Source organism: Lissotriton helveticus, chromosome 3_2, assembly GCF_964261635.1.
Source record: "Lissotriton helveticus chromosome 3_2, aLisHel1.1, whole genome shotgun sequence".
NCBI lineage: Eukaryota > Metazoa > Chordata > Amphibia > Caudata > Salamandridae > Lissotriton > Lissotriton helveticus.
In genome coordinates this window covers 462,737,365-463,012,569 of record NC_136062.1, presented here as the reverse complement: position 1 = coordinate 463,012,569, position 275,205 = coordinate 462,737,365, and the positions used below count along the sequence as shown (strand labels likewise).

General features: G+C 44.7%; 1 protein-coding gene across 1 annotated transcript; it reads right to left on the bottom strand.

Annotated features, from left to right (window-relative positions):
- Window positions 1-32,342: 32,342 nt before the first annotated feature.
- Window positions 32,343-209,650, bottom strand: LOC144826168 (embryonic protein UVS.2-like). Its single transcript, XM_078684562.1, is given in 15 exon segments — window positions 32,343-32,377; window positions 34,727-34,949; window positions 35,453-35,571; window positions 37,664-37,889; window positions 147,560-147,675; window positions 150,557-150,684; window positions 152,238-152,319; window positions 158,809-158,984; window positions 166,668-166,785; window positions 166,889-167,029; window positions 184,797-184,862; window positions 186,757-186,781; window positions 206,482-206,562; window positions 206,564-206,635; window positions 209,441-209,650. Coding segments are annotated over 15 exon segments (1,818 nt in total).
- Window positions 209,651-275,205: the final 65,555 nt, after the last annotated feature.

The window sequence follows — 275,205 nt, the reverse complement described above, 5'->3', positions numbered from 1 at the left end:
GTATGAATGAATTTTGTAGCTTTGGTTTGAAAGTTAAGAATCTATTAAGACTTAAAATTGAGGATTATGTATTTCTCTTTCTTTATTTCCACTGAGCAGCCTCTTTAAAGAACAACAATACTATAACTACATTACCCATCACAAGAAACTAGAACCATCACATGACTTCAAAAAACAGTGGAAAGCTCTTTAACAGGCTTTAATCACATGAAATGAAACTTAGCACTTCCTCTTTCTTTCCACAATATAGGGTGCATATTATCAAGGCAGGCAAAATGAAATTATCGCCGCTTTTGCGGCCGTTTTCAACCGCAAAGCGGCGATAATTTCATCGCCCTATTAGCAAGCAGTCGCTAACACCAGTTAGCGACAGCTTTCAGGTGATAGCGAGCGGTTTGGGGCCCGCTTTGCATGTCAGCGATATTTATCACTAATGACATGCATAGTGGGCGTACCCAACCAGTTAGCGACTGAAAGCAGTCGCTAACTGCGCTAACGTTACTATAGCCTGTCAGCAAGGCAGGCGTAGCGATAAAAAGATGTGCCCTAAGAGTGAATATCGCTAAAATCTAACGCCTGCTCAGACCAGTTCTTAACGTGTATATCCAATGGAAGGTGGATATTCAGGTTAAGACCCTATTGGCGTTAATGCCTGAATATCGCTGGTTTTCCAGCGATATTCAAGCATTTCGCCGCTATCGCCGGATATTTTATCGCATTGGAGATAAACGTTGCTAATAGCACGTTCTCTCTGCGATAAAATCCGGCGATGCTTGGCGATAAAAAAAATGTCCCTAAGCTTCTTTAGCAATAAATATCGCTACTTGTTGATAATATGCCCCATAGTCCTTAAAACTCTAGACTGTCGTTCACTCCTGCTTCTGTTGCATGCCTAGAGTATTACCACCACCATTTCAGTCTTCAGGGTACTGAATGCACCATCCTACAGTATTCAGGGCACACACTGCCATTAAATTCCACTTCCCTACTAGTGCTATCCTCTTTAATTATAATTTGCACAAAAACCCAATCACAGTTTAGTGCCACTTGTTAACTTCATCTCACTGACTGTAGTAGGGTGCGATGATCCTTAACATAATTTTAACTTTTATACACTAGCTAGGGAATTGTGCGGTCTGTCTGGAACCGCAGAGCCACTTCAATCTTTGTTTTTAACTAAGGAGGGTACACTCTCAACTATTGGAAGTAAAACTCATTGAAAGTGGATTCCGTGGGTCAGTCTGAAGGCTTCATAACTTCCAGACATCGCCAAATCAAAAACGTTTTTGAGGCCAGAAGTTTTCTAACCAACCAGGCTCCCAAAAAGAGATAGATTGATACCCCATTCTTGCATAACCTAACAGGACCAAAAGGTTGTCTGATGGAAATTACAGCTGATAAACACCTCTAAGGGACATGTCTTCCAGAATGTCCCCTTAACCCGTTCCTTGCTCGTGACGGAACCACTCCGTCATGAGCCACGGACGCGCAGTGCTAATGACGGAGTGGTTCCGTCACGCCGCGGACGCTCTGCCCACGCTGCATCAATTCCGCACCTGTGTGGCTGAATTAATGAGCGGGCGGGGCCGTGATGGAACCACTCCATCATGAGCACAGCGCGCCCGTGGCTCATGACAGAGTGGTTCCGTCAAGAGCATGGGGGCGCCGCGGGATCCCCTCTCCCCCCCAGCGCCGCGGCGGAATTACTGCCGCAGCCAAGGGGTTAAGCTCCAAATATTCCGCTATACACACGACCTGATTCACCAAAGTAAACTTAGACTTTTCTATTAGTTTATGATGTTTTGCAATTCACAAAGCAATTTTAGGTGTAGTAGCTTTACGACTGCCTATCTTACCTGCCACAAGTACAGAGACTCTGCAGTCATGAAGATACAGCTCACTCTTTGTGAATTGCAAAAAATCATAAACTTACACAAAAGTGTAAGTTTACCTTTGTGACTTAGGCCCACAGTTTGTCATGATCTGAAAAGAGAGAGTGCAAATAGGACCGAGAATTACACTTTGTTCTTAAGGTAAACATAAACGTTCCCACCTCTGGGGTGGGGGGGAGGGACATTCTGTCTGAAAGGTCTAAAGCTTGCACATCCGTTACCCTAGAACACAACACCAAGCAAAGTAGGAAAATGTTAGACGAATCCATGTTTGGAGGTTGTAGAAAATTGTAGTATTAGTTGGAGGGGGGCCTTACTACCCCTTTCAAGTAATAATCAAAGTACTTGTTAGGGCGCGTCAGTAAAGTCACTATATTAACCTGAGCTCAAGTGGCTTGTAGCTGTGGCACAGAGCAGGCAGGCTTCACATAGAGGCAATGCATAAAGTTTTTATGCAGTTCCAACTCAGTAATGAAGTCAAAACACAAGACAAGTCCCAACCATTTAAGAAAAATAGAGTAAATTGCAATAAATAAAGTGACACCAAAATGATAAAAATCCAATAAGGAGAACCAGAGATATAAAATTTTAAAGTCCTAAATATTAACAGCGGCAAAAAGTGCTAAGCGCCAACCGCGGTTAACTGGTTGTGGTAGACCAGGACCTAAGCACAATTAGACGCTGCCTGCGATGGAGTGCGGGTCGGCTAGGGAAACTAGGTTCAATCAGTTCAGAAGTTTTACCATCGTATTTTGTTTCTGAAATGGAAGTCCACAATTTTCAGTGGGAAAGGCAGCAAGCTTCAGCTTCTTTACTCACTGCTCCTGTTCAATGAGGCTTTTGTGAAGCTTACCAAGAGGACCTGCTGCAAGGTAATGTCAGCTTCAATGGTGAATACATTAATTCCCCGCTGCCATATGTCAGCTCAAGGAGACCCATAGTCCCACTCTACTCTTTCTTCACCAGAAAGCCTGATGGTCTAGACATCATCCTGTTTCACACAGAATATGCTACAACGCAGATCTTTACCCCATGGGCATTACAGCATGTCGACCTGTACAATGCATTGTCATACCATGCAGGCCTTTGCAACATGTGCATTAACCCTGAATTGTTAAGTTTGATGAGTGTGTGTGTGTGTGTGTGTGTGTGTATGTGTGTGTATGTGTGTGTGTGTGTGTGTATGTGTGTGTGTATATATATATATATATATATATATATATAAAACGCGTTATCCCTATCGTCATACTCCTCGTGGGTCTATCCAATATTCGGTCCTGTGGAGACGGCTGCTCGGTTGTGGCACAGCTCCTGCGTGAGACCCTCGTCTAGGTCCTGCATGAAGAAAGGGGACTCTGCTGGTACTGCTGTTCCTGAACTCTTGCGCCTTGTATGCAGACTACGCTGGCCAGCCTGCAAGGGGTCCGTCCCTGCTGACCCAGGGGCTCACATCTGACATGATGTATCTTTGGGTGAGTGCGGCCACGATTTACACGTACATTCCTTGGTGGTGTAATCCTCAGCACCGTGCTTCCTCCACTTTCGGTAATCTTCTGCAGTATCTTTCCTCTGGCACCCACTACTGGCTGCCTCCTGTACGTGTCCTTCTCAGACACTCGATGCTGGCCTCCTTTTGCACGCTTCTTTCTTTGCCACCTCTGGCACATTCGTAGCTCTGACACTGCTGCCTGCCGATTTACAGCGCTGAAATCCTTCACTCCTGAACACCTTTGGCGCCTGCCTTCCCCTGACGCGTAATGCCGGTCGCACTCTGCTTCTACCTTCCTCTGATTCCACTCAATGCTGTGGCGCATAGCTCCTTGTCCCCCTTACTATCGAACATCGCATGCACATTTTCCTCGCACCTGCTTTTGCCCACTGCGGGCCCCAGGGGAAGTACGGTCGCAGACCAGGGATTTCGCGCATAGACCGGAAGGACAAGGTGTGGGGTTGGATTAGAGGGGCAAGGGGAAGGGGTGGGATCTGGGAGGGCTTAAAAGGTGTTCGGAAAGGAGAATCAGTCTCTTCTGAACACCTAAGCACCACCGGGGGGACTTAAGAAAACTTTGTCCACCCACTCACCCTACAGGTCTTAAGTGATGGGCTTGGGGGTGGTTTTCGGGTCTGAGCATGCCAGTTTAGGGCAGGTTGCAGGGCAGAGGTGTGGCGGTACTTTGGAGGGGTGGTGAGGCACATACGGGCGATTCACCCCTCAAGGGGGAGAACGGTACACGGGTGACTGATAGCGGGGCGCGGGAGGCAATGAAGGAAATTCAACAGAGGATGCTCGGAGGGCAAGTGAAGGTGAGAATGGGGAGAGGAAGGAGGTCACCGAGTGAATGGGGAAGAGTCAAACAGGTGAGATGGTTTTGAGAAGGAGGAATGGAGAATGAGTCGGTATGGGGTGGGGAAAGTACATTTATTTCATTTATGTACTATGTAATAAAGTCTAAAGGAGTGCAACCGTGTCCTAATAAAATGCCTTTTACGCTTCAAGTAACAGCGTGGAGTGTGGTTCTTGCGCGAGTGCTCTGCTCACGGCAGGAGACCTTCTGCACATACCTTCCTCTGACTCTTATGGCAGACTACCTTCTGCGCACGTCTTCCTTTTGTAGTGTACTTCCTATAGTCCCAATAGGCTCTGCGCATTGGAATAATATCTTCAGTAGTGTTGTGGTAAATAAATAAATAATACCCTATTTTTGACTGGATTTCACGATAACAGATAGCTCAATAAATAAGAGTCAAGATTCGAGGTAGTAGGAGTTTGCAGGTTTAATACAGCATAAAGGACAGGAACAGGACAACCTGCACGGATAAGATCTGGGATGGCTAGCAACTTTTAATAACAATGCACAAGTATATATACTAAAACAATTGCATTACAGTACATACGATAGGCGGAGCAGTGGGTGTGGTCAATAGCAGTCGCGAAAGATAAGGGTGAAAGTAGGTGTAACAAGAGGCGTGAACATAGACATGTGATGTAAACGTAACAGAATATGTCATAAATGGGGCGGAGACATGGAGGGGGCTATCTGAGGAGCCGGGACCTCTAACCTAGTGGTGCGCGCAAACTGACAATGACGTGTTACTAGGAGAAGCTGGGGGCTATGACTTCTGCGCTAGGAGCAGAGACTGAAGTCTAGAGAGTCAGGGCGACATGTACCTAGTCATTATCTAGTATCTGATGTTTAGAGAACATGTTGATATAAACTAAAAGTTATCGGGGTAAAGGCTAACAGACTCTAAGACTGGTGCATGAATTATTCTACATGTAGTGCGTGTTGAAGAATATGAAATGACCATTAATGCAGTATTTCTCTTACATGGAGACGTAAAGGCTAGACGATGACTGAAACTATTGATGCGATTCAGTAGCTTAGGAATGCAGAGAAGGAGAGCCGGACTGATAACTAGAATCATAACATACTCTTGGCAGACTGGCAGGCAGAGCCAGGCTGAGCCGGGCACTGTGAGGCAGGAAGTAAGTGAAGGGTCAGGAATACAGGTGGGGGCTGTATCGCTCCTCAGCGAGGGTTCAGGAGACAGGAGCTGAATCTGATGTCCGGGCCCTTTTGAGGCCTAGAAACGGGGACTTTACAATGAAATAATCGTGCACACTGTGAAACGTGGCAACGTAGCTTTACATAGGCCTAATACTCGTAGCTTTCACGAGAACTGGAAACTGGCATACTAGAGATGGACGCAACTGTAATTGCGTCTTTAATCGAACATGGAGAATACATATGCATATTAATCATGCACATACAACATAAGATGGGGAACACGTAGGGACACAGAACATGGCAAAATTTACTTTTCCACATTCCCTCCTTGTCACTACGTTTCCATCAGGAAACATCAATATTCATGATACCATCTATTATTTCATACAGTATCATTTGCTCGTCTCGAATTTTCTTGGAACTGGATTTAGAACGGGACTTGGGACTAGGAATACAAGAGGTAGCACAAATGCCGCAAATCGCAGAGCCACATTGTATACAGAGGCAGCAACTGAATATGATCGCTACTGCAATACCTAGAAAGGACAATACTTTCCATCCCCAGGCGGAAATTATATTCCAGAACCAACCGGACCATGTCCAGGTGCCTGGATTTTGGTGTAACAGATGGGCAATTTTATGGAGTCTGGTTATAGCTGAATAAACAGACGGCGCGTTATTAGGAATGAAAATGCAGCAACTAGATCCGATGACTCTACATGCCCCGCCTCTATCGGCCAGTATGACGTCAAGGACGAGACGATTCTGGAGCACGACAATTCTCATAAAAGATTGCTCTTCGGTTAAGTTACCTAGAGCAGAGGTAGTCTCAATCACTACTGCTTCAAGTGTTCTGGTTAATCTACGTATCAGTTTACTATTCACGACAGTACCTAAGTAGGGAAAGACACCTTTATTGATGTCTATGTATTGTTCTAGAGCAGTTTCAGTATAATCAACAATCGGGAGGTCTCTCTTGTGTCTAGTATGTACTAGGTGGGAGTTCCTATGATAGTCAGGTGGGGCTAGAAAAACTGGTGGCAGTAGGAAGGCAATGTAACAGGTTCCCTCCCAATCGAGGGGCAGACGAACATATGCGGTCTGACCACAAACAAAATAAGAATGACGTGAAGCTTTGAAAATAGATTTCCCACTGTCACTATACTTGACAATAGTAGTACAATCACTATGTCCTACATGTATGGAACCATTATTTCTGACACATAATTCGCCTTTGACTGGTAGTACTGACATAGCAGGTAAGTCTGGAGAAGAATCAGACTGAACATTCAGGACCATAAAATTCGAAGAATAATTACCCAAATTATAAACTTCATTTTCTAGATCTAACCCTGTTCTGCGGGGAAGACCTTGCTTGTCTGGAAAACATGTACTGTTCAGGAAGGACATATCAGTTGAGGATGACGTTAACGTGGACCATGCTCCACATGAACCGTTATGTGAAAATGGATAAGGAAAGAGTGGCAGAACTCCCTTCGGTGTCTGGAAAGGGGGGAGTCGACCACATACCCAACAATTAGTGGCATTGCTGGTCTGGTGTGAATAATGTAACATGCGGATAAAGGAATTATTTCGCATAGCAAGACGATAAGATAGTTCATGAGGAGGCAGATCACTAAACGTATGCTCTACCGTAGTATTAGAAGACTTATTTATATGAGAAACTGGAAAATATAAATACAATGCATAACGTATACAGGTAATCATAAGGCTGAGATATAGCAGAAAACATAAAATAATAATGCAACTTTTAGAGTTCTCACTAACTCTCTCTCTGTGGGGGTCTATTTTATACATGTCAGAAACCGGTCTAACCGTTTCACCTAGGGGAGGACTTAGACAATCAAACTGGCTGACTTATTTTACTAGACCTTAATTTTAACTTATACTCCTGCTGCGGAGTTTTCTCTAACAGGGAGGGTTTCGTATCAATGTCATTTGCGGGACAGTCCTTGAGAATAGTACTTTGGCAGTCTTTAAAATCCTCGGAAATGTTCTTGGAAACAGTCTTTAATCCATAAAACTTCTTTACATGCGACAAATGCACCCAGCCCTTCCTGCCTTCCAGCTTGACGGCAGTACGGGTGGCCAGGAGGACTTGCTTGGGCTCCTTCCAGCGGGGCTCCAGCGGACTTGAACGATCAAAGTTCCTTACAAGAACCAGATTTCCGGGGACGATTTCATGCGGTGCCACCTCGGTATTGTCTGGAAATGCGGCGGCAACCTGTGAACGACAAGAGTGTAGGGCAGACATCAAGGAAGCTAGGTAATCTGTCAGCATATTACTTGAAACATCTGTAATACTTCGAGGTCTAGGTGTACCCCACATATTAGGGGGGCGGCCGAATACGACCTCGTACGGGGACAGACCTGATCTGGAATGTGCGACCATGCGCATATAAAACAGAGCGACTGGCAGAGCAACTAGCCAATCTACACCTTTTTCTTGACAGATCTTAGCAATGCGGATTTTAAGGGTTTGGTTATGTCTCTCTACTAGACCGGCTGCTTCAGGATGGCGTACACAATGGAACTTCCACTGGTACCCTAACAAAAGGGAAACGTGTTTCATCAGTTCAGATGAGAATGGCTGGCCGTTATCAGAATATACGACCCTAGGGAGTCCATAACGGGGGAAGAATTCACGAACCAACTGCTTGGCAGTGGTCGCGGCTGTGTAATCTGGAACTGGATATGCTTCTGTCCACCTGGACAAAGCGCATACAACTACAAGGACATACTTGAAACCTCGACATCGCTCCATCTGAATATAATCCATCTGGAGGACCTCAAAAGGGTGGTCAGGGGGTTGGAATCCACCTTGTTCCACCGGGACACTTTTACCTGGATTAAACTGGCAACATATCATACAGGTACGGACTTTCTGCTTGGCTGCAGCTCGTAAATGTTTGTTAAACCAAATGTTCTGGATACTGTCTAACATAGCTTTTTCTCCTAAATGTGCTGGACTATGTGCGGTATTGATAATGACTTGAACCATTGAGTCGGGGAGAAACCATGTGGCTTTTCCCTTCGTTACCCATCCCTGATCTGTCTGGACCCCTCCTTGTTCGGACCATTTCTTGATTTCATCAGGAGTAGCATGTAACTGGATATCTATGACATCTTGAGTGGGGTCCTTAACTGTCATACTAGTAGTTGGATCTGGAGTATGTGTCTGTGTCGGATTAACTGACATGTCTGGAGACTGTGCTGTAAGCTTGGCTGTGCGATCTGCTAGATCATTACCTTGGGAAACAGTGTCTGTAACTTTTGTATGTGCTTTGCATTTCATGATGGCAATGGATGTCGGTAAATGTATGGCATCTAACAGAGCTTGGATAAGGAGACCATGTTGAATCTTGGTTCCATGAGAAGTCATGAAACCTCTCTCCTGCAAGAGCACTCCAAAGTCGTGTACGACTCCGAATGCGTAGCGTGAATCTGTGTAAACATTGACTTTCAGGTTCTTGGCGTGTATGCAGGCTTGTGTCAGAGCAACTAGCTCTGCTGCTTGAGCAGACAGGGTGTCAATACGGTGTGTTTCTATAACTTCAGTGTCAGTAGTCACTGCATACGCGGCTACTAGTTCTCCTGTACTTGTTCTCATACATGAACCATCCACATAAAGTGTCAGGTCAGGATCTGGTAATGGAATATCTGTCAGATCTTGTCTTGGCTTAGTCATAGTGTTAACTACTTCCACACAGTCATGTGTGGCAGGATTCGAATTAACTGACGGTAACAATGTAGCAGGATTTAGAACGTTGCAGCGTCTGATTTCTATGTGTGGCTGGAACAGTGTCAGTTCATAACCTGTTAAACGTGCAATTGTCAAGTGCTGAGTCTGTGTTCGGTTTAAAAGAACTTCCACAGAGTGTGGAACTTGTACTGTCAAGGAATGTCCTAATACTATGGAATCACTTTGTCTGATAGCTAGTGCTGTGGCTGCAACTGACTTGAGGCACGCAGGCAGAGCCTGGGCTACTGGATCTAATGTGCTCGAAAAATAAGCACAGGGCTTGTATTGTCCTGCTTGATCTTGCGTGAGAACAGATAATGCTGTACCATCACGTTCTGTGACGAAAAGTGTAAAAGGCTTACTGTAGTTCGGTGTAGCTAGAACAGGAGCTTGGCATAAAGCTTTCTTTAACTCATTGAAACTAAGTGTATGTTCAGATGTCCAAGGGAGGACAGTCGATACGGCTGCCTCCTGTGTCGTTAACTGTATCAGTGGTTTGGCTAGAAATGCATACTGAGGAATCCATTGTCTGCAATAAGAAGTAAGGCCGATAAAATCACGTACCTCCTTCTGGGTCTTGGGCTGAGGAAGACTCGCTATTAACTGGATACGGTCTGGTGTCAACTGCCTACCCCACTTGGACAGTAAGTGGCCTAAGTAGATCACTTGCTGGACACAGAATTGAAGCTTTGAAGGGGACACCTTGTGCCCCATCTCGGCAAGGAAATACAAGACTGTAAGTGATGCTCGCTCGCAAGCACGTTCAGAACGGGCTGTGATCAGTAGATCATCGACATACTGGAGCAGGGCAGTGTCAGTTGGCATGTGAATGTTGTCTAGTTGTCTCTTAAGTGCTTGACTGTAAATACTAGGACTTTCTGTGAAACCTTGAGGAGCTCGTGTGAATTTATAGCTCCTTCCATTTAAACAAAATCCGAAAAGAAACTGGCTGTCTGGATGAATGGGAACACTGAAAAATGCGTTTTTGAGGTCTATGACTGTGAAAAATGTAGCTTCGGAATCAATGGCTGTCAATAGGGAAGAAATATCTGGAACAACTGGGTACTGGGGAATAATACATTTATTGAGTTCTCGAAGGTCAATCACTAATCGATATACTGGGGGTGCATTTGGATCAGTACGTTTCATGACTGGAATGATCGGAGAATTACATACATTGGAGTCAGTTTCTACAACTACTCCTTGAGCCATGAGCTCGTCAATAATTTTGGATAAGGCTGCTACAGCCTCAGGTGGCAATCTGTACTGTCTGATTCGTGGTAACACTACACCGTGCTTGAGAGTCACACGATGGGGTGTGATTTGCATGTAACCTACATCAGTTGGACCTTGCGCCCATAGATGCTGCGGGACATTATACAATCTCGGATCAAAATCTCGTAATACATAGTGACCCTTGAAGTCACGTAAAAACAAACGTATTCCCTCTGGGGAACAGCAAATAACTGCACCTAGTTCTTTCAGTGTCTTAATGCCTAACAAATTTTCTGGACATGACTTCGTAAGTAATAGATCAGTAGTGCGGGACAATGGACCTACTTCTAGAGTAACTGGCTTAGATATCTCGTTTACAATAGGCTTTCCTGAAAATCCAAGGGAAACATTTCTAGAGCCTGAGAGCGGAGCCCCTGGAACTTCGGCGTGACTTATAGTGGTACTACTTGCCCCTGTATCAATCAGAAACTTTCTGTCTTTCCCTAGTACTTGACTATGAACATAGGGACCCTCTTGATCTACAGGAATCTCGATGAGAGGCAAGCCTACCTCCCTCTCTAGGCTGTTTCATGAGTACTGTTGGTACTCTGGATACTCTGTCTGAGCATACTGGTACATCTGCTGTGTAACATGCTGTGTTGCAGCAATAGGCTGCGGTGCTGGAACTGTCTGTTGTGCATTCTGTGGCTGAGAAGTCTGTGAAACTTGTTCTTGTCTAGGCGGACGTGGTCTTTCTTTAGTCTTACCGGTAGCTATATTATGTTTCAGAACTGCACACTCGTTTATGAAATGACCTGGTTGTTTACAATAATTGCATGTCCCTTTAACGGGAGCTGCAGGGTGACTGACTTGATTCGGACCCCTCTTCTGACTGTCTTGTGGAACAGATTGTGCAACTAGTACTTTCATTTTCGTGTCTTTCATACGTCTTCTCTCGTGTTCTTGCTCTTCTCTGATTCTATTCTGGTGATACTGGAGCATCTGTAACATCTGGGACGGGGTACTAGCTTGCCACGTACTTTCGACTTTCAAAACTCGATTCTTAACTTGTGGACTTGAATTCTCGACTAATTTAGTAACAAAAAGATGAGGGTATGACTCGCTACTCGTCTTCAAGCCACTGTTTATAATGAAACATTTTTCAAATCTAGAATAAAAATCACTAGTATCTTCATCTTGTTTCTGTTTACAGGCTGAGATTGCATCCCAGTCTTCCTTTTTAGTGGCTAACAATCTGGGCAAAACTTGTATTAACAGTTCTGGTAATTCTTTACATTTCTCTCCAAGACCGGTACCTGGTACTCGTATCTTATCTTCAGCTTCTAGAACTGCCCAATCGATCTTTTTCTCTCCCACCTCCCAATCCTTTTCCTTGAGTTTCTCATATATGCCCGCAGGCAACAGGACTTTTAACATTTTAATAATATCTGGATACGTATATTCTCCCATACGGAGCATGTCCTTTAATTCTCGGTGGAACCCTGCTGGATCTTTGTCATGACAAGGAATTAGTTTCTTCATCTCTAAGAGTTCCATTTTTGTAATCGGGGTGTAAACAAATACTCGTTGCATTTCACCATCTGCTGTCCTGACTGGGTGTACTTCTCGTAACGGATTCTGTCTATCTATGTAAAACGGTTTACTTTCTAGAGGTGAGACATGAACAAAATGCGGGTTCAAAAACATACTATATTTATGGCGCTGTTCTAGAATGACACTAATTAAATCGGTACCTAAACCTTTCCATCCATACTGGAGTAACTCGTTCAGGACATCATGTAACGGACCTGGATCAGAATGTTGACCCTCATACAATGTGATGAGGTGCTGAATCATATACATACCCACCAGTCGTTGCTCGGCTGGGGGCAATTTCAGAAACATTTGTGCCACTATTTCGTCTGGAAAAGTGGTAGAATCAGTAATCCATCGGACTGCTGATCGGACTAGTTCTTGTTCATGCATAGTACTTAATTCACTATAACCGATTCGTGATTTCAAAATGTGATCGGTAGCTTGAAATGCTTGTTCTAGAGAACCTTGTTCTGGTGCTGGATGATGAAAGGCTTTCTTGTGTTCCAGGCGTGAATGTCGGTCGGAAAGTCTAGTTCTACCTACATACGCTATTCTGGCGGTATTCTCGTCCTCTACCTCTTCAGTAGAAGAGTCATTTTCTTTCTCACTTACTTGTGTTTCTTTGCGTTGTTCGTGTAATTTTATTATTTCCTTACGTATTTTCTTGTACATATTCTCTATACTATTGAGTGTCTTGTGCTTACCCTCGGCTATATTATCACTCCACCTTGTCAGAACTTTCATTTCGACCGGATCTTTAGTCGGGGAATCTTGTTCCCGTATTAAACAATTGATCAGAAACTTTAATAACATCAACTGGATCTCAGATTTCCTGAGAGACATGACTTCAGCAATACTTTCTGGATCTTGTCCTGTACGAATGAAACGATACATTCTGTCTAAATCTTCTTTCATGTTCGGTAGGGTGACCAAATACTCGGACACCTGTCTTATACGTATGGAATATAGAACCATACTATCCTCGCCTGGAACTGGATCATAACCGCATTCAGTAAGAGCTCGCCTGATTTCTGCAACGGACTTATATTTGGGCGTACGCTGTAACGCACGTTCATGTAACTCGACTGTTCCTAGACGTCTACTTGGCGGCGGGGTGCCAGGAGGACCTCCTCCTGCGGCCCCTATACTGGAATCATCGACTGATACTCTTCGTGCTGGCAGAGTGGCTGATGTGGCGGGGATTTGTACTACGGGCTGGACCGGGGGTACCGTAGCAGGTACTGCAAGAGGTGCCCCGGTGACAGGAGGAGCAGGATTTACATTATTTACAGGAGCTGGTGGAACAGGATTTGCATATTCTGGGACTGTGTCGTCCAAATAGGACGAGAGAAAAATATCAGCTGCGGTCGGTTTGTGACGTAACTTGGTCGGGACTAAAGGTAGCGGAAGATTACGGGATGCTTCCGGGGTTGCTTTTGGCAAGCCCTCGGCAAGAAGAGGGTACATACCCTTAATAAGGGCATTCCTCTGTCTGTCTGACTGTTCGGTTTTAACTCGTTCACCTATTTCGATTAGTTCCTTTTCTTGGGCTCTTTCTGAGGATTCTCTACTTAATTCTGACTTTCTGATTTCTTTTTCGGTTCTTTTATGAGATTCTTTGCGCCGTAACTCGATGGCATCTTTCTGTGACTGTCTGGCTTTCTTTTTCCATAATGCTTCTTCTACTCGCATGATGCACTCGGCATCCCATGTGCCTGATACAGGCCATCTATACTTTTCTTCTAATTCCTTGGTGTACTCCACCCATAAATCTAGATACAATATGGCACTTATGCCATGCTTTTGATGCATAAAATGACCTGGACTGTCCCTAGGCGGGACAGGAACTGCTTCTTCTAACAGACCTTTTCTAGTTCTTAACTGACGTAGTTTGGAAAACAACGGCATGACTGAACTGTAATCTAGACACAATACAATACACAATGAACACGATAATTACACCACTTTCATACCACGACATTAAAATACATGAATGACATTAAAAATAACAGTCTTGACAAAATACTACCTGGGATACTGAAAACAGAATACATGAATTTTCTCGAGAACAGAACTGACTAGAACAGAGACTAGATGCACTGCTGAAACAGTACGAAACTTACCGGTCTCATAAAGAGACACGTCAGGACCCGCATCCACCGGAGTGGACACTTCGTGTTGGGTCTGTGTACCACCAAACCCACGGACCAGAGTCAATTAGATTGACCCTGTCTAGATACTACCCCAGCAACGGTACTCACCGGGCAGCAAGAACGGAAGGCCTCGGACTGGACTGGACTGCTACGACGCCGGACGGACACACTTCGGACTTCTGTTACGGGTGGGCCTCCGGATACCTCGGACCTTGGACTCTCGGCTTGGGCTCTGGTCGGGACTCGCCGCGTTCCTCCACCGCCTCGTCTGGATGCTGGACCGCAACCTCCGTCTCCTCCGTGGGCCTGAGGGATACTTGAAGCAGAAATATCTGCACGTGGCCGGTACGGTTCCGTCACGGCTGCAGAGGATCAGGGGGCTTGCGTGGCTTCACCGGTGCGTGGGGAAAGGGCAAGTCCCTATTCGGGCGCCATTATGTGGTAAATAAATAAATAATACCCTATTTTTGACTGGATTTCACGATAACAGATAGCTCAATAAATAAGAGTCAAGATTCGAGGTAGTAGGAGTTTGCAGGTTTAATACAGCATAAAGGACAGGAACAGGACAACCTGCACGGACAAGATCTGGGATGGCTAGCAACTTTTAATAACAATGCACAAGTATATATACTAAAACAATTGCATTACAGTACATACGATAGGCGGAGCAGTGGGTGTGGTCAATAGCAGTCGCGAAAGATAAGGGTGAAAGTAGGTGTAACAAGAGGCGTGAACATAGACATGTGATGTAAACGTAACAGAATATGTCATAAATGGGGCGGAGACATGGAGGGGGCTATCTGAGGAGCCGGGACCTCTAACCTAGTGGTGCGCGCAAACTGACAATGACGTGTTACTAGGAGAAGCTGGGGGCTATGACTTCTGCGCTAGGAGCAGAGACTGAAGTCTAGAGAGTCAGGGCGACATGTACCTAGTCATTATCTAGTATCTGATGTTTAGAGAACATGTTGATATAAACTAAAAGTTATCGGGGTAAAGGCTAACAGACTCTAAGACTGGTGCATGCATTATTCTACATGTAGTGCGTGTTGAAGAATATGAAATGACCATTAATGCAGTATTTCTCTTACATGGAGACGTAAAGGCTAGACGATGACTGAAACTATTGATGCGATTCAGTAGCTTAGGAATGCAGAGAAGGAGAGCCGGACTGATAACTAGAATCATAAAATACTCTTGGCAGACTGGCAGGCAGAGCCAGGCTGAGCCGGGCACTGTGAGGCAGGAAGTAAGTGAAGGGTCAGGAATACAGGTGGGGGCTGTATCGCTCCTCAGCGAGGGTTCAGGAGACAGCAGCTGAATCTGATGTCCGGGCCCTTTTGAGGCCTAGAAACGGGGACTTTACAATGAAATAATCGTGCACACTGTGAAACGTGGCAACGTAGCTTTACATAGGCCTAATACTCGTAGCTTTCACGAGAACTGGAAACTGGCATACTAGAGATGGACGCAACTGTAATTGCGTCTTTAATCGAACATGGGGAATACATATGCATATTAATCATGCACATACAACATAAGATGGGGAACACGTAGGGACACAGAACATGGCAAAATTTACTTTTCCACATTGTAGACGTAGGACTGACGTTAACTAGGTCTCTACTGACTATATTAGACTTAAGTTTTTTTCCAGCTAGCTCAGAGTTCACTAGAAACTTTCTCGAATAAGCGAGGAGGAGTTTAACCTCCCTGTATAGACAAGAAGCGATTTAGTTTCTGACAACCATAAAACATGACAACTTTGCTCTCCCTGAATAAGAGTATATCTCTAGAGTCGTGTGAAAACAAAAGACAGCTATTTCACTCAGTCAAAGGTGCGTACTTAGTTTCACCAGATTGCAGAGAAAAAGAGAGACGGGCGTTTTCAATAAAAGGTGTTATTTATTGAGCAGTCTCTTTCCTCATACAAGAGAAATGAATTGCTACAATTGCAATACTTATAGTTAAGTAAAGTGCATACATTAAAAGCAGGATTATGAAATAATACTGTAAAAGCATTGATATGGTTTCTTAGCCATATGATACTTTAAAATGGATAAAATAGATACATACATATATATATTGACTAATCGTACTCAACTGGTGCTTCTAACTACGCCTACCCCGGTGTACCTGACCTAAGCCTAATACGTGGGAAGGAGTAAGTAAGTAGCAGTTTTAAGTTAAGTTTGTTTTGCGAAGGATCTGACTCAAGAATTCTCTGTAAGGGTTTAGTCAGTTCAGTACCTGGGTATTAGAAGGCAGGAGGGCTGGTATCTGTCTCTCAGGACTCGGTATCCCAGTCACCCGCAAGGGTAAGCTGGAAACGCCGGAGGCTGGATTTCTCGGCAAGAGAAAAGACAGCGTCTTTCTCAGCGCGTCAAAAGGGAGGGGCAGCGTCCGTGGGCTCTCGCATCAGCTGGGCCCTCGGGCAAGTAGTAGCTGCTCCAGATTCATCACCACCGTGTGTTTGCTTAAGGCAACGTTGGTATATTTATACCTGAAAGGTGCCGGGTTTGATGTAAGGCTGGGCATAAGACGTCAATAAGGATGTCACTAAGAACTGGTCGTTCTTACAGTGCTTTACAGGAGTTCTCAGACGAAATCAAAACAAAGCAGCGGGGATTTCCCAGGTTGCTGGAGGCTTGGATTTGTTTAAGAACTCGGTGTGCTTTCAAGGGGGCTGGAGGAATAGGCTTGCTTAATGTGACAGCATGCGCTATGACTGAATTATGAAAAGGGTTTCTATGCCGTTGTAAGGATATTAATGATTTATAACCAGACAAGGGCAAAGAATAGGAATATCGATTCAGGTACCTAGATAAACACACTACACCCACTCCACGAATTCATGTCCATAATTACTAAACTAAGCAATAGTAAACATATCTAACGGTGCATGTGTATACCGATCCACCCCAAAATAAAAAAAAATTTGCATCTGAAATGGCATATACGAAATACACGAAAAATGAGTATAGGTACAGTATTTCAAGCAGAGTAATCATTCATAAAATAGGATGCATATATATCAGCGGAATGATTTTGCGAAAATTTACACATGAAATGGCTCTTAATACAGAAAAGAAAAGTGCGAGACCATTTCATCACATATAAATACAGTTTTTTGTAAATATGCTAGAGGCTGAGGTAATATAATGTCTCTAGAGTTCCTAAAAATAGAAGCTCTGTTCTCTAAGAATAGTTCTACTCTAAGCAGAGGATGAGTGCCAAAAAAAAAGGTAAATATTTTGGAATCAGGGAAAAAAATAATTTCGTTTTTCAAGGGAAGAAGTCAAAACAGTTCCAAATATTTCCAGAAGCTTTTGTTTTTCAAAGCTGAAGGCCAAATTCAGAGTTCAGGGAACGCTGAGTGCTCGTTTGCTTAAAAGTTATTCTTTTTGTTCAGGGGAGAACATCATTTCAGACAGACTTTCAAAAAAGCAGTTTACCGCTTCAGGTGAAAGTTCGAGCAAGTTGGAAAATGCCGCAACTGTGCAGTCGTGAGAATGATTGCTATCATCGATGTATTGATCAGCGTTGCTCCCAGAAGGTCGTACCTGGTTGATGCTGCTCTCATCTTGCACTTCACTACCCTTTAATCGCAGTGGTGAAGTTTCAACGAATGCCGTCATCAGGATGGGTAACCGCTGGGGACAACACGATGCATGAGCCGTTACAGGACTTAGCAAAGTATCTGTATCCAATGGTACTTCTGATTGTAGTGTGAGACAGACGTCTAACACGCATTCTTCTCCGCACAGCATACATCTTAACACAGGTAAGATACAATTCTGCCAGATGTGTCTGAATGAAAGAAACCAGGTCATATTCAGATCTCTTAGCCGGGCTAATCCAAGGACTTTAGTTATGCGGTCCCGATAGTGTATAGCTAGGATCGTTTCTTCCATTGTTGCTGGAGTCTTGTCTGTGATATGGCTTGCCATAACGAAGCAGGAGTATCAAAAATAAAATGCCTGCTACGAGTCCCAACAGGAGTAGAAGGCCGCCAAAGATCGAATGGACAAAATGAGGAAAGATGCCCAGGACTGCTTTAAAAGGTGACAACAGTCCCGAAAAAATTGTCTTAAATACACTCTGGGTACCATTCGTATCTGAAATGTTTAAGATTTGGTTTAGCATTTCTGCGAAGTGTAAGGGGCAATTTGTTGATAAAAGGTTATGTATCTCTGCCGTTGTCCTTGCAACCTGGAGATCATATGTTTCTTTTGATGACGTCAAGGGCACAGGCGTCTGTAGAAGAACAGACTTCATTCTGCTTAAAGTATCAATTCGAATAGAAGAGATTTTCAAAGTGGGCCAAAATTTTCCCTCCCTGTCTGGAGTGTCGTTCGGATACAATACTTGCATACAGCAAGTGACCATGGAAGAAACACTTACTAGATAAGCTTTTCCTGGCACCAAGCCACAACATCTGTGGTCCACTATTAGAATGTAGCTCCAGTTCGAAAGCCGTCTAAAGAATGGCTCTATTCGAGTTGCAGGTGTGCCAAGCTGGTGACATGAAAGGTTATTTGAAGTCCCCTCACAGGCACCCTGACACAGAAGTGTACCACTTAGTGATTTTTCACAATTATTACCACTAAGAAATACATTCTGTCCTTTTTCACTATAACATATGTGTGTGTAAGGTAATTTCCATGTTGACTTAATGTATCCTTTACCCAACCTTTCATACTGGCCTGCCTGTATATACTTTTGGCAGTATCGAAATTGGAAAGTTGTTATCGGAATAGTTATGATTCCGTGTATTATCCATTCGATGACAGGTCGTTCTGACACTGTCAATGGTAATCTCTCAAGTTTTTCAATGCTCAGAATTGTATACTCTGCTCCTTTTTGTGCCAAGCTGATTTGTATATCAGTAAGGTTAAAGATAGAGAACAGTGACGTTGTGTTGATTAAACGCCAAGGCACGTAGCCTGAACGCAGATTTTGTCACGTCCAGCCAAGCTGTACAATAGAAAGCAATTGGGACTGACCATGTTGTAACATTAGTAAGTCCTGCTCTATTATATCGATTGCAGATGATACAATACTGTCCAGTGAATATATTCTGGAAGACAGAGTCATTAACCCATTGTCCACAACAGAAAGTGATTTTTCCAAATTAATACGGTCAATTTCCCGTATTTTCTCTGCTGTTTCAATTTGAGTTTCTTTCCAAGCTTCGTTATAAGCTGCATATATAGAGGCCACTATGAAACGTTTTTGACGCTGTTTGCGTGGTCCCATAATGAAATCACGCAAGTCAGCACCTTCTTTAAGTAAAGTTAAGTGTTGCTTAATTTCTGCCAGTGTGGATGTCTGTAGCCATTCAAGGCAGAGTTTTCCTACACTGTATGTTGTTACTATCCCTGGATGTTGTCTCTGGGAGTATCTAGGGTCTGGCCTGGTCAATTTGAACCCCTGTATTTTGTTCAGGAATCTATCTTGACAGTTATTTGTGTCTTTGGGCCAGATCAACCATTTCTTCCAATCAGGATGTGTTCTGTTTTGGTTTAAAATATGGGATACGTCTATCTCAACATCTGTAGTGCTATTACTGTCAGGTGTTGGCTTTGGAATAGACGGTTTGTATAAGTCTTTAATTTTGGCTAGGCCAAGACAGGTTGTTTGTTGAATTGTGTCATTCAAAAATATAATTTGTTCTGGGATCATGCAGGCTCTGAATAATGATTCTATACCTTGGACTTGCCAATCTTTGGTACCCCAGATGGTTTTAGTTTCAATGTTATATTTCCAAAAATCAAAACCAAATGTATTCATTTTTTCAAAAAATGTTTCTGAATAGATTCATTTTGTATTTGTCAGCATGGTTTTCATTCCTGTCTTATTTAACAGTTTGAAATAAAACGTTTCTGCTTCACAGAGAGTCCGCCTACCACCGTACAAGTCAGAGGCCTCCGAAGTCATCTGCGGCGTCCCCCAAGGATCATCTCTGAGCCCCACCCTCTTCAACGTCTACATGAGCCCCCTCGCGGCCATCGTACGCAAACACAACCTCAGCATAATCTCCTACGCCGACGACACCCAGCTGATCCTCTCCCTGACCAACGACCCCGCCGCCGCCAGAGCCAACCTGCACGAAGGGATGAAAGAGGTAGCCGAGTGGATGACGACCAGCCGCCTGAAACTGAACTCGGACAAGACGGAGGTCCTCATCCTGGGCTCCTCACCCTCCGCCTGGGACGACTCCTGGTGGCCTCCCGCCCTGGGCACCGCACCCAAACCGACAGACCATGCACGAAACCTGGGCTTCATCCTGGACTCCTCCCTCTCCATGACCAGGCAAGTCAACAACGTCTCCTCGGCGTGCTTCAACATCCTACGCATGCTACGGAAGATCTTCTGGTGGATCCCCACCGAGACCAGGAAGACCGTCACCCAGGCCCTCGTCACCAGCCGACTGGACTACGGCAACGCCCTCTACGCCGGTACCACCGCCAAGCTCCAGAAGAGACTCCAGCGGATCCAGAACGCCTCAGCCAGACTCATCCTCGACATTCCACGAACCAGCCACATCTCCGGACCTCTGAGAGACCTTCACTGGCTCCCCGTCAACAAAAGAATCACCTTCCGCCTCCTCACCCACGCACACAAAGCCCTACACGACCAAGGCCCGAGCTACCTCAACAGCCGAGTCAACTTCTACGCTCCGAAACGCCACCTCCGATCAGCCAACCACGCCCTCGCCGCCGTCCCCCGCATCCGAAGAGCGACTACAGGAGGAAGGTCCTTCTCCTACCTGGCCGCCAAGACCTGGAACTCCCTCCCGACCGACCTGCGCCTGACCCAAGACCACCTCTCCTTCAGGAAGAAGCTGAAGACCTGGCTGTTCGAGCAGTAGCGGCACCCCCCCCCCCCCCCCCCAGCGCCTTGAGACCCTACGGGTATGTAGCGCGCTCTATAAATGCCACTGATTGATTGATTGACTTGTGTTAAACCCTGAGAAGTATGGGAATTTCTCATAAAATGTTTTTGAACTACCTTTTGGTGGAGTTGCACAATGTTCCCATTGATTATAATTTAAAACATTTCTAGGTTGAGCAGATTTATGCAAATAATGGTTTGCAAAATGGTTGTAGCAGTACATCTGTTCATAATTTGATGAACCCTGTAAATAATCATGTTCTGTAAATTTTGCTGACATAACTAAGTCTGACATCATATCATTAATACTTTCAAAGTCCCAATCATCAGAGAATGTACTCGGTTTTACAAAGTCACTTAATGAAACCTTAAATTGATGAGGATACTTCAAGAGCTCGACCGGGCCATATATATCGTAATCTGTTTTGTCCCATGCTACCCCACCGGGTATTGGATTGGCTGTGAAGTTTACTGAAGAAAGTTCTCTTTTCTCGATGTGTGAAGATTTGTGTGGCTTTAGGACCAGGTTGATATTCTGGCTTGCTGTGTCCATTGTAATATATTTTCCCTCAATGAAGTGTCCCAAGCATAGCACCATGATGAGCCAAAGCAGGAGGAAAAGTACACCTAGCACCACCCAAAATTTAATCCATGGGGAAATCAGATAGGTTTCTTGTAGTTGATGAAAGAGTTCTTTAGTTTTGTCTTTAAAAGTTTTTTTTTTTTTTTTATCCTCATTTGCCTGACCCACTCTTATTTAGCCTCCAACTGCCAACCACTCAATCGAGGTGCAGAGTTTCCTCTGCATCTTATACTCTATTTGGTGGAACTCGGCAAGAGATGGCCCGAAGAGTATCGTGGGAGAAGACTCCAAACTTGATGTTTTATTCAATTGAACTAGCCATTCGGAGCCGACTAGGGGGGGCCTAGTTCTTGGAGTTACAAGGCATAATCATAGGACCGGGGAAAAAAAAAAAAAAAAAAAAAAAAAACCCCGGTTATTGTCTCCAACGAACCTAAAAGTCCCAAAAGATACGGCTACGTTCGCCACCTGATCTCCTCAAATCTGTTTTGGAGGTTGCGTAGAGAGACGACAGCCAGTTTGCGTGAGTTGGTGCTGAATTTTCAATCCAGACCTTGCATATCTCTCTTCTTGCAAGCAATATGGCAAAGAACAGAAATGTCCTTGCGTGACCCTTTATATTGTTGTCCCATCCAAATATAATCAAGGAAAGTGTGATGGAAATCGAAGTATTAAGAATGGAGTCCAGAGTTGCTTTAACTTCATTCCAAAACTGTAATATGTTGGGGCATTCCTTGAACATATGGATATCTGAGGCTGCGATATGGCCACAAAGTTTTTGTTGTTGTTGGCTGTTCCTCAGGTTCGCTCGGATCCTCAGAAAAGTCATCGGAATTGATGAAGTAGCCTGATGCAGTTCTGTCAATTGTTGGAATTGCTTCTTGATTTTTCTTTGTTTCATTAGCATAGTCTGTGGCTACATCGTTGTAGACAGGTGTTTCTTGACGAATTGTTGCAATTTGGGTTTTAAGAGGCATAAGTTCCATGGCTTTGTTGCATAGTCCTTGTTTATTCACTGTAGGTTTATCAAATGTGATTAGTCTCTCAGTTTGAACCTCTTGATTTGTAGCAAACTTTGGTGTTCTGATATTTCTTGGGGGGTCCACTTGGCCTACTACTTATTATTGGCCACATGATTGTGGTTTAACCAGGTCGATGGATACAACTTGGTTCTCCTTTTTACCAGCAAGGGGCGGTAGTACAACTGATCTTGTTCCGTTGACAGCTAAGACAGGTACTGCTATTCTGTAAGAAGGCCCAAATTCCTTCTTCACCGCGATTTTCTCTCTGACCAGATCCCCAATCTTTGGAATCCAGACAGGCCTTGCTGGGACAGGTGGTTTCTTTTCAGTGGCTGTTGGCTGTTGTTTCAACTTTATGTTGCTCAGGTCTTTTCTTGTTTCATTTAAGTCCTGTAAAATAGCCAATCGATCTTTGATATCAAAGCATTTTCTTTCTACCACTGAAGTCTGACTATCTAGATCCTGGATATGCATTCTAGTCCGGAACAATAGTTCGTACGGACTGAAACCTTTTAGAGAATTTCTTGGCAGATTGTTAAGACTACGTTGGACACTTATTAAATGTTTGACCCACCCAACCCCCGAACCTAATACCTTTGCCGTTATAGATTGCTTTATGTCTCGGGTTTTTCTTTCCACAATCCCGTTTCCCTCAGGATGGAAGGGACAAGAATACCGCAATGCAATGCCCATGCTGGTCATGGCCTCCTTATAAGCTCGAGAGCTAAAAGCAGGACCCTGGTCAGAGTGTAGCATGCCATTTGCGTATGTGCCGATAAAGACTCGCAAATCTATTATAACCGTTCTGGCGACAGCCGAGCGCTGGGGCCACATCCAAATGAATCTTGTGCAGGAGTCCACTGCGACCATGATGTATTTATAGTTGCCATCCCTTTGTAAGGGACCACAGTGGTCCAGGTAAACACACGCTACTGGTTTATCTGAGATCAGAAGGGGCGTCTGTGCTGGTCTTTTTACCGTCAAAACTTTCATTTTTTGGCATATTTCACAATCTAGAACATAGTTCCTAGTTTGTCTTCTCATTTGTGGCCACCAGTATCTCTGTTTTAATAATGATACTGTGGCCGAGACACCAGCGTGTGCAGAGGCGAGCCCTTCGTGTGCCGCTATATTTAGTCCTAACCTATGTTCCATGTTTGGAATTGCCCTATCCCCCACTCCAGGGATTCGAGCAAATGGAACGTTATTCGCATCAGTTATGTATGAGTACTTTACTGGAAAGCCTTTCGGCAGTGTTTTTATCGTATTTTTTACTGTAGCGCTGACAGCTTGCAATATCTCGCTGTCTATTTTTGTTTTGACCGGGTGATAGCAGCTTCGGAAGCCGTTTGCACAGCTGCCTTAGCGGCCTCATCAGCCAATGAATTCCCTGCAACGTGAACGCCATCACGTTGATGACTCAGTGTATGTATCACGTGAGTCTTTTGTAGTTCCTTTTGTAAAATAACTACTTGTTCCCAAAGCGTTTTATGCTTGATTGTGCCACCCTTTGCATCTTTGAAACCATTTAGAACCTAATTCTGCAAGTATTCATTATAAGACTGAACGCAATAATATGAATCGCACACTATGAGTGTGGGGAATTCGCGATCAGTATTTTCAAGCGCCATCTTAAATGCTAGTAGTTCAGCTCGCTGAGCTGTACAATCTCCTAGAGATTGTGTTTTAGTGACCAGTGGTCTAAATTTTCCTTCGTGCCAACGACCTTTAACAATCGCGCACGCAGCACTGTAAGCTTGTTAACCCCCAACTGCGGGCTGTGCTGATCCGTCTGTATATATTGTACAGCCGTAGTGTTCAAGAGGCAAGATTTCGGTCAGCAGAGGACATTCAAATTCATATTGGAGAAATTCTTGTGTTTTTAAATTAGGATCAAATTCGTAGACCATGTCTGTTGCAGCAAGAGAATTAACCCATTGTATCCGTCTCGGATGTAGTGCTTTAGCATTTGGAATGCTTGCCTTTGTTACCGCTTCTAGAGCTGGTACTGGTGTAACGATGATTATTCGTTTACCTTGTGCTAGGGCTCTTTCTTTTGTTACCGCAGTCTGAACCGCGGTTAGAATTTTTTCAGTTGAGCTAAATTTCCTTTCAGCTTTTGTGTACAAATGTGATTTGTATGCTATTGGTACCGTTTCCCCCTCATTAGAGGTTAGGTATGTGAATCCGCATTTTCCTGGGATGACCCGTATCACAAGGTTGCGTGTGTTATCGCGTGTTTGCAATTTTGTTTTAGCTAACATGTCTGTTTGCAATGATCTCAAAATTTCTGTGTGTTTTGAGTCCAATTGATTGTTTTAAAATCTGGTTTTATTAGTTCATAGAGAGGTTTAACCCTCTCTGCATAATTTAGAATGTAAGTTCTTCCGAAATTCAGGAAACCTAGAATTGATTGTAAGTTTTTCAGCATTCTTGGTGCTTGGATTACAGCACATTTCTCTAAGAAATTGTCTGCCAGGCTTTTGCCTTCACTTGATAATTCATATCCTAAAAACAGGACAGTTAGATGGGCAATTCGTGATTTTTTAAAGTTGAATTTGTAACCCTCTGCTGCAAACCCAAGTATTATGGTGTTCACTCTTTTCAAGTGAGTATCCAAGTCATCATCTGTTAGATAGATGTCATCGACATAAGATAATGCCTCATCATCATACATTTGTAGTAACTCTGTTACTCTTGCTGAGAATAATCCTGGGCTGTTCTTGAACCCCTGTGGGAGTCGACAGAAATTTTTCTGCGAGCCCATTATTGAGAAAGCGGTCAAATACCTGCTTTCAGGTGCTATATTTTGACAAAAGAATCCATTAGAGATGTCTAATGTTGTTTTGTATTTTTTGCGCACGATGTTATTCATTAGTGCTGCACTATGTGAGTTTTGTACTGCAAACGTTTTGCAACATGAGTTTAGATGTCTGTAATCCTAAACTAGACGATATGAATCGTCTGACTTGGAGACAGGAAAGGATTTTTCATTTTCCAGGTGCAAGTTTCAATCACCCCCTGGTATTCAAGTTGATCTAAGATCTCCCTGACCTGTTTTTTAGCTTCTTGCTTTATTGGGTACTGCCTCTGTGCAGTTGGTTGACATTTTAACTGGATTTTGTGAGGAGGAGAGTCCTCATCCCATCCAACATGGTTTTTATATAATGCAGGTGCTTGGGCTACTGTCCACTTTCTTGCAAGTGTATATTTTTTATGAATTGGAATGTGATTTGAGAAGGCAGACATAATCATTTCTTCGCCATGAGGGCACTCTCTGACAAACTCCGGTGGCCAGTCTTTTTCAGCTAGAAGGATGTCATAGCCTTTTGAGAGGTTATCCCAAAATAGACCCCTTATTTTCCTAGTCTTATCTCCCTCTATACGTAATGTTATTTCGTATATTTTATGAGGTTTGCTAACTCTGGTGTCTGCAGTTTCCACCTGAATGTATTCATTCGTGTCCACTGTCCCCTGATGATTCATCAGGATCTTGCGAGCTATGCTCACTTCTGCTGCGCTGTCTAGCATTGTCTGAGCCCACTCTCCGTTTTTCAGCTGTGTCCTCAGGATCCTCGGCATGTTTGATTATTTTAATACTGGCTACCTTCTTTTTTGGAAATTGTAATTTTTTACTTTGATTAGCAGGTTCTTTGTCATTGGACTTGACGTGCTCTTCCCTGTGTTCTGACCGTCCTCTTCTTTCCGATTTCTGTGAGGAAGTCTGAAAAGATCGAGAGGGACGTGTATCAGTATCTTGATATCTATCAGGTTTCTTCAGATTATCCCTATTTCTAAGGTTGTATCTTTTCTTAGAGGGCTCTCTCTGGATAGGCTTGTGTCCTTGGTCCGGAGATCTTTCTCTCCGCCGAGGAGACCTTCTTCTAGACTGGAATCTTTTTTCTTTGGGAGTGGATTGTTTATTTCCATCCCAGCTCTTTTTTGGAGTGTTTAGATTATTTTTAATAAATATCTTTTCAGGATTTTCAGTTAGTTGGGGTTTTACTGGTTTCCCACCCAAACTATCTCTTCCTAGTTCTTCATAGGATTTTTCAGTGATTCTGGCAAGTTCAAATGGCTGTTCTGCTATATCTGTTTCTTTCAATTTCTGGAGGAAAGTTATATCCTCTGTTGCCAATTGAACCAACTCTCTATATGCCTGTGTTAATTCTTTTATTTTAACTAAGAGTTCTTCACTTGACATTTTTTTAATGTCTGGATGTGGTGTGTAGCTGGCTAGAACCGGCCACGTTGCTCCTGGTCTACCTAGTGGACCAAGCCTGGTGATGTGATTATTATGTTTTAGGGCGCCTTTAAACCAGAGCAGGTGCTCTTGGTATTTTAATGGGATTTCCACCTCCTCGAAAGGAGTGTAATCATCCGGTGGTTCCTCTATTTTGTAATAGTGGAATTCATGTGTGACAGCGTTTGCTGCTGGAAAGTTTATCCATGAATAGAATACCTCTGTCTGCCGATATTCATGTGCCTCAATTACGAATATGACTGTACCACCTCTCGATGTTAGTCCATTTTCTATAAGTTTAATAGTTATAGTTTTTCTTATGTTGACCAGGATGAGTATTGCATCCGGGTCAGTCTGCAGGAGACTTGTGTCATCCTCTAGGAGACGAGCTGCTATTCTAGCTGTCTCCCTCTCTTCTTCAGTTTCTGACATTTTTACTGACAGAAAGGTTTTTGTTGCAGATCAGGTTTTCAAGGAAACAAAGATTAGGTGCACAATATTTTGGAACACTGTATCCTTCAACGTTGAATAAACCAAAAACTATACATAGAAATCTCTTCCTACTAAGTTCCGGCGGATTTTTACCTTTGACCCACTCCAGACGTCTTTGGAGTATTTACGGGAGAAAGGGTCTGTGTGAAAAAGCACGACTGAGTTACTCTAACGTCTTGCGTTAGATTTATCGCCTTACCAAACGCTGGGCGCCATGTAGTGTAGTACCTATAGTCCCAATAGGCTCTGCGCATTGGAATAATATCTTCAGTGGTGTAGACGTAGGACTGAGGTTAACTAGGTCTCTACTGACTATATTAGACTTAAGTTTTTTGCCAGCTAGCTCAGAGTTCACTAGAAACTTTCTCGAATAAGCGAGGAGGAGTTTAACCTCCCTGGATAGACAAGAAGGGATTTCGTTTCTGACAACCATAAAACATGACAACTTTGCTCTCCCTGAATAAGAGTATATCTCTAGAGTCGTGTGAAAACAAAAGACAGCTATTTCACTCAGTCAAAGGTGCGTACTTAGTTTCACCAGATTGCAGAGAAAAAGAGAGACGGGCGTTTTCAATAAAAGGTGTTATTTATTGAGCAGTCTCTTTCCTCATACAAGAGAAATTAATTGCTACAATTGCAATACTTATAGTTAAGTAAAGTGCATACATTAAAAGCAGGATTATGAAATAATACTGTAAAAGCATTGATATGGTTTCTTAGCCATATGATACTTTAAAATGGATAAAATAGATACATACATATATACATTGACTAATCGTACTCAACTGGTGCTTCTAACTACGCCTGCCCCGGTGTACCTGACCTAAGCCTAATACGTGGGAAGGAGTAAGTAAGTAGCAGTTTTAAGTTAAGTTTGTTTTGCCAAGGATCTGACTCAAGAATTCTCTGTAAGGGTTTAGTCAGGTCAGTACTTGGGTATTAGAAGGCAGGAGGGCTGGTATCTCTCTCTCAGGACTCGGTATCCCAGTCACCCGCAAGGGTAAGCTGGAAACGCCGGAGGCTGGATTTCTCGGCAAGAGAAAAGACAGCGTCTTTCTCAGCGCGTCAAAAGGGAGGGGCAGCGTCCGTGGGCTCTCGCATCAGCTGGGCTCTCGGGCAAGTAGTAGCTGCTCCAGATTCATCACCACCGTGTGTTTGCTTAAGGCAACGTTGGTATATTTATACCTGAAAGGTGCAGAGTTTGACGTAAGGCTGGACATAAGACGTCAATAAGGATGTCACTAAGAACTGGTCGTTCTTACAGTGCTTTACAGGAGTTCTCGGACGAAATCACAACAAAGCAGCGGAGATTTCCCATGTTGCTGGAGGCTTGGATTTGTTTAAGAACTCGGTGTGCTTTCTAGGGGGCTGGAGGAATAGGCTTGCTTAATGTGACAGCATGCGCTATGACTGAATTATGAAAAGGGTTTCTATGCCGTTGTAGGGATATTATTGATTCATAACCACACAAGGGCAAAGAATAGGAATATCGATTCAGGTACCTAGATAAACACACTATACTTTGAATCTACTCGCAGCTATAATACACAGTTTTGCCCTCCCTTTACAGTTGCCTGGCTTCATCTGAAACCCACTTGAAACTAGATTCTGCACGTGCGCGTCTGTGACACCTACCGGCCACCTTCTGCTCCTGCCCTCCTGTGATACTAGTCGCTGCTCTGAAGCCCAGCCACACACACTAGCCTTCACTGAAGTCATCCTCCTGTGCGTTCCTTTGTCTCACACCTGTTGCTAGCCACTTTTTGCATGCTCCATCCTCTGACGTCCGAAGCGGGCCATCATTTGTGAGCTTCTCGCTCTCAACCACAAGGGAGCCAGCCGCCTTCTGCATGATCATTTCTCTGAAACTACGTGCTGCTATGATGCACAGCCCCTCTTATAAGGTCCCAAAGGTTAGACCTATTGGCTGTGCCAATGCTTATTTTAAAATGTCACAGTCTCACGTTATGCTAGGAAAGGTGGAGGATTCCACCTTTGTTGGGTGAGTGCACAATTATACTTCGACCTTGTGGTCTTACATACATTTATTCCACATCTAATAAATTCACAAGTATTTCTCGTTCTTTATGGATGTCCTTTATTTTCTTATTTCATCATATTTAATTCTTCATTAATTTCATCCGGATATTGTGATTTACTTCATCACCCCACATATACCCAATGCATTTCGGGTCATTTTCGACCCTTCTGTATACAGAAAAAACAAGGAAATATTTTGAGCCAGCCTTATACATGATTATAGAATCAATAGCATAACTAAAAAAACACTGAATTAATCTAGGTAAGTAAAACAGCATGTCAGAGTCCTAAAGCAGATATAAACGGACTAGTGGTACTGGCACATAACAATATTATCAAAAAGTAAACCACAAATTTTTAGCCAAATTGAAGGGCGACTGCAGCGTAAAAGAGCTATATCTTCCATAAAAAAACGTGAGCAGTGTAGCATGATTCCGTGAGCAATATCACAAGATATAAAGAAAACAATCCTCACTTCGTAATCACTTACGGAAGTGTAACTGAAGTCTGGTCACGAGTCCTCAACGAATCCTGATCGCGCTGTAAACCTACAGCAAAGGCTCGTGATCGCGATTAAACGTGAAGGTTAAAAAGTGATTTAATAAAGAAAACTAACAATCTAGAACCTGATACGGTGTGCCTATTCTCATGTCTAAAATAATAATGTGATGTGTAAGTAAAACGAAACGGCAGAAACACAACATCAATAATATGAGTGCATTTAACAAGAAAGTATATCTATAACATTACATTTTTAAATACCTCGTGGATAACATCAGTATCAGAAAGAGTGATATCTAAAGTGATTAACACTTGCTGGCAGTCTAGGGTGGAGCAAAAATATTTTTTTTAGTGTCAGCCATCTTTGATTGGGATGTGGGAATACATCCATGGTATGTGCAGAATCTCAAAAGCATAATGAATAAAGTTTTAGCCATCTTCCGAATCCAATAATATTCAGATTTAAGTCTTTTCTTATGATTATCCATGTTTTCTTGAGGTTTAATGGCTTCTAGTATAGTAAACCGAGTTGGGATATATTATGTTTTTCTTCCATCCAGTGCATAGCTACCATTGACGTTTGATTCTTCTGACGGATATTACTCTTATGTTCAGTAATTCTGATTTTTATTTTTCGTTCAGTTTGGCCAACATATAGTTTTCCACAAGGACATTTTATGCCATATATAACATTTTTTGTATCACATGTACTGGAGTGTAATAATGGAATCTGTTTCCCAGTCATAGGATGCGTAAATGTTCGACCTGTAATAACATTATTGCAATGTATGCAATTCTCACATTTTTGCATTCCTTTAAAATCCTCTGGTTTACTCTTAGGTTCTCGTCTTTTTAGTAGTTCTTTGATATTTCTTGATCTGTTGTACGCAATAGTTATGTGTTCTGAAAATAGTGATTGAAGATCTGGTTCTTGGGTGATTAAAGGCCAATGTTTTCTCATTATCTTGGTAATTTGTTTCGATTGTACTGAATGTTTTAAAACGCACACGGTCAATTTTGTCTCTGTTCGTTCCTTAGTCTTGAGTAGATCTTCTCTTTTTAATATCATTGCTCTGTTTTTGGATTCTTCAAGTATTGATTTTGGGTATCCACGTCTTTGATACTTTTGGATTTGGTTATTGATAGTGGTTGACATGTCACTGGGATTTGATTTAATTCTTTTCTGCAGAATAAATTGTGAAAATGGTAAATGCTTTTTCAGAGAGTGGTGATGAAAGCTGTCGTAATGTAAACAACTGTTTTTATCCGTTGATTTGGTGTAAACATTGGTACATAGTTCTTTATTGATGATAGTAATTTTTACATCCAAAAATGACAATTCTTTATGGTCAATTTGATGAGTGAATTTTATCCTTTCATGTTGTTGGTTCAAGACATGAATATTCTCTTCCAATTTAGCTCTTGCTCCCTTCCACAAAATAAAAATGTCATCAATATACCTTTTGAATACTACCAGTTCACCTTGCCAATTTGGGTTGTTCAGAATGTGGTCTCTTTCGAATTTCGCCATAAAGGTATTAGCGTAGTGGAGTGGTGTGGCTCACTGGTTAGAGGCGGCAGACCCGGAAGCAGAGGACGGCCCAGGACCAGGGTTCTATTCCCGACGTGGTAGGGTGGAGGACCAGGGTCAGCGGACTCGATAATTCTCGCCTCTGTGCCTACTCTAACCAGGGATCACACTCGGCAACTCTGGGCATTAGCTTGCCTCATCTCCACAACGGCCCCCCACATACGCCGGGGATGCCTGGTTTCACCTTGGCGATACCCAGTAGGGACCATCTCACAGGGAAAGCCAGGACGGGTTCCCCAGCGGTCTACAGAGCAGAGATACTCCTTCGGGAGTCTATTCTAGCGCTTTAGAAACCCACAATTAATTAATTAATTATGGAGCCCCCGCAAAACCCATTGATGTCCCACTGCATTGTTCATAAAAATCATCCTTCCATTGTAGGTAACTGTGAAATAATGCATAATGCATCAATTCCATGAGGAATGTTTTATCTGCCACTTCAATGTCGTTTTCTAGTAGACGCCATTCCATCGCTTCTCATCCCTCATTGTGAGGGATAGAAGTGTATAGTGATGTTACATCTATCGAACATAAGCATGTTTCTTAGTTGAGATGTCAATGTCCTTAAGGATGTTGAGAAATGCAGAAGTATCCTTTATGTAGGTTTCCCAATTTTGTACCAAAGGTTGCAAGAACCAATCCAAATATTGGCCCAATGTTTCTGATAGTGATCCACATGCTGACACTATAAAGGACATCCATAAAGAACGAGAAATACTTGTGAATTTATTAGATGTGGAATAAATGTATATAAGACCACAAGTTCGAAGTATAATTGTGCACTCACCCAACAAAGGTGGAGTCCTCCACCTTTCCTAGCAAATCGTATCAATATAGTGTTCCTAGACAAAACACTTCGGGAAGAGTCGCACAGAAACTAAAAAGATGAAGTAAAGACATTGAACAAAGTGCACCAACGGACCTAGTAATTTTGTATATAGAACAGTCTCACGTTACCCACGCATGGTGTTTTGCCAAAGTGGTGGCACCATAGAACTGGTCCTAAACTACATGACCTGCAAAATAGTCTATCACTTTATTTTATATCTTTATTTCACTTCACATCAGCACAACATTTCACACTTAGTATAATTGAGGAGACAAATGTCAGGTAGGTTGAAAATGCTTGATACACAATTGGCAACCACTGTTGGCGACATACTTCTTACTACATGTTATAACAACACGCAACAGAACACATGTCACAAGTTCAACAAGAGAGAGAAGCAGGAACATCAAAAACTTAGACTCAGAGAGAAACAAATGCAGCACTTAAACAGCCTCCAATTCTTTACGTGGAACAGATGTACTTCCGGGGTCATGAACTTCTGTGAAGCTGTGACATGTCAGCTTCTCCTGGATTAGGCTCTCACTGAAAGTAAATATGAGAAAATACTTATAAATTGTTGAAGTGTGAGAAGACTCTTCCACCGACTGAATAGCAAACTTCACTCACGTTTTCATGACACCCAAAGAATATGTACTGTGCACATTTACTGAGGTGATTTTTTGATCATTCTAAACTATGAATGGGTTTTAATTGTTATTGTGAATAATTGAGCCCAACCCAATAATAGACCTGGTCAGCAGCACTTTGGGATCATTCAGACCCCAGCAGTCAGTGCATGGAGGTTGCTGGGGCTGCAGAAGCACTGTCTCCACCACGCCTTGACAGACCACCCATCCTAATTAGCTGTAATAGTTGTAGCAGAATTATTTTTGCTGCTCACAAACAACCCCAAAACAGATTTATTTCCAATAACAAACAAACAAAACCAATGTCCCTGACATGCAGGGTGTTCCCCCCAGCCATTGGAGACCACTCTTGTTTTTCCCTGCCCGGTTTTGCTATGTCTCCCATGGCAGACACAGGCAGGGCAGATCTGCTTTGGGAGGCCGACCCTAAATAGAGTAGGTTTAATGATGCATCAAAGGCAGAGACATGTGGCAGATGGATTACTGCCAATGGAGGCTGCACCAGCAGTTGTCCGAATCCAAATAAGATGGGGGACTAAGAGTTTTCCCGAGCAGTATCCCACTCATTCACAACAGGACTTCCCATAGTTAAAACGCTGATCCTCCTTGTCTTCCATATTACAATGGTGGGAGAGGAGGATATTTATTAACTGCCACTGGTGCCGGTCTTTACATGGCATCGACAGTAGATGCGATATGCCCTGAAATGCCAATTAGCAGCAGAACTGCATTCCATCAACTGCTAAATGACCCCCTTTTTTCTTCCACTGAAGGGGCAATGACACATGTCACTACTACCAGAGTTAGATGGTGGGAGACAAGGTTATTAATTGGCACTAGTGCCCCATGATAGGTCACTACCACTAGAGTTAGATGCAAGAGATGAAGCTATTTATTTATTTACACTAGTGTCTTTTGTTATAGGCATCCTCAGGAGATGTGAAAAGGTTCAACAGTAGCCACAACTGTATCTGAAAGTGCATATGAATCCCGCACACTGACTTCAGGAGTGAGTGAAAAATTATTTCAGAGATCTCAGGAATTCAAGGATGTTATTTTTTATTAGGGAAACCTATATGTATATGTTAATCCTTTTCTGCTGCTACCTCACCAATCTCAATCACTCACATAGTCGTGTTCATTGATCAGACTGCAACAATCCTCCACATATGGACCTTGAATGCTGAGTATTTAAGGTCAATTTATACTTTCATACTATAGTTTCTCTGCCACTGCTACCCTATATATTGCATCTTGATCTGTGAGCTAAATTGGACAACCCTTCACTAATTGACATCACATGTGATAGCCAAGGTAGGACCTTCACAAAGTAAGGTCCCAGGTGTTGGAACTTTGAGTATTGGTGGACATGTGAGTGGTTTGGCCTTCCAATGCACTAGGGTCACATCCTTATATCCATTCCTTGTACAGTTTGTATCAATATCTTCAACTAACTCCTAAGCCAAGAAAAACACCTTCTTGACCCTTGTAGTTAATGGGTGAAATAAAGGGCCAACTTGTGCTTTTTGTACGCACTATATTCTTGCTAGAGCATTTATTAGCTCTTCTGTGTAGGCTCAGCATACAGCAGAGCGTACAGGCTAACCCCATGAACAGTAAACTAGAGCACATGCCTTGGTTTAACACATGCCTTCTGACACTTCTTCTCAGATAAGAACAAACACATCCCTGCTGTGCTCAGCCTCAGTGATGAAGAACCGGTAGGTCACTTTACTTCAGATAAACTTACCGAAGGTGTAGGAGGCCTGGAATCCCTTCATGTTCAACGAGTCATCACTGTGGAACTGGAGCAGAAGGGAGCTCCCGGTGGAGGTCACTGGTGGGACTATCCTGGATCCACAGTATTTGCCAATAAGCGGGGAGGTGGTCTTGGCACCATTGAAAATAGACAAGTAGTCATAGGCGCACGTTGGATCAGGTTCAACGGCAAAAGATGTGAATGTCAATGAGACCTGCAGTGTGTAAAAGAAGTATATGTTAGCCCTAAATGATACCTCTGTCATGCAGCAGGAGGCAGTGTGCCACAAGGATGAAGACAATGTGACAGCTTTTCTGACCATCTTTATCATGGCAGTAGAGGGCTGTGGGAGGTATAAAAGGAGAAATATGCTTTGGCCCTTTTTTACCATTGCTGTCCTGCAAGCTGGAGGCAGTGTGGCATAAGGAAGAAGAAGCATGTGTTGGCTCTTATGTGCCATCACTGTCCTGTCAGCAGGGACCGCTTGAGTTCAGCGCCTAGACACCTTCATCACCCAGAAGTGGCATTTGATCATCTGAGGGCATGGCAGGCTAGATACATTCTTAAAACATATCTCTGATTCCCTGTTCTGAAAAGTCATGATCTATGCTGCCCTCTCAGTCAGACATTCTAGAAGGTTCTTATGATTCCAGGAACTACCAGGCTTTCACTCTTATTCTCAGTACTAGAATGACATTGGATAGCTCCAGCACTTACCTTGTATCCAGCTGGAGCCAAGATGTAGAAGCGGCAGTCCATGTTGATACGGTAAACTTTGGGGAAGTAGGGGGATGAGACGGTACCTGCAGAGCTGGTGAATGTGCCCCCGCATTGTACTGTCAAAAAGAAGAAAAACAATCTTAAGTCCTCTGCAGCATAGAGTACTAGTCACAAGTGTACAATGTCCACACGCACAAAACACAGAACACCATCTCAGTTTCAGCCCTTTAACAACTGTGTGTCGAACCGGAGCCAGAAGTAGGGTTCTGCCTGCTGCCACTTGCACACTGTTTCTGTCTCAGCTCACATGCCCTCTAAAATAGTGGTATATGGCAAGAAATTGAAGGTATTATTGCACACCTGGGAACCACCTGCTGGCATGTTGAGGTCCTAGTCAGAAAGTATAAATTCACATTTTGGATGATAAATAGAGCTCATGTGAAAGAGTCGTTCTTCCACTAGAGGACCCCACTATCAGACGTCCTTGTCAGTACACTCCCACATCACTAATCATACGTGTACCTATACATTTTGTGCACAGTTTGTTCTTTGCCAACCCCAGATCATCAGTAGGCAAGATTTCCCAGGCACAGAAATAAGAAACAAAATACCACTAATCCTCCCCCCATCTCCCCGCCTCCTTCCCTAGACTCAAGCGGATTATGTCAGCGTACTGGGCCCTCAACATCTCCTTGTATTCCATTGTGGGACTTCCATTGACTCTGAGAAGCAATTACTTCCTGCAGTGAACCTGGTGCCAGCTCACTGGGCATCTACAAGAGGCATTTGCGTCCTCTCTCTCCTGGCTAAGACAGCTTCCCAGCAAGGAACGTACCATTGCTGTAAGAGCCCTTTGAGTCCTTCCTCCCCTCTCTGAGAGTGAGTAAGTAAGTAAGTAATATTTTATTTGTATATGATTAATTAAAATCTTTACAAAATTGTAAAACGTCCATAGTTGTTGTTACTTAAACATAACAAAAATAGGATGCATAAAATTACAGTGTTATTAACAGTTTTATGGTTACCCTCGAGGGATTTAAAAAGTTCATCTAGCATGGTTAAGTCTCTTTCTTATTAGATCAAAGAACTTCACAACTTGACAGTTCAATTTGATGTCGCTAGTAGAGAAGCACAGTTTGACTGCCTGTCTACAGGTCCGGACGGCATGTAGGTTAAAAAATGGACGTAAGAGATTAAACCTCAAGTCCTTTACGCTAGGGCAGATGCAGATCACATGAACTATGTCCTCCTTGCCGGTTTTGCACATGCGACACTGTTGTGAAGGATTGTTTCTCTCCCAAGGTGGAAGATGAGAGTGCTCCAACATCAAGGACCGTACCGTTGCAGTAAAAGGCCGCTGTATTCCTCCTCCCTCTCTGAGAGTGCTCCGACACCAAGGACCAGATCATTGCTGTAGGAGTCCTCTGTATTCCACATCCCTCTCTGAGAGTGGCCTGACACCAAGGACCATACTATTGCTGTGGGAGGCCTCTGAGTGCTCTGAACCCTGTATGAGAGCACCCTGACAACAAGGACTGCACTATTGCTGTAGGAGGTGTTTGAGTCCTCCCTCCCCTGTCTGAGAGTGCCCAGACACCAATGACTGTACCATCGCAGAACAAGTCCTCTGCATTCCTCCTCCCTCTCTGAGAGCGGCCTGACACCAAGGACCATACCATTGCTGTAGGACGTCTCTGAGTCCTCCATCCCCTGTATGAGAGCACTCTGACACCAAGGGCTGTATCATTGCTGTATGAGGCTTCTGAGTTCTCCCTCCTCTGTCTGAGAGCGGCCTGACACCAAGAACCATACCATTGCTGTAGGAAGCCTCTGAGTCCTCCTCCCTATTTGAGGAAGCCTGTCACCAAGGATCGTACCATTGCTGTAGGAGGCCTCTTGAGTCCTCCCTATCCTGTCTGAGAGCGACCTGACACCAAGGTCTGTACCATTGCTGTAGTAGGCTTCTGCATTCCTCCTCCCGGTCTGACAGTAGCTTGACACCAAGGACCGTACCATTGCTGTTGGAAGCCTCTGAGTCCTCCCTGTCTGAGAGTGCCATGACACCAAGGACATACCATTGCTGTAGGGGGCCTTTAAGCTCTCCCTCTGCTGTCTGAGAGCACCGTGACACCAAGGTCTGTGCAATTGCTGTAGGAGGTCTCCGAGTTCACTTCCCTGTCTGAGGCAGCCTGTCACCAAGGATCGTACCATTGCTGTAGGAGGCCTTGAACCCACTGGCGGTGATGGAGCCGTCCGTCACAAACTCCAGCAACATCTCATTTCTGGAAGAGGTGAATATCAGGGGCTGCCTGGTCCCACACGCTTTGCTGAGTAAGACTGGGGCTGTCTTATTGTTGCCATCGTAAATTGTGAGGTAGTCAGAGGCGCAGTTTGTGGATGTTTGGAGATCGAAGGCATCAAACTGCAGAAGAATCTGAGAAGGAAGCGTAATAAATTAGACATACGATCTCCAGAGTGTCTAACACTATCTATCCTTCATTCATGTAAAAGAGTCCTATTTTCAGTTCATGAAAGTTGTACACGGACTACACAGTGATTATGCATTCACTCTCAGACAATACTTGAACCTTTTCATCTTAACTCTTTAATTCATTAACTTCTTCTGTTTCCAGCCTCCATTGTCACATACCTGCAGTTCAATTGTGTGCTCAAAGAGACACCATCATGTTATCCCTGCTCCTCCTGTCTTCTCTCATGGTGCCTCTACTAGGAACCAAACTTCTGCTGTAGCTCAGGTACGTCTTATGAAGAAGTAACACACTGGATTCTTGATTGCTTGTGCTAAGCTGGGGCTGTCAGTCAAGTTAAAGGAGCATCGAAGGGAGATAAGCTGGTAAAGGCTTCAAGAAACATGGTACAGTTGGTTCCTCACTGGGCTCATAGTGAAGGCCTTAGACCTCTGGGGCACTGCCTCTGGATTATCAATAGCCTGTGTTCGTACCTCTGATTGTGAGTGATGCCCAACAGCGGACCATGAAATGCAGAATGTTTCAGCCCTTCAGATGAAATCTCACAAAGATTTCTACGTTAGGAATGGAAGTTCATACTTCTTGCAAGGATTGTACAGTAAAGCAGAGAAATATCATGTAATATCACATACAAAAGCATTGTAGCACAAATATCAACTAGAGAAACATCCTGAATATGTATAGCTAAGTATAGATTTTCAACTCTCCACACGCCTATATATATATATATATATATATATATATATATATATATATATATATATATATATATATATGTGTATATATATATACATACATACATATATGTTTATATATCCACGAGCAATTGTCCCAGACGGGGGGAGCTACTAATAGCTGGTGCTGGCGGCAAGGTTAGGACAGCCTTGTAGTTTATTTCCGAAGCAATTACCCTTCAAAAAGAAAGAGAAAGATCGCCGCACACCACTCCAAAGGTTTTTTACGTTTTATTTCATCATTAGGGTTTTCCCTAATGATGAAATAAAACGTAAACGTAAAAAACCTTTGGAGTGGTGTGCGGCGATCTTTCTTTTTGAAGGGTAATTGCTTCGGAAATATGTTTATATATATATATATATCACTGAAAAAACCATAGGTTATAGACCATATATAGTTAGGAATTAGCATTTACAAAACCTTGAAAATTCACTGAAAAAACCATAGGTTATAGACCATATATAGTTAGGAATTAGCATTTACAAAACCTTATTTTACTCACACAAAACCATTGAAATTCCATATATAGTTAGTTGCACTAACTATATATCGCGCACCCGCAATCCACTGCTGATGATGTCACATATTACATCATTCATGACATGGTCAGTGACATCACTGATGACATCACTGATGACATCTCAAATGACATCACTGATGACATCACTGATGACAACATCCAGTGACTGTATGTTTCTGTAAAGTTAAAATGTGTCTTACATATTGAAGAATGAGTGGAAGTATAAGTGTCTGGACAAAGGATTTAGTAGGTGCATGACTGAATGTATGAGTGAGTGATTAAATGTGTCTCACTGAATGCATGGGTTAGTGACTAAACTGTCTTAATTTGTGCATCATTATGTCTGTTGTTCTGTAAACTGCTGCATGTGTTGATCAGTAGCTATATGATTAACTATATGGGTTACTGATTGATTGTCCAAGTATTTGTATGGGAGACTGAGTGTGTGTGTGGCTGGCTGGGAGGTGTGTGACTCTGTGCAGATCAATGTGTACTTGTATCAATGATTGTATAAGAAGGTAAGTATGTGTTAGTATATGTTTGAAAATGTAAGGTGCTCTATGTTTAACTGTATAGACAAGAAAATGGAAGTGTCATTGATTCTTTACAGGACTGACTAGGTGTGTGAGTAACTCCATGGATGAGTGGCAGACTGTGAGTGTCTGTATAGGTGTATGAGTGCATATGATAGTGTTGTAAAGATGAGTGATTGTATGTATGAATGATTGTATGGGTGAATGAGTGAATGTGTGTGTAGACATAGGAATCAGTGAGTGCGTATGTAGTAACTAGTATTGGTGTGTCAATAGTTTCAAAAATTATACTCTGTATTTAACACTGGGTGAAACAGAGGTTATATTAAAATGTGAGGAGATGCATTGTATTGTCACATGAATGATATCATCAGTGATGTGGTCATTGATGTCAAATGAGATGTCATCAGTGATGTCATCAGTGATGTCATTTGAGATGTCATCAGTGATGTCATCAGTGATGTCACTGACCATGTCATGAATGATGTAATATGTGACATCATCAGCAGTGGATTGTGGGTGCGCGATATATAGTTAGTGCAACTAACTATATATGGAATTTCAATGGTTTTGTGTGAGTAAAATAAGGTTTTGTAAATGCTAATTCCTAACTATATATGGTCTATAACCTATGGTTTTATCAGTGAATTTTCAAGGTTTTGTAAATGCTAATTCCTAACTATATATGGTCTATAACCTATGTTTTTTTCAGTGAATTTCATTGGTTTTTTAACAGCTAATATCTGTAGCTGTAAAATGTATTCTTCTTTAAATCAAAAAATATATTTTATATGTTTATGAATAATTTTTTTTTTAAATATTTTTTTTTCTTCGTTCCCGCTTCGCGAATCGGGAAGCTTCCCGTTAGCTGACCTTGATGCCGCGAAATAGACCGCGAGCCGGTAAACGTTTCTTTACCGCAACTGCCGCGTTAGAAAACAACATCGTGACGCCTCCCGTCCGCATGACGTTTCACGTTGTCGCGTGATACGTCATATGACGTGCTACGTTAGCGAACTGGTACGCGAAGCGAGTCGCAAAGCGCAGGTTTCTGGAAGCAAACCGGGAGGCCCTGCAAAGCGCTTAACGTAAACACAGCAGGTCATGTGACTTGGTAATAACACTTTTCATTGGTTCATTTCACTTTTGGTTTCCTAATGATGTAAGACTAGGTCATATAATCTAAAATGAACACTTTTCATTGGTTGAGAACTCTTGTTTTTCCCAAATGATGAAAATCCCTCCTTCTTTCCTCACTCTGACTTTCATCATTGTGAGAGAAAGACCCTTTGTTACCAGTGAGCAATGGCTTCTTTAGTAGCTTCAGCTGGTGCTTCCCCACCACCTCCACCACATCCAAGGAAGAGTGGACCACCTGCTCAAGTTATAATTCAACAAGAAGAGGAACAGGACGACGAGCACGAAGAGAGGCAGTTTTTGCCTGAGGAGCCCAGGACGTCTCACCAGAAAGAAAACTTCATTTGGCAATTTTTTAAAATTCCCAAAGGTCAGAAAAAAGTAAATGCAAGATACGTAACTTGCCTTATATGTCAAGATAGACTGTCCAGAGGGACCGAGAAAAAATACAGTTTCGGAAACTACACAATGCATCGCCATATGACTAGGTGGCATCCTAACAACTACAGTGCTGCACAGTTTCGGAACGACCTAGATAATCTCCCTATTATGGCCAGAAGATCTGTTGTACCGGAAGTAACGGGACCAGAGGGCAGGGAGATGGTGCCAAATATACAAATGAGATTTGGTGAAGTAAAACACGTCTGCGTATATTGCGATGGATTCATTTGCTACGGACAAAGAAGCATCACTCTGATCAACAGAGCTATTGACTATCATATGCAAGTTTGTACGAAACGCCCAAAATAATAAATACTTTTTTTTTGTTTTGTTGCTCCTGTTGAGCCCTTTACAATGAATCGTTTTCATTGCCCCCTCCAAGAAAAACCCAAAAAAATATAAAACTGTTCAGAAAAATTCAAAAAAAGTAAAAAAATGTTCAGAGCAATAATAAAAAAATATAAAACAACAAAAACAATTAAAACAAAAGTTCTTTTCAGAACTACCTCCCCGTTATTAAAAAATTGGTACAATATTTGGAACTGTGCCAACCTCTATTTCTCGTAGTTCGCTTCCCAGTTCGCTCGCCGGTACGCGAACCGGAAGTGAACCAAAAATTTTTTTTTTAAAAAAGAACAGTAAGTATAAGGGAAGGAAACAGACACTTATGTTAAAAGAAAGACAGCTATAAGGGAGTAAACTAGAGATACTATTACCCGTAATCCACTGCTGATAATGTCACATATTACATCATTCATGACATGCTCAGTGACATCATCAGCAGAGGATTGCGGGTTTTTTGGCAACGTGCCTTATCCACGGTTTAATAACGCTGCCTTTTGCTTTATATAAGTTTTCAAATTGTATGAAATATATACCAATAGGTCGTTATGAACCTTTAGGTAGTGCTTTTCTTCATAAGGTCTGGTCGCTTCCATACACATACAGATGTTTCAAAGATGATCAAGAAGTTTATCTGAATGGAGAGGAATGCACTGAGACGCCACATCATTCACTAATGTGTAGGCACATACAGTTACACGGTTCATGCAACAAACACCGACCAAATATGGCTTGCGTGTTGCAAGGCACGCCAGTTCCTGCTATCATCCCCACGTTCAAGTTGTTGGAAAATGGTAGTTATTTGATGCTCAATAATGAAGATTGTTCTGGGTTAATTAAAAGTATTCCTTTTATCGTAACAGTAAGTGAACGGGTTATTTGCTGCAGAAATGTTCTATTTCCTCCCACACATGAACATAGGGAGTTTTCAATCTCGCCACAAATACCAACCTTGGGAGCAGATTTCAACGGCATGGCAAGAATAAGAGCTCTTTTGTCTCAGAGAGAGGTGGCCTTGAGTTCGGCCCGTGAAACTTTCGTGCTTCACATAGCGAACACCCGTACAGAGGTGCAGACCCTTTTCAATACAGATTTGCCTTTCCATTTCAGCAAGATGGTTCGGACTATCTTTAACGCGTCCTCCACAAAGGCCCTGGTTCACTCTTTTAAAGTTGTTACCAGTGGGCTCGTGACTTCATTTGAGAAAATCTTTGGAGTCATCCCTGCTTTCTTTCATTCTATTTTTTCCACTCTGCTTCGTGGATTCCCATTTTTACTTGCATTACCAGCGGACGCTCTTGTGCTTTTTTACATTTTTAAATATGGATGTCCCTCCTGTGCAAGCTCCCGCCCTGCAGCTGCTGACACTGTTCCGCAATCGCATGCTAGAATATTATGGCACAATGCCGTTGGCGATATTAAGCACGGCATATGGATTATCTTTTCGATTCTCCTACTTCACCTGTGTCCAGCCTGTATTTCACTGCCTGACCTGTGATTTCGATTGGGCCATTGATTTGTGTCTCTGCGGACCGGTTTCTCCTGACGTCGACTTTAATCAGCTGATGACTCCTATCATTACTCACGAGTTGGTTTGTCCTGGCGAAAGGATTATGGCTGTGGCATTGATGCATGGACTAATTGGTCTCTGGAATTTACTGGCGGCAACACAGTCTTTCTTGGAACAGAGCTTTCTTGAAAACCCACGAGCTGTCCTCTGATGGTGATAGAGGATCCGGTGCTGGGAGAGCACGTATGTTCTTTTCCGCTTTTAAATTGGATGGCTGAACTCTTTTCGGATGAAGACGGTGACTTCCTATTGGAGGCTGTTGCAGCTTATTTTGCATACACAGTTATGTCATAGACCTTTTTCATGTTTGATATGCTGAGTACTAGCATTTCATTGACAATTCATTGACTTATTTGTCAAGTTTTTATTATTTAGCTTGCCTATTGGCTTAAGACTCGATAAAGTACTTGGCTGTTTTATTTTTCTTTAGCATTAAATTTTCCTAGTTTTTAATGCTTTACCTTGCGGACCGTCCACATATAACCTTGCAATCTGCTCTCATGAGATGGCACTTCTATTATCTTATTCAGTTCGTTTCCGGATCATGGGGAGGTGTCATCTAGGTCCTGGATATCTTTACACCGTGTTAAGTTAGCATGGGCTCATTACCGGTTTAAACGCCATTTTTCCTTTTTTGCAACTTCTGCACACGACACTTAGTTGTTGCTTTAGCTTTCAACCTAGTAGTTCATCGTGGTTTACATGAGAATAATATGTTATTGCTCTACTATCTGCTTTGCTTGTTAAACTATATCTGTACAGCGAGTGCTGAAGTTTCAAGAACAACACGATACAGAATTGTTATGATGTCTGATCTCCACGAATTCATACTCATAACATAAGTGCAACTTCTGCCAATTCTGGGCATGAGGCGGGTTTTATATTGCTTTGCCGAACACACATACACAACACTTGATGCGGTTCACATGAAGAGAGAGCTGCTGTATGCTGATGTGATTCCTTCAAATCTAAGACACTAAAGTATGGGCACGCCCTAAACCAACATAGAGAGACCTTCTTAGCAAATAATATAATATGTGTATTAGGGAGGGTGAGATATAAGCAGCCGCGGGCCGTGGAGGGAGTTACGGTGGAGCAGGGAGGCGGGGAGGGGGAGGGGCAGGGTGGAGCCCTCTCCACCCTGCCCCTCCCCCTCCCCGCCTCCCTGCCCCACCGTAACTCCCTCCACGGCCCGCGGCTGCTTATAAGTGTTGCTAACTCTTATTCATTTACAGCATGTTAACATACTGTCACCATTCGCTTTTTATGTACTAGTAACTATGCTGGTAATTTTGCTACTGATAATATGTGTACTTGTATTATCTAAGATACTACGCCTGAGAAGACGGCATTAGTAAATAAACATTTCAAATACACATGTGTTCTTCTTAACTCCATGTTCTGGTTTCTAAGAAATATATAACGACCGACTGTTCATGAGTTCCACGTATCCTGAGGTACTATAAGTTCATATTCTGGATTGTCTAAACATTGAGAGTTTGTTATATCCAATGTGACACTGTACCTAGCTTGCTAAGGGGTTTTTGATTACTAAGGTGAGTTTTGGGACACCCTAATTCGCCGAGGTTCCAATCCTCTGTCCACAGTTCTGTGTGAGAACAGAAACCCTGCGACAGGGGCACCCCCGACCCTTGCTGGAGCTTCATCACACTTGCGATACAACTCCAGCAATGCGCCACCTTTACGGCACAGATACATCACGCATCTGTGCTGTTTTTGCCCCATGATGCGCCGCATTGTAAATGCAGCACACCATAGGTGACGGAACAGCGGCACAGAATGACTAACACATCCCTGGTGATGCGCCAGTCATCATAAGTCTATCCCTATGCTTCTTATCTTGTTAGAGATGAACCGCCATATGTATCATCAAAGTTTTTTGCATTTCCTAAATAGCGAACTTTAAGGAATAAATAGCGATTCTTTACCATTCCTAGTTTGCGATGAGCTATTTGCTAATTACAAATTACCCATTCATTTCCTTCATTTCCATAGGGCGGTTGGACTCACTTTTAGCTCGAACGGCTGAATGGATTTCCACGAAACTTGGCAAAATTGTAGGGACTGGTAGCCCGATGTGCCTTTGCTATGTCTCAAGATATATGCTCCAGTGGTTTTTACGAAAATTAACTTTGAAAAATATATATTGGGCTACATTGGCCTATATATATGTTGGAGCCCAAATGTAGCCCAATGTAGCCCAATGAAGCCCAATGAAGCCCAATGTAGCCCAATGTAGCCCAAAGATGGCCGCCAGAGACAAAAAAAACAAATGTAGCCCAAATATCAGCCAGATGTAGCCCAACTATAGCCCAGTGACAGAATGACCAATCAGCTTCGCAAACCTCCGTTACGCGAAGCGGAGCGCTGTTACAGATATATATCTTTTTTTGAACGTTAATTTCTCAAAATCCACTGGAGCACATATATTGAGACCTAGCAAAGGCACATCGGGCTACCAGTCCCTAATATTTTGCCAAGTTTCGTGCAAATCCATTCAGCCGTTCGATTATTATTATTATTATTTTTTTTTGCCCCGCGGGGCCCTTTTAAAACCTCCACATCAAACCTAGGGGGTCAGCGAGGATCTACTATGCCCCCTTATGGTCATTTGCCCCTTCGCTTTGGCCTCCTCTTGTCTCTCGATCCTACCGAGAGACAAGATGGCGGCCGCTACGGACTGTTTGGAATGTTTACAGACGCCGGAGAACCAATCAGCTTCGCTTCACAAAGCTCCGTTGCGCGAAAAGTCCGCGAACCGGAGCGCTTCCCGGTCCGCTGTTACAGATATATATCTTTTTTTGAACGTTAATTTCTCAAAATCCACTGAAGCACATATATTGAGACCTACAAAAGGCACATCGGGCTACCAGTCCCTACAATTTTGCCAAGTTTCGTGCAAATCCATTCAGCCGTTCGGGCTAAAAGTGAGGCCAACCGCCCTATGGAAAACTCAATGTTAAAAACACGTTTTGGGACCCACCTTTTTTCTCAGAACCCCCCTTGACGAACCCCCCCCAAATTTCCAGGGGCTGCTCAGAAACAAAATGTTCCATTTTCCAGAAAATTTCAGCCAATTCCGTCCACAAACGCCAAAGTTATTAGACATAGAATTTTCAAAAATCCCATAGAGAAAAAATCCTAACTATATATACCTACTGGCGACCGCCAGTAGGTAATATGTTTATATATATATATTTATTTATACCCTTGGTTTGTGGATTTGTTGGCGTGCATCCTGATCATTGGTGGTGCGGGAGAGAGGCGATATGATAAACGTGAAAGAAAGTGGTGCAATTAAGGTTGGCAAAGGCTGTGAGAGCAGCCGAAACACGTTCCTGTATATGGTAGACATTTATTGGTGATAAACCCTGCACAGAGTCCAGGCAACCCTTAGTGATAGTGTAAAAGAGCCCTGATAACCAATGCTCTCAAGGGTGTATTTACCACACAAGTCAGTCAGTGAGAATCACACAGGAATGAACCACACCAATGTTAGAAAAATACTGCAGCATTTATAACAAACCAACACTAAACAAGTTTAGTATATTTCCACCCCGGAGATATGCATACACAAAAACAATATCAGTACAAGAGGTAAGTAAACACATAAAAACACATAGGCCCCTATGGTGGGGCTAAACTGTTAGACTTGGCATCTTTTGGCATGTTTACCCTAAGATTTTTGCTTTCTGACCTCCCGGTTTTGACTCTGTTTTAGATGGCATAGTGTTTCGGCGCACTTTTCTCACTGCTGACCAGTGGTAAAGTGCAAGTGCTCCTGTGGTAAAATGTGTTATGGATTGGTGTTTCCATGATTTGCCTGTTTGATTTATGTAAAATTAACAATTGATGGACAGAATGCAGAACATTGTCAAATATTCACCCCAGTACAGAGATCTGGGCCTAAATCCATCATTTTTTTGCTCATTATGCCATTCCAGTTTGGACCCAGCCAAATGCAAATCAGTCTTGACCCTGCGCCCAATGGGAACAGTCCAGCCGGAACTGCCTGGCCAGGTCCTCCCTGGACTGGAAATAAGCATCCTACGACCGGTATCGGGCTTTCAGCCATCATCACGAGGATAGCTTGACTCCTGTGGCATGGAGAGCACGGGACCCACGTCTGGGCATACCCGTCCCACTCAGGGTGACAAACGCAAAAACAACAATTGATGGACAGAATGCAGAACATTGTCATAAATTCACCCCAGTACAGAGATCTGGGCCTAAATCTATTGTTTTTTGCTCACCATGCCATTCCAGTTTGGACCCAGCCATATGCAAATCAGTCTTGACCCTGCGCACAATGGGAACAGGCCAGTCCAAACTACCAGGCCAGGTTCTCCCTGGACTGGAAACAAGCATCCTAGGACCAGTTTCGGGCTTTCAGCCCTCATCAGCCAGGATAGCTTGAATCCAGTGGCATGGAGAGAACGGGAGCCACGTCTGGGCATACCTGTCCCACTCGGGAGGACAAATGCAAAAATATCAATTGATGGACAGAATGCAGAACATTGTCATACATTCACCCAGTACAGAGATCTGGGCCTAAATCCATTGATTTTTTGCTCACCATGCCATTCCAGTTTGGACCCAGCCATATGCAAATCAGTCTTGACCCTGAGCCCAATGGGAACAGTCCAGCCTGAACTCCCAGGCCAGGTCCTCCCTTGACTGATAACAAGCATTCTAGGACCGGTTTCGGGCTTTTAGCCCTCAGCAGCCAGGATAGCTTGACTCCAGTGGTATGGAGAGCAATGAACCGACGTCTGGGCATACCAGTCCCACTCGGGGTGACAAATGCAAAAACAATTGATGGACAGAATGCAGAACATTGTCATACATTCACCCCAGTACAGAGATCTGGGCCTAAATCCATCGTTTTTTGCTCACCATGCAATTCCAGTTTGGACCCAGCCATTTGCAAATCAGTCTTGACCCTCCGCCCAATGGGAACAGTCCAGTCCGAACTGCCAGGCCAGGTACTCCCTGGACTGGAAACAAGCATACTAGGACCGGTTTCGGGCTTTCAGCCCTCATCAGCCAGGATAGCTTGTCTCCAGTAGCATGGAGAGCACGGGACCCACGTCTGGGCATACCAGTCCCACTCAGGGTAACAAATGCAAAAACAACAATTGATGGACAGAATGCAGAACATTGTCATACATTCACACCAGCACAGAGATCTGGGCCTAAATCCATCATTTTTTTGCTCACTGTGCCATTCCAGTTTGTTCACAGCCATATGCAAATCAGTATTGACCCTGTACCCAATGGGAACAGTCTAGCCCGAACTGCCAGGCCAGGTCCTCCCTGGACTGGAAACAAGCATACTAGGACCGGTTTCGGGGTTTCAGCCTTCATCAGCCAGGATAGCTTGACTCCAGTAGCATGGAGAGCACGGGACCCACGTCTGGGCATACCCGTCCCACTCGGCGTGACAAATGAAAAAAACAACAATTGATGGACAGAATGTAGAACATTGTCATACATTCACCCCAGTACAGAGATCTGGGCCTAAATCCATCGTTTTTTGCTCACCATGCCATTCCAGTTTGGACCCAGCCATATGCAAATCAGTCTTGACCCTGTGACCAATGGGAACAGTCCAGTCCGAACTGCCAGGCCAGGTCCTCCCTGGACTGGAAACAAGTATCCTAGGACAGGTTTCGGGCTTTCAGCCCTCATCAGCCAGGATAGCTTGACTCCAGTGGCATGGAGAGCATGGGACCCACGTCTGGGCAAACCCATCTCACTCGGGGTGACAAATGCAAAAACAACAATTGATGGACATAATGCAGAACATTGTCATACATGCACCATAGTACAGTGATCTGGTCCTAAATCAATGTTTTTGTTGCTCACCATGCCATTCCAGTTTGGACCCAGCCATATGCAAATCAGTCTTTACCCTGCACCCAATGGGAACAGCCCAGCCTGAACTGCCAGGCCAGGTCCTCCCTGGACTTGAAACAAGCGTCCTAATGTGGAAAAGTAAATTTTGCCATGTTCTGTGTCCCTACGTGTTCACCATCCTATGTTAAATGTGCATGATCGATATGCATATGTATTCCCTTATGATCAATTAAAGACGCAATTCCAGTTGTGTCCAACTCTAGTATGCCAGTTTCCAGTCATCATGAAAACTACGAGTATTAGGCCTATGTAAACCAATGTTGCCACGTTTCACAGTGTGCAAGTTAATTCATTGAATTGTCCCCGTTTCTAGGCCTCAAAAGGGCCCGGACACCAGATTCAGCTCCTGTCTCCTGAACCCTCTCCGAGGAGCGATACAGCCCCCACCTGTATCCCTGACCCTTCACTTACTTCCTGCCTCACAGTGCCCGGCTCGGCCTGGCTCTGCCTCCCAGTCTGCCAAAGAGTATGTTATGCTTCTAGTTATCAGTCCAGCCCTCCTTCTCTGCATTCCTAAGCTACTGAATCGCATCAATAGTTTCCGTCATGGTCTAGCCTTTATGTCTCCATGTAAGAGAAATACTGTATTAATGGTCATTTAATATTCCTCAATACGCACTACATGTAGAATAATGCATGCACCAGTCTTAGAGTCTGTTAGCCTTTGCCCTGATAACTTTTGGATTCTATCAACATGTTCTCTAAACACCAGATACCAGATAGGTTTTAGGTACATGTCGCTCTGACCCCGCAGACTTTAGTCTCCTCTTCTAGTGCAGAAGTCATAGCCCCCAGTTCCTCCTGGTAACACGTCATTGCCAGTTTGCGCGCACCACTAGGTCAGAGGTCCCAGCTCCTCAGGTAGCCCCCTCCATGTTTCCGCCCCATTTGTGACACATTCTGTTACGTTTACATCACATGTCTATGTATACGCCCTGTACACGCCTCTTGTTACACCTACTTTCTGCCTTATCTTTCGCGACTGCTACGAACCCCGCCCACTGCTACGCCTACTGTATTGACTATAATGCAATTGTTTTAGTATATATATGTTATGCACTGTTATTAAAGTTGCTCTAGCCATTCCAGATCCTGCCCCCGGCAGCTGCCATCCTATTCCCGTGCAGGTTGTCCTGTTCCTGTCCTTTATGCTTTATTAAAACCTGCAAAACTCCAGCTACCTCGAATCTTGACTCTTATTTATTGAGCTATCTGTTTATATTGTATCCAGTCAAAAATAGAACCGGTATTTAATTATTTATTTACCACATAATGGCGCCCGAATAGGGACTTGCCCTTTCCCCACGCGCCGGAGAAGCCACGCAAGCCCCCTGACCCTCTGCAGCTGTGACGGAACCATACCGTGCACGTGCAGATATTTCTGCTTCAAGTATCCCTCAGGCCCACGGAGGAGACGGAGGTTGCGGTCCAGCATCCAGACGAGGCGGTGGAGGAACGCGGCGAGTCCCGACCAGAGCCCAAGCCGAGAGTCCAAGGTCCGAGGTATCCGGAGGCCCACCCGTAACTGAAGTCCGAAGTTCGTAGTCCGTCGTTGTAGCAGTCCAGTCCAGTCCGAGGCCTTCCGTTCTTGCTGCCCGGTGAGTACCGTTGCTGGGGTAGTATCTAGACAGGGTCAATTAATTTGTCTCTGGTCCGTGGGTTTGGGTACGCAAATCCAACACGAAGTGTCCACGTAGGTGGATGCGGGTCCTGACGTGTCTCTTTATGAGACCGGTATGTTTCGTACTGTTTCAGCAGTGCATCTAGTAATTCTAGTAAGTTCTGTTCTCGAGAAATTCTTGTGTTTCTGTTCTCAGTATTCCAGGTAGTATTCTGCCCGAACTTGTTATTTTAAATGTTATTTCATGTGTTTTCAATGTCGTGGTATGAATGATTTGTTTTTTCAAGTCATTATTGTGTTCATTGTGTATTGTATTGTGTCCAGATTCCAGTCTGAAATCATGCCTCTGTTCTCTAAGTTACGTCAGTTAAAAACCAGAAAAGGGCTGCACGAGGAAGCAGTCCCTGTCCCGCCTAGGGACAGTCCAGGTCACTTTATGTATCATAAGCATGGCTTAAGTGCCATAATATATCTAGATTTATGGTCTGATTATACCAGACATCTCGAAGAGAAATATAGGTGGCCTGTATCAGGCACATGGGATGCCGAGTGCATCATGCGAGTAGAAGAAGCATTATGGAAAAAGAAAGCCAGACAGTCACAGAAAGATGCCATCGAGTTATGGCGCAAAGAATCTCATAAAAGAACCGAAAAAGAAATCAGAAAAGCAGAATTAAGTCGAGAATCCTCAGAAAGAGCCCAAGAAAGGGAATTAATCGAAATAGGTGAACGAGTTAAAGCCGAACAGTCAGACAGACAGAGGAATGCCCTTATTAAGGGTATGTACCCTCTTCTTGCCGAGGGCTTGCCAAAAGCAACCCCAGAGGCATCCAGTAATTTTCCGCCATTAGTTCCGATTAAGCTACGTCACAAACCGACCGCAGCTGATATTTTTCTCTCGTCCTACTTGGACGACACAGTCCCAGAGTATGCAAATCCTGTTCCGCCTGCTCCTGTAAATAATGTAATTCCTGTTCCTCCAGCCACCGGGGCACCCGTTGCAGCACCTGTTACGGTACCCCCGGTCCAGCATACAGTACATGTACCCGCTACATCAGTCACTCTCCCAGCCCGTACAGTACCCACCGAAGATTCCAGTTTAGGAGCCGCGGGGGGAGGTTCTCCTCGTACCCCGCCTCAACACAGACGTACGACGCTACATGAGCTAGCGTTACAGCGTACACCCAAATTTCAGTCAGTTGCAGATATCAAGCGAGCACTTACCGAATGCCGTTATGATCCAGTCCCAGGCGATGATGACATGGTCTTGTATTCATTGCGTGTAAGAAGGGTAACCGAGTATTTGGACACCCTGCCGAATATGAAAAGTTATCTAGACAGAATATATCATTTCATCCGTACAGGAAGAGATCCAGAAAGTATTGGCGACACCATGGTCCAAAGAAAAGTCGAGATTCAGCTCATGATTTTAAAGTTTTTAATTAATTGTTTAATAAGGGAACAAGATTATCCAGGAAAAGATTCAGAAGAAATGAAAGTTCTGACCAGGTGGAGTGACCATATAGCCGAGGGAAAACACAAGACACTAGCTAGTATAGAGAGTATGTACAAGAAAATCCGTAAAGAAATAATAAAGTTACACGAGAAACGAGAAGCAACACAAGCAACCGAGAAAGAAAATGACTCTTCTACTGAAGAGGTAGACGACGAGAATCCCACCAGAATAGCGTATGTAGGTAGAACTAGACTTTCCGACCGACATTCACGTCTAGACTACAAGAAAACTGTTCCTTCTCCAGTACCAGAACAGTGTTCTCTAGAACAAGTATTCCAGGCTACAGATAAAATCCTGAAATCACGAATAGGTTATAGTGAACTTAGTACTATGCATGAACAAGAACTAGCCCGATCAGCGGTCCGATGGACTACTGATTCTACCACGTTTCCAGACGAAATAGTGGCACAAATGTTTCTGAAGCTGCCCCCAGCCGAGCAGCGACTGGTGGGTATGTATATGATCCAGCACCTCATCACATTGTATGAGGGTCAACATTCTGATCCAGGTCCGTTACATGATGTTCTGAACGAATTACTCCAATATAGATGGAAAGGTCTAGGTACCGATTTAATTAGTATCATTCTAGAACAGCGCCACAAATACCGAACGTTCCTGAATCCGCATTTTGTTCATGTCTCACCCCCCGAAAGTAAACCATTCTACATAGACAGACAGCATCCGTTACGAGAAGTGCACCCAGTTAGGACAGCGGGTGGTGATCTAGAACGAGTATTTGTTTACACCCCGATTACCAAGATGGAACTCTTAGAGATGAAAAAGTTAATTCCCTGTCATGATAAAGATCCAGCAGGGTTCCACCGTGAATTAAAAGACATGCTCCGTATGGGAGAATACACGTATCCTGATATCATTAAAATGTTAAAGGTCCTGTTGCCTGCGGGCATATATGAAAAGCTCAAGGAAAAAGAATGGGAGGTGGGAGAGAAAAAGATAGATTGGACGGCTTTAGAAGCTGAAGACAAAACACGTGTACCAGGTACCGGTCTAGGAGATAAATGTAAAGAATTACCTGAGTTATTGATACAAGTTTTGCCAAGATTACTAGCCACGAAAAAGGAAGACTGGGATGCAATCTCAGCCTGTAAACAGAAACCAGACGAAGACACTAGTGATTTTTATTCTAGATTCGAAAAATGTTTTATTATTAACAGTGGTTTGAAGACGAGTAGCGAGTCATACCCTCATCTTTTTTTTACTAAACTAGTCGAGAATTCAAGTCCACAAGTTAAAAATCGAGTTTTGAAAGTCGAAAGTACCTGGCAAGCTAATACCCCGTCCCAAATGCTTCAGATGCTCCAGTATCACCAGAATAGAATCAGAGAAGAGCAAGAACACGAAAGGAAACGTATGAAAGACACGAAAATGAAAGTATTAGTTGCACAATCCGTTCCTCAAGACAGTCAGAAGAGGCGTCCGAATCAAGCCAGTCATCCTGCAGTTCCTGTTAAAGGGACCTGCAATTATTGTAAACAGCCAGGTCATTTTATAAATGAGTGTGCAGTTCTGAAACACAACATAGCTACCGGTAAGACTAAAGAAAGACCACGCCCGCCTAGACAAGAACAAGTCTCACAGACTTCCCAGTTACCACAGAATGCACAACAGACAGTTACAGCACCGCAGCCTATAGCTGCAACACAGCATGTTACACAGCAAATGTACCAGTATGCACAGTCCGAGTATCCAGAATACCAGCAGTATTCATGAAACAGCCTAGAGAGGGACGTAGGCTTGCCTCTCATCGAGATACCTGTAGATCAAGAGGGTCCCTATGTTCACAGTCAAGTATTAGGGAAAGACAGAAAGTTTCTGATTGATACAGGGGCAAGTAGGACTACCATCAGTCATGACGAGGTTCCAGGGGCTCCGCTCTCAGGCTCTAGAAATGTTTCCCTTGGATTTTCAGGAAAGCCAATAGTTAATGAAATTTCGAAACCAGTTTCTCTAGAAGTAGGTCCATTGTCCCGAACTACAGATTTGTTACTTACAAAGTCATGTCCAGAAAATTTGTTAGGCATTAAAACATTGAAAGAATTAGGTGCAGTTATTTGCTGCTCCCCAGAAGGAATACGTTTGTTTTTGCGTGACTTTAAAGGTCACTATGTATTACGTGATTTTGATCCAAGATTACTGAATGTCCCGCAGCATCTATGGGCGCAAGGTCCAACTGATGTAGGATGTATGCACATCACACCCCATCGTGTGACTCTGAAACAAGGTGTAGTGTTACCACGAATCCGACAGTACAAATTGCCACCTGAGGCTGTAGCAGCCTTATCCAAAATTATTGACGAGCTTATTGTTCAAGGAGTGGTTGTAGAAACTGACTCCAATGTATGTAATTGTCCTATCATTCCAGTCATGAAACGTACTGATCCAAATGCACCTCCAGTATATCGATTAGTGATTGACCTTCGAGAACTTAATAAATGTATCATTCCCCAGTACCCAGTTGTTCCAGATATTTCTTCCCTATTGACAGCCATTGATTCTGAAGCTACATTTTTTACTGTCATCGACCTCAAGAACGCGTTTTTCAGTGTCCCCATTCATCCAGACAGCCAGTACCTTTTCGGATTCTGTTTAAATGGAAGGAGCTATAAATTCACACGAGCTCCTCAAGGTTTCACAGAAAGTCCTAGCATTTACAGTCAAGCACTCAAGAGACAACTAGACAATATTCACATGCCAACTGACACTGCCCTGCTCCAGTATGTCGATGATCTGCTGATCACAGCCCGTTCTGAACGTGACTGCGAACGTGCGTCACTTACAGTTCTGTATTTTCTAGCCGAGATGGGGCACAAGGTGTCCCCTTCGAAGCTTCAATTCTGTGTCCAGCAAGTGGTCGACTTAGGACACTTACTGTCCAAGAGGGGTAGGCAGTTGACACCTGACCGTATCCAGTTAATAGCGAGTCTCCCACAGCCCAAGACACAGAAGGAGGTACGTGCTTTTATTGGCCTCACTTCTTATTGCAGACAATGGATTTCTCAGTATGCATTTCTAGCTAAGCCACTGATACAGTTAACGACACAGGAGGCAGCCGTATCGACTGTCCTCCCTTGGACCCAGGAACATACACTTGTTTTTAATGAATTAAAGAAAGCTTTATGCCAAGCTCCTGTTCTAGCTACACCGAACTACAGTAAGCCTTTTATACTTTTTGTTACAGAACGTAATGGTACTGCATTATCTGTTCTCACACAAGATCAAGCAGGACAATACAAGCCCTGTGCTTATTTTTCGAGCACCTTAGATCCAGTAGCCCAGGCTTTACCTGCGTGCCTCAAGTCAGTTGCAGCCACAGCACTAGCTATCAGACAAAGTGATTCCATAGTGTTAGGACACTCCCTGACAGTACAAGTTCCACACTCCGTGGAAGTTCTTTTAAACCGAACTCAGACTCAGCACTTGACAATTGCACGTTTAACAGGTTATGAATTAACACTATTCCAGCCACACATAGATATCAGACGCTGCAACGTTCTGAACCCTGCTACACTGTTACCGTCAGTTACTTCAAATCCTGCCACACATGACAGTGTGGAAGTAGTTAACACTATGACAAAGCCAAGACAAGACCTGACAGACATTCCATTACCTAATCCCGACCTGACACTTTATGTGGACGGTTCATGTATGAGAACAAGTACAGGAGAACTAGTAGCCGCGTATGCAGTGACTACTGACACTGAAGTTATAGAGACACACCGTATTGACACCCTGTCTGCTCAAGCAGCAGAGCTAGTCGCTCTGACCCAAGCCTGCATGCGTGCCAAGAACCTGAAAGTAAACATATATACAGATTCACGTTATGCATTCGGAGTCGTACACGACTTTGGAGTGCTCTGGCAAGAAAGAGGTTTTATGACTTCTCATGGAACCAAGATTCAGCATGGTCTCCTCATTCAAGCTCTGTTAGATGCAATACATTTACCGACAGCTATTGCTATCATGAAGTGCAAAGCACATACGAAAGTCACTGATATCATTTCCCAAGGTAACGATCTAGCCGATCGAACAGCCAAGCTCACAGCTCAGACTCCAGACATTCAAGTTAACATGACACTGACACACACTCCAGAACAGACTACTTGTATGACAGTTAAGGACCCTACTCAAGATGTCATAGACATACAGTTACATGCTACTCTCGACGAAATCAAGAAATGGTCCGAACAAGGAGGGGTCCAGACAGATCAGGGATGGTTGACGAAGGGAAAAGCCACATGGTTTCTCCCCGACTCTATGGTTCAAGTCATTATTAATACCGCACATAGTCCTGCACATTTAGGAGAAAAAGCTATGTTAGACAGTATCCAGAACATTTGGTTCAACAAGCACTTACGAGCTGCAGCCAAGCAGAAAGTCCGTACCTGTATGATATGTTGCCAGTTCAATCCAGGTAAAAGTGTCCCGGTGGAACAAGGGGGATTCCAACCTCCTGACCACCCTTTTGAAGTCCTCCAGATGGATTACATTCAGATGGAGCGATGTCGAGGTTTCAAGTATGTCCTCGTAGTTGTATGCGCTTTGTCCAGGTGGACAGAAGCATATCCAGTCCCAGATTACACAGCCGCGACCACTGCCAAGCAGTTGGTTCGTGAATTCTTTCCTCGTTTTGGACTCCCTAGGGTCGTGTATTCAGACAACGGCCAGCCATTCTCATCTGAACTAATGAAGCATGTGTCCCTTCTGTTAGGGTACCAGTGGAAGTTCCATTGTGTGCGCCATCCTGAAGCAGCCGGTCTCGTAGAGAGACATAACCAGACTCTGAAAATCCGTATTGCCAAAGTATGTAAAGAGAAAGGTGTAGACTGGCTAGTAGCTCTGCCAGTCGCCCTATTTTATATGCGCATGGTTGCACATTCCAGATCAGGTCTGTCCCCGTACGAGGTCGTATTCGGCCGTCCCCCAAATATGTGGGGTACACCTAGACCCCGAAGTATTACAGATGTTTCCAGTAATATGCTGACAGATTACCTAGCTTCCTTGATGTCTGCCCTACACTCTTGTCGTTCACAGGTTGCCGCCGCATTTCCAGACAATACCGAGGTGAAACCGCATGAAATCATTCCAGGAAACCTCGTATTGGTCCGCAATTTTGATCGTTCAAGTCCGCTGGAGCCTCGCTGGAAGGAGCCGAAACTAGTCCTTCTGACCACCCGCACGGCCGTGAAGTTGGAAGGCCGCAAGGGATGGATCCATCTGTCGCATATCAAGAAATTTCATGGAGTCCGGAAAAAGACTTTTAATGACAATTCCAAAGACTGTTCCAATTCTAAAGACTGCCTGAAACCAGACTCTAAATCAGACATTAATCTCAATCCCGAATTGAAAGTTCCTCTGTTAGAGGAAACTCCGCAGCAGGAGTATAAAAAGAAACTCCGGTCTAGTAAAATAAGTCAGCCAGTTTAATTGTCTAAGTCCCCCTCGGGTGAAACGGTTAGACAGGTTTCTGTCATGTATGAGATAGACCCCCATAGTGAGAGAGTTAGTCAAAACTCTATCAGATGTATCGTTTTTCTAAGTTTCTTATTGTTTCTAAGTTTGATGGTTACCTGCACAAGTTATGCGTTGCATTTATGTTTTCCAATTTCTCATGTAAATAAGATTTCTAATGCTACAGTAGAGCACACATTTAGTGATCTGCCTCCTCACGAGCTATCCTATCGTCTTGCTATGCGTAATAATACATTCATCAGAATGTTACACTATTCACACCAAAACCAGCAATGCCACTAATTGTTGGGTGTGTGGTCGACTCCCCCCTTTCCAGACACCTAAGGGAGTTCTGCCACTCTTTCCTTATCCGTTTTCACATAATGGTTCGTGTGGAGCATGGTCCATGTTAACGTCATCTTCAAATGATATGTCCCTTCTGAACAGAACATGTTTTCCAGACAAGCAAGGTCTCACCCATAGAACAGGGTTAGATCTAGAAAATGAAGTGTATGATTTAGGTAATTATTCTTCGAATTTCATGGTCCTGAATGTTCAGTCCGATACTACTCCAGATTTACCTGCTATTTCAGTACTGCCAGTCAAAGGCGAATTATGTGTCAGAAAGAATGGTTCCGCACATGTAGGACATAGTGATTGTACTACTATTGTCAAGTATAGTGACAGTGGGAAATCTATTTTCAAGGCCTCACGTCATTCTTATTTTGTTTGTGGTCAGACCGCATATGTTCGTCTGCCCCTTGATTGGGATGGAACCTGTTATATTGCCTTCCTACTGCCACCAGTTTTCCTAGCCCCATCTGATTATCATAGAAATACACATCTAGTACACATCAGACATAGAAGGGAGATCGAGTCCCCAATTGTCGATCAAACTGAAACTGCTCTAGAACAGTATACAGACTTCAATAGAGGTTTCTTCTTCTTTATAGGACCTATCCAGAATAGTAAGTTAATTCGTAGGTTAACCAGAACCCTTGAAGCAGTAGTGAATGAGACTACTTCTGCTCTAGGTAACTTAACCGAAGAGCAATCTGCTATGAGATTTGTTGTGCTCCAAAATCGTCTCGTTCTTGACGTCATACTGGCCGATAGAGGAGGAGCATGTAGAGTCATCGGATCTAGTTGCTGCATTTTCATTCCTAATAACGCGCCGTCTGTTTATTCAGCTATAACCAGACTTCATAAAATTGCCCATCAGTTACACCAGAATCCAGGCACCTGGACATGGTCCGGTTGGCTCTGGAGTATTATATCTGCCTGGGGATGGAAAGTATTGTCCTTCCTAGGTATAGCAGTAATGATTATATTCAGTTGCTGCCTCTGTATACAATGTGGCCCTGCGATTTGCGGCATTTGCGCTACCTCTTGTATTCCTAGTCCTAAGTCCCGTTCCAAGCCAATTCGAGACGAGCAAATGATGCTATATGAAATGATAGATGGTATCATGAATATTGATGTTTCCTGATGGAAACGTAGTGACAAGGAGGGAATGTGGAAAAGTAAATTTTGCCATGTTCTGTGTCCCTACGTGTTCACCATCCTATGTTAAATGTGCATGATCGATATGCATATGTATTCCCTTATGATCAATTAAAGACGCAATTCCAGTTGTGTCCAACTCTAGTATGCCAGTTTCCAGTCATCATGAAAACTACGAGTATTAGGCCTATGTAAACCAATGTTGCCACGTTTCACAGTGTGCACGTTAATTCATTGAATTGTCCCCGTTTCTAGGCCTCAAAAGGGCCCGGACACCAGATTCAGCTCCTGTCTCCTGAACCCTCTCCGAGGAGCGATACAGCCCCCACCTGTATCCCTGACCCTTCACTTACTTCCTGCCTCACAGTGCCCGGCTCGGCCTGGCTCTGCCTCCCAGTCTGCCAAAGAGTATGTTATGCTTCTAGTTATCAGTCCAGCCCTCCTTCTCTGCATTCCTAAGCTACTGAATCGCATCAATAGTTTCCGTCATGGTCTAGCCTTTATGTCTCCATGTAAGAGAAATACTGTATTAATGGTCATTTAATATTCCTCAATACGCACTACATGTAGAATAATGCATGCACCAGTCTTAGAGTCTGTTAGCCTTTGCCCTGATAACTTTTGGATTCTATCAACATGTTCTCTAAACACCAGATACCAGATAGGTTTTAGGTACATGTCGCTCTGACCCCGCAGACTTTAGTCTCCTCTTCTAGTGCAGAAGTCATAGCCCCCAGTTCCTCCTGGTAACACGTCATTGCCAGTTTGCGCGCACCACTAGGTCAGAGGTCCCAGCTCCTCAGGTAGCCCCCTCCATGTTTCCGCCCCATTTGTGACACATTCTGTTACGTTTACATCACATGTCTATGTATACGCCCTGTACACGCCTCTTGTTACACCTACTTTCTGCCTTATCTTTCGCGACTGCTACGAACCCCGCCCACTGCTACGCCTACTGTATTGACTATAATGCAATTGTTTTAGTATATATATGTTATGCACTGTTATTAAAGTTGCTCTAGCCATTCCAGATCCTGCCCCCGGCAGCTGCCATCCTATTCCCGTGCAGGTTGTCCTGTTCCTGTCCTTTATGCTTTATTAAAACCTGCAAAACTCCAGCTACCTCGAATCTTGACTCTTATTTATTGAGCTATCTGTTTATATTGTATCCAGTCAAAAATAGAACCGGTATTTAATTATTTATTTACCACACTAGGACCGGTTTCGGGCTTTCAGCCCTCTTCAGCCAGGATAGCTTGACTCCAGTGGCATGAAGGGCACGGGGTCCAGGTCTAATCATACCCGTCCCACCAGGGGTGACAAATGCAAAAAGAACAATTGATGGACAGAATGCAGAACATTGTCGGACATTTACCCCAGTACAGATATCTGGGCCTAAATCCATTGTTTGTTTGCTCACCATGCCATTCCAGTTTGGTTCCAGCCATATGCAAAACAGTCTTGACCCTACACCCAATGGGAACAGTCCAGCCCGAACTGCCAGGCCAGGTCTTCCCCGGACTGGAAACAAGCATCCTAGGACCGGTTTCGGACTTTCAGCCCTCATCACCCAGGATAGCTTGACTCCAGTGGCATGTAGAGCACAAGGCCCACGTCTGGGCATACCCATCCCACTCGGGTGACAAATGCAAAAACAACAATTGATGGACAGAATGCAGAACATTGTCATACATTCACCCCAGTACAGAGATCTGGGCCTAAATCCATGGTCAAGACTGATTTGCATATGGCCAGGTGAGCAAAAGAATTATGGATTTCACCCAGATCTCTTGACTGGGGGTGAATGTTTTGATTTGTTCTGCATTCTGTCCATCAATTGTGTGTCTTTTGCTTTCTCGCCCTAAGTGCACCAGGTATGCCCAGACGTGGGACCTGGGCTCACTGTGCCACTGGTATCAAGCTATCATGGCTGAAGAGATGTGAAACCCCAAAATTGGTCCTATGATGCTTGTTTCCGGTCCAAAGAGGACCTGGCTTGGAAGTTCGGGCTGTACTGTTCCCAAGAGGCACAGGGTCAAGACTGATTTGTATATGGCCAGGTCTAAACTAGGGTAGCATGGTGAGCAAAAGAATGATGGATTTAACCCAGATCTGGTGACTGGGGGGTGAATGTTTTGATTTGTTCTGCATTCCGTCCATCAATTGTAAGTCTTCTGTTTGATTTATGTGTCAGTCCTTAGTAACATGCACTGAGTGTGTCAGGGCCTGTAAATCAAATGCGGTTAGTGGGCTGCAGCACTGGATTGTGCTACCAACACAAACAGCCTGTAAGTGTAACTCCGGCCGGCCATTGCAGAGGCTGTGTGCAGTCTGGGACTCCCATGTCGACTTGGCAAGTGCACCCACCAGTCCCTAAACCTTCCCTTTTCTACATGTTAGTCACCCCTAAGGTAGGCCCAAGGTACCCCTGTGGGTAGGGTGCATTGTATGTGAAAGGTAGGACATGCCCGAGTGTGTGTGGCATGTCCTGATAGTGAATTACAGCCAATTTAGTTTTTCACTATTGCAAGGCTACCTGTTTCCACAGGCCAGAATGGGCAGTTTGAATATAACATCTTATAATCCTAACTGACCCAGGAAACAAGGAGGAAAAACGAGTTAAGTATGCCTGAACTCAGAATGTTAAAATACATCTTTTGGTGAGGGTGATTTTTACATTCTGTGTTTGAAAATACCACTTTTAGAAAGTAGGTATTTTCTTGCCCAACCATCCAGTATGCCTCTGCTAGTGTATTCCATGTCTGGTTTGTGGGTGACAGGGGGCTGGAGAGGGCCTTGGCTCCAGCAGTCTGATGTGTCAGGGCTGGGGCTGAATGGTCCCTGCATTGAATAGAGAGTGGCGGAGGAGATTTCCTTTCACTTGCCTGAGCCTTCATAGAATAGGAAGTAGGGGGAAGAGTTTTCCTTTCCGCTACCTGGGCCAGGTCTACTTTCAACAATGCTGTCTCCACCTCCTGCTAGGAAGCTGCACCAGGGAGGACAGAACTGGTTTGGGCTAGGTACAAACCCTCTCTGCCCTCAGAGAACAAATTGTTTGGTGGTATAAATATTGGGGCCAAAACCCCAGAACTTTAGAACTCTTTTCGACTAAGAAGACTGCCAAGAAGAAGAGCTGGAGAAGCTGTGAGACCCTCAAGGGTAAGTAGCGCGCTTTACAAGTACTCTGATTGATTTGATTGTGAGGAGGAACTACCACTATGCTGTGTGCTTTGCTGTGTTGGCCTGCAGTGACTGCTTCTGTCTTGGGCAGTGAAAGGACTGGACTGAACTTTCTGCGATCTACTTTTGTGAGTTTCTCCAATGCTTGAGGTAGAGTTTCCCCCCTGTTCAAGTCTCAGGAAGAGCAAAGACTTCAAGTTCTTCTGCGCTCAGCACTGGGGACTGGGGATGATTGATTGATTGATTGTGCTACAACAGAAGAAAAAGCAACACAACACCATCCACAATGCCGCTGCCGACTCCATGTCCTGACGGCACCGTAGAGGGCACCGCGGCAACGCCGCACGGCAACCCTGGTCTCACTGATGACGCCTCCACCGAGCTGAAGATCGCACCATGACCTGTGGGCACCGCACTCCGTACTGCCTTGCTACATGACTACGCCCTGGTATACCCGACGACGATGCTCCAGAGCGAAATCGGCGCAATTACTTGCACCGTGGTTCAGGGGCACCGCTCGTAAAGTTACACTATGCCCCAGCCTCATACCGCAACCCAGCCTTGCGCCTACTGATGCCGGTACCATCGACTCCAGATCATCAGGCAACGACAGCGCTTCAGCAACAACGACGACGCTGCTTACACCCCGACCTGCCAGCACCGTGACGAGCAGTGTACCCCTTTCGCGCTGTGACCCTGGTCTCACCGACGATGCATCGGATGCCGCCACCGAGCCGCTGCTCGCACTGTGACCTGGGGGCACCACACACCGCACCACTGCACTTCGGACCGCAGCACCCGACGCCTGCCGACGCCAGCGCTCCTGACTTCAACAAAGAGGAGTTTGATCTGTAAAGCGTGTGACTACGAGGGCCCCGACGACTCCTGCACCGACCTCCGGAACCGATGCCTGCGGACGCTGTGCTTTCGGAAGCTCAAAGAGATGTCGCTGATGCCCTGCATTTCTAAAAGGTACTGTTTGCGGGTCTCCCCAACACCGTAGTTGGCCTGCGACGCCGCGGTCAGCCAGAACTGTTTGGATTTGTTTGTTCACGATGCCGTGATAGCCCCGGATGGAGCTATCGACATCAAGGAACTATTTTGCAAGCATATTTTGATAACTGAAGATTTTTAAGTACTTTATTGTGGATTTTTATCGTTTTTGGTCTTGTCTTAAGTATATAAAAATATTAGATATTTTTCTAAACTGGTGTGGTGTCCTTTTTAAGTGCTTACGCTGTTTTACTGTTGGTTATGTGCAAATGCTTTACACACTGCCTCTGAGATAAGCCTGACTGCTCGTGCCAAGCTACCGAGGGGGTGAGCAGGGATTATTTTAGGAGTGTAACTCCCTTATCCTGACTAGGAAGAGGGGTCTCTATTTGGACAAAGGTGCAAACCCTTGCCAACTAGAGAGCCCAATTTCTAACATAAACCATATACTAAGTAAGTGGAATGCGAAAGGGGTACCTAACCAAGACTACCACCCAAGAATCTGTAGGCCGGGAGCACGGAACCACCAAAGATAAGTAACTAGGAATACGTAGATGTCAGGTTGCAGAGGTGCTACCCCGACTCAGTGTCCATAGAATAACAAGGGGAAGTCGCGGTTATGATTTTCAAGATTCAGAACCCTTCCAAGGGGACCCAGAGGAAACCAGGGTGGTTGGTGAGCATCCCCACTTGTGGATACCTAGAGAAGCAGGATACCTACACTAGGGATCTTGGGTGCATAGGTGGAAGTGGAGTTGAAGTCAATGGGGATATTTGGGAGTCCAGCTGCTACTGCGATCTGTAGACCAGGTCAGAGGAACTTAGGTGGGTAATACGGATGAGAAGCACTTGAGGAAAAAGGATACAGAATTCAAACTACTCGGAGTCGACCAGAAGGCGCAGGAGCAAAATGCCCACCCTTCTTGGGGGTACTTCACGGTAGGATGGAAGTAGAGGAGTTGTAGCTGTGGTGACCAGGTGACGATGTAGGAGCCATTCACGAGCAGTGCCACGATAGTCAAAGAATTGCAGGAGCGTCAGTTGCCGGCAGGACCAATTACAAACCTTGGAAAAGCAGTAGACGCATTGCAGGAAGAGTTACAGAAAGGAGGACCAGCAAGGTCCAGGGAACTCACCAAGCACAGGCAAGTTAGGGCCAGCCCTCAGCTACCAGGAGAACCAGTAGGAATCGATGGTAGTCCCTGGGGGGACCCTCTGCCATCAGGCATGGGGAGTCACAGGGAGGCCTCAGCAGCACAACAAAGATGGATACCCACGTTGCAGGAGATGCAGTGAGGACATCGCTTTTTCAGCATGGTGATGCTTGAGGCAGGGGCTTTTTGGAGCTCAAAGATCTATGGACTGGAGAGTCAACAAGTCTTGGTCCGGTTCTAGCAGCTCAAAGAGGGATTGTAGTCTTAGAAATTGCATAGGAGACAGGGCAGGCCTTGGGAGAACTACCAAACCAACATCTGTTATGTAGAGCCTTGAAGAGTCCACAGGGCAGCAGGATCCACAGACTGGTCATCAACGTTGAGATGCCTGTGGCTGTAGGGGAGTGACACCTTCACTCCAAGGGAGATTCCTACCAACTGTCCTTAATGCACACTGAGTCCTTGTGACTCTGGAGAATGCATAGCCACTGGTGTTGCAGGATGGGTGCAAAGCTTGGAGATGAAGCTGCAGTAGGAGACTAAGTACCAGGAACAGTCTTGTCTTTAAGCCAGCACAGTCTAAAAGCGGAGTCCAGTGTCCAGGAGCAGAAGCGTCTTGTGGAGGATACTGAAGATGAGTTTTAAAAGTGGCATCCGTGTTCCAGTCAAATCTAGGGTCCCACCAACAGGGGATCCCTTAAGTAACCCAAGAAGGGGAGCCGCTGAATCCGTTTTGGAGGAAGAAGCTTGCTGATCGCACCTGTGACTGATTTGCCTGTGAGGACGCCTACTTAGCTCCTTGCCAAACGCTGCATCCGTTTTGGAGGAAGAAGCTTGCTGGAGGGACTGCAAGTACCAGGGGCCCTGTGCGCTGATCACACCTGTGACTGCTTTGCCTGTGAGGACGCCTACTTAGCTCCTTGCCGCTCCCGCTTCGCGGGAGCCGCTGCGTCCGTTATGGAAGAAGAAGCTTGCAGGAGGGACTGCAAGAACCAGGTGCCCTGTGCGCTGATCGCACCTGTGACTGCTTTGCCTGTGAGGATGCCTACTTAGCTCCTTGCCGCTCCCGCTTCGCGGGACGCGCTGCGTCCGTTTTGGAGGAAGAAGCTTGCTGGAGGGACTGCAAGTACCAGGGGCCCTGTGCGCTGATCCCACCTGTGACTGCTTTGCCTGAGAGGACGCCTACTTAGCTCATTGCCGCTCCCGCTTCGCGGGAGCCGCTGCGTCCGTTATGGAAGAAGAAGCTTGCTGGAGGGACTGCAAGAACCAGGTGCCCTGTGCGCTGATCGCACCTGTGACTGCTTTGCCTGTGAGGATGCCTACTTAGCTCCTTGCCGCTCCCGCTTCGCGGGACGCGCTGCGTCCGTTTTGGAGGAAGAAGCTTGCTGGAGGGACTGCAAGTACCAGGGGCCCTGTGCGCTGATCCCACCTGTGACTGCTTTGCCTGAGAGGATGCCTACTTAGCTCCTTGCCGCTCCCGCTTCGCGGGACGCGCGCGCGCGGGCGCCGGGCGAAGCCCGGGCCAAGGGCGGGCTCGTCTGAGCCCGTTCGAGCCAGGTCGAGGCAGCGCTGGCCCCCCACCCCCAAACCCTTGGTATCGGGTAGGTACATTTGACTGTTGGCTTTACTATTATTGTTGGTGTGTGTTGGAACTGGGGTCACCAGTTCCCCGAGGGTAGCATGGCACGAGAGGGTAGGCATCCGAAAGCTTATGTGTAAAGTGACCACACAGCACACGCATCCACTGAGACGGAAAATTGGGCACGCAATGAGTGACGCCACTCCAGTTAGTTTGTATAAAAATTAGATAACTTTTATATAGAGCAGAGTCAGGGGAATCAAAAATTACAGTATCAATTACTTTTTAGCTTTCCTTTCAAATACATGTATTTCAACACTTGGCAATAAATACTTAGTGGAGTAAATATTTAAATATTAAGTAATAAATAACCACAGGCCTGACCTCAGCCTTGCTTCTTGTCAGCACCTGTAAGAAATACATTTAGAAGGCAACCAAATGACATTGCATCTCATTGGTTCTGCAGGCATTTTTACCGACTTCTCACCAAGCAAGAGTGGGCGTTTCACAGCAGTGAACATGTAAATAAATAACTGAAGGCTTCCCGTAAATATGGCACTAAATGGGAAAAATAGTTCATTAAGAATAAACATTCCCTTGTGCAGGATAAGCCATCTTGAGAATCACTCCCAGCCAGAGTGAGCATTAAGCAGTTCCATAGTAGAAGTAGAACTTTTCATTAGTTATCCACCAACATTTCATCCAGGAAGTAACCAGTTCTCTGAGCAGAAGTAAACATTTAATAACCGGTAAACCATGCATAAGGCCTAGGCTGAGCAGGGCTCTTGGCGAAATATGCATATTCCCAGCGTTTGGGCCTAGCCCTCGCTAATACTCTTCATCCTGTTCGCAGGTGAGAACAACATTTCATGTAGAGTCATTCATATTCTTAATAGCAATAACTTATTTCAATAAAGATTAAAACATTACATTACCCAGCATTAAACATTTCCTGGAGTTGTACTTAGGGAACATTGCACTTGGCATATAACCCTTCCCTATGCATAAATAAAACAGTTCCTTGTGGACCAGGCAACAACTCATTAAAGTTTGGGTAACAATTCATTAGACAAGGGTAACCAGGCAATTAACTACCAGTTTCCCTAAGGAAGAATTGATGAAGCAAAGCTTTGCATATTTTGCGGACTTGCTGTAGTCATGAACCTCGTTTATGTGTAATAAGGTAAACAAGTGTATGTTTTACTAACGTTTATATTAAGTTTGAATAAGGATTTAGAAGCTTGCACATGTGTTTTACTAAAATAATTTACTCGAGTCACTAAAAATGGCCGCCGCTTGTATTTAGTTACTGCGCATGCGTCAGCCATACTCACGTGTCCTGACGCGTCTGCAGAAGTGGAGGGAAACTTATGCGCATGCGTAATACATAGCTTGGCCCAGTGTGGTACTGCTCGTGCCACTGCTCCTGTTGGTGTTTCTATGTAGCTAACATTTAGACTGCATAAGTATATTTCTTGATGATAAGTTAGAAGTGCAAACCTTGTGATGTGTTTTCATAATGACATTATTGTGTATTAATTTGTTTTCGCTTACTTTTCATGTACCGCGGGGAATGGGGGTCTGAGAGAGAGGAGAGCCATCTTGGAGGTCCCTTCTGCGCCTGCGCAACTTTCTGAGGCACAGTGGACCTTGACTGATGGAACACAGCCAGTTGGCAGTGATGGGCAAGATGTTCCTGAGAAAGTCACCTCTGCCCTGCACGAACAGCGAATGTGGCTCCTTATATGTTACATTGTAATATTGCGCTACTGTTTGCCGTGTCGTTTCTCATGGGAACCCCAATCTTACTAGGCGGTACCCAAGCATGCAAATATAGGCTTAGAATGTAGTGTTGTGATTGGTGTGTTACCCAAATCCTATCTTAAGACCAATCCAAATTGAGGGATTCTGACACTTTGCAACATTGGGGGGTGGTACACCGTCCCCAAACTGTATATCTACCCTGGGTTCACCTAGGGAAGTCGTCCGACTTGTCTGGTTTAGCTGACCTGTCACTGACCCATCGTACTCAATAGGTGACTGAAGATACAGAGCGCGGCGAAGCACTCTGTCCTAATTTGACCATAGACTAAGGTTTTACTGAATCTTAAAGTGCTGGCGAGGCACTTTGCTGGGAGTTCGCTGATCCAATCGGGGTCTTGATCGATAGCTGCAGAGAGGGTGGAGCGCAGGCGTTGCTTCCAAACTGCGGGTGCGGTCCTGTCCTGAGCGGTCCTGTCCTGAGGGTTTGCTGTCCTGTCCTGAAGTCCTGTCCTGATTCCTAATCTGAGGGTATCCTGTCCTGTCTTGGGTGTCCATTCTGCATCTGCTGTCCTTTGCGGGGTATCCTTCCTGGAGGGTTTCCTGTCCTTAACTGACCCGTGGCCAGGGTTTGGTTTTCCACACCAGTCTAGGTAAATATTGCTCTGAAAACTCTTAAAGTCTTGCACCTTCTGAATTTCTAACTTTTGCTTCAATAAAGTTATCCATTGCATATGTTATTTTTCCATGTCTTTCCGCAAACTATTGAAAGTCATTTGCAATTTTCTCGTAAACGTGTTCCCATGTCATCTCACTTGTTAGAAATTATATTTTGCATTGCAGTTTGTCATTTTCTGATATGGTCTAGAACCTCCTTACCTAGACTGTTTAAAGGTCCATTCACTTTAAGCTTAGCGTGTTACTCTTTATAGGCCCTCCTATAGATACACATGCATAGTCTGTCCATGCTTAAATATTTCTGAATTGCATAGTATTCTCTCATTGCATTTTTATCAATATTTCCATGATTACCTTGTCTTTATTTCTCTATAGTTATATCATTTACATCATCTTAGTTATTGAATGCCTCATTCTCGTGTATTTGATGAATGAAAACAACGAACTTTAGATAAACATTTTAAAACTTCCAGTTGTCCGTGGTCATTTTCAACAGTATTTGAATGCTATTGGTTGGGTTTGTATTTCGCTGCCTTTCCTTTTACAGCTAGGCCCCTGATTCATTGAAGTCATAGGTACCCGTATCGGTGGATGGTAAGTTGGGTACACTAGGTAATAATAGTAGGGAACACACAAATTGTTAGAGCTCGTGAAGTCGCCCTGTCAACGAATAGTGTGAATTGAAAGTATATGGGCCCTGAAGCCGGAAAACGGCGAAATAGTTGGCCGGGTGACCTCGCGCGCTCTATCAGTTTTTCTGGTAGATCAGAGGATGGTTAGGGACTAGCTAAAGGTTAGGTAGGACTAGTTAGTCTAGTCAAGTCGGTAGCTGCTAGTACATTGATGCTGCTATAAGAGCGGCCATTCCAGGGGATCTGATCAGTCTCTTGAAGTGCGTTGCCTTTGAATTCATGAATTGTTGTATTGTTATTATTCTTGTTCTTATATTGTTATATGTATTAATCCATGCGTTAGTAAACCGTATTGTTTCTTGTTGTCCGAACTCCCCGGGGAATTGAAAGGGCAAGTGGTGAATAGAATCCATTGTCCAGAGGTCACAGGCTCGAGGAAAGTTAGGATAACCGGGAAGCACTAACTAGGGTTTTTTTTTCTGAATACATGTGTGAATAAATGTTAGTAACGAGGTTCATTGGCAAAATTCCCATAGTGGCATAACCTAGTAAGGGTCACATCGGAAGAGTAGCAGGTTCCTCGGAGCTTGGGTGAAAGCAAAGGGGTCCGCTGAGAAACCTTAGACTCAGATATATCCCGGAGAAGTGGATGAGTTTAGGGGAATAACAGGTTCACCGATGCTAGAGTGAAGGGTAGGCGGAAGAGATCTACCCGCAGCGCGTGAAAAGTAAATGGAAGTAGTTTACTTGCAGTAAAACAAAGCTATCCTATCTAGACACTTGGGCACTGTGGCGAATGTGTATTCGTTGTAAAATAACCAAGCACTGAGCACTTTTTAAAAGAAAGAAAGTTTCCGTTACCTTGTGAAGGGAGGGAGTCAGTCGCGAAGCGCCTCTGACGTCACTCCGTGCGGCGCTGGGATTGGTAGAAACAGCGGGCGGGTAGCGGGACTGGAATTGTAAAGGAGGGGTGAAGCGCCGAGGAGTGAGAACTGTCTCACGAAGGGGCCGCGCATCCATTGGCGGAGATTATTTAGAGTCGCGCACCCATTGGTCGTACGGATTTCTGAAGCACGTTCTGATTGGAGGTAGTTTTGTAAACAAGGTTAAGCGTAGAAGTCGTATGTGGCACTCGCAGACTACAGGAACTAGACCTGATCCAAGGCACCTAGGGTTCGAAAGGGATCAGTGGAAGACTAATAGATACGATATTATGTACGGAACTAAGCGAAAATTGTCCCTTGTAAGTAAGGTGAAAAATTATTTTAAAACGGACAAACCAATTAAATCTAGAGAAGGTGTTCTTGTCCCACCACCCAATACTCCCGCCTCATTCATGATGTTTGACCGAGGGTACAACACCTGTGTGTGGTTGGAGAATTGGGTGAAGTACACAAAAGATGACGGAGTACTGGCTTTCCCGTTAGACGGTACTTTCAATGGTAGGATCTTATTTAATTTAAGAACCCGAATGAATGAATTGCACCCCAGGCCGAGACTAACGCAGTATGAGGCATTAGAGGAATGGGAGATTGAGGCTTTTGAAAGAGAAAGACCCCGAATGGACAAGGGTTTGACCAAGTGGTACCCCAGGCTGAAACAGGAGTCCAGGGATAAAAGGATGAAACAGTGGAGGCAGAGCATGATTGTGAGGGTCTGTTTCCCATGATGCCGGCATGTCATAACCCTGCAGCGGGTGAGAAAAGTACCGAAAAATGTAAGCATTGGGGGGCCCCTGGGGAGTCAGATGATGAATTGATAGATGACATCTGTACCAGAAGTCTGCCACCTTATAATGAGGGGGCCCGTCCTTCCAGTGTAGGAGAGGCTCCCCGACGCCACTTCCTAAAGGAAGAGGACAGATCCCTAGGACTGGGAGGGGGTGGTCAGGTATTGCCCTATTTTGAGAAACCCGAACCGGCGGAAACAAGGGATATATATCCCAAAGTGCCCGCAAACCAAGAAGAAAAATATTCACGTATGAAAGTTTTCTTTCCCAGACCCCTGTATGAAAACGAAGAGAAACCATCGAGTTCAGGACTGCCTTTTGTTCAACCTCCATATGAGGAAGAGCGCAGGTCCTTTAACACCGGAACATTGTTCCCAAAACCAAATTATGGTGGGGGACCAAGTGAAATGCATCCTACTGCCCCGAGTTTTACTCCTCCATTGACCCCACAGATATTGCATGACACGACTTTAAGAAGGATACTAGTGGAAAAGGAGCAAGAGGCTCTAGCTAGACAAAGGACAGAAATAATTCAGAAAATTTCACAGTTAAATACCAGTCCTGAGGCGTTGACTATTCCAGTAACTATTGGACCAGTGGTTCCGTTATACGGAAATAGTCAGGGAAATCCGATTACTCCAGTTATGACCCCAGTCATGGCACCCCCGAGACAGGAACCGATAATCATAGATGATCAGTCCAGTGAGTGTGAGTCTGAAGTTGCGTTCTTAGACTTGCCAAACAAACAGCCAGGAAAGGGAATGCAGCAGAGGCATAACCCTTTTAATGCGAAAGAAATTAAAATGGAATCAGCAACAGGTACTAGGAGTGTCTCTTTGGTAACGCCAGAAGAAATTGAGAATTGGAGTCGCGAATTAGAGAAACAGACTCCGCAAACGAAACCTATAGACCTCTACAAGCTGAGGGTAGAAATAGAAGAATTAATGGCAGGAAATGTGGGGTTGGATCGATTGAATACCTACTCTGAAGAAGAATTGTCGTTTATGTGTAAAAGCCTTACAAGAAACACCAGAGTACTCCACGAAAAACTGACAGACACCGCAGCCAGTATGGGGGTAGATATTTCAAAATCCAAGCCCTTGCAGAAACCGTACAGAGCAGACTTCTCAGACAAGGATATAGAGCACCTGAATGTGGCAGGAAAAAAGTTGCAGATTAAAGAATTATTGGGTGTACTACAAAAATGGGGAGATGTGGAAAGATGGAGAAGCAGGTGGGCGAGAAAGAAAGAAGAGGCTCGCTCCCGACAAGCGACTCCTGAGTTTGCTTTAAGGGAGGTAGAAAAACCTGAGCAATTATGCCCCATGCGTGAAGTGCCAGGAGGGAAATATGTGCATGTCCCCTGGTCCAGACAGGATATTGTGTCCTTTACGAATGATTTTCCAAAGTTACGAGAGAAACCAGTAGATTGGTACAGGCAGGTGGAAAGGTTCGTGAAAGTACAGAAATGTCTGTGGAAAGACCTGGATGGGTTTTTCGACATTGTGGTTCCGGTAGATTTATGGACCCAGTGTAAAATAGCCATAGACTGGCCTAGTGAAGAGTACCCAAGGAATAAAGAAACAGGGGAGCCATCGAAGGATGTCATGCGAAAATATGAGCAGGTAATTCAGCATTTGAAAGAAAAGGTGCCCGCAAAGGAAACTGATTGGACCAAGATAGATAGAACAACACAGGAAAGGGACGAGACAGTGCACTCCTTCTATGAGAGGTTATTGCAGGTGTTCAAAACATACAGTGGTATCGATAACATCGAGATGAAAGACATGACGCATTTTATTTACAGGTTTGTAAATGGTTTAAGACCCGAAATCTGTCAGTGGATAAAAGATAATAAAATCTGTTGGCACACCAAAAAGATGGATGAGGTTCTGCGGTACGCAAAGTACTGCGAGGACGAGATGGCAGAAAAGAAAAAGGCCCTTAAGGAGAAGGTAATGTGGGCTCAAGTTAAGCTCGCAGAACAGCAGGAAAAACAGTTGAGTAACATGGTTAAAAATGCTGAGAACAAAGGTCCTGGGGGTGGGGGTGGAGGAAAGCCCCGGCCCAAATTTAGCAGGGAAGAGGCTATGAAGAAATTTCCCTGCCATCAGTGCGGCGAAATTGGACACTGGCGTAACGAGTGTCCCTATTTGATAGATGATAACGCCAAAACACCTGATTTAACTCCACAGACGCAGAAAGAAAGACCAAGAAAGACTCAACCACAGGTAAAAACAGTTCAGGTGCCTCGGGCGCCAAAGCAGGTATACAGGGGAAAACAGGCGGAAGGTGAGGAGATAGAAGTTTGGGAAAGCGGTGAGAACAGAAATGCAGCAACTTCGCAGTATCTGCTGAATGATACCTTCCTTTGTAATGATCAGTACTGACGGGGCCTGAGAGGGGAGGACGAGGAGTGCGTACTTGGCGCTTCCTTGCCGGTAGACCAGTCCGGACCATACATTGAAGGAAAGGTTGACGGAAATGATGTCACCTTTCTGTTGGACACTGGCGCTACCCGTTCCACTGTAAGAACAGTGGACGTTCCAAACCTACCCCTCTCGGGAGAAAATATCCAAGTAGTGGGTGTATCTAATCAATTGATTAGTACTCCTGTTACCGAACCAATGGAGATTTCAATTGGAAATTTTAAACAAATGCATAGGTTTGTCGTCTGTGACACCAGTCCAGTGAATCTACTGGGTCGTGATTTGTTGTGCAAAATGAACTGTACTATCTTTTGCACACCAAAGGGTGTTGAAATTCAAACTCCAGATGAAGATGGCATTTATAAATTATTGTTGCTCAGACCTGACTCAGAAATCAAACGATTGACCCTGCAGGACTTGCCCAAAGAACTCCAAGAAGCAGTGAAGCCAGAGGTGTGGGACTTCACTGGAAAAGATGTAGGATTAATGAAAGATGTAGACCCCATACAGATAGCCATCAAGGATAATGCAGTATACCCTAACACCAAGCCCTACCGAATGAATGCTGAAGTGAAAGCCGGTGTTACACTGGAAATACAAAAATTACTAGAAGGAAACATCATACAGGAAGTGATGAGTAGCCCTTGCAACTCACCGATTATGGGCATCAAGAAGCCTAGTGGCAAGTACAGGGTAGTGCAAGACCTGAGAAAGGTAAACAAAATTGTAGTTCCCTGCTGCCCTATTGTCCCGAACCCTGCAGTGATTCTGTACCAGATTCCCTGGGATGCGGAGTGGTTCACTGTGATTGATTTGTGTCATGCATTCTTTTCGATACCCTTGCACCCCGACAGCAAATTTCTTTTCTCATTTGCCTTCGAAGGTCACGTGTATTGCTGGAACCGGGTCCCTCAAGGGTATACAGAGAGCCCCTTTATCTTTAATCAGATCTTGAAAAAATGTCTAGAAACTTTGATCTTACCTGGGAACTCTGTCCTAGTGCAGTACATAGACGACCTTCTACTGGCGTCTAAAAGTCATAGGGACTGTGTAGTTGACACCATTGCCCTACTAAATCACCTGTGCGAGAAAGGACATAAGGTGGCCCCTGACAAACTACAGTTTTGTGCAAAATCAGTGAAATATCTAGGACACCAGATAGAAAAGGGCGTCAGAAAAGTAACATCAGAAAGAGTGAGAATAATTCAAAAGATGCAGTTGCCCCGTACTCAAAAAGAGGTCAGAATGTTCCTGGGCGTACTAGGATACTGCAGGCAGTGGATTCTGGGATTTGCAGTCCTAGCCAGACCCTTGATAAAAATGACCAAGAGAGGAATGCCAGATATTGTAGAATGGGATGATGAAAGCCTAATGGCCTTCACCAAACTGAAAAATTGTCTGTGTACAGCCCCTGCGTTGGGAATGCCAGATTATTCCAAAGAATTTGCCCTATTCTGTGACACTCGCGATAATTGCGCATTGTCAGTCTTGACCCAAGAACACGGCACGACCAGAAGGCCTGTGGCCTATTTCTCTGCCACCTTGGACCCAGTAGCTGCTGGGTTACCCGGCTGTCTGAAAGCAGTAGCTGCTACCTGCGCAAGTTTGGAACAGAGTGAGTCCATTGTCATGGGACATCCTGTGACTGTGTATGTTTCACATGGAGTGGTAATTTTATTGACCAGAACCAAAACGCAGTATCTCACCCCTAGTCGGCTGACTAAATACGAGAGGATTCTTGTGGGTGCAGCAAATGTAAGCATTGTTAGGTGCGGTATTCTGAACCCTGCCACTTTACTCCCCGACCCCATGGATATGGAAGGTGGGGATGATGATGAACATGACTGCATTGATCTGACAGAGTTCAGCACCAAGCCACGCCCAGACATTAAAGAAACTCCATTGCCTGTGCATGACATGGAATTATTTGTGGATGGTTCCTGTCTAAGACATGAACTAGGAGGCCTGAGTGCTGCCTATGCAGTAGTCTCCTTAACAAAAATTGAAGAAGCAGGTTATCTATATAACATAAAGTCTGCACAAGTAGCCGAATTGATTGCTATGATAAAAGCTTGCCAAATTGGGAAAAACATACGCATAACAGTGTACACTGACAGTCAGTACTGTTATGGTGTTGTGCATGACTTTGGCCAATTGTGGCTACAGAGGGAATTCCTGACTTCCTCAGGTACCCCTATTCGAAATGGAAAAGTTGTTCATGACCTTTTAGAGGCCATCCAGTTACCAAAGGAACTGGCAGTGGTAAAGTGCGTTGCTCATAAGAAGAGCATGGACAAAGTATCACTGGGAAATGATTATGCTGATCGAGTGGCCCAATGGTGCGCCAGAGATCACTATATCATTAATCCTAAACGAGGGGGGATCGGAGCCAGCTGCCAACTTCAAGTGTTTGAAGAAGTGCCTACATGGGATGAAGTGAGAGAGTGGCAGGAGGCGGCCCCATGGCAAGAAAGAGAGAAATGGAAGGAGGATGGGTGTAGACCGAGACGTGTGGATGGTGTCATCTTGGGCCCAACTGGTATGCCTGTATTACCCAGACACTTGCTTGGCACAATGGCAAGATTAATACACGAGGGATCCCACATTGGTAGGGATGCCATGATTCTGGTATTTCAACAGACTTGGTACAGTAAAAAGTTCAGGAAAGTAGCAGAGTCCCTCTGCCAGAGGTGCCTGTCATGTCAACAGATGAACCCAGGCAAGAGGACAATGGTAGAACTGAGCAAAATTGGGAGATCAGGGGGTCCCTTTGTAAGGATACAGATTGATTTCATCACCATGCCCCGTTGTGAAGGGAAGCAATATGTCCTTGTCATTGTTTGCGTATTTTCAAAGTGGGTAGAAGCTTATCCTACTCCCCAAAGTGACGCACTGACAGTAGCAAAGTGTTTACTAAAAGAACTGATACCTAGATTCGGGGTGCCATTCATTATTGAATCAGATAAGGGTGGACATTTTCAGAATGAAGTACTGGCTGAACTCTGTAAGGCCTTTGGAATAAGGCAGAAACTTCACTGTGCATATCATCCAGAGGCTTCTGGAGTAGTGGAGCAAATAAATGGAACTATCAAAAACAGACTAGCAAAGCTGTGCGATGCATCTGGCATGACCTGGGTGAAGGCCCTGCCCCTGGTCCTGATGGGACTAAGAAGTGTTCCTGACCGCAAGACAGGCCTAAGTCCCCATGAAATCATTATGGGAAGAGTGATGAGACAAGCATGGGTGCCAGGAAGCAAACTGTTGAGTATTACTGATGATTTGGTGCTTGAGTACTGCAGAAGATTGGGTGACCAAGTGCGTTCTATCTCTCGCCAGATTGGAGACGACGGCATCCTCAATCCAACGACTCCTCTCCACAACTTGGTTCCAGGAGACTGGGTCAAAATAAAGAAGCACACTCGGTCAAGCTGTCTGGCACCAAGGTGGGGAAAGAAACGCCAAGTAATCCTGGTAACAACCACTGCAGTGAAGTGTGCAGGTGTTCCCCAGTGGATCCACGCCGGACACACCCAGAAGGTATTACCAGACCAGGAACCTGAAGAAGAAGGGCGTCCAGCAGAGGACTCTGCAGGAACAAGACCAGAAGCAGCTGACAACGAACAGCCCAGCACCAGTCAAGCTGCAGGAACAGCAGACGTTGGCCCAGGAGTAGTTGACTATGAACTGCCAAGAATCCAGCCTGCTGAAGGGGTCCAAGAAACTGAGCCAGAAGTAGCTGAGGACGAGCTGCCAAGCATATGGCCAGAAGAGTGGATACCATTGATTGATCTGACCGAAGATCCCATCCGAACTAGAGAGCGACTTTGTGAAGGTAGAGAGTGGACTAGTCAGGAAAAGCAAGGCACAGGCGAAGAACCTCAGCCTCTTGAGATTCACATCAAAACTGAGGAAGGAGAAGGTCAGACAGGGACAGAACAGGTGCTCGATACACCTCCACTAACTCCTGATGTGGATAAGGGACAGACTAGACATAGAATAATAGTTCGAGCAGAAGAAAATCAAGAGATCGAAGTGCTTGAACAGGATCAGATAGGGTTAGAAGAACGGGTTCAGGAAACAGAAACAGAAACAGAGACAATCGAAAGCCAAAAACAAAATATTCCTGAACAAGGCCAGATTAGTAACCAGGCAGAAGAACTAGATGCTAGCCCTGGAACTAGCCAGATAGGGGAAGAAGAAGAAAGTGAAGCGGAATTGCCACATGTTGAAGAGAAAAAGAGGATAAGGGAAGAAAGCGAAGTCCAAGTGCCCACTAAAAGACTTAAGAAAAGAAAACACCTTGAGCCTAGGTTCGTAAAGAAATTGAGGCTAAGGATAAAGACGGTGGAAGAAAAGCGTGCAGAAGCAAGGAGAAGTGCGCGAATAGCAGAACAAGAGGAAAACACTTCCAAAAGAAGGAGTGATCGAATAAAAAGGCAAAACAAAAAGTACAAGTCTCCTGAATGGACACTCGTTTTGGAAGAACTTGAAGATCTTGATATAACTGACGTAAGCGACGGAGAGCCTGTCCCTGAGTACTCTGCTGAAGAAGAAGACGAACCACCGTGAATTTGCACAAAGTAAGCTAGTTGTGTAAAGACACAAAGAGGGGTCGAGAAACTTCTTCTGAGCCGAAATGTCTGATTCAACTGTGAATGGTAGACCTAGTTGCAGTCGTTTCAAGACGTGCTGCAAGGTGTGTATATGTAGTATAGTAGTACTGATAGTCATCTGGATAGGACTAACAATTTTCATTCCCTTTGCTGTAAGTAAAGATACTAACATTGTCCCTACTGAAATTGTAAATACTGACAGTGAGGAGTTGACAACACAGAGTGTAGCAAGACATGAGAGAGCACTGAGACAAACAAGGCAAGACTTAGAAGCATCAGATGAGGGAGGACTACACTATCATGGAGTTAAGAACAAGACACACTTAAATGTTTTCGCAAACTTGTTAATGCACTATGTAGAGACTATGGAAATTGAAGCTTGCTATGTCTGCATGAAGCTACCTACTTCTGTAGCTGAAGGCGTGACATACCATCACTTACCGTTGACATATGGAATATCCTGTAGCATTTTGGCTAGTTTATTTTACAAGAGAGGACCGTTACAGTACTATTACTCTAACAATGACGTGATTTTTTCTGAACTTCCTATACGTGGGAACTTGAATCCTGTACATACCAAAAGTGACACCATAAGATATATGGGAGACTACTTTCTGACTATAGGTAACATTGACATAGCTGATGCACACAGAGATAACTTGACTTGTTCTTTGCGTGAGCAGGAAAAGATGTTCCTGAACATGGCTGAGAAAAGGAGAATTAAAATACAAAAGAAGGCTAATGACGAAAGTCAGAAAAAGCCAAGATGGGCAGAGAACATGGAAGGCACCTCATCTGGTGGGGCGGGTCCTGCTCTGTTGCTGGATTTTAAAAAGAAAGGCAAGCTATGTCTTCACCGCGAGAAGACTAGTTATTATAATAACATTTTCATTGGTTCCAGTGAATGCGAACATAATTACAAGGTAATTGGAGGTTGGGGTTTCAAAAATGGGTCAGAGCCTGTGTTTCCTGGAATTTATTATATTTGTGGGGACAAGGCTTATTTCAAATTGCCGGATCACTGGTATGGAAGTTGCTATTTTGGCATTGTCTTCCCGAAAATATACCACGTGAATGGAGTTGCTGGAAGCAGTGAAAATACTAATGGCTTAGTGCGTAGTAAAAGAGAAAGTATAGGTGAAATTATGGGTAGTATTTTCAGTGCACTGATACCTGGAGTGGGAGTGGTTCTGAACACTCACAGAATTTGCAAATTGTCTACTATAGTGGATGTACTGTCTACTGAGACAGCTCATGGATTTCTGCTGGTCAATACCGAAATGGTTGCGATTAGATCAATGGTTTTGCAGAACAGACTTGCTCTTGATACCTTATTAGCAAAAGAGGGCGGAGTCTGCCGGATGTTGAAGGCGCAACATTGTTGCACTTATATTCCGGATAAAAGTGTACAGATCAAAAGATATGTGAAAAATATTACTAATTTGACAAAGGAACTCAAACCACTCGAGGTTGATAGTGCCTGGAAGAGACTGGTAGATGGTATCTCAAACGTAGGTCATTGGCTTGCTAGCGTAGGTAAAAGCTTATTGTTCAAGATACTGATGCCAATTGGAATTATAGGTCTTATCATATTATTCATTTTTAGTTGTTGTAAATACCGCAAGCGTACCCAAAAGCACGAGGTAAATGCAAGAGGGGTGAAACGAAGTGTGGATGAGATCGAATTAGAAGAAGTGAATGATCAGATATACAAAAAGGTGAAGACTTCTCACCCTACCAGAACTGAAAGAGAGAAGTTAGAGCGATTGCTGGAAGAGATAGAGCTGTATAAAGTGTGAGAGAAAGTTGGCATCTGGTTCCATTTTTTATGATGATAGTAAATATCATCAAAGAGGGGATTGATGAAGCAAAGCTTCGCATATTTTGCGGACTTGCTGAAGTCATGAACCTCGTTTATGTGTAATAAGGTAAACAAGTGTATGTTTTACTAACGTTTATATTAAGTTTGAATAAGGATTTAGAAGCTTGCACATGTGTTTTACTAAAATAATTTACTCGAGTCACTAAAAATGGCCGCCGCTTGTATTTAGTTACTGCGCATGCGTCAGCCATACTCACGTGTCCTGACGCGTCTGCAGAAGTGGAGGGAAACTTATGCGCATGCGTAATACATAGCTTGGCCCAGTGTGGTACTGCTCGTGCCACTGCTCCTGTTGGTGTTTCTATGTAGCTAACATTTAGACTGCATAAGTATATTTCTTGATGATAAGTTAGAAGTGCAAACCTTGTGATGTGTTTTCATAATGACATTATTGTGTATTAATTTGTTTTCGCTTACTTTTCATATACCGCGGGGAATGGGGGTCTGAGAGAGAGGAGAGCCATCTTGGAGGTCCCTTCTGCGCCTGCGCAACTTTCTGAGGCACAGTGGACCTTGACTGATGGAACACAGCCAGTTGGCAGTGATGGGCAAGATGTTCCTGAGAAAGTCACCTCTGCCCTGCACGAACAGCGAATGTGGCTCCTTATATGTTACATTGTAATATTGCGCTACTGTTTGCCGTGTCGTTTCTCATGGGAACCCCAATCTTACTAGGCGGTACCCAAGCATGCAAATATAGGCTTAGAATGTAGTATTGTGATTGGTGTGTTACCCAAATCCTATCTTAAGACCAATCCAAATTGAGGGATTCTGACACTTTGCAACATTGGGGGGTGGTACACCGTCCCCAAACTGTATATCTACCCTGGGTTCACCTAGGGAAGTCGTCCGACTTGTCTGGTTTAGCTGACCTGTCACTGACCCATCGTACTCAATAGGTGACTGAAGATACAGAGCGCGGCGAAGCACTCTGTCCTAATTTGACCATAGACTAAGGTTTTACTGAATCTTAAAGTGCTGGCGAGGCACTTTGCTGGGAGTTCGCTGATCCAATCGGGGTCTTGATCGATAGCTGCAGAGAGGGTGGAGCGCAGGCGTTGCTTCCAAACTGCGGGTGCGGTCCTGTCCTGAGCGGTCCTGTCCTGAGGGTTTGCTGTCCTGTCCTGAAGTCCTGTCCTGATTCCTAATCTGAGGGTATCCTGTCCTGTCTTGGGTGTCCATTCTGCATCTGCTGTCCTTTGCGGGGTATCCTTCCTGGAGGGTTTCCTGTCCTTAACTGACCCGTGGCCAGGGTTTGGTTTTCCACACCAGTCTAGGTAAATATTGCTCTGAAAACTCTTAAAGTCTTGCACCTTCTGAATTTCTAACTTTTGCTTCAATAAAGTTATCCATTGCATATGTTATTTTTCCATGTCTTTCCGCAAACTATTGAAAGTCATTTGCAATTTTCTCGTAAACGTGTTCCCATGTCATCTCACTTGTTAGAAATTATATTTTGCATTGCAGTTTGTCATTTTCTGATATGGTCTAGAACCTCCTTACCTAGACTGTTTAAAGGTCCATTCACTTTAAGCTTAGCGTGTTACTCTTTATAGGCCCTCCTATAGATACACATGCATAGTCTGTCCATGCTTAAATATTTCTGAATTGCATAGTATTCTCTCATTGCATTTTTATCAATATTTCCATGATTACCTTGTCTTTATTTCTCTATAGTTATATCATTTACATCATCTTAGTTATTGAATGCCTCATTCTCGTGTATTTGATGAATGAAAACAACGAACTTTAGATAAACATTTTAAAACTTCCAGTTGTCCGTGGTCATTTTCAACAGTATTTGAATGCTATTGGTTGGGTTTGTATTTCGCTGCCTTTCCTTTTACAGCTAGGCCCCTGATTCATTGAAGTCATAGGTACCCGTATCGGTGGATGGTAAGTTGGGTACACTAGGTAATAATAGTAGGGAACACACAAATTGTTAGAGCTCGTGAAGTCGCCCTGTCAACGAATAGTGTGAATTGAAAGTATATGGACCCTGAAGCCGGAAAACGGCGAAATAGTTGGCCGGGTGACCTCGCGCGCTCTATCAGAATAACCATTCCATTTCAACAGGAACTCATATCTATTTCTGTCAGGTAAGTATAAAACCTTTGATTAGATGTAAGGCATTTAATCAGACACTAAATACCATCACATTACCTGATGCCTGAATACAAAGTGCATTCCCCCTATTAATCAGGCCTAACATTTCATTATATCACTGTAGGCACTCAGGAACCCCTACCCTAAACAGGAGTAAAACACTTCATAGAAAATCTCCTTAACAGTAATAAACTTTCCCTTCATCAGGGCTAACCAGGTCATGAGGCTGGGATAACCAAGACATCCAGCACAGGTGGGCAATTCATCTAATTCCCACTAAGCCATGCATAAGGCTACAGTGACCGGCACCCAGCTGTACCCCAGGCAGGGGTTAACTTTTATTAACTGAGGCCCTCACTGTATCTTTTGGGAGGGCCCTGGCCCAGTTCCAGTACTTGAAGGGCCAATGGGGCTATTCCCCAGTTCAGGGAACTCTCTGGGGTTAGTTAAGGCCAACGGGGCCGAGTCACCAGTTTTCCGGGGGAAGGGCCAACTCTGAGGCCTTCTCTGGCCTTCCGCCCTCCTTCCCTTTATTACCTTGGCTCTTCGGCCCTTCCAGGACCCTTGCGATGTTTCCTGAGAGGGTGGTAGGCCTCGCGCTGGTGGGGGAAGCTCCAACCTGTTGGGCGATCGGTCCCGGGTCTTCCGAGCGCTGGTGCAGGCGTTTCCCTCAATCCCAAGCCTCCTGCTCGCTCTGGGGCCCAGGGACCAATCAGGACACAGCTTTGGGGGGGAAGGCACGGCCATGGCTGCCTATCGGCTTGCAGCCTCACCGGTTGTAGCCGCGGGAGCCAATCCGTGTGCGGCGCTGGCGGCGGCGCGCCAATGACGCGGCCGGTGCCCCCGTCACATGGTAGTGGTGGTGCTAGCTTCAGGGCCTAGTGCAGCCCTCTACAACACTACGGCGGCCCTCTCCTCACATCGGGGGCCGCCGCGACAATGCAGGCAAAGGCGGGAAGGCCCTCCAACCGAGCCGGGCCCGCGGCGGAGAATTCCCTGTAGATGATCGTGGCAGCCTCCCCAAGGCTCCGGGGGCCGCCTCAAGGTCTGCGTACACTCGGGCCGGGTCCGGCCCACAACCACACGGCGGCGGCCCTCTCCTAGCACTGAGGGCTGCCGGGGGCCAATCTCAGCGCTCCGGTCAGCAGTGCTCCACGGGCAGATCACCCTGTGGTGAGTGGAGCTCAATTTAGCGCTTCTTGGGCACAACGCGCAGCCCCATTTCTTGGCAGACTGGGTCTAGCGCTTCTGCAGGCAGTTACAGTGCTTGAGCCTCAGGCAATTCAGTCAGGCTAGCAGTTCAGGAGGCTAGCGCGACGCAGAGATAGCGCTCAGGATTCACTTCAGTGGGGCACTTTCCTCAGGATAGGTAGTTCAGGGTGCTAGCGCCGGGGGATAAGAGCGCTTAGCTAGCAGACAGTTTATTTTAGTTGGAATCAGATCAGAAGGATCAACAGGACAGGCCACACAATAGTGGCAAACCAGCAAAAGGGGTCCCAGGTGGAGTCAGGGAGCGCGGGGAGCGACACAGCGCCAATACCTGGGTGTTTCCTCAATAGTCCTGTGGTGGTTCGGTTTTTTCTTGGCGCTTTATGTTTCTTGCGCCCTTGTAAATATCAGTCTCTTGGTTCCTTGAAAAAGGGGGGAGGGGTTGGAGTTGATGGCTGGTATCAAATCTCCTCAGCCGGTCTCCTCAGGTGGACTCCGGGTTCCCCTCCCGCCGGGCTAGATCAGGGGGTGAGTTCAGGATTCCTCAACACTTGGAAGGCAGCACCTTAGCCATGTCACTCCCAGTTTCATAGGTCCCTGCCTAGGCCCCACTGCCTAAAACTCCTGCGTATGTTCTTCCCCAGGTCTGTGCTCCCTCAATCTGAAAGGAAAGTTTCCCTCCCTTTCCTTATATAGTGCCAGTTGACAGTTGGCAGTGGCAGTTGGTCCCACCTCACCTGTTCCAGAAGGTTCCAGGAGGTTCTAGGGGGTACCACCATTATGGCTATGGCCAGGCTGGCAGGCAAGTATGGATACATTGTTTGAGGGTTCCAGCCATCCCCTGGCCACTAGAATGCGCCCACAAAGACCGCGCTGCAGTAGCAAGGGTCAGTAGCGGCCATGTTAGGGGAAGAGGACACCTGCACCTTAACATTAGTTTAACATCACACAGGGCATCTCCACTACACGAGGCCTATTTACTTTTGTTACAATGGGGGACATCCTAAATTAAGGGAATAAAAAGCGAAAAATTTCAGGGAAAACGGCCAAGTCCTACACGTCTCCCCCCCAGCCAAAAGCCAGGGTAGACTGATCATCACCTTGATGGGCTTCCCTGCTTGGGGCGGAAAAAGGGCCAAGTCCTACAGTGTGGTATTGAGAAAACCCCTGGGTAACATGCAGCTGAGGACTGGTATTGGGAGGAAGGGCGTAACAACGAGAAGTGTTGCAGGGACCCTTGATCAATTTATTATAAGAGTCCTTGCGCACAAGATTGAGCTGACAGAGCGTTGTCTCTCAATGGACCCAGTTTTTACAAAAAGATCTTCTTTGGGGGCCATTGAGCGTGCCTGTACACCGGTCAAACAAGGACAAAGGGAAACAATAACCGCCCCGCAAGAGAAGAATATAGTCACCCAGACCGCTCGGGACCTTAAAACTCCTCAGAGTTGGGACGCAAAATCATCATTGCAGGAGGACGAAACCCTTGGGGAACCAGAATTACTAGTTGAGCGTTTGCAGGGGGGCAACCAGTAAAAGAAAGCGTGGAGCTGCCTGAGTAGGTCCCGACTAGAAAGGGAAAAAGGCGAAAAAAGGCCGGAAAAGTCCCCAGAAAGAAACCGTTATTGAGGACAATGGACCTGGGGACAATCTGCAGGCTATACAAGATGAAGGAACTGCTCTAGAGACAGTGGTGACCTCTGCGGGAAAGGAGGACTCATTCTGGAGAAAGCTGGAGGCTGTTCTTTCAGCTCACTTAGAACAGTTGGAGGACAGACTTAAAGATATTGAATACAGACTTGGGAAGTCAGAGGAGGTGATAAAGGACACCTTAGGAAGTCTAAACGATAAGCTAATGAGGTGTGACCCTCTGAAAAATATAAGGAGAGGGATGTAAGAGAGGAAGAAATAGACCTAACTCTTAATGAAACACCTAGACCCCCCATTGCAGTAAAAACTCTGTTGAAAGAAAAAAGAGGGGCGGTGGTGGAAGGCAAGAGATTGAACACTGATGAAAATGGCTCATAGAAGGGCCCCGGTAAGGAAGGGCCAGGAAAGATCAGTGTAAAGAAATCACACCCCAATTTAAATTTACCCCCCAGATTGTGCCTATACGTCGCGGTCTTAGTGGAGGTCCCGGAATTCAATGTAGAAGTGGAGGAATCCTATGACCAATTAAAAGCAAAACAATACATTGGTTAAACTGTAATAGGCCTCTGCCCCAAGAAGCAAAATGTAAGATCTTGCACGTAAGGAAGATGGGCTGGGTGGGAAATAACAAGAAATATAAAATTGGTGATTGTATTGTGGTAAACTTTAATGATCCCAGGGCAGTCCAGCATGCAACTACCGCCCAACAGAAAGATATGCGTACTAGCATAGAAGTGCAAGACCTAATTCATTTTTATAAGCCTTATCAGCCTGGGACCTCCGGAGGGCAATGGGGAAACTGCGAGGAGTGGACACAGCAATCTAATAGAGGGAGGTGCTGGATACATAGAGTTAGGAATGAGAACCCGGCTTATCAAACCAAGGGGTTACAGACACTTGAGAGTTGGGAAGTCCAAAAAAGGGAAGGTTGTGCCATATCACCATATAACAAATATGCTCCACTTAGCTGGGGTTCACACCTGAGTGAAGTGGACTGACTATCCAAGACTACAATAGCTAAGGAAAGAGACCCGCAGTTAAGGAAAACTGATAATGAGATAATAAATGGAGTGCTCCCAAATATGACACAGGAGGCACACGGCAATATACTAGGAGGGAAAGTAAGTGACATTAATATAGTTAACGGACCCACCTCTGCTACAGGTTCTATATCGATGAGCGAATGGAACACCTTAGAATTACTGTCCTGGAACGTAGCGGGGCTTTCAGCCAAATTTCAAAATACTGAGTGGCAGGAATATGTAAATAAATATAATGTAATTTGTGCCCAAGAAACCTGGGAAATCGAACCGACTAATTTCAATCTGGTCGGGTATAAAATGTTCGGAATCCCAGTTGTCAGATCCACGGCAGGTAGAGCTAAAGGGGGCCTTTTTTTGTGGGTCCGTCTGACTCTGGAAGGGACCTGGAAGGATCTTAACTGGAAGTCAGACTGTATGTTAGCGGTACAGTATAAAACTAAGGGTCTAAATCTGATTATAGTTAATTTTTACAACTCGGGCGGTTGCAGAGTGGGGGAGCTGGAGGAAAGACTAGGGACACAGAGAGAGCAGGGAAAGGATGCTTCGGCTCCACTGATTTTAATTGCAGGGGATTTTAATTGTCATTTGTGCCCTCAGTTGATACCTTTCACTGAAAAGTGGTCTTTTTGTAATATAGAGGAGTGAGCCCATTTTGACCATACAGTACAAGGGGTCAAACTCAGCATGATGATGAAAAATTTTGATGTGGAACATTCTATGGACCTGTTATCTTTTAATTCCAACAGAGAGGTCAACCCTACCTTTAAAGGAAGAGGGTACTGTTCCTACATTGATTTTGTAATTGTTTCACACCTGCTCAGACAACGTATTCTGGGATTCAGTATTGACTGCAGTGGTTTCAGTGACCATAACCCCCTAACAGTGACAGTGGCAGTGTTACGGGTGATCACTGAAACAAGGATGAGAACATTAGATTTTAGGGAGATGGTAACGGACCAGGGCCGGCGTCTAAAATGGGCAAAATTGGATGGAGATAGCTTTTACAAATCATTATTGGTAGAGGGGAAACAACACCTAGAGGTGTGCCTAAACTTAGAGATAAATGGGCCCCCGCTGGTCGAGGCATTTGAAGAAATAGGACGGCTAGTAGATAGCCTAATGCACACGACAGGGAAAGGAAAGAAAATACCTAATCCCAAATGGTTTGATGGAAGATGCTCCCTAGCCCAAAGAAATCTTAGAGCAGCCCTTAAACATAAACCCAGAGATGGTCTAAGGGTCATTCACTGTAGATTACAGTACAAACAAGAAGTAAGACGCCGGAAGAAAGCCCTCCAAATTCAAATGTGGGAAGACCTATGTGAGGCAGCAGAAAGAAGGGATCTCTCCACTTTTTGGTCAATATTCAATAGACCCTGCTTCCAAGACCGAAATAGCCCTAATATAGCATTAAATGTACTCCCAGAACAGTGGGTGGAACATTTTGGTGGTCTATATAATAGAGGGACCCTGATGGATGGAGAACAGGATGTAAGCAGGAAGTTTGGCTCAGAGGCGACAGTATTCACACTAAAGGAGATTGAGGGGGGTATTAAGGGCCTCACCCGAAACAAAGCCCCTGGTCCAGACGAGATCCCGCCAGACCTCTTTTTAAGTAACACAGATTTACGGGGTCCGGTATTGACTAGAGTAATAATTGCAGCCACAGTCTCGGGCCTACCCCGCTCATGGTCGACGGCCACAATAGTACCTATATTTAAGAAGGGCAGTAGGGACAGCCCCCAATGTTATAGGCCCATTTCTCTGATAGATGTAACAGCTAAAGAAATGGGTAGGGCCATCTTGAAACCGTCTCATGAGCTGGGAAGAAGAAAACCATATCCTTACAGATGTTCAGTATGGTTTCCGGGCTGGCAGATCCACGACAGACCAGTGCTTAAATTTATATCTTTTGGTCACGAAGTATACAGTTGCTAGTAATGAAAAAGTATATCTAGCTTTCATGGACCTGGCAGTAGCATTCGATTGTGTAAACAGAACAAAGCTGTGGGCCATAATGTCTGGTCTTGGGGTCGATGTTGGTCTCATTAATATCATGAGAGCCCTTCACCAAAATACAACAGCAAAAGTGAGGTACAACTTGGAGGTAGGTCAAACTGAGTCTTTTAAATGTACGAGTGGGGTCAGGAAAGGATGTATATTGGCACCCTTCCTGTTCTCCATTTATATTAATGGTTTAGAAAGCTTTTTAACCAATTTAAAAGTGGACTCACCAAGAATTGGAAGCAGATCAGTCCCCGTCCTGCTCTACGCGGATGACGCGGTCCTGTTGGCACGCACACCATTGGGACTGCAGCATCTGATAGATGGGTTCGTATAGTTTATGAACAGTTTAGACTTATCTGCTAATCTGACTAAATCATATATCATGGAGGTGGGTCCAAAACATTCTGGGAACATTTTTAACTATAGAATAGGTTCTGCAAGCTTGGCAAAGGTACAGACCTTTTTATATTTGGGCATCCTATTTGATAGGAATTTGAGTTTTAAACCTTTGATCGAGGAACTCTGTAATAAGTTAGCAGCTAGCTCAGGAGCTGTAATGAATTTTGGCCGAAGATTGGGACGATGGTCCCCTGAGCAAATCTTGACTATGTATAACTCGATCACTTCCGCCAAAATTTCATATGGGTCAGAACTGTGGGGGATGGCGGATGTTAACAAATTTCAGATTGAGGAAAACAAATACCTGAGGAGGCTCCTTAAAGTTCCTCAATGCGTATCATCATACATAGTACATGAGGAACTAGGCTGTAATTATCTGGAGGACAGGGTGAGGAACAGGCCCCTTGTGGCCTGGTTAAAGATATGGGTAAATCAGGAAGCAAACCTGACTCAGCAGATAATTACAGACTGTATGGGTAGGGAGAAAGGAATGTCTATTCCTTGGCTGAAATATGTGAAGGTGGGCCTTAAGAGTATTGGCTCTGCAAATCTTTTTTCAAACCCACTGTGTATTATTAAACAGGACCAAGTCAGAATAAATGAGACGCTCTGTAAACATAAAGCTACAGCAAGGGAAGTGGATGTGAGAAATAAGCAGTCAGTTCAGGCACACGCTGTAGTGAAGTCCTGCAGCGGGTTGGAGCCCTACCTTGCCCTTGTATATAATCCTCAGGATAGGTTTTTATTAACACGTTTTAGGCTCAACCTCTTCCATCATTTATTAGCTGAGCCTGCGGGTTTCACTAATTCAGATGAGTCAAAGGGTCTCTGCGGCTGCGATCATCGATCTCCGCAGGACACACTTCATTTTGTATTATTATGCCCATTTTATCAAATGCCCAGGCGTCGCTTTTTAGTAGATCTTTTTAAAAAGGCCAACCTTAGGCTAGTGAAAGATGCTCTTGTATTTTTAAAAGTGTCCAGAGATCCCCTGACTCTATTTTGTGTTACAAATTTTTTAAGAACCTCAGTTAGATTAAGGGCTACTATCGAAACGGGAGAAATGACATTGTAACACCTTGATTTAAAATATTGTCTTTATATACAACTGATGAACTAAGTGAGATGTATCATAGTGGATGTCATTTTTAAGGAAAGTTTGTATATTTTTAACAGTGTACTTTTATGGTGTTAATGAAATGCCGAATAAAGAATATATGATGATGATTATGATGAACCCAAGAAGGAAATTGGAATCTTTCTGCGGTGACCCACCTATTGGGGGGTAGGGAGTCAGGGATGCTACTCTGATGATCTGACCAGTCAGATGCTCCCAGGGGCCTCTGTTACTCTTGCTTTTAAGATGGAAGAATCAAGCAGCTACCTGCTGGAGCTCTGGGCACCTCCTTGGGGGATGTGCTGGACAGGGGGGGGGGGGTCATCGATCCTGTTCTTTGTGTGGTTTCGCACCAGAGTGGAAGCCAAGGGTTCATGAACTGGTGCTAACCGGTTTATGCAAGTGTGCCCTTCAAATCAGCCTGGTGGTACTTGGAAGCACCCCCACCCTAGCTCACAGACATCTAATTATAAAGGAGAGGGGTCTACACCTCTCCTCTACAGGAAATCCATTGTTCTGTCTTCCACTGCCTAAGTTAGGCTCACCAGCAGGAGGGCAGAACAGTGTCTAGGGCTTGCACGCAGGCCCTGCAGGGCTACACAGGTAGACATGGAGAGTTCCTCTAAGAAGCCCCCCCAGTACATGGTATCATGCAACTAACACTAGAATCAGTGAAATTGAATGATTCAACATGTTTGATACCAAACATGACCAGGTTAGGTGAAGCCATTATGTAGTTGGACATCTCGAGTTTGGCAGTGTCCACTACATACCTTAAAATGGCTTCCCTGCACTTGCAAAGCCCGGGGAATGGAGTACGGGATTTATAGGGGTGTCTCTGCTCATGTAGGGTCACCCTGACACTTAGAACCATGCATCCTGCCTGTGGACTGAAGGTCCTACGTTAGGGGTAACCTAAAGTTTTAAAGTGCATTGACCGGCAAATAAGGTAAACCTTATATCTGAAGTGAGAGGTGCATGCACCATTTCACGCAGGCTGCAATGGCAGACCTGCAGACACAGTTTGAATGGGCTCGCGGGGGTGGCATAATACATGCTGCAGCCCATGGGTGACCCCTGGTTTACCAATACCCTGGGTACCTTAGTACCATATGCTAGGGATTTACAAGGTAGACCAGTATGTCAGTTGTGGGCGTACAAAGTACTTGCCAGTCAATTTAGAGGAGAGAGCACCAACACTTGGGGCCAGGTTGGCAGGATCCCAGTGTACTACAGTCTAAACACACTGACACCAAGCAAAAAGTTTTTAAAGGAAACAAGGGAACCCAAAGGTAGTACACTAGGGACCTTGGGTAAGTAATTGTTACTAAAGACAGAGGTCCCTAGACAATATTTATACGTAGGGTGATCAACATAAGCTAAATAGACAGTATGTTCTTTGTCCAGCCGGACAGAATTTATTTGAACAATGCTTTTTAGTCTGAAAGATTAAAGTGGAGTGCGACCTGCGACCCACACATACAAAACAGAAAGCACAGTAGGAGGGAGGGGGTTCAGACAAGAGGAGAAATGGCCTGTTTTTCAGTGATCAGTAAACAGACTCAATTATGCATTAATACCACTGTGCATTACATTCATAATATCCATTGCCATATGGTACATAGGTGTCGACGTTTCGATCCCTTAACTCAAATACATTTTCAGGACAGCAATAATAAATTTGCCTGTCATGGAGCAAAAAATATTGCGACCTTACATTGAGGTAATATATATTTCAACAAGTTACAGAATGAAATATGGGAGAAACAAGGGGGAAAAAAAGAGAATAAAACTATTAGAGACAACGAATGGGCAAGATCGGACCAAGTTGTGCAGATGCCGTGACTTTATATACAGGCTCACAGTGAGGGAGGGAAGTGGAGGAGACAAGCACTAGCTAATTCGTAGTGTGAATCCCCCTATTATGTTGATCACCCTACGTACAAATATTGTCTAGGAACCTCTGTCTTTAGTAACACCAGGCAAAAAGTAGCAGGAACCATGTCTGAAAGATCCTACTTTCCTACAAAATATATACACACACACGCACAGAAAATACCAAAGGTTTCAGAGACGTTATAGTTAGGCCTACATTTCACTTGTATAAAACCGTAGAACTTCAGCATTTATAGTTACCTGAGCTAACCATAACTTATGCCCCTGCAATGCACTGTTATGACCTTGCATATTAAACCACTCATGACATGGTCAGTGACATCACTGATGACATCCAAGTGATTGGGATTTTTTTTTAAAGTATATGAGTGTTAAAATATATATACCAAGGTACCACAAAAGTTAAATGAGAATAGTTTGTGTACAAATAATGAATGATACTTTTCCTAACGTATATTATGTGAGCGGCTGTGTGACTCAATCAATCAATCAATCAAGAATTTGTAGAGCGCACTACTTATCAGTGAGGGTCTCAAGGCGCTGGGGGAAAAAAGGGGAGGGCGCTACTGGTCGAACAGCCAGGTCTTGAGTAGCCTCCTGAAGGTCAGCAGGTCTTGGGTCTGTCGTAGGCTCAGTGGGAGGGTGTTCCAGGTCTTGACGGCGAGGTGGGAGAAGGATCTGCCTCCGGTGGTTGTTCTTTGGATGCGAGGGACGGTGGCGAGGGCAAGGTCGGCGGAACGGAGCTGGCGGTTGGGGATGTAGAAGAAGAGTTGTCTGTTGAAATAGGTTGGGCTGGTCTTGTGGAGTGCCTTGTGTGCGTGGATGAGGAGCTTGAAGGAAATCCTCTAGTTGATGGGGAGCCAGTGCAGGTTTCTCAGGTGGGGGGTGATGTGGCTGTGGCATGGTACATCGAGGATCAGGCGTGCAGAGGCGTTTTGAATGCGTTGCAGTCGTTTGATGAGCTTGGCCAGGGCTCCCACGTAGACGGCGTTTCCATAGTCGAGTCTGCTACTGAGGAGGGCCTGGGTGACGGTTCTTGTATCTGTCGGGATCCACCTGTAGATCTTGTGGAGCATGCAGAGGGTGTTGAAGCTGGAGGAGGAGACTGCGTTGACTTGCTTGGTCATGGAGAGTGTGGAGGTCATGCTGTTGGGCGACTTGTGCGAGCAGGGCCATGTAGATGTTGAACAGTGTCGGGCTGAGGGATGATCCCTGGTGTATGCTGCAAATGATCTTGGAGGCTTCGGATCGGAATGGGGGAGGCGGACGCTCTGGGCTCTGCCAGAGAGGAAGGAGCTGGTCAATTCCAGGGCCTTGTCTCTGATCCCTGCGTCGTGGAGGCCTGTGCGTAGTGTGCAGTGGCAGATTGTGTTGAAGGTGGCGTGAAGGGTCCCAGAGGATGAGGGCCACGGTCTCACCGTTGTCCAGCAGGGTCCTGATGTCGTTGGTGGCTGCCATGAGGGCAGTCTCGGTGCTGTTTGTATCCGTGGGTGAGTGGGTATGTGAGTGGCTGAGTGGGTATGTGACTATGTGTGTGTGTGCCTGTATTGGTCAATAAGGGGTGTGCAAGTAGCTGTATGGTTGAAGTAGTGGTTTTGTGAGTAACCATGAATGACTAAGTGGGTTTGAGCAGCTGTATGTGTGACTGAATGGCTGTGTGAGTGGCTATATAGGTGAGTGATTGTATGGGTGGGTGAATGGGTGCATGAGTGGCTGTACGAGCGAATACGGGGGTGTCTGAGTGGTTGTATGGGTGAGTGAGTGCCTCTGTGAGTAGTTGTATTGGTGAGTGAGTATGGGTGTGATTAGCTCTATAGGTGGATGAGTGGTGTGTATGGCTGTATGGGTCTGTGAGTGGGTGTGTGTGTGGCTGTATCAGTGGTTGTGCGAATGGCTCTATGTGTCAGTGACTGAGTGTGTAGTTTGGTGGCTGTTTGAGTGGGTGTGTGGGTATGTGAGTAGCTGTATTGCACAGTGAGTGGCTGTGATAGTGGCTGTATATGAGAGTGAGTAGGAGTGTGAGTACTTACCACCCCAGCTAAAAAAGTTACCTGAGGTGGTAGAAGCTTTGTCACATGAGCCGCTCAGTCATGGAATGAGCTTCCTTTCCATCTCAGGAATGCCACAGAGATTCTGACATTCAGGAAGGGGCTGAAAACCTGGCTGTTTGCCATTACACACTCTGCAAATCGGAAGACAGTACCTAGCACCAGGAAACCCTTGGGTAACCGTGCGCTCAAGAAATAAAATTAACATAAAATTAACATAGCATAACAAGTATGTAAGTGGTTGTGAGGGTGTGTGAGTGGCTCTTTCGAGAGGCTGCATGGGTGAGTGACTGGATATGTGAGCAGCAACATGGGTGAATAAGTGGGAGTGGGAGTGGGAGTAGCTGTATTGGTGAGTTTGTGTCTTTGTGAGTGAGTGTATGGGTGAGTAGGTGTGTTGCTTGAACATTACATACTTTGAAAAAACAACAGACTTTTGACAAAACAAGAACAATTGTTTAATTAAATAGGTCAGCCAGGAGAACAATTACAGTGATAGGGTCTGGGGACTGTCCCAATTTACAGGCTATTGGACATTTTTTTTACAACTTATTGAATGTAATAAAACAGGTCAGGTGATCCTTTTTAGGTAAGGAATGTGAAACATTGCCTGTGAAACGATACATTTGGGTATTTGATGAGGAATCCAGGTGGGCCTTGAACTTGTGTGGATACAATGCTGCCAGTGGGTAACATGTTCAGATGTCTGGCATGGGGCACACGTGAACACTGGGTGTACTGTGTGTGCTGTGTCCTGATTGGCTATGGGTTCCTAACTCATGTGACATCTGACTTGATGGTGTTTTGGTAATGTGCATACCCCTCTGGCCATGTGTGCTTTGTTGGGGCCAATCTCCCTGGACCATTGTGACGTTGCTGCACCTATATCTGGGATTGATCTGTCGTTTCCTGCTTGCACATTTGTCTTCCGGCTACATGCCATCCCACCTGTAATCTGTCAATCCGTGACCTAGGGCCTGGGTCTCAGAGCCTGCCTGACTACGTATTTCTGAATCGGGGTTGATGTGGAGTTCATAATGGGCGAATATGTTAATAAAGATGCGATTTTATTCTTATACATGAATGAATTGGTATTCATACTGACATCAACTTTCCCAGTATTTACAGGTGTATGGATAAGTGAGTGGCTGTGTATGTGAGTGAGTGGGTACATGAGAGGCTCTCTGGATGAGTAAGCAGGTATGTGAGTGGTTGTATGGGTAGGTCAGTGGGCATATGAGAGGCTGTTTAGGGGTTTGAGAGGTTTTGTGGGTGATGTAATCAGTGATGTCATTTGAGATGATGAAAGTGATGTCTCTGACCTGGTCTTGAGTGATATAATATGTAAGGTCATAAGCAGTGCATTGCGGGGGTGTAAGTCATGGTTAGCTCAGGTAACTATAACTTTTGAATTTCTATGGCTTCGTACGAATGAAATGTGAGCATAAATAGAACGTCCTTGTAACCTTTGTTTCTTTCAGTGAATTTCTACATTTTTAAAACATTCTGTAGGAAACTGGCTCTCTATATAGTGTACTAAAATGAAGTACACTGTGCAGATATTCCAGGGGATACCTTACTGGAACTCCTAGGTTAAAGTAGAAAATACTAATGCTCATTTTGTTGTAGAGTGGGCAAGCAGTTGGGCTTATCGGAGAGTAGTGCTAAGCATTTTTTGTACTCACGGAGGCAATAAATGAGACACAAACTCAAGAATAAATCTAAGAACAATTTATAAAAATAATATTGGGTGTTATGTATTTTTTAAGATAAAGGACTTCGATCTTTAGTAAGTACTTTAGCAGTTACGATTTTTTAGAGTACGGAAAATGTATCACATTTGTTTGCACTTACTCACTATTGAAGTCATAGGAGAATATAAAGTCAGGCAATGCTTCCAGAAGTTCACCTTCATGTTTCAGGTCATCAGCAGGAACAGGTCCAAAGTTCCAGCAGCAGAAGTTCGGGAGCATCCCGGTCTTCTTTATCCTGGTCTACTTCTTCTTCATTGAATCTTAGTATCCAGGTCTAGGGATGCCACCTAAATACAAAATGTAAGGGCATTGCAGGCGAGACAGGTATTAGTCAATGGACTACCTACCTTTAGGGTGCCTACACCCTCTATATGAGCAGTTCCTGTGGGAAGAGGCACCACCTTAGCCCTGATAGGCTGTTTCTCCACCATCTCAAGATGATGGATTTTCAGGTAAAGGGTTCACATCACACACCCCACCCTAGGAGTTGTGCTGGCTGAGTGTGGACACTCCTTATTTAATTAATTTTCGTGCCTGCCCTCCAAACATGGAGCAGGACGGGGGAGGGGTTGGCATCTCCCACAATATGAGAAAGCATGGGCCGAACTTCAAAGATGGCAATGCTTTTTGTAGCACCTCTGCCAAGAGCGGGCTTTTTTTCTGGCCTCTGAGAGCACAGGCTCTCACCCCATGAGGTCAGAAACATGTCTCCTGGAGGCAGACTTACTATGACTAGTCAGAGACCACACCAATGCATGGTAGTTTTTCAGGGGACTCTCTAAAGCATAGGTACTCACAAACTTTGTCTTGGGGGCCAAAATTATAGTCGGGTTTGTGGCCGAGGGCCGCACCAATGGGCCTGCAGTGCAGGCGGAGCTAGAGTTAAAAAAAAGAAATGACCACCTATTCAAAACATTACCAGACAATGGTTTATTTTGAAAGCAGATGTAACTAGAAATTACAAGGAGGACATTTTCATAATACCTTTTTATTATCAGACAATAGCGATCTTTAGAGGCATTGCATGGTAATTCTCATTAACCATATATTCAGCACAGGTCCAATTCCGCACAGGTTTAATTGAGTCAGAAAAATACATACGTTAAAGACACATACACTAGGAACTTATTTTACACATCATGTCTCTTATTAGTGTCTTGTAATCTAGAACTATGTCTGATACAGCAAGCCTTAGGAGCTGATCCAGATGCAAGTCTGTAAGCTTATTTCTAAGTATACTCTTCAACAGTCCCATTGTGGAAAACAAACCTTTACAAACATATGTAGACTCAAACATACAAATTACTTTCTGGGCAACTGTAAAAAGAAGAGGAAATTTGTCAAAGACACAATTTTACCGAATTCTTCTGGTGCCTACACCTGTGGTAAATAAATAAATAATACCTCTATTTTTGACTAGATATACAATAACAGATAGCTCAATAAATAAGAGTCAAGATTCGAGGTAGCTGGAGTTGCAGGTTTAATACAGCATAAAGGACAGGAACAGGACAACCTGCACGGGAATAGGATGGCAGCGCTGCACAACACTTAATAACAGGGCACAAGCATATATATACTTAAACAAAATACATGATGTTCAATACAATAGGCGTAGCAGTGGGCAGGGCCTGTAGCAGTCGCGAAAGATAAGGCAGAAAGTAGGTGTAACAAGAGGCGTGAACAGGGCGTATACATAGACATGTGATGTAAACGTAACAGAATATGTCATAAATGGGGCGGAAACATGGAGGGGGTTACCTAAGGAGCCGGGACCTCTGACCTAGTGGTGCGCGCAAGCTGGCAATGACGTGTTACTAGGGAGAAGCTGGGGGCTATGACTTCTGCGCTAGAAGCAGAGACTGAAGTCTGGAGAGTCAGAGCGACATGTACCTAAACACTATCTAGTATCTGATGTTTAGAGAACATGTTGATAGAATCCAAAAGTTATCAGGGTAAAGGCTAACAGACTCTAAGACTGGTGCATGAATTATTCTACATGTAGTGCGTGTTGAGGAATATTAAATGACCATTAATACAGTATTTCTCTTACATGGAGACGTAAAGGCTAGACCATGACGGAAACTATTGATGCGATTCAGTAGCTTAGGAATGCAGGGAAGGAGAGCTGGACTGATAACTAGAATCATAACATACTCTTGGCAGACTGGCAGGCAGAGCCAGGCCGAGCCGGGCACTGTGAGGCATGAAAGTAAGCTAAGGGTCAGGGATACAGGTGGGGGCTGTATCGCTCCTCGGAGAGGGTTCAGGAGACAGGAGCTGGATCTGAGTCCGGGCCCTTTTGAGGCCTAGAAACGGGGACTTTACAATGAGATAACGTGCACACTGAGAAACGTGGCAACGTAGCTTTACATAGGCCTAATATTCGTTGTATTCACGAAAACTGGGAACTGGCATACTAGAGATGGACACAACTGTAATTGCGTCTTTAATCGATCATGGGGAATACATATGCATATTAATCATGCACATATAACATAAGATGGGGAACACGTAGGGACACAGAACATGGCAAAATTTACTTTTCCACATTCCCTCCTTGTCACTACGTTTCCATCAGGAAACATCAATATTCATGATACCATCTATCATTTCATATAGTATCATTTGCTCGTCTCGAGTTTTCTTGGAACGGGATCTAGGACGGGGTTTAGGACTAGGAATGCAAGAGGTAGCACAAATGCCGCAAATCGCAGGGCCACATTGTATACAGAGGCAGCAACTGAATATGATCGCTACTGCAATACCTAGAAATGACAATACTTTCCATCCCCAGGCAGAAATTATACTCCAGAACCAACCGGACCATGTCCAGGTGCCTGGATTCTGGTGTAACTGATGGGCAATTTTATGAAGTCTGGTTATAGCTGAAATAACAGACGGCGCGTTATTAGGAATGAAAATGCAGCAACTAGATCCGATGACTCTACATGCTCCTCCTCTATCGGCCAGTATGACGTCAAGAACGAGACGATTTTGGAGCACGACAAATCTCATAGCAGATTGTTCTTCCGTTAAGTTACCTAGAGCAGAGGCAGTCTCATTCACTACTGCTTCAAGGGTTCTTGTTAACCTACGGATTAACTTACTATTCTGGACAGGTCCTATAAAGAAGAAGAATCCTTTATTGAAATCTGTATACTGTTCTAGAGCAGTTTCAGTTTGATCGACAATTGGGGACTCGATCTCCCTTCTATGTCTTATGTGTACTAGATGTGTGTTTCTATGATAATCAGATGGGGCTAGAAAAACTGGTGGCAGTAGGAAGGCAATGTAACAGGTTCCAGCCCAATCGAGGGGCAGACGAACATATGCGGTCTGACCACAAACAAAATAAGAATGACGTGAAGCTTTGAAAATAGATTTCCCACTGTCACTGTACTTGACAATAGTAGTACAATCACTATGTCCTACATGTACGGAACCATTATTTCTGACACATAATTCGCCTTTGACTGGTAGTACTGAAATAGCAGGTAAGTCTGGAGTAGGATCAGACTGAACATTCAGGACCATAAAATTCGAAGAATAATTACCCAAATTATAAACTTCATTTTCTAGATCTAACCCTGTTCTGTGGGGAAGACCTTGCTTGTCTGGAAAACATGTACTATTCAGAAAGGACATATCTGTTGAGGATGACGTTAACATGGACCAGGCTCCACATGAGCCATTATGTGAAAACGGATAAGGAAACAGTGGCAGAACTCCCTTCGGTGTCTGAAAAGGGGGGAGTCGACCACACACCCAACAATTAGTGGCATTGTTGGTCTGGTGTGAATAATGTAACATACGGATAAATGTATTGTTGCGCATAGCAAGACGATAAGATAGTTCATGAGGAGGCAGATCACTAAACGTGTGCTCTACTGTAGCATTAGAAAACTTATTTACATGAGAAATTGGAAAACATAAATGAAATGCATAACTCGTGCAGGTAACCATCAAGCTCAAAAATAATATGAAACTTAGAAAAACGATACATCGGATTGAGTTTTGACTAACTCTCTCACTTTGGGGGTCTATTTCATACATGTCAGATACCTGTCTAACCGTTTCACCTAGGGGAGGACTTAGACAATTAAACTGGCTGACTTATTTTACTAGACCGGAGCTTCAACTTATACTCCTGCTGCGGAGTTTCCTCTAACAGGGAGGGCTTTAGATCAATGTCATTTGCGGGACAGTCCTTAAGAATAGTATCTTGGCAGTCTTTAAAATCTTGACAATCCTTGGAAATGTTCTTGGAAACAGTTTTTAGTCGGAGTCCGTGAAATTTCTTGACATGCGACAGGTGCACCCACCCCTTCCTGCCTTCCAACTTGACGGCAGTACGGGTGGTCAAAAGGACTAACTTCGGCTCCTTCCAGCGAGGTTCCAGCGGACTTGAACGATCAAAATTGCGGACGAGGACCAGGGTGCCGGGAAGGATCTCGTGTGGCTTGACTTCAGTATTGTCGGGAAATGCAGCGGCAACCTGTGAACGACAAGAGTGTAGGGCAGACATCAAGGAAGCTAGGTAATCTGTCAGCATATTACTGGAAACATCTGTAATACTTCGGGGTCTGGGTGTACCCCACACGTTCGGGGGGCGGCCGAATACGACCTCATAAGGGGACAGACCTGATCTGGAGTGTGCGACCATGCGCATATAAAACAATGCAACTGGCAGGGCAACTAACCAGTCTACACCTTTTTCTTGACAGATTTTAGCAATACGGATTTTCAAGGTTTGATTATGTCTCTCTACGAGACCGGCTGCTTCAGGATGGCGTACACAATGGAACTTCCACTGGTACCCTAATAAAAGGGAAACGTGCTTCATTAGTTCAGATGAGAATGGCTGGCCGTTATCAGAATACACGACCCTAGGGAGTCCATAGCGGGGGAAATATTCACGAACCAACTGCTTGGCAGTGGTCGCGGCTGTGTAATCTGGGACTGGATATGCTTCTGTCCACCTGGACAAAGCGCATACAACTACAAGGACATACTTGAAACCTCGACATCGCTCCATCTGAATATAATCCATCTGGAGGACTTCAAAAGGGTGGTCAGGGGGCTGGAATCCACCTTGTTCCACCGGGACACTTTTACCTGGATTGAACTGGCAACATATCATACAAGTGCGGACTTTCTGCTTGGCTGCAGCTCGTAAATGCTTGTTAAACCAAATGTTCTGGATACTGTCTAACATGGCTTTTTCTCCTAAGTGTGCTGGACTATGTGCGGTATTGATAATGACTTGAACCATAGAGTCGGGGAGAAACCATGTCGCCTTTCCCTTCGTCACCCATCCCTGATCTGTCTGGACCCCTCCTTGTTCGGACCATTTCTTAATTTCTTCAGGAGTAGCATGTAACTGGATATCTATGACATCTTGAGTGGGGTCCTTAACTGTCATACAAGTAGTCTGTTCTAGAGTGGATGTCGGTGTCTTGTTAACTGGAATGTCTGGAGTCTGAGCTGTGAGCTTGGCTGTTCGATCCGCTAGATCATTACCTTGGGAAATAATGTCAGTAACTTTAGTATGTGCCTTGCACTTCATGATAGCGATAGCTGTCGGTAAATGTATTGCATCTAACAGAGCTTGAATAAGGAAACCATGTTGAATCTTGGTTCCATGAGAAGTCATGAAACCTCTCTCTTGCCAGAGCACTCCGAAGTCGTGTACAACTCCGAATGCGTAGCGTGAATCTGTGTAAATATTAACTTTCAGGTTCTTGGCATGTATGCAGGCTTGTGTCAGAGCAACTAGCTTTGCTGCTTGAGCAGACAGGGTGTCAATACGGTGTGTTTCAATAACTTCAGTGTCAGTAGTCACTGCATACGCGGCTACTAGTTCTCCTGTGCTTGTTCTCATACATGAACCATCCACATAAAGTGTCAGGTCGGGATCTGATAATGGAATATCTGTCAGGTCTTGTCTTGGTTTAGTCATAGTGTTAACTACTTCCACACAGTCATGTGTGGCAGGATTTGAAGTAACTGACGGTAACAGTGTAGCAGGATTTAGAACGTTGCAGCGTCTGATTTCTATGTGTGGCTGGAATAGTGTCAGTTCATAACCTGTCAAACGTGCAATTGTCAAGTGCTGAGTCTGTGTTCGGTTTAAAAGAACTTCCACGGAGTGTGGAACTTGTACTGTCAGGGAGTGTCCTAATACTATGGAATCACTTTGTCTGATAGCTAGTGCTGTGGCTGCAACTGACTTGAGGCACGCAGGCAGAGCCTGGGCTACAGGATCTAATGTGCTAGAAAAATAAGCACAGGGCTTGTATTGTCCTGCTTGATTTTGTGTGAGAACAGATAATGCTGTACCATCACGTTCTGTGACAAAAAGTGTAAAAGGCTTACTGTAGTTATGTGTAGCTAGAACAGGAGCTTGTCATAAGGCTTTCTTTAATTCATGAAAACTAAATGTATGTTCAGATGTCCAAGGGAGAACAGTCGATACGGCTGCCTCCTGTGTCGTTAACTGTATCAGTGGCTTGGCTAGGAATGCATACTGAGGAATCCATTGTCTGCAATAAGAAGTGAGGCCGATAAAAGCACGCACCTCCTTCTGTGTCTTGGGCTGTGGAAGACTCGCTATTAACTGGATACGGTCTGGTGTCAACTGCCTACCCCACTTGGACAGTAAGTGGCCTAAGTAGATCACTTGCTGGACACAGAATTGAAGCTTTGAAGGGGACACCTTGTGCCCCATCTCGGCTAGGAAATACAGAACTGTAAGTGATGCTCGCTCGCAGTCACGTTCAGAACGGGCTGTGATCAGTAGATCATCGACATATTGGAGCAGGGCAGTGTCAGCTGGCATGTGAATATTGTCTAGTTGTCTCTTAAGTGCTTGACTGTAAATACTAGGACTTTCTGTGAAACCTTGAGGAGCTCGTGTGAATTTATAGCTCCTTCCATTTAAACAGAATCCGAAAAGAAACTGGCTGTCTGGATGAATGGGGACACTGAAAAATGCGTTCTTGAGGTCTATGACAGTGAAAAACGTGGCTTCAGAATCAATGGCTGTCAATAGGGAAGAAATATCTGGAACAACTGGGTACTGGGGAATGATACATTTATTAAGTTCTCGAAGGTCAATCACTAATCGATATACTGGGGGTGCATTTGGATCAGTACGTTTCATGACTGGAATGATAGGAGAATTACATACATTGGAGTCAGTTTCTACAACAACTCCTTGAGCAATGAGCTCGTCAATAATTTTGGATAAGGCTGCTACAGCCTCAGGTGGCAATCTGTACTGTCTGATTCGTGGTAACACTACACCTGGCTTGAGAGTCACACGATGGGGTGTGATTTGCATGAAACCAACATCAGTTGGACCTTGCGCCCATAGATGCTGCGGAACATCAGACAATCTCGGATCAAAATCTCGTAAAACATAGTGACCCTTGAAGTCACGTAAAAACAAACGTATTCCCTCTGGGGAACAACAAATAACTGCACCTAATTCTTTCAATGTCTTAATGCCTAACAAATTTTCTGGACATGACTTCGTAAGTAATAAATCAGTAGTTCGGGACAATGGACCTACTTCTAGAGTAACTGGCTTTGATATCTCGTTAACTATTGGCTTTCCTGAAAATCCAAGGGAAACATTTCTAGAGCCTGAGAGCGGAGCCCCTGGAACCTCGTCATGACTAATAGTCGTCCTACTTGCCCCTGTATCAATCAGAAACTTTCTGTCTTTCCCTAATACTTGGCTGTGAACATAGGGACCTTCTTGATCTACAGGAATCTCGATGAGAGGCAAGCCTACCTCCCTCTCTAGGCTGTTTCATGAGTACGCCTGGTACTCTGGATACTCGGACTGTGCATACTGGTACATCTGCTGTGTGACATGCTGTGTTGCAGCAATAGGCTGCGGTGCTGTAACTGTCTGTTGTGCATTCTGTGGCTGAGAAGTCTGTGAAACTTGTTCTTGTCTAGGCGGACGTGGTCTTTCTTTAGTTTTACCAGTGGCTATGTTGTGTTTCAGAACTGCACACTCGTTTATAAAATGACCTGGCTGTTTACAATAATTGCATGTCCCTTTAACGGGAACTGCAGGATGACTGGCTTGATTCGGACCCCTCTTCTGACTGTCTTGTGGAACAGATTGTGCAACTAGTACTTTCATTTTCGTGTCTTTCATACGTCTTCTCTCGTGTTCTTGCTCTTCTCTGATTCTATTCTGGTGATATTGGAGCATCTGAAGCATCTGGGACGGAGTACTAGCTTGCCATGTACTTTCGACTTTCAAAACTCTATTCTTAACTTGTGGACTTGAATTCTCGACTAGTTTAGTAACAAAAAGATGAGGGTATGACTCGCTACTCGTCTTCAAACCACTGTTTATTATAAAACATTTCTCAAATCTAGAATAAAAATCACTAGTGTCTTCGTCTTGTTTCTGTTTACAGGCTGAGATTGCATCCCAGTCTTCCTTTTTAGTGGCTAATAATCTAGGCAAAACTTGTATTAATAATTCTGGTAATTCTTTACATTTGTCTCCTAGACCGGTACCTGGCACTCGTATCTTATCTTCAGCTTCTAGAGCTGTCCAATCGATCTTTTTCTCTCCCACCTCCCAATCCTTTTCCTTGAGTTTCTCGTATACCCCTGCGGGCAACAGGACTTTTAGCATTTTAATAATATCTGGATACGTGTATTCTCCCATACGGAGCATGTCTTTTAATTCTCGGTGGAACCCTGCTGGATCTTTGTCGTGACAGGGAATTAACTTCTTCATTTCTAAGAGTTCCATCTTTGTAACTGGGGTGTAAACAAATACTCGTTGCATTTCACCATCTGGTGTCCTAACTGGGTGTACTTCTCGTAACGGATGCTGTCTGTCTATGTAAAACGGTTTACTTTCTGGAGGTGAGACATGAACAAAATGCGGGTTCAGAAATGTTCTATATTTGTGGCGCTGTTCTAGAATGACACTAATTAAATCGGTACCTAAACCTTTCCATCTATACTGGAGTAACTCGTTCAGGACATCATGTAACGGACCTGGATCAGAATGTTGACCCTCATACAGTGTAATGAGGTGTTGGATCATATACATACCCACCAGTCGCTGCTCGGCTGGGGGCAGTTTCAGGAACATGTGTGCCACTATTTCGTCTGGAAAAGTGGTAGAATCAGTAATCCATCGGACTGCTGATCGGGCTAGTTCTTGTTCATGCATGGTACTTAACTCACTATAACCGATTCGTGATTTCAAAATTTGATCGGTAGCTTGAAATACTTGTTCTAGAGATCCTTGTTCTGGTGCTGGAAAATGAAAGACTTTCTTGTGTTCTAGGCGTAAATGTCGGTCTGGAAATCTAGATTTACCTACATACGCTATTCTGGCGGTATTCTCGTCGTCTACCTCTTCAGTAGGAGAGTCATTCTCTTTCTCGCTTACTTGTGCTGCTTTGCGTTGTTCGTGTAACCTTATTATTTCTTTACGTATTTTCTTGTACATACTCTCTATACTATTGAGTGTCTTGTGCTTACCCTCGGCTATATTATCACTCCACTTTGTCAGAATTTTCATTTCGGTCGGATCTTTAGTCGGGGAATCTTGTTCCCGTATTAAACAATTGATCAGAAACTTTAATAGCATGAACTGAATCTCAGATTTCCTGAGAGACATGACTTCAGCAATACTTTCTGGATCTTGTCCTGTACGAATGAAACGATACATTCTGTCTAGATCTTCTTTCATATTCGGTAGGGTGACCAAATACTCGGACACCTGTCTTATACGTATGGAATATAGAACCATACTATCCTCGCCTGGGACTGGATCATAACAGCATTCAGTAAGAACTCGCCTGATTTCTGCAATGGACTGATATTTGGGCGTACGCTGTAACGCACGTTCATGTAACTCGACTGGCCCTAGACGTCTATTTGGCGGCGGTGTACCAGGAGGACCTCCTCCCGCGGCCCCTAAGCTGGAATCGTCGATTGATACTCTTCGTGTTGGCAAAGTGACTGATGTGGCGGGAATTTGTACTACGGGCTGGACCGGGGGTACCGTAACAGGTACTGTAACAGGTGCCCCGATGACTGGAGGATTTACAGGAGCTGGTGGAACAGGATTTGCATATTCTGGGACTGTGTCGTCCAAATAGGACGAGAGAAAAATATCAGCTGCGGTCGGTTTGTGACGTAGCTTGGTCGGAACTAAAGGTGGCGGAAAATTACATGGTGCTTCCGGGGTCGCTTTTGGCAAGCCCTCGGCAAGAAGAGGATACATACCCTTAATGAGGGCATTCCTCTGTCTGTCTGACTGTTCGGTTTTAACTCGTTCACCTATCTCGATTAGTTCCCTTTCTTGGGCTTTTTCTAAGGATTCTCTACTTAATTCTGACTTTCTGATTTCTTTTTCGGTTCTTTTATGAGATTCTTTGCGCCATAACTCGATGGCATCTTTCTGTGACTGTCTGGCTTTCTTTTTCCATAATGCTTCTTCTACTCGCATGATGCACTCGGCATCCCACGTACCTGATACGGGCCATCTATACTTTTCTTCTAACTGTTTGGTGTACTCCACCCATAAATCTAGATATAATATGGCGCTTATGCCATGCTTTGTTATATAGCTCCTATATATCCTTATATCGTGTTAAGTTAGCATAGGTACATTTTAGGTTTAAGCGCCATTTTTCCTTTCTTGCAACTTCTGCACACGACCCTTAATTGTTGACTTAGCTTTCAACCTAGTGGTTTGCCGTGGTGTATGTGAGAATAATATGTTATTGCTCTGATATCAGTTTTGTTTAATAAACCATGTCTGCACGGAGAGTGCTGAAGTTTCAGGAGCAACACGATATGGAATTGTTATGAGGTCTGATCTCCACGCCTTCATAGTCATAACACAAGTGCAGCCTTTGCCAACTTGGGCTTGAGGCGGGATTGATATTGCTTTGCACGAGAATTGTTAACACACTTGATGCGGTGCACATGCAGAGAGAGCTGATGTATGCTGATGTGATTCCTTCATGCTAGGACACTAAGGTATGGGCCCGCCCTAAAACAACCCAAAGAGACCTTCTTAGCTAATAATATAATATATGTGTTAGGGAGGGTGAGATATAAGTGTTGTTGACTCTTATTCATTACAGCATGTTAACATGCTGTCACCATTCGCTTTTTATGTCTTAGTAACTATGCTGATAATTTTGATACTGATAATAAGTATACTTGTATTATCTAAGATACTGCGCCTGAGAAGACGGCATTAGTAAATAAACATTTCAAATGCACATGTGTCTTCTTTACTCCATGTTCGGGTTTGTAATGATAATATAACAAAAGAGTGTTCATGAGTTCCACGTACCCTGAGGTACTGTAAGTTCATGTTCTGGTTTGTCTAAACATTGGGAGTTTGATATGTCCAATGAGACACTGTAGCTAGCTCGGTAAGGGGTGAGTTGGTTGCTAAGGTAAGTTTTGGGACACCCTAATTTGCCGAGGTTCCACTCCTCTGTGCACAGTTCTGTGTGAGAACAGAAACCCTGCGACATGGCGCCCAACGGTTTCGGTGGTCTTATATCATGACACTCGAGTAGTTTATCGTTCATACCTTAACCCCTTCACCTCCGTTTCCGGAAAGCGGGGTGTCGGTGAAACCTACCTATTTTTTGAAATAGGTGTTATTCAAGCTTGATTCTTTCTTAAACGGTTTCTTTGAATTACTACCCAGTTGTGCTACAAAGTATTCTTTGTGTTTTCTAGTTTCCAGTGTTGTCATGGCGGCAGTAGCCATTGCGCAGCATAGTCGCGTGGCGGTGCGCAACCATCTTCAGACGTACCAAGTACCGGTAGATGGGATGGCTGTGATTTTCGTGGTGTGTGCAGATCCGGCGTTCCCTTATGAGTTGTTTTACTCTTGGGTTACGTTTCCGGCTGTGGACGCCAATTCTGGTTTGTTCCACTCCTACACCGCCTCGGCTGTCCCGGCTGAGTATACACCGTACAGGGCATTGGAAATACCTATTGATCATTGGCAGCATCGAGTTTGGTTTGATGGCGCCCTCCCCCACTCTTTGTCCGCTGCGAGGTTAGGTCCACTCTCAATTCCAGGTACAAATTGGCCTGCGTTGGGTGGCTTTACCCCGCACCCGAATCACGGCGCTTGTACCCTGCAGGAAATTCGTAGGCTGCATGTTGTTTCCATTTCCGTGATTCGTGCATTAGTGCAATACATCGGTCGCCACCTGCCTGGTGGTCCCCAGGGGGGTGCGGCCGTTCCCGTGGATCGAGGCGGAATGCGTCTCAATCCAGTGATGGTTAATTCGGTTTTTGGTGCTCGTCCGGTTGACAACGATGACTTCCCATTCTGGCTAGCTGAGAAGTTTGATCAACTGGAGGCGGTGTTTCCGAATTCTACTCCTGCTGATAAACATAGAATGTTAACGATTACTCTACCGAAGGATTTAACTCCTGAACTTGTTGACTGTGAAAGCTGGGGAAAAACATTTGCGGCAGTTTATACAAGGTGCTTTGGCACCCCGTCTATGACTGCCCTGCCTGACATCATTAGACGTGTTCAGAATGATCACGGTCCAGAGGCAGCGGTTGAATTGGGTATGCGCCTGTGTGGTTCTTTTGAGATTGTATGTGATCTCATTCTCTCCAATGTTAAAGGAGATGCAGTTAACTTTCAGGTGTCGAATGCTTTGGCTGCTCTGCCCGATGCCGACAAACCCCGCCAGTTAGCAAAGATTGTGGTGGCCGCTTATAAGACAATTGGCCGCACAAGTAGAGGTCTGAAATATTTCCCAGTAAAGGAGAAAAAACAACCTCAGGGACAATCTGCAGTGACAGATGTCCAGCCCAGGTCCAAAAAACAAAATTGGCCTAAGAAACAGACACAGGGGAAGCAGAATACACAGACTCAGGATTCTTTTCCTGCAGTACAAGCACCTGCGCCAACAGAAAAAGTTTATGATTTGCGCGACCGCGCGATGATTAAATCACCTGATCGATTTCAGGGTTCTGATCAACGCTCTCCTCGTTCCTTTCAGGAAACATCGGTCCCGAAGACCACTGGAGGAGGGGGTGGACGTGGACGTGGTGGCCAACAAGGACGTGGTCAGTCCCGCCACACGGACGGCGCAGTGAAGCAGGAAGATTCTACGCCTAAGCGTCCGCAGTTTGCGAAAAAGAAAGTCGCAGCCTTAACAGCGCATAGATATGCCACAGATAGTGAGAACGCGGCTTCGGAATCTGACGTGGGCTCTGACCTTGCTGGACAGCGCGGCGGAGATTACCATAGTCAGAGAGGCGCTCCGTCCACTACTGAAGGTGACAGCGACTGATGTGTTTGTTGTCATAGAAACAGCCGATACGAGATTAGCTCCCCCTGAAAGACTTTTTGAAATTGTCCTGTTAATTGAAGGTGACATACAGCGTACGGTCAGAGGGGTATTTTGGGAGAACCTATCGTCTACGTACGACATTTTGCTTTCTGAGGCTGACTGGCCCCCACCTTTTGTGCTCGCAGCGCCGCGAGGGGAGGAGGTAATCCTTCCCAGTTTCGCGCACACTGTCTCGACTGAGCATGCGCAGCATTTTGCAGAAGAGTGGGCTCGGGCTCTTGCACCGGCTCTCTACCGCAACCAATGTGGTTGGGACAAATTGTCCCCGTGCCACGAAATTCCTTTGCGGTCTGAGCCGCAGCCTCAGCCTCAATATCCCATACGGCGTGAAGCTAAAGCTGCCGTCGCAGGAATCCTTGAACAATTGGAATATCAGGGAGTTATTGAAACGTGTGTGTCACCGATGAATAATCCCCTTTTTACTGTGACCAAACCTGACGGATCATATCGTTTGGTATTGGATTACCGGCATTTGAACTCGCATTGCCGTAACTGTGCAGTACAGAATACTCACGGCTCTGCGTTAGTGGATAGTCTAGTGCGTAAGCGTTTCAAGACAACGCTTGACATTTCCAATGCTTTTTATGCCCACACACTGGATGGCTTTAGCTCCCAATGGACAAGTTTTACGTCCGCTGGTGTGCAAAAATGCTTCCGGCGACTCCCTATGGGCTACAAAAATAGTCCTGGAGTCTTCACCTCCAGAATAGTCACTCTATTGGAGGGTATCGATCCAGATGCATGTTCTTATGTGGATGACATATATCTCACAGACGACGAAATTTGGATGCATCTGTGTCGAGTGAATTCCATCATTTGTACCTTTGCAGATATGGGTTACAAATTTAATTTTGCAAAATCGCACATTGCAGAACACACGGTGTTGTTCCTCGGCTATGAGCTGAACAATGAAGGTAGAGGTTTGGCTCCTCACTTCTTGGAGAAATGCGCACAATTGCGCGCTCCTACAACACTGAAAAAATTACAGTCTTTGCTGGGCTTTTTGAATTTCGGCAGAACTTACATTCCGGATTATGCCCAGCGTATCAAGCCTTTGTATGCTTTGATACAACCAACTTTCTCAAAATCATGCTGGCTGCCTGAGCATTCAGCCATTTTGCAATCCTTGCAGGCTGATCTGCTCGCTTCTAAATATTTACTGACTCGTGATAACCACACCAACCTGGTGATAAGAATTATTCCAGGAGCGGTGGGTTTCACGTACCTGACTTTCAATGAAGGTGACACAGTACCTATTGCTTACAAGTCACACTTGTACACTTCGGCTGAATTGCGGTTTCCCACTGTGGAGAAAGTTTTAACAGCTGTACAGATGGCGATTCTTAAAGAACGAGCGCTATCGCAGGGGAAACGCATGTTGGTGGTAACACCCTGTCCTCACTTGGAGGCAGTCACGAAAGCCAGTGTACCAAATTCAAAAGCTTTGCACCCTCGGTGGATTCAGTGGGCTGCGTCATTGTCATCCACGGATGTCATGTTTATTTTTTACGCCTCCTTACGGTCGCAAGAGTACTTGCAGTATGAATTCGTTCATCCTGCTCCTCTGGCTATGCGACCTTTGGAGGACTTCCATTGCATCATTTACACTGATGGGTCGGCGCAGGTTGCGCATGGCTCTAAACATGCCTACGTTTCCGCATGCGCCATTGTGGTCGGTGCTATGTTGAATGATGAGTTCATTTCCAGGGAAGTGCACACGATGCCCCTGGGCGATTGCACCGCACAATTGGCAGAGCTTTGTGCTCTATTACTAGCGTTAGAGTACGCAGATCCAAGTGTTACTACTCTAATTGTAAGTGATTCTTACTACTGTGTCCAGTCTTACAATGAAAACTTGTTCTTTTGGATTCAAAATGATTTTCATGATTCGAAGGGTAGCACAATAAAACATAAAATGATCTGGGTTCGAGTGGCAGAGCTTAAGGCTAAGTTGCCACTCGTTTTTGTTATTCATACTCTCGGTCATCAGCGCGTAGGAGTTCACGCTGTTGGCAACTCGCTTGCTGATGAAGCAGCGAAATCAGCAGTATCTACATACTTAGTTGCAGCGGTTACTAGGTCTAAAACCAAGATTGATAGCGACATCTTAGCAGCGATTGCTGCCTCTGAGAAGGGAAGTAAACATCCTGCGGGATTCCCTTCGAAGTATAAATACCACTTAAGTCCCGAAAAGGTTCCTTTTGTGACAATTCCTGATGTTGGGGAACGGCTGATTCCCAACTCGGATCGCAGAGCATACTTGATTGCAGCGGCTCATGAAGGTGTGGCGTCTGCGCATGCGGGCGTCTCAGCCACTGTAACGCAACTACAACAACGTTTCTGGTGGCGGGGACTGTACAAACAGACGCGTGATTATGTCCTTCTTTGTGACATATGCCAGCAGATTAAACCTTCAACTGCTGCGCGTCCACCACAGACTCAGTTGTACATTTCTAATAAACCGCTAGGTTGTGTTTATTTAGATCACTGCGGTCCTTTTTCATCTGATACTGCGTATAAGTACATCTTAGTAGCAGTTGACTCATGCACACGCTTTGTGTGGGTTTGGCCACATCGCAGCGCTGATTCACGGACTGTCATTAGAGATTTGCGTATCTTTATAGGGATTTTTGCCTGTGGTACCTTCCATTCGGATCAGGGTCCGGCTTTCGCCTCTAAGGCGTATAAGGATGCCATGACTTCAATGGGGGTCCAAGTCAAGTTTTCGTCACCCTACAGACCTGAGGGTAATAGTGTAGTAGAACGAATGAACCGTGATTTAAAGCAATCTTTGACAGCCCGAGTTATAGGCACTGGCAGAAACTGGCTGGCTCATCTCTATGGCGTGCAGCGTGCTCTTAATAATCTCCCTAGAAGGTCTCTGGGTGGGCGGACCCCATACGAAATGCTCTTTGGCATCAAAATGTACGTCCCTGACCTTGACGGTCTAGACTCAGTGGTTCGCGCCACTTCCTTTGACGCAGATGAACATTGCAATGTTTTACAGAATCTACAAAAGACCAGAGACAGTCTTGCAAAGGAACATTTGCCCTCCACATCGGATGATGCGTTGCAGATCCCGGTAGTTGGCTGGCTACCCCAGGTTGGAGAACTGGTTCGAGAGAAGATCGACAACAAGAAAGAGTTTGGTCCCTCCTATCGAGCTCCAGTCCCAGTGCTTGGTGTGAAGGGCACAAGAACAGTCATATTACCACCACTTCCAGGTCGTAAAGAAAACAGGTTTATTTCTATTGACAATGTCAAGATACACAGAGTGGCCGATTCTTCTTAGCATGACGCCAGCTGTTTCCTGTCCTTCCATTGTGAGAAATTCAATTATGCCCACTGCTTCTAATATTGAACCTGAAGTGGCCATCGAATTACCTGCTGTTTCCAGTCCTTTATTAAATAATTTACCGGGAACTAACATTGATGACACTGACTATGCCTATCCCGCTGATTTGTCCATACCTGACCTGCAAACACGTTTAGCCACAGATTCCAGATTTTCTTTTGACTCTGTTTCTCTTACCTCAAAGGAACCCTCTCGAGTTGCAGTTTATGCAAGCCTGTTTAAAAAACATTTTTTAATACCACCTTGGACTTACATTTGGCTAGTCCTTGCTTCGATTTACATTTTTATGTCAGTTGGTTTTGTGTTTTATTTTTTTCGAATCATCAATGGACATTATGTCGAGGAAAGAACATGCATTACTCATTTGAATGGAACTTTGGCCCCACTTTCCTCTTCACATTCTACACACAGATTAAAAAGAGACTTGACTTTGGTTAACATCACAGCATGGCCTGTTCTGGATGGAATCGCGTGGGATGCAGTTCGGTTTCAAATTCATGGCCCAACGGAAGTCGTTAATGTTCCTAATGTACTTAGAGTGAATATGGGGGATGTGGTGAAACAAAATATTCGTTCTGATGATTGGGATGTTAATGCTGTGGAAAGTTTGTTTTCTGATTTGAAATACTATGCTGCTTTTGATGCTGAGGATTTATATTTAGAATCTGCTAATTATGGTGAATTGTTCTGTTACCAACATTATGGCAATCACTTCTTACACAAGACATCTTCCCGAAGGGATGCTGTTAATTTTACTCAGTGGGAACATTGCCCAGCACCTACACAAGGGAGTTCAGAAACGTTTCTTAAAAAGTATACTTATTTCACTGACTTTAATCAGTCCAATCCCGAGTCCTTTTATTTTAAATTTCACAAACAGCCTCTGTCCAAGGTTAGACTTACAAATACAAAATTGTTATATTCGAAGGCCTTCCTAGATCAATTAGTTACTGGGGGGTATGATTTATGGAAGGATACCATAGACCTTAAATCGGTTTGGGGTTCAAGGGCCTGGCAGGTACGAGGCACTGAGGCTTTGCACCGTGCATGTCTCATCCCGAATCATATGTTGTTTTTAAATGAAACCATTTCCCAGACGACATGCTTTGGATTGGCTACATCTAAAAGGTTAAACACCCCGTCTTTCCCAGAGTTGGAGGAATATGAGGATTGGAGTAATTTTACTCAATTGTCCATTAAAGATATACAGGCTCTGCTTCTTAATTCCTCCTTTAATATTTCCAGTATGAATCCTAAGGGTTGGCTGCTTTGGCACCGTAGTGCTGATTCTTGCCAAAAAAGATTTTTGAATATAACTGACGGTTTTAAGACTGTTAGATCTGATCCCCGGTTTGATTTGAGTCATACTGTCACCTCTTACTCTGTGGGCAAGTTGTGTCAAGCTTGGCTGAAACATTCAACTTTACCTGCGGTTAAGTATCACCTTTCCAAACTGAATGCAGACGTGGATTTGAATGATTTCATTAGAGGCCCAGCTAGTGGCAGGTCGAAAAGGTGGTTATATGGGGTTTACAATGAAATTTGGAAACTGTCACAGATTGAGGCTGCTACACGCCTTAGGGCTATTGATCAGGCAAATCTTGAGAAAGTGCTTGCAGTTGTTGACAATAGCATTAACGTGCTTTCCTCTAGAATTTACACATTGGATAATATTGTGTCGTCTGTTGTTGATATTGTGCATGATGAAGTGTCAGTATTATACCATGGTCAAAATCAATTACGGTCAATCATGCAGTTTGCATGGACACTTCAGACTCTGAAAATGGGTAAAGTTCCCTGGGGATACATGAACGTTTCCTCTTTATTTGCACCATTTAATTTGACTGACAAACAACGCTTGCTTTCAATGCGTGATGCTTCCTTTTCTATGTTACATATTGAAAGGTTGGAATCTTTACCTTTTTCTGTGGCAGAAGCCACTGCTGCTACGTGGCTTATCCACGGTTTAATAACACTGCCTTTTGCTTTATATAGGTTTTCAAATTGTATGAAATATGTGCCAATAGGTCGTTTTGAGCCCTTAGGTAGCGGTTTTCTTCATGAGGTCTGGTCGCTCCCATACACATACAGATGTTTCAAGGATGAACAGGAGGTTTATCTAACAGGGGAGGAGTGTACTGAGACGCCAGATCATTCTTTAATGTGCAGACACATACAGTTACACGGTTCATGTAACAAGGACCGACCGAATTTGGCTTGCGTTTTACAGGGCACGCCAGTTCCGGCTATCATCCCCACGTTTAAATTGTTAGAAAATGGTAGTTATTTGATGCTCAATAATGAAAACTGTTGTGGGTTAATTAAAGGTATAGCTTTCATAGTAACAGTAAGTGAGCGAGTTATTTGCTGCAGAAATGTTCTTTATCCTCCCACACGTGAACATAGGGAGTCTTCCATTTGGCCACAGATACCGACCTTGGGAGCAGAATTCAGCGGCATGGCTAGAATAAGAGCTCTTTTGTCCCAGAAAGAGGTGGCCTTGAGCTCGGCCCGTGAAACTTTCGTGCTTCACATTGCTAACACCCGTACGGAGGTTCAGGCTCTTTTAAATACTCATTTGCCTTTGCATTTCGGAGCCATGGTTCGTTCTATCTTTAACGCATCCTCCACAACGGGCCTAGCTCATTTTTTTAAAGTTGTTAGCAGTGGTCTCGTGACTTCCTTTGAGAAGATTTTTGGAGTCATCCCTGCCTTCTTCCATTCTATTTTTTCATCCTTATTTGGAGGGTTCCCGTTTTTTCTTGCATTAGCGGCTGGCGCTTTGGTGGTTTTCTGCCTTTTTAAATATGGATGCCCTTCCTGTGCAAGACCACGCTCAACTGCTACTGACGCGGTTTCGCAACCGCATGCTTGATTATTATGGCACACTGCCGTTGGCGACTCTAAGCACGGCGTTTGGATTATCTTTTCGGTTCTCCTATTTCACCTGTGTCCAGCCTGTATTTCGCTGCCTGACCTGTGATTTCCTTTGGGCCATTGATTTGTGTCTCTGCGGACCGATTTCTTCTGACGTCGATTTTGATCAACTGATGAGTCCTATCATTGCTCACGAGTTGGTTTGTTCTGACGAAAGGATTATGGCCTTGGCGGTGGCACATGGACTAATGGGTCCCTGGGATGTATTGTCGGCAGCGCAAAATTTCTTGGAACGAAGTTTTCTTGAAAACCCACCGAGCTGTCCTCTGATGGTTATAGAGGATCCGGTGCTGGGAGATCACGTATGTTCCTTTCATCTTTTAAATTGGATGGCTGAACTGTTTTCGGATGAGGACAGTGACTTCCTCCTGGAGGCTGTTGCAGCTTACTTTTCATATACAGTCTTATCATAAACACTGCCTCGAATTGACATGCTGATTAATAGCATTTCCTTGATTTTATTGACTTTTGGTCGAGACATTTTATTTTTGCTTGCCTATTGGCTTGAGCCACATTATACTTTTGGGCTATTTTTTAGCATTAGTTTTTATAATTGAATTTTTATTCATGCTCGTTTATTGTTGGATTCTGCTCTCATGTGATGGCACTTCTGTTATCTTATTTAGTCCGTTCTCGGATCATGGGGGGGTGTTATATAGCTCCTATATATCCTTATATCGTGTTAAGTTAGCATAGGTACATTTTAGGTTTAAGCGCCATTTTTCCTTTCTTGCAACTTCTGCACACGACCCTTAATTGTTGACTTAGCTTTCAACCTAGTGGTTTGCCGTGGTGTATGTGAGAATAATATGTTAATGCTCTGATATCAGTTTTGTTTAATAAACCATGTCTGCACGGAGAGTGCTGAAGTTTCAGGAGCAACACGATATGGAATTGTTATGAGGTCTGATCTCCACGCCTTCATAGTCATAACACAAGTGCAGCCTTTGCCAACTTGGGCTTGAGGCGGGATTGATATTGCTTTGCACGAGAATTGTTAACACACTTGATGCGGTGCACATGCAGAGAGAGCTGATGTATGCTGATGTGATTCCTTCATGCTAGGACACTAAGGTATGGGCCCGCCCTAAAACAACCCAAAGAGACCTTCTTAGCTAATAATATAATATATGTGTTAGGGAGGGTGAGATATAAGTGTTGTTGACTCTTATTCATTACAGCATGTTAACATGCTGTCACCATTCGCTTTTTATGTCTTAGTAACTATGCTGATAATTTTGATACTGATAATAAGTATACTTGTATTATCTAAGATACTGCGCCTGAGAAGACGGCATTAGTAAATAAACATTTCAAATGCACATGTGTCTTCTTTACTCCATGTTCGGGTTTGTAATGATAATATAACAAAAGAGTGTTCATGAGTTCCACGTACCCTGAGGTACTGTAAGTTCATGTTCTGGTTTGTCTAAACATTGGGAGTTTGATATGTCCAATGAGACACTGTAGCTAGCTCGGTAAGGGGTGAGTTGGTTGCTAAGGTAAGTTTTGGGACACCCTAATTTGCCGAGGTTCCACTCCTCTGTGCACAGTTCTGTGTGAGAACAGAAACCCTGCGACAGCTTCTGATACATAAAATTACCTGGACTGTCCCTAGGCGGGACAGGAACTGCTTCTTCTAACAGACCTTTTCTAGTTCTTAACTGACGTAATTTTGAGAACAATGGCATGACTGGGCTGGAGTCTAGACACAATACAATACACAATGAACACAATAATGACTTGAGACTGATCACTCATACCACGACATTGAAAACACATTGAAATGACGTTTAAAATAACAGTTCGAACAGAAACATTACCTGGAATACTTGAAAACAGAATACATGAATTTCTCGACAACAGAACTTACTAGAATTACTAGATGCACTGCTGAAACAGTACGAAACTTACCGGTCTCATAAAGAGACACGTCAGGACCCGCATCCACCTAAGTGGACACTTCGTGTTGGATCTGTGTACCCCAAACCCACGGACCAGAGACAATGCAATTGACCCTGTCTAGATACTACCCCCGCAACGGTACTCACCGGGCAGCAAGAACGGAAAGCCTCGGACTGGACTGGACTGCTACGACACCGGACGGACGAACTTCGGACTTCTGTTACGGGTGGGCCTCCGGATACCTCGGACCTTGGACTCTCGGCTTGGGCTCTGGTCGGGACTCGCCGCGTTCCTCCACCGCCTCGTCTGGATGCTGGACCGCAACCTCCGTCTCCTCCGTGGGCCTGAGGGATACTTGAAGCAGAAATATCTGCACGTGCACGGTATGGTTCCGTCACGGCTGCAGAGGATCAGGGGGCTTGCGTGGCTTCACCGGCGCGTGGGGAAAGGGCAGGTCCCTGTTCGGGCGCCATTATGTGGTAAATAAATAAATAATACCTCTATTTTTGACTAGATATACAATAACAGATAGCTCAATAAATAAGAGTCAAGATTCGAGGTAGCTGGAGTTGCAGGTTTAATACAGCATAAAAGACAGGAACAGGACAACCTGCACGGGAATAGGATGGCAGCGCTGCACAACACTTAATAACAGGGCACAAGCATATATATACTTAAACAAAATACATGATGTTCAATACAATAGGCGTAGCAGTGGGCAGGGCCTGTAGCAGTCGCGAAAGATAAGGCAGAAAGTAGGTGTAACAAGAGGCGTGAACAGGGCGTATACATAGACATGTGATGTAAACGTAACAGAATATGTCATAAATGGGGCGGAAACATGGAGGGGGTTACCTAAGGAGCCGGGACCTCTGACCTAGTGGTGCGCGCAAGCTGGCAATGACGTGTTACTAGGGAGAAGCTGGGGGCTATGACTTCTGCGCTAGAAGCAGAGACTGAAGTCTGGAGAGTCAGAGCGACATGTACCTAAACACTATCTAGTATCTGATGTTTAGAGAACATGTTGATAGAATCCAAAAGTTATCAGGGTGAAGGCTAACAGACTCTAAGACTGGTGCATGAATTATTCTACATGTAGTGCGTGTTGAGGAATATTAAATGACCATTAATACAGTATTTCTCTTACATGGAGACGTAAAGGCTAGACCATGACGGAAACTATTGATGCGATTCAGGAGCTTAGGAAAGCAGGGAAGGAGAGCTGGACTGATAACTAGAATCATAACATACTCTTGGCAGACTGGCAGGCAGAGCCAGGCCGAGCCGGGCACTGTGAGGCATGAAAGTAAGCTAAGGGTCAGGGATACAGGTGGGGGCTGTATCGCTCCTCGGAGAGGGTTCAGGAGACAGGAGCTGGATCTGAGTCCGGGCCCTTTTGAGGCCTAGAAACGGGGACTTTACAATGAGATAACGTGCACACTGAGAAACGTGGCAACGTAGCTTTACATAGGCCTAATATTCGTTGTATTCACGAAAACTGGGAACTGGCATACTAGAGATGGACACAACTGTAATTGCGTCTTTAATCGATCATGGGGAATACATATGCATATTAATCATGCACATATAACATAAGATGGGGAACACGTAGGGACACAGAACATGGCAAAATTTACTTTTCCACACACCCCAAACAAGATGCTTCAAGAGCTGAACTGTGCTGCACAGCAATCAGCTCTATTTCTGCTTGTGCACTTTTCATGCCAATCAGTTCCACAACATCAAGATTTCATGCACTCACTATCCAGGGGTTTTCAACTAGCCTGAACAGAGCAGTGATGGCTCTGAATTGAAAAAATCGCCTTTTAATCTCCCCAGAAGTTTCCTTGAGACATGCACCAAGGTTTAGCATTCACAGCATTTCTTGTGCAGTTAGAAACCTCTGAGTCACAGGCAACAGTTTTGGGAAGTGGATGTAGTCAGATTCATCCAGTTGTTCCTTAAATAGCACAAGCTTACTTTCAAAGGAGTAAATAGCATTCATCATGGAGCACACAAGCTGTTGTTTGCCTTGCAGCATTAAATTGAGAGCATTGAAGTGTGTGAATAGACCTGAAAGACAATGGAACATTTTAGTAATTTCGCATTTTTTAGTTCTGGGAATGACTGACTTCTATGATCTACTAAATGTTCAATTTCAGGAAGCAAAGCAATGAACTGCTCTAATAAAGTGTACAATTTCCACTGCCGAGAATCCAGCTCCAGTGTATCTGACTCCTCTTGCGGGGTGTTGGGAAATCTAGTCTCGAGACAGAGATAACAGACCTCCTTCATTCTAAGATATGGAGCTGATTAGAACCTAGTGAAACCTTTGGTCGATTCTTGGCAAAACTAAACATATGCAAAAGACCATACTTACTTCTTCCACCATACTAGACTTAGGTTAGGTACATTGGGGTAGGCGTATTTTAGAAGCACCATTTGAGTATTTTAGCCTATGTTATTTATGTATGTATTTTTATATGGCTTAGAAACCATACAATGCTCTTACAGTATTATTTCATATTACTGTTTACGCTGTGCGCATTATACTTTGCGATCTGCCTAACTATTGTAGCAGTTCACCTCTCTTGCATGAGAAAGATGACTGTTCAATAAACCTTTTATTGAAAATGCCAGTCTCTCTATTTCTGGCAACTGTGTAGAAACGAAGCATGCACGATTTATTTATTTATTTATTTATTTATTTATTTATTACGTTTATTGAGCGCGACAGTTACCCAAAAAGGGTTTCCCTGCGCTAGCAAGATACTGAACCATGAGGGTGGAAGAAAATGTCAGGGGATAGACAGAAGCAAGTTATTGTTTGAAGAGCCAGGTTTTAATGGCTTTCCGAAATTGAATATAGCGAGTTTCCATACGAAGAGATTGCGGGAGGGAGTTCCAGAGCTTGGGACCTAAAAGGGAGAAGGATCTTCCTCCCATCCTCGCTCGGCGTATCTTGGGGACATAAAAAAGGCCTTGCGTGGAGGATCTCAGGCATCTGGTCGGCGTGTAGGTTTGCACGAGGGTTTGGAGATATCTGGGGGCATTTCCCCATTTTATTCTATGCATGAGGCTAAGAGTTTTAAATTTGACCCTATTGTCAATTCTTAACCAATGGAGCGCCTTTAGGTGACCAGACATCCGTTCCCTCCTGTGGCATTTGCATAGCATTCTGGCTGCGGCATTTTGCACCAGTTGGAGGCGACGCATAACTGCTTGTGGTGCCCCTAAGTAGAGGACATTACCATAGTCTAAACGGGAGGTGATTAATGCGTTAACCACAGTCTTTTGTGTGTCGCCCGGGAGCATCCAAATGATTTTTCTGAGCCATCTCAGAATTGTAAAGCAGGTTGCAGTGAGGATGTTGACTTGGGGCTCCATGGTTAGGCCATTGTCAAATGGTAATGCCAAGATTTCGAACTTGTTTCGACGGGGTAGGTAAAGGGCCCATTTCGGATGGCCAGTGTCTAGGATTCCAGAGGTTTTGGTGTGGACCCACTATTAAAACCTCTGTCTTGCTGCCGTTAAGTTTTAGCATATTAGTGCTCATCCAGGTGGCGATATTCCTAAGGCCCGTCTGCAGAAGGGAGGGGGAATCATGGTCGCTATTTGAAAGGGAGAATACAATTTGTGAGTCGTCGGCGTATGTAAACATATTAAGACAAGCTGCTTCGGCAATCTGGGTGAGCGGGGTTACATAAAGGTTAAAAAGCAGGGGGCTTAACACCGAACCTTGTGGCACTCCATAGGGGGAGAGATGGACATTAGATGACGCGGTGCTAGAGGTGATTTGAAATGTCCTCAATGACAGGAAAGATGCAATCCAATCCAGTGCATTTCCTTTAATGCCCATGTTGGAAAGTGCGTCAAGCAGTATATTATGGGAAATGATGTTGAACGCTGCGCTGAGGTCAAGTAAAATCAGCGCAGCAGAGTCACCTTTATCAACCAGACGGCGGAGGTTTTCCATCACTCCGAGCAGAGTAGTCTCTGTCGAGAATCCCGGACGGAAACCCGATTGAGAGGGATGCAGGATATCATTAACCTCCGCAAACCTTGCTAGGTGTTCGTAGACATGTTTCTCTAAAATTTTGGAGAAAACGGGCAGGAGGGATATTGGGCGGAAGTTAGCTAAGATTTTCGGATCAGCCGATGGTTTCTTGAGTAGAGGTGAAACCATGGCATGTTTCCAGGGTGCCGGGACCTTAGCAGTGGAGAGGGATAAATTCAGAGTTTGACATATCACGGCAAGTAGAGGGGTGTCCAGGAGTCTGAGTATTGAAATCGGAAGGAGGTCGGCAGGCGAACCTGATTTAACTTTCCCTAGGATGTTTCGTAGACCCTGAACGTCAATTTCGGGCCACGATGTTAGGGGCTCGTAAGACAGATGCGGCTGAGAGGAGATGCCCTCTATGTTTGGGCAGGGGACTTGCACACTCTTGTCTTGAACCAGGTGCTGTTTCAGTATATCCTGGTAGATTGTCTCAATCTTCGTTGTGAAGTGTTTCGCCAGTTCTTCACATTGGACACTGTTCAGAGGAAGAGGTTTCGCTGATGTATTAGAGCCTGCTAACTCTTTTACAAGGTTGAAAAGGATTTTAGACTTGTTTGTGGCTTCAGATATAGATGTAGCAACATAGTTGGCTCTTGCCGTGTTACAGGCTCTATGATAGAGCTTGAGCTCGTTTCTATAGCTCAAGCTGGCTTCCGGGGAATAATCTTTCCTCCAGAGGCGTTCTAAACGTTTGCATTTGGATTTCGCCATCTTCAGTTGCTCATTATACCATAAGGCTGGGGAATTGTGAGGGGTGGATTTTTTATGAGCCAGGGGTAAGCAGGTATCTAGGGCATCTAGGAGCCATTTATTAGTTTTGGAGGCGACAATCTCTATGTCTTCGGTGTCAAATATTTTGTTCATAGGGGCTGTATTAAGGACAGACGCAAAATGGTTAATGTCCAGTTTCTCCCAGTTTCTTGTGGGAAACTTACATGTCACACTCGGGAGGTTGGAAGTCGTTTGATCATCTATGCTGAATTTAATTAAAAAGTGGTCTGACCATTCTAGGGGCAAAGCGGGCTGACAGTGTAACAGGGGAAAGCTGGAAAAGATGGGATCCAGGAGGTGGCCACTTTTGTGTGTTGGGCCCGAATTCCATAAGGTGAGGTTCATGGCGGCCAGGTCCTGAATTAAGTTTTTTCCTGGTTTATTTGTTGGGTCTTCGAAATGAACGTTCAGGTCGCCTAGAATAGACAGGTTGTTGTAATTTACCCGTACTGAAGCGGTCCAGTCCACTAGTTGGGAGGCCCATGGTTGTATCGGGCCAGGAGGACGATAGATCAGGAGACCAGTGAAGGTGAAATTGGGGTGGAGTTGAAGTTTAAAAAGGGCCATCTCACAGGCAATTTCGGAAATGGGTTCAAGAGTACATTGCAGCGATTTCTTGAAGATGACTGCTATACCACCACCGGTTCCAGTGATTCGATCTTTCCTGATGATGGCATAATTTGAAGGTAAGGCTTCTGCAATGTCTGGGACTGAGCTAGCGTGAAGCCACGTCTCAGTGAGGAAAAGGGCATCTAATGAGTTATCGGAGAGAAGGTTGAATATGTCTCTTTTGTGCTTGCTGAGTGACCTGCAGTTCATGCTGCCAAGAACCCAAGTGTGTGCCGGCTTTCGGCCATTGGGACCGGGACAACAGAGCTGCGGGACATCAAGTTGAAAGTTGCATGTGGGGCATGTAGTAGGACTTTGCCTGTCATTGGTTAGGATTTTACAGTTATGATTGGCAGGAGGTCGCAGGGAAAGAAGCAGTTCGGGCGAGTAAATCTTAACTGTAATGGGGTTTCCTCCAGGGGTTGGGGGCCCTGGGCCTGGCCGGGCGCAGACGGGCGCAGACGGGCTTTCCTTTGGCACGCCTTTGGCGCGCAAACGGCGCTCCCGCTGCGCTCGTCCGCTGCGCTTCCGAAAGATGCACATTTTTTATACGAGAGGGAGTGGGGCAGTGAGGGCGTGTCCTCCCGAAAGGGGCGTGGCTTGTGGGCTCGCCGGGAATGGCGGCAAAGCACTTAATGGTTTGTCCCGCGGCAGCGCTAATATCCGCTGCGCGGGTGTATCAAGAGCGTGGTAGAGCCCCCAAGACAGAGTGCAGGTAGGATTTTAAAAAACAATACAAAGTGACACTCAAATAGTTAAAAATGCTATGACAATCGTTGCTCCCGGACTCCGCCTCAGTAGATTCAGTGCTTTAAGTGGCGCTTTCGATCAGCGTCCTTAAATAGTGAGGTCGAGGGGCGTGTCCTCCCGAAAGGGGCGTGGCAAGTGGGCTCAACGGGAATGGCAGCAAAGGACTTAATGGTTTGTCCCGCGGCAGCGCTAATATCCGCTGCGCGGGTGTATCAAGAGCGTGGTAGAGCCCCCAAGACAGAGTGCAGGTAGGATTTTAAAAAACAATACAAAGTGACACTCAAATAGTTAAAAATGCTATGACAATCGTTGCTCCCGGCTTCCGCCTCAGGAGATTCAGTGCTTGACTGAGTGAAATACTTATTTATTGTTTCCACGACTCTGAAGGTAGTTATTCCAGTCCTAGGGAAACGAAGATGTCATGTTTATGCGGTTGTCATAAACTAATCCCTTCTTGTGAATTTGTGATAGTTTATAGTGACCTCTGAGCTAGCTGGCATTCACAATTAAGTTTAGTATATTCGATAGAGACCTACTGACCTAAGTCCTGCGCCATTTCTATAGGATATTATTCCAATACGCAGAGCCTATGGGGAATATAGGAACTACACTACATGGTGCCCAGCATTTGGTAAGGTACTAACTTAACGCTAGATACTAAAGTAACTCAGTCGTGCTTTTCTCAGAGACCCCTTTTTTCTGTAATACTCCAATAGACGTCTAGAGTGGGCAAAGGGATAATATCCGCCATTGCTGAGTAGGACGAAAATCCAATGTATTAGCTTTTTGGTTTGTTCAACGTTGAAGGATACAGTGTTCCGAAATATTGTGCACCTAATCATTGTTTCCTTGAAACTTGCTCTGCATACTTTCAGTCAACAAAATGAGCACCGAGAACGGTGGAGCTACAGGCTACAATGCCGTACCAGCTTTTAGCTATTCAGATTAACAAGAAACCGACGAGGATGCTATATGCATTCCTATAAATTTAAGGAAAACCATCACTATAAAACTTATAAAAAATGGCCTATCAGCAAGAATTTGTAGGGTAGTTTTTGTGATAGAGGCACATGAATATCACCAGACAGAGGTATTCTATTCATGGATAGTCTTCCCCGAAGTGAATCCAGTAACACAAATGTTTCACTTCTATAAAGGAGATGAACCACCAACGGAATACATTCCTTTCGAGGATATTGAAATTCCGCTAACATACCAGGAGCATGAGCACTGGTTTAAAGGCACCCTAAAACATATAAATCACATTACAAGCCTCGGTCCACTAGGCAAACCAGGAGCAACATGGCTACCTTTAGCCAGCTATAGACCTGACCCTGAATTTAAAGGAATGTCGGATGAACACTTACTTAGTAATATACAAAATTTAATAGAATTACATAGTTCAAAGGTCTTTATTAAAAACACTCCTACTCCTCCTAAAAAGAAGTGGGAGAACACTAAACAAACTTCTAAAGAGAAGTGTTCTCATTTCAGGGGTAGGTCTCCTCAAAAGGAGCCCTCTGAAAGGAGGTACAACCTCAGGATTAAAAAAACCTGATAAATATCAAGATACTGATACACGTTCCTCTCGTACTTTTCAGACTTCGTTACAGAAATCTGAAAGAAGAGGACGGTCAGAAAACAAGGAAGAAAGAGTGAAGTCTAAAAGCGAACAACATGTTCAGAAAAACAAGAAACCTCAATTCACCCAAAAGAAAGTAGCAGGTCTAAAGATCAAACATGCCGAGGATCTTGAGGACACAACTCAAGAACGGGGAATGGGATCAGAAAATGTTGGACAGCGTAGCAGAAGTCACCATAGCTCGCAACAACTTGAAGGATCATCTGGAGACAGTGGACTTGAATGAATTCATTCAAGTTGAAACTGCAGATACCAGGGTTAGTTCTCCACATAAGTTATATGAAGTAACACTATGGATGGAGAGAGACATTCCACGAAAAGTGAGAGCACTATTTTGGGAGTGACTTTCTAGGGGCTATGACATTCTTCTCGCTGAACAGGACTGCCCACCACAATTTGTCAGGGAGTGCCCACATGGCGAAGACATCATTACGCCAGCCTTCTCCAACCACATTCCAATTCATTTAAAATATACTTATGCCAGACATTGGGCAGTAGCCCAGGCTCCAGCATTATATAAAAATCATGTAGGATGGGACGAGGATTCTCCTCACCATAAAATCCAACTAAAAAATCAACCAACTGCACAAAGGTAGTACCCATTTCAGCAAGAAGCTAAAAAACAGGTCAGGGAGATCTTAGATTAACTTAAGGGTGATTGAAACATGCACCTCATCCATGAACAATCCTTTGTCTCCTGTCTCCAAACCAGACAATATATATTGTCTAGTATTGGAATACAGACACTTAAATTCTTGTTGCAAAACATTTGCAGTACAAAATGCATATAATGCAGCATTAATGAAAAATAATATGCGTAAAACATAAGAAACCACATTAGATATTTCTAACGGTTTCTTCTGTCAAAATATTGCACCAGAAAGTAGGTATTTGACCGCTGTCTCAATTATGGGAACACAGAGTCACTTCTGTCGTCTCCCTCATGGATTCAAGAATAGTCCTGGGTTATTCTCAGCGAGGGTAACAGAGTTACTACAAACTTATGATGACGAGGCATCATCATATGTCGATGACATCTGTCTGACAGACGATGACTTAGATAGGCACTTGATCAGGATGAAAACCATTATACTGGGCTTCGCCTCTGAAGGGTATAAATTCAATTTTAAGAAATCAAGAATTGCCCACCTCAATGTCCTGTTTCTAGGATACAAGTTATCAAATGAAGGCAAAAGCCTGGCAGCCAACTTTTTAGAAAAGTGTGCTCTGCTCCAACCTTCATAAACGTTGAAAAACTTACAGTTGATTTTAGGTTTCCTGAATTTTGGAAGAACTTACATTCTAAACTATGCAGAAAGGGTTAAACCTCTCTACGAATTAATCAAACCCGATTTTAAAACAGTTAATTGGACACAAAATCACACAGAAATTTTGCGTTTATTGCAAACAGACATGTTAGCAACAAAACATTTGCAAACTTGCGTAAACTTGGTGATCCGAATCATTCCAGGACAATCCAGATTCAGGTGCTTAAACTTTAATGAAGGAGAAAAAGTACCAATAGCTTACAAATCACATTTTTACACACAAGCTGAAATGAAATTTACTGCTACAGAAAAAATTCTGACAGCTGTTCAAACTGCGGTAGCAAAAGAGAGAGCCCTCACACAGGGTAAGCGCATTATGGTCGTTACACCTGTACCTACCTTAGAGGCAGTGACAAAAGCAAGCATTCCTAATGCTAAGGCTTTACATCAAAGATAGATACAATGGGTTAATTATCTTGCTGCGACTGACGTTGAATACGTTTTTGATCCTTTTTTGCATTTTTACAATACGAACAAGAATGTCCTCTGTCTACTGAAATTCTGCCTCTAGAGCAGTATGAATGTATAATTTATACTGAAGGATCAGCTCAACCCGCTACGTGGGGTAAACAAGCCTAAGTTGCGGCGTGCGCAATCGTTAAAGGTCGTTGGCACGATGGCAAATTCCAACCTATGGTCCCTAAAACTCAATCTCTAGGAGATTGTACAGCTCAGCGAGCTTAACTACAAGCATTCAAGATGGAGCTTGAAAATACGGACCGCGAATTCCCCACATTCATAATGTGCGATTCGTATTACTGTGTTCAATCTTATAATGACTACTTGCAGAACTGGATTCAAAACGGTTACAAAGATGCAAAAGGAGGCACAATCAAGCATAAGTTCTTTTGGGAACAAGTAGTTCAGTTACGACAAGGACTACAAAACACTCATGTGATATATACACTGAGTCATCAGCGTGATGGCGTTCACGTTGCAGGGAATTCATTGGATGATGAAGCTGCAAAGGCAGCTGTGCAAACGGCTTCCATATCTTCAATTACTCGTTCAAAAACGAAATGAGACGGCGAAATAATGCGAGCTGTCAATGCTTCAAGCAAAGCCAGTGGTAAAACATTACCAAAAGGCTTTCCACTCAAATACTCATACATAACTGGTGCGAATAATGTTCCGTTTGCTCGAATCCCTGGAGTGGGGGATAGAGGAATTCCAAACATGGAACATAGATTAGGACTAATCTTAGCAGCACATGAAGGTCTCGCCTCTGCACATGCAGGTGTTTCCGCCACAGTATCATTATTAAAACAGAGATGCTGGTGGCCACGCATGAGGAAACAGACCAGAAACTACGTCTTGGACTGTGAAATATGCCAAAAGATTAAAGTCTCTACTGTGAAAAGTCCTGCGCAGTCGCCCCTGTTAATTTCAGATAAACCAATTGCTTGCGTTTACCTGGACCACTTTGTTCCCGTGCAAAGGGATGGTAACTATAAATATATCATGGTCGCAGCGGATTTGTGTTCAAGATTCATTTGGATGTGGCCTCAGCGCTCGGCTGATGCTCGAACTGTTATAAAAGATTTGCGAGTCTTTATAGGCACATACGCAGTCGGCACGCTACATTCTGACCAGGGTCCTGCGTTTAGTTCTCGAGCTTACAAGGAGGCCATGGCCAATCTGAGCGTTGCATTGCGGTACTCTAGTCCATTCCATCCTGAGGGAAATTCGGTTGTGGAGAGAAAAAACCAGGACATGAAGCAATCTATAAGAGCTAGGGTATTAGGCTCGGGTGATGGGTGGGTAAAACATCTAATAGGTGTCCAAAGTAGTCTTAACAATCTGTCAAGAAGTCCTCTTGGGGGTATCACTCCATATGAAGTCCTTTTTGGGACCAGAATGTTAGTATCAGACCTCGATTGTCAGACTTCAGTGGTAGACCAAAAACCCTTTGATATCAAAGATCGTTTGGCTGTTTTACAGGACTTAATTGAATTAAGAACGAAACAAAGTAACGTGTTCCTGAAGCCAAACGCCACTGAAGAGAAACAGACCATCCCAGCAAGGCCTGTATGGATCCCAAAGCTTGGTGATCTGGTCAGAGAAAAGATCGCGGACAAGAAGGAATTTGGGCCTTCTAACAGACAAACAGTACCTGTCCCAGCCATCCACGGATCAAGAACAGTTTTACTGCCGCCCCTTGCTGGAAAGAAGGAGAACAGGTTTGTGTCCAACGACCTGGTCAAACCACATCATGTGGCCGATCATAACCAGTAGGCCAAGTGGACTCTGCCAATATAGCAGACTTCCTAATCTGGCTACTATCCAAGAGGTTCAAACTGAGAGACTCATCACCTTTGAAGAATCTGCAGTGCGAAAAGAAGGACTATGGAACTTGCACCTCTTGAAACCCAAATAACAGTTTGTCAAGAAAAAATTGTCTGCAACAAAGTAGCACACGTCTACAATGAAGTAACAAGTGATCAAATGGTTCCAGCGATTTCAACGAATCCTGATGCAATCCCTACAATTGACAGAACTGCCTCTGGCTATTTCATTAACTTTGATACATTTTCAGAGGATCGCAGCGAGCCTGAAACAACGCCAGTAAAAAGAACTTTTAAAGAACAAGCAACAGACCTTTTTCAACACCTGGAAAAGACTTATCTGGTTTCGCCATGGATTGAAATTTGGATTGTTGTGGGTGTATTTTTTCTTCTACTTTGGTTGACTCTGGTAATAACTTTGGGAATGCTGATAACTGGAAGATATGTACAAAAGGACACAGCAAGTAAGAACATCAACTTACTCCTCAAACCACACAAATCATCTCATCCTGAACAAAGAGACTTGTCATCAGTGAACATCACAGCCGTTCCTATACCTGGGGGTATAGCTTGGGACAGAACTGATTATGACAGTTTTGGTCCATCAGAGCTGATGAAGATTCCACACATGTTCAAGATTTCCTTGAATGACTTTGTTTCATCTGGTACCTTTTCTGATGATTGGGACTTCGAGACTGTTAATAAAATGATGACAGACTTAGAAATGTCTGCAGTATTTACTAATCATGAATATTTAGAAGGTTCATCAGACTATGAATAAATATATTGTTATAATCATTATGGTCATCATTTCTTGCACAAATCTGCAAGCACTAGAAATATATTAATGTATAACCAATGGGAACATTGTCCTACGCCACCAAAGGGTAGCTCAAAAACATTTTTGGGAAAATGTCCATACTTTTCAGGTTTCAATGTTTCCAATCCAGAATCATTTTACTTTAAAAATGTTAATAGGACAGGGATGAAAAGTATGTTGACAAATACTAAACAGATTTATTCTGCAGCCTTTTATGCCCAACTGTCTAGTCATGGTTTCGACTTTTGGAAAGACAACATTGGGACAAAAACTGTCTGGGGTACTAAAGATTGGCAAGTGCAGGTGGTAGAAGTTTAATTCAGAGCCTGCATCATCCCTGAACAAATTACGTTTTTGAATGACACTGTCCAACAGACATCTTGTCTTGGATTAGCCAAGATTAAAGACATGAACAAACCATCCACACCTGCACCTGATAGCACTAACACTTCATTGGGGGAGGTCGACGTACAGACTATTTTGCATCACAACAGAACAGATCCAGATTAGAAAAAATGGTTGATCTGGCCCACAGACACAAACAACTGTCAAGATAGATCCCTGAACAAAACCGAGGGTTTCAAATTCAATAGGCCAGACCCAAGATATGTTCAAAGACAGCATCCAGGAATGGTAATAACGTACAGTGTAGGGAAACAATGCCTTGAATGCCTACATAGATCTACACTTAAGGATGTAAAGCAACACTTATCTTTACTTAAAGATGGTGCTGATCTTAGAGAATTCTTGCTAGGACCAAGAATACCGCGTCATAAATGTTTTATATATGCTGGTATCTATGCAGATTATAATGAAGCATGGAAGATTACTCAAGCGGACACTGCAGAAAGATTATGAGAAATTGATTGTATTCATTTAGAGAAAACTCTCTCTGTAGTTGACAATGGGTTAACAACTCTGTCGTCCAGGATATATTCATTGGACAGCATAGTGTATTCTGCCATAGACATCATGGAACAGTACTTGGTCATGTTGCAACATGGTCAGTCACAATTACGTTCTATCATGCTATTAGGCTGGACGTTGCAAAACCTTCGTTCAGGCTATGTGCCATGGTGTTTAATCAATACTACGTCACTGTTTTCAGAATTCAATCTCACTGATAAACAGATAAAATTGGAACAAAGGGGAGCAGACTATATAGTGCTTAGCATTGAAACACTGGAAAGATTGCCATTTACAGTCACAGACAAACCAGCTACTGAATGGATTATACATGGAACAATCACTCTGCCTGTTACAATTTTCCATTTTCAATATTGCTTAAAACACATACCACCAGGAATGTATGAAAGGTTGGGTAAAGAATATATCAAGACATCCTGGGAATTACCGTACACACACAGATGATGGAGTGGGGGGCGTGAAGTGTTTATTAGCGGGAAAAACTGTGAAAACGCACTAAGCTGTTCCCTCCTTTGTCAGGGTATAAGCCTACACGGGGCTTTCGATGGGTTCCTCTAACAACTTATCCTGCCACCTGCAAGGTTCTCCCGCTGCAGTGATTGATCCACTTTTTGAACAACTTTCAATTGGAAGTTACATTATGTTGAACAATCACAGCTGCTGTGGCATGTTGCCAGGAATACCATATCTAGTAACTGTGTCAGCCAGGGTCACTTGCTGTATGCAAGTATTGTTTCCTAAAACCAAGACAGACTGAGAGTTGCCACTTTGGCCTTCCCTGAACATCTCTTCTATACAAATTGATACTTTAAGCAGAATGAAAGCCATTCTTTTGCAAAAAATTGTGCCACTGACCTTGGCCAAAGAAACCTATGATCTGCAAGTCACAAGGACTTCTGCAGAGATACATGCCCCCTTAACTACTAATTGGCCTTTACATTTCTCAGAAATGTTAAGTCGTATCTTAAACATGTCTGATACGAGTGGTATCGTCCATGTATTTAAGACAGTATTTTCATGACTGTTAGCACCTTTTGAAGCAGTCATAGGAATATTTCCAAACTTCGTGCACTCTGTGTTTGGCGGATTGCCTCTTATTTTGGGACTCGCTGCAAGAATACTATTTTTGCTCCTATTGCTGCGATATGGCAAGCCAAATCACCAGCGACACCCAGTTCACCATGGAGAACACTCTTCTGGCGATGAAGTGTCGTGAGCGCATCGTCCGAATTCTGGGACTATCTTGTTTAGGAGAATTAAATTCCACATGGTTTCTGTCATTCAGACCAATTTGGCAGGATTGCATCATACTTGTTCTACGCTGCCTGCTATACGGAGAAAAATGCGTGCTAGACACCTGTCTGACACTCCCATCAGTCATGCCAACGGATGTTGATACTTTGCTTGAACCAGTAACGGCCCATGCACTGTGTTGTCCCCAGCGACTACCAATTCTGATGACGGCATTCATTGAGATCTCACAGACGCAAAATGCTGATGGTGAGGTACTTGAGGAAACAGGCACACAGGTACCATCTGATTTGAACATTGATAATGCGACCAATGCTGATGGCCGTGCTTCACATCTATGTGTGGTTAATCTTCTTAACGAGGTAATCCAACTTTCACCTACGATGGTAGACATATTTTTTACAGACTTAGAGGATTTGTTGTTTTCTCCAAACCCTAACACTGACTTTTGATTTTGGCACACAGTGTTTTGCGAGACTTTGAATTCGACTTTCATCTTTCAAAACAAAGTTCTAACTTTGGAACTCTTTTTCCTATGATTAATTTTCGTTTTTGAAAGTTGTATTTTTCATTTTTGGCACAAAGTAATCTGCTTAAAGTATAACTATTCATAGAGAACAAGAATTCTATGAAAACTTCCAGAGACAAAATTTGACCTTGTCCACATACAAACAGTTTTATGTAATCTGAAACGAAATGGTTTCGGCCTTTTTTCTTCTGTATTTACAAGCCATTTCATAAATGTAGATTTTCTTGATTCATTTAGTTAGCATTCGAAAATGTCAACATGTATGCTTAGAATGAAACATTGCTTTAAATGCGTACAGCACAAATGCTTTTATATGTACAAACGAGTCCAAATGCATTTTTTATGTTTTTCGGGTGGGTTTTACACACTTGTTCTATAGATGATTTTTAGATATGTTTATACATGTTTAGAACTTAGTATTTAATAGAAGTCATACATAAGAAAGAGGAGTGGGTGTTGTATGTCGTTTTAGGTTCCGTACGGATTTTCCCGATTCATGCCCTTATATAGGTACAATTCAAGTTGCCCTTATATAGGCATAGAAATCAAGCTCTTATTTAGGCATAGCCTATGCTAACCAAATACAGGCATGGCTACTTCCATCCGTTCACCAAAACGTCACAACGATTTCTTGGAAAACCAGCTTAAGCCGTTAGGGACTTCCCTTGGCTTGAATATTGATTTCTCCAAGAACTCAGTTAGTTATACAATGAACAACTATTCCCTAGAGGTTCTTTCATGACATTCATATGCCCAACTTTATGTCAAATATGGCATTCCTAAAGACCTTCAAGGTATAAATATAGCTTCACTTGCTATGGCAAAGCACGGTGGTTCGGAGCCATTCGATGACCTACTTGCCCGAAGCAGCTCGCTACAGCAAGTGCCGAAGGAAGCCAACTCTCCAGCTGACGCACTGATCAGGAAGCTGTCGTCCTCTGCCGAGAATCCAGCTCCAGTGTTTCTGACTCCCCTTGCGGGGTGTTGGGAACTCGAGTCCCAAGACAGAGATACCAGACCTCCTTAATTCTAAGGTATGGAGCTGATTAGAACCTAGAGAAACCTTTGGTAGATTCTTGGCAAAAGTAAACCTATGCAAAAGACCATTCTTACTTCTTCCCTCGTACTAGACTTAGGTCAGTTACATTGGGGTAGGCGTTTTCTAGAAGCACCAGTTGAGTATTTTAGCCTTTGTTATTTATGTATGTATTTTTATATGGCTTAGAAACCAAACAATGCTCCTACAGTATTATTTCATATTACTGTTTACGGTGTACGCATTACACTTTGTGATCTGCCTAACTATTGTAGCAGTTCACCTCTCTTGCATGAGAAAGAAGACTGTACTTTTCATTGAAAACGCCCGTCTCTCTATTTCTGTGCAACTCTGTAGAAACGAAGCATGCACGATTGACTTGGTGAAATACTTATCTATTGTTTCCACGACTCTGAAGATAGTTATTCCAGTCCTAGGGAAACGAAGTTGTCATGTTTATGCGGTTGTCAGACACGAATCCCTTCTTGAGAATTCGAGAACGTTTCTAGTGACCTCTGAGCTAGCAGGCACTCACAATTAAGTTGAGTATATTCGATAGAGGGATGTATGACATTACAACGCATGCTTTTACCACGCATGCCTTTACAACGCTATTTTTACAATGCATGCCTTTACAACGCATAGTGCTTTGGGGCGCTAGATAGTGAATAGTTTAATTTACTATTCCAACTCCAGTCCCCGTGGATAGTAGGAAAGGTGTTGGATAGTAAATTAAACCTATTCCCTATCCTAGAGCGGCCCCCAGGGCAATGCGTTGTAATGGTTTGCGTTGTAAAAGTTGCGTCGTAAAGTCACTGCGTGGTAAAAGTTGCGTTGTAAAGGATGTTTCCCTAGATAGAGACCTACTGACCTAAGTCCTACGTAATATCTATAGGATATATTATTCAAATGCGCAGAGCCTATTGGGAATATAGGAACTACTGCTTTGATCACCTGTTTGTGGACGTTTTCCCCAATTGCCTCTATTCTGCATGCGCACGTGGAATCTGATATCTGTATTGAAATGATTTCCTTTAAAATGCTGGCTTTAATAATATAGTTTTAAAACAAAATTTCAGCTGCTGAAAGGAAACATTTTTTCACGTTGCTTCTGTATCAGCCTCAGATTACTTCGTCTGGCAAAAGAAGAGCTTCTGCTGGTAAAGAAGTGATTGCCTTAATGATACTGGCTTTGCTGTACCCAGTTTTGAGTGCAATGGGAAGCTCTCAGTATAGCAGAAAGGGCCGAGTTTTGTAGTGCCATTCCAGGCGATATCTCTTAAGGTCATTTACTTTCTCCCAGCAGAGCAAACAGGTGACTTTATCTTTTGACAATTCAACAAACAAGAATTCTTCTTCCCATGCTGTCTGAAATGCCCTGTGTTCACTCTGTAGGGATCTTAGTCTTTTGCAAGACTGTAAGCCTTTGTGGAGCTCTCCAGCTTGATTGTTATTGTGCAGTAAGTGACGCGGACCATGAATCAGATATTCCGCCTCACGACCGATGGAATGAAACCGCGTCACAACCGATACCGCCGATGGACCGACACCACCTCAAGAGCGATGGACCAACACCGTCTCATGACCGATGGACTGATACTGCCTTACGACCAGCACCACCTCACGACCAATGGAAAGACACCACCTCACGAACGATACCTCGGCTTACAACAAAAGTGAGCAACTCCAAAGTATTGTTCTTTGTTTAATCATACAATGTAATGTGTAAAAAGAGAGGCATGCAGATTGCGATTCAACATTTAATTGTAAACACACATATTGGCCCATAGAAGCATGTTATAAAAAGGAATATTTGCAATTATGCTTGCAAGAAGGCCGTTATCCTAATTTGATGGCTAAAAGGTACCCCACCTGGCCACATCTAATTTTGTCTGCACACCCCAGAGGCGAAAGCAGCAAACACAGCATCAAATTGTATCAATTTGTTACCCAATTGCGCATTTAAACCATGCCTAAAATTTGGGCTTATTTTGACTTTAAAACCACAAAACTGAACAATTCCCAATTATGGGGTGTTTCAGGCTAGCTCAGGATGCTCTTCTCTTAATGTGGGGCCAATTGTTCTTGGAAGAATACTGTTTCAGTTCATACAGCAGGAATGCTGTGTGGCCGCATCATTCATTCAAATGGGAGAGTGTAATTCATAATTCCAATCTGCAAGGAGATAATCGCCAACAGGCATAAAACCAGTACTTTTTAGCCTTTCTCTTGCTGGGCACATGTGACATGATGTTAAAGACTCCCTAGAAGCCATCTGACGTTTAATGGGTCCTGCTGAATATTTCCAATGCAATAGTTGTATTTACTCTTAACAAATACTGTCAATATTTATATTTTTACTGAAATCTGTGTGTTTCTGACCATAGTTTGTCATGTGTGCCTTGTTATGACAATCACTCAATTACCTGCTTTTAGGTCCTCAGTTTTGCAGAGCAGATCTACCACATGGTGATCAGCAATAAATCTTCTTTCTTACATTAAAATTTTACGGGATGTGATTTATCTCCAGCTAATAATAAAGTGGTTATAGCTGGCAAGTGTTCAGATTGTTTAAGTATTGTTTAAGTCTTCAGATTGCCCATGTGTGACATCTTCATTTTTTCAGCATGCCTATGTGTGCTATTTAGTCGTTATTGCAAACACGCTGTGCGCTGCCGACGCAGACAACGTTGCTGCCTCGCTTTTTTCCATTTGACAAATCGTGACGTCCTATCACCTGCAATTGAAGTAGCAAACCCTATGAAAGTGAATGGTGGCTTTGCTCTACTTCTTTTTCAAACTATGTTCTAAGCATTTTCTACATTGAAGTTCCTGATTTAATATTGACAGAGTGTCCGTACCTTCTGATCTTTATCAGTCAATACCACTGACCCAAATAGGAAGTGGATTTTTCATTTTGTTGAAGGGTCATCACTTAGATGTATAAAGCCTATGTCCTGATGATGGTCTCATGAAATAATATCGCAAAGACCGAAACATCGACTATTGAGTCCAATTCTGCACGTTACTCATCAACCACGATTGATTTTCATTTACTCTTTGAGTTGAAGTCATTGTGTTACTTTATTTCAGTAGTTTGGACCTACTTTCTGATGTATTATAGGAGTGTGTAAGATACCCCTTGTATATCTGAAATGCATTTTTCTGTACCCTGTTAAATTTCAAATCTTTTTGTCTTTAAGAAAATAACAATCTTTTTGACACATAAACCTGGTTTTTGTAGTCATTTATTTTGTTAGTGTGGTAACATTATCCTCTTGTTGTAGAGATACCTTTTATTCTCAGCCACTAACTTACAGTAGTGTGGGTTCCTAATTAATCAGAGTCCCAAAGTTGCTGATATTAATAACTTGAATAAAGTCCCTTGCTGGCCTATTTTTCTCAATTTCATACAGAGCACAGGGGAAGAACAAAATGACAGCGAAAGACAGCACGGGGACAGAGAGAGAAGAGATGGCACAGCTCAAAGTGAGCTAATATAGTGGGATAGAGTCCATGAAATCAACGGTCCCACGTAGTGATGGCCAAATAAAATGAACTATAAAACAGTGCAAATATGAGCCAGCACCTTCAGCTAGAGCTAAAACATCTACAGATTACTAGATATCTCTACTGTCAGCTATTGTCCACTGCAAGGACCCAACACCACATCTACAAACTAGAGGTAATCTCTAACAAGAGGTTTTGTATATTGCCTAGGCCTAACAATCACAGTTCCAGGATATACAAGTGTCCAGGAGACTGGTGCAGGGTCTTTCACCACTGAAGGCCTGGTCCACGTACACATGAATGAGGCAGTTCATAGACAAATGAACCACATACATGCATGTCATTAATATAGCCATCTGCACACCCAGGGCAAACAACTCTGAACAGCTAGGTTTTCAGACAATACTGCAACAGCAATTTTCCTGATGCAGTTTGGAGTATGATTTCACGTTGGTATTTCATAAAATAATGTGCTTTCTCTCACTTAATACCCCTACCAATCCGCATTCTTGTCCCTTTTAGCTGCCCCTTAAGACCCTCTTGTGCACCTTGCTTGTATTATAATGTATTTTAATATCATGTGCCAGCGTGATTGTTGGTAACTATGAAGCTCATCCCTCCCTCCCCCCAGCCTTACTGACCTAGTTGTGTCTCAAATCCACAATGAAAATTGCAGAAAAGTGCAATGCTACTGAACAGGCATGAAGAAAACAAAGAAACAGACATTCAAGTAACCAAAATTGGGAAATCTTACAAATATCCCATGAAAACAAGTTGCAGCTCAAACACAGAAATGCTCTTCCTTGCTATCAGAAAATGTTGTGATGGTGTGAAAAAGCACTGCCACATATAGCTCTGTCTAAATACCACCTAATAAACGTGTGTACCTGGAAGCCCACAGAATTATAAATGGACAACAATGAAAAATCCCTTCTGCAGGTGCTCGCAAGGTACCAAATCCTATATGCTGCACCAGATCACCTTGCTCACTCCAAATGCATTTTATTTATTTATTGATTTAAACTTATAAGGCGCGCAGCTACCCGCAGTGGGTTTCCCGGCGCCAAGGGATAGACTGAAGAAGAATGAACTACCAAGCAACTGTCAATGAAACTACTGAAGAAGACTGCTCAGATTACTGCTGAAAAAGCCACGTTTTTAAACCCCTACGGAAGCGAAAAAGATCCGTCTCCAACTTCAGGGTCACGGCAGGGCATTCCAAGATTTAGTGCGTGGATGAGAAAAGGAGCGGCCGCCCATCTTCACCAACCTAAATCTAGGGACAATAAAATCTCCTTTTCCTGAAGATCTCAGACTGCGACTGGGCTTATAAGCATGAATGAGATTCTCTAGGTACCTCGGGGCAGAGCCCTGTTTTATCTTAAAGATGTGACATAAGGCCTTGAATTTAATTCTCGTTATTCTCAGCCAATGCAGATCGCGTAGGGCTTGAAGGGCAGATGTTCTACGAGGAACATTGCGTAAAAGCCGTGCGGCCACATTTTGGACGACCTGGAGTTTACTCACTGTTGTTGAATCGGCACCAAGATAGAGGACATTCCCGTAGTCCAGGCGAGAGATTACCAATGCCTGGACCACAGTCCTCTGTTTAGAGGCGGGAAGCATCCACAAGATTTTTTGAAGCCATTTTAAGGGGGCAAAACAGATGGAAGCCACCCTAACAGCCTGTTGCCGCATTGTGAGCTTCTCGTCAATGAGGAATCCGAGATTGCGAACCTGAGCAACGGGTTGAGGGGTAGGACCCATACTCTCGGGCCAATGTTGAGGACCCCATAGATCTTTACCCTTGCCGAGGATCACAACCTCGATCTTATCCCCATTTAACTTGAGGAAATTAACCTGCATCCACTCTGCCACTCGGGTCAAAACCTGCTTAAGAGCCGAGATGTTATTACCTTCCCTATTAGAGAGGGAGAAAATGATTTGTGTATCATCGGCGTAATGAAATAAAGTCAGACCGGCTTCCTCCACAATAGTGGCCAGGGGTCTAACATAGATGTTAAATAGTAGTGGACTGAGAATCGACCCCTAGAGAACGCCATATGCTGATGAACATATTTTTGAGGATGCTTTGGCTGAGAAAAGTTGGAAAGTACCACCACTTAAAAAAGAGGCTATCCAAGCCAGAGCGGAGCCCCCAACTCCCAAGGATTGGAGAGTTGCAAGAAGGATGGAGTGGGACACGGTATCGAACGCCGCACTTAAATCCAAAAGAATAAGTGCAGATATATCCCCGCGATCGATACCGTGCCGTAAATTCTCGGTAACTCCTAGAAGTGTGGTCTCTGTGGAATGGTGTGCTCTAAAGCCGGATTGCGATGGATGCAAAAAGCCCGAACTCTCTACCAAGAGAGTCAGCTGTGAGTTGATGTGCCTTTCCAAGATCTTAGAAAAAATGGGCAGCAACGAGATAGGCCTGAAGTTGGATAGATTGGAGACATCCGCTTCAGCCTTTTTAAGCAGAGGGATAACCATTGCATGTTTCCACTCCTGTGGAACACGAGATTCTATCAACGAAGTGATGTATTATAATTTTTTGCGCCATACATGATAAGTAAAATAGGCGGCCAAAGAAGTTAGTATGCGTGCAGGGAGGAGGTAAGCAGGCTTGCCCCCTGCTGCAGTGCTCAATGCCGGCAGATAGCGCTGGCAGAAGGTGGCGCGGGGAGAAGAGGCTGCGGGCAGAAACATCATCAGCGAAGGCGGCGGAGAGTGCTGGCTGCAAGCAGTGTGTGCTGTACAGCAAGGAAGAAAGCAGTCTGGCCCCCTGCTGCAGTCCTTAATTGCAGTGGGGTGTTCTGGCTGCAGGCGGCGTGAGTTGGGCAGCGAGGAGGAAAGCTGGCTGGCCTACTGCTGCAGTCCTCAATGGCGGCAGATAGTTAGATAGGGGCAACTCTTTCGTTGGCGGCTAGCCAACGCCGCGAGGTGTGACCCGCCTTGCGACACGGACCTGCAGAGCCGGGCAAGACCTGGCTCTGGGCCACAGGGGTGGAAACAGCACGAGATGGTGAAATATTAATGACAGACTGGACTCCCTGCTTGTGGCCACTGGGGAATATGGCGAAAATCGGACTCACAGCAACACCCACATGGGGACACAACGATTTGAGACTGCAAAGACCAGCTACCCTTGCGGCAAGAGAACACGCCCATCATAGGCGGGACTATAATTTGAAAGCAGGTTTTCTCACCGAGTTTCTGTTGCTGTCTTTGCTTGTTTGGCTCGTGAGCACGGGAGTGATCCTGAAACGCGTTGAGCCTTGATAAATAAAAGCAGAGTTTTCCACAAGCTGCCTTCGTCATCTTTGAGGCTGATGTTTCCTTTGCGGTCTACCTCACAGGGGCAACTCTTTCATTGGTGTATATATATATATATATACATATTACCTACTGGCGATAGCCAGTAGGTATATATAGTTAGGACCTAGCTACCATAGGAAATCCGCAACATTCTATTGGGAATAACTTTGGCGCTGGTTGAGGAATTTGCGTGTAAATTTCCAAAATTTTGGCCAGCTCCGCTGCGCTCCTTCCCTGAAAGTTTCGGGGGGATTCGTGAAGTGGGGGCTGAGAAAAAAGGGGGATCCCAAAACGTGTTTTCCCCATGTTAATTTCCATAGGACGTTCTGACAAGTCTACAGCCCGAACCGCTGAACGGAATTACACCAAACTTGGCAAAATTGTAGGGACTGGTACGCAGAAGTGCCTTTGCTATATTTGGTGAAAATTGCTCCAGTGGTTTTTATGAAAATTAACTTCAAAAACATATATATATCTGGGCGGAGCCTAACCACACATCTGATCTGATTGGCTGTCAGCACTTCATCCAAGAAGTGTTGGCAGTCATCTTGGGACCAATATACATGATAGAACCTCATTAAAAGCATTGTAGTTAATAGAGGGTTTTAGGACTTTAGTTACATTATAAATCCTTTGTTGATGGTACCATACTCATTTTAGGAATTGTGGTGTGTTCTAAGGTCATTTTACCATGTGAAAAAGCCTTCTGCTGGGATATCATGAATCATGTTTGAAAGAAAACTATTATCTCATGCTTTTCCCACAGTGGTTTGGAAGGGGATCTATAAGCTAAACTGAAAGCATATTTTCTGTAAATTCACATTATCTTTCTCAGTCATGAGAGAATGAAGTCTGACATTCTCAGTAAAACATGTACATCCAACAAGGACAGAGACTGTCAGTTGATTCCGTTGTGTTCTACTGCAGCCTCCTAGAGTGTTCTAAAGAACAACTAGAGCGCTAACAGTCCTACTTATTACTAAGGTATGGCACACCTGAAGTCATCTTGATTGGAATAAAGTGGTAACTCTTAAAACATTTAATTTAAAAAGGAACAAAATGAGGGGGTATATTTTGCCATAGAAAGTATGATTAGTGCTGCAGAAAGAAAAATTAGGGCACATTTTGAGTGACTTCTCAAATCCTCTTCTATTTCATTAAAAAATTCTGACATGCAGTCTCCCAAGATGGCCACCAGGGACAAAAGAGCCCAAATGTAGCCCAAATATCACCCAGATGTGGCCCAAGTATAGCCCAATGACAGAATGTCCCAGAGTGTTCTAAAGAACAACTAGAGCGTTAACAGTCCTACTTATTACAAAGGTATCGCACACCTGAAGCCATCTTGATTGGAATAAAGTGGTAACTCTTAAAACATTTAATTTAAAAAGGAACACAATGAGGGGGTATATTTTGCCATAGAAAGTATGATTAGTGCTGCAGAAAGAAAAATTAGGGCACATTTTGAGTGACTTCTCAAATCCTCTTCAATTTCATTAAAAGATTCTGACATGCAGTCTCCCAAGATGGCCACCAGAGGCAAAAGAGCCTAAATGTAGCCCAAATATCACCCAGATGTAGCCCAAGTATAGCCCAATGACATAATGTCCCAGAGTGTTCTAAAGAACAACTAGAGCGCTAACAGTCTTACTTATGACAAAAGTATGGCACACCAGAAGCCATCTTGATTGGAATGAAGTGGTAAGTCTGAAAACATTTGATTTAAAAAGGAACAAAATGAGGGGGTTCATTTTGCCATATAAAGTATGATTAGTGCTTCAGAAAGAAAAATTAGGGCACATTTTGAGTGACTTCTCAAATCCTCTTCTATTTCATTAAAAACATTCTGACATGCAGACTGAAACATGCCCTTTGAATACCAGCAGCAGACTTCCCTGGTGAGCAGTAGCTTTACTACAGTGATCTAATGAGCAACTAGAGTGCTAACATTCAGAATTTATGGCAAATGTGTGACACATCTGAATGCCTTCTTGATGGAACCAAAGTAAACAAGCATTGAAAAAGCAATAGATCTCACCCTCGTTTAAGTTAAAGCCATTCTGATTGTAATGAGGTGGCTTTTTAGCTTTGCTTTTATTAGTGTTTTTTAAACTTTCATGTAAATAACATGCATATGTATGCATATATGTATATGTATGCATGCATTTATATTTGTATTTATATAGATATACAGATGATATATGTTTATATATGTATGTGTATATATATATATATATATATATATATACACATACATATATAAATGCATATGCATATATATGCATATATATATGTGTGTATATGTGTGCGTGTAGAGAGAGGTAGAGAGGTAGAGGTGTAACGGTAGAGAGGTAGAGGTAGAGAGGTAGAGGTAGAGAGGTAAAGACTAGTAGAGAGAGAAGTAGAGAGAGGTAGAGAGGTAGAGAGTAGAGAGTGAGCAATAGAGAGTAGAGAATGAGTAGTAGAGAGTAGTAGAGAGCAGTAGAGAGAGTAGCAGAGAGTGAGTAGTAGAGAGTAGTAGAGTGAATAGTAGAGTGAGTAGTAGAGAGTAGTAGAGAGTGAGTAGTAGAGAGTGAGTAGGAGTAGTAGAGAGTAGTAAAGAGTAAGTAGTGGAGTGAGTAGTAGAGAGCAGTAGAGAGTGAGCAGTAGAGAGTAGTAGAGAGTGAGTAGTAGAGAGTAGTAGAGAGTGAGTAGCAGAGAGAGAGAATAGTAGAGAGTAGTAGAGAGTGAGTAGTAGAGAGAGTAGTAGAGAGTGAGTAGTAGAGAGTAGTAGAGAGTGAGTAGTAGAGTGAGTAGTAGAGAGTGAGTAGTAGAGAGTTGTAGAGAGAGAGTAGTAGTGAGTGAGTAGTAGAGAGTAGTAGAGAGTGAGTAGTAAAGAGTGAGTAGTAGAGAGAGAGTAGTAGAGAGTGAGTAGTAGAGAGTAGAGGGTAGTAGAGAGTGAGTAGTAGAGAGTAGTATAAAGTGAGTAGTAGGGAGTGAGTAGTAGAGAGAGAGTAGTAGAGAGTAGTAGAGTAGTAGAGAATGAGTAGTAGAGAGTGAGTATTAGAGAGTAGTGGAGTAGGAGAGAGTAAGTAGTAGAGAGTAGTGGAGAATATTCCAAAGTTTGGCACAGCACCACTTGCACAATAAATCCAATCAAATCATATCATATCAGTGAAGCGCTGAATCTTGGTGTATGTTCAAATGCTTTTATTTTCCTTAAGTTTATGTACCACAGCCAGCCGACACGTTTCGTTCTGCACAACAGAACTTCTTCAGGGCGTTCTTATTTCCTTCAAGTTATGTCGGTATCCTGTTGTCATATAACAAGATATTTCTTCCAAATGTTAGACGAGACGTAAGTACATTCTTATTCAAAGTGAATAGGTATCAATTTTACCCACACAATTCGGGCAGACTTGAGTAATTTATAGCATCCTCAAAGTCAGTCTTTCAAAAATTCCAAAGTATAGGACATGATAATCCAAATCCAAATGTTTCTCAAGAAAAGTCATTTTTAATAGTTCGGAATATCGGCGTTTGGGCAGATATGACCCAGGGACCCCCAGTATGCAAGGGGAATTAGTCCCCCCTCTGCAAACGCGCCAGTGGCCTGCGTTGCAGAGAGGTGTAAAAAGGGGCATAGCCTCATTACACCTCTGTGCAATGCAACCCCCTGGCGCATACTGGAGGTTCCAGGTGGGCTAGTTGGCCCCCAGGGACCCCTAGTATGCAAGGGGAATTAGTTCCTCCTCTTCAAACATGCACGGGGGCTGCGTTGCAGAGAGGTGTAAAAAAGGGTGTGGCCTCATTACACCTCTCTGCAATGCAGCTCCCTGGCGCATACTGGAGGCTCCTGGTGGGCTAGTTGGCCCCCAGGGACCCCCAGTATGCAAGGGGAATTAGTTCCCCCTCTTCAAACATGCACGGGGCTGCGTTGCAGAAGGTGTAAAAAGGGGCGTGGCTTCATTACACCTCTCTGCAATGCAGTCCCCTGGCGCAAACTGGAGATTCCTAGTGGGCTTTCAGGTCTTATATAGTTATGAATTAGCATTAAAAAAACCTTTGAAATTCACTGAAAAAAACATAGGTTTCAGGCCTTATATAGATAGGAATTAGCATTTAAAAAACCTTGCAAATTCACAGAAAAAAACATAGGTTTCAGGCCTTATATAGTTAGGAATTAGCATTTAAAAAACCTTTGAAATTCACTGAAAAACCGTAGGTTTCTGGCCTTACATAGTTAGGAATTGGCATTTAAAAAACCTTTAAAATTCACAGAAAAAAACAATACTTTTTAGGGGTGTTATAGTTAGCTGGACATTTCACCCATACAAAACCATTGAAATTGCTCCTATATAGTTAGTTGTACTAACTATATTTCGCGCACCCGCAATCCACTGCTGATGATGTCACATATTACATCATTCATGACATGGTCAGTGACATCACTGATGACATCTCAAATGACATCACTGATGACATCATCCATGTGACAATCACATACACCTTTTCATACACTAGTAAAATCTTTCATCACTCTTTGTAAAATACAGAGTATCATATTTGAATCCATTGTTACAGCAATACAAGTATCTAAAAACCCACTCAGTGATTCATAGATGTATACACACATCTAATCACTTACCTGTAGATTCACTCATACATGCTGTCAATGAACAATAGAACACTATCAAAAATACTTATACACCTAAATCGACATTACACACCAGCACACATCCTATTCGCATATGAAGTCATCCTACTCACTTATGCAAACAATGGATCATACTTACATATTTACTTAGCTACACACTTATACAAACACAACTTCATCTATTCATTTATATAGTAAGTCATACTTAGTGAATTGTAAAATCATTATTACAAGTATAAAGTTATCCATACAGTCACTCACACAATCATTGAGTCTTATGTATACCTATTTATATACAACAACTGACACATACACTGCCTTTTATTTTTCTAGTTTGTTGGAAATGTACCATTGAGAAATATATTTGCTCATCACCACACCCATAAAGATATTCACTCACCCAAACAACTGTTAGAACATGTAGTTTTAACTTCATATATCTAGTGAATCAACTATTCACACATCTTTGGGCAGTCACACCCCCCCACCGAACCACACACACATTCACACTCCCATACAAATACTTAGTTAGCTAATCAATAACTAATATAGACTTTCACATAGCTAGTAACCAACTGAAGAACCTGTTTACACCACAACTGACAAAGTGATACAATCTAACCACATAACCAAACCCCAGGTATCTTTGCAGTATTAGTGTGCCTGGACAACAGGAGTTCCCAGAAGACATTCGTCACCAAACACTGTGCCTCAAATTTGGACACAGCTACCCATTATAGGCTGGCTGCCACCCAGACCATGCATGCTGACCTTATCACTGACTTTATGTTACTTTTCGGTTGTTTTCTTTTGCATGTTTAACCGACTGAGTATGTGCAACCTAAAAACATTTAATAACTATCTAATTAACCTTCTTTATGGAAACAGGCGGGGATGCGGAAAGCAGATATCCAAGAGGTTTTTGGTAGAAACCCTAATTTGTGCTTCAGAGCTGCCAAAAGATGTAATTGTATGTGGGTTCTTCTGAGCAGTGGGAGTAAAGCACAACTCACTAATATTGCTGGGTGTGCACTGCAGTGAGAGAGAGACAGACAGAGAGAGACAGACAAAGAGAGACTGAGAGAGAGAGTGAGAGAGAGAGAGAAAGACAGAGAGAGACTATGGGGTCGATTCCGATTCGGGAAAAAAACGTCCGTACGATTTGTATCCGGAGCCCTCTCCGTACAAATCGTACCGGTCCATCTGAGTCGCGTAGTACGATCCGTATTCCGTGAATCTGTCCGAATCTTCATGATCCGTACGTATTGCAAGACTGAAAGCGGGAACCGTACAACTTGTACACATGCCGTACGACCCGACGAGTACAATCCGGACCGGGGTAAGGACGTGATTCGTACGTTCCACGTCGAGTCGTATGGAAAAGCACACAAACACATACACACCGTACGGTCCGTACCCCCATGATCGCAGGGGTACGCACCGTACCCCTGCGATCATGGGGTGTACGAGCCGTACCCCATGTAGGATGGGTGTACGAGCCGTACCCCATGTACGATGGGTGTACGAGCCGTACCCCATGTACGATGGGTAGACCCATCGTACATGGGGTACGGCTCGTACACCCCATGATCGCAGGGGTACGGTGCTTATCCCTGCGATCATGGGGGGTACGCACCGTACCCGGGGGGCCGTTCTGTACCTGTTTCAGCGCGAACTCTGCTTTTAGGGCTGTTTTCAGCTCCCGTAGAAAAAGGGTTGTACGGTGCGTACCCGACACGTATCGTACTTGCTGGGTCATAAAAACCAGCCGCGAACCGTACACTTTTTGGGATACCCTCTGTTTCTGAACCTCTCTCGCAAGTGTGACAGTTCTTTTTTACTCTCATTATTGTCACTACAGTTGCGTTTAGCTCTTAAACATTCCCCATAGGGGATCCTACTTTTGAAATTGATGGGTTGAAAACTGGAAGCATGTAGCAACGTATTACCCGCTGTGGGTTGTCTATATAATATTTTTGCTACTTTCCTGTCCTGGATATATATATATATAAAAAAAACGAAAGTATGTCTGTCTGTCTGTCTGTCTGTTTGTCCTTTATGCATTACTACACCATTCATCCGATCGCCATGAAACTTTGGGAAGTTGTTGAGTACACTCCGGCAAAGGTTTCTCGCATAATTTTTTTTTTTAAATATCAGCCCCCCAGGGCCTTCATAATCTTTCGAATTGTACGTACCAGACGGAAAAACAACAAATCGTGTATCCACAAGCACTCAAATAAATAAATGGAATTAAAACACCATTCATCTGATCGCCATGAAACTTTGGGAAGTTGTTGAGTACACTCCCACAAATGTTTCTGGCATAATCTCTTTTTGAAATATTGGCCCCCCAGGGCCCTCATAATCTTTCGAATTGTACGCACCAGACGGAAAAACAACAAATCGTGTATCCACAAGCACTTGAATAAATAAATAGAATTAAAACACCATTCATCTGATCGCCATAAAACTTTGGGAAGTTGTTGAGTACACTCCCACGAAGGTTTCTGGCATAAAGATCTTTTAAATATCGGCCCCCCAGGGCCCTCATAATCTTTAGAATACTGATGTACGCACAAGACGGAAAAACAAAAAATCGTGTATCCACAAGCACTCGAATAAATAAATAGAATTAAAACGACACTTTGAAATGTTTTCCATATTAAAATGAATACGTTTCAATAAAAATGACCGAATGTAAATTGAATGTTATCATAACGAGTTTCCTTAAATTACCTTTTTTCGGAGATCGCAGCAACGCCCGACGGGTAAGCTAATATATATATATATATATATATATATATATATATATATATATATATATATATATATATATATATATATATATATATATATATATATATATATATATATATATATATATATATATACATATATATATATATATATATATATATATACTCTCATTTGCATGAAATACCAAAATAATTCCCTTTTTTTTACAAGTACTGGGTCTCCAGTTTCTCTGGGAGTGCCGCCGTAGCCACTGGTATATAAATATATATATATATATATACAAGTTCAAATTGTGCCTCAAAGACAGACCACATGGGGACAGTACACAAAGGTGAGAAAGAATGTCAGTGCAGTTCCCCAGAGGTAATGGGCATGTAATGGGTTAACCTATTATTAGACAGTGTATCAGAACAGAATACTGGGAAACACAGCCATAGGAATTACCCCCTGAGTGTCTGGTACCAGAATATGGAGTTTTAAATTTAAAATACACGATTTGTACTTGAGTAAAGTCTAACTTAGTTCCAATATAGTAATATGGCAGGATGGAAAGCATGTCTAGCTCAATCAGCTTCTCTTTGAAGGTCGTACCTTATCAGAAGACACTCGGATCAGATAGACACAGTTGACGTTGTTTGGGTACGAGGAAGGGTTATTGGGAGATGCCAGGGTGCCAGTCGGGTCAGAGAATAGAGTGCTGCAAACACCTGAAACAAAACATGAAAATGTAAATTCTTTAAATATTAATGTCTTGAAACTACACAATGAACCTGACAGGTAGAGTTACCTTCCTCCAAGGGCTCCTACTGAGAATTTCTCAGTTAGGTTCACTTGTATTAAAAGAGGCATTCTTATACCACCACCAAGAAGTAGTTCCTTGACCTAAACAATGATCTTTGTGGCTGGTTCAGGTTTTAGCAATGATATGGAAGCACACACAAGAAAATAAGTAGGTACCAACATCTACAGTGGGCACATAGAGATTCAACAAAAACAACCCAGTAGGGGTAGGATAGGTTTTTGGAGGCATAGATGAAAAGAATCTCTGCAAAAGCAGAATATTTTGGACCAAGAACAAAATCTTTCTATCACTTCACACTCTCTGTACTGGTCTGTAGTGAGTTGTGGATTCAGATCAAAGGAACATACATGGTGTGAATAGCTATAAAGCCACTTAACTCCTAATGCGAAGAAAACATGCAACCCAACATTAGGTACATTTTCATAACTAGGAATCCAAAGTTCATAATACATAAAGGGAAGAACATGGGGCATAGCATAAATCGAACATTACCACCACCTGAAACACCAATATAAGAGGAATATTTTTCAATAAGAAAGAAATTCTGCTCAAACCCCATCAGGTTAAGAATTTTGAGATTGAGTCAAGGGATAAATGATGGCATTCACCTGTTCACCAAATAATAAATAATAGAATCCCCCCCAGTGGCTAAATGGAAGGATCCCATCAGTGAATGGGTACCGGGTTCACTGCATGATATGAATTCCAGGATGTTATGAAAGGGAGAATGTTGATTTTCCAATAAAGGGATGGATGGAAGAATACAAACAGTAGATGAATGCTTGGATCCCATAAAAGAACAATGATGGGATCTCATCGGTGGATGTAGCCAGGATGTTTTGCGTATGTGAATGCTGGGATTCCATTGTGTGTCAGTTGTTCAATCAAATTAAGGCAGTAGTACTGATATCCTATTGGGAAACATGTCCTGGTATCTCATCAGGAGATCAGTAAGGATCTTGCCAAGGAGAATTCAAAACAATGCATTGCCTTTGCAATGCGGGAGGAACAACAAATGTGTCTGAACCACTCATTCCATTTCCAACACAAGTCTTTACAACAACATGCATTAGGTAAAGCGGCGTTATAATTTAACGTCCAACACTTTCCCTACTGTTGCAGGGACTGGAGTTTGGAATCGTAAATTATACTATTCCAAAGTCCAGCCCCCCCCAAGGTAAGTTGTTGCAGCGTCTTGCATTGTAAATAGAATGTGTGGTTCAGATGCATTTGTTGTTCCGGCCCCTGTTAAGGAACATGTGGGAAAGGAAAGTGTGGTTGTATCTTATAACCTCCTGTCAGTAGACTAATACTGAAAACATAGCCATAAATAAATAGATAGATCTTGTTTACATATGAATGCTGTGATCTAATTAGTAGGAAACTCCAGTATCCACGAATCTATGCTCGGAGTTGAATACTGGGATCCACAAGTAAATAAACGCTGGGATACCGGCATGGACTGAAGGCTGACATCTCACCAGGGATAGATGCTAGCATCCAATAAGAGAATAAGTGCTGGAATTCAATCAGGGAATCCATCCTGGAATCGAATCAGAGAATAACTACTGGAATCCAATCAGGGAATAACCACTGGAATCCAATCAGTAAATAAATGCTAGGATACAATCGGGATAAATGTTGGGTTCTTATCAGGGGTTAAATACTGGGATCCAATCAGGAGATATATGCTGGCATCAAGTCATGTGCTAAATTCTGAGCTCCAATCTGGTAATAAATGCTGGAATCCTATTGGGGGACAAGTGTTGAGATCCTATCAGAGAAAAATGCTGGGATTGCATCAGGAGAAGACAAAGGCTGTAATTCAGCTAGGGGATAAATGCTGGGATCTTATCGAGAGATAAACGCTGAGATTTCATTCTATCAGCAGGAAGAACAGAGAATGGCGATTGGAGCAGGTTTTAGGTCTCAGCAGGGCAATTAGTCAGTTCTATTTGTCTGCCTTAGCTAAAGATGGTGAAACATGTTTATCTTGGCTGATACTGTTAGATTTATCAGCCTCATTCCACACAGTAGACCATGACCTACTGCTTGAATGGCAGCCACTGTGTTAAATGCAGCGCTAGAATGGTTCAGATATTTTCCTGACAGAACAGACACAAAAGGGCTTAATTACAAGAGACCGGAGCGTCACTTTTTTTGATGCTCCTCTGACGCAGGCATCTCAATAATATCTCTGAGGCGATGCAAAGCCTCCCTATATGGCTTTACATGACCTCATAGATATAGAGTAAGGCAAGTCAGGACAAAGTGAGGCATTTTCTTACCCCGCATCAAGAAGATGCTCCATGGCTGTTGAGGTGGGTGTTCCCATGTAACATCCCTGAAATTTGATTATGCCCCAGATTTACAAAATTCACTTAGACCTGGGGCAGCTCCAAAACCTTACGCATCCCAAGGGCAGGCGTAACGAGAAGAAATGTTTTTATTTCTCCTAGTTTTTTCCTCTTTCCATGTGTGCTACACTCTGCAGTACATATCAAATGAGGAAATCGCCTCTCTGGATTGTTTTTGTGCAGGAAGGTGTCTGCAAGGGTGTCTGCATTGGTGCTAGGCAGCAAATTGTGTACCAGCGCAGGGGGAAAGGACAGGAATCCACCGTATTTCATCAATACAAATAAAATTAAAATAAAAAGTCCCATGATGAATGATATTGGTGGATATTGAGCTGGAATCATTACAAATGTGATATTACAGCCTAGGAGGAAAAGATTATATGACTGTTATGAAGTTTCAGTATCAATCTGTAGACATCCACTCCTTACCGCACTGGTATAGGGTTTTGATTTTGGAAACGTCCAGGTTGCTAAGCCCAATTCTTTGTCCGACGGGTACGTCAGGATTTGGCTTGGGGATGATGGACGGCTGTCCAGATGTGTTACTGAAAGCATACCTGGAGAAATGAAGACATCACAGGTAAAGTCAGCATGTACGTGCAATTATAGTTAATTATTTACACAGTTCATATAAAACACTACCGCAAGTTAAGGTGAGTCCACATTGGGAACAGGTGAGGGTGAAATATTTTGTGTTTGCTTAAAACATTGCATATCTTAAAACATTGCATATTTAAATTCAGCATCAATGATTTTCTAGAATTAGCCCCCTGCAGATCCTGCCCAGCTCAGTCTAAAACGTTTCAGTTCTCCTTTTCATGAGTCACTAAGCCATGGGGGCAGCACACGCCCACCTCAGCGCCTTTTCCCTCACTTACCATCTCAAATCCTAAAAAGTACTGATATGAAAAACTCCTCCAGTGGGGTCTCATGATATTTCCTCTTTTGATAGAGGTTGCATCAGCACTGAGGCATCATCCTCATGCAATTCATCAACAATGGCACAACCACTCTAAACCGAGTTATTCACCAATTAAGACAACATTTCCCTGCCCTTCCTCACATGTGGACATTACATTTTTTGGAAGATGTTTACTGACACAGCAAAGACTCAACTTCACTTTCTTACTTCATTATCTATGGTGGTTCAACACTGTGGCACCTACATATGCCAGCCCAGCCATCTTTCCGTACCCTACTTCATATACAGAGCTTTGGTCCTAACAAATCATGTTGACCAACACAGCCATGATGGTGCTACCCTTCTTCACCCATGGACGTTCCACTTTACGAGGACATGTTCACTGGCACAGCCATGACTCTACTGCTCTTTCTCACTTTCATCACCTAAGGCACTTCCACTTTCTGGCACTCATGACTCCAACACAGCCATCCTTCCATTGCATCTCTTCTAGTCTAATAGACACAGTTAGCACTCTGGTGCCCTTCCTCTCATATTCAGATTCTAATATGCACCATGCTCTGCTACCTGTACCCCCACCACCATCAAATGTGAAATATACACCACCCTCTACTTCCTCAGTCCAGCAATCTCAGGGCTGAACAAAGAGATCACATCACAGGGTGTGATTTAGGGTTTGATGGATGTAGAATTAGTTGGGTGGCGGAGGATATTACCTATGCCATCCCGATGGTACTCCATCGCCAAATGTAGACATGACTGCCACCCCAGCAGTCACCTCTGCACATAAAAAGGATTTTGTGGGGGTCATAATTATTTTCTCCTTGACCCTCATTACCAGGTTTTTCCTGGCAGTGATGGACAGGAAAAAAAGATATTACACCAATCACCCTAAATAGGTCTGGCATTGTAATGCCATTCTTCAGATGGCCGCTACAACATTGGGCTGTCGGAGGAAGTATTTCATCAACAGAGCCAATAGGGGCTCTGTCGACGGGACACCTAGGGTCTGCCCATCTCTAAATGAAGCGGGCTGTCCTAGGGTGTGGCGAACAGAGTAATCGGTCATGTTTGCAATGGAGTACACCGGCTGCCTAAATCTAAGAAAGGGTCACTGGCTATATGTGAAAGCCTTTAATGAGAGTTTTAAACAGAACATCTCTTCTTGGCTGAGCATAGGAGACTTACCTCCCATAATGCATCACTGAGGAGTAGTCATACTCCAGGCCAAGGTTGTTGGTGTTTCCTTTGCTGAAGTTGATGATGTCTTCTGTTAAGATGAACAAACAGTAATTATGAGTTAGTGATGACTGAAACTGATATGTCCCATTTCAATAAAGATAAAATCCCAGCTCTATAGGGGGCGTTGCTGCTTCAGCCATATCAGGGGTTAGAAATTGTCTAATGGCTAAGCTGTCAAATGTGGAACATGGGGGGGGGGGGTTAAATTTCAGTCATGAAACAAGATTGTAAAGCATGTGATTTATGGTAATTCACTTAATCGTATCAGCATGTGCAATTAAATTGAGTAATTCTAATTTTAAATCCTATTTTTTGAAGAGCATTGTCTTACTCCCAAGCGAGGTTCACACTGAATAAATACCAGTGCCTACAAACCTTCCAGGAGGGGTTTACTAGAGTTTCGGCCATGTTTAAAGGGAACTTACTGTTGTCTTTTTGATGGGAAAATCATCATGTTTTATCCTTAGGAAAACATGTTTGCCTCATAAAGTGATCCAACCCCCTTTATAATCTCCACGGTGCATCCTTCACCTTAGATTGTATTGTATTGTAGTTACATATATGCATAGCGCTTACTTCCCCTGACAAGGCATTAAAGCACTTTTTGCTGGGGAGCACAATGCTCCGGGCACCCAAGGTTTAATATTAGTCTTCTGCTCTCAAAAAAAAACTACGATGAATTTACCCCAGTTTCGTTGAGGAAGAGTAAATCATTAGGAGTTAGGTGTAATCATTTTGGAAGTGGAGGGTATGTGAATCCTAATAGATGATTTGTGAGATTAATACATAAAAGAAGACATTAGGTATTATTAGTTTGCAGGAATTACTTTCAAAGCAGAGGTGATTTAGTTGAACATTTAGAATTAAAAGAGGACATAAGCAGTAATACAATATTAACATGCCTGTGACTTAAAATAGGCTGGGCTCAGAGAGAGGAGACATGCAGTTTATGACAAATGAGGAGACAGGCATTCGAGTGAAAGGTTGGGGGGAGTTTTTCATGCAAAGATGTGGGACTACAGAGTTGACTTTTTGAGATGCTATGAAGAATGAAGAAACTGCCCACAAAAACACTAACATTTGTATGTGAGATAGTGGAGTGAGAAAGAGAGTGATGCTCAAGGTGCTGTACTTCTCATCTGGGCCCATATGAAAAACACATGCTTTGTGTTTGGGTTTGGGTTACTTTTCTAGGGCAAACCTGATGCAAAGTGTTCAGGTGGGATTCACAATCCAACGCAACTCTCAATTTGCATTGGCTTGTAAACCAAAGTAACCCAAAGTAAAGCAAAGTCACTTTTTGCGCTGATTTGCATTACTTTGGATCGGGGGGGGGGCATTCCATGGATGGTACATGGGCATTCCTATGCAACCACCCAGGGGTTTTGACGTAGATCCCTATCTACAACAAATTGTAGACAGAGATTTGGGCCAAAATCCTGCGCTTCCTCAAGGGAAGTGTAACTAGGTGAAATGTTTTAATTTCTCCTTATTTCTCCCACTTTGCATGTGTGCTGCATTGTACAGTACACAAACAACAAGTGGGAAGTTTTAAAGCATAATCTTTGTATTGAAAAGGATATTGAATTCCCTGCAGTGTAGCAACCTAATTTGAATACTTCTGTTTAGATCTGGTCCCCATCTCTCTGAAGCCGGGCACTGTAGTTGACATTTACTGATTCTCATTATCAACATCATGAAAATGCATTTTAAACACGGTTTACATTTCATCCTGTGCAGGAGATTTTATGGTATGAAAAGGACAAATGGATTTTCAATGGGACATTGCTCCAGTTAATCCCCTCAGCAGTAGTCATGAGCTAGGACCCACAATTTAGGCCTTTGGTACCACGCGGGGCTGGGTTCTAACATGAATTTCTTGCAAGCTATGGATGCCTAGAGATGGAAAACATGTGAATGCAAGTTATCACTCTTTGACTTGTGTCAGATATGTTTGGATTAGCCACCTAGCCAAAAAAATAAAAATGTTCTTCATATTCTTGATAAATATACAAATTCATCATAATATGTGGAAAAATACATCTAATCCACAAGATTGGTTAAATTCAATATTATTTTAAAATAATTATGATTTTTAATTGTACTAATAACAATATAGTCCTAAAAATAATAACAATAAAAATTCATTGTATTTGTCTTATATTGATATAGATTATGTGCAAAATGTTCACTTACTATTTGAAATAATAATAGTTGCTATATCTTATATAGGCAAAGTATGTCATGAGTGAAAATAAACCCAATTGTATCATTCACATTTGTCATCATCATCTTCTTTATCTGAATAGGTGTCCTCATTCTCTGCGTCTGTTTGATTTTCACAGATGGGAAGTCTGCACATGTCAGTACACTTAAGGTCATTTAGACAGCAGACACATGTTGGCAGTTTGCCCTTCCTAATGCACTTGCAAGCTAGTATATTTAACACAGCCTGAGGTGCTGGCTGCCCCTCCATCCAGTCCACTTTCAGTTGCTCTGCCCCCTCGCGTGTTTCCAACTTCCTCCCTCTCCCAGTTGGACTATGTGTCCGTGGATCATTCAGACGACATCTCTTGCTTATACCGGCTTAAAAATGTACACGTTCTGCATGTTTCCTCAGACTGCCCCTGCAAGAGGGAACAGATTTACATCCGACAGTTGAACTGAAAAGCATCTGTTGATGAAGTTGTGGTGTATCTCTAGATGTTTCACTGCAAGTAATGTTATTTCAGCAAAGTATATAGGAAGATATCTAGCGCAGTTGATCCTGTCATACGTAAAACACCACGGGATCATGGAGCGTATGCGGTAAGATGTAAATGCCAATTTACATCTTGAGCAGCACGCAGCAGAGCCAGCAAGACATACTCAACCATATCCATATACGACATCCAAAATACAAAGATCTCCATTCTTATGTTGAAGATGTTCCAGGAATACATCACAAAGCTGTTTTACTTCGGCAAAGGAAACATTCTGCAAGAGGTTGTCTAATCTGTTGACATAGGCATTTTGCAAAGTCATTAACATCCTCAATGCAGGAGTAGACTGCTTGAATTTTCTCTTTGTAATTCTTCTCCACCCTGGGGATATATTCCACCCAAGCCAGTCTCAACATTACTTCATGCACACAATTGTGTACTTAAACTGCACAATTGTACATACAACCTTCTAGTACTGATGATATACAAATTGTACATATGACCTTCTAGTACTGATGATATTGATCCTTCTGCTGTCCTATTTGCTTCAATGCAAAGGTTGCAAAGTCCAGATTCTTGAAAGTGGCTCCCAAGACTGGACATGACATTGCAAATCATGTGAAAGATGCCCATTCAAAGAATGATTCTGTTGTACTTTGCTTTATGCTTCCATACCATCTCAGTTGCTTTTGCGCAGAGAGCTTGGTCAAATTTGGACCCAAAACGTCTCTTTTTCCCCTCCCTCCGTCTCACCCTGTACTTGGTCTGACCACCATTTAATAGACACCACTCTCATGCTCAGTGGCCACTCCCCCATCCCTCTGATGGCCGGAGGTCTATCCCGCAAATGGAATGCCTATGACGCTGAAGGATTCCTTGCGAATCTGTCAGACACTTGCCCCGCCCCTGGCCCATGCACTAATGTGGATAAACTAGAACATGACATCACTCTTTGGCTACAGTCAGCCAGTGATAAATTCGCCCCTCTCACTAAATTTCCCCCGACCAGACACCAAAACTCCTACAGATGGTTCTCGGATAACCTCAAAAAACTGAAACTAAAGGTACGTCAATCAGAAAGGGCATGGAGACGTAACTACTCCGAACTAACCAGACTACAATACATCTCAGCTCGCCGAGACTATAAAACTGCCATAGTCTCTGCCAAATCCTCCCATTTCTCGGACCGAATTTCTTCCTCAGACAATAAATCCAAAGAAATTTTCAAAATTATGAATGAATTGACATCCGACGACAGAACCCTCCCAGGCCAGACTCCCACCCAAGAAACCTGTGATGCCCTTAACCTTTTTTTTGTCGAAAAAATCAACAAAATCAAGGCATCGATCTCCACTGTCCCCCAGATCATCACTCTGGAAACCCCCCTCAATAACACTCCTATTTTTACTGAATTCCCCCCTATCAACCCTACCTCCCTCGGACAGCTCGCCTCCCGGGTAAAATCAGGTTCCCCGAACGACGGCTGTCCACCCTCGGTCTTGCGTAGAGTATGTCACTCCTTACCTGATTGCATCTTACCTCTCTTGAACAGTTCACTCAGCACAGGCACTGTCCCGAGACCCTTCAAAGAAGCCATCCTTGTCCCGCTATTAAAAAAACCTGGCGCGGACCCAGCGGAACTCTCCAATTACCGCCCCATTTCGCTTCTGCCTTACTTCTCAAAACTCCTTGAAGCACATGTCACCAGCTGCCTCTCCAATTTCATTGAGTCCTCCCGCTGTCTGGAGCCTAATCAGGTTGGCTTCAGGCCCTCATTTTCCACTGAAACCGTCATATTGGCTGTCTTCGACATGCTAAGAAGAAATGCCGACTCAGGAATCCCCCAGGCTCTCGTCCTCCTGGATCTCTCGGGCGCGTTCGACACGGTTGACCACAACATCTTGCTCAACCGTGTCGAACAGGCTGGCATCCAGGACCCCGCCCTCGGCTGGATCCGGTCTTTCTTGTCTAACAGATCCCAAGCCGTCCGCCTAGGCCCCTACACAGCCCCCAAGACCCCCACAACCTGCGGAGTCCCTCAGGGCTCCTCCTTATCACCCCTCCTGTTCAACTTGTACCTCCGTCCCCTACTCCATTCACTCCGCAAGTGGGACATTACAGTCTTTAACTATGCGGATGACTTGCAGATCATCTTCCCACTCAACTCCCCCAATGCAATAGACAATTTTCACTCCGCCATGCTCCACATTCAAGATTGGATGAACTCCAACCAATTGAAGCTAAACCCCGGGAAAACTGAGCTTCTTCTCCCAGGCTCTAGCCCTTCCTCTTGGGGTACCCAGTTCTGGCCTCACGCACTGGGACCCCCGCCGGCCCCCTCCACTTCTGTAAAAAGCCTCGGCGTAATAATTGACGCCGACCTTTCTCTCCACCTCATATTAGCTCCGTGATCTCATCCTGCTCCTTCCAGCTTAGAAGGATCCGGAAGGTCAGTCATCTGCTTCCCACCCCTGCTTTGACTCAGGTCATCATCTCTCTTGTGCTCTCCCGCTTGGATTTTTCCAACAGCATCTATCACGGACTTCCCAAAACTCTCCTTCACCGTCTTCAGGTGATCCAAAACCAGGCAGCCCGGATCATTTTTAAATCCCCAAAATGGCAATCTGCCAGACCTATGATGCACAAACTTCACTGGTTACCAATTGAACAAAGGGTGGCCTTCAAGCTGGGCTGTCTCACATACAAAGCCCTCAATTGCCCCTGCCCTGCCTTCCTGACCTCTCTGATCACCCCCTACTGTCCAAACCGCAACCTCCGCTCTATCCATCTTAAATCTCTTACCACACCCAAAATTAGAACTAACAAATTTGGTGGACGTAGGTTTGCCTTTTTGGCTCCGAAATTCTGGAACTTCCTTCCTTTGAACATCAAATCAAGCAGCTCCCTCCTGCATTTCAGGAAGTTGCTCAAAACTTTTCTCTTTCCCCTTCCCTGCTAACCCTGCATCCAACCTCAGCTCTGGAATCCGATGTCTTATAGCACCAGGAAACTCATGGTGTCAGTGCGCTCTACAAATTTCATTTAATAATAATAATAATAATCCATGACCGCTACAATTTTCCCCAAATGCAATGATTCCCTTATCAGCTCTGACTTTTTCAAAATTTCAGAAACAGTTATCAACTCAGTTGAAAGGGCGTTAATGGTGGGCAAGTAGCCAGTCGAATCCTGTGATACACGACTGGAAGAACAATTTGCTCATTATAGTAACAGCAAGTTTCTGAAGACATAAGGCAGCATCATTTTCTTTCAGTTGTGAATAGGAAATCCCATGACCAAGTATGTTTAGAGTGCGAATGATTTCAACATTGCCTGGCAGCGTTTTTATGGTGTATGGGAGCAACAAATGCTAGGGGGGTTTCTGCTGGCCTTTTCACTGCATATATAATATACTGACTGAATGACTGCATAAATAAGGTGACCCTTTTAGTGGGCTTTGTGTGTTCTGGATCTACATCAAGGTATCTTGGTAGTGGAGTGGTAACACGCAAAAGGCAAAACGTTATGACTTGCTGTCAAATATTTTCCATCTCTAGGCATCCATACCTTGCTAATAAATTATATAGTGGTACATTTTGTGAAAAGGACCACAGACTGCTTGTGACAATAATGAATATAGATCACCGTTACCAAGAATCAGATTGATAGAAAAAGTGTAATACTAGTTATCTGTGATCAAACCTTAGCTGAACCAATCAGGTGTTTAAATTAAATTAAAGTTGTGCCCATCAGGAATCTGAGTTGTATTTAGTTTTCCCTCTTAGTGGTGAGTGGAGCCCGGGGGTGTCACTGACCGGGTGAGATGTTCTTCCACATGATGGTCACGTAATTGTCGCGGTCGCTGCGGTTCTGCTCATGGTAGAAGCCCAGAGCGTGGTTCAGCTCATGCTGGATGGCTCCTTTTGACATACATCCCACGGAAAGAGATAGCTGCTGAACTCCTCCTGACTTCCCGATGACCGACCAGCACCTACAAGAGAAGATGGACCAGGGAGATCCATAAATCACTGGAATGGCACCTTTGGAGAAAGAATATTACAGTCTTACCTCATACAAGGAATCGGCCAGTGCATCTCCTCTCTGACTGTTGCTGTATGTAAGGGGGGAGGGATTCTAGGACAGTGACACTGTGCAGTCTAGGGTGTCATAAAAGACCTTGCATGCAAAGGAAAGCTGTGTCATCCTGCACCAGTTTGATTAATTTCTGGCCTTTCCTGTGACAGTCTGCTTGTGAGGGCAGATCTACCAGCTGTCCATGGTTTAATTTGTTCAGTCCCCCATAGCTAGGATTCATACACTAACGAAGTCAGTGTTCCGGTTGTGTGTGGCATGTTCCATGTGTATTGTGTAGCTAAGAAAGCATATACATTAAGAGTGCTGCCCTAACTGATGTGTTGCTTTAGGATGTATGTTCCCTTTGTACGCATATTTCTGCCTCTGGAATCTTGACATGGAGACCTCATGGATCTATGGGTGGGTCTTTCTTGGTAGGCCTAACATTTTGTCCAGCAAAAGGACTCAAGACCTATTTCTGCCACTGTGTTGTAATGGGAATCGCCCAGAGAGACCAGTCCAGTTAAACATCAGGCATATCTGAGCCATGCTGATAAGTTGCAGCACTTTATCTGGCACCTTTGCTCCACTGAACAGGAGAATGTACACACCACCATAATAAAAGAGTGAAGACCCATTCCTGGCTGTAGAAAAGAACAGCATAACACCCCCTTATAGGATAACCCTATGCATTGACTCTAACTGCACTGACATTCTAGAAGCATGCTAGGGTATTGCTTGAGGTTGTATTTTGGTCACTTGAGTAGTTAGGACTTTCTGTGTTTTAGGTGTTCTCTATGTTAACTCCCTTGCATTCCTTTGTGTAAATGTAATACACATTCAAAATCAACAAATAGCCTATACTGGAATTTTAGTTAATTGTGTGTAATCCCTTTTATTGTACCATGAGTTCCAAACCCTCAACCACCTCCTGGAGCAAGCCTCAGCTACTCACCCTTGCTGCTCCTATGCTTTCACTAGGACAACAGGAGTAACTTAGAGTTAGACCTTACCCTGGTTTTCCCATACAATTTGACTTCAGACCTCCTGGACTTCATTTCTGCTGCCCAACGTATTCTGCGCACTTTACCACTGCTAATCAATGCTAAGATGCTTGTGGTCTTTCCCTAAGTTGTGTTAACGTTGGCTTATCCACAATTGGCATAGTTAATTTACTAAGTCCCTACTAATGTGCACTTCCTGTGCTCAGGGCCTGTAAATTAAGTTCTACCAGTGAGCCTGCAACACTGATTGTGCCAAGCACTTAAGTAGCCATATAAACATGCCTCAAGCCTGCCATTGCACAACCAGTGGGTGAAGTTTTAAACTACCATGTCGACCAGGCAAGCTAAACTTCTTGACAGACCGAAACCTTTTTCTTTTCAATACCTATACATCACCCCAGGGTAGGCACTGAACAACCCAGAGGGCAGGGTGCAGTGTATTTGAAAAACAGAACATTGACTTTTAGGTTTTACATGTCATGGTAGTGAAAAATTCTTAATTTGTTTTTCACTACTGCAAGACCTACACCTTCCATAGGAAAACATTGGGATTACCTTATTACATTTCTATTAGTATTTCCAAATGAAAAGATATGATTGGTTCAAGTTTGGTGTCTCTGGAATCCTAATTTAAACTGCTAATTTAAGGTGAAATCAAATTTTAAATTAGTAGCTTGAAAATGCCTCTTTTAGAAAGTGGGATTTTCTTTTTGCCTTAGGCATTTGGTGCCTGCATCCTGCCTCTGATCACATGTCTGGGACCAGTGAGAGCTAGGCTTTGTGTATTCCTCCTAGACAGCCACCCACCAAGGGGGCTTAGCTATGACCTGATTGGCCATCCTGACAGAATGGAACGGAGGAGCTGGACACAGCCTCACATAAACCTAAATAGGCTCTGTCTTGTCCACACACCAAGAGCTCCATACACCCCCTCACCATGGTGAGTCTGGAGCCAGGGCAGAAAGGCAGGGAAACTGTTCACATCAAATGCGTCTCTTTGAAGTCCCCTCAGTTCAAAGGCATCACTGGGTATAAGAAATGGACCTCAGGCAACACAACTTCAGTACATTTCTGGACCTGTGGATACTCTTCCAGTATGCTCCACTGCTATTCTTCTGGACTCCAGCTTTGTTGTGCTGACTTGCTGGCTCCTGCCCTACATAACAGGATTCCAATAACCTTGCATCTGCACCTGGACTCTGCCAATTGAGTCGACCCTGCCAAGTGGACCCTCGAAAATGGTGCAACCCTATTCTTGGACCTTTCGGAATTTTGGCCTAATGTGATTACCAGCAGAACCAATACTTCTTCTCTGCTGAGTGGTGCATCCTATAGCCCAACTGACGCATCTCCTCAGCTGAACAACGCATCCTTTTGCAGAAAAAAGCATTCCTGCCATTGCATTGATTGGGCCTGGTGCAAAAGGTCGGCACTGTCCTTTGCATCTGTGGAACTGATGCATCGCTGATGGCATGATGCATCTCAGACCCAGGTCCTCGCTTTCTTCATCGACGGCAGCACAATGGCAACGCTTGCCTCTGCATCGCAGCCTGGGAGCCCATTGATACAGACATACCACGCCAAATGTGCAACGCGCTCTCGAAGCCCAGACATCAAATCTCAATTCCCCGTAAATGGGATCCTCGACAACGATGCACCGGACCTTGCTGCGCATCTCAGACCCCATGCATCAATTTGACTGTGCAAAGCTTCTTGTCTTGGATCCATGCATCACTCCGCAACCAGGATTTAAGGTTCTTTGTTCAGCTGGCCTAACTTGGTGCCTGTAGCTGGCCTCTGCTCCATTGCGGTCAGCTTGAACTTGTGACTTTGTCCTGGTCTGGCATGGACAAATATCTCTTTTGATGCTTATTTCTTTGTATCGCTTTGTTCGCCCTAAGTGTGGCAGGGTATGCTCAGACGTGAGTCCCTTGCTCACTTGGCCACTTGGCCACTGGATTCAAGATAGCCTGGCTGATGAGGATTATGAATCCGAAACCAGTCCCAGGATGCTTGTTTCCGGTCCATGGAAGACATGGCTTGGCATTTCGGGCTGTACTGTTCCCATGAGGCACAGGGTCAGACTGATTTGCATATAGCCATGTTTGAAATGGGGTGGTGGAGTGAGCTAAAGAATGGTGATGGATTAAACCCAGATCAGTTGACTGGGGGTGAGTGTTTGATTTGCTCAAACGCTCCGTCCATCATCCCCTTTTATATCGCTTTGTTCGCCCTAAGTGTGGCAGGGTATGCTCAGACGTGAGTCCCTTGCTCACTTGGCCACTAGATTCAAGATAGCCTGGCTGATGAGGATTATGAATCCGAAACCGGTCCCAGGATGCTTGTTTCCGGTCCATGGGAGACATGGCTTGGCAGTTCGGGCTGTACTGTTCCCATGAGGCACAGGGTCAGACTGATTTGCATATAGCCATGTTTGAAATGGGGTGGCTGAGTGGGCTAAAGAATGGTGATGGATTAAACTCAGATCAGTTGACTGGGGGTGAGTGTTTGATTTGCTCAAACGCTCCGTCCATCATCCCCTTTTGTATCGCCTATTTCTTTTTGGCACAATTTTTCTCTAAATATTTCAAATTCAATCTCAGTTTCCTTGATTGGATTTTAGGTATTTTGGTCTAGTTTTATTTATTAAAATAGTCTCTACTTTTCTAAACCTGGTGTGGGATCTTTAAGTGTGGTGTTTTCACTGTTTTACTGTTTAAAGTGTTGCACAAATACTTTTTGCATCACCTTCAAGCTAAACCTGACTGCTCTGTGCCAAGCTACCAGAGGGTGAGTACTGGCTAATTTGGTGATTAATGGTGCCTTCCCCTGCCTAGGACCGTGGTAACTGCTTGACCAGGGCACTCCCCCCAGTCAACCAGAAACCACATTTCTAACAATTAGTTATTCAGTTGCTGTGCAATATAATCTGTGGGCCTGGAATACCATTGGTAAATGACAGTGCAGACCATTGATGTGGCGCAGTAAGCACCAACCACTGATACTGCCCAGTAACCTTTGACTGCCCAAGAAACCTTATGAAAATCTTAATAGTTTATTCAAAACAACGGGAGAAAACTATCAGACTTCAGTGGCTACCACACAACTGCCAAGGATCACTTTTGTCAGCTAGGAAATTGCAGCTTCAGTGAGTGAACACATCCAAAGCAGATTATATTTGAGGGTCATATGATTCACTGACAGACATACACCATATGCTGAAACAATAAGAGGATCACATAGACAGACCCATGGAGAACTCAGTAGTGGGAGCCACATCACAACACTAGAGAATAAACAAAGCATACAGAATCCAAAAATCAGAACCTCTAAGTTATTAATAGCCCAGTGTAGGCTCAGCATTAATAGTTTAAAATTCTAATTAGAAATTATGGAAATGAGGATCTCCCACACAGAGACCACGGGCCCTTATGGTACATTTTTACTGAGAAGTCAAAAACATTTGGTATTATTTCTTACAAAGATGTGCAAGCCGATGGAAAGTTCATCACTGAGTTCACAACACTTGGAAAGTCTTTCGCTGAGAGTCCACTGTCCATGAAACTGAGAGTCCACTGCTATTGAAATGTATTTCACTTAAATTCTATTGTCCATGGAGGGCATCTCCCACAGGGAGTTTTCAGTCATTGAGGGTCATATCTCAGTAGAGGATCTATCACTAAGACGCCACAGAGCATGGACAGCCCTTTTGATGAGTGCTCACATTCCATGGAGGACCATCTCCTACTGAGAACCCACAGACCATGGAAGGTCTATCATTTAAAATCCACAAACTATATAGGGTCTTTCACTGTGTGTCCACAAGACAAAGAGGGTCATCAACAGTCCTGAAACCATGGGGTTCTTTCACTGTGACTCCACAACACAAAAGGGGTCATGATGCCCAATAATGAGCCCATGGGGGGTCTACCACATAGAGAACACAACCCCTGGGGATACCTCAGTAAGATCTCACAGAACATGGATGGTCATTCAACTGAGACACCACAAACCATGGAGGGCCTCTAGGTGGTAATCAACATCCCATGGATGATCAGTAACTTATAGGTCTCAGCCCATGTAAATTCATTGCTCATTTAGGGTGTTGCACCATGTTATCAAGTTTTTTTTATATTGACCTAAAAAGCTATAAAGTATTGCCATATTATTCTTTACTAAACATCTATATAACCTGAAGATATACATATCAATATATAGTCCCATTTGGGTGCATTGTGAATCAATTGATTTGCTGGGTTTTGTACAATTTGTAATCTGTGGATCGGAACGCAGGAAGACTCATTTAGACTGAGTTACAAACATACAGTCGACTTAATGTCAAGGACTGGACCAAGATCTTCTGGGAGTTAAAAGGCAGAAGGTGGGCAAACTTCTGGAGTACTTTTAACATAAAATACCTGGTGGATAGATTTGAAAAATAAAAGATAAATTGGAATTAAATATCACTCCCAGATTGTGGACTGATTCTGCTGGAATTTATGGGATATCAAAGAAGTTAGACCAACAGTGAGAGGACCACATATCCGGTTTACCAATCTGAAGGTCTCAGTATTATTCGTATCACTCATTATTGAACTGCAGCCCTAAGTCACAGAGGAGGAAAGGGATTCCCTGAGGCTAGATGTCCCATTGGAAGTTTAGCTTAAGTGAAAACACAATGGGGTGTGAACTTGGAATAACAAGTGAATTCGCTATCAAGTTGACCAGTTTACCTGACCCTGTGTCACCTTTATTACATCCGCGCAGTAAGCGTTTTCAAGGACAAGATTCACACCCGAATTAGGTCATATGCGCCATTGAGCAATAGTTGCATGTATTTCACAATCCATATGGGAGCACGAGTTACAAACAGTACCGCCTCTAAATTTTCACATCCCTATTTTCACACAGTAACACACCGCCGGTAATTCCCGTTCACGAATTTCTTCGCTTTTCAGTCACCTTCACCGTTAAACATGCATGACGTTAATACGTTAATACGCGTTACACTTGATGAATTACCCTGGAATCTCCCCATCTTACCCTTTTGCATGATTACAAACGCATTATAAAGAGTTAACGCATGTATCACATGTATTTTGAACGAACATATGATTTGATAATGTACTTGGTTATTTACCGAAATTTACACGGCCCCTGAGGAAGGGCTAAGCCCGAAAGGCATTGGGCCACCGGGCCATTTGCCTGAACATTATGAAAACAATAATGTGAAGAATTTACAACAAAACTAACAAATAAAAGAAGGATATCAACCTATAAAGAAATTTTCTCTAAGAAGTTTTTTGAATAAATTAAGGAATGATTTTCATGAGTGCCCAGGAGGGACACTGATCTCGAGGGACACAGTGCAATTCAAACTTGGAATAACAACCACCTTTCATCTCTAAGAGAGACTTTTCCAATGCCGCTATAATACAGTGGTGAATGTAGATATATTCACATCACTACCTTTACCCCCTTCGAAGCATCTTAAGTGTGCTGTGTAAAGATCGAAGGGCAATTTTATGAGAGCCTTGCATCACGTTTGTACCACACAAAGTGGTACATGCGTAATGTAAGCATGTGAAAGACATTTATATAGCCATGCAAAGCCATATTGCGTGCCTTAGAAAGGCTTCATAAATCTGAAGGTAAGCAACGCAGTGCAAATCGGTGTGTTGCCTAACCCTGTGCAAGGGAGGCATTCCATTAACGTTGCAGTGGGTGTCTCCATGCAAACCTCATGGTTTTTGAATCATTCCCAGATTTACCAAACCTGTTAAACCTGGGAATGCCCAGAAAAATACGCTTCCCCAGATGAGGCATAACAAGGAGAAATATATTTGTTTCTCCTGTGTTGTTCCTCTTTCTATGTGTACTGTATTCTGCAGCACACATAGAAAGAGAAACACGCCCCTATGTTTTTTCTCTGCAGGAAGGTGCCCCTTCCTTCACAAAAACAATCCTGCCTATAACACCGGCACCCCTGTACCATAGCATGGGGGAAGGACATGAATGTGCTGCATTGCTTAAACACTGCATATTCCTGATTTTTCCCAGTGAGACAGGGCAGTGCAGCAAAGTGACTGGCTGTGGTGACCTGTGCCACTATTTTCATAAATAGGTGCCAAAGTGTTCTACCTTGGGTCCTATGAGATCTGGAGATCATGCACGTTTATTTGCCTTGTACTTTTACTATCAGGGAAGATCACACATAGTCTGTGTGATTGATCCATTCTAGTGTGTTGCTGACTGTAGGATCAGTCTTTAGAGTGTCCTGTGCTCTTACCCATCCACAGGTGGGAACTGGAGGCAATGAGGCTATGTGATGGGTCTGGCGTGATTCTGAATTTAGGATCAGTGCTTAGGGTGCCCTGTGCACATACACTCCCTCTCCCCCACCACAAGCAGTATCTGGAGGTAATGAGTCTATGTGATAGATATGCTGTGATGCTGAATGTAGGGGCAGTCCCTAGAGTGCCCAGTGCACTTACTCATCCACAAGCAGGGTCAAGAGGTAATGAGTCTATCTGATGGTGCCCTACCTGTGTGAAGCTCAATGTAGGATCAGTACTTAGGGTACCCTGTGTTCTTACCCATCCACAGGCATGATCTGGAGGTAATCTGGTTCTGCCGTGCGGGTCACAAAGCGGATGCAGGTCAATTTTGCAAACTCACTCATTGCATCTGTAATGGCAGCCAGATCTTGGGCACCTGAGGGACAACAGAGGAAAGGGGGAGGATGACATAAGGGGAAGCAACGGGGAAAGGTATCCATGAAAGACAATATTGAGACTTGGTGTAAAAGTGAACTCACTGTAAGTGGGACTGAGGGTGTAGGGCACACGGACGGTCCCATCACTGGATTTAGGCCAGAAGCAGCTGTTGTCTGGACATACAAGGGCACTGCGGCCTGGACGGATGGCAATGTCCCCTTCGTGTACCAGCTGTGAGCTGCCTACAACAGTAAAGCACAGGGACAGTACTCAGTGTCTGTTATAAAACCAGAAGGAACAAGAGCACATGGAAGAGAAGGATGCTGATTTTAGACCTAAAGTGCAATGTCAAGAAAAAAATTAAAAGATACACGAATTCATCCTGGTGGAGAAGATGTGGTCATTTCAGATACAACATCAAACAATGGCCTACACACCTACTTAAGAAAACGAATGACCCTAATCACTGAAAAAAGGCCTCAGTACACAGGCAAGGACAGTGGGTGATTGCAGCTGATAATGTTTACTGTGAATGGTTTCCTGTGTTTTACATTCCAACAGTGTTGTCCTCTTGTGGAAAAGTAAATTTTGCCATGTTCTGTGTCCCTACGCCTCATACATCATATGTTATGTGTGCATGACCAATATGCATATGTTATTCCCCATGTCCGATTAAAGACGCAATTACAGTTGTGTCCACCTCTGATATGTCAGTTTCCAGTCCTCGTGAATACTACGAATATCAGGCCTATGTAAAGTAATGTTGCCACGTTTCTCAGTGTGCACGTTATTCCATAATAAAGTCCCCGTTTCCAGGCCTCAAAAGGGCCCGGACATCAGATTCAGCTCCTGTCTCCTGAAAGCCTCGCTGAGGAGCGATACAGCCCCCACCTGTATCCTCGACCCTTCACTTACTTCCTGCCTCGCAGTGCCCGGTGCAGCTTGGCTCTGCCTCTGAGTCTGCCAAAAGTATGTTATAGTTCCAGTTATCAGTTCAGTCCTCCTTCTCTGCATTCCTAAGCTACTGAACTGCATCAATAGTTTCCGTCATTGTCTAGCCTATTCGGCTCCACGTTAGAGAAATACTGTATTTAAATGGTCATTTAGTATTCTTCATCACGCACTACATGTAGAATAATGCATGCTCCAGTCTTAGAGTCAGTTAGCCTTTCCCCTCATGACTTCTAGTTTATATCAACATGTTCCCTAAACACCAGATACCAGATAGGGTTTAGGTACATGTCGCTCCGACCCTCCAGACTCTAGTCTCTGCTCCTAGCACAGAGTTCATAGCCCCCAGCTTCTCCTAGTAACACGTCATTGCCAGTTTTCGCGCACCACCAGGTTAGAGGTCCCGGCTCCTTAGGTAGCCCCCTCCAATGATTCCGCCCATTCATGACATATTCTGTTACGTTTGCATCACATGTCTATGTATACTCCCAGTTACACCTCTTTTTACTGTTATCTTTCGCGACTGCTACGCGTCACGCCTTCTGCTCCACCCACTGTTACGCCTACTGCAATGTAATGCTATGTGTTTGCGCTATGTATATAAGTCCATGTATTGTTATTAAAAGTTAGCGCGCTCATCCCAGATCAAGCCCCGGCAGCTGCTGGGCCCCAGTTGTCCTGCTGGGCCCTGTCACCTCTGTTCGATGCAGGTTGTCCTGATCCTGTCCTTATGCTGTAATAAACCTGCAGAAACTCCTACTACCTCGAATCTTGACTCTTATTTTATTGAGCTATCTGTTATTCATTCATTCATTCAAAAATAGATCCGGTATTATTTATTTATATACCACATAATGGCGCCCGAATAGGGACTTGCCCTTTCCCCACGCGTCGGTGAAGCCACGCCGACCCCCTGACCCTCTGCAGTCGTGACGGAACCATACCGTGCACTGGCAGATATTTCTGCTCCAAGTGTCCCTCAGGCCCACGGAGGAGACGGAGGAGGCGGTCCAGCATCCGAACGAGACGGTGGAGGAACGCGGCGAGTCCCGACCAGAGCCCAAGCCGAGAGTCCAAGGTCCGAGGTATCCGGAGGCCCACCTGTAACTGAAGTCCGAAGTTCGTCGTCCGTCGTCCAGTCCCGTCCGAGGCCTTCCGTTCCGTGCTGCCCGGTGAGTACCATTGCTGGGGTAGTATCTAGACAGGACCAATCTAAATTGACTCCTGGTGCGTGGGTTGGTGGTGCCCAGACTCACAAACGAAGTGTTCACCTAGGTGGATACGGGTCTTGATGCGTCCCTTTATGGGACCGGTATGTTCCGTACTGTTACAGCAGTGCATCCAGTAACTCTAGTCTGTTCCGTTCTCGAGAAATTCTGTTCTATTTCTGTTTTCAGTATTTCAGGTAATATTCTGCTCGAACTGTTATTTATAATGTTCTTTATGTATTTTAATGTTGTGGTATGAGTGTGATGTGATTTCGTGTTTTTATTGTGTATTGTATTGTGTCCAGATTACAGTTCAGTCATGCCGCTCTTTTCCAAGTTACGTCAGTTAAAAACTAGAAAGGGTCTGCTGGAAGAAGCAGTTCCTGTCCCGCCCAGGGACAGTCCAGGTCACTTTATGTATCAGAAACATGGCATAAGCGCCATAATGTATCTAGATTTATGGGTAGAGTATACCAAACAGTTAGAAGAAAAGTATAGATGGCCCGTATCGGGTACATGGGATGCCGAATGTATCATGCGAGTAGAAGAAGCATTATGGAAAAAGAAAGCCAGACAGTCACAGAAAGATGCCATCGAGTTATGGCGTAAGGAAGCTCATAGAAGGACCGAGAAAGAAGTCAGAAAGTCAGAGTTAAGTAGAGAATCCCAGGAACGAGCCCAAGAAAGAGAATTAATCGAGATAGGTGAACGAGTCAAAACCGAACAGTCAGACAGACAGAGGCATGCCCTTATTAAGGGTATGTATCCTCTCCTTGCCGAAGGTTTGCCAAAAGCGACCCCAGAGGCATCCAGTAATTTCCCGCCACCATTAGTTCCGACCAAGCTACGTCATAAACCGACCGCAGCTGATATTTTTATTTCGTCCTACTTGGACGACACAGTCCCAGAATATGCAAATCCTGTTCGCGCTCCGCCAGTCCCTGTAAATCAGGCACTTCCCGCTCCTCCAGACACCGGGGTGCCCTTAACAGCTCCCCCGGTCCAGTCCGCCATACAAGTCCAGTCCACGTTACAATTACCGACCCTGCCAGGACGAAGAATGTCAGTCGACGATTCCAGTTTAGGGGCCGCAGGAGGAGGTCTTCCTCAAACCCCGCCGCCACACAAGCGTTTAACATTACTCGAATTACATGCTCAAGCGTTACAGCGCACGCCCAAACATCAGTCTGTTACAGAAATCAGGCAAACCCTTAACGAATGTGTCTATGATCCAGTTCCAGGCGAATATAATATGGTTTTATATTCCTTACGTGTAAGGAGAGTGACCGAGTATCTAGTCACCTTGCCGAATATGAAAGAAGATCTAGACAGAATATATCGTTTCATCCGTACAGGGGATGATCCAGAAAGTATTGGCGAGATTATGTCTCAAAGGAAAGCCGAGATCCAGCTCATGATATTAAAGTTCCTGATCAATTGTCTAATAAGAGAACAAGATTACCCGTCTAAAGATTCCGCCGAGATGAGAATCCTGACAAGGTGGAGTGATAATATAGCTGAGGGTAAGCACAAGACCGTCGGTGCCATGGAGAGTATGTACAAGAAAATCCGTAAAGAAATAATAAAGATACACGAACAGCGTAAAGCAGCACAAGTAAGTGAGAAAGAAAGTATCTCTGATCCTGAAGAGGAAGACGAGAATCCCGCCAGAATAGCGTATGTAGGAAAATCTAGATTTCCAGATCGCCATTTACGTCCAGAACACAAGTCTATTTGCCATCATCCAGCACCAGAACAAGGTTCCCTAGAACAAGTATTTCAAGCTACCGATCATATTCTGAAATCACGAATCGGTTATAGTGAATTAAGTACCATGCATGAACAAGAACTAGCCCGATCAGCAGTCCGATGGATTACTGATTCTACCACTTTTCCAGACGAAATAGTGGCACAAATGTTTCTGAAACTGCCCCCAGCCGAGCAACGACTGGTGGGTATGTATATGATCCAGTACCTCATTACTCTGTATGAGGGTCAACACTCTGATCCAGGCCCGTTACACGATATCCTGAACGAGTTACTCCAGTATAGATGGAGAGGTCTGGGTACCGATTTAATTAGTGTCATTCTAGAACAGCGCCACAAATATAGAACGTTTTTGAACCCGCATTTTGTTCATGTCTCACCCCCAGAAAGTAAATCATTTTACATAGACAGACAGAATCCGTTACGAGAAGTCCACCCAGTCAGAGGGACGGGTGGCGAAATGCAACGAGTGTTTGTATACACTCCGATTTCAAAGATGGAACTTCTTGAAATGAAGAAATTAATTCCCTGTCATGACAAAGATCCAGCAGGGTTCCATAGAGAATTAAAAGACATGCTCCGTATGGGAGAATACACTTACCCAGATATCATTAAAATGTTAAAAGTCCTGCTACCCGCAGGGGTGTATGAAAAGCTAAAGGAAAAGGAATGGGAGGTGGGAGAGAAAAAGATCGATTGGGCAGTTCTAGAAGCTGAAGACAAGGCACGAGTACCAGGTACCGGTCTTGGAGATAAATGTAAAGAATTACCAGAATTATTGATTCAAGTTTTACCCAGATTATTGACAACAAGAAAAGAAGACTGGGATGCAATCTCAGCCTGTAAACAGAAACAAGATGAAGATATTAGTGATTTTTATTCTAGATTTGAAAAATTTTTCAGTATCAACAGTGGTCTCAAGACAAGTAGTGAGTCATACCCTCACCTTTTCGTTACTAAATTAGTCGAGAATTCAAGTCCACAAATTAAAAACCGAGTTTTGAAAGTCGAAAGCACCTGGCAAGCAAATACTCCGTCCCAGATGCTCCAGATGCTCCAGTACCACCAGAATAGAATCAGGGAAGAGCAAGAACACGAGAGAAAACGTATGAAAGACACGAAAATGAAAGTGCTAGTTGCACAATCTGTTCCTCAAGACAGTCAGAAGAGGGGTCCGAATCAAGCCAGTCATCCTGCAGCTCCCGTTAAAGGGAACTGCAATTATTGTAAACAGCCAGGTCATTTTATAAATGAGTGTGCAGTCCTGAAACATAACATAGCTACTGGTAAGACTAAAGAAAGACCACGTCCGCCTAGACAAGAACAAGTTTCACAGATTCCTCAGTTACAGAATGCACAACAGACAGTTCCCGCACCGCAGCCTATTGCTGCAACACAGCACGTTACATCGCAGATGTACCAGTATGCACAGTCTGAGTATCCAGAGTACCAGCCATATTCATGAAACAGCCTAGAGAGGGAGGTAGGCTTGCCTCTCATCGAGATACCTGTAGATCAAGAAGGTCCCTATGTTCATAGTCAGGTATTAGGGAAAGACAGAAAGTTTTTGATCGATACAGGGGCAAGTAGGACCACAATTAGTCATGCCGAAGTTCCAGGGGCTCCGCTCTCAGGCTCCAGAAATGTTTCCCTTGGATTTTCAGGAAAACCAATAGTTAATGAGATATCAAAGCCAGTTACTCTAGAAGTAGGTCCATTATCCCGCACTACTGATCTGTTACTTACTAAGTCATGTCCAGAAAATCTATTAGGCATTAAGACACTGAAAGAGTTAGGTGCAGTTATTTGCTGTTCCCCAGAGGGAATACGTCTGTTCCTACGTGACTTCAAGGGTCACTATGTATTACGAGATTTTGATTCAAGATTGTCTAATGTTCCACAGCACTTATGGGCGCAAGGTCCAACTGATGTAGGTTACATGCAAATCACACCCCATCGTGTGACTCTCAAACCAGGTGTAGTGTTACCCCGAATCAGACAGTACAGATTGCCACCTGAGGCTGTAGCAGCCTTATCCAAAATTATTGACGAGCTCATGGCTCAAGGAGTAGTTGTAGAAACTGACTCCAATATATGTAATTCTCCGATCATTCCAGTCATGAAACGTACTGATCCAAATGCACCCCCAGTATATCGATTAGTGATTGATTTACGAGAGCTTAATAAATGTATTATTCCTCAGTACCCAGTTGTTCCAGACATTTCTTCCCTGTTAACAGCCATTGATTCCGAAGCCATGTTTTTCACTGTCATAGACCTCAAGAATGCATTTTTCAGTGTTCCCATTCATCCAGACAGCCAGTTTCTTTTCGGATTTTGTTTAAATGGAAGGAGCTATATGTTCACACGCGCTCCTCAAGGTTTCACAGAAAGCCCTAGTATTTACAGTCAAGCACTTAAGAGACAACTTGATAATATTCACATGCCAACTGACACTGCCCTGCTCCAGTATGTCGATGATCTCCTGATCACAGCCCGTTCTGAACGTGCTTGCGAGCGAGCATCACTTACAGTCCTGTATTTCCTAGCCGAGATGGGGCACAAGGTGTCACCTTCGAAGCTTCAATTCTGTGTCCAGCAAGTGGTATACTTAGGACACTTGCTGTCCAAGAGGGGTAGGCAGTTGACACCAGACCGTATCCAGTTAATAGCGAGTCTTCCCCAGCCCAGAACCCAGAAGGAGGTACGTGCCTTTATCGGCCTTACTTCTTATTGTAGACAATGGATTCCCCAGTATGCATTTCTAGCCAAGCCACTGATACAGTTAACGACACAGGAGGCAGCCGTATCGACTGTCCTCCCTTGGACATCTGAACATACACTTAGTTTCAATGAGTTAAAGAAAGCCCTATGTCAAGCTCCAGTTCTAGCTACACCGAACTACAGTAAGCCTTTTACACTTTTCGTTACTGAACGTGAAGGTACAGCATTATCTGTTCTCACACAAGATCAAGCAGGACAATACAAGCCCTGTGCTTATTTTTCGAGCACATTAGATCCAGTCGCCCAGGCGTTGCCTGCGTGCCTCAAGTCAGTTGCAGCCACAGCACTAGCAATCAGACAAAGTGATTCCATAGTTTTAGGGCTTTCCCTGACAGTACAAGTCCCACATTCATGTATGAGAACTAGTACAGGAGAACTAGTCGCCGCGTATGCAGTGACTACTGACACCGAAGTTATTGAAACACACCGTATTGACACTCTGTCTGCTCAAGCAGCAGAGCTAGTTGCTCTGACACAAGCCTGTATACATGCCAAGAACCTGAAAGTTAATGTTTACACAGATTCACGTTACGCATTCGGAGTTGTACACGACTTCGGAGTGCTCTGGCAGGAGAGAGGTTTCATGACTTCTCATGGAACCAAGATTCAGCATGGTCTCCTTATTCAAGCCCTGTTAGATGCCATACATTTACCGACATCTATTGCTATCATGAAATGCAAAGCACATACGAAAGTTACTGACATTATTTCCCAAGGTAATGATCTAGCAGACCGCACAGCCAAGCTTACAGCACAGACTCCAGACATTCCAGTTAACATGACACATACTCCAGATCCGATTACATGCATGACAGTTAAGGACCCTACTCAAGATGTCATAGATATCCAGTTACATGCTACTTCCGAAGAAATCAAGAAATGGTCTGAACAAGGAGGGGTCCAGACAGATCAAGGATGGTTAACGAAGGGTAGAGCCACATGGTTTCTCCCCGATTCTATGGTTCAAGTCATTATCAATACCGCACATAGTCCAGCACATTTAGGAGAAAAAGCTATGTTAGACAGTATCCAGAACATTTGGTTCAACAAGCATTTACGAGCTGCAGCCAAACAGAAAGTCCGTACCTGTATGATATGTTGTCAGTTCAATCCAGGTAAAAGTGTCCCGGTGGAACAAGGTGGTTTCCAGCCCCCTGACCACCCTTTTGAGGTCCTCCAGATGGATTATATTCAGATGGAGCGATGTCGAGGTTTCAAGTATGTCCTTGTAGTTGTATGCACTTTGTCCAGGTGGACAGAAGCATATCCAGTCCCAGATTACACAGCCGCGACCACTGCCAAGCAGTTGGTTCGTGAATTTTTCCCTGGATACGGACTCCCTAGAGTCGTATATTCTGATAACGGTCAGCCATTCTCATCTGAACTCATGAAGCACGTTTCCCTGTTGTTAGGGTACCAGTGGAAGTTCCATTGTGTACGCCATCCTGAAGCAGCCGGTCTAGTTGAGAGACATAATCAGACCCTGAAAATCCGTATTGCCAAAGTCTGTAAAGAAAAAGGTGTGGACTGGCTAGTAGCTCTGCCAGTCGCTTTGTTTTATATGCGCATGGTCGCACATTCCAGATCAGGTCTGTCCCCGTATGAGGTCGTATTCGGCCGCCCCCCTAACATGTGGGGTACTCCTAGACCCCGAAGTATTACCGATGTTTCATGTAATATGCTGACAGATTACCTAGCTTCCTTGATGTCTGCCCTCAACTCATGTCGTTCACAGGTTGCTGCCGCATTTCCAGGCAATACCGAGGTGGCACCGCATGAAATCGTTCCAGGTTCCCTAGTGATGGTCCGGAATTTCGACAGATCAAGTCCGCTGGAACCACGTTGGAAGGAGCCCCGTCAGGTCCTCTTGACCACCCGTACTGCCGTCAAGTTGGAAGGCAGGAAGGGGTGGGTCCATCTTTCTCATGTAAAACTTTTCAATGGATTGAAACCCGTCTCCAAGAACATTTCCCAGGATTCCCAGGATTTTAAAAACTGTCAAGACATTGTTTTAAAGGACTGTCCCGCAAAAGACATTATTACAACCCCTCCCTGGTTAGAGAAAACTCCGCAGCAGGAGTATAAGTTAAAGCTCAGGTCTAGTAAAATAAGTCAGTCAGTTTGATTGTATAAGTCCTCCCCTAGGTGAAACGGTTAGACTGTTTCTGACATGTATAAAATAGACCCCCATAGTGAGAGAGTCAGTCGAAGTTCAATTCAATGTATCGTTTTTCTGAGTTTCGTATTATTCATCAGCATTTTGATTTCCTGCACCAGCTATGCGTTCTATCTGTATTTTCCAGTTCCTCATGCTAATATGTCTGCTAATGCTACAGTAGAGCACACGTTTAGTGATCTGCCTCCTCACGAATATTCTTACCGCCTTGCTATGCGCAACAACACATTTATCCGTATGTTACATTATTCACACCAGACCAGCAATGCCACTAATTGTTGGGTGTGTGGTCGACTCCCCCCTTTCCAGACACCGAAGGGAGTTCTGCCACTCTTTCCTTATCCATTCTCACACAATGGTTCGTGTGGAGCATGGTCCACGTTAACGTCATCCTCAACAGATATGTCTTTTCTTAACAGTACATGTTTCTCAGACAAGCAAGGTTTCCCCCATAGAATAGGTTTAGATCTAGAAAATGAAGTATATAATTTAGGTAATTATTCGTCGAATTTCATGGTCCTGAATGTTCAGTCTGATACTACTCCAGACTTACCTGCTATTTCAGTACTACCTGTAAAAGGCGAATTATGTGTCCGTAGTTATGGTTCCGTACACGTAGGACATAGTGATTGTACTACTGTTATCAAGTATAGTGACAGTGGGAAATCTGTTTTCAAAGCTTCACGTCATTCTTATTTTATTTGTGGTCAAACTGCATATGTTCGTCTGCCCCTCGATTGGGAAGGAACCTGTTACATTGCTTTCCTACTGCCACCTGTTTTCCTAGCCCCATCTGATTATCACAGAAATACACATCTAGTACACATTAGACATAGAAGGGAGTCCCCAATTGTCGATTATACTGAAACTACTCTAGAACAGTATACAGATTTCAATAAAGGTTTCTTCTTCTTTGTAGGACCTGTCCAGAATAGTAAACTGATCCGTAGGTTAACAAGAACCCTTGAAGCTGTAGTAAATGAGACTGCCTCTGCTCTAGGTAACTTAACCGAAGAACAATCTGCTATGAGATTTGTCGTTTTGCAAAATCGTCTCGTCCTTGACGTCATACTGGCCGATAGGGGCGGGGCCTGTAGAGTCATCGGATCTAGTTGCTGTATTTTCATTCCAAATAACGCGCCGTCTGTTTATTCAGCTATAACCAGACTCCATAAAATTGCCCATCTGTTACACCAAGATCCAGGCACCTGGACATGGTCTGGTTGGTTCTGGAATATAATTTCCGCCTGGGGATGGAAAGTCCTGTCCTTTCTAGGTATTGCAGTAGCGATCATATTTAGCTGCTGCCTCTGTATACAATGTGGCCCTGCGATTTGCAGCATGTGCGCTACCTCTTGTATTCCTAGTCCCAAGCCCCGTTCTAAATCCCGTTCCAAGACAATTCGAGACGAGCAAATGGTACTGTATGAAATGATAGATGGTATCATGAAAATTGATGTTTCCTGATGGAAACGTAGTGACAAGGAGGGAATGTGGAAAAGTAAATTTTGCCATGTTCTGTGTCCCTACGCCTCATACATCATATGTTATGTGTGCATGACCAATATGCATATGTTATTCCCCATGTCCGATTAAAGACGCAATTACAGTTGTGTCCACCTCTGATATGTCAGTTTCCAGTCCTCGTGAATACTACGAATATCAGGCCTATGTAAAGTAATGTTGCCACGTTTCTCAGTGTGCACGTTATTCCATAATAAAGTCCCCGTTTCCAGGCCTCAAAAGGGCCCGGACATCAGATTCAGCTCCTGTCTCCTGAAAGCCTCGCTGAGGAGCGATACAGCCCCCACCTGTATCCTCGACCCTTCACTTACTTCCTGCCTCGCAGTGCCCGGTGCAGCTTGGCTCTGCCTTTGAGTCTGCCAAAAGTATGTTATAGTTCCAGTTATCAGTTCAGTCCTCCTTCTCTGCATTCCTAAGCTACTGAACTGCATCAATAGTTTCCGTCATTGTCTAGCCTATTCGGCTCCACGTTAGAGAAATACTGTATTTAAATGGTCATTTAGTATTCTTCATCACGCACTACATGTAGAATAATGCATGCTCCAGTCTTAGAGTCAGTTAGCCTTTCCCCTCATGACTTCTAGTTTATATCAACATGTTCCCTAAACACCAGATACCAGATAGGGTTTAGGTACATGTCGCTCCGACCCTCCAGACTCTAGTCTCTGCTCCTAGCACAGAGTTCATAGCCCCCAGCTTCTCCTAGTAACACGTCATTGCCAGTTTTCGCGCACCACCAGGTTAGAGGTCCCGGCTCCTTAGGTAGCCCCCTCCAATGATTCCGCCCATTCATGACATATTCTGTTACGTTTGCATCACATGTCTATGTATACTCCCAGTTACACCTCTTTTTACTGTTATCTTTCGCGACTGCTACGCGTCACGCCTTCTGCTCCACCCACTGTTACGCCTACTGCAATGTAATGCTATGTGTTTGCGCTATGTATATAAGTCCATGTATTGTTATTAAAAGTTAGCGCGCTCATCCCAGATCAAGCCCCGGCAGCTGCTGGGCCCCAGTTGTCCTGCTGGGCCCTGTCACCTCTGTTCGATGCAGGTTGTCCTGATCCTGTCCTTATGCTGTAATAAACCTGCAGAAACTCCTACTACCTCGAATCTTGACTCTTATTTTATTGAGCTATCTGTTATTCATTCATTCATTCAAAAATAGATCCGGTATTATTTATTTATATACCACACTCTTGTCATAGAAGGAGTTATTTATGGCACCACTGAAAGCAATTCTGGCTTACTATAATAACATCGAGCATATGAAGACAGAATTTCCTAGTAACCTGTATGATTGTCAACTGTCTTCTAAGTGCTTCATATCTTCTCTCAGCTAACACCAGCAATGACATCACACATGTTGTTAGCGGCAGCCATTTCACCCCGTCACCACCCTAGAATACGTGTAATTCTTCGTCCACACATTTGTATTGATCAAGGGCCAGATGTGTGAAGACGCCATTTTTAAATTTCCTAATTGCGATTCCTTGCGATTTGCAATTAGGAAATCTCAAAATGGCATGCATGAAAGTGTGTTGAACACTTTCTGCGATTCCTAAGGGACAGCCAATGACCTACCTCATGAATATTAATGAGGTAGGTCGCAATGTGCGACTCCCCTAGGAATTGCAAAAATCACAGGGATGGTGGACTGCTGGGGTCAGCAGACCACCATGTCCGTAATTGCTTTTAAATAAAGCATTCTTTTTTTCCTTTAATTTTTTAAGAGTAGGCAAGGGTCTGTGGGACCGCTGTCTGCTCCTAAAAAATGCTTTAAACATTCACAAAGGGGAAAGGGTCCCTTGGGAACCCCTTCCCATGTGCGAATGTGTTTGCACCTACTTGAAGTAGGTGCAAAAATGCAAATGTTTTGTGACTGCATTTCGGTCGCAAAGCATTTATACATACCAATGCGATTCGGTATTAGGAAGGGATGCCCTTAGCATGCCCCTTACTAATAGAGAATCGTAATCCCATTTTGTGATTCGGTAACATGTTACTGAATCGCAAAATAGGCTCTGCAACATCTGAAAAGCATTTTTTGTGTCACAAATGGGCCGATTCTCCAAATCAGCCCATTTGCGAACTCAAAAAGGCTTGATACATCGGGCCCTAAGTCTTTAAATCAAAATTAGGATTGTACATGTCATTATCTGTGTCACATACTAGTATGAACCAAGGTATATAATTCTTTGAATATTCACTAAATGAACTAAACCAGCGAACTGATTCGATTTACTCAATTCGTACCACACAAATGTTAGTTTAATTTTCATTAATTTGATTGTATTAGCACTATCCTTCAAATAATATACCAGAGTGGGCCAATCATACACTTAGATTAATAATAGTAGTACTGTGGTGTTGACATGATACGTATCTGTATGTTGTTACCAAATGTTTCTATGCTATGGATTTGAAATGTGTTTGGGAGGACTTTATTTCCCAGAATGCATTTCTTTTTAAGTGTGTTATTCCACCCCTCTATATGTTTTTAAATGGATGGCATCAGTTCCGAAATATACTATATTTGTACCAGCTGAGGGTACGAGTGTGTGCCGCGCTGTTGTGAACCTAATCATTTATTGCGCTAGCTTGCTTGGCAGAATGCACGATTTAGGTGCTCGAACTGCTGTTAAGTTCTTAACTACTAATTTTAAATCGTAGCAGTGTTCTTCTTGTCCCTGATTACCAACGCTGCTGTGAGAGAGCAGGGGGCACGAATTAGGTGCTTGCACTGCGCTCCGTTTTTTATCTTTTTACTTTGCCTTTCAAAACTTTATTTATCGCATTTTGTGTTCACTGGGTGTGCTTCACACTCCCCGTTCCACCCCGAGCTTAGCTCGTGGTTTTGGAGGGAGGTCTTCCTATCATTTTGCTCGACTGACACACTTCCGGCGGAAGGGGGGAGTGGTCTAGTTGCATTCTGCCGACTCCCTTCTTAACCAATGTGTTAGATGACGCGCAGAGGACGCGCGCAGCGCCGAAGTCGCACAAAAGTCCAGCCCGTCTGCGCCCGTCCGCGACCATACGGGGCCAGGGGCTAGTCCCCATGCCGCCAAACGTCCCATTGTACCTCTCATATACTCTAGCGATATTCTCCTAAATCTCAGGCCATCTCACTGCCAGCAGAACACACCCTTGTGTTGTCATCAAGCCCCAATGACCTGCCCGTACTGTAACCTTTCCCTCTCATCCCCCCCTTCTATGCTCAAGAAAGCTACATTCAACTTTCCACAGCATCAGTCTCAGCACAAACAAAAAGACTCTTCCCAAGAATTCTCCTTTATCAGTCTGAACTGCAGGTCATTAACCAAACATAAACGAGACATCTTCGACCTACTCACTTCCTCCCAACCAGCCGCCCTGTTTCTCACAGAAACTTGGTTAAATGATAGCTCTGGGCCCGACATTGCATCTGCCCTCCCTGACAACTACACCTACCTAGGAAAAAACAGAGTGGGAAAAGAGGGTGGAGGGATAGCTATCGTTTTTAAAAGAACATACTCCTGCAAATGGGAGGACCTTGATATACCAAACAGCGAAGCAGGCCTGTTTAAACTATTAATATCTCCTAATTATACTCTCTGCGGGTTTCTCATTTACCGTTCCCCAGGCCCTGCCAGCCCATGGGCCGCCGCCCTCCCAGAGCATATAGTACCCATACTTATTAACGCCACCAACTTCTTGATCATTGGAGACCTAAACATACACCTAAACGACACATCCTGCCCCACCAGCACCAATCTATTGCTGGACCTAGCAGCGCTGAATATCACCCTTCATAACTCAGGCCCAACCCATAAGGCAGGGAACCTATTGGATCCCATCTTTTCTAATTTAGATACCATAATATGTAGGCCTCCCCTATCTATCCCCTGGTCTGATCATTTAATGGTAGATTTTTCCATCAAAATCGATAGATCCTCTAAAACCCCAGTAATTCCCACTGAACCAAGGGTAACTAGAAATTGGAAGAACCTGGATTCCAATCAATTCAACTCCTGTCTCGAGAACACCAGGCCCCTTACCAATGTTACCAGCATCGAGGAGGAGGCTGTTATCCACAGCTGGCTCACCTCTGCTGTTAACATGTGTCTTCCTCAGTGCAAGCAGAAGTACAACCTGCACCACCCTCCCGCCCCGTGGTTTACTGACCTGTTGAAAAGGGAAAAAACTATCTGTAAAAACCTCGAGCGGAAGTGGCGCGTCCACTACGACCTCTGCTCCAAGCAGCGGTATAAAATAGCCGTAGCTAAGTATCACTCACGCTGTAATACAGCCAGAGCAGAATATATCAATCTGACCATATTAAATGCACAAAATCGCCCTAAGGCGCTTTTCACAGTTGTACAGGAACTCTCGGGTGCCTCCTGCCAGCCCAAAGCCCCATGTCTAGATGCAACACAATGCAATACTTTGGCTGAATTTTTCATTTCTAAAATTGACACTATCTACACCGACTTTGGAGTCCCACCCCCATTTCATCCATCCTCTGAGCAGTCGACGCCAGCCATTTTTTGTGAGCCCGAAGTATCTGAGCATTTACATATACACCCCTCTCCCTCGCAGCAGATCCTTGCCTGGGATCATCTCAACATCACTACACTCCATGATATCATCGGCAATATTAAATCTGGCTCCCCAATGGACCCTATCCCTCCACAAGTTTTACAAACCCTAGATACTTCTTCCCTTAACCTAATTCTAGAACTGCTCAACACCTCCCTCAGAGAAGCCAAGGTCCCCACTGCATGAAAACATGCCGTGATAGTGCCCCTATTGAAAAAGGCTAATGCTGATCCCAACAATCCAGCTAATTTCCGTCCCATCTCACTTCTTCCAGTTTGCTCTAAGAATCTGGAAAAACACATTAATACACAACTGACTAAACATGTTGAATCAAGGAATATTTTACATCAATCCCAATCGGGCTTTAGGTCAGGTTTTTCAACAGAATCGACACTACTGGGGGTTTCGGAGTCCATTCGATGCCGGGTGGACAAAGGGGAAACCGTGGCACTTATATTGCTCGATCTAAGTGCCGCTTTTGACACGGTTTCCCACTCCATCCTCCTTGACGCTCTTAAATCTTCCGGCATCACTGGCTCAGCCCTCAAGTGGCTCACCAGTTTTCTCTCTGATCGTACCTTTCAAGTTTTTTCCTCTTCATCTTTCTCCAACATTCATAAATCTGTACACGGCGTACCCCTGAGCCCCTTCCTTTTCAATTTGTATGTCAGACCGCTAGCCACCATCGCTGAGCAAGCTGGGCTCACCATTTATTCATATGCTGATGACACTCAGATCATCTACTCACTCTCTACGGGCCATTACTCCACTCCATCATCCCTTTGCACAGGTCTTAACAACATTGCCACCTGGATGCATGTCAATAAACTTAAACTGAATGGGGGAAAAACAGAACTCCTTCTGTTTGGCCATAATACCACCTTATGGGGGCCCCAACAATGGCCACCACAAATGGGCACCCTCCCTGTCCCCTCCAAAACTGCACGCAACCTTGGCATCATCTTTGACGACCAGTTGTCTATGAAGCAACATGTGGTCAAAATTTCCTCCACTTGTATTACTATCATTAAGTGGCTTAGAAAGATCATCTGGATGCTACCTCAGGAAACACAGAAAACCGTAGTCCAGGCTTTAATTACATCCAGACTGGACTATGGCAACGTTCTTTTCCTGGGGGCTTGCAAGGAATTAACTCGTAAACTTCAGACTGTGCAGAACATGGCGGCACGTCTACTCTGTAAGTTACCTTACAAGTCCTCCACATCTTCCTCTCTACGAAGCCTTCACTGGCTCCATATCGAAAGCCGGACTAGGTTCAAGGCCCTTTGTTTTATGCATAGAATCAATGCAGGTAGGGCTCCACTTTATCTCAGAACCTTAGTTCACAAATACTGCCCCCCTCGCACCCTCCGTTCGTCTAACCAGCATAGGTTTCAGGTCCCCCAGGATTAAAAGAGCCAGAATGGGTGGCCGCTCTTTTTCCTATCTGGCCCCCTCCCCATGGAATGCTCTTCCTCTCTCCCTGCGCATTGAACCTAGTTACCTTAAGTTCCGCAGGGATGTGAAAACATGGTCATTTAACCAATAGACATCCGCTTTCTTGAGTCACTCTTCTGCTGGTTTACTTTCCTCATTTGGTTCTTAGCGCCGGGAAACCTCCGGGTAGCTGTGCGCTCTACAAACTTAAATATAAATATAAAATATAAATATAAAAGATTGTGTATTAAGACCAGTTCAAAATGGCTGCTTCCATCTGCTCTACAGATGCAGTGGCAGGCCCGAGACATGTTTAAAAGCCTAATTTAGTTTTCTGCTGCCGAGTAGTAGAGATTAATGTATAGGGGTCTGGTGGCTTAGTGGACTAAAGCGTCCACTCCAGGGACCTGTGTTCCACCTTATGGTCACAGGTTCAAATCCTGGCAGGTCCACTCAGCCTTTCATCTGAGGTTGATAAAATGAGTTCCATTGAGTTGGATAACAATGAATATCTGTTATTCAGCACCAAGATACCTATGGGTGAACGTGCACTTTACAAATATGTGTTGTGTTATGCTACGCCTTGGACACACATAGCACCAGGGATTTATAAGTAAATTACGTGTAGGCCAATGTTATTATGTTTTAGGGAGAAAGTAGAAACACTTTACCACTGAGCAGCAGGGAAAACGTTCACACAGTCCTAAATTCTGATGGGTTAAGAACAGGATGACAGAGGAAGGCAAGAATCTGAAGTGACCCTGCAGAAAGGATTTACAGCCAGATTCATCATTGTAAAATCGTCTCGCAAAGGGCAGGATTCTGAGAATCCGGCCCTTTGCGAGCGCTAATTTCATCATCCCAAATGCAAAAATCGCTGTTAGAGAAAGCGAAGAATCCCTTTTAAGGAATCTCAATTAGATATTCCTTAAATGCAATTTGTGAACCTTTTAAAAATTGTGAATTCGCAATTTCTGGCCACTATTTACCGTGAAGTCTGACTTCGTGGTAAATAGCGAAAACTTAGAAAAATGCACTTTAGTGTGTGTGCAACATCAGGCTACATTTTCATTTCAGGGGTGCTACAGGGTGTCCTTTGGACACCCCTGGCACCCTTGAAATCGCATCCTTATTTGCGATTAGCAAATTGCTAATCGTAAATAAGGATTGACTCCCCATTCATTCCTATGGGCCTTTAGGCCCATAGGAATGAATGGGGAGTTATTCCTTATTTGCGATTAGCAATTTGCTAATCGCAAATAAGGAAGCTGTAGGAATCGCAATTTATTTTGCGATTTCTACATGAATCCCGTTTTGCGAGTCTTTAATTGCGATTCCTTAATAATCGCTATTAAGGACTCGCAAAACGGGACATTGATGAATCTGGCCGCATGTCCATTATCTTGGTAGTCTTTGGTGATGATTGTGAAGACACCTGGGCGCAGGCTACCAGCTGACAATCTAGTATAGCGCCACGAGGCCCGAAGTTTTCTATTACCTTGGTTGCCTTTGGTGATGATCTGGAGGGCATCTGAGCTCAGGGTCAAGTCTAGCGCCCAGAAGCCCGAGGTTTTCTCTTACCTTTGTTCTCTTTCATGATGATCTCGAAGACGTCTGGTATCACGGGCTTCTCTGAATGCCGGGTATCTGAAAGAGAAGACACATTCCCGCTAGGATATATGTGGCAAACAAGGAAACATGTGAAGGCCCATCTGTCTTATGGGACAGAAGCTCTTAAAATGCGTAACTTTCTAAATTCTTTCTCAGATACTGGTTGTAAATACACAATGAAGCCTTTCGATCAATAAATCGCTCTATTTCCGTCAACCAGCCAATGGATTTTGGGGCCAGATGTATCAATCCTTTTTGAGTTCGCAAACGGGCCTTTGCAAAAGCAAAAATACTTTTCAGATGTAGCAAAGCCTATTTTGCGATTCGGTAACATGTTACCGAATCGCAAAATAGGATTACGTTTTGCTGTTAGGAAGGGGGGTTTTTAGGACTTCCCTTCCTAATACCTCATTGCATCAGTATGTATGAATGTTTTGCGACCGAAATGCGGTCGCAAAGCATTCGCAGCAAACCACCTACTTCAAGTACCCATTCACAGAAGAGAAGGGGCCCCCAAGGGACCGCTTCCCCTTTGTGAATGTTTGTAAAAGCATTTTTTAAGAGCAGGCAGTGGTGCCACGGACCACTGCCTACTCTTATAAAAATGAAAGAAAATGTTTTCATTTTTCTTTTTGTAAAGCATCCCGTTTTCCTTTAAGGCAAACAGGCTACTTTACAAAAAAAAATTGCTTTATTTAAAAGCAATCACAGACAGGGGGGTCTGCTGACCCCAGCAAGCCACTGTCCCTTTGATTTTTGCAATTCCTGGGGGGTTGCACATTGCAACCTACCTCATGAATGTTTATGAGGTAGGTCACTTGCGATCCCCTAGGAATCGCAGAAAGTGTTCAACACACTTTGGGGCAGATGTATCATCCGGTTTTTTTGTCGCAAACACTGCGATTCGCAAAATAGCAGCGTTTGCGACAAAAAAACGGGATTTGGAATGTATCATGCAAAAAGCCTCGCAATATTAAGGAATCGCAAATTTTGCGATTCCTTAATATTGCGAGGCTTTTAAGAAATGGCAAATTGCGATTTCTTAATTGAAATGTATTAAACATTTCAGTGTTGCAATTTTTGACTAAGAATCCGCAAATTACCACCAACTTGTAGTTGGTGGTAATTGGCAAATTCTTTTCAAAATGCACTTTTTTAAATTCTAAAGGTGCCATATGACGCCCATACATGCCCTTAGGGCATGTATGTGCGCCATATGCGCACACATGTCAAATTCAGGGGTGCAGCAGGGTGTCCTTAAGACACCCTTGCACCCTTGAAATTATTCTCAATTTGCGATTAGCAAATTGCTAATCGCAAATTGAGAATAATTTCACATTCATTCCTATGGGCCTCCTGGCCCATAGAAATGAAAGGGAAATTATTCCTTAATTGCGATTAGCAATTTGCTAATCACAATTAAGGAATTTTAAGAAATCGCAAAAAAATAGCGAATTTCTACATACATACCATTTTGCACTTCTCAAATAGCGATTCCTTAAAAATCGCTATTTGAGAATCGCACAATGGTATCTTGATACATCTGCCCCTTTCATGCATGCCGCTTTGCGATTTCCTAATTGCAAATCGCAAGGATTCTCAATTAGGAAATCGTAAGATAGTGTCTTCATACAGCTGGCCCTTGGTGTTTCTACCATTCTCGCGTTCCTATCTTGGCAACTTCTTTTTGCGCATGTAGTCTGTGTGGTGTTAATGCTCCCTCCTTTCATCCTCACACCGTGTGACTCATAGGAGTATTATGTTCATGCACATGACAATTATACTCTGTATCCCTTTTTAAATCCATAAAAAGTGATTTAAACGCATTAAGTGTATAGTACACAATGCAGCCGTGCCCCGGGTCCAGCGCTACTTTAAGTAGAGGAGCTATGCTCAAGTTCAAAGATATCCCAATTAAAAGAGTACTTACGATTTTTCTCTTGTTCATAGACATTCTGCAAAAGAGAAAAATTGCATTTTAATCACCTGTTTTAGGTGTGAGGATTGTTGAACATTAGGTAAACCTAAAGCCATGTTTTGAAAGATGACATAAGATGTAGGTTGGGCTGTATGTCACAAATATCGACACAATATCGAAACAGCAAATCTCCACCTGTAACGGTGTGGGCTGCAGGACATCCCCTTGCACAGTATCATCAAGGTAAGAGTATATTGGGGAGTGGAGATTTACTGTTCCGATGCCTCCTTGTTGACTTTCCTTGTCGATACTGTGCAGCTGATATCTTACTGCCAATATTGCTGCGGATCGATATTCAAGCGCCCATACTGTGGTGAAACACTGTGGCCCCTGGCATGGTTTGTGTTGTGAAGTTAGCAGACTAGTGGTTGTGGGTGGAGCTAGGGGAGGACAGGAAGAGGAGGAGACGGAGTGAGAGGAGGGCAGTTAGAGTAGGGACAGGGTTGAGACAGGTTGCAGATAATAAAGCTCCTGAAATATAAGAACCTGTGTCTGTGGTTCTTTGTAACACGATGCTACAACTGGCGACGAGGGTGGGATGAGCAAGACTGCAGCCCACAGAATCGTGTGAGAGCACCCTGTCCCCTGCAGCGTCGAAAAAGAAAAGTCCGCTGCTGTGTAATGCTGCCAGCCAAAGGAGAGACCAACAGTAGGTGACCCTGCCCCTCCTGTGATTGTGGGAGCCCAGAGGGAGCCGCTACCACGAGCGCTGAAACGCTCGAGAAAAGTAGAAGTTTTCGCGCCGAAAGCACGAGCCCCGCCTGATGCGTGAGCTTTGGCACGCTATCGGCACCGAAGAGCGGGAACTCAGAAAGTGAGTTGGGAGCCTACCCCAACCCAGCCTGATGACTGCAGTGGCCAGAGAAGAGTGAATCCTGGGGTGGATTGCCCCACGAAGGCCTGCTGTCGAGCGCTGCTGAGCGCGAAATAATTGGAGCCTGAGCGAGCTCCGACGTCGGAGAATCTCACGCCGGATGCGTGAGACTTGGCACGCCGCCGCCGAGGACCCTGCAAAGTAAGGCGGGAGCCCACCCCAACCTCACCTGACTGTAGCAGTGACCAGAGGGAGCTGAATCTGGAGGGTGCTGCTCCTGAAAACGACTGCCGGTGAGTCCTGGGTGAAGAAAAGGGTCGAATGCAGAGAGAGAAAGTAGTGCCTGCAGATAACCACGGCAGCCATCTTTGAATCAGGCAACCTTCAGGACACCTTCCCTGTGCAAACTGCAGGCGGCCATTTTGAAGTCAGGCATTGAGCAAATGAACAAGCATTGGCAGCAGAAACAAACAAGCATTAACAAGGAAACAAGCATTGGCAACAGAAATAAACAAGCATTGGCAACAGAAAATAAACAAGCATTGGCAAACAAACAAGCCTTGGCAACAGAAAGTAAACAAGCATTGGCAACGGAAAATAAAACTAGCATTGGCCAACAGTTGAACGAGCATTGGCAAAGAAACAAACATTGGCACCAGGAAACAAACAAGCATTGGTGGGACCCAGTGAGTTTGACAAAAGGAAAAGAAACGCAAACAAGCACGGGACTCCACCTCCAAGCAAGCTCTACAGAGAGGCAAGTAGGATTCATGAAACACCTACTGCAGAATGGTGTCCGATGATGAAGCGGCTAAGCCTAAGGTTGCAGGTGCGACCCGAACCTCTCAAAGTGACCACTGGGGGAACCATGGGTCCTAAATGGCAAGAATGGTTAGAGGAATTTGAGGATTACATCGAAGGATCAGAAGTGATCGTGGACAAAAAGAAGTTGATTGCCCTGCGCAACTTGGCAGGGCGAGAGATAGTCAAAATAATCAAGGACCTTCCTGCCACTGAAGCGGACACCTATGACAAAGTGCGAGACGCATTAAACAAAAGATTTCTTCACAAAAAGAACGTCGACTATGAACGACATACATTCCACTCGGCTCGTCAAGGGAAGGAGGAACCAATGAGCGCCTTCATGATGCGCCTGAGGAGACTAGCCAAGCACTGTGCATTTGATAATTTCTCAACAGATGCTGCAATAAAGTCGCAAATAATTGATGGATGTCACTCCGACCAACTGAGGAAAGAACATAGCCTAGACGACATAGAGGAAATGACACGAGTCTTTGATCAAGCGGAAGAGTATGCAGCCGACATCGAAACAGGGCACAAAGGAAGTCGCGAACAAGCGCGACGTGTACACGCTAAAAGTGATCATCGAAGGAGTTCGAGAGACAGACAATGGAGGTCACGCCCGTCATCTCGTCAAGAGCAGTCAAGATATCAGCGGCGAGAACCGTGGAAGAAAGAGAAAAGACCCGAGAACGTGAGGAAGTGCTTCCGTTGCGGGTATGACTACCCCCATGTAGACAGTTGCCCTGCCATGGGTCAGAGATGTCGGAAGTGCGGTAGAACTAATCATTTTGAAGTGATGTGTGGGGAATACCACAAGGAGAGATGAAGTGGAGCCACAAAGACAGCACAGCCCGAGACAAGAAGAGGTACCTCGAGAATGTCCCGGTCCAACACCGAAGACACCATGCACGAGCGGTCTAAGAACAAACTGAGCAGTCGTCTGGGTCATCACACTCCAGCCGGGAGTCACGTCGGTCCAGGTGGGAACGGAGGTCACCGTCCAAGCAGTCTAGGCCGTCCTCCAGAGACTCAACATATACCATTGAATATCTGAACCTAGCCGCAGATCCAGACCAACTTAAGACATATCCTCGGCTGGACATCAAAGTTGGCAATCATGATACAAAGTTTGTACTAGACTCAGGTGCATCCCTGAACTATATTCCAGTCACCGAATATGAAAGAATGAGTCCGCGTCCCCCCCTGTCCTTTGCACCAGTCAGAGTCTTCACATGGATGGCTAAGAAGCCACTTCCCTTCCTTGGGAAGTTCTCGACGACTCTTAAACATGAGGACACATCCATCTCAGCGGTCATCCATGTTATCAAAGGCCCAGAAGCGGACTGTCTGCTGAGCCTACCGACAGCTGAACGCCTTCACCTAGTGGAAATCCTCTTTGAGGTCAGCGGAAACCAAGATGTGACCCGTCAGTTTCCCAGATTATTTCAAGGATTAGGCAAATTAAAAGACTGTCAAGTGCGGTTGCATATTAATGAACAAGTCAGACCCGTCGCTCAACACCCTCGACGGGTACCGTTCCATCTGCAGACCGCCGGGGAAGAAGAACTCCAGGACCTGCTAGCCGCTGACATCATCGAGCGCACTGAGGGCCCAACACCGTGGGTGTCCCCAGTAGTTATCGTCCCCAAAAAGGGCACGGCCAACAAAGTCAGACTCTGTGTGGACATGCGCCTGCCCAACACTGCAATCGAAAGAGAACGACATCCGGGACCACACTTGAGCGATATGATCTCAGCTCTCAACGGGGCAAAGGTGTTTTCCAAGTTGGACTTAAATAAAGGATACCACCAACTAGAATTAGAGGCCAAGTCAAGATACATCACCACGTTCGCAACCCATCTGGGGTTGTTCAGATATAAGAGACTCAGTTTTGGAGTTTCCTCAGCAGCCGAAATATTTCAAGAAGCCATTCGACAGGTCATCCAGAACATTCCCAACACGCTCAATTATAGTGATGACATCCTTGTGTATGGTTCTGATCTACGAGAGCATGACATTGCACTCAATCGTGTTTGCCATGCACTACTGGAGGCAAACCTGACTCTAAACAGAGAGAAATGCGAATTCCACCAAGACACATTGAAATTCTTTGGTCATATCTTCTCAGGCGCTGGCATGAAACCTGATCCTGACAAAATTGGGACTCTGAACAACACCAAGAGTCCCCAGGACGTCAGTGAGCTCAGGTCATTGCTTGGGATGGCCAGTTATTGTGCTCGTTATATCAGGGACTATGCAACAATCAGCCATCCCCTCCGCATCTTGACCAAACAAGGCCAACCGTTTGAGTGGACTCCCCAATGCGAGAAATCATTCAAGGAGATCAAGAAGGCGGTAGCATCTGCGGATCACCTGTCATATTTTAACCCACAAAGAAAGACTGAGATAACTGTGGATGCCAGCCCGGTCGGGCTTGGAGCCATCCTGGCACAGTATGACAACGACTCAGATCCACGTCGAATCATTGCATATGCGAGTCGTAGCCTGACTGACCTGGAGCGAGCATACTCGCAGCCCGAGAAAGAAAGTCTTGCCGTAGTGTGGGCATGTGAACATTTTCATGTTTTCATATATGGTAAACACTTTACTTTAATCACAGACCACCAAGCTCTCGTCACCATTAAGGAAACCCACGATCCAAGATGCCCCCAAGAATCGAGAGGTGGGGCCTAAGGCTACAGGAATACACGTTTACTATCATCCACAAGCCGGGGAAGTCAGAAAACCCGGCTGACTACATGTCCAGGCACCCACTTGCATCGTCAGTTTCTGATTCCTCCATTGCGGAAGAGTACATACACTTTGTGACTGACCAAGCTCTTCCTCCCGCTATCCCAATGGACACCATCCGAGAGAGTACAGCCCAAGATGTTGTCCAGCAGAAGGTCCTGCGCAGGATTCGGTGGAGACATGATTCTAAAGATGAAGAGACTGATCCTATCATTAAACAAGAAATGCAAGCCTTCCAAAATGTGTGCAGCGAACTGTCAGCCACCACTGATGGCATACTGCTGCAAGACCAGCGAATCGTGATTCCCACTCAACTGAGACAAGGAGTAGTTGCCCTTGCCCATGAAGGACATCGGGGTATTGTGTCAACCAAACGTGCATTAAGAGAGCGAGTGTGGTTTCCATATCTCGACCAAATGGAGGAAGCCACCTTGAAGGACTGTCACCTCTGTCAGCTCACGAGCAAAAGTGATCCTCCAGCACCACTGTACATGACCCCTTTACCACCGGGAGTGTGGCAAGAAATTGCCATTGATTTTTATGGACCCCTGTCATCGGGCAAATATGTGCTGGCCATCATTGATGAGCATTCTCGATATCCCATTGCGTACTTTGTACCGTCTACAAACGCCGCGAGTACTCTCAAAGTACTTGATGAAGTCTTTGCGGCCTGGGGCGTTCCCTCAAAAGTAAAGACGGGCAACGGACCCCCATTTAATGGACAAGAATTTGTAGCATTTGCGAAACATTTAGACTTCCACCATCGCAAGATCACACCCCTCTGGCCACAGGCCAATGGAACAATTGAAAGATTCATGGCCACGCTCAAAAAGACTTTTCAACATGCGACCGCGGAGGGAAAGGACTTACAAGTGGCACTCAATGAAGTCCTCCGAGCTTACCAGACGACTCCTCACGCGACCACGGGGCAATGCCCGGTGACACTCATGCTGGGACGTCCCATGAGGAACCGTATTCCATCGTGGGAAGGGGCCTTGCGACCATCATTGTCATCCACTCAAGACCATCAAGAAATGATAGCAACCGACAAGCGCCGAAAAGACAAAATGAAGTCATATGCAGATCGACGGAGAAGAGCAAGGTCACTCTCGTTACATGAAGGAGACCATGTGCTCGTCAAGCAAGAGCAGCAGAGAAAGACCGACTGCCCATTCAAGGATGAACTGTTATTGATCACGAAAAAGAAAGGAACTATGTTGACTGCAGAATCAGAGAAGCGGCGAATCACGAGAAACATCTCGTACTTCAAGAAATTGCCGCGAGACACCACTGGAACCCTATTGAGTGAAATGGACACTCCCGGTTCGGAAGAACCACGTTCAGTTGGTTGTGAGAACAGTGGTTCAATCGATGAGACACGGAACAATATGAGTCCGAGAGCCAAGTCACCACGACCTCATCGTGACACACGTCCACCCAAAAGACTTATCGAAGAAATGGATTAAGAAGTCAGTGTGTTTATTAGTTTTGTGACAAAAGGGGGAGATGTTGTGAAGTTAGCAGACTAGTGGTTGTGGGTGGAGCTAGGGGAGGACAGGAAGAGGAGGAGACGGAGTGAGAGGAGGGCAGTTAGAGTAGGGACAGGGTTGAGACAGGTTGCAGATAATAAAGCTCCTGAAATATAAGAACCTGTGTCTGTGGTTCTTTGTAGCACGATGCTACAGTTTGAGCCCTTGTTTCACACACTCAGGGTTGCACAGATGTCAAGGGTTAAGTCGTCTGTGGCTCATGCACCTATTCGGATACTGAAAACTGATGAAGGAACGTTTCGGAGCAAGTGTCACAAGAACAGACGGCCTTCAGCAGCACAGGGGGCTCCGAAGATGAACCGAGCTCTGTATAATGTAACAGAAGACTCTATGGAGCGGTCCTTGAGGGACCCTAATCGAACCATCTGAGGGGCGCACTGATGCTGATGTGGGTGCAAACTCCTCTTTGAGCACAAATCGGAACTCCAACTTGTGTGCTAATTCCACACCCGTAGGTTTATGGCAAGCACGTTTTTTCCCTGTAAAAAGTGGCAAAAGTTGTGTAGGCACACTTCACAAAATCCATGTTTGTGCTCCCAAACATATTCACATCTGATTTGTGTGATTTAGGCATCACCTCCCATTCTGAGACTACAAACGCAGACAATTGAACACGTGCAGTAGCCATACATCTTGTAAGCGCCTATCTGAATACCAGACCACACAGTCGCACTGCTCACAATGACCTCAGTTTGTTCCAGGGATGACATGGCCCAATCAGAGATGTGTACACCCTGGTGGAATGAAGGCCCAGAATGAGAACCTTGGCTCATGGGAGGTTCACTACAACCGCCCCTCGCAAAGTCTTACTCCTTGTAGGATTTGTAAATTGAGCCCCGGTGGAAATCATACCTTCAAAGTCAGTTCAGATTTGATTGATACTTATCACCTGTCCAGGTGAGGTGACCTCTAATCACAGCTGGATCCTTATGGGTGCCCCCGGCCTCCTGGACAGATGCCTCACAAATGTTCATGGAAGACCCTCCCGCGCCGGTCCTGTGTCTCTAAGATTACGCTCAGTGTCTAGACGCACTTTGCAGATAACAACGGTGCAACAGCACCAGGGGAGTAGGAGTTGTGACGGCCTCACACATGTAACACTGTCACTGAGTTATGCTCCTGTGCAGATGCACTCTCTATGAAGCACACCCAAGAGGTATCACAAATAGACAGGGTTTTGCAATACTGCCACGTATATACTGTGGAAGAGGTGTGGCGCACCGGCTAGGGCAACTGACTCAGGACCCTGGGGGCTCACGGTTGGATTCCCGGTGCCGGCGGCTGATCAGCCCATCACCATGTGACTCAGGGCAATAGCTCGCTTAAGCTTCCCGAGGGCCCCCAGCGCCTTGACACCTTTGGGTAATTGTTTGCGCTTTACAAATACTGCACATTTACATTTACTCTCCTGTACAGGTGCACTTGCAGTGTAGCACACCTGAGAGGCCTTACATGTACACAGGGCTATGTGATACTTACACTCATATACTCTGCTGTACAGGTGAGCTCTCTGTGAACCTGCTCTGTGAAACACACCTGAGATACATTACATGTACACAGTGCTCTGTATTAGTGTCACTCATATACACTCCAGTACAGGTGCACTTGCAGTGTAGCACACCTGAGAGGCCTTACATGTATTCAGGGCTGTGTTATACTTACACTCATATACTCTGCTGTACAGGTGAGCTCTCTGTGAAACACACCTGCTCTGTGAAACACACCTGAGATACATTACATGTACACAGTGCTCTGTACTAGTGTCACTCATATACACTCCAGTACAGGTGCACTTGCAGTGCAGCACAACTGAGAGGCCTTACATGTATTCAGGGCTGTGTTATATTTTCACGCATATACTCTGCTGTACACGTGTGCTCTCTGTGAAGCACACCTGAGAGACATCACATATACACAAGGCTGTGCAAAACGGTCCCTCATATACTCTCCTGTGCTGGTGCACTAACAGAACAGCATACCTGAGAGTAATTACATGTGTGCAAGGCTGTGTACTACTGTCACTGATATACTCTCCTGCACAGGTGCGCTCTCTGTGAATGTATGAAAGTAGGCTCTGTGTTCATGATTACCCCCACTTTTGCTGGTGTCATTATGTTTTCTGACTAGCCTGACTGGGATCCTGCTAATCAAGACCCCAGTCTCTGTGCTCTCTCCCTAAATTGGACCATGGTGAATACTTAGGTACACCCCAGATTGGCTACTGGCGTACCTTTGAAAGTCCCTAGTATATGGTACTAAGGTACCCAGGGCATAGGTACACCAGCATGTATTATTATGTACCCATTGGAGAGCACTCAAATTGTGACTACAGGCCTGCCTTTGCAGTCTGTGTAAGCTGGTTCTAGCATCGCTTACAACAGATATACGTTTTGTTATATCTGAGGTCACTGTACATAAAAACCTATAAATAACCCCTAAGGCAGGCCTTTCAATCCTGAAGCAGGGTGCTTGGTTATAAGTGTGAGGGTGCTTCTGCATGAGCAGGACACCCCTACAATTCCGGGAGACCATTCTCCAGGCGTTTTAAGTGCATCAGCCATTATGATACATAGAGTGGCCATGCGCCATTACGAGATAGCTAACTCTAAACTGGTTGTAACGAACCCTGGCATGTTTGGTATCAAACATGTTGGAATCATACCCCAACACCCTAAGCGGTATTCAGAAGAGCCCCTGAGACCAGACGTCTTTAAGATCATCACCAACTTCTGGACACTAAACTTGACCCTGAGCTCAGATGCCCATAAACGGTGCTGGAGGTATGATTCCATGCACTGTGGGGCTTCTCCAGGGAGTCCTCCGTGCTCCCGGTACTAGTCTTCCAGACCGGGACAGCAAGCTTTGGCTGCTGCCGACCAGAGACATGATTCTGTCCTCCTGCTGCTGAGCCAAGCTCAAGCAAGGGAAGGGAATAAAATAGCTTTCCTGTCACAGGGAGGCAAGAACACATACCAGACAGGACTTAGTGTATTGAGCTGGGGTAGGGGTGCTTGCCAGTGCCACTAGACTGCTTTGAAGGGCACATTTGGTGCCCTCCTTGCATACGTCAGATGGAACTTGTTCAAGGACCCTTTGGCTCCTGTCGTGGTGCAAAACTGGGCAAAGGACATGGGAGTATCCTCCCCACTATCCAGCCCCTCCTCTGGAAGGGACCCCTGAATCTTCCCAACCCTTTCCTTATGGTACTTAAGGGCTTAGCTGTGGGTGGCTATTCAGATTCATCGTGGGACAAGATTCTGATCCAAAACCACTGCATCTTCAACCATCTGGGCACTTTCGACTTCATTGGACTTCGCTGTGGGAACTGAGACTGCAACTGGGAAGACTCAAACTGGCAAGACTCCTGCTGCTCCTGGTCTCGTCGTCCTGCCAGTCTTCTGCGTCATCTGTGCCTGTGCTCCATACAGATTCATTATCAGGCCTGTGGTTATACAAGACACCCAAAGGAATCTCCCTCAGAGTAAAGGAGTCACTCTCCGGCATCTGCAGGCATTGCAACAAAGGTGACCGGTTTGCAGTTCCTGACCTCCCACGGACTCCCAAAGGTTCAGCAACACAGGTAGTGTTTCTGCAACTCCCTCAAGGCCTGCATTGTCTTCACAGCATTTTGGAAGCCAGTACCCCTTGTTGGAACCGCTGGAGCAGTACCACTGTGCACTGCGTTTACTTGCTGCTGCCAAGGTTGTTGACTATCTCCTCCAGAGATCTTTGGGCTCCAAGAATCTCCAGCCTCAATCTATTGCTATCAAGTTCTTCGGCCTCACCGCCGCATCTTCTGCACCATGGGCCTGCATCATTGGGAAGCTGCTTGAGGTCCTCTTGTGAATCCTGTGCCTTCAGCCTGTGGGACCTCTTGAGGGTCTTATTTGGCTTCAGTGGGCTACACAGTTTGCTCGGGGCCTACTCTGACTTACCTGCTCGTGATGAGTCTCTTAGACCTTGCAGGTCCCAACCCTCACCTACTCATCTGTCACGTTTCTTGCCGCTGTCAAGGCTGCTTGGTACTCCTGCCAAACACCGACCCCCTGGCTCTCGACATCCGAAATGGGACAGCCTGTGAATGGATCCTAGTTTTCCACAGCGTTGCCTGTTCCGAACAGCTCAAGCCAAGGTCACCCGTCAACTCTCCTGCATCTTCTGACATCGGTGGGCATTCGTCTTCCCTGCCTCCTGTTAACTCTCGAGTGGCATAAACTCTGTCCCCTCTGCTTGCAGGTACCTCTCTTTCTGAATCCACCTTTTGGTTCCTTCAGACTCTTTCACCTTCTTTGCCAGCTGCATCTTCACTGAAGTCCTCCATTGTGGTCTACAGCGGTTTCCGATGTCATATCATACCTATGCACCCGGCTTCCAAAGTGTATGTATCCTGGTTCCTGGGGTATCCACAGGTGGGCTGACTCTCCAACCTTCCATCTTCCACTGGGTTTCTTCAGGGTCCTCTGGGAAGGGTCCTTCTTCTTAAAAACTACAACAGCAACTTACCCTTTGACTTGTATTGAGCATGCGGCCGTGTTCCCACTCTGCCCATGGCCTCCATGAGGTTCCTGGTTACTTACCTTGGGTGGTTCCTTGGGTCCCTAGCTCTTATACGTCTTCTGGGTACAGTCTCAACTTAGGATGTGGTTCGCATTCCACTTTATTAGTATATGGTTTGGTCTCCCCCTGGAGACCACTGTGTATTTGTGCTACTAACGTGTGCTATTATTGAAGTATTGTGTGTATTGTGATTATATATCTCCAGGAAGGAGATGTTGCAATGTGTTAGTGAGTTTTTATGATAAATACAAACATTTATAACTACACTGTGTAGTTCTTTTTCACTTAACCTACACTATACGATTAATACTGGTAAAACAAGCTGCTTTACATCGCTTCGAGACGAAGCCTGAGGGTTGCTCTCCACAACTACCACTTCGAGAGCTTTCTATGGTTGTATAAGACCACTAAAATTACCATAAGGGTTGTCTGGATTAGTGCAAGGTGCGTCACTTAAATAAGTGTACACCCTATCTAAGCCATCCTCCTACAGTGAAGCACACCTGAAAGGCATTATATTCATACAGGGATGTTTAATACTATCACTGATATACTCTCCTGCACAGGTGCGCTCTCTGTGAAGAACACTTTAGAGCCATTTTAAAAGGAAGATCCTGGTCAATTTTCAGACATACTTGGTAAAAGAGCTAATTCTGACTAGGGCTCTGATTGATCCATCCCTCCAGATTGACTCCTCCAAATATTTAATTCGTTCTGATGTAGGAAGAGTTACTGCGCAAAGGCAATGGGCACTGGGGTCCCGCATGACTGATTTGAGAAGTCAAGGAGCACAGGTTATAATGAAATTTCCGGCGACATTAAAAGTAGTTTGGAGAAATAAAACGTACAATTTCACATCTACACAGGAAGTAGATAGTTTTCTAATTAGTATGAAAGAAGCCTAATACTAGACAACTGCCCTTCTTCTCTTTTCTCTCGCTTAATAGTGTTAGCTCCTTGATTAACCAATGAATAGTAAAACAGTATGGAAAAAAAAAAAAACATTTTAAATTAAGAAATTATGAATTATAATCTTGTAAGCACACTGGGGTGGTTAATCGCACAGGGGTAGTTAATCTTAATAGAAGCCAGGAAAAAATAAGAAACGAAAAAAAAGGGAGGAGGGAGCTAGGAACTCATGTTTGTGGGAAGGGGCATAGGCACATTATTTAGTTCATACACCTAAGGAGGCAGAATCCGGGTTCGGGATAGGAACTCTCAGTGGCGATATGATGGCCAAAGTCCAAGAGGGGGGTTCCTCAAGAGGGGTGGTTTGGGGGGGGGGGAGGGAGTGATAAAGAAAAAACTTATTCCTGATAGAACCATAAATTCGGAGCTAATTAAGTAAAATCTTTCAAATGAAAGGGCTAGGCCTAGTGTTGAGACATCAATGAAGCATTTATCCCTACCTAATGACCAGCATTTCTAATAAAATTAAAATAATGAGTTGGAATGTGAATGGCTTGAGGGAGGAAAGGAAGTTGAATAGAATTTGCGAGTTTTTGAATAAATCAGGGGCCCACATCTTACTGTTGGAAGAAACTCACCTTGAGCCGCTAGAATGTAGGGATGCTTTTAAAAATCAAAGGTGGATTCAAGACCTCCTCTATTCCAGACAAAGTGGAAGCACCAAGGGAGTGGCAGTAATCATTTGGGCGAACTGCGGGATTAGAGTAGAAAAGCACGACACAGATTGCTCAGGTAGATGGCTGACTGCATCCCTGGTTCTGGATAGTATGAGATTTGCCTGTGCAGCATACTATGGAGCTAATCAAGACTCTTCAGAGGCTCTCTTGAATTTGAAAACTAGCCTCTCCGTTATAAATGTACCTGTTATCCTTGGAGGTGATTTTAATTTGGTTTTTGACCCTGATCTGGACCGTACCTCCAGGGCTATTTTTTCTCCTCCACATAAATCGAAAAGATAATTGAAAAACATTATGAAGGACTTTAACTTATTGGATGTATGGAGGATTAAAAATGGCAAAAAGAAGGATTACTCATTCTATAGCCATAGACATAGACATCAATCTGGCATTGACTTTTTTCTCGTAGATCAAGGTTTATTCCCTGCAATTGATACTATCTCGTACATTCCAGCTATATTATCTGACCACTCAACAGTTGAGTTAGTAATTAAGTTCCAGCAGGAAATGCGAAGTAGACGGTGGACTCTGGATAGATCTTTACTCCTGCAAGAAGATGTAAAAGATAGCATTTTGAAGCAGATAGCTGAATATTTCAGGTTCAATAGTGCCACTGCATCTGATCAAATAGTGTGGGAGGCCTTTAAGTCTTATTTGAGGGGATCCTTTACTACCATCATGGTTGGCAGGAATAAGGCTAGGAGAAAGGCGGAGGAGGATTCCTTATTTTTGATAAAACAAAAGGAACAGCAGTTGCAAAAGGCCTCATTAGATCAGCAGGATAATCTGGTTGTCATTCAGAAATAGCTGGAGGGGCTGAAAGCTAAATATCAGGCTAGCCTAGACAAAATTGTCAAGGATAGGTGGGATGCGTGTACTTGCGGAATTTTTCAGATGGAGAAAAGTGTGGACGCCTCTTAGCATGGAAGGCGAGAATGAATAGGGTGAGAAACCAAATTAGTGGGTTAAAAATGCTTAGTACAGGCTTTATATCGTATAATAATGACCAGATATCTGAAGAGGCCAAAACCTATATGCAAAAGTTATATACTGGAAATAGTGATCCTCTGCCTCAAAATGCAGGGAATTGGTTGGAGCAACTTGACCTGCCACAGTTAACAGCGGCAGATAGTTGCTGCCCGAGTTCCTCTATTAAGGAGGGAGAGGTTTGTAATCAGCTAAAAAAAATGGCCAAGGTAAAGGCAGCAGGCCCATATGGGCTCCCCATAGAAATCTACCAAATAGGTTCAGATATCATCGTTCCTGTCCTTACAACCCTATTTAATAAAATACACTTAGCAGGAGAACCTATTCCTCAAACTTTGCTGGAGGCTACAGTCACTTTGGTTTTGAAGCCCAATAAAGACCCCCTGGCCATCGAGTCCTACAGGCCGATCTGGCTCCTAAACACAGATTATAAAATCTTTGCTGGGTTTTGGTGGTGAGATTGGCCAAAGTGATTAAATCTGTGGTGCACAAGGACCAGAGGGGTTCATGCCGGGGAGGCAGCTCAATGAGTTGACCTTTCAAGCCATTGCTGCAATTGATTATGCCACTGATAAGAAACTACCTTTAACAATTGTAGCAATAGATGCTGCTAAGGCATTTGACCAAGTTAGTTGGTCATACCTTTGGGAAGCATTGGCAAGGTTCGTATTTCCCAAAAATGTTATATCTTCGATACAAGCGCTGTACCTAAACCCAAAAGCCAGAATTCTGGTCAACGGTACTCTTACAGATTGGGTGCAAATATCCCGGGGTACAAGGCAGGGGTGTCCCCTTTCCCCCTTATTGTTCAATCTATAAATTGAACCTCTAGTCTCCCAGCTGAGATCTGACATACTGATTAAGCCTTTTCTTTTAGATGAATTAGTTCTAAAATTTGCATTATATGCGGACGATCTCCTAATGTTTACCACCAACCCTGAAGTGGCAATTTCTCGACTTTTCGATCAGGCTGAGGCCTTTGGCTTAATTTCAGGGTATAAAATAAACAAGGAAAAAAACGAAATTATGCAGTGGAACCAGGCAGTAGTATCCCATGTAATTAAACCTCAGATTAGATATCTTGGAATACTCTTGACACAAAATATCTCTGAAATATCTAGGATAAATCTTAATAACGTTTATAAGGAGGTCTGTGGGCTTTTACAGCGCTGGTCTGGTCTTCCTCTAAATATTTTTGGGAGAGCAAATTTAATAAAAATGGTAATTTTGCCCAAAGTGACCTTTTTGTTCAATTCTATACCCCTAAGTTTTAGTCCTAAGGACATAGCAAAAATACAGGGGAAAATCAGATCCTTTATTTGGAATTCGAAATCTCCTCGAATCTCCTGAAAAAAGCTGAGGAGAAAACTGAAAGTTGGAGGGTTGGCACTGCCTGATATATTAACCTATTGCCACTCATTTCACTTTAAAAATTTCAGGATAATGGCAGATAAAGCGGATACGTCTTCAATGGGCCGCTTATTTCAGGCGCTATTGCAGGGCATTCCCCAAGGGCATGAATATTTTTTGTATGAATTTGGGGATCCCAGATTTTATAAAAAAGTAATGTTGAAGATTTTAGGTACAGCCTTGAAGAATTGGGTATTCTTCAGGAAAAAACTAGGAATTCCGTATTATATGCCTCAGGCCCCGATATGGGATTCCCCAGGGACACTTGAATGCCTTAAAGACCAATTATCAAATCCCCTTAAAACAGCGGGCATTACTCACTGGCAGGATCTCCAAAATAATTTACAGCTTTTGGACTGGGATACCATTTCTAACCTGTCGGGAGGAACCCTTACCAGATTCAAATACTACCAGCTGTCTGGCTGGTGGGCTACCATACCATGGATCTCTGATGTATTTGAACCCAAACTGGATATGGTAATAGAAAGGGGAGGTGGAAAAAAGAGATATTTTTTGGTATGAGGCTATGCTGGAGGCAGAGGGGATTACGGAACAAGAATTCCATAAATTATGGGGGGGGGATAGCAAGCTTAGACTGCAATAATTTAGAGGATTTGTGGAGGAATTCATTTATGACACTATACGCAGTAGTTAAGGCTGCACCCCTTAAAAGGAATCATCTATTCACTTTGTATAGAGCTCTCTCCAAAAAAACTTGCTAAGATCACGAATCTAGAATATCTCTGTCCAAGGTGTAAAGCCCCTTCTGCTGATGACGTACACATGTTTGTGGAATGTCCCAGGCTTATAAACTTTTGGTCACAAATAGAAGGGTTTGTAGCGGAAGTATTGGATATACAATTTTCAATCACTCCTAGGACAATTTTGTTTGGGTTAGCCGTAGACTATCAGCTTAATGATATGGTGACCAAATTTATTTTTTATGTGATGGTCTTAGCAAGGCGGGAAATTTGTAAGGCCTGGAAGGATATTAATGCCCCTACTTTTGCGGAATGTTTACAATACATTATTTACATTTCTGAATCAGATATGGCCTGTGATAGCTTTAGCCTGGATAAAATCTGGGCAGCCCTGGTGGCATGGCGGAATAGATGAGTCAAATCTGAGAGTATTCCGATGATTTCACCTGGGTACTGTTGGTGCTTAGCCTCCAGTCAAACCAAGGGCCATTGATGTACGAAGGATTTGAGGGGAGCAAGCAAACAGTTGAAACCGGAGCGGTTTCCCCTATCTCTCTCTCTCCTCTGTTTCAAATGGCTGAGGGCGGAACATCGTAACATTGGAGTAAGGAGGGGGGTCTCCCCATCTGGAATGCCCATCATTGGTAAATGAGGAATAACAAAAAAAAAAAAGAACACTTTAGAGGCATTACATGTGCACAGGGCTGTATAATATGGCCACTCATATACGCTCCTGTACAGGTGCCCTCACAGTGGAGCACACCTGAGAGGCACTACATGTGATGCTGTCACTTATATACTCTACTGTACAGCTATGTGATGCTGTCACTTATATACTCTACTGTACAGGTTCGCTCTCTGTAAAACACACCCGCTAGGCCTCACATGTGCACAGGACTGTGTAATACTGCCACTGATATACTCTGCTGCACAAGTGCAGTTACAGTCAAGCACGCCTGAGCTATGTTACATGCAGTGGCGCCAGCCTCGGAACGGAGGTGGCGAGGGGAATGGATAAACATTTGTTTTAATTAACTTTCCTTCACTTTGCCTACGCAAGCCTCTTCTCTGTCCTCTTCAAATGCTCTGGCACCACAGGAAGCAGACTCCTCCCAGCCAATCACGACACTGCATGACCAGAATCTTGATTGGTCTGAGCGGCCTGTTTCGCTGCCTAGTATAAAAGGGGGTGGTGATGGACGGAGCATCTGAATCAATCAAACACTCACACCCAGTCAAAAGATCTGGGTTTAATCCATCACCGTTCTTTAGCCCACTCTGCCACCCCAGTTCAGACATGGCTATATGCAAATCAGTCTGACCCTGTGCCTCATGGGAACAGTCCTGCCCGAACTGCCAAGCCATGTCTTCCCTGGACCTGAAACAAGCTTCCGAGGACCGGTTTCTGGCATTCCAGCCGTCTTCAGCCCGGCTTGCTTGAATCCAGTGGCAAAGTGAGCAAGGGACTCACGTCTGAGCATACCCTGCCACACTCATGGCGGCCAAAATCAGTACAAAAGGGGGTGGTGATGGACGGAGCATATGAATCAATCAAACACTCACACCCAGTCAAAAGATCTGGGTTTAATCCATCACCGTTATTTGACCACTCTGCCACCCCAGTTCAGACATGGCTATATGCAAATCAGTCTGACCCTGTGCCTCATGGGAACAGTCCAGCCCGAACTACCAAGCCATGTCTTCCCTGGACCGGAAACAAGCTTCCGAGGACCGGTTTCTGGCATTCCAGCCGTCTTCAGCCCAGGTTGCTTGAATCCAGTGGCAAAGTGAGCAAGGGACTCACGTCTGAGCATACCCTGCCACACTCATGGCGGCCAAAAGCGGTACAAAAGGGGGTGGTGATGGACGGAGCATCTGAATCAATCAAACACTCACACCCAGTCAAAAGATCTGGGTTTAATCCATCACCGTTCTTTAGCCCACTCTGCCACCCCAGTTCAGACATGGCTATATGCAAATCAGTCTGACCCTGTGCCTCATGGGAACAGTCCAGCCCGAACTGCCAAGCCATGTCTTCCCTGGACCGGAAACAAGCTTCCGAGGACCGGTTTCTTGCATTCCAGCCGTCTTCAGCCCGGCTTGCTTGAATCCAGTGGCAAAGTGAGCAAGGGACTCACGTCTGAGCATACCCTGCCACACTCATGGCGGCCAAAACTGCTACAAAAGGGGGTGGTGATGGACGGAGCATCTGAATCAATCAAACACTCACACCCAGTCAAAAGGTCTGGGTTCAATCCATCACCGTTCTTTAGCCCACTCTGCCACCCCAGTTCAGACATGGCTATATGCAAATCAGTCTGACCCTGTGCCTCATGGGAACAGTCCAGCCCGAACTGCCAAGCCATGTCTTCCCTGGACCGGAAACAAGCTTCCGAGTACCGGTTTCTGGCATTCCAGCCGTCTTCAGCCCGGCTTGCTTGAATCCAGTGGCAAAGTGAGCAAGGGACTCACGTCTTAGCATACCCTGCCACACTCATGGCGGCCAAAAGCGGTACAAAAGGGGGTGGTGATGGACGGAGCATCTGAATCAATCAAACACTCACACCCAGTCAAAAGATCTGGGTTTAATCCATCACCGTTCTTTAGCCCACTCTGCCACCCCAGTTCAGAGATGGCTATATGCAAATCAGTCTGACCCTGTGCCTCATGGGAACAGTCCAGCCCGAACTGCCAACCCATGTCTTCCCTGGACCAGAAACAAGCTTCCGAGGACCGGTTTCTGGCATTCCAGCCGTCTTCAGCCCGGCTTGCTTGAATCCAGTGGCAAAGTGAGCAAGGGACTCACGTCTGAGCATACCCTGCCACACTCATGGCGGCCAAAAGCGGTACAAAAGGGGGTGGTGTTGGACGGAGCATCTGAATCAATCAAACACTCACACCCAGTCAAAAGATCTGGGTTTAAGCCATCACTGTTCTTTAGCCCACTCTGCCACCCCAGTTCAGACATGGCTATATGCAAATCAGTCTGACCCTGTGCCTCATGGGAACAGTCCAGCCCGAACTGCCAACCCATGTCTTCCCTGGACCGGAAACAAGCTTCCGAGGACCGGTGTCTGGCATTCCAGCCATCTTCAGCCCGGCTTGCTTGAATCCAGTGGCAAAGTGAGCAAGGGACTCACGTCTGAGCATACCCTGCCACACTCATGGCGGCCAAAAGCGGTACAAAAGGGGGTGGTGATGGACGGAGCATCTGAATCAATCAAACACTCACACCCCGTCAAAAGATCTGGGTTTAATCCATCACCGTTCTTTAGACCACTCTGCCACCCAGTTCAGACATGGCTATATGCAAATCAGTCTGACCCTGTGCCTCATGGGAACAGTCCAGCCCGAACTGCCAAAACTGAGTTTCGCTGCTCAGGCACTGTCTGGGAACCTCGGCATGTGCTCATCATACTGTGCAACATAGCCATTTGGAGAACATGGTAAGTGCACATCAGTGTTTTGCCGGCCCAAGAGGACCCGCAAAACATTCATGCGCACTTAGGAAGCGCAAACCACTCCTCACCGTGCTCAGCCCCGCCCTGCCCTGGCTCCAGTCCTGCAGAGTAAAAAAAATTATAATAAAGTTGAGTTATTATCATTTTATTTTTATATTTGCACTGCTCAAATAGCAGTGGGGAGACGCGCAGTTACATGCGCACAGGGCTATGCTATACTGCCATTCATTTACTCTCCTGTACAGGTGCAATATGGACCTATATATTATGGTTCCCGTGGTTCTTGGCTCTTCAGATGCATCCACAGTCAGGTGAGGTACATCAGAGAGGCTGTATGTGTACATAGATCTATCTAACACTATTACTGCAGCTCTCACCTGCACAAATGTACTTACAGTGATGGCCTCCTGAGAGTCTACAGCTGCACAGAACCATATATAATACTGTTACTGCAGCTCTCACCCACACCTGCACACAGCTATATCTATGATTGTTAAAGGGGTCTCACATGCACAGGTGTACTTACAGCGATGAACACTTGAGAATCTACAACTGCACAGAACCATATATAACACTGTTGCTGCGGCTCTCACCGGCACAAGAGTACTTACAGCGATGCACACCTGGGAGTCTGCAACTGCACAGAACCATATATAACACGGTTACTGCAGCTCTCACCTGAACAGGTGTACTTACAGTGATGCTCACCTGAGAGTCTACACCTGAACAGAGCCATATATTTAACACAGTTACTGCAGCTCTCACCTGTACTTACTATGATGAACACCTGAGAGTCTACACCTGCACCGAACCATATATAACATTGTTACATCAGCACTTACACACAAACATATATAACAGTTACTGTGACTCTCACCTGCACAGGTGTACACACCTGAGAGTCTACAACTGCACAGAACCATATATTTAACAGTTACTGCAGCTCTCACTTGTGTCTGGACTCAGCTCTATATACCATTGGTAAAGGGGTCTCACCTGTAAAGGTAAGCACCAGCAGGTGCTCACAAGGCACACTGAGACCAGGGCCCATCCTCTGCTGTCCATCCTCGGGTTCTGTGGCAGTGCTCAGGTAACCAGAGGTCAATGTTTCTTTTTTCTAGGAGATGCTTTGCCGACCCCAATCCCAGTCCTTTATATACCCATAAGAGGCTGTGCATCCTCCAATCAGCTCTCAGCCCCAAGGATGACACCTTTCTGCACAGGTCACAAGTTGTGTCTGTCCTGGAGAGAATGCCCTGGGATCGACTCTAATGTGCCATAACCAAGATAATAATAAGCAGCTTTTAAGTGTAGTAAAGTTGATTTGTGACAGGCCGTGCGTCGTGTATTCTTTCTGTAAGAGGGTGAATTTGTGATTGGACACAGACGCACCTTCAAGGGTTTGGCTCCCCAAACAACAACTAAAGTCCTCGAGGTACCGAAAGACCCGGATTGGAGAAGCTCACAGGAGACACATAAAGTGCATCCAATGAGCTGGACTTGCGTCTGAAGAGTAGATTTATTTTTTTCAAGCTTTGTAGATGGATCAGAGTTAAACAGTTGTAAATTGGAAGCAGGGTGGGAAGATGAAAGGAAGAGTGTAGGAAAGAAAGGCAGAGTTTTAGGATGAAAGGCAGAGTAGTAGGGTGAGAGGCAGAGTGGTGGGAAGATGAAAGGAAGAGTGTAGGAAAGAAAGGCACATAGCTCTGGCAATGCACCTCAACACTGACCTACACAACCTCTGGCTGTCCCAGTACTGGATGCACACGTAGCTCTGCCAATACATCTCTGCTCTGCTTTAAGGCCAGCGTCCACCATCTTTTGGGATTTGTGCCTGCCCATAACTCTGGCAGTTGCACCCCAACCATAAACTGGTGCACTCATGTTGTTCCAATATTCTGTTGGTAAATATCTCTTTAACAGATGGCATCTGCCTCTACTGGTAGCTCACCTGTCATTTGAGTCATTTCAATAGCTGCATAAATTCGAATTACTAACGGGCACATGCATCATTGTTTTTTGCTGTCGCAAATGGGCAGCGTCACTGAATCTGCCCATTTGCGAGCGCAATTTTTGCATTTGGGATGCATCATCCCAAATGCAAAAATCGCTACTTAAGTAATAGCAAAATTTGCAATTACTTACATTGCAATTGCATGTAGGTAATCACAAATCGTGATTCCCTAAATGCAATGCAAAAAAAAAAATTTGATTTTGCTTTTAAAAAATGCAAATTACCATCAACTTAAAATTGATGGTGATTTGCGAAAACTTTGAAAAATGCACAAAAGTGCATTTTTTAAAGTCCTATGTTGAACACAAACAACCTTAGGGCATGGGTGTGTGCAGCATGTTTTTTATTGCACTTATTGCGTTACCCACAGCAGTGCTCGCATTTGCAGCTGTCACCGGTGACTCTCAGCCTGTGATTTTAAATCCTCCCGTTTTTGTCTATTAATTTGATTTTTTTGTTCTGGGCACTTTCCCCTGGTTTTAACAAGCCTGGCCACGCACACCCCCACTGCTGCCACCTTACCTGCATTTTAATTGCTAAATCCACCGCATTTGGCGGGTCCTCGGCCCTTGTCTTGTCGGCGGCCATCTTGGGTGAGGGGCATAGATCGCGCGCTGTAGTCCGCTCTCTATTTCCTACAGGCGAGCATAAAAGCAGGCAACTCTACAGCATCGTTCTTTCCAGCCTCAGCGCGTTACCCACAGTAGTGCTCGCATTTGCAGCTGTCACCGGCGACTCTCAGCCTGTGATTTTAAATCCTCCCGTTTTTGTCTGTTAATTTGATTTTTTTGTTCTGGGCACTTTCCCCTGGTTTTAACAAGCCTGGCCACGCACACCCCCACTGCTGCCACCTTACCTGCATTTTAATTGCTAAATCCACCGCATTTGGCGGGTCCTCGGCCCTTGTCTTGTCGGCGGCCATCTTGGGTGAGGGGCATAGATCGCGCACTGTAGTCCGCTCTCTATTTCCTACAGGCGAGCATAAAGGCAGGCAACTCTACAGGATCGTTCTTTCCAGCCTCAGCGTGTTACCCACAGCAGTGCTCGCATTTGCAGCTGTCACCGGCGACTCTCAGCCTGTGATTTTAAATCCTCCCGTTTTTGTCTGTTAATTTGATTTTTTTGTTCTGGGCACTTTCCCCTGGTTTTAACAAGCCTGGCCACGCACACCCCCACTGCTGCCACCTTACCTGCATTTATTTGCTAAATCCACCGCATTTGGCGGGTCCTCGGCCCTTGTCTTGTCGGTGGCCATCTTGGGTGAGGGGCATAGATCGCGCGCTGTAGTCCGCTCTCTATTTCCTACAGGCGAACAAAAAGGCAGCCATGCCGGCGCGCAGCGGTAACGCGCAGCGGGGACGCCGGACCGACGCCGGAGTTACGCCAGAGTTCAGCCCGTCTGTGCCCGTCCGGGCCCAGACGGGCTCAGGGCTGAACCCCCTGGCCGACCCAGGGGAGCCACACGCAGCCTGTACCAGGTACACGAAGGAGGAACTCATGCTTTGGCGGTCTTCACATCCTGCCTCATGTATATTTGCCCATGAGAAGGGGCAACCGTTTCTGCCTTGTGGGGCCGGCAACTCAGGCCAGGAAAAGGCCAGAGATAATTGTGCGTTGTCAATGGCCTTGCTGAACTGCCGGTCCCTCCCTAGCCATGCGACAGAAATCAACTCCCTTATCCTCGACCACAAGCTGGACGCGCTATTCCTTACAGAGACTTGGATCTCCTCCTGCTCTGGCCCGGACATGGTCAGGGCACTTCCCCCGGGCTTCCTCATATTCCATCTAGACAGACCATCGGGGCGGGGAGGCAGAATTGCCATCATTTACAGGGACACACTAACTTGTAAGGGCCAGGATGGTGGGATGAGCGACTGCGAGAGCTGCCAGTTCTCTCTACGTGTGTCGCCCACCGCGTCCCTGGCAGGCCTTCTCGTTTACCGTCCACCGGGGATCATGGGTAATTTCCCCAACTCTTTTCTCGAAACGGTCACGCTCCTCGCCTCTTCCACTGCTAACTTCGTGGCATTGGGTGACTTTAACATCCATTTCGATGACCCTCACAACTCCCTGGGAGTCGATCTGCAGCGTGATCTTAAAGCATTCGAGATCAATTTGGTCAATTCCGGGGCAACACACGAAAAGGGACATCTGCTCGATCCCATCTTTTCAAACTCAGATGGCCTTCTAGCTCTGCCTGCGCTGCCTCTGCCCTGGACCGACCATTTTGTGATTCCGGTTCGGTGGCAGTACGATGCCCCAGTGGTATTTGCACCTAGGGTATTCACGGTGGAAAGAGCCTGGTCTAGGCTCTCAGTGGATGCCTGGGCGGCACATTTGGAGGCGTCCCGCCCCGTTCTCGGGACTGATCCGTTGGTAGCAGATGAGATTGTAAATGCCTGGCTGACCAATTCATTGAACATCATCCTCCCTAAGAAAAGACAACTTACTAGGGGTAGGAGAGTGGGATCAGCTCCCTGGTATACGCCAGAGCTCAGAACACTGAGGAAGGGCTGTAAGAGGCGGGAGCGGATCTGGAGGAAGGATTGGGGCGAAGTGAGCCTGAGAGAATATCGGGAGGCCCTTAAGGCCTAAAAATCTGCCATTAGGGCAGCGAAATCTGGGTTCTTTGAGGTGAGGATAGGTCTCTCTTCTAACTCATCGAAAGAGTCATTCAGGGTCATCAGAGAACTCTTGAAAACCCCCGAACCTCCGGTCACTTATAACAACCCACGTGAGAAATGTCTAGAACTGGCCTCTTTTTTCAAACTGAAGATAGAAAACATCTTGTCATCCCTTCCCCGGTTAGCCCAGGAGCCATCTCCGGAGGGTAACCTAGGGGCTTGGCCCGAGGAGAGGACTGCAGAGCTGGTCTCCATTGGACCAGTCACTGTGGACGAAGTTCTCGGGGCTTTGGCTTCTGTGAAGAGTGGGTCCCCGAGAGACCCGGCACCTATGAGATATCTGAAACAGGTAGCCCCCACCATCGGCGGCCCAGTGACGGATCTCATCAACCTATCCCTCACTCAAGGTGTGGTGCCCCCCAGCTGGAAAGGAGCGGTAGTCAAGGCCCTCCTAAAGAAGCCCAGCCTAGACCCCGCCGACCTCGCGAACTTCAGGCCTATTTCTTTACTTCCTGGCCTTAGCAAGGTGGTGGAAAAACTCGTGAATAGGCGCTTATCGGGCTTTCTGGAATCCAACTCCCTGCTGGGTGACTCGCAGACGGGCTTCCGCCCCGGCCAGGGGACGGACACCGCCCTGCTAGCAGTCGTGGAGAACGCCAGGAGCATTTTGGATTCAGGGGGATCGGTGGCAGTGATCCTCCTGGACCTCAGTGCGGCATTTGACACCGTAAACCATCAGGTGTTACTCCAGCGACTGTCGGGGGAGGGGGTCACCGGGACGGCTCTGAAATGGCTCGCGTCCTTTTTGGAGGAGCGCACGTTTGAGGTTTGGGAAGGCCACGAGAAGTCTACATCGCTCCCTCTCCAGTGTGGTGTGCCACAGGGCTCATCGTTGAGCCCTAAATTGTTCAACATCTATATGGCCCCGCTGGAGAGTGTGGTACTTCCACTGGGAATTAAGATCATCAGCTACGCTGATGATACCCAGTTGGTGGTAGGGCTTCCCCAGTCGGCGAACCAACCCGATCAGTTGCATGCATGCCTGGCTAAGATCTTCACCTGGATGTGCAACTCAGCCCCCAAACTCAACGGTTCGAAAACCGAACTGATGATGTTGGGGAATTCTCCTCCTCCCCTGCCCCTAAGCAGCTGGCCTAGCTGTCTGGGAGCGCCACCTACCCCTAAAAAGGAGATTAAGAGCTTGGGGGTGTGGCTGGAGCAGGACCTTTCCTTTAAGACACACGCCAAAAAAGACCGCAGGCGTGTGCTTTGGCCTGCTCCGGTCAGCCCGGAAGATCCTACCCCTCCTCCCGATGGCTACCAGGAGGCTTCTAATCCAGGGGCTCATTATCTCCCGGCTGGATTACAGCAATGCGCTGTTTCTGGAGGCGCTAGAATCAACTCTGAACAAACTGCAGCAAGTACAAAATGCCGCTGCCAGGCTTCTGACAGACCTCCCCAGGTGGCAATCAGCCCGCCCGGCGCTGAAGGCGCTCCACTGGCTCCCAGTCAGAGAGAGGGTGAAATTCAAGTCACTCTGCATGGCCCACAAAATCCTGCAGGGGAAAGGGCCACCTATCCTTCGGGGTATGGTTCAACCCTACAAGGCCCCCCGCGCTCTTCGCTCAGACCATCAACATCTCTTGCAAGTTGCAAGAGTAAGAAAGGCCAGGACTGGCGGTAGAAGATTCTCCGTCAATGTGGCAGTCCTGTGGAACTCCCTTCCGCCTACCCTACGTTTTGAAACCGGCACCCTACGTTTTCGCAAAATCCTAAAGACTCACCTGTTTCCTGCCTAACGAGTCACTTTTGCTAGGTCCGCCCTCCCTGGATAAGCGCTGGGATGCCCAAGGGTAACCATGCGCGATATAAAACTCATTAATAATAATAATAATAACACTTTCAGGGGTGCATCAGGGTGTCCTTTTGGCACCCTTGAAATTGCAGGCGCAATTTGCGAGTACCTATTTGGTATCCGCAAATTGTGAATTCAATTTCCATTGATTTCTATGGGCCTCTAGGCCCATAGGAATGAATGGGAAGCCATTCCTTATTTGTGATTCACAATTTGTGAGTCGCAAATAAGGAATGCATAGGAATCGCAAATTTGTTTGTGATTCCTACATGCATAAGGAATTGCGCTTCATAAATTACGATTTCTAATGCAATTAATTGTGCATTCAATTTCCATTGATTTCTATGGGCCTCTAGGCCCATAGGAATGAATGGGAAGCCATTCCTTATTTGTGATTCACAATTTGTGAGTCGCAAATAAGGAATGCATAGGAATCGCAAATTTGTTTGTGATTCCTACATGCTTAAGGAATTGCGATTCATAAATTACGATTTCTAATGCATGTGGCCCTAAGTATTTTTGGGACATTGCTATCATCTGATTTTGTAAATAATTGCTTTTAGTCAAAACAACAAAAGAGTGCACTGTTCTTACAAGAAGAGCAAGCAAGAAGAAACACACTAGATTCTTTAGAAAGCCATCACTCTCCAACCTATTTGGTGACATGCTTCATCATCGGGCCCCACCAGGAAGGTCTAATACCCCCCACCAGTGTGCTTCAACACCAGAATTACCGCAGAGCTGGTTATTTCTTATTTTTTTGATTAACTAGTGCAAGTGAAATGTGAAGTGGGTAAAAAGTGTCAAGGTTGTGTCCGAAAATAGTACTATTCGTCGACCAACCCAGTCCGGTTAAAAGACGAGGTGAGCGATGTGTGAGCTGGATAGATGGTTCAACTATGTCTAACTGTGAGCGGCCAACATGTTTCTGCCTATCTGGATGCAATTAGCTAGGCATTCATCAGGACCAATGTGAAGACCCCGGCGGTATGAGCGCGCTAAGGCTCACACTAACCTGGAGGTCAAGTGTGAAAAAACGGGAATTTTTCTTTTTTTTAATTAAAACCTGCTGTTGATGGGGTACCTGAATGTTTTCGGAACCCAGCAGTTACATATAGCGTGATCAATAATCACACCATGGGTCTCGGGAGGGGGGTGATGGCTAATAGGCACGGGGTCTGGCTATTGAGGACCCGACCAGGTACCGAGCAGGTGCCTGGCTTTGCTGGCGTTGTGCCTATTAGCAATCACCCCCTCCTGAGACCCATGGTGTGATTAATAATTTCGCTATATGTAACTGCTGGGTTCCGAAAAGATTCAGGTACCCCACCAACAGCAGGTTTTAATTGAGTGGGACATAGCTGAACCATCTATCCAGCTTACAATCGCTCACTTCGTCTTTTAACCGTGCTGGGTTGGCCGACAAATAAAATTCTCTTCAGACACAACCTTGACACTTTTAACCCACTTCATATTTCACTTGCACTAGTTAATCAAACAAACAAGAAATAACCAGCTCTGCGGTAATTCTGGCGTTGAAGCACACTGGGGGTTATTAGACCTTCCTGGTGCATTGATGTAGCTCTGCTTCAAGAGACGCATTTGGCCCCAAACAGCTGCATGCTTACCAGGAGGAAGCTCCTCTGTCCATTCCAGGAGGATGGATTCACTTTCCATACCAGAGGGGTAATTACCTGGGTTTACCCAAAATCAGGGATCTCTCTAGATGAACAAGAGGTGAATCCTATTGGCAGATATGCTATCTCTAGGTACCATGGGAAAGGCTAAGACTTACAGGTTGTTAATAAATAAGGCTCAAACTATGCTGACCCTCAGTTTTATAAGTCATTATTCACACATATACGACAAAGTTTGTAACTGCCACAATTAAGGGGAGGTGTCCTAAATTGTGTGTTAGACCTACTTCTGGATAGATCAGGGGACCCCCTAGATGTTCGTCAGCTGCAGAAAAACCATATGCAATATAGCTACCCAGTTGGACAAGATTTTTTTTATAAACTTAATTTTTCAGTTTTTCACAGTGAATTACAAACATTACTCAAAACATACATTCAATCAATCAATCAATCATAGCATTTGTAAAGCGTGCTACATACCCGTGAGGGTCTCAAGGCGCTAAGGGGGGGGAAGCTGCTACTGTTCAAAGAGCCAGGTCTTGAGGAGTCTTCTGAAGGTCAGTAGGTCTTGGGTCTGCCGTAGGTGGATGGGGAGGGTGTTCCATGTCTTGGCGGCGAGGTGGGAGAATGATCTGCCACTGGCGGTCACTCTTCGGATGTGGGGGACAGCGGAGAGGGCATGGTCAGCGGAGGGGAGCTGGGGGGTGGGGGTGTAGAAGCTGAGTCGGTTGCTGAGATATGCTGGTCCAGTGTTGTGGAGTGCCTTTTGTGCGTGGGTGAGGAGCTTGAAAGTTATCCTCTTGTCGACAGGGAGCCAGTGCAGGTCTCTCAGGTGGGGTGTGATGTGGTTGCGGTGAGGGATTTCGAGGATCAGGGATGCAGAGGCGTTCTGGATGTGTTGCAGTCGCTTCAGGAGTTTGGATGCGGCTCCTGCGTAGAGGGCATTTCCATAGTCCAGTCTCCTGCTGACGAGGGCCTGGGTGGCCGTCCTTCTTGTTTCAGTGGGGGTCCACTTGTAGATCCTGCGGAGCATGCTGAGAGTGTTTAAGCAGGAGGAGGAGACGGCGTTGACTTGCTTTCATCATGGAGAGGGTTGAGTCGAGGATGACCCCTAGGTTGCATGCGTGGTCGGTGGGTGTCCGAGCTGTTCCTAGAGCAGTCGGCCACCAGGAGTCATCCAAGGCCAAGGGGGTGGATCTGAGGATGAGGACCCCCGTCTTGTCCGAGTTCAGCTTGAGACGGCTGTTCTTCATCCAGTCGGTGACGGCCTTCATTCTTTAATGGAGGTTGGTTTTGGCGGTGTGGGGGGTCCTTGGTGAGGGAGAGAATCCGCTGGGTGTCATCAGCGTAAGAGATGATGTTGAGGTTGTGCAGTTGGGCAATGTAGGCGAGCGGTGCCATGTAGATGTTGAACAGCATTGGGCTGAGCGATGAGCCCTGGGGTACGCCGCAGGTGATCTCAGTGGCTTTGGAGTGGAAGGGATGAGGCAGACGCTCTGTCTTCTACCTGAGAGGAAGGAAGTGGTCCAGTCAAGGGCCTTCTCTTGGATTCAGGCCTTGTGCAGGCGTGTTCGTACTGTGTGGTGGCAGACCACGGCGAAGGCGGCTGACAGGTCCAGGAGGATGAGGGCTGCGGTTTCTCCGTTGTCTAGCAGGGCCCTGATGTCATCGGTGGCGGTGATGAGGGCAGTTTTGGTGCTGTGGTTGCTGCAGAACCCAGACTGGGATGAGTCTAGGATGCTGTTCTCCTTGAAGAAGCTGGTCAGTTGTTTGTTAACGACCTTCTAAATAGCCTTTGCTGGGAACGGGAAAAGGGAGATGGGCCGGAAGTTCTTACGGTCCTTGTGGTCCTCGGGTTTCTTGAGTAAGGTGTTAATCTTGGCGTACTTCCAGCTCTCCGGGAAGGTCACTGTCTCGAAGGAGATGTTGATGGCTTTCCGGAGATGAGGTGCGATGGTGGTGCTAACTTTGTTGAAGATGTGGTGCGGGCATGGGTCTGACGGGGATCTGGAGGGGACGCTGTTCATGATTATGATGGTGTCATTGTGGTTGATGTTGTTCCAGGAGAGCAGGCGATTTGTGCGCATTGTGGTTGTGGGGGCGGAGGTCTCAGTGATTGCCGGGGCGGTCGCGGTGTTGAAGCTGTTGTGAATGTCTGCGATCTTGCTGTGGTAGAAGGTGGCCAGCGAGTAGCACAGGTCTTGTGATGGTGGGATATCGTTGGTGTTGGAGCTGGGGTTGGAGAGTTCCTTCATGATGTTGAAGAGCTCTTTGCTCTTGTGTGCGTTGTTGTCTTTGCGGTCTTTGAAGGAGGCCCTTTTGGCGGATCTGATGAGGTGGTGGTGTCTGCGGGTGGCGTTCTTGTGGGCTGCGTAGCTTTCTGGTGTACGTTCACGGCTCCAGTTCTTCTCTAGCTTTCGGCATGTTTGTTTGGAGGCCTGGAGGTCCTCAGTGAACCAGCTGGCTTTCTTGCTGTTGTGGCTGTTGGAGGGCTTTTTGAGCAGTGCGAGTGTGTTGGCGCAGTCGTTGATCCATTGTCTGAGGTTGCGGGCGGCGACGTCGGGGTCGGTCGGTTCAGAGGGAGGGCTCCGGGCAAGGGAGGTGGATAGCTGGTTTTCAGTGACTTTGCTCCAGCAGCGGCGAGACATCTGTTGGGTGCGGTGGTGCGCGGTGGGTTTCCGGAAGGTGAAGTGGATGCACTGGTGGTTGGTCCAGTGGAGTTCGGTGGTGTGGTTGAAGTAGACCTGGGAGCTTGCAGAGAAGATGGTGTCAAGCGTGTGGGGGTTGTGACGAGTTGACGGAGTCCGAGGTTGGCAAGGTTGTCGATCAAGGTGGAAGAGTTGTCGTTGTTGTTGTTCTCGAGGAGGATGCAGTCCGTGGAGGCATGGGTGTGTGTGATGCTGAAGTCGGCGATGGAGTCGCTGAACTGTGGTAGGGGTCCTGGGGGTCGGTAGACGAGGGTTCCTCTGAGCGTGGTGTTGGGGCCGGGGTGGATATGGAAGCGCAGGTGTTAGGTGGTGCTGAGGGTGTTGTCTGTGTTTGTTGAGATTTTGAGGGTGTTCCTATGGACGATAGCGATTCCTCCTCCTATTCCGTTGTTGCGGTCCTTTCAGGTGATCTTATAGCCTTCCGGGATGTCTTTGGCGATGTCGGGTGCCTAGGAGGGGTTCAGCCAGGTCTCCATCAGGAAGGGGACATCTGGGGTGTTGTAGTCGAGTAGGTCCCAGAGTTCAACGGCGTGTTTGTGGGCGGAGCGGGTGTTGAGAAGGAAGCATTTGAGGTAGATGGGTTCTATGGTTGGTGGTTTGGTGGGCTGGATGCTGGTGAAGTTGCAGTTCCGGCAGGAGAAGGGTCCTTCAGTGCACTTCAGGGCTGCCAGGTAGCAGGTGCGTGATCGTCCGGCGTTGAGTGCGTGGAGGGTGTTGGAGTTGTAGTGGAGAAGGGCATCATGGCGTTTGCAGGGGCCAGGGGTTCCGGCGCTGGGCGCGGTCCAAGCGCGGATAGGTGCAGACCGGCTTGCCTTAGGTGCGCCCGCTGTGCGTGGCCGCCATATATGGAGAGGTGGAAGGGAGGAGCTGCTGGTAGGCAGGAGCGGGGCTGCGAGTAGGCGAGCCGAGGCGGGGCCGCAGGGAAGCAGCGATGGGAGATTACGGGGATACAGAAGGCAAGAGGGGGCAAAAAGGCAGCAGAATGGGGCAAAAACAAGAGCAGGACAACAGAGGCACAAATTAAGGAGAGGCAGCAAGAAAAATAAAACGAAGGCAGCAAGTAAAAAACGGGGACAGGCAGACACAGGCAGCGATAGGGGGAGCAAACTCATGGAAGCAAACATCACTTAAAACATACATTTCAGCAATTAGTACGTTATACACTTCACAATGTTGAAGACATCAAAACAGCAATCAGTGTATCAATATGCCAACTCCAAGATTCTAAACACACAATGACAACGCAATGAAGTAAAGTAGTGGTCTGTAGGAACATTAACTTTCCTACTATCTGTAGGCAATGGCTGTGCAATGAGTGAGCAACCTGCATAAGGAGGGAACTGCTGTCGCCCAAAAGCCCCTAGCTGATGCGTTTCTTTCAGCCCACCCCAGTACGATCAGACTCATCCTGCGGCACTATATCTGCTGCAATATTCAATAAATGTTGGCGGTAGGGACCCCATATATCCTTAGGCGCGCATCTCACTGGCATCAGTACATTATAGTTATCAAATTGGGTTGAGCAATATGCTAAGTCGTTTTCCCATTCCACAGTAGTGGGCAACAGACCTCTCATCCATCGCATGGCCACCCTCCTTTTAGCCAAGAGGAGACCAAGGGATGCTAATGTATGCACTCCCTTCAGAATTTGCTTATCAAACACGAACAAGGCGGCCAGTGGTGTCTCCGATAACTCAAAAGAATTATGGATTTAACCCAGATCTCTTGACTGTAGGTGAATGTTTTGATTTGTTCTGCATTCCGTCCATCAATTGTGTGTCTATTGCTTTCTCACCCTGTGTGTGCCAGGTATGCCCAGACGTGGGTCCTGGGCTCACTGTGCCACTGGAATCAATCTTGCCTGGCTGATGAGGGGTGTTACTCCAAAACTGGTCCCAGGATGCTGGTTTCCGGTCCAGGGAAGACATGGCTTGGCAGTAGGGGTTGGAATGTTCCCATGAGTCACAGAGCCAAGACTGATTTGCATATAGCTGTGTCTGAACTGGGGTGGTGAAATGAGCTGAAGACGATGATAGATTCAACCCAGATCTGTGACTGGGGGTCAGTGTTCGAAACGTTTCAGCACTCTGTCCATAATCTCTTTGTGTTTGCTTTATTTGCCCTAAGTTGGCAGGGTATGCCCAGACGTGGGTTCCTTGCTGACTTTGCCACTGGATTCAAGCTAGCCTGCCTGATGAGGGTTGTTACCCCAAAGTCGGTCCTAGGATGCTTGTTTCTGGTCCATGGAGGACCTGGCTTGGCAGTTGGGCTGGACTGTTCCCCTGAGGCAAGGTCAAGACTGATTTGCATATGGCCACGTCTAAACTGGGGTGGCATGCTGAGCAAAAGAATTAAGGATTTAACACAGACCTCTTGACTGGAGGTGAATGTTTTGATTAGTTCTGCATTCTGTCCATCAATTGAGTGTCAAATGTGTGTCTTTTGTTTTCTCTCCGTAAACTCACAGCCCAACATTTTGGCAGGAGCACTAAAGACCTCACTCCAGAAAGTACAGACCCCAGGGCATTTCCAGGCTAAATGTGTGAAATGTGCATTTTTCGCCGAGCATCTAATGCAGGAGTTATTCTCTCCCAACCCATATCTGAACAGCCTCGCCGGGGTTTAATACGTTCTATGAATAAATTTAAAGTGTGTTAGACGATGTCTTCCATTTAACAAGATGGTCTTAACAGTAGCGAAACACCAACCAATGCGCCTCAGTGATAACTATGCCAAGTTCCTCCTCACAGTCTAGTTGAAATTTTTGTTTATTCTCTCCATAGTGATCTCGAAATAGGAAATATAGAGTAGCTGTTCCTTGTTGCGTGGTAAGTGTTTGCAATAGGTGTGTAAGGGTTGGCATCCCCTCTGGTTCGCACATGTCTGAGCCTAATAGTACACGCAGTGAAGCACGAAATCTTTAATATGAAAATGTATCTAGCGCTGTCGTTCCCGCCGCATTCGCTGATACCTGTTCGCATGTTTTAGTGACCCCCTCCATGAAAAGATCACCCATGCAGTGAATTTGCAACTTCGCTAGGTGTTCAGCAGAGCTTAGATTCTCGCTGTGTTTGCATTGTTTTTAGTATTTGTAAATAATATGAACTGGAAACTCTCTTTTAAAGTTATTTGTTTTATATCTAAATAAAGATGTTTTTAAATAAAAGTAGAGCTTAGTCCCCTTTATGTGGCAACCAATCACAACATTTTATCGGTAGTTTCTGAGAAAAAACTAATTGCAAATTATGCTTTCGGGCTATGTTAGAGAGCTGATGTCCGGTGCAATTAACGGGGTCTATCATGCGTGGAGTTATCCTTGCAGCCCCTGTCAGTAGAATGGGCAATATTGTGCTCGATAAGGAGGTGTGGTAAGTTCTGAGGACCATGGGCCTCATTTATGAGGCCGTGTGTCACTTTTACACCGCCGGGGTGTCACTTTTTGTGACGCACCAGCAGCGTAAAAAATGTGCCTTGTTGCACCATATTTACAAAGTGACGCGTCTAGGTAGATGCGTCACTTTGTAAACCCCTGCACTACATCATACCTGCGCCAGGTATAATGTATGTAGGGGGGGCGTTCTGACGCAAGAAAGGGTCATAGAAGTGACGCAGTGAAATCTATAAGATTTCACTGCGCCACTTCTAGGACGCAAATGCGTCAATTTCTTACGCCTGCCTCACAGGAGGCGTAAGACTGACGCATGCAAAATGAAAAAATGTGACGCATCGCTGTTTTCACGTAGGAATGCGTCACTTTTCATAAATGAGGTCCTATGTCTTCAAACATGAGCATGTAAGCTTTGCGCTGCTCTGTAATACAGCTCCATATCTGTGGCATTTAGCCCACCCTCTGAGTAAGGTTTCGTTAGGACATCCCATTTAACCCTGGGCTGTTTCCAGGCCCAGACCAGACGACTCAGCGATTTTCGTAATGTAGAAAAGAAAGACCGGGGTAAAGTGACTGGGATATTGACAAAGAAAAATAAGAAGCGAGAAGCACTATCATTTTGATGAGTGCTCTTCGACCAACTAGTGAAAGAGGTAATTTTATCCATTTGTCAACTGCAACTCATAGTTTCTGAACCACACGCCCATAATTTTCTGAAAAAAATCAATTCAGCATCTGTATGGATTTTAATGTCCAGGTACCTCACCGGGTCCGTAGTCCACGCCACCGGAGTCTGCACCGGGGCAGTGACTGAGGTCAGTGGGAAAATAAGAGATTCATGCCAATTGATGTGGAGCCCTGAATGCTGACTAAAAGGCTCTACCTCTTGTAACATGGGGAGTAGATTCTGTTCTGGATTCTGGATATAAAGTAAGGTGTCGTCCGCGTATGCAGCAATAGTGAGATTGTAACTTGAGGACTGGATACCGCGATATGCGTGATATTCGCGCATCGCGTACATTAATGGTTCCGCCACTAGTGCATATAAAATAGGGGCTAAGTGGCATCCCTGCCTCGTGCCCCTAGTGATTACTATTGCATGTGAGGTGGCGCAGTTGAGCTTAGTTTTAGGGGTCGGGTTTGTGTAAAGGACCTCTAATAAATGCAAAAATATATCCCCAACTCCCATTTGGCACAGGACATCGTACAAGAACCTCCATTCAACCGAGTCAAACGCTTTTTCTATATCAATAAACAGGGCAGCAGCCCTGAATCGAGGTTTAATGAGCGCTACAGTGCCAAACAGTGTTCGAAGATTGCTAGATAATGAGCTCCCCAGCACAAACCCAGTTTGTTCTGGAGCAACCACTTTTGGCAGCAACGGGGCTAGTCTATTCGCTAGTACTTTTGCAAACAAATTTTGTTTCTATGTTCATTAATGAGAGCGGCCTATAGGAAGAGCATTCTTCTGGAGGCTTCCCAGGCTTGAGCAGAGTGACTATAATGGATTCACACACAGATGGGGGCATTGTCCCAGCTTTTGCAATCTCTCCAAAAAGATTGACCAAGTGCGGAAGTAATTTATCCATTTATGCTTTATAGAAGGCTATCGTCAGACCAAGCGGGAGAACAAAAAATCAACAGGAGGTCCGCGCTCCGGTACCCCGCAAACCGCTTCCCCTGATTCGCTGAAGAAAAGCAGAGAATATCCAGGATGGGCGCAAGCTGGGCCTCGGCAATCCCGGCATCCGCATCCTGAATTGGATAACCCGAGGGTCAGGCAGCAAGGGCAGCGCGCCCCTGGCCACTGCCAAGCACCTGACCTCCTACACCACAGGCAAGGCGGCAATGTCTCAGGGGGCACCGGGCAAGGCATCGGGAATGCTGGATTCACCTGGGCAACCGCAGTCGGTGCAGTGGGTCGCCGGGGCACTGTGCCTCCAATCGCCGCCAAGCCCAGCACTTCCACCCAGACCAGCAAGCCCCGGGCCACAGGCACTGGAGCAAATAGTGGTCCCTACAGTCATTGGCACCGCAGCACAGGGTTCAGAATTGGCCACCAACTGGAGAGAATTCAGCTCAAGTAGCCTGCCAGACCGCAGATAAACTCCAGTGGCCGCGAGTGCAACACAGCACAGCAGATCATTGCAAATACCCGCAGCACAGCTCGGGCAGGCCTAATGATGCTCTCGTCAGAACTCCGGCTGTGGGGTACCTAGCGACCCCAAACCTCGGTCGATTCTTCACTGGCGATAGATCAACCACTGCCAAAAGGATTAAGCCATCAGTAGCCTCAATGGCGCGAATTGGTGTAGAATAATGCGGGTGGCTGTTGGAGCCCACTCAGGCTGCAGCCATCTTCGAACCGGGCAATCCACGCCCCTAAAGTTGGACTTGATTGATGTCTTGACAGCCAGGTCCCCTGGGGTGGAGGTGTTCACACACTATTCAGCACCTCATGACATACAGACAGAATAGATGATTGGCTAATCTCTAGATCGCTGCTGCCTCGCGTTCGCGAGTGCATTGTGCTGCCGCGCTCACTCTCCGATCATTCCCCGATAATATTAGAGGTGGAGATCCCACCGCGCTCCACTTCCACTTTTGCATGGGGATTCCCCCCGTACTCACTACTAGACATGCCGTTCAAAGCCGATCTGGCTGCAGCAATTATAGACTTCTTCGACATTAATATAGGCTCGGTTGAACATCTTTCCACAGATTGGGAGACATTTAAAGAATACATCAAAGGGTAGCTAGAAATAGGCATTTGGGTGTCCTGCGCTCCATTAAGGGCAGAGTTTCATTCCTTTAAGGCCAACTGGGTAGACTGGAAAAGAAAGCACTCAACAGGAAAGACCCACAGGTACTTGAGGCAGTGAAGAAAACCCTGGATGATTATCATGAAGAAGCGGACAACAAATTAAAATATATGGGAAAATAGGCACTAGTAAAAACATATGGCGAGGGGGACAGACCGGGTTCGGTTCTGGCGGCTCTGGCCCATCACCAAATAGAATTCTGTGTCATGACACAGTTACTAGGGAAGAACGGGGGCCCATTACGTGACCCTATTGAAATCGCTAACAGGTTCAGCAGGTATTATATGGATTTATATAGTTCCAAGATAGTGGCCGATAACGAAACCAAATTAGATTACTTAGAGCACATACAACTACCCTGGCTCACCAACAAGCATACAGAATATTTTATGAGGCCTCTGGACTCCACTGAGATCCAGATGGCTTTGAATTGCATGCGAAAGGGAAGTGCCCCAGGTCAAGATGGACTCACAGCATCCTTTTATAAGGCCTATACAGAATTATTGGTCCCTCATCTGAGCACACTGTTTGAAGAAATTGGTGAAATGGGCATTATGCAAACACTATGAGGGAGGCCTTAATCATACTGCTGCTCTAACCTGGAAAAACCCAAACAATTGCTCGTCCTATAGGCCGCTCTCGCTCCTTAATGTGGATACAAAAATATTCACCAAAATACTAGCTAATAGACTTGGGCCACGACTCCCAATTTTAGTATGCCCTGAACAGGCTGGCTTTGTGCCAGGCCCCACGTTAACATACAATCTAAAGACTGTGTTCGGGGATATACAACGCAGTTAAGGCAGCTGCGGTTTTCTTAGACACAGAAAAAGTGTTTGATTCGGTCGAATGGCCATTCATGATGGCAGTACTGAGGAAGCTGGGTGTGGGTGACATTTTCCTCAGAATGCTATTGGTACTGTACAATCAGCCAGTGGTTAGGGTACGTGTGGGGGATGTTATCACATCTCCCTTTAGAATATCTCCAGGCACCAGGCAGGGCTGCCCTCTGTCCCTGCTATTGTATGCCATTGTGGAAGAGCCACTGGCGTGCATCCTCAGAGAATACCATGTGCATGGGGGGTTACACTTCCCAAGATACAATCTTGTAACATCAGCACACACAGATGGTATGCTGCTGTATGTTAGGGAGCTATCTGAAAACTTGGCACCGATAATACTTGAGGTAACAAGATTTGGAGGGGTCTCCGGGCTAAATGTAAATTGGAATAAATCTATAATTTTTCCATTAACCCCGATTATGACACCATTTGAGCAAAACGCAATCTCACTTACTTAGGGATAAAGATCACTCCCAATCTGGAAGGCTTGTTCCATGAAAATTGACCCCCCTCCTGCAACAATTAAAAACTGACTAAAACAGATGGGCACCACTGCATATATCAAGCATGTGCTGTATACATGTAGTCAAAATGACAGTACTCCCGAAATTGTAATATTTATTCCATACTTTACCCATACACTTAGACCAGGACTTCCTCCCATCTTTGCAAAAAAAAATACATTTTAACCCAGCGTTCCACCCAGCTAAGAACCCAGTGCCATTCAATGCTTGGGGGAGGGTGGTTGTTTAACTCTGTCAGATCTTTTTCACAACAAAGATATATTAACCTTTGAGAACTGTCAGAGGGACTTTCAACTCCCAGCAATGAACACTTCCATTAGCTCCAGCTGAAGCACTGGGCATTACGGGGCGTTTGTATCAAGCCCTTTTCCCGTTCGAAAACGGGCCGATTCTCAGAATCGGCCCCTTTGCGAACGGGAAAAGGCCTTTTGGGATGTATCATCCCAAAAGGGCATCGCAAATTAGAGAATCGCACAATTTGTGATTCTCTATTTTGCAATTGCACTTAAGAAATTGCATAGTGCGATTTCTTAAATGCAATGTATGAAGGACAGAAAAAGTGCGATTTGGCCTAAAGAAATCGCAAATTACCACCAACTTCAAGTTGGTGGTAATTAGCGATTTCTTTGAAAAACTCAATTTTTGCATTTTTTAAAGTGCCATGTGGCACACATACATGCCCTTGGGGCATGTACGTGTGTCACATGTGTACACATATATATTTCAGGGGTGCCACAGGGTGTCCTTTTGATGCCCTGTCACCTTTGAAATTGCATTCTCAATTTGCGATTCTCTAATTGGGAATTGAAAATTGAGAATATCTTCCCATTCATTCTTATGGGCCTCCTGGCACATAGGAATGAATGGGAAGGTATTTCTAAATTGAGATTCGCAATTTGCTAATCGCAATTGGGGAATGCCAAGGAAATTGAACATATTTGCAAGATTTTTTATTACATCCCATTTTGCGATTCTCAAATAGCGATTCTCTGAAAATCGCTATTTGAGTATCGCAATAATTGTATTTGATACATATGCCCCTAGACCTTGAAGTTAGGGCCGCAAAAACCAGAGAACGTACAACCATAGAACAGTTTGTTCTGAGAGCAGGCTCCTCAAAAGGGGTGATGTCTTTCTTACATGCTTTACTGCTGGGCACTCTACACTGCCCACGACCATGTCACATGGGCTTCTGGGAACACACCTGGGGAACGAAATCAACGAGGGTCAATGTAAGAGACTCTCCAGAGATATTGCCAAATGCAACAACTCCATGGAAATGAGGGAAGAGCACTATAAAATACTTTATGACTGGTACCTGTACCGAGGTTGAAAAAAATATATCCTAACACCTCCGATTTGTGCTGGATGGGGTGTGGGCTTCTGGGTGACTTCGGTCATATCTGGTGGGACTGCCCGACGATCCAGAAATGTTGGCACAAATCAAAGACATACGAGGTTACCCGATCCCCGAGACTCCTGAATTTGCCCCATTGGGCCTGCAACACAAAGGTCTGCAGTATCAAACTAAAGGTGATAGTGGTATATGGTGGATCTGCCTTGGAGTGGCCAAACTTGCAATTGCAGCTGCATGGAAGAAATGTGAGGCTCCAGCTATGATGCAAAGGCACGTCCACAGATAGGGGGCACTTACAATGGAGAGAATGTCATATATGTTTAGGGACAATTTAAAAAACTTTGAATACTGCTGGGGCCCACTAATAGCCTACTTCTCACGGGGCCTACCTTTGGTGGCCTGTCCCCGACCACAAGGGCAATACATCTCTTCCAGTTCTGATTCTCTGTTGCATTGCGTTGAGTTGCTCCACAGACCCTACACTTCTCCAATGTTTTTGAATATTGTCTCTTAATTTTTCTTTTTTCTTTTCCTTTAGTTTTAATCAGGGATGGGATGGTGATTGGGAAGGGGGTGGGGGAGGGCAGTGGAATGTTAGCTGTCTTGATATGTCAGAGAGAGTGTTCACTTTTGTTAAAAATGTGAGCACAGCATCATTCCCATATAAACCTTGCAACTATATACTCTGTAGAACGGCTGCGGTGGTCTCTCCAGTGCTGTAGGCCATGCCTTATCATGCAGGCACTCTCCTTGTCAATGTAGGGGAAGTGGTACTCACAGAGGACACAGCGCGGGCTGATATACTCTTCCCTTGCCTCTGGGGAACCAATGGGCAGAGATCTACGCTCCTCTCACCTGTGGGCACTTGGGTTACCGGAGGGTGGATGCAGTCTTCTCACCCCTCGCTGGCGTTGCAGGTGCAGGAGGGAAGATCTGCTTCTGGTGGTCTGGGTTGGTAGCGTCAAGTCACCTGGAGCTGGTTGCATTGCTTTTGACCCTTTCACAGCTCTCGGCAGCTGGCAGCAGGTACAGGGGGTGCCCAAGCTGTGGGCTATACTCTCCTCCATAATGAACAGAAAAGTAACAGACAGATGCAGGAATTGACCCACTCAACGCCATTGTTGTGTTGTGGGCCCCAGGCACACATGCTAATAAAATAAGTGAAGCAGACACATTGAGTTTGCTTAGTTAACTGGTCAGGAGCACGTGCACTCGGGCCATTCCATTAGCAGGCCCTCGTCACTTGTTCCGCCTGTGTTGGATGGGCGTGAGGTGGGAGTGTGGCCGCCCTCTAGGGAGTGGCTGGTAAAACATTAGACTGTGTCCAGCAGGAAACAACAAACAAGTAACGAGTACCCCAACTCCTCCCCGGAGGCCCTGTGCAGACAAAGGTCACTGGTGAGCCAGGAGAAATTTGTCCATCGGCCGTGGTGGGTCGCCTGTATACGCTCCCCCCTGTCCAGCCATTCCACACACTTCTACTGCCTACCACTGGTCATAAAGAAACTAGCCTCTGTAGTGGGGTGTATTGGGCCAACACGTGCCAATAAGGTCTAAATCCGGCATGAACGACCGCCCAGCAGCACTTGCCCTTCAAGGTGTGCCCCACGCGTTATTTATTATGGTAGTGTATGCCCCGTGACGCCCCAGGCCCTTTTTAGGTTTTCCCTGCACAGTTCTTGCACTGTGTTTGTGAAATATATTCTTTTTTATAAAAATCTTAAAAGGGACTTTCTTCCTTTCCCTCTGCTTTCCTGGCTTTTTATTGGCACCTGCACTTGCCACTTCCTTTTGCTCCATTTCTATTGGCTTTCACATATTTTCCTGCATTTACCAATTCTTGTTCCTGGTCTGCTTCTCTTATCAGTTTCCCATAGCCAAAACACTGTTAACATCCGCTGTGGTGGAACTATTTTTTCAAAGAGTTTTGCCACTTTCTCATTTTTAGGCTCGCGTGATACTCTTAATTAAATTAGCAGCTTTATATAGCCCAATTTATCACCCGGCGAGATGAATTGATTTGCCCAGAATCACAGGATGTTGCGCGGTGGAGACTCAAATAGGAATTCTCAGCTCTTGAGTCAATAGCCCATTTATAGTTTTTTCACCGTTCTCCGCTTGATATGAACTACATCCCAGATATTGTCATTGTTAGTGTGGCTGTTCTGTCCTGTGCAGCAGACATTTCAGAGCCAGGCAGTCTTTTTACAAAATTTTTGATTACATAGTTTCTGGGCGATGAATAACCCTCTCTAGATTTACACTACTGTACCTGTATGCTACCACACCAGGACATGTTCAGTACGTATTCTAATCTGCCAATTTCCCAATCACAGTATGTTGCGAATGTTGCGCTAGTGAGACTCGCATCGTGAGCCTCAGCTCTTGAATCAGCTGCTCAGGCTACTGTGCCACATCTTCTCCACTCCCGTGAGCCTTTACAGGGAGCTCTTTCCTCCGCCCCGGCCGTATTTATTAAAACATGAAAGCAAATACATTTTTTTTTAAATAAACAATATTTACACAATCAATATGCAGAAAAAACTACTGACATCAGATTGCAATCAATGTAGAAAGGTATCAAAGGGCTAACCTTAACAAATTTCTAATACAAAATATTTCCTAACCGAATCAAATATTTTGGATCATAATCACACAATTAATTTTTTATTAATGTTTCTGCATATCCTACTTTGGGTCTACGGCAAGGTCGCTAACCGGTGTCAGATACTTATCAGCCAGCTACGCCCTCACGTATGAGTGCGCATGCGCAGAGGGCCTGTTTACCGAGAGGGTACTTCCCCCCTCCCGGTTATCCCCGTACGCTCCTTGAACTCCATTAACCAAAAGGGGGCCCTTACACTCTGCGCCGTTTAATGACATCATAGTGCACGTGCGGGGTGGCCAACCAGCCCAAAGAAAGCATGACTCCCCCCACCCCCGCACCCATCCAACCAAGCGGATGTACCGCCCCTGGAGTTCTAGGAAAGACCACTTGTCTCTCCCCCTGGGCAACCCCATTCAAGAATGGCGCCGCCCCCTAACGACCTTAAATTGACTGATCATGACCTTACCGCCTGACCAGGGAATATCAATAAATACGACAATTGATTGACCTGTAAACAGGGAAAAATGGCCTAGGAAAAAATTCACGCCAGAACAGTTACTGTGAAAAAACGAGCATAAAACGATACAACAACGTTATCATGCAAGCACCAGAATCTGCTTCAGGGGATGGTGTGTGGGGAAAAATGTTGGCAGCTTCGCGGAGGCTGGGGGGCAAAGGGCAGGCCTGGGGAGCACGACAACAAGAGGACGCCTCCCGCGCTCCCCCGGCCTTTTAACCCCTTCGGGGTAGACCAGTCGCAACTGGTCCGCCCCTTGGTTCCCCCCCTTCGACCCGGAAGCAATTCTATTGCTTCCGGGTCAGCTCAGGAGCCGGCACCAATTAGTGGTGGGGCGCGCCCGCTGCGTCATCAAGACGCGGCGGGGACATGCCCCACCACTGATCGAGGTCAAGGGGAAGGGGGGCCAGCGCCCCGCCTTACGTGCGGGGGGGCGAGCGGGCCCCCTTTCCGTATGGTCACGGACTACCGACCATCTTCCTCCCCTGTCTTGTGCACCCCCACCAATTATTAGAAATTGGACATGAGAGGAGTTTCTTTGGAAGGCGGGGGTTCTCACGACCCCCGGCTGTATTTATTAAAACATGAAAACAAATTAAAATTTAAATAAACAATATTTACACAATCAATATGGAGAAAAAACTATTGACATTAGATTACAATCAATGTAGACAGGTATCAAAGGGCTAACCTTAACAAATTTCTAATACAAAATATTTCCTAACCGAATCTAATATTTTGGATCATAATCACACAATTAATTTTTTATTAATTTTTCTGCATATCCTACTTTGGTCCTACGACAAGGTTGCTATATATTGCAACACCACCAGTTAGCTCTATGCCTCTCTCAACACCCTATCTCCGGACCACAAAATATATAGCAGCCTTTACATGACTATCTGCTATTGAATACTGAGATGTGTCAGCGATCTCAAGTTAACACAGCTGAGAACCCCTACTGAGAAGCTCCGCTGCCACTTTTGTTACGGGACTTCTGCAAAACGGCTCCCCCAGTAACAATACCTGCCCCCAAGGTTCAAAAACCAGCCCTAACCCTTACGGCCCACTGGGAAAACGCCCGGTGCACACTATGGCCATTCCAGACCTGGTTGTACACACAGTGGCAATAAATATGACACACACTAAATGAATAAATCCAAGACTAATTTATAAAAATTGGTTATATTTATATTGCAGAACCACAGAACTTCTTCATAGGTAAATACATTTTTCAATAGAGATACTTTTCAGTTTCAAAACTGGACACTTAAAGCAATGTTCAGATTTGGCAATGTTAACCTATGGGAGGAAGAAAACATTCAGCACACATAGAGATAGGATCGACTTACAAGACCAGTCTTTAGAAGTTAAGGTCAGAAATGGGAAAGGTTCAGTTTAGCACCAATAGTGCACCACCAACTGCACTGGGGCAGCTGGGTGCAGGGTGCAAATTCAAGATTGGGCATCCAATGCAAATCAATGGAGACTGGGGGCAATCGGACAGACGCTGCTTACAGGTGAGTAGCAGCGGCTTGGGAGGCCAGTCTCCAGGGGTTGAAGAGTCAACCTAAAAACCTATGAAAACAACCAGCCCTTTTGGACCCATTTTGGTCTCCCCTCAGTTTTTTGTATTATACATTTTTAGGTCTCTGCTTTGTGAACCCACACAAGTAAGGTATCATTATTATCAGGAGACCAAGGGAATGCTGGGTGGTGGGAAATTTGTGTCAGCATAATGATCCCACAGCTTTGCCACTCAGAAATGTGAGGAAAGTGTGACTTTTTAGCTAGATTTAAGGTTTGCAGGTGATTCTGGGTAATAAAACGCTGAAAGATCCACGCAAGCCACACCGCCAACCAAGTGCCATCCAGGCACACCACCAGCCAAGCGCCATCCACGCACACCACCAGCCACATGGCAGTCCACGCGCACGTACACCGCAAGCCAAACGTCAACCCACGCACAAAGCCAGACATATGCCATCAACACAGACCACTAGCCAAGCAACAGTCCATGCACACTACCAGCCAAGTGCTAGCCCACACACACTGCCAGCTAAGCAAGTCTACACACACCGCCAGCAAAATGCAGGTACACTTACAACCAGCCAAACACCAGTATACCGAGACCAACAGCCAAACTCCAGTTCAAACACACACAAAAATGTTCACTAGTGTCTAGTGGTTTTCTGTGTTTCTGTCCCAAGGGGGGCAGAAACTGCCAACATGTGTGCACAAAAATAAATATGCCCATGAACATATCTCTGGTGCCTAGTGGGCCTTCAGGGCAGACAGACTGTTGCAATTTTTTAGAGGTGGGACAATGGCATCCACATTCTGGACACCCCCTCCCACCCCTGAACTACAAAAAAATAGTCCCTGGCTTCCTAGTGGGCTTTCTTACCCCGCGGGGAAGATTGGAGGCTATTGCCCCATATGCCCCCATCGGGGAAAAAAGACTGTCCATTTGTTTTTAAGTGGGGTGGGGCAGTGACAGGCCCATTCTGGCCACCACCCCCCAGTCTGGCTAAAGAAAATACTACCTGGTGCTTAGTGGACTTTCTGCCCTCACATAGGGGGGAGATCGGGGGATATTGCCCCCATCTGTTCCCCAGAGAGGGCAGAAAGACTGTGGCAGCCCTCACTCCTAAATGTACATTAAAATGTATTAGCTGGTTCCTAATGGGCTCTCTTGTCCCCCGGGGGTGCAGAAAGACTGCCTATTTGTGGGTGGAGCACTACAATGCCCAGTCAGGGCAGCCCGATCCCTAAATTTACATTTAATCTTTGTGGGCTTTCCCATCCCCCTAGGGGGGGAAATTAGGGAGCTATTGGCCCCATCTGCCCCCCAAGGGTGGCAGAAAGACTGTACCTATTTGTGGGTGGGGGCTATCCAATGCCCATTCAGAGCAGTTCCCACCCAAAATTTAAATAAAAATGAATCATTGGCTCCTAGTGGGCTTTCTGCTCCACTGGGGAGGTGGTGGTGGGGGGGGGAGGGGCAGAAAGACTGGATGTCGCCAGAATATAAAGATGGGAGCTAAAGCCATTGCGAAAGGGTGCCCACCTCCTGCAGCAATCCTCAAGCATGGATCCACTAGGGTAGGGTACCAAATGAAAGGGAAGATTCTCCCCTTTCCAACGATACCACTTCCTTGAGTTTTGGTGCTCAGACCTGAGATAGCCCCAGGAGCACTGAAGCAGTGAAACTGAAATGAGACAATCTGCTCATTTCAATTTCACTTTGAATGTGACGATGTCTAAAAATGCCGCGCGGAGTACGCGGGCTGGAAAAACAGCCGCAGGGGAAGCAGACGCTTTGGACGGTGCAAGTATTGTGGAGAAAACCAGCACGACTATTGCAAACCCGCTCTCGCGTCTGCTGCAGTCGGGGAAAGCCGGTAAACTTCTATCTGGCGGCTTGGACGGCTTGGATAAGAGGGAGTTAACCGGCAACAAAATTGCTGATTTCCTGCTCGCAGCTTCACCAGTTTGCAACAGTGTTGCAGAAGATCCTGTTTCGGTAAGAACCGGGACTGTGAATAATGGCAATACCAGAATTAGGGAAGAGAATCTGGATGGAGGGGCAGTCCTCCCAGCTTTAATTTTAACTCCACAAGGAATAGGGGGTGAGATGCCCTGCAGGTCCCCTTCTAATGTACTGAATGTCAATCAACATATGAACCATATAGGGGTTGTGGCGAGAGCAGACAAGGTGATGGTTTCGGTCACAAAGACTTGTGATATTTTAGATGATACTGTGGAGGAAGAACGCGAAGAACAGGCTTCATATGAGGATATAGAGAAGTCAGTGGAGTCCACCACGCAGTCTTCTACTTTCATAGCTAAAGCACCAGTCAGACGAAAAGGGAAGGCTAAGAATAAAACAAAAAAGCTATCGGCTGGGCAGTGTGCGGCATCTCCACGCGGGAAAGCTATCTCATATAATAGCCCATTACGAAAATGGGTGCAAGCGAAAGGAGGGGTTAAGTCAATGGCATTACGGATCTCAGGCAGCAGCCCTACTGAAAGAAACCCAATGAAGGCTCACCCAGTGTCAGTAGTAGGGGGTAGTCTTAAGCCGGGGGCCCATATGGGGTAGAGGGGGCGCAAGCTGTACCTTTAACATCCAAGGCTGCTTATATTACACCTCATACTACACCTGCGGGAGGTCAACTAACAGAAGGAGCTACGGGTGGTCAAGAAGCCACGACACCCTCACTATGCCTAATTCTGCAGTCTCTGAACAAGCAAAGAAAAGAAGCTCAACAGCATTATAAGCAGGCTCGAGAAGACAATAATAAAATGCAGCAATCCTTACAGGAGATGGCAGATAAACTTGGAGGGCTAACACTGGAAATATCGGAGCTACAACAGAGAGTTGCAGATACTGAAGAACTGTCTGGACTTACAGATACCCTCGCACAGAAGCATGAGGCTCAGATCTCAGACATACAGACAAAGCTGTAGGATATGGAAAATCGCCAACGCCGGCAAAATCTTAGGCTTTTTAGTGTTCCAGAAGGTGCAGAAGGGGCAGATCCTAGGGCCTATATGGTCCAATTGCTCCAGAAGGCCTTTCCAGATCTCTCAGATTGGGATTGGGACTCTCAGCTGGAAAGAGTCCATAGAGTACCATTAGTTCAGAGGAATAAGGGGGGCCAATTCCAGTGTCCATTTTTGATCTATTTTGGGAACTTTTTGCTGAGACAGGCCGTCGCATTGAAAACCCGACCTAACTCTCCAGTAACAGAGGAAACAGTTACCTTTTTTGTCAGATCAGATTTAAGCAAGACTACAATAGACAGGCGCTGGAAGCTGCCTCAATTTGTAAATCTGATAAAAGCTCTAGGTGCTCAAGTTTTTCTGCAAGAACCTGCAGGGTTAAAAGTCTTAAAAGATGGACGCATGTATTTTTTTACTGAAGAAAAGAAAAGAGGTCGGGCAGTGCATAAGTGGCAAACAGACGCAGTGGAGAAGACACAGAACAAGGGAATATAATGTTTTTTTGTCATGGATCAAAAGCTGAATTGCTGTGTTAGCTTTATCAATTCTAGTTGTGGGTATTTGATTGGTGGTATCTAACTACAATCTTTTATTTTTGTCTGCTTGCAGCCTCTCGCAGGGTAGCTAGCTAACTTTCTCCAATGAAGATTTCCCTTTTTGCTTATTTTTTCCTTTTTTTTGGTGGGCACTCACTCTTAAGGTCTGTCTCATTCTTTGTCTTTATTCAGTAATAATAATTTAGGCGCAATCTTAAATGTTGTTGATATAGAATAGGCTGTGGGGGGGACCTCTAGGGCGATGACTCTGAAAGGCTGCCCAGTCAGCGGCAGGTGGTAAATGGGGGGAGTCCTCTTCTATGGAACGGGGGGGGGGAGTGGCTGGAGCTTTGTTTGGGGTGGTTGGGGCATAGGTGTTATAATGGGGCATCATTAGGGTACTGTTAGATTAGAGAAAACAGAAGGTTTTAGCTAGTTTGTTTTGTGTTAGAAAGAGAGACACTAAAATGTACTCTTTTCTAGTTGAATTTGAAAGTGGAAAAGGGGATTGGTTTGAAGGGCAGAAACAGTATTATGAACCAGGTTAAATGTATTGCCTGGAATTTAGCTGGTCTCAACAGTGCAACTAAGAGACAATTAGTCCACGAGGAATTACGAATGTATCAGCCCCATTTGGTCTTTTTAACAGAAACTCATCTTGCTTATAAAGATCGAGGCATGTTGAAACACTTAGGATATGATCTTATTATTTGTACTACCCAATCCGACTGACTCCGGAATCTGGGGATCACGGTTCGATCCCCGGGGCCGGCGGCAGATTAGCCCAGCACCATGTGACTTTGGGCAATTGCTTGCTTAATCTTCCCGACGGCCCCCAGCGCCTAGAGACCCTTACGGGTGATTGTTCGTGCTTTACAAATGTGGATTATTATTATTATTATAAAAGGAGTTGCCATATTAAAAGATAAGAGGTTCAATTGTAGAGTGATTAAGACTCAATCTGATCAATGGGGATGCTGGGCGCTGGAACAGTTTGAATTAAGGGGTAGAAAATTTGTGGCTTGTGCAGTATAGGGCCCTAATGCTGACGCCTCTGCTATTATTGAACATCTTAATTTAGAATTATTAAACTGGGAGGGCAAGAGACTGATTATGGGAGACTTGAACTGTGTCATAGATTACGGCATAGACTCTACTGGGCATTGTAGTAACCTTAGAATGCGGAAGAACCGTGCTACGATACTTCAACTGCCAAGGCTTCAGTCGGTTAAGGATGTATGGAGACATTTATACCCAAATATACCGGGTTATACATTTTATTCAGCTCCCCACAAGTCATACTCTAGGATAGACATGGCCTGGGTATCAGACAGTCTAATTTCAGCATCAGATATGGAAATATGCCCCCGGGTTACTTCAGACAATAACCCCATTATTCTATGTTTTCAGGTTGAAGTAGAGAAGAGGGAAGCTAGGCCATTTTCTTTTCCTGGGTATTTGCTGATGGACAGCGAATACTTATTTGTATTTCCCAACAACTTGAGGAATTCTTTAAAGAGAATGCAGGGACAGCATCACCATTAATTGTTTGGGACACTATGAAAGCTTACGTTCGTGGTATCACGCAAAAATACATTTTACTACAGAATAAAAAACGCAAAGGGGAAATGGAGATAAGGGTGAATGCTCTGCGTACTATTGAGAAACAGCATGTTGAGGCAGTAAAGAATGTCCAGGGGATTCAAGATAGTCAGCTCTTGTTGCTAATAGATGCAAGAACTTTAGTGAAGAAGTTCCTCGGGGACAAAATTGTGGCTAGTTATAATAAATATTGATTAAAACAATATGAATATGGGGAACATATAGGGCAGATGCTGGCGTATCAGACAGCAGAGGCGAAGGCTAAAACAAAGATAAGCGCTCTAAAGTGCACGGATGTGCTTTTACATACTGAATCTTCAGCTATTCTGAAACAATTTCTGTTGTTCTATCAACAGCTTTATTCACTTACTTGGACACCAAATCCAGATGAGATATTACGATATCTCCAAGATAGCTGTCTGCCAGCAGTAGATGCTGAAGAAGCCTCTATGGTAGATATGACTGTATCTGTGGAAGAAGTGGAGTTGGTGGTTTCAGCATTGCCAATTGGGAAGGCTGCTGGAGACGACTCGATAAACCTAGAATTTTATAAATCTTTTTAAAAAATCTTGCCTTTGCCCATTAGTAGGGTAATACAATCAGTGTCTATTAGTGGGCAGGTACCAGAGTCCAGCCGTAAGACACAAATTGTGTTTTTTTAAAAAAAAAAAGGTAAACCACCGACAGAATGCAGATCATTTCGGCCCATTTCTCTCATAAATGCGGATGCCAAGATATTCTCAAAAGTGCTAGCGACCCGTCTGGGCCCCGCTAATGCCGCAATTAGTTTCTGAGAGACAGCATGGATTTATCATGAGTAGGGACACTACCTCTCATGTCAATATGGCTATTGGAGCGTTTGATGTTGCTGAGAAAAAAAAGAGATTGACTTCGGTATGATTCTCTTAGATGCCGAATAGGCTTTTGACTGGGTCAGTTGGGAGTTCTTGTAGGCTGTACTGGTCAAGGGCGGGTTTGGACTAAAGTTTCGGTCTTGGGTGCAGGCTCTATGTAGTAATCCACAGGCAAAGCTATATGGGTTCTTGGTCCATTCCATTTAGAGTTTTATGTGGGACCATGCAGGATTGTCCCTTGTCTCCATTATTGTTTGCTCCAATCATAGAGCCATTTATATGCACATTATAGTACATTAAGCCATTGGAATCTGCGATCTCCAATCTTAAGATCACGGCATATGCAGATGATATTGCGGTCTACGCAATCAACCCAGGCGAGGCCCTGATAAGCATCAAGGAAGAAGCAGAGAAATTTGGTGATGTCTCAGGATACAAGCTGAATGCTAACAAGACACAAGTGCTTACTAATTTTGGGACCCAAAACTTAATTATTAGGGCTCGTACTACTGTTACTTATTTGGTCGTAAAGATAACAGCTAAAGTCAATCAGATTATCGATTTAAACTATACACAACTTCTGAATGAAACCATTAAACTGCTCAAAACTTGGCATAAGTTCCCTGTAGGGTTATTGGGTAGATGTAACTTGATAAAAATGAAAATACTTCCAAAGTTTCTATACTTGTTTCGGTCTATCCCTTTAAAAGTTTCCAATTTATTCTTTAAAAAACTCGAGGGGATCTTTAGTAGTTTTATATGGGGTTATAAAAAACCTAGTAGGGCAATTGATTTGCTTAAATCACCATTTGATCAAGGCGAACGAGGTTTTCCAGATTTTAAAATACATTTCTATGGCTGCCTTTATGGGTCGATTCCATAGCCTGCTGGGTTTAGACCAGACAGATTAAATTTTTAGTATTATAGGCAATCAGAGGGACACATTCTAGTATGGAATTAGAGATCCAAATTACTTTAAGCGTGTTAGGTTCAAGACGGTTAGAGGTACTGTATATATTTGGCAAGCTATGGCTGTTAGAGGTAAATTACCAGCATATCATGAAAAATTTCCACTATGGGGGAATCCTTTGTTTCCCGGAGTGTTTTACGGTCACTCAGGCGAACTTTGGTCCAAACATGGAATTACTTGTTTAGGCAATATATATGATGAGAAAGGAATTAAATCATTTGAAAATTTACGTCTACGTTTTAAACTTCCTGCTCATTTCTTTTTTAAGTATTTACAGATCAGATACTATTTGGCCCAAAATCTGGAGGTAAATGCAATAAGACACTCAAGCATCTGGGATTGCCTGTACGGAGGGAAAATTAAGTCTTTATTAGGGTTAATGGATGAACACATACATAGTTTTAGATCAGATGGCAGTGAGAAACTAGCACAGCCCTAGAGTCAAACTTTGGGTATCTGTGTTACACCTAGAGTGATTAAAGAGGCTCTAGGCCAGGACAAGGACTCGGTTCACTCTGTTAGTCTGCAACTTCAGTAACTACGCATTACTTGTAGGCTGTACTATACCACGTCAAAAATAGCCAAATGGGCTCAGGGTAACATGACGTGGGATAAAATCAGATGCCCTAAATCTGGATTATACGCTGCTAATCTGATACATATGTTTATCGAATGCCCAGAGTTGAGGGGTTATTAGCTCAAATTAGGTTTGGATTCCTCACTCACTAATCTCAAAATCATACTGGGTTATAAGGAGGATAACCTGGCAATTGTACATCTTTTTTCAATTCTGATGGCGGCTGCCAGATTGGCCGTCGCTCGGGTGTGGGTCTCTAAGTTACCGCCTTCGGCTGAGGATTGTTGGTTTATCATTAGAGATACGTATGGATTAGAGGCAGCCTTGGATAAGGCAAGGGGGGTCCGTTCCTTAGTCAAACTAGAAGCACTATGGAGACCACTGACTTTGGATGGAATAATTTAAATACTGATAGTCTTGTATGGAACAACTCTGTATCCCCTTTGTAATAATTTTTTTGATTCTGGCTTTTTTTTTGCTTTTGTACTTGTGTCTTTGCCTAATGTGTAAATCTAAAACCTCCTGTTGATTTTTTTTTATTATTGTTTTATATATGTGCCCTTTTTGATGAAAATAAAAATCATTAAAAAAAATAAATGAATGTAATGATGTCAGCGCGCCATGCACGCTGATCATCACTACACTGAAAATAAAATGCCCCTGAGGTTAAAAAATAAACAAGCATTTGCAATGCAATCGGTTTTGCATTTACAAGCGTTTAAGCCATTGGCATTGTAAATGACAATGCCTTTTATTTATGAGTATTTTTAAAAAAAAAGATAAATAAAAGGCATTGTCATTTACAATGCCAATCGCTTAAACTCTCGTAAATGCAAGACCTATTGTATTGCAAATGCATTCAGCACCCATGCCATAAAGATGTTTAAAAAAAGCATTAGGAGAAAGCATGCCCTGCATGGAACAGCAGGCAGGAGAAAGGTATGTGACAAAATAGTGCCCAGAGTACAAATTGCCATTGGTGTGCAGTGGAGAGAGTCCCTGGCTGAGGGCTGCTGTGACGCGCATGTCAAGGAAAGCCAGCGTAGGGCTGTGTATAAATCAGATAGTATGCACCACTAGACAGTAGGGATAGAACTGCCTGTGTCGCATTTTTATGCTAGCAGTGTAAGAGCGTGTCTCAATGGGAGTAAGATTATGTTGATGTGAGCACCTGGTTGTTTAAACTGGGAACGAGCACTGCAAGTATTTATTGTAAATTGCATTAGTATAGCGTTTATTAGCAACATCTGGCCTTCTTTGCGGATTATGTTATCACTGGGTCTTGGCAGTACACTTCAGCACAGTTCGTTTGATAATGCGCATATGGCATAACATATCAGATGACTCTGCCGTTGGCCCTTGCTTTTGCATGCGGATTGCACATTGACATATGTAGTGGGGAGCAGTCTGTTATGCAGAGACTGTTGATTTTAAGGCGACTGGCACATAAAATGTATTTAAGAGTATATACATACAGCTGTAGTACTTCCCCTTACACTGCACACTGTGATACTCCGTTCTCTCAATTGCATGGCCCTGCAGCTCAGATGTATTACTTCAACTGGGTGTCACGTTGGCTTCTGTTATATGCAGCATTTTAGCACAAGTGTGTGTAGGTAATAAATCATACACTAATAAGGCAAAATACGGCACAGCAATAACGTGATGCAGCCAACGCAGTACTGAAAAAGAAAGGTACAGACATTTGTCAACTCTATATGAAAGGGCCATGTATGCAGGTATTCCATACTCCTTCAAAGAAGCCCCATTTTAATTTAGTATCATTTCTTATCTGCTTTTAATCTTGAATTGTCTGTCTTTACAGTTTCATGTTACTGTTGCCCGCTCGCGCTGCTCACCTGCTGTGCCTGCTGGCTCGTGCTGGCTTGTGCTCGGAGGAGGAAAAATGACGGCATAGCAGTCAGGAGGCGGGACAAAACACCCAAAACCAATGAAAATGCAGGATTTTTAATTACAGCCAATAAAATATATGGCCGGACAGTGGGCGGAGCTTCCCCCCACTATACTGTATACAGCATCTCTCGCCGAGACAGCCAATGCGATGCCTAGGCGAAACCTAAAAAGGAAATCCCTCTGCTGTTTACAGCAGAGTGATTTCTGGCTGGCGTGCAGAGGACGTAAGAGTTACGTCATCGGCACAGCATGGAAAGGGTTAATGATGTTAAGAATCCAGTAGTCCATGCGCTCAAAATTCGATTATAGAACTAGAAAGAGGAGGAGCATTTGCTTTCAAAGATCGAGACAGGTCTGCTGGATAAATTTTATGAAGGCCTCTAGACATGGTTCAGGATTTCTTCTAATATGTATTAAACGATTTTTTATTCGCAAACGCTCCGATTCGAATAAAAAATCGCAAAACACGATGTATGAGACATTCTCACATCGCATTATTAAGGAATCACTAATTTTGCGATTCTCAAATTGCGATTCCTTAAATGCTATGTAACAAGCACCCAAGTTGTGCAATTTCTCCTTAAGAAATCGCAAATTACCACCAACTTCAAGTTGGTGGTAATTTGACATTTCTTTCAAAAATGCACTTTTTGGCATTTTTCAAGGTGCCATGTGGCGCACATACATGCCCTCGGGGCATGTATGTGCGCCATATGCGCACACATGCTCATTTCAGGGGTGCATCAGGGTGTCCTTATGACAACCTTACACCCTTGAAATTATTCTCAATTTGCGATTCTCAAATTGCTAATTGCAAATTGAGAATGACTTCCCATTCATTCCCATGGGCCTCCTGGCCAATAGGAATGAATGGGAAGGTATTCCTCAATTGCGATTTCGCAATTTGCTAATCGCAATTAAGGAATACTAAGAAATCGCAAAATATTTGCGAATTTTTAAATACATCCCGTTTTGTGATTCTCAAATAGCGATTCTCAAAAAATCGCTATTTGAGAATCGCAATTACGGATTTTGATACATGTGCCCCTAGATCTTTTTTTTTATTTTTGCCATTTAGACTTAATTAGTTGGTGATCAGACCATACTAATGGTAAAGAATCGAGAGGTACCATCTTCAAATTGGAAAAAATGTGGTCTCATATGTGACCAGTTTGATGAGTTAGTTTAAACACCTGTTGAAAAAGGCTAAGGTAAAACATGGTAATTAAAATTGAGGCTAACTCACAGTCTGACAGTTTATCCATATGAAGATTGAAGTCCCCTAAAACTAAAAATTGTGCATATCTGATGGATCAGTGATCTCAGAAAAGGACCGGTATGATCCGGAGGTCTATAGATAAGAACCCCCACTATACACTGCTGGAGAGACAGGATGAGGCTGGAGTCCAATCCTACAGCACCTTCCGATTGCTTGAGAGGCATGGACTCACACTCAAACTCACTTTTCTATATAATTGCCACCCCCCTCTCTTCATTTTATCCAATGTTTCTGTGGATTTTATATCCAATAGCATAGCTGTGGATATCTTCGGATTACCCAATTCTGAAAACCATGTTTCCTTAAGAAACAGAGGAGCATATTTACTAGCCCTCAGCAACACCAGACCGTCACTTTTTTGACGCTCCGGTTTTCGCCAAGCCACTTTGCATGGCTTAACGCCAGCTTGTAAATATGCCCCTTTCTGCCGCAGTCCTGTGTGGCAAAGGGGCATCAATGGATGTTGCTGTGGGCGTTCCACAACAACACCCAATGCTTTTCGATGCTACCCCAGATTTACAAGTCTGAGGCAGCACCAAAAACTAACACCATGGTATACCAGGCATTAAAGAATGGGCCAACGAGGAGAAATGATTAATTTCTCCTTGTATTTTGCTCTTTCCAAGTGTGCTGCAGCTGCATTCTGCAGCACACATCCAAGATGCAAATCGGCATTATTGTTTGATTAAGTGCAGAATATTGTCCCTTCCCGCACGTAAACAAGCGTAGGCATCCTTGCAACATGATGGCAGGGTGCTTGCACTGGCGCTAGGCAGCTTTTTTTGCACCAGCGCCAGAGGCAACACAGGGGTGCGCCATATTCTTGTGAATACGGCACATCCCTGCGTTTTGAAAATGTCAGAGCGTGGCACTGACAAATTTGGCACAGCTCCACACTCTAATATTTTCTTGTGAATATGCCACTGAAAGTACGGCTTTTCTTCATCTAAAAAGTAAAAAACGTGCATTCAATGCTTTTGGAAAGAGCACACATAAAATAGGGCAGCCAAGAAATGCACTCTGAATGGGCCAATTATTTGGTTACTGGCTGCTGTCAAACTCTTAGCTGAAGAGTTGGGGACCCAATGGGGAAACTTCCTTTACCACGCAGTCATTGCAACGATGTGCCTTTACACTGTAGTCAGTACCCCGACTGAGAAGTTACTGTGCGTTCCTATACCACGCAAGTCGTTACAACAACTGACTTTAGGGGACACGCTGCTGGACTGCTGTTGGCTTTTAAGTACAACACCTTCCCTCCTGATACATAGACCGGAGTTGGAATAGTAATATTTACTATTCCAAAATCCAACACCCCCTAAGGCATGTCGTTGTAAGGACCGGCATGGAAAAGGAAAGTGTTGTGACGTTGCTGTCATGGTACTGACTGTGGGGTAAAGTCATGCATGGTAAATGCATACAGAGTTCCATAATACTACCGACCCAATGCCAATGATTGCAAGAAAAATCATCCTTAGTGTATTAGGTGGGAAATGGGGCACGCAGGCCATCTTAGGCCCTAGACTCCTCACAAAAGAGCTATTATAAGTAACGTGTAACCAACTTTTTGGCAGATATCAGGCATAGCAGCAGACACTGGCCACTTCCAGAACGCTGACGGGTGAAGACGGTTTTGTCAAATGGTGCTACATTGGCATGCCCGCTGCACGCATCCGCTGTGCATCCACACAGCACCTCTGCTTAAATACATGTGGCCAGGAAAAAGACTAGAGAGTGCACAGCCCAAAATAGCACCTCTAGACATCCCAAAGAGGAAAAAATGGCCAAGATGAATACAGAATACGCAAAGTGTTCATTAGCTGCACCCACCTCCCTTTTAAGTCAGCAACGTTTTCAAATTCCATTGAGTTCCTTTTCAATGTGCAAATCAGCAAAACGTGTAAAGAAATTAAAAACACTTCAAATGAAAGGTGGAGCTGCAGTCCGGTGCGAACTGCCAAGCCAGGTCATCCTTGAACTGGAAGACAAGCTGAACACATCAGTTCAGGTTGGACTGTTCCCATGGGGATGTCAAGACTGATTTGCATATGGTTGGGTCCAAACTGAGGTGGCATGGTGAGCAAAACAACGATGCGTTGAAGTGCTACCTAACCAGTGGTTAGGCTTATTGCAAGCAGTCTCCCATCACCGTTAGTCTGTTTCATCTTCTTTCATCTTCTTTCATCTTCTTTCACACATCCTCAAGTTCTGGAGTCAGGCGACCAGCAGACATTGTTTCTTCCTCCGTTTCGATGATTCTTGGCCTCCACATTTATCTCTCTCATTAACCAGAAGAATTTGAACACCAAGGTGTAAAGATTTGGAAGCCCTCCCACCAGACACACGAGCATAACTAAATGATTGACTACTGAAAACTGAGGGTCAGGTTTATCAATCATTTACGCAAAGGGAGAGCGTGGGAATGTGCTATATTTACCACAATATATGGTGCATTCCTGCTATCTGTCTGCTGCAGGAAGGAACACCTTTGTAGTATTCTGTAATTGTGCCTCACTGGCACCAGTAAATAGAAATCCTGGTGTTGGGAGTTCTGGGGGCGAGGTGTGGAATTCTCACAGTTGTCAGTTGGCTGTTGAACTTTACTGATGTCGCTGTGTCGCTCCTGAGCAATTAAACTCTACCTACAAGTCTCCTGTGTCAACACCTTATTATCCAACACTACGGAAATGTTGGCGACGAGGCTCGGGAGCATAACACGAACCCGCTGACTCACCTCGTCACTTCGAGTCGCAACTAAGAAGAAAGAAGAATCACACCATAGACGTAGAGCCAAATCCCAGAGGAAGAATCTCGTTTGAAACGAAGCGGAGGTGAACGGACACTGTCAGATAAGTGTCCATAATTATTCCGCGTTAATTTCAACACTGCGCATCCGTTTGGGAACTGGATATATGCCTCGCTAGAGTCGTGGTTGGCGTTGAACGATCGTGGTTGGCGCTGAATGAAGCGTGTGATTGGCAGCGTAAAGTCACGTTAATGACGTCCTGGCGGCCATTTTAAAGGAAATGCCTCAGTCAACAATGACGATGTTGGTTGGCAACGTAATATCACGCACGCAGCGGCCATTTTAATGAGTCAATTGAGACGTGATTGGCAAATCTTCTCGCGTCAAATTCCTACATGCTGTAGACAATACTTTTGTGCATTATACACTTAAAATTTATACGCTGAGGAAAAAGAAAGAGAAATCTCCCAGCGCAGCTTTTGACCTTGAATTCAAATCACTTATAAAAAAACGAGTAATTTAAAGCATTGTTTTTTTTTTCTCTACATCTGCAGTCAAAATTTCCAACAATTGTTAAGCTTGACACTAAATTATCAATAAGTGTCCCTACACTTATGAACATTCTATTGATACAGCGACATCACAAAACTAGTTATCTTTGAGATTAACAACTTTAATTTTCCTTCAACTCACCATGCAGTCAGTTTCCCCTCCACCTCCTTTTCTGGAAACACCAGGGAATCCGCCAATAGTCTGGAAGAAGTGGTTTGACGCTTTCGAGACTTATTTGGGTGCCATAGGCGCGTCAAGATATCGCGCAGAGAGGAAAAAGTGTCTTTTATTGCATTCATTGGGCTTTGAAGGGAGAGAAATCTTTAAACATCTACCACCTCTAGTGAGAAACAACGAAGATGACATCGATGAGTATGTTGAAACAAGGATGAAGCTGGAATTGAGATTTGATGTAAAACCAAGCCTCGTTGTTATTAGACACAAGTTCTTCAAGAGGGAACAACTGCCAGGAGAAGATGTGGAAACTTATGTGTCCATTCTGAGACAATTAAGTGCAGAATGCGAGTTTGAAGGATTCAGAGAACAATTGATTAGAGATCAGTACATCTGTAAATGCACTGACAAGTCGATCCAACAGAAATTACTTACGTTAGGAAATCCTACTCTGGAAGAAATGATTCGCACAGCAAAAAGTATTGAATTATCAAAGAAAGAAGTTAAAGAACTTGAGAAGAAGAGCGAAGAGACAGTCTCCATTGTAAGAGCCAAGGAAAGCAGAGAAATTAGGACTAGTCCCAGTCAACAACATTTTGAGAAGAATCCTCTCAATTCTCAACGCTACGAAAGGAACTTGTTTCCTAGACGTGACATTTGTTACAGATGTGGGAATCCTTCGCATAATAAGAACAATAAGTTTTGTCCTGCGAGAAGTTCCACTTGTCGCAATTGTGGAAAATATGGTCACTTTGCAAAAATATGTCAAAACCCCAGGCAGGGAAATCCGAACTTTGTTAGCAGATATCAGAGTCAGGTTAACACTTCTGGAGTAGGGAGTGTTGCAGAATGTTGATAACACCAGTAAAGGTCTAGATCCCATAAACACCATCCAAGATGACCTTAGGGACATGGTTGTTGTGGTTCATGAGGGGCAAAGTCCTATTGACGTGTCTACCAGAGTCGACAAAGACATGGTCATAACTGTGCGTGAAGATGGTGTCATTATTGGAGATCCCTCTGACTGCGTTGATCCTTGCGAAAATTTTGGTGTGGGTGATAAAATAATTTCCTTATTAGTGGATTCAGGTGCAAGGGTGACTATGATCACACAAGAATTGTTTGATGAAACTTGGCCTGGAAGAAAGCTTGAACCTCCCGATAGAGCTCCTGTATCCTTTGAGGGGCGCAGAATAGCTTTACATGGTTATTTCGAGCATATAATTCAGTTCAGGGGCAGGAAATTTTTTGGAAAAGTCTATGTAGCTATCAAGGGTCTCAACATTCTAGGTTGGTTCATGGTGGTTTATTTCGGTTAATTTTAAGGCCGGGTGCTAAAGAACAGGTTGGAATGGATGAGGATGACCTTTGTTTAGAAAGTTTAGCAGTAGTTGAGTCAGATGACTATGTCGTAAGTCTAGGAAACAAATTTCCTTTTGTTTTCAGTAAAGAGCTTGGAACGATTAAAGATTTCAAACACGAAATTAGAGTAAAGGAAGGAGCCATTCCTATTAAGCATAAGGTCAGGAGTGTCCCTTTTAGTGTCAGGGAGAGTCTTGAAGCAGAATTGATTGGTTTGTGTAAAAGAGGAATTATCGAACCAATCGAGTCATCCTTGTGGTTATCTCCTCTTGTCGTTGCTAGAAAAAGGAATGGTGATTTGCGTGTCTGTGTCGACTTGCGCAGCCTTAACAAAAACATCTGGGTCGACTCGCATCCTTTACCAAAAATCACTGACTTGTTGTCTCTTACCAGGGGTGCTAGATGGTTCACTAAATTGGACCTAGCGTCTGCATACCACCAGGTGGTGTTAAGTGAGTCCTCTAGGCATTTGACTGCTTTTGTTTCACCTTTTGGCAGTTTTCAATACTGTAGAATGCCATTCGGCCTTGCCTCGGCTGCAGCAGTTTTCCAGAGGTTAATGAGTCAAATGTTCAAAGACACTCCTGGTGTAATCGTTTTCCAAGATGATGTCTTAATTTTTGGCCAAAACAAAGGAGATCATGATGTTTCTTTAAATCAAGTATTGGACATCATGCAGAGCAAAGGTGTTGTCCTTAAGAGAGAAAAATGTGTTTTCCTTAAAGAGAAGATGGAATTTTTGGGGCATGTGGTCTCGCACAATGGGGTAGAACCACGTCCTGGATTAGTGAAGGCCATTGTTGATGCCTCTCCTCCCATAGATAAATCTGGTTTGAAATCCTTCATAGGGTTGAGCGAATTTTACTCCCAATTTATCACGGATTATGCATATAAAATCCAACCACTTACTAACATGCTTAAAAAAAATGTACCTTTTGTGTGGAATGAGAACTGTGATGAAATTTTTCGATGGATTAAGTCTCAGCTGATCAGTGATAGTGTTCTTAAAGCCTTTGATCCCAATAAGGAATATATTGTGACTGTCGATGCAAGTGGTTTCGGGCTTGGAGCGGTGCTTACTCAAAAAAATCGTCAGGTCGACAACACCATTGCATACGCTTCAAGAGTTCTGCGTGGTGCAGAGATGAATTTCTCTGTCATCGAGAAAGAGTTGTTGGCCTGCTGGTGGGCAGTGAGAAAGTTTAACTCTTTTCTCTGGGGTAGTCATTTCATTATACGTACAGATCATAGTCCTTTGGTCTCAATTTTGTCTGGTGAGAAGATAAAAGAGCACACTCCTAGAATTGCCAGATTGTCAACGAAGTTGCTCCAGTATGATTTTGATGTTACTTACTTGCCTGGTATGAAGAATGTCAGAGCAGACTACTTCTCACGTTTTCCCATTTCTGGTACTGACTCTGATTTTGAGAAGGAAGACGATGAGGAAGATTGTTTTGTTGCTGCATTAGATTTAGAGGGGATGTGTGCTGTGAATGAGACTGAGTGGAGAAGAGAGTTGTCAAAGGATGTTGTTCTTACTCGAGTTATTGACTATTTGAAGTCAGGCTGGCCCAGGGAGAAGTATGTCTCAGGACAGTTTCAGACGTTTGTCAAGGTTGCTGATGAACTCACTGTGGAGGATGGTATCCTTTTGCGATATGGAAGACTGATTCCTCCAGAGAGCTTGAGGAAACGGCTTATGGATGGTGCGCATGAAGGTCACTTAGGGAAAACGTTTACCAAACGAAGGTTGCGTGATGTATTTTGGTGGCCTCAAATGGATGTGTGTGTGGACTCGTTGATTGATGGCTGTATTATTTGCAACTCTTCTGATAAGAGTCATAAAGTCAGAACACCCCCTTTAGAACCGATTCAACTTCCTGAAAGAGCTTGGGAAAAGATTGGAGTTGACCTGGTTGGTCCTTTTAATCTCTTACCCTCTTCTTCACGTTTCGCAATCGTGGTCATTGATTATTACTCAAAATGGCCAGAAGTTCGATTTATCTGTGAGCCCTCCTCGGCTAATGTCATTCTTTTCCTAAAGGATGTTTTTCTTAGAGAGGGTTTCCCTTCATATGTTATGACTGACAATGGGGTACAGTTTGTTAGCTCTGAATTTGAGTGTTTCCTCAGACAATGTGGCGTCTCTCACAAGAAGAGTTCCTTATATCATCCCCAGGCCAATGGCCTTGTCGAGAGGATGAACCGTGTGTTGAACAATTGTGTGCAGTGGGCCATTGCCAGTAAATGTGTACTCGAGAATGCTGTTCGCTCTATGCTATGGTTCTATCGCACCACAGCACATTCTTCGACTGGCGTTTCCCCATTTGAACTTTTAAGAGGGAGGAAACCATCGACCAAAATTTGCCCTGGTTGGATGTCCAAATGGGTCAAGATGGATGTTATAGATGGTATCGATGGTTTTGTAAGGAAGAATGTTATCCTGGCACAGGCTAGGCAGAAGATTCAGTTTGATGAAAGAAAGAGGGTGGTGTCTCATGGTATCTGTGCTGGTGATGTTGTTCGAATTAAGAATCCTGTTCATGTCACCAAGGGTAGGAGTAAATTCTCTGAACCGTTTGTTGTCGACAAGGTGTGTGGCAATGCTGTGCGGGTTAACAACAACCATTGGTGGAATGTCTCTAAAGTTGTCAAAGTTAAAGTTGTCACCCCTGAGACCACCGACACTGGTAACAATTGTTGTAATGATAGATTATCGCCTGTACTTCGCCGGAGTTTGAGAGTATCTAGGATTCCTGCCAGGTTCAGATAGTTCATTTGTTTATCTCCGCCATTGCTATGTTTTGTTTTTACTTTGTTATTTCCTCCATCTCCTTTTCCTTCCATTCTCTTCTTTTTCTCTTGTATTTTCATCCCTTTTCTCTTTTTCCTTTTTGTTTGTAGAAATGAGGATAATGTAGTATTCTGTAATTGTGCCTCACTGGCACCAGTAAATAGAACTCCTGGTGTTGGGAGTTCTGGGGGCGAGGTGTGGAATTCACACAGTTGTCAGTTGTCTGTTGAACTTTACTGATATCGCTGTGTCGCTCCTGAGCAATTAAACTCTACCTACAAGTCTCCTGTGTCAACACCTTATTATCCAAAACTACAACCTTCCTGTACAAAAACAATCCTATGAAGCTAGTTTCCTCTTTCTAAGTATGATGCAAAATACAGCACACTTAGAAAGAGGGCACAAAAAAGAAAAAGAAAGATATTCCTCCTTGTTGCGCCTACCCCAGGAAGGCGTTACATTTTGAAGCTTTCCCTAGGTGGATGCATGGGAACACCCATTCTCCCTCCATGGAACACCTTCCCAGGGCAGGTTAATGCAAGTCATTGATTTGCGCTGCTTTTTGTTACTGCAGTTTCACCAAGCAACGCAAGGCCTGGTGAGGTATCTTTGCATTGCTTGGTTAATCTGCGGGACGCAAGGGCAATGCAATAGTATGACAAATCTGGCCCTGAGTTTATCAAACATTTTTATGAAAGAGAAATAAGACCACAGACACTGCAAAGACAACTCCTCCTACTGATGCTTGACACAAATGACACCTGCCAATTATGCAAGTTCACCTCCACGCCCCCTCCTTCTGACCACACCCATTGTTATCACCAGCACATCCAATGTCAAACTGCATCTGCAATGGGGCCCTTATTTGACTAATATCTGCCCATGCAGTTATAGCACAAATGTTGTTTTATCACATTGTCGTACAGCTTGTATCTCCCTTAGTAAAGCTGTGCATTTGTTGGACAACATAAACTTCAGAATCGTGCCAGACTGATTCCGTGCCTACCATCTGGTAAGGTTGGCCTATGTGCCTGCTAGCCACAGTGCATCATCCATACCCCTACCTCTAAAGGCCAACAAATGTGTGTGCAACCTTAGAACATGACTCCCTTGATCCCACACGGAAATCGTGATAACAGATCTAGAACCATTTCGTTTGGATTCTCATGCATGCCCAGCCAGGCTTTTTAATATTCATTGAAGAGTTGTGCTCGTGTGTAAAATTTGTGTGCTGCGATAATTTGCAGAATGAAAAAGATTACCATAATTAGCATCACAAGAACAGAGAAAAGGTTGAATATTTCCACCATTGTGCTAAGACAGTGAACATATGCAGGTATGTAATACTGCGTACAGTTGTACTCGTACCTAGCGCTCCCTAACTGAGTTTTGCCTAGGGATGGTGATCTGCCAAATCTCTGCCAGGATGGAGTACCTACCCTTTAGCCGTGGGTAAGTGCCATCAGGCTGTCCATCTTGGTGTAGCTCTGGGCATCCCTTGCGTTGGTACACAGGAAACAGCTAAGCTGGAATTCCCGACATGTGGTAACCTCGCAGTGTCAGCGGGGTGTTCCTCTGCCTAAACAAGAACGTGTTGTCTATTTATAACAATACAACTCATGTTGCCATGTCACAACCCCTGTCAGAATGTAACTGTTTATTCTAGTTGTATAGCATTGTCCCTTTTTGGACAGTAACATAAATACCATTTGCACAGTGAACTCCATCCCTTATACTGAACGTTCAAGGAATCGTGATTTTGTGCGTACAAACTGGAAATGTAACCAATGCAGATTCAGAAAATGTAACCCTGCATGGCCATGCACATGAATGTATGTCAAAAGCCACTGTGTGAAGCAAAGAGAAGGCAACTTAAAAAATGTCAGCATTTAAAATGGCAGTGTTTTTTTCCGGCCCTAACCTAACCACATGGCAACATTAGAGCCTGCCTTTCAGGCTTTGCCAATGAAGGGAAAACAAGTAGGGAAACTAATCCCTCATACATTACAATGGAAGCACATCCTAGAAGTTGGAATCATACACCAAATAGTCAATAGCATGAGGTGAGAGACATAACCACCTACGGGTAGATCTAAAGCCCAATCTATGTATTTTTAGGTTGGGCCTGAGCCAGCGCGCATGCGCTACTCTGACCATCTGCTGTAGTAGAGTATGGACGAGAAGCCCTGCCCACTCTCGGTCATATTTGTCATTGGCTTCTGTGTTTGTCTTTTGTAAATGCAGGCTTCTGATTCAGTAATCAGTTTGTTTTCCCTCCTTAGTACTGCCTTTTCTTCATTTTTAACCTCCCATGGCTACTGGCTCCTTTACTTTGGGTGTTACACTGTATGTGTTATTTTGTCTTGTAAGTACTATTTTCTTCATTGACTTTCTCTTACTGTAGGCAGCTTTTCAAGCATCCGGGATAATGCATTTTTTTAACATTGCCCCTGCCTTACTGGTAGCCACGCACCTACCAGGTTCTGCGCTTTTTTCACCATTGCTGCTCGACCTAAACATGCTCAAATGTAAATCAGTGTGGGGCCGATTTCACAAGCGCCGCACTTTAAATTTATGTGCAGTTTCAAAGAGTCGCGCTTTAATTTTATTTGCGGGCGCTGCCCTTTTTTTTAATAGTAGCATGGCTTGTACTTAATCTGACATTCGGAAATTGGCGAAATCCCAAAAAATTATTGCATTGCATTTACAGTAATTACTTTCTGTGAATGTCTTGCACTTGTATATAATCTCTGTGGCTGTGGGGGAAAACAGGTGCACTTTCTGACACCATTTCTGTTAATTGTCCCTTCATCATTCAAATGGATGATTTCTTGTGCAGATGTGTCCATCAGTGCAGTGCGAGTATTTGAGATCAAGGACCAGGTCGATTCTGTTGGTGTTCCCACCATTTACACTACATTGCACTGACGATCCTCTGGCACTGATGGGAAATGCCCGCATCCCCTCTTTCATTTAGAACTCTGGATTGAAAGTTGTGCCAAGTAAAAGCCTTTTGAATACAGTCGGGTCACGTTGTAGAATTTATGCCTTTTCCCTCTCCAAAACTCATAAAATGCTGTGTGAATGTGGCATATTTCCAGTGCCCCATTGTAAGAACTGGGGTCACCAATTCCACTGTGGCAGCTTGACGCGAGCGGGAAGGCACCCGAAAGGTAGGTGTAAAGCAGAAGTGCAGCACACACTCGCACTGAGACAGGGAAGCACTCGCAATAGAGTGACACCACACCAGCTAGTCGTTTTAAAACAAGATTCTTTTATCTAGCTTTGTCTCATTGCAGGTAATTAATTCATTATCATCAACTAAGCATCAATTCGTCAGTCAACATTTCGTTGTAAAGGCATATGCAACAACATTTGTCCTAAGCAGATTCAGCAAAACAGCATTTCATGGGACCAGCATCAATGAAAACATTTATTGTATATATGGGTTCTTTGGAAACACGCAACAGGAGCATCAATGTCACAACGAGATCATGCATAGCCGGTGAATGGCTTCATTAACATTTCCTACATCGGTATACTGGAATAGCAGGCACAACAACAGTCAGTAATTCATGCTATCACCCAGTTCAGGGGCCTTAGTTCCTTTTCCCCTTGCCCCTACTAATTAGGCCCACCAAAACAGTCTAAAGGACACAGGCTACTTCAGGGTACTAAAACAGGTATGACTTGAGCAGTCTCAGGCCCAGTCCAGCGTTGGGCTGTAATAGCTTTTGCCCCTCACTCTAGTACATTGTAGGTGAATCCGGGCCAACCCGGGGCCAACAGCAGTCTCCTGTGGGGAGGGGCGGTAGCAGGGCTGCCTCTCCGTGCACTCGAGGCTCCACGGCAGCCCCCGCTCGCTCCTGGGACCGCCGCCCTTCCCCAGGAGATGATTACCTTATTCTTTGGCCCTTCGAGGGGCCCTTGCGATGGATTCTCAGTCAGGGGCTCTCGCCAGTGTTCCCAGCCTGCCCGGGCCTTCTGGCGTCCTCTCCAGCTAGGGACCAATCAGGGAGCGTCTAGGCTAGGGTGCTCCCGCAGCCGCCAATCACAGTGCGGCCTGCGGGGGCAGGGCAGCCTAATCCAATGACTGTATGGCTGATGGGGGCGTGGCCTGTGACGCGGCCGACGCCCCCGTCATGTGACGGTAGATTGCTGCTCCCTAGGCCCAGCGCAGCCTTCCTCGGGACTGCGGCTGCCCTCTCCTTGCTCTGGGGGCCGCCGTGAGGGTGGAGGCAGCAGCGGAGTCTATCCAAATGGGGCACCGGGGCCATGGCAGTGATGACAGGCCCCCTGGCTTCGTAGGCCCATCGCGCCCTCTCCGATACCGCGGTGGCCCCCTCCTTGTTCCAGGGGCCGCAGCGGGGGGGGGGGCGTAGGCAGCAGCGGCACTTCGCTGAGGGGGCGCCGGGCCGCGGCGGTGATTAAGCAGGCTTCCAGACTTCCTTGGCAACCGGGCAGGGGCCCGCAGCGGGGAGTTCAGCCCCAAAATAGTGCTTTGAAGACACAATGCTTCGAAGGGCAGCAGTGCTTTCCCGGGCACAGCGCTCTGGAGACACAAGGCAGTCTCTTGTAGCTGAAAGGGGTGATAGCGCTTAGAAGGCACAGCGTTCTCAGGAGGACGGTGCAGAGAGGGTATAGCACTTAGAGCGGATAGCGCTTAGGTGGGCAGACAGTCCCAACAGCAAGCAGTTCAGGGCAAGACAGCTTAGGCAGGACAGCACAGGGGGGCACAGTTCTGGCAGGGAAGGGCTTGGATGGTGCAGCGCTGTTACCTGGTTGATCCCCCAGCAGTCCTCACAGCAAGTAAGTGTTTCCTTGCGGCGCTTGATGGAAGGTACCAGGAGCTTCCACAGTCTAGGCTATGGGCAGAAAAGGCGGGATGGCAATGCTACTGTATCCTGATGTCCCAGCCTGCTCCTGACTACTAGTGCGTGTTTAAAAAGGCCACTCCGCAGTATCAGGGGCCTGTGGCAGCCATGTTGTTGGGAGAGAGCACCTGCACCTCAGCCGTGATTGGCAGTGGTAAGGCGCCCAGAGACCTAGGTCCAACAAAAAAGATGGTGGAAAAAAACAAGTCAAAGGGCGAAAAAACCAGGGTAAGACCACCCTAGGGCTGACAGGTCTAATACCCATCGTATGTAAAACTGGTAGAGAATTAGAAATTGAATTAAATAAAACACTAAAGAAGCCTTCACTTTTTTTCAGATGAGCATACAGACCTGTGGAGCAGGTGCTCAAACACACTGAGCTGTGATAGCAGCTTATCGAGCAGAAGAGCAGTCTTTAAAATGTCCCTTGAATTACAATTTCTAGAAAGCCATTCCATGCCCAGACAAGGTCCTGCCTGCAAAAGTCTGCTTGTGCTGTTGCATTTGTATTTCTGACAACACTCACTCTAGGCGAAGCTTTCATTTATGCAACAAATCACAAAAAAGTATGAAAAATTCAGTTTTGCCCTCCGCCGGCCTAAAAAACATTATGGTTTTGTTATGTATTTTCAATATTTATTTCCACACCTCAGTTACTGGACCCCCACAATGAGTTGCTTCATCGGGGACCAAGAGTGCTCAGGCCCCACTATGTGCCTTGTTTGGTCGAGGATGAAGATAGCGCTGGCCTGCTTAATCGGGCTAGAAAAAGGCATGTCCCCACCACATCCTATGTCTTTATTCCAAGCTCCACTGCGCTCAGTGCATCTGATTTGGACATAGCTAGGCTGTCCGGTTTTAGGTTTAAACCTATAATAACTGATAAAACACCACTGAAAGAGAAACAGCCCTGACCAGTGAAAACAAATAAACACTGAAAAAACACCCGGACAACCACAAACTAAATGCCATTCAAAGAATGGAAAAAGAAAGTGTAAGAGACATTTTTTTCTTCCTGAAGGTGCCATTACAATGTAACTTTGTTATACAAGCTAGCAGTAAGAAAGTCTGGGCTAACATTATTTGTTGTTAAGAATTGCCACTAAAATATTGTTTCTTCTTCCTTTTGTTTTTTTTTCAGTTTTGTGGTCTTTGGTCTAAAGATGCAGGGTTTAGAAGCATGTTTTTGGTCTTGTTTAATTATTTTACAAACTGTGGAGAATCAGGGACTATCAAAATCATTTTTGATATTTTGGCTAAGGTTCATTCTTTCACTGATATGTAAAATAGCAGGTTTCATAAGAATATTTCCTAATATGTGTCATCACATTTACCCACAGAGAATGGGTAAAAACCCTTAATACATCAGCCCCCAGTTTCTAGTGAGTCAGTATTGATAGTAGGTGAATCGCCAACACCTCAGGCTTTAACCATTCAATGCAAGGTATAGTGACAAGTATATGTATAAAGAGTGCTATCACCAAGTATCTGGGATAGTGGTTAAAACGTGACACCAGACTTTTTGAAAACATAAAACGCAGTGTCACTTGGAATGCCCTGCAAAAAACGTTCTTTCCAAGTTCAACAAAGATTGGAGTAATATTGTTTGTATTTGCAGTGATTCAGCTACGTATATGAAAAAGTTGTGTAATGACCTGTCAAAATTGATACCTGAGCTGCAGTGCTTCCCTGTAAGAGATCCTTGCCACTTGTTAGATGGTATGCTGAAAGTATCTTAACAATCTTCAGAGTTAATGAGGAATGCTATTGACTTTTTAGTCCATTCTGGTACATTGTTTTTTTTACGCACAGGAGATAAAACACAAATATTTATCATTTTGTGCTTTGTGTCGCATCAAAGATAGTCATCCCAACGGTGTCCCTTAGCTAATGTTTCTCAGTCCAAGAGACTATGAATGTTATATTATCCATGTGGCAACCGTTTACAGAATTTTTTCTGAGTGAAAATGCAAAGGCAATAAATGTGAGGATCCTTGGTCAGTAGGCTGGGCGACACCTATAGTGACTTTGGCACTGCAACATGTTCCATGTTAGAGTGCTTGCCGCTTGGTAAGCATTCAATGGTGAAGAGCAATTCCGGAACTTTTATTTTACAATGTATCAGAAATGGCATGCAGTGATGTTTAGAAATGTCCCTTCACCACCAATGGCGGATGTATTACAGTAAATAACACATGTTGGGTGGTGCTAGTGGTCTATCGCCCGCCCAATGCCACCCCAACGTTCCAGGACCTATTTGGCCCCATTATATCAGACCTATGCACTCGTTATACAAAAATCCTAATCACAGGAGACTTTAAACTGCATTGGGATAATCCCCATTGGGATCTACCTATGCGCCATTTGGACACTTTGATGTCAGCGCTAAGCTTTAAACAACTTGTGAAGGTTCCCACTCACATCAAAGGGCCTACCCTCGACTTGGTGTAGACTTCAGACCCAAATGTGACATTGAAAGAGGTAGTCCCATGTATTTGGTCTGATCACTATCTAGTATCCTGTGAGATACGTATTAATGGCCAAATAATTAATCCATCACCAGAAGTTAGGATAACCCGTAAATGGGCAGAGGTTGACTTGAGAACCCTGACCAAGGCGTTCTCACCTAGGGACTGTCCTTTGAACTCAGACTATAGTCTGGACCAGCAATACGCTGATTTAACGCGGAGCTTGACCTTAGCTATCGACCAGATAGCACCCAAGAGGACGAAATTGATAAAAGGACCTGGTAAGGAAGCCCCTTGGTTTATGCCATCGTTGAGGGACCATAAAAGGAAACTCAGAGCCCTGGAAAGAGGTTGGAGGAAATCTAAACTGGATTCAGCCAGGAACCTCTATCGAACCTCCCTCAATGCATATAAAAAACAGATCACGCTTGCCAAAGCCGATTATTATGAATCCCGCTTAAGCAAGGCAGCCAATGTGCAGAAAGAGACTTTCAAGATCCTGTCGGAGTTGACTAAAAAACCAGACAGTGTCAAGTCCCCTATAAACTGTAATTCCTTTCAGGGATACTTTCTGGAGAAAGTAAGAATTATTATCCAGGAGATAAAAAGTGGTATGTCAAGTGGGATGGTTGCACACATAGCCCCTTATAAATCCGTTGACTGTTCCATTGCACTGTTTCCAGAGATTGATACTCTGAGTTTGCAACAGTTGATGGATAGAATCAAGTCTGGATCTCCAGCGGACCTGTGTCCACCTAAAGTCTTTCAGGCAGCCCGTTCCTTATTGGAGGAACGTGTCATCTCCCTACTAAATAGGTCCTTGGAGACAGGACAATTACCAGCAGAACTCAAAGAAGCGTGTGTGAGACCTTTGCTGAAAAAGCCATGCGCTGACCCCACAGTATTAAAAAACTACAGGCCGATCTCTCAACTACCTTTCCTCTCTAAAGTACTGGAACAACACGTACTAAAATCCCCGTCTATGTATCTGGAGTCTCACCATCTACTTCATGAGCGACAGGCAGGGTTTCGAGCACATCATAGCACCGAGTTGGTAATGCTCTCGGTGCTGGATGAATTGAGAGGCCTGGCTGACGGTAAAAAACCGAGCGCCCTGATCTTGTTAGACCTCTCAGCGGCGTTCGATACCGTCAGCCATGCTTTGCTGCTGGAAAGATTGAGCGACTTTGGCATCAAAGGCTGGGCCTTCAGATGGCTGCAATCCTTTTTGTCAGGAAGGACCCAAAGAATACAACTTGGGGAAGAAACCTCTGAAGTGGGGAAATTAGAATGTGGGGTGCCCCAGGGCTCGGCCCTGTCCCCACTTCTATTTAACCTATATCTGCAGCCTCTGATTGCTTCTTTGGCGCGCATGGGCTGCACAGTATTTAACTATGCGGACGACACGCAGCTGTTGCTGAGTGTCGACAACACCAGTGCCGCTCAAATCCATACTCAGAACATCTTGAGACATACGGTCCAATGGATGACAGGGAACCTTTTAAAAATCAACCCAGATAAGACTGAGGTACTGGTGATTCCATCCGCCACTTCACCATGGTGTGACCTCTACTGGCCCGCAGAGCTAGGCCCGGCTCCAAAACCTAGCCTGAATGTGAAGAGTCTGGGAATTAAATTAGACTGTGACCTATCAATGGGTAATCAGATCTCTTCAGTGGTGGGTAGCTGTACCAATATCATCCGACAGCTACGGAAGCTAGTACCCGTCATTTCCCAATCCATGTTACGCTCCATTGTCGCAGCCACCGTGCTCTCAAGGATAGACTATGGAAATGCCCTCTACCTTGGTCTGCCAAAAATCCTGACAAACAGGCTACAGGTGGTGATGAATGATGCTGCTCGCCTCATTTTTAGATTGCCAAGACGAACTAAAGCATCTCCCCTGTTACAGAGCCTCCACTGGCTCCCTATTAAGAAGCGAGTGGAATTCAAAAGTTTGTGTATAGCCCACAAAGCCATCTATGGCATGGCGCCTGCATACATTAAAGACCGTGTGGTGGTGTACAGCCCAATGAGAACTCTCAGATCCTCAGACTCTCAACTGTTGGTCTGCCCTCGGTATAAATTGGTCACCAAGGCTGGAAGAGCCTTCTCGGTGTTGGTTCCTCAATTATGGAACACACTACCTGAACCGCTGCGCAGGGAAGAGAACCTCCTACGCTTTAGAAAGGGGTTAAAAACGCTGCTGTTTAGGAGGTCCTTGAGTGCCAACTAGGCTAGTGGTTGCCTCTCTGTGTTGCTAAAGTTGTTGTTTGTACCATCGATTTCCGAGCGCTTAGAGGCCTGCAGGTGATTGGGCGCGTTACAAATCAAAAATAACAATAACAATAACAATAACAACGCATGCTTTTACAGCGCATGCCTTTACAACGCTGTTTTTACAACGCATGCCTTTACAACGCATAGTGCTTTTGGGCGCTGGATAGTGAATAGTTCATTTTACTATTCCAACTCCAGTCCCCGTAGATAGTAGGGAAGGTGTTGGATAGTAAATTAAACCTATTCCCTATCCTAGAGCGCCCCCCAGCGCAATGCGTTGTAATGGTTTGCGTTGTAAAAGTTGCGTCGTAAAGGCACTGCGTGGTAAAAGTTGCGTTGTAAAGGATGTTTCCCCCAATGGCATTTGAAGTCAATGAAACCTCACTGTGATACTGTTCTAGATCCCTTCCGTAAAGGGGAATTTCCTCCATAGTTTCAAACGTGCTGCTTCATTTTTGACAGTTTCAATAACTCGGAGGGCATAAGCATCCAGAACAGCTGGCTGTTTTGGCGTTGCCCATCTCAAGTGCCAATGTTGAGAGTGCCTTTTCACAGACGTTTACATGGGAAGGAAAGAGCGAGCACACAGGACCAAAGACTCACTGAATAATTATTGTATAGTGTACTACAATACGTTTAATTTACAAAAATCTATTTGGACCTCATATACCCTATACTTACACTGTCTATATACCTTGCACTATCAGTGCAGAAAGCAAGCAATAATAAAAGCAAAACGTTCCATAAACACCGGAAGAACACTGCTTCTGTAGATTTTTAATGGCGCGAAAATGTGTAACCACTGATAACCACTGTTTTTTAAGGTATTGAAATCACTTAAAAACACTGAAAAAAACCCACCAGAATTGACCAGAACTAGAAACTGAAAACAGGAAAGCCTAGACATAGCAATGCTCTACTGCATTAGGGTTGGATATGGGAGTGCCCACCATGCCTTGCTTCACCTGGGGCAGGAATGGCCGGGTCGCACATTTCCTTGCCACATCATGGCCAATATTGGATTCTTGGTCATATCCATACACTGTGAGCACTATAGGTTCTCCCTAAGTTGATTTGGACAATGTGTCAGATGCTGGAGGCCCACCTGTGGATCGGAAGTGGTTCATCCAGAATATCTTAATGTCTACTTCCTGTGGTGCGGCCTACTTCACAGTTAATGCTAACAGTGGGCATGTGTTTATTGCTTCTTTCTTTTCGGTCCCCAGGGCCTGGTTCTCCCACTTCTGCACAAGATTGGATTCTTGCCTCCTTGTTTTGCATATGGTGTGGTCACAATAGGCCTCCCTTCCTCCTTGAAGCCTGCTTCGGTGATGATGATCTCCCAGTTCAGTTGATAATTGTGTTGCCGATCTATCTGGAATACTGAGGTACTGTGACGTTCTCATAAGTTAATCAAAGGTCACCCTGTAGTCAAAAAGTAGGTATGTGGCGACCACTTCTGGAAACTGGAGATCTGGATAACATCAGGGTGTGACATTAGACCACAGCTCTGCACAGTTTATGGACCATGCAACGCTAGCTGGAGGCCTATGTACATACTTGAAGAGTCTGTCGGCATTGCACACATTGGCAGCTTGTGGGCCCTCTCCGGTCTTCAGACCTGTGCCATAACAGAGTTAGGCTCCAGCTAGCTCCGAGCCAGGACGAACAAGGTTTGGTGGGAAGGAGTTCTGACTGGCTTTTCAGTGAAGCATTTGTGTTGGAGTCCTCCTAGAACTGTCACGAGGGACCTACCTCAGCCCCTCTAGGGCGCTGCTGTGGCTGCAAAAAGCCCCGAAACTGCGGGTGCTGCTAAATATATCAATAGAGAAACAATTGATGGACGGAATGCTGGACAATGCAAACATTCACCCCCAGTCACAGAGATCTGTGTTTAATCCATCATTCTTTTGCTCACCACACCACCCCAGTTTAGACCCAGCCATATGCAAATCAGTCTTGACCCTGTTCCTTGTGGGAACAGTCCAGCCGAACTGCCAAGCCAGGTTCTCCCTGGACCGGAAACAAGCATCCTGGGACCGGTTTCAGGGCATCACCCTTCTTCAGACAGGCTGGCTTGAATCCAGTGGTGTAGTGAGCACGGGACCCAGGTCTGGGCATACGTTTCCCACTTAGGGTGACATATGTAAAAGAAACAATTAATGGACGGAATGCTGACAATGCAAACATTCACCCCCATTCTGTCCATCAACTGTTGTTTTTGCATTTGTCACCCTGAGTGGGTCGGGTATGCTCAGATGCGAGTCCCGTGCTCTCCATGCCACTGAAATCATGCTATCCTGGCTGATGAGGGCTGAAACTGGTCCTAGGATGCTTGTTTCCAGTCCAGGGAGGACCTGGCTTGGCAGTTCGGGCTGGACTGTTCCCATAGGGCCAAGACTGATTTGCATATGGCTGGGTTCAAACTGGAATGGCATGGTGAGCAAAACAATGATGGATTTAGGCCCAGATCTCTGTACTGGGGTGAATGTATGACATTGTTCTGCATTCTGTCCATCAACTGTTGTTTTTGAATTTGTCACCCCGAGTGGGACGGGTATGCTCAGACGTGAGTCCCATGCTCTCCATGCCACTGGAATTAAGCTATCCTGGCTGATGAGGGCTGAAAGCCCGAAACCGGTCCTAGGATGCTTGTTTCCAGTCCATTGAGGACCTGACTTGGCAGTTCGGGCCGGACCTTTCCCACAGGGCACAGGGTCAAGACTGATTTGCATATGGCTGGGTTCAAACTGGAATGGCATGATGTGCAACAAAATTATGGATTTGGGCCCAGATCTCTGTACTGGGGTGAACGTATGACATTGTTCTGCATTCTGTCCATCAACTGTTGTTTTTGATAAATATATCGAAGCATCAGCAGATTTCACCTGGTCACATTTAATTAGTCCCAGTGGAGCAGTGGGGAAGGCCTACCATTCAACCGTTGATGGGTCCCTCCCTGTTTGGGACATAATTTGCATATGTTACCCCTGAACACCTGGGGAACACACTGAGAATGTTGGACTGCAAGAATGTGCGGTCTCCCTGTGGCAGGTAATCAAAGTGTGTACTGCACAAGAATAAATGAGCATTTGCAATGCAATAGGTATCGCATTTGCGAGAGTTTGAGCAATTGGCATTGTAAATAACAACGCCTTTTATTTTTGTGTTTTAAAAACCTGTAAGCGGTGCATAAACAAACACTTAGTACTTATAGTTTTTGCTTACGAGAAGCAAGGCTGGTAGTAACTGCATCTCTTTTACTGTCAGCCTTGCTTCTCGTAAGCAAGGACTACAAGTGCAAAGTGCGTGTTTAAACACCGCTTGCAGGTTGTCAAAACACTTAAATGACAAAGGCATTGTCATTTACAATGCCAATTGCTCAAACTCTCGCAAATGCGAGACCTATTGCATTGCAGATGCTTGTTTATTCTTGTGCAGTACACACTTTCATTTACCTGCCACAGGGAGACCGCAAATTCTTGCAGCCCAACATTCTCATTGTGTTCCCCAGGTGTTCAGGCACAATGGCAAACATTCACCCCTAGTCACAGATCTGGGTTTAATCCATCGTTATTTTGCTCACCAAGCCACCCCAGTTCAGACATGGCCATATGCAAATCAGTCTTGACCCTGTGCCTCATGGAAACAGTCCAGACCGAACTGCCAAGCCATGTCTTCCCTGGACCAGAATGAAGCATCCTAGGTCCGGTTTCTGGCTATCAGCCTTCATCAGCCAGGATAGCTTGACTCCAGTGGCGTAGTGAGCACGGTACCCACGTCTGGGCACACCCTTCCCACATAGGATGAATAGCAAAACACACAAGATGATGGACGAAATGTTGCGCAATGGCAAAACATTCACCCCGAGTCACAGATCTGGGTTTAATCCATCGTTATTTTGCTCACCAAGCCACCCCAGTTCAGACATGGCCGTATGCAAATCAGTCTTGACCCTGTGCCTCATGGGAACAGTCCAGACCGGACTGCCAAGCCATGTCTTCCCTGGACCGGAATCAAACATCCTAGGACCGATTTCTGGCTATCAGCCTTCATCAGCCAGGATAGCTTGACTCCAGTGGTGTAGTGAGCACGAGACCCACGTCTGGGCATACCCTTCCCACATAGGGTGAATAGCAAAACACACAGGATGATGGACGGAATATTGCACAAGGGCAAAACATTCACCCCAGTCACAGATCTGGGTTTAATACATCGTTATTTTGCTCACCAAACCACCCCAGTTCAGACATGGCCAAATACAAATCAGTCTTGACCCTGTGCCTCATGGGAACAGTCCAGACCGAACTGCCAAGCCATGTCTTCCCTGGACCGGAATCAAGCATCCTAGGAATGGTTTCTGGCTATCAGCCTTCATCAGCCAGGATAGCTTGACTCCAGTGGCATAGTGAGCACGGGACCCACGTCTGGACGTACCCTTCCCACATAGGGTGAATAGCAAAACACACAAGATGATGGACGGAATGTTGCACAATGGCAAAACGTTCACCCCCAGTCACAGATCTGGGTTTAATCCATTGTTATTTTACTCACCAAGCCACCCTAGTTCAGACATGACCATATGCAAATCAGTCTTGACCCTGTGCCTCATGGGAACAGACCATACCGTACTGCCAAGCCATGTCTTCCCTGGACCGGAATCAAGCATCCTAGGACCCGTTTCTGGCTATCAGCCTTTATCATCCAGGATAGCTTGACTCCAGTGGCAGGGTAAACAAGGGACTCACGTCTGGGCATACCCTTCCCACATAGGGTGAATAACAAAACACACAAGATGATGGACGGAATGTTGCACAATGGCAAAACATTCACCCCCAGTCACAGATCTGGGTTTAATCCTTCGTTATTTTGCTCAACAAGCCACCCCAGATCGGATAGGCCATATGCAAATCAGTCTTGACCCTATGCTTCATGGGAATAGTCCAAACCGAACTGTCAAACCATGTCTTCCCTGGACCGGAATCAAGCATCCTAGGACCGGTTTCTGGCTATCAGCCGTCATCAGCCAGGATGGTTTGACTCCAGTGGCGTAGTGAGCACGGGACCCACGTCTGGGCACACCCTTCCCACATAGGGCGAACAGCAAAACACACAAGATGATGGACGGAATGTTGCACATTGACAAAACATTCACCCCCAGTCACAGATCTGGGTTTAATCCATCGTTATTTTGCTCACCACGCCTCCCCAGTTCAGACATGGCCATATGCAAATCAGTCTTGACCCTGTGCCTCATGGAAACAGTCCAGCCCGAACTGCCAAGCTATGTCTTCCCTGGACCGGAATCAAGCATCCTAGGACCGGTTTCTGGCTATCAGCCATCATCAGCCAGGATAGCTTCACTCTAGTGGCGTAGTGAGCACGGGACCCACGTCTGGGCACACCCTTCCCACATAGTGTGAACAGCAAAACACACAAGATGATTGACGGAATGTTGCACATTGGCAAAACATTCACCCCCAGTCACAGATCTGGGTTTAATCCATCGTTATTTTGCTCGCCACGCCATCCCAGTTCAGACATGGCCATATGCAAATCAGTCTTGACCCTGTGCCTCATGGGGACAGTCCAGCCGGAACTGCCAAACCATGTCTTCCCTGGACCGGAATCAAGCATCCTAGGACCCGTTTCTGGCTATCAGCCGTCATCAGGCAGGATAGTTTGACTCCAGTGGTGTAGTGAGCAGGGGACCCACGTCGGGGGCACACCCTTCCCACATAGGGCAAACAGCAAAACACACAAGATGACGGACGGAATGTTGCACATTAGCAAAACATTCACCCCCAGTCACAGATCTGGGTTTAGTCCATAGTTATTTTGCTCACCATGCCACCCCAGATCAGACATGGCCATATGGAAATCAGTCTTGACCCTGTGCCTCATGGGAACTCGTGTGTTGTACTGCATGTTTTGTGCGGTACTCCATGTCATAGTACTGAACACTGAGGCTCCCACAGAGCCCGATCAACACTTCTGTGTGGCACTGCATGTTGTGTGCAGTACTCCATGTCATAGTACTGAACACTGAGGCTCCCACAGAGCTCCATCAGCACTCATGTGTGGTACTGCATGTTGTGTGCGGTACTCCATATCATAGTACTGAACACTGAGGCTCCCACAGAGCCCCATCAGCACTCGTGTGTGGCACTGCATGTTGTGTGTGGTACTCCATGTCATATTACTGAACACTGAGGCTCCCCTCTGGAAACAACTCTATTTCTCATAGTGAACTTCACTCATAAGCACCCTTTCTCAACAATGGCAAAGGAGTTAGCAGGGTGCTTGAGAGTCAGAAACGGCTGCGACTGAAGTGCCCTGAGGGAAGTTAACTTTCCAAGTACATTGTTCACAAATGTGCTACAGAGGCCATAGTGAGATGGTCGCTAGCAAACAGCGCACCACATTTTTGGATTTAATATAATTCTTAAATAGGATATCATCCGCCTGTCAACAAAGGGTGGGGGGGGCGATTTGAGAGTGTCTCTCCCACAAAAGCATCCATGGAAAACACTTAGATACCCCCCATCAGAAAAAAAGAAAACCATATGCCTGTTCTTCCACTTCACTCTTTAAGTCAAATTCTATCTCATATATCTGGAACTGGTTGTGAGTCTCAATGGAGGTACTGATTCGTGGTCCAGGTTATGAACACCTATGTCTCCGTAGGTTCATCCTGCACTGAGCTGTAGTCATCGCCACTTACCCTTGATTTTCTCCCTGGGATGCAAGTAGAGGTTTATTAGAGTTATATCCTCTTTTGTTTCCTGCTCGCGGAGTGACAGTCGCAGTACTTGTATTGCGTTTGGGGCGGCTATGTTGTAAACTAATGGGACAGCTTCCGCTATCGCTGATATCGCACTGTAGGTGGCAAGACCACCTTTCTTGTGGCCAACCGGTGAGGTCTGTATAGAAGGTAGAAAATTCAGATTGTCTCCCGACAGCCCTGGGGGAGAGTCGGACCAGGTTTCTTGCAAAGAAATGATGGCAAATCTTTGCATGTAGATGTTTGAGTCTGCGTCTGAAAACATATCACCTAGGCCGTTGATGTTCCATGGAACAAAACGATTGCCAGAACTGACACAGACTCCTACAGAATCTTCAACTAAACCTTTATGAACAAAACATAAACGTCTGCTTTATCAATTGCAACATCTAATGATTAATTCAAATTATTTGTTTTTATATATTTTTGCAAACACTCTATTCATTGTGCATAGTATCCATACAAGATATAAACCAAACAACTTATCTACACAAGCAATATATACAAAATGTACACAACATTTACAACTGACACGTTTGAACTAAACCACATACACACCTCTCTCAAACTTCAAACACTCATAATACACAATGGTCCCAATGTACACAACAAAATACATAAACATAAAGAATAAAACAAACTGTCAAAAAAGTTTAGAATTCTTTTGTGTCTTTTTTCAAAATGAATAAAGCTGTGCTTTTTCCTTTTTTTATATACACAACAAATACACAGTCTGTGTGACCTGGGACCAGGTCGACGCGTTTCAAACCCTCAAACTGGTGGGGTTCTCCTCAGGACCAACAAGACTCTACACAACAAAACAAAAAATCCCATTTGTAGGTTGCCGTTCAACTACCAACAGAACCAGTACCTCACCGTTCTTTTTATACCTACCTTAAGTCTTCTGGGTGACTGCCTTCTTATATGATTCTGATGTGTCAGTATCTAAAAAACCATACAGACAAAAATCAGACCAGTCCACACTTCAATCACTACACACTGTTAGTGACAATCTATACTCAAACCACTCACCCCCATACAGCTTGAAACAATTTTTGTAGGCACCAGGACTCCCTGTGGAGCAAAGAACAAACATCCCATAAGCCTCTTTTCCATCCATGAATGCATACAGTATAGGATTCTTGGCGTGAAGTCTCACTTACCAAGTCATGTCCTGCTGCCTCCAGCCCATAGGTAAAACCAGAATCGATCCGTTGCTCTGCTCCCTTAGAAAACTACCTGACGGAAGATACGAGGAATAGCTCTATTAGTCGTGTGCCTGAAGGGAGATACGAGGAACAACTCTATTACTCACGTGTACAGCGTCCCCCACTAACACGGTTCTAGGAATACCTGTAAAACTTCAGACGGTATTTCTTTATTTTAAAGGCTCACCAAACGTATGAGCACTACATTGAAATCGCATGTCCCTGGACGTGCCTTCCCTATTCGCGGAAGCACTTGGCTGTACAATCGCTGTTAGCACGCAAACTTCCCCCTGGATTATGTTTATAGTCGGTGCTACGAGTCCCGGTGAACTATTGCTTTATTGTTGTCCCTTACCGAAAGATATACTGCCTACGCTGTATTATTCTGTCTCCGTACTCTGACCTAGCATAGATTCCCTTGATTAAACGATAACCCGTTTGACTTCCTGGAAGTCACGTGAGCGTCATGGACGCTACTCATTCTGGGAGTTATAGTTCATTTGAACTTAACCCTGGCTCTAGGGCAACGAACCCATGTGGGCATAGCTCCTTCAAGTCTATACGGACATAATGTCACTATTTCTATTTCCGGACATTCAGATTAGTCCATGGAGCCCTGGAGGCTCCGGAAAGATAACTGTTGAAGTGTGCATGAGCGGCATGAGCGTCTTAGGTGCTATACATTATGGGTGACTGCACTCTATCTACTCAAAAAACGGAATTTAAGTACGCGAACAGGGAGGAAGCTCATTCCGCTTGAACAATTCAATAATCTTGTTCTATTAGCGGTTCTAAGGCATAAAAAACATGTATGCTAAACAAGCATGGCTCATTACAGTGTCCTCGAGCACGATGTAATCCTAGGGTGCTGCAATGGCTTATGCTCTATATATCCATGAACCCTGGTATGCTCTAGAGTGTATACAGGCATTTAAATTCTCACAATATATATATCAGTGAATCGGAATGTGGACTCTTGAATGGTCAAATCGTGGTGCTTTGAAGAAAGAGCATTGAATAGATGGTTCATTCTCTCTGACCTACGGGCAAACAATTGAGTGTTCCTCTACTGCTGGACCATTACCCTGACTAAAGATGACAGAGCTAAGGCTATGCCTTAAAAAATTCCGAAACTTCATTAAGTCCAGTAATCGCTGTATTATATTTCATGATTAACAAAGCTTCTCGTTGGCTCTGTCTAGTCTCTAAATCTCCTCCTCGTCTGTCATTTTCAATCTTCGACAATATCGTCCATCTCAAGTCCGTTTCATTATGTTTATTTGCTGTCCAATGGTTTACCAATGGTGCATTCACTACTTTCTGCTTACCCGTGATTTCTGCTGGGTAATCCTTTGACGAACTTCCTGTGAAGTTTTTCCAATATACAGCTTTGGGCAGGGACACAGAATCCCATACACCACATTCCTCGTTTTACAATTTGTAAAACTTTCATGCTTCCAATGAGTGCCTTCAAATGAAAAAATAGATCCTTCCATAGTCTGATCACAACAAGTGCAGGTTCCACACTTGTGGTGTCTTACTACTGGTGCCTACCCTAGCATGCTCCTTAGGTTAGCTCCCTGTTCGCTTGGTAAGGCTGCCCGTACTATGTGATTGGCCACACTCGTATCCTTCCTGAATGCAAACAATGGTGGTGCTGCAAATTCACTGTGTAAATTTTTCAGTAAATGCCAATTTGTGGTGACCATTTTCTTCAATTGATGTGCATTGGGACAGAACGTTGTTACACACACTATTCTGTTGAGCTCAGGTTTCAATCTCTTTTCCAACAAGTTCTCTCTTGGTACCCACCACGCTCGTTTTAAGGAATGTTTAACAAGTTTTTTCGGATAACCCCTTTCAATTAGCCGCTCCATGAGTTTATAAGCATGATCAAAATATTCATCCTTACAGCAACAATTCCTCCGGATCCTGAGGAATTGTCCAAAAGGTAAATTCTGCTTCATACTTCTTGGGTGGTTGCTGGTATAATGGAGGGGTTTATTCCTATCTGTTGTTTTCCGGAATGGTGTGGTCGCTAGCCCTCCTTCTGAGGCATATACTTTCACATCCAGGAATGGAATTGCTTTATCTGATGCAGCAGAGCTGAATTTAATATCCTGGGTTCTTGAATTTAGCCAGATGACAAACTCATCTAATTGCTCTTTCAGTCCAGTCCATATGAAGAAAACATCATCGATGTATCTCATATATTTAGAAATGCAATCAGCTTAGGGGTTGTCATTAAACACGAAATTTTCTTTATAAAGCCCCATGAAAAGGATCGCCAGCTCCGGAGCAAAGGGGCAGCCCATGGCGACTCCCTTCGTCTGGTAGAAGAATTCAGAATCGAATGAGAAATAATTCCTCTGTAATGCAAATTTTGTTAGTTCCAACAGAAAATCAGTGGAAACTCTTCTAGGCCGTTCCCTGGTCTCCAGGAAATATTGCAATGTTTCAAATGCCTGCTCTTGGGGATGCCCAGATGTCTTTTCTTCCCCGGGTTTTCGCAGATGCTCTCTCCTGGCAGTTCCCGCTTCGATTCCGCAGGGTAAGATGCTACCAGTTCTTCCCACTCTTCCGGAGTGAGGTACGAGGTTTCTAAGTCGTTTATCCTGGGTATTGTAAGTCCTGTGCTAGATTGTATGTTAGAAGCAGTAAATTGGCTCAGGAGATTTATTTCGGCTGATATTGGGACACGGCCTTGCTCAGCGCCGTCCTTTTGCAACTCGGGTTTATCGAGTTTCTCATATAGTTGGTCATCGAATTGAAGTGAACGCTAACCCTGGTCTCCTGTTTCCTGTGTTGTTATGGTGATTGGTTGCCCAGCTGCATCAGGATCTGCCCTTGTTGTTGGTTCTTTCATATCCCTGGGTTCAAGCGTTGCTCGCCTGTCCGCTGGCGTTGTCACTGTTTGTTTGCAGGTTGTTATTTCTTTTTGTGTTGTTAGATCTGTATTCTGCGTAAGTTCTCTCTTCTGCGTGTCGTCCTGCAAGGGTAGATCCTGGGGCCCCGGGTTTGCTGCCCTGTCTGGTCCGCCGTGACCCACGGAGGTTCCCAGTGAACCTTCCCTTCTCTTCTTGGGTACTTGGGATTTGTGGTATTCCTCCTCGGTGCAATTGTGTTTATCGTTATGTCTCATTAAACTTGTGGGAGTTGTGGAACACCTCTCCCTACTGGCTTTGGTGGAAGGTTGGGGGTTGGATTCACCCTTTGGTCCGCTATTGTGAATTCCTTTGTGTGGTCTTGCGCGTTGCCTTTTGCGGTTGTTTCTGCATTTGGGTCAGCCCACTCTTGTCTTTGTCCCTGGGCCTGTGCTTGTTGGTCCCCCGGGGACCCATTGTTCGCTTCTCCGCTGGTTGCAGATGCACCCACCTCTGAGATATGTTCCCTTTTTTGGGGATCGGCTTGGTTTGTTTCCTCCTTCGCCACTCGTTCTAGTTCCTGCTCTAAGGGAGTTGTCCTGTTTGCTTTGGTTGGTTGGAGTGGTGTTGGTAGATCACTTATGCTGGCGTTATTTAAGTAGAGGACCGTGCTGGGATCTTTGATGAATGTGAATTTTGTATACATTTTTGGTTGAAAGCCCGATTTAATCCCAGAGGGGCTGTATAAGTGTTCGCACGCTTTAGAGTCTTCAAGACTAGTGAGCAGGGGGGAAATCAGGGAGGCTTCTCCTTCCTTGCCTTCGTTCTTTCCCTGATCCTTCCCATTTCCTTTGTTACAAACATCCATGAAATCCCTTTTGAGATCCTTCTTTGCTTTCCTTAGTCTTTTCGGGGGGTTCGTAGGTGCCACGTTGTTACCTGGCTTCCCAGACCTCATTTCGCGATTTTTCTCTCTTTGTCCTTTTTCGTATCCTGGTTTCTCCTTGTATCTCCTTTCTCTCTGTTGCTTTGGGTTAATAGGAGTTGATAGGAGTTCAGGATAGGAGTTTAGCAGGTGTTAATGGGAGTTTGTAGCTCCCTGCTGCAGCTGTAACACGAACTGTCTCTGCCTCCACCGCAGCCGTTTTTCCCCTTTTATGTAATCCCCCTCAGCCTCGCTCTCTAGGTTTTTCAGCCCCTGACTCAAACCTCAAGCCTCTAGCTCCTGTATCACTTCATGGGCAGAGGAGTGAGGGTGGGCGGTGCAGGGGGGGAGCAGCAAGTGGATTGTTTTGCAGCTTTAGATTAATCTGTTTTGGTTAGGCTTAGGATTTAGGCTGGTTAGGTTTAGATTTTAAATTGATGTACCCTTTAGTGACAGTACCTGGCAGCAAGGGACGACAAAAAGCGCAAAAGCAGAAAGATGCACTCTCACCGGTTTACCAGCTCACCGGTTACAGCTTGACCTGGCTCGTAGCTCGAGATGCAGATGCAGTGAAGTGGGGGCTGCGGGCAGGAGAATCGTGGACGGCCTCACCCTCCGGCCCCCCTTGCTCACGCCGCTTGCTCCTCTAGCGGCTCCTCGCTGGCCCCTGAGCCGTCGGGCTCCAGGTGCACCAGGTGCCGTGGGCTGAGTGCCGCATGCTGGATACCACTCTGGATACCACTCTGATTCCCTCTCGGGGCTTGGGGCTCAGATTCTTTGTCTCGGCTCTAGCCCAGATTCGTCCGCTTCAGCCCAGCCCAGCCGCCGGCCGCTAGTTAGCTCCGTGCACCGTTGCTCTAGCAGGATGATTTAGTAGGTGCGTGACTGACTCTATAAGTGAGTAATTAAATGAGTCTTAATGAATGCATGGGTTAGTGACTGGATGCATGACGTTACAACGCATACTTTTACAATGCATACCTTTACAACGCATTTTTTACAACGCAACATCCATTACAACGCAACATCCATTACAACTACCTTTACAACACATTCCATTACAACACATACTACATTTACAACGCATACCATTACAACGCATAACATTACATTGCATGTATGGTAAGTATTGGATAGTGTAGGGGTAAAATTACTATTCTAACTCCAGGGGGTTCAGCAGTAGGGTAAGTGTTGGATAGTGTAGGGGTAAAAATTACTATTCTAACTCCAGGGGGTGCAACAGTAGGGTAAGCGTTGGATTGTAATGTTCTGCATTGTAATGGTATGTCTTGTAATGACTGCGTTGTAATGACATTTGTTGAGGTGATATGCGTTGTAGTGTCATGCGTTGTAATGGTTGTGTTGTAATGGCATGCGATGTAATGGATGTTGCGTTGTAAAAGTTACGTTAAAAAGGTTGTTTCCCTTAGTGACTGATACAGACATTCACACAGTTTAGTTTGTCAGTTGGTGTGTAAGCGGTTGCATGGGTTGGTAAGTAGCTAAATGAGGGTCTATATATGGGTTATTGATTGATTGTCTGAGTATCCGTATGGGTGCCTGAGCGTCTGTGTGGGTGGGTGGGAGGTGTGACTCCGTGCATTGATTTGTGAGTGGGTGATTCACTGGGTGTATGGGTTCAAGAGTGAATCTGTGAAGGGCTGTATAGGTGGGTGAGAGTGTGTATGGCTGTGTTGTGAGTGAATGGATGCCTCAGTGGGACATGTGTGAGTAACTGCATATGTGAAGGCAGTGTATGTGGCTGTTGGAGTATATAAATGACTATATGTGAGAGTGTGTGATTGTAAGAGTGGCTGTATGGATAAGTGTGTGTTTGGATTAGTTATTGTATAAGAGAGTAAGTATGTGTTAGTATATGTTTGAATAAGTGAGGTGGTGTGTGTATACCTGTATAGGTGAGTAAATGGGAGGGTGATTGATTCTTAGCATGACTGACTACGTGTGTGAGTAACTCTATGGCTGAGTGGTGGAGTGTGAGTGTCTGTATAGATATGTGAGTGCATATAATAGTGCTGGATTGATGGATGACTGCCTGTATGAGTGACTGTATGGGTGAATGAGTGGATGTGTGTATAGATCTTGGAATTCTTGAGTGGGTATGTACTAACTGGTATTGGCGTTTGTACTGTTTTGAAAATGGTAGTCTGTATTTTAGAGTGGGTGTATCAAAGGTTATATTAGGGTATGATGAGGTGCATCAGATTATCATGTGGATTATGGCATCAGTGATGTCATCAGTGATGTCATTTGAGATGTCATCAGTGATGTCATCATTGATTTCACTTACCGTGTTATCAATGATATAATATGTGACGTCATCAGCAGTGCATTATGGTTAGCTGAACTAACTATTACGGCCGAATTTCTCTGGTTTTGTATGAGTAAAATGTCCAACTAACTATAACATCCCAGATACCTGTGTTTTTTCCAGTGAATTTCTAATGTTTTGTAAATGCTCATTTCTAACTATAACGCCCCTGATACCTATGTTTTTTTCAGTGAACATATATATATACATATATATTACCTACTGGCGGTCGCCAGTAGGTAGTTATAGTTAGGACCTAGTTACCATAGGAAATTCCGAACATTCTATTAGGAATAACTTTGGCACCGATTGAGGGATCTGCTTGTAATTTTCCTTAAATTTGTCTTGCTGCGCACCGCCCCTATCCCTGAAAGTTTCAGGGGGATTTGTGAAGTGGGGGCTGAGAAAAAAGGGGGGTCCCAAAACGTGTTTTCCCCATGGTAATTTCCATAGGACGGTCTGACAAGTGTACAGCCTGAACCGCTGAATGGAATTACGCCAAACTTGGCAAAATTGTAGGGACTGGTACGCAGATGTGCCTTTGCTATATTTTGTGGAAATTACTCCAGTGTTTTTTTTGAAAATTAACTTCAAAAACACATATATATCTATAGGCGCGCTCCGAGCGCTCACCGGTACAGGTACCGGGGAGCGCACCCGGCGTGCTACGGGAGTGTGCGAGCAGAAAGCTGATTGACTGTCAGGTGTCTGTCAACATTCTAAACAGTCCGGAGAGTCCACCATCTTGTGTCTCTGTAGAATCGAGACACAAGAGGTGAAAAAGAAAGGGCGATATAATTAAAAGGGGGCAGAGTAGACACCCCCTGATGCCCTAGGTTTTCTGAGGGAGGCCTAGAAGGACCCTGAAGGGCAAAAAACCTTTTTTTTTGGGGGGGGGGAATTTTCGCGGGGTAAGCGCTGGGTGCGTTCTCATGTACGCTCTCCGGTACGTGCACCCAGAGTGTACCACAGGGAAAAACAGTGAAAGAAAATAGTTTTAAAAAAGAATTGGGGTGAGGGGCACTCTACCCTGCTCTCTTTTCAAGTTTTGAAGTATTACACTTCACTCTTTTCTGAAACTACACAAAATGGCGGCGATAGGGTGTATCAGAGACAGATAGTGAGAGAAAGGAGGCAGGAGATGAAGAAGAGATGTCAAATATACATTGGTAAAAATACAGTGGCAGAAGGCCAGTAAATATGAGTAAACTTAGTATGTAACATAAAAATTTTGCACTCTATACTATGAGTATTTCATTATTCTACAATCACTTCGCTTTTACCTCATAAATTAGAAATAAAAATGAATAATATGTCAACTAATTTTTTATTTGTAATTAATAATTTATTGTTCAGATTTCTCATAATTTAATAAAACTTGTAACATGTCCTCATCTGGTATTTCATCTTCATTCATACATTCAATCTCCTCATGAAAATTGTTCATTGATGTTTGTTGGCATTCTATTTCCTCCAAACATTGAATTAATTCTTCATCTAGAGATTGATTCAAAAAATCTTTTAAGTCATCTTCTCTTTGTGAAGAAATGGTGCTTTTAATATCGATGACATTTTCATTTTCAAGATATGTTGTTGTAATTTCAAAATAAATTTCCTTGCTGTCCTCCATTTTAATTTCACATTTCTTGCTGTAAATTGCAGAAAAAAGTAATCACTTTCAATTTTCGTTTTTAGTAATACATAACATGAAAGTAGCTTAATCAAGTATTTAGTTCTTTAAAATTAATTGGGCAGTGTATAGTATTAGACAGGAACTAGAAATATAAAGCACTGCATGTCACGATGCCAATCTTAAACAATAATTATAACAGAAGGACTGTAAATAACTAATGGAAAACATTTTCCAAATTATCTTAAAGTGTACAACATAGTTCCCCTTACAAATTAACCACTCACCTTTTTGATAGTAGAAGAGTTAGTACTGTGTTATTCTAAGTCCAGCAATTGAGCACCCAAATTTTCTCTCATAAGTACCTCAGGTATCACAAAATGGCCGTGTTTTCCTCTCATTTAAGATATATACATAACCAATCAAACTTCATCACACACAAATTCCAAACTAAAGTAATATTTTGATTGGTTGTAAATTTCAATACTTTCAAATGTGTTTTCCCCATGCAATTTTTCATAGGACATTTAGACACGGCTACAGCCTGAACGGATGAATGGATTTACACCAAAGTTGGCAAAATGATAGGTACTGGTATGTAGTAGGGCCTTTTCTATATTTCTTTGAAATTGCTCCTGTGGTTTTTATGAAAGGCAACTTAAAAAAAACATATATATCAATAGGCGCGCTCCAAGCGCTCACCGGTACGCGTACCGGGGAGCGCACCCGGCGCGCTACGGGAGTGCGCGAGCGGAAAGCTGATTGGCTTTATGATGTCTGTCAACATTCTAAACAGTCCGGACAGTCCGCCATTTTGTGTCTCGGGAAAATCGAGACACCTGAGGTAAAAAAAAAGTGGGAAACGATTAAAAGGGGGCAGGGTAGACACCCCCAGACCTCCTAGATTTTTTGAGGGAGGCTTAGAAGGACCCTGAAGGGCCCAAAAACTATTTTTTTTTAAATTTTCGCGGGGTAAGCGCTGGGTGCGTTCCCGGGTACGCTCTCCGGTACTCGCACCCTGAGCGCACCACGGGGAAAAACAGTGTAAAAAAATAGAGTAAAAAAATAATGTAGAGTGTTTAGAGGTAAGTTAGCTCTGAAAAGAGCTGTTGTGTTATGTGGGTGTTTTTTGTACCTACAAGTAGGTACCAATGCAGAGTCTTATATCCAAGAGGAAAACTCTATTCCCCTCATCTGTAAAATGCACACCATATCTCCTATATATGTCTTGCATGTTGTAACGCAAGTTGTTGTGGTAAATGGAACCCATACCATAGTCTCTGAGGTAAGCAGAAACAGATTTATTCACATGTTTCCTTGCTTTCCCAATCTGTGGACAAAATTGGTTGGACCAGTTCCATTTTTGCCTTTGGCATATATTAGAAAATACCAAGGCAGTTTTTGGAAAAAGTGACATCAATTGCCCAAAGATGTCCTTTAAAAGCATTTCCAGACCTACCCCAGTCAAAGTGCCTAGGTCATTTCCACCACAGTGCACAATTATAAGGTCAGGGTGTGGAAGATGCATAATGGATTTTACCAATGGTATCAATTGGTGACTTCTCAATCCTCTCTGTCCAATCCATACAATGT